General features: G+C 41.5%; 1 protein-coding gene and 1 pseudogene across 2 annotated transcripts; one reads left to right on the forward strand and one right to left on the reverse strand.

The window, feature by feature from the left end:
• Nucleotides 1-39,146: 39,146 nt before the first annotated feature.
• cdh24b (cadherin 24, type 2b) lies at nt 39,147-195,018 on the forward strand. Of its 2 annotated transcripts, none has more exons than XM_086270602.1 (14): nt 39,147-39,267; nt 93,589-95,397; nt 112,586-112,880; nt 128,666-128,785; nt 133,676-133,843; nt 163,268-163,449; nt 175,397-175,653; nt 176,631-176,767; nt 181,021-181,142; nt 183,595-183,712; nt 187,564-187,884; nt 190,184-190,391; nt 191,440-191,929; nt 192,961-195,018. In XM_086270602.1, the coding sequence occupies exons 2-14, from the start codon at nt 93,889-93,891 to the stop codon at nt 194,032-194,034; spliced, it is 5,001 nt and encodes a 1,666-aa protein (XP_086126728.1). In that variant the 5' UTR covers nt 39,147-39,267; nt 93,589-93,888; the 3' UTR covers nt 194,035-195,018. The 2 variants fall into 2 exon arrangements, with proteins under 2 accessions (XP_086126728.1, XP_086126729.1); XM_086270603.1 differs by having other exon boundaries at nt 193,003-195,018.
• Nucleotides 195,019-212,389: 17,371 nt separating this feature from the next.
• LOC147308967 (uncharacterized) lies at nt 212,390-213,915 on the reverse strand (annotated as a pseudogene).
• Between the last annotated feature and the right edge of the window lie 25,929 nt (nt 213,916-239,844).

Consider the following 239,844-nt stretch of genomic DNA (forward strand, 5'->3'; position numbering starts at 1 on the left):
CTCGACTTCGCCTGTGGTGGTTTCTCTAATTTGTTTGTGTCTGGTAGATGTGCGAATATCTGAGCGTGCGGGGTAGCATCTGTGCATGCTGCTCGGGCACAAACGGATGGCATCAAGGCCACAGTTTCCCATTTTCCATGTGGTTTCATCTCGTCCGTCGGGGAATGGTCTTCCACTTGAATACACTTGGCTTGGTGCCTGTGGCAACCCTCCTGACCTCCTTGTTTCTCTCCCTTTTGTCCACCACACCTGAGATCTCCGAGGCAGACGGTGCCTGTAACACCAACCGAGAAACTTGCAGATGCACACAAAGCCTTGGGTCTGTCTACTGTCCGCAAAGCTGCGTATCTACACGAGTAACAGTGAACGATTCTTATCCCGGGCCTGTGTCTCACAGTGTTTTCTGTCCTTTATTGAATATTTGAACAAGAAGAACATCTGAAAGAGAGTCCCGTCACCACACTCTGTATTCCCTCTCCTCTCCCTCAGAGGGCTCTGATCACATTTGTGACATAACTCCTCTATCTCCAAACCAAATATCACTGTCTCCACATCTGAAACATCCAGGCTTTGTTCTGTTGAAGGTTATGTAGGTGTCTGTGATTTATTTTTTTAAATGTCAAAATTCTGTTTGTTTTTCTTTTACATCCTCTCTGTGCTTTCTGCTCAGATATTCATGTCAGGGTGGCTTGCATAGCAAATATCGGTCTGCCTGCCTGTCAGTCATTTTGCCCATCTGTGCATCTGTATGACCGTCCAGCATCCCTGTCAGCTTTGCCACAACCCCCACCCTCCCGTTATTCTTCTCGTATACTGTGTCTGGAGCAATCAGTCCCCTCCTCAGGCTTATGCCGTTTATCTCCCTCTGTGCCTGAATTTGTCACATGGCTCCTCCTGTGTGTGCTTACATAGTTTTTTTTCTTTGTGCCTGTCCATTCACCTGTTGGCTTAGTATATGTGCGCATCCGCTTGTTTGCACGTCAATCTGTGTGTTTGTCTGAGGCTTCAGAGCTTCAGAGAGCTCACCTGTCAGTCAGACGTCTCTCAGCTGGGTATTAGCTATGTGTAAAGACAAGGTCATGGTGACTCAGGCACGCAGAAGCAGGTAGAGCAACCCCCGAGCCTTCAAGGCACCAGCACAGTGCACTTCATTCTTTTTACTGATAGAAGAAGCCTTAAAGGGCAAGCAACACAAGCAGCAGTAGAAGGATCTGATGGAAAAATGTGAAAATAAAAAAAGTTATTTGGAAGAGAAAATCAGCCCAAGTGTTAAAATATTACCCACAATGCCGGGTGTAAGAATCCATCATTTTGCCAGCATAATAAAGGATTGCTGCCAACTGAAATGACTGATTATAAAGCTCTGAAACTGGATGTTAAATTGAAACATATTATTTGTAAAGTAATAGAAAATTCTGTTCTTGAAGCCTTTGCACATACACTGCTGTATAAGATATGTGTAGCATTAAAAAATGTTTTAGACTGAGTAATAATGCAGAAGACTGTTAAACAGGTATATTCATGCATGCTCAAGGAAATCCTTACCTGTGTGCAACAAAAGCAGATTTCTGGGTAATTGATGCTTCCTCAGATTTGATATTGAAAATGTTAATGTTGACAGCTGGTAAACTACCTTAACTTTATATGTGACCATGAAAACTGGTCGTGGTTCAGTATGATCCCAAATACTTTACCAAAGACAGACATTCAAGCTGTTCCATTGTTTTACAGATGCCCAGTCAGGCCATCCCAGCAGACAACCGCTTAACATCTAATCCACAGTAGTACACATACTACTATCCGGTTATTAAGTGATGACGTATGAAACCTGCATCTGGGTCCAAACTACTCTGCGTTTATTAAGGCTGTTGTGTTTTTAACATGCTTTAATGCTTTGTATCTTATTCTATTTAACACAATCCCCTAAAAAAGTCAGTGATCACCGTCGACCTCTCTTGGTTTTTATTACCACTATTCATTTTAAAGCTCAGTTTTTAAAACCTTACGATGTAACTACAGTCCAGCCCATGCAGCAGTATATTAATGACTAACCTCATAATGTGGATGGATTATCTCAGTTTGAAGTTTGGTCCATTTACAGCATCATACCATGCGATTGCATTTGTCCCTAAACATCTGGAGCCGTCACGTTAACTTTTATTGAGTGGAAAAAAGTTAGCGTTCATTCTCCAGCTTCACTGTGCTAATGTGTTTATATTATGCTAACCATAGCTCTGTAGCCCACCACCACATAGCACATCATTATATACCAGCTAGCCCAACTTCAGTAACCCTACAAACGTTACTACCGTTTAGTTTTCTGTCTTTATTTATTTTGGAAGTGATAGAAGAGCTGTACATTTTAATTTTTCAGAAATTCCTCAGTCAGAACATGGTGTGTTATCTTTAGATGGAAACTAGCGCGCTAACTCCCAGCTAAATTTCATAAATTCTGATGTTAACCTTAATTACACAGTTAGTTGTTAATTGTTAGGCTACGTTCACACTGCAGGTGTTAATGCTCAATTCCGATTTTTTTGTCTGCTTGTTCACACTACAAATAAAATGCAACAGCAAACGCGCTCTAGTGTGAACGCTCAAAGCGGCCCACATGCGCAAAAGAAGACGTCACACACAACTCGCTCTGTTTAGACCCAGACCAAACAATATTGTTTGACTGATGGCCCTTAATATAAAAACTTCGGACTTTACGTTTCCCAATTTTTGCTTTAAGTTATTTTGTTATTTACATAATAATGTAAATAACCTAATAATTATCCTAATCCTTATTAATTATCATTCGCGATGTCTTCTCCGGCGCTGATAATTAGCATCTGTCTTGTGTCAGTGACGTAAAAGACGGATTTAATGCGACCTGACCATTCAAACAGCAGTTGCTTTCTAAAACATTGGATATGTATCGGATTCAGTACCACATACGAAAGTATGTGATCGGATTTGAAAATATCGGATTTGTGCCGTTCACATTGTCATACCATGATCGGATATGGGTTGCATAGGGTCAAAAAAATCGGATTTGATGCGCTTTCGCCTGCAATGTGAACGTAGCCTTAGACAGTTTGTAACTCTCAGTGATGCCGCAGTGTTCGTTTGACTTTGGGACCAGAAGCGGAGTTTGGACCCGGACACGGCTAATGACGTCAGAGTTAAAGACCAGATTGCAGGAGTCTCTTCTGTTTTATTTTCTTTGTAGCACTTTTAAGCCATTTATGTTTCTCTCCATCTAAATGATGTCTTATGTGTTACATGTTGAAATGAACATATGCAAATGGTCACAACTATCGCTTGTCTGACCACAATGCACTATAAACCGGTGATGCAGGTAATTAGCAGTCAGTTAGCTCAGTAGGATGAGAAACAGGCAGGAGGTCTGTAGTTCAACTCTGTCTTATGGTTATATACCCTTTTCCCATGTTTTCCCTTCAACACTGTTAATTACCCTGTGTCTGAACATAGATATGAGTCTCTATGCTACGCTATGCTGACCTATAAAGGGTACTGGTTTTATGTATTTGCTCATGAACACTAGAGAACAAAGAAAAACATGATTTAAATATAGTCACCTCTGGATCACTTTCAGCATTTCTGCTAGTTGTTCCCTGGCAAGCTACCTCTCCTTATGTTAAAACAGTGACCCTTGGAATTGTTTTAATGGGAAGAGGACAGAGAGCCAGATACGGCAAGTAGTGTAGCTGATGAGCGATGATTATGTTTTTTTTGGCCAAAAAGCTGCATTGTTTTCAATGCTGTGCGTGCTGGCACTGCATATCACAATGGCATGGCAGCATAAACCACTGTACAGGTGGCTGGTGTCTGAATATTATCTCAGGGGGGTTACAGTACAAGTCCCTACTGAGAGTCCAGCCCTGGGGATGAATTCTTGATGTACAATATAGAAAAAAAAGCTCCTCATCTGATGTCTAGCTTTCAGGCGTGAACACTTTGCTCTTCTAGTGGGGATTCTTGGTGAATGAGTCAGATATAGCAGAAGTGCTGGAAGCAGTCCAGATGTGCACAAGGAGAAAGGTTGAAGGGGAATCAGCCAAATATAAATCGGTTAGGTTCACACTTATGTGTTGACTTCACTACAGTTTGATTGCACCTCATATTCATTTTACAGCGTGGGAGTGGTGTTCATCACCTGATCCACTGCTTGGCAGGGAAGGCAATATGCATATTTCACAATATGTCAAACGACTAATTTGAGCAATGGTCAAGGAAACAATAGCTGCATAGAAATATGAATCAATGCTAACAGAAACATCACACGTACACTTTGCACTAAGGCAAGGCACATTTCAGTCTATAATCAGACAAACCACCACCAAACGGCGAAATACTGTAACAGATGGTGGGTGTGCTGAGTACACACACACACACACACACACCAATTTGGCTACCTAAGCAGATGTGTACTCAAACACCAACACACAGACACAAGGAAAACACATGAGTTTGAAGAAGAACCGGCATCAGAAATGGTTTCAAAACATGGGCATAGGCACAGAGAATCTGTCAACCGAACAGATGCGCACAAACACGCAATCATTGCAAGAGGGGAGCGAGTCACCCCCGTTGAGCACACAAGCGTCAGAGGGAACTGAGGGTCCTGTGTGTACAGAACTTGGATGTCTACCACAAGAAGCACAGAGCAGTGGGGAAGAGAGCGGGAGAGAGAGCGATAGAGAGATGGATGGAGGTGGAGAGCGAGGGAAAGAGAGAGGGAGCAGATGGGTCAGCCATCTGGTGAATGGAGGAAAAGCGAGGGAGAGAAAAAGAGAGAGAGACTTGGAGAGATGTGTGCTGGGGTGGGGAGTTCATAAGAAATATCTATGTGTGTGTGCGAATGGCATAGGAGTGAGTGTGTTGCGTTTGTGCGGGACTTTTAATGTGTGCAGCAGGGCTGGTCAGCCGAGACTCAGGTGCCAGTGGACAGCGCTCTGAGTCACTCTGGTAGGCCGAACAGTTATGTCACACACAGACAGTATATTGGGGCCTAGTGACACACATGATTTCTTACTAATAACAATATGCACATGATCTAGTATCGGCTGTTATAACTTCTTCACATAGCCATGCAGCAATTCTTAACCATTAATTCTATTTGCAGCCGATATGGAGTCAGAACCTGTTATATCTTCTTTTTCTAACAGATAGCTCCATTAAGCAAAAAGCCATCAGAACACAGCAATGAGTTACACTGCTGCAGCTGGTGACATGTTCTTTACGAGCACGACCAATGCAACAGTTGCCTATTATTACTCAGTCCTACATACGTCAGGCAGCAAACAGAAATACTCTTTAGAGCACCAAAAATATAAATTCTAAGAGAAATAGCTCCCAACCAAAGCACTATTTAGTTCTATTTACCTGACATGGTGGCTGATGATAAAACCACACATTATAGTATACCACCCACATTACAGCGTCATGTACTGTGAATAAGTATGTTATTTCTTCTTGAAAACTTAAAGAGGCTTGCATTATTAATTCAGCTCTTGGCTGTGGTTCGGTAAGGTTAATGTGGCTTTATGCTCAAGAGACTGTAACTCTGTTGTTCCCAAAAGCAATCTGAGCAATGACAAGTATTTCAGCTTTTATAGACGTCTTATTTGTAACAAAGCTAAATTCATTGTTCATTCTTTTCAGACCTTAAACCTGCGTCTCACTTGAGCAGCAGTGTACGAGGGAAACTCTTGCGATAGCGTCACACAGCCATGTGGAACTGATGAGAAAACTCATGCAAGGTGAGTTTATTAATTTAGCAAATTTACAAAGTTTTTGCTCAGGCATTAATAAGTCACTCCTCTCCAAATTCTCCTGAACCAGAATTGCTGGTTGACATATAAATGCTGAAACCTTATAGCTTTCTTACTTTATATTATGCCAGGATGATGTATTGAATTAATCAGTTTTATTAAATTTTTCAGTTTACTGAGGAATATGCATAAATCACATTCTCAGTGAAATATGAACTATGAACTGAGATCAGGTTAATCCTTGGCTGTTTGATAAACATTCTAATTGCTTCATTGTGACAGTAACAACTTCATAAGATGAGAAGAACTGATTTTCATTCATTTGTCTTTATATTTTTCTTGAAATGGATAATTGCTTATCCAATTCAGCATTGCATTGAGGCTGGCGTGAATGCCAGCCTACAATGAGGAATAGGCAAGCACTGGACATGTTGCCAGTTAACTGATTTTCAATCATCATTAATTTATTTCTCAAGTGGAAACACAAGACCCAAGCCTTCAAAACTCCTCTAGGTTTAAAAGAGACTAACCACTGACTATATTTGAAAATAGACATAACCACCATGATGTTGCCCATTGATAATTTAGCTAGGTTTTGAAGCCTGGGGCTGAACATTTTGGCCATCACATTCTTGGTGCTTTCAATATGGATTCATCAGCTGAGGTAAAGATCTGGCTGAGAAACACTGCACTCTTGCAAAGCACCAACTTTATTGTCTCTGTTTCTCAGAGTGGGATTTTATCTTACAAAATGAACACCATGTCACTATGTTAAATAAAAAGTCTTTAGCACAGCTTTTACGGTGTTCATAAATCACACCCATATTGCAACCACAGGATTTGCCCCCTATTGGCCACTAGAAAGAATGCAGGTTTATGGTACTTTATCACTTTTTATACCCAAAAAGCTATGTCCATCTTTTATAAATAGTCTATGGAATTAACTGTGTTGAAAGACTCTAAGAGACTCACAATGAAAAGACCAAATGCATTTACTGCCCCTGATAACATTTACTACCCTAGCAAAATCAAGACATATTCTTTCATAAAAAGCAAACCTCTAACTGTCAATGAATATAGCAAAAGCCCTGACTTTTCAGATCCAATAAATGGGCCAAGCATTGCTGTGTAATAGCATACTGGAGACCTTACTCATCCTGCAACTGAAATAAAACCTATTAGTTTGTTATTATAATAATGAATATTTTTTTCTAAGCATTGCCCACCAGCTATGCTTTATTTTATTGTAAAGTTTTTTTCTTCTTTCTTCCACCCTCGCAACTGCTGCTATTTAGTTATTGTAACACAGCTGGTCCTGTTTTCTCAATTTGTAAGAGCTTAATAGCCTTACTGTGGCAGTTTTATCAGACTTGCAAATTCAACCCAGGGGAAAGATATTCTGAATTGTTGTGAAGGCTGATAACAAATCAAAATGACTTTTTTTTTTAAAACAACCAAACCTCATTTATATTTGTTATGTATAAATATATGACCCTGTGAACCATTGATATATGCAGAAATGACAGAAATAAAAAGCAAACATGACACTCATAAATAGCTCATAGTGGTTTGACTTAAATTTCCTCCATTTGTCTGAGTTGTCAGAGCATTTGTTTTTTCCTAGATAATCTGTTGTAACCTGTTTTATTGTGAAAGATTTAACAGGAAGTGAACGATGGTGGACCAGCAGCTTGCTAAAAAAGAGAGAAATGGTTTGCGGGGATTTTGACAATAAAGTACGAGTCTGAGTTGCTCTACAAAGTGTAGCTTGAACCCTTATGCCTCAAAACACGATACAATGCACCCTGCTAATCATACTAGCTAGCTGTTGCTAGCTCCACAACTCTATTCCCTCTCGCCCAAATATGGTAAAATGAACAAAAAGCAACAAACAAGATGGTAGTCACCTGAATGTAAAACTCAGGGCTTCAAAAAGGTAGTCCACGAACTAGTGGGTCTCAGTGGCTATGTCCAGGTTTTATATGCAAATAGCATAGGCTACACAAGCCATGCTAGCATGCTATCGCACTACTGCCTAGTTTTGTCAGTAGTATGTAGTAGCAGCAGTATAGAGAGCTTTTTAACTGTATGTCATTTCACTTTAACTATTTGCTACTGCTTTAGAGATGAATACTCCATGAATGGGAGTGAATTGAGCTAAATGGCTACATTATTTACTCTTGCAACAAATAACAAAAAAAAACCTTGTTTAATTTTTGCAAATATAGTATTCAACATGGGTTAGATTAGAAGTTTAATGAAAAAAAAAATCAATTTGTATTTGATTTTGCTCATAAAATGCAACAGTTAAACAACAGTAAGGTCCAAAGGTTTTTGGACAAAGACAATATTAATTGACTAATTTTGCCTCTGTAAACCACCACTGTGGATTTTTAATCAAATAATCAAGATGTGATTGAAGTTCAGACTTTTAGCTTAATAAAAGAGGTTGCACAGGTCTTTTGTGTAAAATGTTTAGGAATGGCAGATATTTGTATACGTGCCCCAACTTTCAAACGCTCAAAAGTTGTTGGACCATTTACTGTTAGAGGTTTACAGCCAGATGAGGTCTGTTCTCTCGTTATTCCATGACAATTTAAGCAGATGAAAGATCCTGAAAGTCCATTTGTTGGACTTGCATTTGGAAGCTGTTCACTTAAACTCTTAATGAGCTACAAACAGATGGCAATGCACATGTAAGAGGCCATCATTAGGCTGAAACATCCAAAATAACTTAATGAAACATAAATCAGAATGACAGCACAAAATTTAAGAGTGGCCAAATCAACAATGTTATAAAGGAAGAATGCACTGGCCAGCTCAGCAACACCAAAAAGGCAGAAGAGAGGGAAGACTAAAGTGCATGAGACAGGATTATTTCCTTGGTTAGGATAAACAACTTCACCACATAAAACAAGGCTGTCAAGAGCACTCGAAGATGTAGGATCATTGTCAAAGACTACAATCAAGAGACTCTTTCATGAATGTATAGAGAAATTATGATGAGGTGCAAACCACTGGTTACACTTAAAAACAGGAAGGTGAGGTTAGATTGACAGAAAACTAAAAGAACCTGCAGAAAAAATATCTGGACAGCTGAAACCAAGATTACCTTGTACTACAATGATAAATAAGGGAAAAGTATGGAGGAGAGAAACAGCACCTGATCCAAAGCATACAACATTTTCTGTCAAAGATGTTGGAGGCAATGGGCATTGCTTGCAGTGGAATTGGGTCACTAGTGTTTATTCATGATCTGGCTGCTGATAGAAGCAGCAGGAGGAATTGTTAAGTGTACAGGGCTATAATCTCTGCATGAAACCAGCCAAAATGCTTCAAAACTGATCGGACAGAACTTCACAGTACAAATGGATAACGACCCAAAGCATATTGCAAAAACAACCCAAAGTCAAAGCAAACAAATAGACACTGAAGGTGGCTGGTTGTCGGAGGCAATTACTTTTGAGCAATTACTTTGAGCTTCTGAAAATGTTGAACTGTGTATGAAAATCGTGTATGAATTCATGAACTGCTAATTGCAGAGTTAAATCACATCTTCACAAACACAGGCCACAGTAATGGGTACAGACATTGCATTTTATTTGAATGCAACATTAACATCACACTCTCTATTTAAACATAATAAGCTTAAAAGGAAGCTGATGTTTGGCCTGTAGACTACTTACACACATATTTATTCCACTTTTCTATCCCAGTAAGAGTTCAAACTGTTTAGATCAGATGAAGTCCACACTTCAGTTTTTTGGTAAGGATCCATCTATAGATTGGCACATTCACTATGTGTCTATGGATGGACTGCCAGAAATATTCACTCATATGCCTTCACATGCATATGAACTTGAGTGACATCCCATTCTTAATCCATAAGGATATGATGTTGGTCCACCTTTTGCACTTATAACAGCTTCACCTCATCCAGGAAAGGTCTGTAGCGATCAACTCTGCACGGTGCACCTCAGGATCTGCTGACCCCACTAGGCAGTGGTGTATGTAGAAAATTTTACATGGGGGGCAAAGGAGGGGCAAGAGGTCTAAGCAAGGTGGCACATACCTTTTCAGTAAAGTATGTGAAAATACCCTATATGTAAATGGAGTCAATAAAATACCCACAAAAACACTTTAAAACTGTTTATTATATCATTGTCTCTTCCAAGAAAACAAAGAAAAGTTTTTTGGTATAAATGAGACAAAAAAAAGTTCCCCCAAAATAAATACAGAAATAAATAAATACAGAAAAAGAACTTAAATTACTGCACAGGACTGATGGACACAAAAGTTGGGGAGGCAGCTGGTCGGGAAGGGAGGGTGGGGCAAGGTTCCACAGCAGGAGGACAGTTGCCCCCTTGTAGATCCACCCCTGCAGCATTGTGATTTTACATGCCCCACCACTCTGTGGTGGTGTTACTGTTATTCCCAATTGGTTGAGCTTTGTTACTATACCACTAACAATTGACTGTTAGTGGTATAGTATATATTGTAGCGAAAAATTAATTACTGAAGAAATTTTATGGCTGAACTTGTTGCACAGGGGACATCCTATCACAGTACCACACTGGAATTCAGTGTGCAACCTGAGAGCGACCCTTCAGGTGACCTCTTTCACAAACATTTGTAGAAACTAGGTGCTTGATTTAATACACCTGTGGCCATGGAAATAATTGGAACACCTCAATTCAATAATATGAATGGCTGAGTCTTTCTGGTGAGACTTGTATATACTGTCATATCATCACTTTCTCCCATGCAAAACAGAAATATAGTAAGTAAATAGTAAAGGTTAAATACATTCAAAAAATATATAAAAGTATAAATCAGGGATTTGCCTTGCACCAGCTTCAGCCTCTTGCAAACAGTTTTTTAGCCTTTGCTGTTGCATTTTTTTTCAGCCATGGTATTTTCCATCACATTACACAGAAACTGAATAGCTTGTGATGACTGACTCGCAATTTTCCCTGTTGAGTACAAGGTAAGCAGCAAAGAGGGCGACTTGTTAAGCTGCACTTGACCCATGATGAGTCTTCCCACCTTTCTTCACAGCCACTGGATGAAAGCCAGACTTTGTAAAAGTGTCTGTACTGCAGTGTTGACTTTTGGATACTAGAGCCAATCAAAATGCAGAGCATTATCTCGTTATGTGAAACAGGTGGACCAGGGATAAAAGGTGCTTTGCTATCCCATATAGACATGGCAACACTAAGACAGATGTTAGGAGTTAAAACACATACACGTGGGGTAGCTGTGGCTGCTGAAGGTGACTGCTATAACATGGCTGCTTCTAGAAATCCTCTGCTGCTGCTTGTTTGATAAGTTAAATCAAAATGTAGGGATTGTGTCTATTTGCTTACACAAAGGTATTTTACTCAAATTTCTGCAAAAGCTCTAAAACTGAGCTCAACATATTGCTTCAGCCTTGCCTGTCCAACATGAAAATTGCCTCTTTTTTTTTTTTTAACCCTATATATATTACATGATTGGTTGCAGCTCCAAATGGCTCCATTCTTACCTATGTCACGAGTTCCTTGAAAGGAACCAAAAGTTCAGAGTTAAAAGGCTTTTTGTAAAAATTTCAGATGACTTTACACTTATTTTTTATCCTATTTTTCTCTCTGTACTTTACCACCCATTTATCCTTGTCATCTGTTTGGTCGGACAAAACAGGCTGTTGATCTGCAAGGTGGCTTTTGAGAAAAAATCTAATATCTGACTTAGATCCATTACCATTAAATGGTAAGCGTGGGCACGGACATCAGTCATTTTTTAAATTTAGACAGAAAACTGTAAAAATATTACATTTTTGAAGATGGATGTAGTGAGCCTGACTGTCTCTCTGTGACTTTGAGAAGTGAATGCGTCTGGGCTCAGCTCCAGACAGACCGGGCCCAGCTTAACCTCTGCATATAAACACCTGCCAAACTATTCAGGTTCACTCTTGTGGTACTTCTCGCTAAAGTGGGTGTTACCAGGAAACACACACACACACACACACACACACACACACACACACACACACACACACACACACACACACACACACACACACACACAGAGCAAAAATAATACCAATACATTTTGCTAGGAAAATGGGGAAATAGGTGCAGCAAGTTTACTGAAACATGCAAACATATATGGAAATACAGTATATTAAAAATTCTAACAAGCTTCAAAGTGGATATTTGGCACAAATACCTCTATTCTTCAACACAGCCTGACCTCTCTGAGGCAGCTTTCTTGTAATTTCTTGACGTAGTCTTCAGGAATAGTTCTCCAGGCTTGTTGAAGGACATTCAAAGCTCTTCTTTGGATGTTGGCTGCCTTTTGGTCTGCTCTGCTTCAGTAATGTTGGGGTCCAGCCTTTGGGGAGACCAATCCATGACTGATAGTGTTTTTGTATCCAGGTATGCTCTTACTGCATTGGTAGTATGTTTCGGATCAATGTCATGGTGAAAATTGAAGCTGCTGCCAATCAGATGGTATTGCATCGTGGATCAAAACGTGACCGTACTTGTCTGCATTCACAGTTCCATCATATCTGCCAAGATATGCAACACCACTGGCTGAAATGCAGTCCCAAACCATGACAGAGGGCCCACCATGTTTTAAAGATGCCTATAAACACTCACTGTTGTAGCGCTCTCCCGATGGCTTCCATACATATTGCCAACAATTTGAACCAGAAATGTCAAATTTAGATTTATTGCTCTAGGAGACATATCGACAATAGCTTTCACTTCAGTTCTTGTGTAATTTGCCATATCTCAGCCTTTTCTTGCCGTTTCTCTTCCTTAATAATGACTTCTTGACAGCCGCCTTTCCACTGAGACTATTTCTGATGAGATTTTGGTGAACAGTAGATGGATCAACTGAAGGGCCAGATGCAGCTCTCAGATCCTGTTTCCTGTTTATCTACTGTAGATAGTTTTTTTTAATGCCTGCCACTCCTTTTTGTCGTCCATTTGTCTAGTTTCCTTAAATTTTTTAAGTACACACTGCGCACCATGCTGAGATATGCCAAATTTCCAGCTTGTACTTCTTTGGGAATCAAATAGCAATTAGCTTGCTTGTGCAAAAATAGTATTTTATGTCTGTCCGACTGTGTTTTCTTTGGCATTTTTCATGGATTCAGCTACAAATTATGTGTTTTTGCAAAAGGCTGCTAGTAAAAAAGGTGCCTGACAATACAATTTAAAAACGGTTCTTTGCAAAATTGTCTATTATGCGCAGGCACAAAACTGGTTCATCCCTTGAGTTTGGTGCCTTATTTATGGTTGAATGAATCATTGAAAACAAACAAACAAACAAACAACAAAAGAAAGTCTGGCTACTGGCATAACAGTGCAGCCAAAAAGAAGTGAGGGGTGGCTTGAGACTTCCAAATTACTGGAGGGAATTTATCTCATCTTGTAGTAAAACAAATAAAGTTCAACTCTGTAATGAAACTCCTGGTAAAACACTTTTCGGGTGACCAGTTTCCTTCTCGTTTAAAACTTAAAGAACCATCAGAATCTTGATGATGGTTAATATGAATTGAAACAAAGGCTGCACGTAGCAAACTCACCAATGCATAGTTATTTATAGAGAGAAAAACATATACACAATGAAACACACGAAGATGTTGAGTGACAAAATACACAAAGCCTGTGGTGGTTACGAAGATAAAGCCAATGGCATGACACGGCATGTTACAGTTAATGACAGCAGCACAGCAGAAAAAAGTGAAAGCAGATGAAACTGGGAGATAACTAAGACAAGTGATGAAGAAAAGATGGGTGACAGGCTTGGGAGAAAATAGGGGAAGCAGATGGTTTGATGATACAGAAAGAGAGATAGGCGTGACAAGAAGAAAGAGAGAAGGAGGCATAAAAGGTGATGATGTAAAATGGAATACCAGAAAACGTCTGGTAGGCCTGAAAAGATCAAAGAATTCTGACTTCCAAAAGCCTGGATGTCAGAGAATGGAGACCAATTTATTGTAGATGGCAGGAAGCCCGACTCCACCTGTAAATTACACTCTGTCAGCTGAAGCAGTGCCGAAACAATACAGCGGGCCCTGATGAAAGAGAGAGCGAACACGATGGGGAAATGACTTTACATGGAGGGATGACAAAGATTCCACCCTCACATTCCACATTCAGCTTTGTATTCTGCTCATGGAGTCCACTCGGTATCACTGAGTGAAATACACTAATTATTGTTAATATGATCGCAGGTATGGGCAATTTATCATTGTTAGCCGCTCAGCCATAGCCAACTCAATTCTCTGTGTGTGCCGGATAGGGGTAAAATTAACCAGCATATAATTTGTTCAAACTTTATTTTCTCTCTGCTTGGATGGTTGGTGATTATCATCATTACTGTGATTATCACTCACTTGGCTCTTGTTGTGTTTGTTGTTCGCCAGCATCCTTTGCTTCCCTTCTTGTCCCAACTGATTGTGCAGATGTATTGTAGTTTCGTTTTTTTCCTCCCTCCTAATACAACCCTTATGATATTCATACAGGCATGTTGACCCTTTGTTGTCTCAGTTTTTTTGTTTTTTTGTTTCCTTTAAAGGTGCAATCTTTACTTTGGGAACGTAGACTAGAAAGGGAGGGGATCGCGCAAAATATCCTCTACCAGCTTGACATTGAGCCTGTGCTCTTGAAGATGAAAGATGACACCTCACACGCGCACACGCATATATTCAAATCACACACTGGGTATATTTCCAGGCATTAACAATGCATAGTGAGACAATACTACAAAATTCAGTTTGAAAGTCTGAACTCTTCATTTATTTATAATGGATGAAAGCGTTGCTCTGGAGGTATTCACTTTTCTTGTTTTTGTTAAAGTTTATAATATATACATGTATCTGTGGTCTCTTTTGTTTTAGAGCCCACTGGAATTCTTTCTATATGGAAACGTTTACATTAAAGTAAAGTACATTTCAAATGACCTTCCCTTAAAAAAAATAGCTGTATTCATAAGTGAACACCCGGCTTGGGACGATACAGATTTGAAGCGAGCACATTTACGGACTGCTAATATAATTACAACCGTGAATCAAACAGCTGAGTTACTGAACAAGATCCTGGTTCTGCAAAGCGCTCTACATTGTTCTCATTCAGCCATTTAAATGCCTCCAACAGTGGAGCATTGTGCCCACAGGCACTTTGGCCTGTGTAGGGTTTTGGGTATCAGACTGCAAACCCTGCAATTAGAGAACTACCTGCTCCACCATCTGAGCCACAGCTGCTCTGCTTACACAGACGTGTGCGTGAGATTGGAGTAAAAGCAGTGGTCTTCTTGAAGTCACTTGCGAACCACGAGTGGCCTTTTTTTTTTCTTTAAAGCTGTCAAAGTGAAATGGGCACTCGGTGCTCAGTTTTTGTACTCGAGCAGAGATGGGACCTGTCTACAAAGTGACAAATTGATACATAACAGCAAAGATTAGAGAAGTTGAGGGGAACTGATGGAAACCACATGCAGTGACAGTAAAGTGCCTTATTTTTATTATTCCCCCCCTCAATCCTCTCTTATTCTTGTAACAAACAGACCAGTGAGAGGTCTCTGATAAAGAACAAGAGAAATGAGAACGTACTTGTCTTTGGGCTTTTGAACATCAGCTTCATGAGAATCAGGGTTAGAAAAGATTTCTTCGAGCTCGCGAAGCTGCCATAATGAATCTCACTCAGGCAGTGTGAGTGATGCTGAGAAGCCATCCAATCATTCTGAAAACAGTGCTCATGTTTTGACAAAACATAACCTTGATGATGTAATCGATCTTAAAAGAATGGAGGAATGATTAACCCTACTGGGTAAGGTTTTGGAAGGAGTGTGGTGAGTCAAATGCAGCTGACACATATGATTTGTTGCTGAATTTGTAAATGAATGTGTTGATGTTGACACAAAACCGCTATCTAGAAATAATAATCAGACTCAACAATTGCCAAGCATCATTATTTAGCTGTTGGCGCTAATCTTCAAGCACGTAATGACAGTTTAAAATGGTCATTAAACATACAGTGTGGTATCAAACAGCAGCTATGACAGTAATTTAGCTTGTAACAACCAAGATTTACCAACTTCTTCAAAACAAGATTAGTAAGATCAGCAGCCCAAAGGAGCTAATTTGGCCTCCTGCGGGGCCTGAGCATGTAATATGTATTTTTAAGGATTTTCTTTGATATAGACTACAACCGTTAATTAGCTAATGTATCTAATTAGCTCACTGTTACCATTAGCCATTGTCACACACCAAAACAAGCAGCACTCTGCGAGCACAAACCTCCACCATGGCAGCTCGCTCTCTGGGCAGCATTTCCTTTTAAAGGAATAATATTGTGTTTCATATATACACTCATTTTTATTGTCTTGGTTCTTTTTAAATGCACATTTAAGAACTCTGTGGTGCATTAACAACAAGTGTAAAGTGCAGGCTTTTGTTATTTGCACTGCTGAAACTCAGTTTAATGCACTTGACATAATTTTGAGTGTGATTATTTTATATTTTTGGTTATTTATCTGGCTATAGCACATGTGTAGCATTTAATCCATTGTTTAGTAAAATTCCTTTAAATATTTTAAGTGGTTCTCCCAAAGTTCAGTAACATTGCAGATGCATTTAAATAGTATTTGAACTGTTATGAAGGTCAGAGGAGTAACCTGATATTTAGAATCCCCACATACTGTCCCCTGTATGCCATGTTTTTATTTTTCATTTACATTCTTTTTAAATCAGCCTGCTGATAAATCTATTGAATTATGTGTGTACACAAGTACTTGCCCTTAGATTTAAAGAGAGTACAAATTCCAATTGAGAGTGGTTTCAAGTCTCACACAGAGCTTATTAAAACACAAACAACAAAACCTATTTCTTCTGCTGTTGCTCTAAAGTCACATTTTCGTTCACTGTTTGCACAGATTTGGACAGAAACCCCTATCTGGTTAAAATGAGAAAAAAAGAGTTAAACAGATGTTAATGTCATTCTCACTGTAACTAAAAAAGTTGCTCAACAATGTAAACAAACAAATAGATTATACCTCAGTTACTATTTCATGTTTTGCCCTGAGGCTTGGTTGGGTACATAGATGTAGGTGGGTTACACTAATGCCCGCCAGGTGGACATCCTGATGTTAAGGCTAGATATTATATGACAAGTTTTAATAGTGAAAGAAATATAGAAAACTTGGTGAAAATGAAGCTAAGTGTACAGTGTAGTGTAGATTAAAGTAGCAGCCTTTTGCCCCGATCACAGCTTCATGAGATCGTTTTAAGCCTTCTGTTCAGAGGTGAACCTTGTTAAACGTTTATTTGAAGTATTTCTTGCTTTCTTAATGAAAGGACAAAATATTGAACTACTACCAAATCTGCTCAAATAAATAAAGAGGACAGACTGCTCATCATTAGTTTGAGACATGATGGGCAGTTAGCTTGGACAATTTCAAGAATTCTCAAAGTTTCTCCAAGTCCATTTGCAAAGAAAGTATCAAAAGTTGTGTTGAAGCTGTCTCTCATGTGGCCCGCCCCGGGAAAGAAAGACCAAGAGTTAATTCTGGTGCAGAGGATAAGTTCATTAGACTTACAAACTTCAGAAATCACCAATTAAGGGCCTCTTAGATTAGAGTCTGCATTAATGTTTTGCTGAGTTCGAGGAGCACAGACATCTCAACAACTGCTGGGAGGACACTGCAGGAATCAGAGCTTCATGGACGACTCGCCACAAAGAAAGCCTGTGGGGGAGAGCAGTATGTAGAGAGAGCTTGGGCCATTAAAAACACAAGAAATTAGACATCAAGTCAGTGAAAGTCTGTGCTTTGGTCTGAGGGGGCAAATGATGAGGTCTAAGATTCCAGCGACTGCGTGTTTGATAGATAAGAGAAGGTGATTGGATGGTTTCTGCATGTGTGATTAGTGCAGCCAAAGCATTCTGTCAGGTTTGAGCACTGTGGAGTCATAATTTGTTGGTTTTCTTTCTTAAACAGGACAATGAGCCAAGGATGGTTTAACCAAATAACAGTCAGCTTTCTAAAACCAATCGAGAGAACTCTCAGGTGAAAGAAAAGCACAGAGAAGCAATCAGCGTCTCGAAGAACTTTTAAGAATTCAGGAAAATATCCAAGTGATGAATTTTTGAAGCTGGCTGAGAAAATGAAGAGTGTGCAAGGCTGATGAACTATCTCGTAAAGAGAATATACAAACTGCATCATCATTTAATTACAATCTTAAGTATCAAACTGTGGCCAGGGGAGAAAAAAAAGCAGAGACTTTTGTTTTTTAGAGGGAACATAAAGATTTAATGGAAATGATATAAAATAAAATGCTCATTTCCATTTTATCTTTATCATTTAAAAAGAAATCCTGCTAGAATAGCTATGCATGATTCACAGTTCAAAATAATCATAATATATCTTATACTGACCCATGTAGCCCTCAGTTCATTGATTCATCTGGTTTGTCGGCACCATTTTCTCGCTTGCCTGTGCAAAGGTTGAGTAAATATTACGCTCATTACCTTCTTATTGTTTGACATAGCAGCGGATTGAGTCTTTCAATCCCGAGAGCTGTAAAACACTGCCTATATATGCCCTTGTTAGAAGGTGTGCATGTGGGAAGTGCGATAAAGTGCCAACCTAAGTGTAAAACGTCTGCAGCTAGAATGCCTCAAATAACGTAATGAGTAAATGTTTTTCTTTTGTCACTAAGTGACTGAACAGTATCTCCCAGCGCTGTTGTTTAGAACAGCTTTTTACAAATATAAAAACAGCTTGCCAAAGTCAGTAGAATTATAAAAAGCAGCTTAGCTACATTACAAACATGCCCAGTGCCTGAAGTGAAACCATCTGCTCTAATTGTCAATGCACATCTCACTGATATAAAGTTTCTTTCAGCTTTCGCTTCTGACTCCTCACCGTTGCCCTTTATATTATAGAACGTGTCTTTTTTAGGCTGCATAAATGTCTTGCTTCATGCTGCGGCTGTGCAGACAAAAGATGGAAATTTTTTTTGTCTTCTTTAAAAAACTTTCCTTCACAATTAAAAAGGTATATTTAGATAAGGTCCCAAACTTTTCTGTAAGGAGATAAATGAGAAAAAAAAATAGGAGCAGCAAGAGGACAAAAATGTTAGATAAATAAAAATTTAGAGCAGACTGAAGCTTAACTTTTGGTTCACAGTTACTGCACATATGCTGTATTATATGATGCATTTGACCATTTTTAATATGAGCATGTACGACAATAACAGTAAATACAAACACGATTCTGAAAAAGTTGTGCAAGTTATAAATAAAAACAGAGTGCAATGATTTACAAACCTATACTATTTTATGAATAACATTAGCATTGTTTGAATTGGATTGTAGCAACACATCTCAAAAAAGTTGGGATGGGTTAATAGAAGGCGGACTAGAAGTAGTACTAGAAGGAAACAACTGGGGGAATGCTTTGTAACTAACTGGGCTAACTGGCAGCGTGTCAGGAACATGACTCGGTAAAAAAAAGATCTTAGAATTTCTGAGAAACAAAGATGAGCAGAAGTTCATCTACAAAATCATTTAAAAAATGCAAAACAATTTCAGAAAAATGTCCTTAACATGAAATTGCAAATATTTTGAATATTTCATCATGCATAGAAAATAATATTATCAAAAGATTCAGAGAATCTGGAGAAATCTCTGTGCGCAAAGGATAAAGCCAAAAATCAATATCGGATGCCCGTGATCTTCTGGGCCTCCGGGCACTCTGCAGGTATGACCCTGTTGTGGAAATCACTGCAGGAACTCTTCCAGAAATCTGTAATCTGTGAACAGTTCACCGTGTCGTGCACAAATGCAGGTTCAAGTTCAATCATGCAAAGACGTCATCTGTGAAAATGATCCAGAAATGCCACCATGTTTTCTGGGTCACATTTCATTTAAAATGGAGGCAAAGTGGAAAACTGGTGAGACAAATGAAAATTTAAAATCCTTTTTGGAAAGCATGACGCCACATTAAATAAATATTAGAGTGACCATTTGGTTTGTTGTCAGCGCTCAAGTTCGAAATCTCGTCTCATCTGATGGCATGAGTGTGCATTGGTGCCTATCAAACTGGCAGTTTGAGATGAGTCATTGTGACAGATATATATGTCCCAGTGACATGCATATCTGTACATGTCACAGAAACACCAAGAATAATAAGACCCCATCAGTCTTTGGGGCACAGTTGGATTTTGGGGCACAGTACAAAACTGTGGAGCAGAGTAGCCACTGACGTGCAGCATTTATCACAGGTGACACCTCTGTTCATATTCCCATAGCCAATGCTGAGCGTTGCTGGAACAGTTGTATGTTTTCAACAGAGTTTTCCCAAAGGTTCGTCGGTGTATACGCTCCATTTGACTCTATTATAGTCTTTAATCCTACTCCTGCAGGTAGCAGACAAAACTATAATGTTGCAGTCCATATTGCCTTTGTAACTGCTTAAAAGAAGGAAAGGCCCAGTCAGTAAAAGTCACCTAGGTATTGCATATCTAATCTACTCTACATGGAAAAGGCTCCGTTGAGATTTGAGGGAACAAAATTGGGTTCTTAGTGACAGGTAATGCTAGAGAAATGGAACTGCGATTAAAAGAAAACTGCCTCCAGATTCTTATGAGATTTACTATGATGGGGTTGCATTTAAACATCCTCTTATTCATTGCACCTATAGAGGATGGTGTAGCAGCCTTCTTGCTCTGTTTTTAGCAAGCCTTATGTTGTTGTGGAAGTTAATCAGAAGTTTAAAATCCTGATCATGATAACAGAGCATTAAAATTAAAAGACCCAGTCCTCCTACCACTTTCACAAGTATACTTCTTTTGGAGTCACAGCAGCATTACTGTGCATATTACCCCCAAATACTTACCTGCTGTGTGTTGAACCTTAAAAATAAATAGGGAGCAAGTTAAAAGTTTGCCATCCTCACCTCTTCAGCCCTCAGGCCACAAAAATACACAGCTGCATCTCCACAGGCCTGGGGAGGGAACCTGTCACGTTCTTTGTGTTGCACTGTCCTGGAGGCCAGGCTGTGAAGGTTTCCCCACCATGGAAGCTGGTTTTGTGTGAGCTGGCCAGAACTGAGGCACCAGAAGCCACAGTTGCTGGCATGTCTTCTGCACAGGCACTGGCCTGGAGCTGCTGGAAGATACAGGACAGGTGGTCTTCAGAGCAAACCAGCAACTGAGAAATGACATCGGCGCCAGGGTTTGGCACATATTTGACAAGAAGCATTTATTCGGTATCTGAAAATGCATTTCACAACTTGGGATGATTATTCACGAGGTGAGTTTAAAAACAAGGCTTCAGAAATTGCACCAAATCGAGCTACAGCAACATCTCATTTAGTAACTGCTGGAAGTAGGGTGTTAGGAACAATAGGCTTTTTTCCAACATGACTGTCAAACCTGCTGCTTTACAAAACACTAAATAAGATTGGATGAATAAGCCTTGGGTTAAAGCTGCATTGTTAAGAATGAGCAATTCCCTTAGTATATCAGTATGTCTGGTTGTATATTTGTTAAAGTTCAAATCAAGTGTTTTTTTTCTCAGGCTCCACACTAACAGTAAGCTGAAAACTTTGCATGTGTTTGTGTGGCCTATATATAACACCAGACTGCTGTGATTACACTGTGATTGGAGGGTAGACCTTGCATGCCTCGCAGGTGAATCAGTAGTACAACATACATTACACCAACACTTGTTTCACACTGCTAAACACTTCATTAAAAAACATTCACCACGTTTGTTTTTGTTGAAAATGGCACAGTCTTGGAACTCGGCTTTTCCGAGCTGATGTGTTCATGAGCTGATACTGCGTAAAATGTATCAGCGGCAATAATTAGAAATTCAAGAGTTGCTTGAAAGCTTATGAACCCCTTCAAGCGTCCTATATTTCTGCATAAATTCGACCTAAAACAGCAGATTTTTTATTTATTTGTTTATTTTACACGGGTTCTAAATTTAGACAGAATCTAGAAAACCAAATGGGACTGCAATATTATAAATATAGAATTCAGCATTATGTTTTCGCAGTTAAAAAACTATGGTAAAAAACAAACAAACATTTATTTGAAGGTGGAATTGCAGTCAGTAGGATGACCATGAGATGTAAGTGGGCATCTAAAATGTAGAGGTGGGGAGATAAATCCAAATATCAACTGCATTGATACCAACACTGATATTGGTATTGGATTGATATTAGCACAATAGGATCATCAATCCATCCATCTTCTTCACGGGGACAGCAGCCCAAGCAGAAAAGCTCAGCCCTCCCTCTCCCCGACATAAAAGCTGGCTTGGGGACACCTTCCCAAGCCAGCTTTTACACTCTTCTATCTCTTCACCATGATGGACCAGTACAGCGTCCACATCACTGCAATATACCTGCAACATGCACTATTAAAAAAAAGTAATAATAGCAATGTCTATTTTATTTATAGCCCAGAAAATATTTATACAACAGATGTTGGCCCAAAGTACTTTAGCAAAATTCATGGTCATTAAAACATTTTCAGAATTTCAAAACTGATGATGATTCATGTCATGACAACTCATGACACACACTCTCCTCTGTATAAGCTGCCTTTACAAGTTAAAAGTATTGGTGTCAGAACTGGCAAAAAATCTTGGCATTGGATCGATACCAAATCTGCAGTATCGCACAGCATTAATAAAAATTTAGGATTCCTAATCCAGACTGCATATAAATGGAAGAAGATCTTGATCAGTGTCCTCCAGGAATTGTTCATCAATAAAGATAGACAGCTTAGGAGGTCACAAAATAAAACTTGGGTAACTTGAAAGCATCTAAAGGGCAACAAGGAAGAAGACACTGTTCTCCAAAAAGAGCACTGCTTCCACGTGGATGGGGTGCTGCTCCAGGGCCCAGAGAATATGGGGAACCCAGTTAACCTCTATCGCCTAAAAAGTCTGACAGATCATGAAATTGTTACTAAATGTTAAAGTCATGGCTCTATCATGTCACCCACAGCCTAACGTTTTAAATTCAGTATATATTTTCCTTATGAATTGAGTTTTAGCTACAAATATTTACTCAATTATTTTACACTTAATTAAAAATGGATGCCTTTTCTGAAAGGTTTTGATGAAAGGGAGGGAGGCATGCTGGGAAAATATGTTGCTTGTAGCTCTTCACCTTGCCCTCTGTCAAGCACTGATTTAGAAAATACACAAACCTGTTGACCTAAGCAATGTTTGGTTACCGGTGAGTGTGTTAGAGCACTTCATCGGCACAGCCTGCATTATAAATTATATTAAGCAAGCAAAAGAAGAAGAAAACAAGAAAAAAAAAGGTGGTGCTCAGAAAAAGGAAGGAGGGGAGAGAGCGGGGTGAGTATAGCACCAGGACTTTGGATTTGAACAGTTCTGTCAATGGCTTTGGTGAGAGCAAGGCCTGAAAGATGAAGTTCTGATGGGTGAATAGATTGTATTTGTGTTTTTGTAAAGGACTGAAACATGTTGAAGATATGCACTCATAATGTAATAAACTGTGCGATATATCTAGAAACTGGTGGATTGGAAATAATTGTTGAATGAGGCTTGTTATATGGTGACCCTGTCCAGTCTGTGAGGACCTGTGGTTAATGGGCTTCTCTCTTTTGCTCCTTGCTTACAGACATTAATGTTGCCTTTGTGTTACTTTAGCCAGAATAAATCTGTTTCAGACTTGTGGTAGGCTTGTTGAAGAAGGTTGTGTGAGTTTATAGCATAAGCTTAGATACATGTGTCCTTTCCCCTGACCTCAGGCTCTGGTTGCTGTCCATGGTGCTGATCAAAAGTTGAAATGGCGCTGCTGAAATTACTGATTACTGTTCTATTGATTACTGATATATACTATTACTGTGTATCTCTCTTTCTCTGAGTGTGTGTGTCACTATGTTTGCTTGGTACCAAGTGGCAGAAAGAGACCAAAAAACTTCTGCCCCAGGCTCTGTCACAGAGTTGGAACACACCTGTGGTTGGAAGATTGTTTAATGAACAGATGAGACCAAAACAGAACTTTTTTGTTACATGGGAAGCAGGAAAAAAGAAAAAAATACATTCCAGCATAATAATCTCCCACTTTTCAAATTTCCCATCTGTGAAACATGGTGGTAGGGCTATGATTTGGGATTGTTGTGCTGCGTCTCACCAGCATGGCTTGCCATTGCTGATGGGGGAATCAATTCTAAAAATCTACCACTGATTTCAAAGGAAAATTTAAAAATAGGATGTTCTACCCAAGAACAGCTAGAGATGAACATTAATGTGTTGCAACAGTCAACTTAAAATCCTGACCTTAATCCACCAGGAATGCTGCCTGAAGCGAGCTGTTTGTGAGTTAAAGCTGCACCAGATACTGAAAAGTTAGCATACTTTTCATGCTTGAACATATGAAACATTATCAAATCCAATAAAAAACAAATAAATTACTTGCTATACAACTGATGCTTATCAAAAGCTGGCATGATTACAGTTATAATAATAATGTATACTTTACAATTATGTGATTCTTATATTCACATTTAGGGTTTGAGATACAACCTGATGATCTGTAAGGTCCTATTTATGCAGAAATATAGGAAACACAAACTTTCAAGCATCACACACAGAAACAGAACAACCTTAGCAGAGTCTGGGTCTCAGGCCCGGAGTCAATGTGGACCCCCCCATACATTTTCAGTCTAGGCTGCACACAACACATCCAGGTCGAAGTCTTGATTATACGCACAAAGAAGATTTTGATGGATTAGATTTATTCCATGCATGAGTGATGAAAGAAGCTATCAAACCTGCCACAGGTACCTGGTGTGTTTTGCCAGTTTAGCTTTTGTGTGTGTGTGTGTGTGTGTGTGTGTGTGTGTGTGTGTGTGTGTGTGTGTGTGTGTGTGTGTGTGTGTGTGTACGTGTGTGTGTGCTCTGCTGAACTAGCTTTATGCTGACGGTGAGACCTTCTGCTTGTAGGCTTTGTGTGACTTTTGTTTGGTTATTTAGCAGCTATCCAGCTGGTAGACAACTAGCATCTGGGTGTTTCGGCTTATTTGCTCTGTAGCATTCTCGCTACTGTTTCATATGCTCACTGACACTGCTAATCTTCATCATGTTGTTTTCTGTGTAATGTAATGACCAAGTAGGCAATAGCTTCCCTGCTTTAACATAACATAATGTAAAAGCTGCACCCAGGTATGATTAATTATGCCGCTGCTTACTTTCGACAAGTCTGGTTTAGATAATTGTGTGTCATCTTCCTTGTGTGCATTTGTGTGCTTTTATCTGATGCTGGTAAAATGTTGTGTAGTGCCAATGAGTTTGCGTTACAGCCAGTAGGCTGTGTTTGCAAAGCACTGTATGTATACACATTCATAAATATATGAAACAGTCCTGATCCAGAAGCATGCCTAGACACTTTAATACAATATGCGCCACATTTATCTTCCCACACCTCTGACAACCTTTTCTAAAGTTTACATATCATTTGTTTGTTTTAGCTTTTTTGAGTAATTACCACAGACAGCTATGATTATAAAATGTACTTCTGTGCAGGTTGTAGGTGTGAAAAAACACAAAGACAAAAATGAAAATAGCATTTGTGCTTTTTGCAGCTCAGATAAAAAGAGGTCATCTGTGTCGAAATAGATGTTTGCTTTTACACTGAAATAATGCTGAGGCAGTGTTCCTAGACTACTTATAAATATGCTGTGTAGTCGTGGGGACCTTCCATTGCAGGTTGTGAGGTAGCATATCAAATACTGCACCAAGGTCCTGCTTAATTGACACACAACACATGTTTCCAAACGCATCCTAATAAGCAACGGTATGATTTTATAAATATGTAGTGGAGATGAGGGGGCAATTGTAACACCCTCTGTATGACCCCTTTTCTCAAAGGGCACAGGAAACCTTGGCTGAAATTTTGAATGAAAGGATAATTTTTAGATCTAACCATTAATTTCAAGATGTAGTGATTATTTCGTCTGCCATTAAAAATTTAAATGAACACAAATTTAAACTTACATTAATTTTAACTGGTGAAAATAGCCATGGGGAGAGCATACAAATAAAGTTTGTTTTTGTTTTTTTTGTAGCGGGCAAACAATTTTTTCTATCACGGGGCCAAGATTTGGGGCACAGTACAACCAGCCCAGAGCCTTGTTTGTCCTTGTTAACATACTTTTCTCTTACAAAATAAATAAATAAACCCAACATGATTTACAGCTAAATTACATTTAGAAGAATGTTTTAAAATGAGCACGATTGTTTTATTAAAGCGGCACACCAGTGAGTATTTTTTAAACCCTCATTTTAATGTTTTTCAAACAATATGAGAAGTTGACAGAATGTGTGAATACCATGTAGGTCTACAAAGCGACCTTCCTTTCACATCAGTTTGTCTGTTTAGTTGTTTTGAAGTGGTTTGATTGTATCAGAACCAGCAAAACCAGATGCTTTGTTTACTTGCGAGAAGCATAAAAAGTAGCCTAATCTCTGAGGATTGTTCCCAGCAACTTGTTGAATCTGTGATTTTGGCCCTTAATGACATGTTAGCATCACACGGTCGCTGCTCTATTGGATTGAGATCTGGTCACTGATGAGCAGTGTTGGGACTAACGCGTTATTAAGTAACGCGTTACAGTAACTACGTTATTATTGTGGTAACGAGCACGGTAACTAGTTATTATGCCAAAATCAGGAACGCGTTAGTCGTTACTGTGATTTAGATAGGGTAGTTACTCGTTACTTCGTGTGGTGGCTATCGCGGAGCTTCCACAGATTCAGTAACATTAGCTAGTGGTGGAGGCCCGCAGGTGGATGAAGGAAAAGGGACGCAGAAGGAAAAGAGACCCGAGGCGGCCGCCGGTCCAAGTTCAGGTAAGAAGTTATGACCTGCAGTCTCTCTGGGTCAGATATGAACCAAGTTTAGTTGGAGTTTATTTTCGTTATTCTGACTTTTTCCGTACTGCGTGCTAGCTAGCATGACGGAGTTTCTATACAGCTGGGTGGTGCTATGAAGTTAATGATGTTGAACTTTATTTTGTTCATAAGTTATTAGAGTTGCCAACCTTCCCGTCTGGTATTCAGAGAAAATATTAGCGTTTCTTATTGAGGTGAAAAGAAACAGTTTGTCCCGTAATCCAGCTACAATGAAAAAGGCACAAAGCTGGAGTTATTCTGTGTTTACGCTGCACAGCTGCCTCTTCTTCTTTCATCCTCTCCCCTCCCTCTCCCGTTTCTACTTCAATCATGAAACTGATCAGTGATCAGCTGATCGGCTTTTCTCTCTTGTTTATTTATCGCCCACTTTGCGCCAGAAAGAGGAAACCAGCGGATGTCGCGCTAAACAACAGCAGCAGTTTAAGCTTGATCAGCTGTTGTTAGAATTTATTTAATATTAATTTCTAGTATCAGCTGATGTTTGCTGGAGCCACAGCTGCAAAAAAGCTGCTGGTCATGATATGGTTTGGTTATCTGGTGAGAGGGAAACATGAAGATGAAACCAGGAGATGTCCTTACTGAATCATCAGAGCTGTGATGGAGAAACAGGTTTACCTTTTAGGTGACATGAACGAGTTGAAGGGAAGTTATAAACTGTTTCTGACAGACAAATAACACCAGGATCCTTTTCTAAGTAGCTGACAGCTGGTAACTGTGCAGGTGCGGATCTAGCAAAGTGTTGCCAGGGGTCCATGTAGGGCATTAAAAGGGAAAGGGGGGCACAAGGAAATACTTTTAGTATTTTCAGTTTTTGTGTTGGATGTAAAAGGCGCACATGACACTGTGACGTAGGCTAGAATCATGGCAGTAGTCAATGACGGTCCAGGCGTGGGATTTCTCTCGTGGAAATGGGCACATTATTTTTTCCTTTCTATTGGTAGGTGGCACAGTGTACTTGTGGCAAGTAAGCAAGCTAGAAGACTGGCAAAGTTATGGAAGCAACACATTAACAAGAGAATTCTGAGTAAAACCAAAGTTACTTTCCCTAGTAACTAGTTACTTTGAAAGTAACGAGTAACTTGAAGTAACTGAGTTTCTTTTGAGAGAAGTAACTAGTAATGTAACTAAGTTACTATTTTAAAGTAACTTACCCAACACTGCTGATGAGGCCATTTGAGTGCAGAGAACTCGCTGTCATGGTCAAGGAACTAGTTCAAGATGATTTGAGCTTTTTGACATCACACATTATCCCACTGAAAGCAGCCATAAAAAATGCATACACTGCAGTAAGGAAATGGACACTATTAGCAACAATACTCAGGTCGGCTGTGTTGTTTGGTACTATGGGGCATGATGTGTGCAAAAAAGTCCCCTGCACCATTACGCCTCCAGCAGCAGTTTGAGCTGCTACTGTAAGGCAGGATGGATCTATGCTTTTGTGCCGCTCACGCCAAATTCTGACCCTACCATCTGAATGTTGTAGATAAAAATTGAGATGCAGCAGACCAGGCGATGGTTTTTTTTTTCCGGTCTGGTGAGTCAGTGTAAACTGCCTCAGTTTCCTGTTCTTAGCTGACAGAAGTGGTACCTGGTGTGGTCTTCTGCTGCTGTAGTCCATCTGCTCCAAGTTCTCGTACATTGTGGGTTCAGATGCTCTTTTGCATACCTTGTTTGTAGCAAGCATTTATTTGCTTTAATGTTGCCCTCCTATCAGCTCATAGCAATCCATTCTCCCCTGACCTCGGACATCAACAAGGCAATTTTGTCCCAGCGAAATTATTAATTATAAATTCTAAGCAGGAACTACACTCCCAAAATAAAATTCTACATTTTACAAAATATCAAGAGATTAGTCAATTCATTTCTCCTTTTATTAGGATAACTAGCAAGAACAAATTAAGTAGTAAATCAATCACATTTTATGCTGTTTTGCTTTCATTAATCTATCATGTTCAGTTCTGTAGAAAGAAGTTAGTCACTGGCCATGAAAGGTTGAATTGCTGAGATAACCCTGAACGCTCAGCTTGCATTTGGCATTCATTAAATATCTGCCGCTCCTCAAAGGAGAACCAAACTTCACACAATGCTTTAATTATTTACAAGACAGAAAATTCTTTATTTTTATTTTCTAATACACGATGAGTGTATAATCAGAGTTGGGGGCTTAATACTATCAAATCCAAATCTCGCCCCGTGACTCTGTACTGAATCCAAATCTCTTTGGCTTTCATCTGTGATCAAATTTTGCTTTAAACCTTCTGAATAACAAAAGTGAAAATAACTGAAAGTTTTCGTTGACATGCGTGCGACCTTCCTGTTTTCTGAGACGGTAGTTACAAACTGAAAATGAAATGAGCAGCACTGATCAAATTTTGTTGTCTGTCTATTCTTATTTTTCATGCTTGATCCAAAATCCTATTATCTTATCATTTCAAATCAGGACTTGGAAAGCACTCTGGGTCACCTCCTCTGGTTGTTTTTGGGCTCTGCAAATAAACGTGACTTGACAAATATTAGACAATTTTGTAAGATGCTGAACTGTGTCGATGCTGTGTGATCAGCTGATTGCTTCACTGGAAAGCAGTCATTACTTTGCAGTCTTGTTCAATGTCAACAACTCAAGGCCGGACTTGATTTCAGGATTGTGTTATAGGATGGTACTTCTGCTTTTAACTAAATATATCTGCTTTAATCAGAGCAGAGATAAACTATGTATTATAATACATAATATAATATAATACATATAATACACATTTACTATAGCAAAGAGTTATTTTTAATTTATTAACAAATACAGATTGGTTTTAAGCTGTTTACATTTTGAAAGAGGTAAATTTGATAATAGTTGTATTTATCTTAGTGCCCTAGGGATATAGGAGTTATACATAAGGCCCATAGTGATATATTTAAGAATCTGATATATTGCTTGACATTTTGTTTCTAACAAAGTAAACACAAATGGATGTCTAACACATTTCTTGTATGTAGTTATTTATGAGTTCATACTAAGATAATATAACAATGCAGTGTAAAAATAAACTTGCTTATTATCATCCGACCTGGCTCAGATGTTTGTGTTCGTGGCGTATCAAACACGTGTTGCCAACAGGGAATCTGCAGAGCTGGACGAACTATGCAACGTGGTTGAAGGGTGTTACATTTTTAACATTTTTCATTTATATGAATTTTATTTCTACAAATGTTAATGCTGATATATCAGCAAATAAATAATATTGTCATAGTTTGCATATTATGCTGACTCAGTGTAGTGTGGAGGACCCAAATGCAGGCAAGAATTAACAAAAGGTATTTAGGTTATTTAGGCTGTTGGCAAGGAATCCAAAAAGGCAAAAGGACAAGGTCCACAAAGGAACTGAAAACTATAAACTACTGAAACATAAAGCTTGAAAACACACTGGGGCTAAGAAACACTGGAGCAAGATGAACAGATGCTCTGATAGAGGACTGATGGGAGAACAGCATTATACATATACATAAAGAGTGGCAATCAGGGAAGTGGAGACAGCTGGGGGAGACAAGACACAGCTGGACTAAAGCACAGAGGATGAGACCAGGGAAGGAAAAGTAAAAGCTAGGCACAAGGAACAGCTAACTCTCAGACTGAAGCAGGAAGTGAGATAAGTAAACGGAGATAAACACAGACACATGAATGAACTTCAGAAATTGACACAAAAACATGGAACACTGAGGGAAAAATCAAACTCCAAAGTAACTAGGAACTAAGAACAGGGCTGAAAACACTGAAGGGAAAAAATACGTAAAACAATATAAAAAAATAAGAAAACCAACAAAACTTAAAAATGCAAACAATTAAAACCACTCTGTCAATTGACTCAGGTCCGTGACAAATATGTTCTGATATATCAATTTTATCTTAGCTTCTTTGCATCTTTTAGCTTATTGTTTTGCTTTTACACTGTGCAACTTTACTGCTGTGCTTCAGTGCAATACTTTCAAATGACACAGCAGTGCTTGCCTCAGGAAGAAGGACTAAAAAAGGAGATGAATACTGAATTGCTTCTACCACACACACACAGGCTTGGCCACGTCTTATGTGCTTTACATCATGATGCACTGGGTACACCTTTGTCATTTTTCAACATGCACACAGTGCAATGCAATAGAATTTCTGAAATCGACACAAGACTGCAGGCAAAAAGGGCTCTGCTGGTGTTGTCACTGTTGGTTACCAAGTGTGCCAAATGTTACCCAAAGTTTGTTGCAAATGGAAGAATTGTATTTTTTTAATGTGTGCATTACACCGTTAGAGTGTATTTTAACCACAAGCATGAGCTCCCCACACTTTCAGTGCCTAGACCGAACCTCGTAATTTACTGTTCAAATCTAACCAAGAGTCCAAAGCAACAGGGAAATGAAGTGTATAAACCGGGTGCTACACAGTATTCAAACGCTTGTCTTCTGGTTGAAGGTTGTGTGATTATGCCAGCCTTCATCCAGACATTTGTAGTTTCTTTGTTTTTTTTTGTTCTCACTCATGCTGAAAATTGATGCTCGGGTATCCCTGTGCCTCCGAAAAACAAGTATACCAAGAAGGGCTTTTCTGACCAAATGGGACTGTGTGATGTGTTGGGAGTGAAAATGGACTGCCAGATCTTTTCCTGATGTGTAAATGCTCAGGCGCCTGCTAATGTTAGGCACTTCAGAGCACAATAAATCAGTGTCTTCAGCTTAAAAGTGAACATCAGTTTAAGAAATTTCACGCCTGATGGAGAAAACAACCCAGAAGTGATAAAGTCAACAACATTAAATACACATTGTATAAATAAGCATCCTTCTCCAGCAGTTTGCTGGTCAGTCCCATGTCACGAGGAATCCCACAATGCTTTGCAAAGCAATTCACTTTTGCCACATACTGTAGGAAGCATGTGCGGGCATTACATTGCTTTCAGTGAGTCTTTCCCCAAAGGCTGAATAATGCTTTATTGAATCTCTTGTGCTACTGCTGTCACTTGTTGAAATGACAAATACTGCCTGTAAGACATTGCGTCAGTCCTAACTAATGCACTTTTTTTCTTAATGCATAAATGCACAAATTCAAAGTATAGAGAAAAATACAATTGCCATCTGGACTTTACAGCCCCATTATATACAATGTGAGCGGCCGAGCTGCTAAACCCCAGCTCTATCAGACACACTGACATGCTGTTCTAGGAATGTTTTCCAGTGGGCTCATGTTTGACATAATGTTCAGATTTAAAGTAGGAGAGCAGCTATCCCCTTTTCACCCCTCCCTTTCCCACCTGCCTTTCCTTCACTGATCGTCAACAGCCATTCAAAGGCTGGAATAATTTGCTGAAAGAATCTCGGCCAGCTGGATGAGCAACAGAGGAAGAATAGGAGTGAGATAGAAAAGCTAAATAACAATGCATTCATATATGGTCATTAGCATTCAAACAATTGCTCGAGTACCCTCTCTGGCACAAAGCCCTTGTCATATTCATACCTGGACTCTCGCCACAAACAGACTCACAAATATACAGGCCACTCCACAATCCACTCCTGTCTCTCACTGGTTGTATTTCTAGTCCGGTAGCATTTTTTTTAACAGTAAATGCCACACAAAAATGCAAAGGAAAAGAGAGGAGAGGAGAGAAGAGGAGAAGGAAGGAGACATGAGTGAGGAGGGGAGAAAAAGAGAAGATGACAGTGCCTGAGGGAACAAACATCACCTCCTGTCTGGCTCTCTGACAGCAAGGAGCAGACAGGTGGAGAATAGAAGGGGACGAGCAGAGCACTGAGTGCGTGTGCATGTGTGTGTGTGTGTGTATTTTTTTGTGTATGCGTGCAGGGGTGCAGCATCTTTCCAGCTGAGAGAAGGGCATCTGTCTGTCTCTGCTCGGCTCGGACTGTAGCATGCGGCAGCTGTCCGTGTGTGTGTCTGAGAGGTGTGCCATTAGACGCCATACCTGTCCAGTGTCTCACCACATATCCCGAGTACCATCGTGCATCTGTCCGGCCGTCTGTTATCCTCATGCTGTCTGTCAATCTGCCTGTCTGTCCTTGTGTCTGTCCGTCACTGAAGCAAAGCAGCATGTCCCCATTGCAGTGAGCACACTTTGCATCTATCTGCCCACCTGCTTGTCTATTTGACGCACCCGTAGCTATGCCGCTTTCCTGTCACTCTGCATACCATCACAGGTTTTCTGTTTACCCTCTGCATATGCCACCACGATCCGCTTCTGTGAATCTTATATGGTGACAGATATACTGGGATCAAAGCTCTGCAGTTGCTGCAGGGAGCGCCCTCTTCCCCGGCCCCACCTCCCAACTTCTCAGCTCATGACAGTGGCCTTCAAAACATGTACGCTGTCAGCTTGTACACGTATAAAGCGCACATACATACTCACGGCCTCATCTGAGTACAAAACTAACAAAAACTTATTAAATAACAATTCAGTTTTCTATGCCCAAGCCTTATATATGGCAAATCACAGCAACGGTTGCCTCAAGGTACTTTATATTGTAAGGCAAAGAGCCCACAATAACACAGAGAAAACCAATTAGGTAGCCCCCTATGAGCAAGAACTTGGTGACAGTGGAAAGGAAAAACTCCCTTTTAACAGGGAGAAACCTCTGGCAGAACCAGGGAGGGGCAGCCATCTGCCCCAACCCGTTTGGGGTGATAGGAGAGCTTTGATAGGTTACTCTAATACTGATAACTAGATCATTAAGGCTTTTACATTTCCTGGTAGGTTTTCCTGTAGGAAACTACTTAAAGTGTGTGCTTATGGAAAAACAAAAATGAGCATGTCATTATGTTAGATCACAGACTACTGTCATATTGTTCTGAGGTAGGAACTCAAATGTACAGATGCAGATCAGGGGAAAGGGGACTTTTTATTAGGCTGATAAAAGTTCAAAAGATTATTCCAAAATGAAGTCATAGAACCTAAATCCAGGTGAAGCAGACAGCAGTACAGAACAAACATAACTGTTTATACTAGGACTGAACTGAGGGTAAATGAGTGGAGCGCAAACAGCTGGATGGAAGCAAAACAAACAAACAAAAAACAACAGGTGAAACTAATCAAGGCTGAGGCGCTCAGTGGAAGTGAAACTAAAGGCAAGGCATGAGAGACACCACACTATCAAAATCAAACAGGAAGCTGTCAAGTTGATAAGACCCCAACTTGACACAGAAGGGCCCATAGGGTAAGGCTAAAAAAATGGGAAAAAGACCAAATGAAACAAACTTATCACCAGATAATGTTAATTCAAAAATTAATTAAGTGGGAAAACAGCTGGGCTAATTTGTAGTGTATATCTAGTAGCCATTATTGGTAATGCAGAAGACTGCGCTCTATAAAAAAATCTTTTGACTTAGAGCAGCTTTCCTTCAAATACGTGTATGCTGTACCTCAGTATTGAGCACATCCAAGCACTGGAAAAAATACTACTTGTCAAAGTATGAAAACATCATCTAAAGTATCATCTAATACGGTTAGCATGCTAGCAAGCTAATTCGCGATCATCTATTTTACTGCCTTGCTAGCTATACAAAACTAAACTAAAAAAAAGACAAATAAAACTAAAACCTAAAAATGAAATGAACAAACTTCACAATGTCTGGTATGGTTCAGAGAAGGAACACAATATGACCATGAAAAATAAAAGTATGAGAACACAGTGTACATACAAAAAACTACAGACAAAGTGGTTTAACTCATTATTATTTGGCCTTACACAAAAATCTATCAACAAGCTCCAACGTGTCCAGAACTCTGCTGCCCGTATTATTACTAGGACTTCTTCTACCCACCACATCTCCCCAATCCTGAAGCAACTTCACTGGCTCCCGGTCAAATTTCGCATCCATTTTAAAATAATTCTGTATGCATTCAAGGCTATTCATTCTCTCTCTCCACCGTACCTCTCTGACTTATTACAGATGAAGCTCCCATCCCGCTGCCTCAGATCTTCATCTTCTCTTTCTCTCTCTGTTCCCTCTGCTTGTCTGATCACAATGGGAGGGAGGGCCTTTAGCTGCTCTGCCCCTCGACTTTGGAATTCCCTACCCCCGGACCTCAGAAATATTAGTTCATTCTCTCTTTTTAAGTCCACCCTCAAAACTCATCTGTTTAAAATTGCCTATTCTTAAATTTCTGTATGTTTTAACTTTTATCTTCTATTTTTATCATTGTGTATATTTCCAGTTTTTATCTGTTGTACAGTGTCCTTGGGTGCTTTGAAAGGCGCTATTTAAATAAAATGTATTATTATTATTATTTAAAAAATAGATGGATGGATGGATGTTTGTCATCCGCTGAGTACAATGGCTCACCCCCTTCTCTTTCTTTTTCTGAACAAAGCTGTTGAAGGTCTTTCGCTCAGGATACATCCACACACACTCATGTTTTCAGATTTATGGGAAAAGGCCTTGCTCTAGTTTCTGTCTTGTTCTTGCACTACTTTTTGTTAGATTAACTACTCTGTTGGCTAAAAAAACCTAAAGACATAAAAACCAAACAAACTGATTAGTTACCAACAATAGACCAATCTCTGTGGTTCTCATGACCCACCAGTTACCTTACAGATTGCTGCGATCCAGCCAGAGTATGCCTCACTTTATCATAAATATTATAGCTCAGCTTGCTAACATTCTCTTGTGCTCAGCCCTTAGTGTCAGAAAGGTTATTAGGTAAAAAGAATTACATCCATTAAAGTTTTGACTAGATGAAGTCACTAGATAATAGACCATGGGATTACTGAATTCATTAGAATTGATCGATCAGGACAGAAACAGTGGACGGTCTTAGATTGTGATCTGCTTCAGTGAGGTCTGGGGATTATGCAGAGCCTATTGAACTGTTGTGCTATTTCTGAAAAAGAGGCATTCTTACATTTAATAAAACGTAATTTTTCACGGTGATGAGCAGCCCAAACTAAATTTCCATTTTCTTGGCCATTGTATTAAGATAGGGGCAGAAATCACAGAGAGCACTTTTCAGATAAAACCAAAGCTGTTTGCACGAGTAGAAGAGCTACGTGTGAAAGTGTGTTTATGTAATTTGGGCTAACTGAGCCTTTTAACTTGAAACTCGCATGGTTTTTACTTGATCATAAACCGTAAAGCTGAGAAAGAACTGATACCCCGGCTAAATCTGTGATGTCTGAGAACACAGTAAATGCGCTCGCTTTTGTGGTACAAGTTGTTTCTTTACACAGTGTCTAAAAAGCCTAAAAGCGTATTTTCTGGTACTGGGTACAATATATCCAGCCTGATTCTGCTGCCTGGCCAACTGAGTGTGCCTGCCAAACATATGTATGGCAAAACTGACTCTCCAGGCTGCAGTAAAAGTGAAGCGCATCCAGGCAGACGCGCACCCTGGCCTGTGGAAGAGAAGAACCAGCACACACAAATGCATCTGTTTAATTTAATCATGTAATCACCCACTCTATAGTTCAATAATAGAGAGAGCAAAACAGGCATGTACATACTGCTCCTGTCTTTACTTTCTCTCTTACACACACACACACACACACACACACACACACACACACACACACACACACACACACACACACAGAGTCTCTCCCAAGGGGATAAATCAGTCCTTTCATGCTCTGCCGTCTGGCTGGCCCTCTTATACTGTGTTTCTATAACACAGAGAGAGCAGTCTCCGTCTCTTACTATTCTAATGGTCACACATGCACCCCACTCCTCCCTCCCACTCTCTCTGTGTTCTTCAAAGACTTTCAGGTGGAGTCAATCTACAGGTACAGTGCACAGTGAAGATACTGGCCTTTGCACACGTGTAATGACTGAGGAGGGTATATCAGCCTAATGAAATGTGGGTGTGCGCATGCTTTGGCATGTGTGCGAAGATGACGAGGTATAATTTGTTCTTAAGTGATAAGGCTGAGGTAATAGCTTTTTGAAAATAGGACCGTGGTGATGATAAAGGTGGTCTGATTAACATGAATGTAATAATGTTATCACTGGGCGGTAATCGGGTGATGATTTGTTGGCGATAATGATGCTGTTAATGATGGCCCTGTTAAGAAAGTGGTATATTATAGAAAAAGGGACATTTCAAATGCTATTATAACAACAGTAAATGCACCGTTTTATTTATACGGTAAGCATATTTGGATGCATGGATGGAAACACAAGATATTTGTATAGTTTGTATACTCATGAAATGCAGTGAGTATACTTGAGCTACAAGAAATGTGCACATTATAAACTGAGTTCATTTCTATTTTCACTTTGAATGTCATCACCTGTCAATTAGCAGAGTACTAAGAAACTCAGCCACATCCCAAATATTCTCATTTTGTCAGAGCTGCTGGCCTCACAGGGATACCCACAGAGATGTCCTTTTGATGTTAATACAGCAACCCACTGGAAATCTTGGATGGTGACAGCAAAAGGTTCTGTTTCAGACTGTGTTGAAGTTGAGATAAGAAATCAGCAGGAGTTGGGATGTAAATCACAAGATTTTTAACCTGGAAAAAGCAATCCATGAGTTGTCTGGGAGCTTTTATGTTTTGCACTTTGTCTCAAGTCTTTTGACTTGCTCTTTGGGGTTTTTTTTCCGCCTGGTCTCTTGATTCACTGTACTCCATCCATCCATCCATCCATCCATCCTTCATTCCTTCCATCCATCCATCCATCCTTCCTTCCTTCCATCCATCCATCCATCATACCCACTTCCAACTAGGGTTGCTGTGGGATGGTGGGCTGGACGCTATTCAAGCTGACAATCCATGAGGTACGATGAATATTAAGAGCCCTCAGTGGGTTAAAATGTGATGCTACACAGTCGTGATCAACGATTGTAGAAAACAGTCATTGGTCGTGACAAAGAGTTGATATCTCACAAGCTGGGTCTGAGAGCAGTCATCTCTGACATACTGGTATCTTTGACGAAACAATAACATTTGATGCTCTGTATCTGTGTTACCAGTGTCAAAAGGTCAGCTTTAATAATGCTCCAATAGAATAAAGACAGGGATTGAGAGTGCTGAAAAAGGCTCCTTTACTAAAAGTGACTCATAGTGATTATCATGATTAAAACCAATAGATCGATGAAACTTTAAAACAAAAAACTTTTGGCATCACTTTCTACGGAGGCAGGGTTTATAAAGACTTTATACTTTCTTCTTCTTCTTTGTATTAGAAGCATAAAGTAAAGCAGTGAATGTCTCTGCATGATTAACTGTAACACGATGTTACAGAAAACTTTAGGAAATAAAATTTAGTATCATTTTTTTTAAATAACGTTTATGAAGGTTTTTGTTGCCTCAGATCATGGGAGGCACCTTTAGCACTGTCACTTCAAAGCAAGAAGGTCCTGGGTTCGAATCCAGCAGCTGGTCGGGGCCTTTCTGTTTGGAGTTTGCATGTTCTCTTTGTATGTGTGGTACTTCTCTCTGGCTTTCTTTAACAGGCAGTTTTAACTTAACTGGTGATTTTAAATTGGCTGTAGGTGTGAATGTGAGTGTGAATGGTTGTCGTTCTCTCTGTGTTAGCCCTGTAATAGACTGGGGGCCTATCCGAGGTCCACCCTGCCTCTAACCCAATAACAGTTGGGACAACCAACATTATATTGCATAAATAATATTTTTCTTATAACCGACAATAACATATGCATTGGTCTTTTTTGCTCCCCCCCCCCCCCCCCCCCCCCAATATGTCTGGCAACCCAAGTATATTAGTGGATTAGTAGATTTATTAACAATGGCTTGAAACATTAGTCTTTCTTAAAAACCAATATTATTAAAAGTTGTACCAAAAATCCTTTTAAAATTTTCCCTTTAATATGATTAATGTTTCTAAAGTGACTTGTGGCATTGCCTACGGTGCCTTAGTCAACCTCTCCTCCACACTAATGGAGTGAGATAATGCTTTAATTTTCTAAATAGCCTGGCGACCCAAAGCTCAATAATGTGTTTTTGATCTTAGTAATATCTTAGAAGTACTATGTGAAGCTTAAGTATATTATCTATTAAGTTCCAATTAAGGGTTTAGAACACATAAACTCTGGAAAAATACCTTTTAGGAAAATAAAAGTATTACTGAACTCTTATAACAAAGAAACAGCGTAGGTTGTGAGTGCAATTGTACTGGAAAAATTCTTGTGCACAGGAAACTCCAGCACATAAGGCAGATGAGAGTGATGTATTGATACGTGATGAATGATGATCACGATGATCACGCCGGTGGCGGAGGTGGTGGATATAATTATGAGTGATGATGGACATAATACTGATATTAATCACTCCCGAGGAAAAAAGGCGATGATTAAGAATTCAAAAGACGGGACAAAGAGAGAGAAAACCGTGGAAATTAGGAGGTGGGGAAAAAAAAAACGTGCACGGATTTTCGGGAGTGACGTTGTTTGAAAAGACAGAGCGAGAGAGAGAGTGGGGGAGAGAGAGAGAGGGAGAGAGGAGAGACGGCGCGATAACAGTGTTTGCCCTTCTTGGACTCAGTTTTGTGACCGGCTGACGGACGAAGAAACTTGAGGCAATCCCACCGACATCCTGAGGTAAATTCAAAAATGTCCTAGCCCAGATAATCCTGTCTTTGAAAGCACTGTTTCTGTTTTGTTTTTTTATTATTATCTCGGTCAGGTTGGCTGGAGATCAGACCCAGTTTTCCCCTCTGTTGGTATTTGGGAATTGCGTTTCTCCCCGTCTGCTATCAGGCGACACTGCTTGACATTCACCGTTTTTTAAAACTGAAATTACGGCACGTGACGCGTAAAATACCCACATATCGATCCGTGTTCCCTCTGTACTATTTCAGCGAAACAGATGGATGTGGTTAATTCTCGCGGCGGTCCGACTCCGCGCGTATTTCCGACACTCCGGAGGGTCTACTGGGTTTTAGTCGTTGTAAAAGTATATCCCTCGAATCTCAGTGGAAAATTTAAGGACGGACTGTTGTTGTAAAAATTATTATAGAGCTATCACATTCATAATGGCCGACAGTGAACGTGGAGTCCTAATTGGGAGCCTGTGGTCAGAGACTGAGGACTTGTCCAGTGTGCTTATATGTTGGGGAATTTCACAACATACTTACTGTTGTGCATACCGATTGATTATCTTATTGGTCGTTCTTTCATTGATTCAGTCGGGTGTCTATTCCTCTGATCACAGAACGAAGAGGATGCCACTTTCAATGCAAGCCGGACGGGCGCAGTGTTTTTACGCGTGCGAGCCGATTCCCAACAGACGGAGTGCACTGCTACTGACAGACTGTCACTATACGGAGCACCGACACCCCGCGGCAAATATTTTACCTGCGCGCCGTCCGTATGTGGAAATTTGTCTGCGGTTCAGCGCGTCCCTAATGAGGGTGATCGGCTGCGAGTCGCTTCAAAAACCCAGCTTAATTGCGTCCATTTATTACGCGACCCTATAAGTCGGTGATAATCAGTATTTGGCTTCATATCCACGGGTGTCTGGTGACGTGCCTGTGCCTTTGCAAAGTGTTCTGTTTTTGCACAACTCTAATATATGTATATATATATATATATATATAATATATATGTTCTCTCATTTGTGTGAGACCTTAAGCATCCTTTGCTCTACTGGGAAATACATTTGCTTAGATTTATGACCTGCCTTCTCAGGTTATATCGATTATGGCAGCCTACTGCCCTGCTTTATTTTTGTAAGAGCAAGAAAAGTGGGTCTGCCACGTCTATATATAATTTCTTCATGTTGTAGGGAGGAAAATCTCTGCCATGATGGCCCCCTGTTGAACATATACATAAAAACTAATGTGATACATGAATGACTCCCTCACACACACGCGCACACATGCACAAACACACATGATGGGTCTTAAGCGACTATAATGACTCTGATCAGTGCGAGACATGTTTATGTATGTGGAAAGCTCATGTATTATACATTGTTGTTGCACCGGGGTGTTTGGGTGCAATCAGCTCAATGTCTGTGAATACCATAGCTGCAAATGTGTTTATGTACATCTGTGATGAATGTGAATGCGTTTATCTTTGAGTGTACATTTGATCACGTGAGCACATTTGGGCATTTTTCCCTGGACCAGCTGTGATATTACATGGCTCTTCTGTGGGAAAAAATATGATTGCTTCTACAAATACTAGTCTCAATATCAATACCTTATCTTGTAATGTGGCTAAGATAAAGAACCCACTATGATTCCGTTATTAACTGTTCACACCAAATAGCCTTTGCACAGGTGGGGAGTAACAAGGGGAAAGGGGATGTAAAAGGAGGGCAGAGAAGGATGAGGAAGAGGGGGAGGCTAGGAGAAATCAATGGATTGGAGGGGGTTAGTATGGAGGAAGAGGGAGTGGATGAAATGTGAACAGGTAGAACATGAGGTGAGATTAGAGGGAAGAGTGGGAAACGAGTGGACGGTGGGTGGAAGATGGAGAAGAAGAGGGAGAGGGTGGTAACAGTGGAAAGAGACAGGTTGCATTGAGTCAGTGACTTATGCTGACGATAAAACTGCCTGAAGAAAAGAAAGAAAGAGAAAGGTGCTGTTGTTGTGACACGGGAGGGACACGGAAAATCCCATTAGCGGACATTACTGGGTGTTGTGGACACCAGCAGAGGAAGAAGAAAGGGTTGGTGTAGATGGTGAGTTACTGAGGAGGATGCAGGATGGCACAACTCAGAGAGACAGAAAAAGGCACAGAGGACTTATAAAAGGAGAGGAACAACAGCTGAGGAGGCTGCAGGAGAACGATATTTGAATTCAGGTCTCGAGTGAAGATTTTCTTTAACAATTCTCACCTGTCAATCTTACATAACCTTGTTGCCTCTCATGCCTGAAGTGGCTTGTAATGCTTTGCCAGCAAGACAGATCACTTACTAATACTGTCCCAGAGAGTCCGCTAGTCGTCTTTGTTTAAAGGCTCAATCAAAAGCGGTCAATAACATGCCCTCAAAGATGCAAACGTCCAAAAACGGTGATCACCAAGTCAAAGAGAGAAAGACGCCTTCGCATGGAGCCACACCCCCACTTCATGGAACACACACACACACAGAGGACATGAGAAATGATCAGTGAGCCTCTGTTTCCATTTGATTCCCTCCTAATGAGAATAGGAGAACCCCCGAGATGAGCACCCTTGGGGGCTTTTCTATTCCGAGAAAGTGTGTGGCAGTCGATGGACGCGTACCATTCATTAGCTGACAATTCAGTGAAATGAATCAGACAACATGGCCTCCCAGGGATCCTTGTGGAGAACAAGGAAATGAATGCTTAGTGTTCAAGACATGAACGTTCCCCAGGGCCCTCACGCAGAGAGGTAATGCAATTGCAGAATTCCTTTTTCCTTTCCGATTGTTATAAACGGAAAAGGGAACAAGGAGCTTCTAGGATCTAAGATCGCCTCAGATTCTGCTCGTGCTCTCTTCTCCTTGCTTTTTTGGGATTGGGGAAATGAGCTGTGTAAAACCTTCGGCAGAGTACTATTCCTCTGGTGTCAGTCTTTGAAAGGGGAAGTGAAACGTCTGCGACTCTGAAGTGACTTTGCCCAGAACTAAATCTCAACTATATCATCTCCAATTACCTACTCAAGGCAAGAGACTGGCGAGCCATTTTTCACCCATACGTGATGTTCCCTTTAAACTCCAGCTGGATGCGGAGGGCGAACAGTTCATTGCCTCGGTGCCCTTTGATGGTGATTGGGCATCAAAGGAGGGGAAAGACACATGGTTGCTGATGCAAACTTTTTAAGAATGGAAAAACGCCAATGGATTCACAGCAAGCATCTCTCAGGGAAAGTGTTGAATTTAGGTTCAACATCCTTCACGCTTTTCTCCGTCCTCCCCAGCCTCCCTCCTCCAATACTGTGATGTGTCCCCAGCGTTCCAAGACTGAGGTTAGAGCAGGACAGGCTGACCCCAGCTTTAGCAGTGCTGTGTCGAGACATGGAGTCAGTCTCTCCCCCGGTGGTGATGTGAGGAAGGGAGGGGAGAGAGACGGTCATTTAGAGGAAATGGCTATGCCTAGCAGTGCAGTCTTTTTCCTCACTATAGGCCTGTGGGATGGTGCTGCAGAGTCTGTCACGGTCTGATTGCTCCCAGATCAACACTGCTGTTTACTCGTGTGCACGTGACAATAGATATGCACGCACCTACTCAAGCAGTGGCGCACACCTTGCATAAGTTGTCAAATGAGCATAATTTCCAACCATATTTTATTGTGAACTTTAAAATTTTCCCCTTGTGCAAGCGTGGAGGTGCGTTGTCTGTCTGCTGCCAGCAGTGGGTCTGCGTTACCACCGGGCAGAACTGAATTTCTGAGCTCGATGTCAGATTGGTGGAGGCAACCCCCAGCTCGGTGGTGGATGGCTGTTTGAATGGGTGGGATGAAGGCGGACTCCCGTGAAAAAAGTACAGCAACTCGCTCCACTGGAGACATTATTATACAGAAAGACAGGAGGCTGCTCCAGGCTGTGTGTGGAGGCGTGTGTGTATATATGTGTGTGTGTAACTGTGTATTTACATTTATACCCCACTGTGCAGAAATGAGATAGAGAAAGGGCAAGGGAGTTGGACACTGACAGAAAGAGAAAGCCCGTATGACTGTTGGTTATAGGTGTGTGTGTGTGTGTCAGTGTGTGTGTTGGTTATAGACCTGCTGCCACTGGCTGAAGTATTGGAGTTGTGAGCTAAAAAGAATCCTTTCTCTAGTTATTTCAGATGGAAATTTCAATTTGAGCCAAAATGAAATATGATACTGGGCATTTTCTTACATATTTTTTTTCTAAATCTATTTGGAACGGCTTCAGTTTTTTCACGCAGGTGCACAGATGTTAAATAAGCATGCCAAAGAAAAAAATGGTGGTAATAGTAAGACTCCCAGAGTCCCTGACGTTGGATTAAATTGGGAGAAAGAAACTAGACAAATCCAGTATATATGACTTATTTATTTATTTCTGGCTACTTGTTAAACCATACATGTCTTGTTTTCTGTTTCTCCCACAGTTTCTCTGAACGTTCAGTGAGTTATATGTAATGAATAATGTATGTTTTCTATGTACAACACCAGTGTGGCTAATTTTCAACAGTCAGTTGGTGTGTTAACTTTATTAATAGTCTGTCTGCCACCAGAAGTCTTTGGGAAAATGGTAATTTGGGTGAACATGTCCTTTAAATATCCCAGGGGGAGAGTGCCACGGTGGATTTGAGCTGAAAAAGCCCCCCAACTTGTGTAAAGCCTAAAGTCCCATGATGCAACAGTATGCTAAATAATTTAACAACTATCAGCCCACATCTGTCCTATAAGTCAGTTTTTCGCTTATATATCATTAATTATACTTGGAATGACTAAAATTATCTTGATTTGCTATGATAATTTCTTCAACTACAGCAAACATATTGTGCCACAAAATGCGTTTGCATTATTACCAGGCTTCCTTATGCCGTGTTTTCATACTTAAATGATCGAGAGGTCACAGAAGCTACCTTAGGTATCCACCTTTATAACAGTAAACTATACTACTGCAAATCCCGACTATAAATTTAAAGAAAAAGAAGAGAACAGTAATCTTTGCAAAAAACAATTAAGTCTAGTGAACAGACTTTTCTAGAATGAGACTGTTGAACAACTAGACGGAAAATTATGATTCTGTGTATGACAGCTCACCTGTCTGAGGTTGGGGAAAATTACAGATTTTGATTTATCGTTAGGTCCTGAACACTCTTTGTGTGTGAGGAATATTAAAAGCTGTGAGTATTATTGCTGTTGTGCCACATTTGTAAATTTGGTAACTTTCTTGCTCTGAGCACACTCATATGGACTCTGTAACTCTAAAGTGCAGCATTGTAGGCTATTTAATAAGCTCAGAGGAAAGACTCCTACAAACAGCTAGAAGCAAGAACTGCAACCTCAGAATGTTTGTGGAAGCAGGATTAAGTCTTCGTAGTTGGTACCTCTCATTCATAACCTCTTACAGGCTTGCTTCTGTGCTTCTGGCAACTCCAGCTCTCTGTTGGGTTTATGTACCGACGATAGTGCTGTAATGTGGAAAATGCTAATACTCAAACTTTGCCCAGGTACGGAAAAAGTCTGTTTAGACAAGACAGCTTTTTTTTCCCATTTAAAAATAAAAGGCTTTATTTTATTTAGTGTGATTATTTTGAGCACTGTGAGAGCATACGTCAGGAAAATTACTGTGCACATAAGATTCTTTTAAATCACGAGTCACGGCGCTGGGAGGTCTTAGGTGTACAAGTGAGGAACAGATCAAAGAACAGCCATATCAGTCACACAGCCCAGCTTGCATTACTTCCGTGTACAAGGATAATGAGGGTGGAATCCATGAGGGGGATCAAATCTCACTGAGCTGCACTGAAATGAAAGAGGAAACAATTAGTGCTTTAGCACATGGAATCTGAAATCAGGAAATTGAACATTAAATTAGAGTCTCTCTATTTAGACATCACATTGAAGTGATTAGTTTTAAAGCATGTGACTGAATAGCGGTTTTCAATTTTACAGCTTTCCCTGGATTTCCATTTGCGTGTCCTTATTTCTCACGCCATAAGTCATAAGCACATATGAAATTGAAGGCACTAACTCAAGCTACTTAAATAATTTCACCATGGTTTAACACAATTTAGAAAGACTTTAATAAGCCTTGCAACAAAAGGTGCCAATGACTGTAACCGTCGCTTTGGAATTAAATTTATCATACTCTGAAAATTAACTATTTTTCTCGACAGTTGCTTTTGAATTGGGGGAAAAACTGCTTCCACAGGAGGTAGCTCATTTTTTGTGTGTGCGTGTGTTATTGTGCTATTTATCACTTCTGTGTTTGGGCTCATCTTTATCAAGGCTGCCAGTAATTCTGGTATAAAATGCTGTGCGTGCCTGAGGTAGGAGTGACTGTGTAGGTGTCTGCTCGGGCTGGTGGTAATGTGCATCTGCATGGCTGCGTGGTATCACAACAGCTGCAGACGTGTGTGTGTGTGTTCGGGGGGGGCCACGACAGAATGAAACCTACAGCATAAGCAGCCACCCCTGACATAGAAGTCCTGTAGGAATTGAGCAAATCCTATTGTAAATTTGCCTACTCCATGAAGATAATTGGCTTATTCCTGTGTTAAATAGCCGGTCCTACAGGACACTGACTGGGCTTAGCATGCTCCATGTAGACAGTGTGTCTGTTCCTCTGCTTCTTAGGGACTTAGAGGCACATTACATACTGAATTACTGTATGACAATGATGAACTGATAGCTGCCGTGCACAGCCCAGAGCTGCTATGCAGGGACAGACACGAACAAGAGTCTGCAAGGGCACAGGTTCCATTCCTATGGGGTGCTCCTTTTTGAAAAAAGCCTATATGGCTCCAGCTGCTTGATCTATGAAAGGCAGTTACACAGACAGGCTAGTTTAGGAACAATATGCACATCCAAGACTTCAGAGCTACATTTTCCTACATCTTGCAAAGCTCCCAATTTCTGGTTTTCATGCTCAAGTCTAACAGTTTCAGGCTTCTGTTGAGCTTGGATGTGGAGAAAGTGTTGCGTAGCCTTACCTAAATCATTATCCACACATCAAACACCATCTGGCTTTCACTCCCTTACTTTGAAGATTCCTTCCTCATCAGCCCTTTGCCTAAAGCAGACACAACAGATAAATGTGTGTGTGTTTGTGTGTGAGCATGCATGCATATATGCAGACGAGCTTACATGTGGCTTTTTCATGCTTGTTTTAACCTCGTAGCTGCTCAGTAACTCTGTAGCAGAGGTTGTCTCTCTGTTTCTTGGCCTCTGGGCTGCTGCTTAGTGATGAACCCAGCCCCAGCTGATCTAGCAGCTCAGAAGTGGTGGTGGGGGGAGAGAAAAGCACCAAAATGCTCAAATGAGAAAATGAGAGATTCAGAGATGGATGAATTGTCAGCGGATGTGCAGCTGTTCAGGCTCGCACGTGTGTATTTGGAAAGCTAGAGAGCTAGCTCGCGCAATTCTGGGACATGACCGAAAACTGTCTAGTTAGAGTGCATCAGGAAATGGATGAAAAGGAGAATTCCCTTCACGTGGTGAGAGGAAAGAGCCAGAGCTCGAAATGCTTCATCCGTGTGTGTCCTGATAGCTGCTAAGTTGAACAAAGGCAGCAACAATGCTATATTTCCAAACTAGTGTGTCTGTGTGAAAACATGTCGGACATGCTGTGAAGTGAAATGGTTTAAAGCATCTTTTAAAGATTGACTGATGATATTGAGCAGATGAAATGGCAGCACCTTGGGGAGGGATTTTTGAAGCTAAAAATACAGAGGTAAAGGAAATATGCAGTCATGGTTATCTCTGTGTCAAATTGCACTGATAGATACCATAATATGGCGTTTTTTTTGGCTAGGTGTGATGTACTCCATCCTGTTCCATGTCAGCGTAATCTGCCATCTCTGACTGTGTAACGGATCGAGACCGAGTGTATCCTGGCATGCGTGCGCGTGCATTCGGGTGCGCGTGCATCCGTGCGCTTTCCAGCCCTCTAGGAAGGCGTGGAGTGGGCCGTAGAGCATGAGGGTCATCAGTAGTGTAATTAATGTAGTGCAGTTCAGTTGTCATGCGTGATATTTCAGGGCTCCGATCTACTTGAGAAGGCTTTTTGATGAATGGCCAATTAGAAGCAGACTCCTCATGCCTGGTGGCTGACTGATCTCTTTTTAATGGCACTCCTTTTTCTTTGATAAAACACAAAATGAATCATCGATACCCTGGCCCGGAGGAGCACCAAGCTCCGCGTTTAATTGTAATTGGGTCGAGACTGTGCCTGTGTATGTGTCTCTGCAAAGAGTGCGGCAGAGCACTTTTGCGGTAATGGCGGTCAGCCCCAGTCATACTCTGATGCACATGGCTGCTTTTCCGAAACATTATATGTAATTTTCTGGGTTTGTGTGTTTGTCTTTATTCCTCTATCCACATCATCTTTGTTGATCTATTAGAAAATTATTTCGGCAGCCCAGCTGTGGGCACGCTTGCAAACCCTCCCCCCAAAACACTAATTGAGTCTCATTGTTGCTGATTTTTTTTGAGTCTGACTGCTATTAAAGAACTCTTTAATCAGACAAGTTTTGCTTCCAAAAAAATAAAATAAAATCCATGCTTAAACTTTGTTGCTCTGTTTTTGATGCTCTAATCAAAAAGTCCAATTTTATATGCATAATTAATGCTACAGAAAAAGAAAGACGAGAGAGAAAACCAGCCTTAAAACATCCAAAGAAATACAAAGTCTCTTTTCTTCTTTGTTTGCCAGTTCCTCAGGAGATGGCCACGATGTATTTGCCATTTCCTCAGAGGGGGTGATGCGGTTGGGAGAGGCGGTTGTTTGAACTGAAGCTGTGAAAACACACCGTGTAACAGTCTGAGCAAGCAGCTAGCGTCTCAAACCAAAGAGCCCACCGGGAGCTTTTCGACCACCCAACGGGCATTAAAGGTCTTTGCTACCCCTTTTATTTTTATGTTTCCCTGGGTCTCAGCAGCTGGAGATTTCTTCGCTTCCTCAAGCAAACAGAAGAGGTTCACAATGGGGTGATTAGTGCTGTCAAAATGCCATCCTCTGCTGATGTTGGGGGGACTGGGATAATAATCTTGTGATTCCCCGCCTGAGACTGCTGGAACACGTCGCTCATACCCGTCTGCCTGCAAATGGCACATACATTACGCGCCCTCGGGAGTCTCGGGCTCGGACGAACTTTCTTCAGCCTCGTACCTCAGCTCCACTACCACCACAATGTGACGTGGCTTCAAGCTGAAATTGCGAAGCGGACCTTTCACACTCTGTCACAAAGGAAGCTTGCTTGGCAGGTAGGCACTTGGGGAGATACAGAGGGAATCTTATTTTGTGGATTTAGACTTCATATACATCTTTATCATCTCCCCGACCTTGAGTTGCTGTGCTGTTCAGCGGCGACCCCAATTTTGTCAGGAACCTTGAATGGTGATGCGCGCAGTCTCTCGGGCACACGGGCAATCGAGTCAACAAAAAAGGGATTTTTTTCCCCCTTTAGAGTTTAGTGTGTGGTGTGGCGGCATGTGTGTCAGGGAGAGGGTGCGCATCTATGTACGTGCGCTGACTCAGTAATCTTTCTTGCCTGCTGCCTGGAACCGTCAGCATCTTTCCTCCAAACAAAGTTTTCTGACTGTGCCTCTGCCAGATTTAAACTGTGTAGAACATTAGTGTAACAGCCCACGCTCTTAGAATACAGATTTGTTCTTGAGTGCACGCCAAATGGCCTCTATATTTTATGAGCCTCCTCTACTAACATACCATCTTGAGACTAATTATCATGGTCGTACTCAAACACAAAGCTCGTTTATTATTGCATTGACATCACATTTGTTTTGGCTTGGCCTACATGGCAGGGACTTCACAGCACTACAATGCTGGAATCATGTTTTGAGCTTGACAGAGCACGCTTTGGATGGAGAATCTGTTCTACCGTGCGTTGTACAAGGTGTTAGGCAGAAAGGTTGTTTGTTCTTTACAATCTTGTCATTTGTCTCTCTTCAAGTGGACTGTATTTTTTTTCCTGTTCCTTTTTTTCCTCTTCACATGGGAGTCACACTCAGTTCTTGGAAGGCTGGCTTCTGTCCTAGAAATGCCTTGGTACTTTTTTTTATTATCATAATACTTTTTCCCCCAGCATAGTGTATCTGTACACTGATTCCAGCTATTTTTACACACACTGCAAGACTATTAATAAAAGTCTGAGTAATGCCGGTCTGAAAAATGGAAATGGTACATGAAAGAGGAAGTGGCAAATTAAAGGAGTTTTCAGTAAATGACGTATAATAGATTTATTATGACATTTTTTTTGCATGTTTTTGTAATTCTGTTGTGTACTTATAATAAAATACTGCAGTGATCCCATTAGGGAGTATCACAAAGGATTTTACCAAGCTACCACAGCTATTTAACACACCAATTTATCCCTTTCCAGGATCACGAGGCCAACAGATTCTATCCCAGCGCGCACTGGGCAGAAGGAAGGAAATATCCTGGGCAGGTTGCCAGTGTTATTGCATGATGAGCACAGACACAGACAACAGATAGACATGGGAAAAACACATTTGAACTATGGGTTTGAACTATGAAACACTGAAAATCAAATTTAAATTTAATTTCTTGGAATTTCACATAATAAAAGTACAGAATATAGATAACAATGGATAAAGACAGCTAAAAAGAGAAAGACAGAGTGTGAAATATCTGCACAACTGCATCACAGCCCCAGCTAATCTATGGTAAACCCACACAGGTGTATTTACTTAAGTGGTTTATTAGACATGGCACCACTCCAGTCCTTAACAGAAGCCTCCTTCCAGACCTCAAAGCACGTTTGCTGTTGTACTCAGCACTAGTTCCACAATTGTGTAGAACATGTACATGACTATTCTATTCTAGTTTACTAACGTAAGACGAGGGGCATGTTTTCTAGTTAACTAGCCAGCTAGCTATCTAAGTAGGTGTAGGAATCTTTTTTTTGTTAGCTACTCCATGTAGCTGGATGGACATAGTCACAGTGACATCACCTGTTGTAAGTAAGTTTAAATTTGAAGCCTTAAGCAGAGTGTTTTCAGTGTTCCTGGACGTAGTGATCGAGGGGCAAATCTGTGGACCTAAGTACACAGACTGAGAACAGCGTGCTGCTGTCAAGTCATTTTATTCAGTGTCAGTGTGAAATTAAGGATGAGGAGGGTGTGGGTCTGATTGTGAAACCACACAGTTCTAATTTACAACTCGTTAGCCTATGAGTGTGCAGATTCATACCAAATATCTCACAATTCCATATTGAAACATGATTTACAAAACAGACGTCATTTTTTAATTCAGTATGCACGGTGGCCATTAGAGGTCAAACACTTGAAAAGGTTGCAGTGTTTTACCTCTCAGGGCCTTGAATATGACCCAAAATGTGTGACTCGTCACATAAACTTAGTAGGAAAATGTCCATGGACAGGTCTGTAAGTTCATCTCCTTCAGTAGTGAAAACCCTTGAATTTTCTTCAGTCTGCCTTTGATCTTGTTCAGTCCTGCTTAACTCAACTGAAGTTGGTTTTAAGTCCAGACACATCTAAGTTCATGTTATTATCATATGGGACAGAGTTGTTGTCTTCGCTTCCTAAGATCAAAACCATTCAATGGGCTGAAATTGAAATGTTACATCTTATAAGCCACAATTTTTAGGTACCTAGGTAGCATCTAGTTTCCAGGTATCATTATAGATCACAATTTGTCATTTGAAGCTCACATTGAAAGGCCTGTGTCCAAGCTGAAAGTTCAAATAGATTTGTTTTTTTTTTTTTAGGACTAAATCCTGTTTTTCTCTCCAAGTGAGGAAGAACTTAATCTTTTTTAATGGTGCCCATCATTGTACTTTGCATTTTATGGTTGGCTTTGGACATCGTGTACATCACTGTTCTCTGTATGTTGCTGCTGAGTGGCTGTCTCTGGATATCCACAGACTTTTCCATTGGTTTGTTTTTATCTATAAATCTATGCTTGGTCGGTTCCTTCTTATCTGTGTGTATGTGTGTAAAAACTGCAGCCAGTATAGCCTACGCTCTCACAATATTATACAAATGTTTGTCCCCAGAGTCAGAACCGAATTAGGAAAAAAAAAAGGCTCTTAAATACGCTGCCCCTGTTTCCTGGAATAATCTCCAGCAGGCGCTGAAACTGTCAGAACTGGTGATGAAGTGGGAGTGGAAGTCCATTTTAAAAGAGCGAGAGAATAGCTCTTTTGGTCAGTGTGACTGCTTTTAATATCACGCTGTTATTGCATATGATTCACATGTTTGTGTTCGCTTGTCTGTACTGGATACGAACTGTATTTGTTTCTTTACTTCTTATATTGCTATGTGTTGTATTTTTTTCTTCTTAGCCAGGTCTTAGACAGGTCTGTCTTGAAAAGAGATTTTAATCTCAATGAGACTTTTAGCTAGATAAATAAGGGCTATAAAGTATTTTCCCGTCGACGTGCACACGACAGCAAGTCTTATTTTGAATCACCATCTAGTAGCCTTAATGCACGTTTTTAGGCACTTTCACACTTGTTTTATAGTGTCTATGTCAGTAAACGTACTGCAGCTATAAGGCACTACGTCCATCTTATATGCTTTCTGTGTTTTCTGCATTTGTAAAAATGAACGACATTTAAATAGCTGAAAAAATAGCTTTATCCAACATAAATGCGCCGAATGAATAAAGTCAAACAAAATGGTAAATCAGTTCTCATTTCCATGCTAACAGTCTCCCCTAACCAAAAATATCTGATATTCATATTTGATTCAGTTGTTCTGCTTGCAGGTCTCATCCCCCCCTGTTACGCCTTAGAGCTCGACGGGGGGAGACAGTTGAGTTTGCTCTCCTCAAAGCCCAGTCCGACTCCCATAACTCCCAGTAAAAACACCTGCGTGGGTCTGTTAAAGCCACTGCTGTTGTGCAAAAACAGCTGAATATCATCGTTATTATTCAACGCCACATCAGCTGAGTTAAAACTTAATGTACAGTGACAGATCGATTTCTGGCAGCAGAGGTTGACTGCATATTGCCACATGCTAGATGGTGATAATATATTTCATCTTGTTGCAAAGGTCACACAATGCAAATCACGTTTAAGAATATTCTTAAATGATGGCTTTGAATTGCAATTAGCGAAGCATCCAGACGTATACATTTTTTTTTTTGCTGTTGTTGTTGTTGTTGTTGAAAAGGCCTCCACAGTGCAGCCATTTTTCTGGAGAACTGCATCCCCTCTCTTTAAAACCATGAGTGACACATCATTTAAAAGCCTGCAGCAAACAGAAAATGACATATAGCATTACAGGGGCAGATTGTTCCTATAGCCGCTTGGCATATATCCTTATCCTTGGGTAAATAAGCCACAGATGCATCCAAACACCTATGATAACATGTTAGCACGCTCTCAGCGACTGAGCTTTTTGCTCACCTGTTGGCAGCCATGTATGTTGTGGTGTTTTGTTTTGTTTTTTTGTGTGGAAGCATGCACTCTGCCTCGTGTCCACGTGTTTGTCATCTATGATCACAGGCTGTGAAGATGACTACACTGCCAACGTTCATCTGACTCCCACAAACTGACTCATAAATTTTATGGCTATTTATGTCTTAACACTTTGCAGATGGAAGTGTTTTGTTCTTGATCGGGCCAGTTTGAAATGCGTATGAACACCTAATAATAATTTTTCTCTGCATAATAAGACCCCCACCACCACCACCACCCAATATCGGATTTAATACACTGCATCGGCTCCGCTCTTCTGCTTCTCGACTGTGCTTCATGCATTTGGAGTATGTCGGGCTGACATGTTTTCAGTTGTTCATCTGTTCCTGCAACATACACACTAACATATTCCACTGTTCTACTTTTGTCACTCTCTCTTTATGTGCGCCTGCACAAATATGCTGTGACACATGGCAATATGGCAAATGTCAGCAAAGACAAAAGGGGCGTATGATCAGTTAGTCCCGCGATCTGTAGGTGCACACGCAAATATACGAACCAAGCCTGAAGTGTATGTACTTGTGCATGGGGGGGACAGCTGGAAATAAAGCAAGTGTGTAGGGATTGCGTGGGTGTTCTGGTGCGGCACATCTGGGTAGAGCGACACGAGGGGTCCTGACAGATATGGGCTGAGTGAGAGCCTGTTCCTGTTGTGCTCTGTCATGCTGAGCCTCCTTCCACATGCCTGCCTTTTCCCCCTCTGTCTGCCTGATGCTTCTGTTAGCTGTTAGGTAACCTGATGCCAGTGTGTGTGTCCGTATACATGCAATGATACTGGCCTGTGATTAAAAGCGGAAGCGTCGGTGCGGCCACGGAATTGCGTGTGACGTTACATTGGGAAACGTGAAAGATGGAGGATGTGAGATTAAAAGGACACAGCAGAAGGAGAAGAAAGTGCTGCTTTATGCCTCTGCATGTGTAAGGGACAGAAAGTTCAGATGATGAATGAGAGCTTCAGCAACATCAGAACAGTGTGACCATGACAATGAAGGCATCAGGAAGCGCATGTGATCTCCATTTTTTCTTTCTGAATTATATTTCTCACTTTCTTTTAGTACCATTTACCTCAAGGTTAGCTCTTAGGTTTGAACATTTGTGTTTTTGGATCAGACATTTTTTGGACTTGCATAGTTTGTGTGTGTGTGTGTGTGTGTGTGTGTGTGTGTGTGTGTGTGTGTGTGTGTGTGTGTGTGTGTGTGTGTGTGTGTGTGTGCATGGGCTCCCACTGGGGTTTGTATTTCAGTCAGTCAAGCCTGACAGATAACAGCCCGCCGTGCTCGTCACATCAATTATTGAGGGGACGGGAAATTGATCGGCTCTAACGGTGAATGTTACCGTGCCTTCCTCAGTGCTTCAGTGCTCCTCTCACTGCCTCCTGTGTCATTTGCCCTCACTTCTTGCTGCGGGACTCCCTGCCTCCCTTGTTTTCAGTCATCCTGTTACCATTGCCTGTCTTCTAGCTTTCGTATCTCAACCTCTGAGCCTGCCCCGCTTCCCTCATAGCTTTCTCACCCTTATTTAAATTTATCCCCCTTTTTCAGGCCTGCTTTTCTCGGCCCCAGTTTTCCAAGCCAAACTTTACAGATGCAGACCTCCGCGCCCTCTCGGTTTCTCAATTGCCAACATAACTCGACTTTGAGTTTTTTGGCAAGCTCTTCTGTGTTGAAGTTGTTGTTCTGCAGTGTATCAACACACCCGATTCCTCTTCTCCCACAGACTCTATAAGCTCTTTTCAGTCTTCGCCTCCCTGCTCTCTCTCCTTATCCCTCCTCTCGCCTCATCAGCTGGAAATCACGACTCCGGCTCACCTTTGATCGCTCTCCCTGGGAACTCTTCATCGCACAAAGTCAAGTGTTTTATCTTTGTTGTGTGACAATTCAGCTCTGCAAAGACCATGCGCCGCCAGCCAACACGGCTTTTTTGCGCCCCCGAATATGCGGTGCGGAGAAGAAGAAAGCCTAATTTGAGCTCAATTCATCATGGCAAGATTGCCCTGCATTTATTGATAATTGCTTTTTTCCGTTTAAAGGGATGGCGTTTAAACCATCAGTCGTGTAAACATGAGAGATGCAGCTGTTGCCGCAATTAACTTCTCACTTTCCCTAATGAAAGGATTAATCCGCCAGCAAATCTCTCGGCTTCCTTTCAAATGCCAAGCCCCCATTCAGCTTGCTGCCAGTGGAAGAAAGGCGGCCCGCGTAGAATAAAATGGGACTATCTATAACCAGAGCCAAAAGTCACATTCATCGGCTCAGCCTGGTGTCACATCATCAGGGCCCCTTTACTGCGGTGGAACAAGAGAGACCCTTAACCAACTGCTGTTTGATGATTTCCTGAGCGCAGCCTTTGCAATCGCCTGTTTTTGCAGGCAGGCCTCTCCACAGTACCACTCCCGACCACCTTTTCTTCCTCGTCGAGCGTGAGCTCCGATCCTTACGCTCAGCTGCCCGAAAACACAGCATCACCTCTTGTCACAATCCTTCAAAATGGACAAGACTGAGTGCTGTACTTTCTGCAGACAGTTGAAAGTCAGGAAGCGAATAACTGTCTCCTGTTGGAATAAGACATGTCTGGGTAGCCAGTGGTGAATGACAGCCTGTTAAGAATGGAGCTGAGCTTAGGCTAAATCTTTGAAGCCATTGATCAGATGTATTGATCTTTTTTTTTTCTTTGCAGCACAGTGACAGGGGGAGAGGTGTGGAGATGACCAGACAGATCAAATCCATGACAAATGCCAATCATCCTCCCTTTTCTGGTCTGCCCATTGATCAGAAACAGCAAGCTGTCATTTTCAACATTTATTAATGCTCGGCTGGATGATTGTCTGTCTCAGTTTGTTTAAGCTTATTCAATATTGGCTCGTTACACATAAACTGCGAGTACATGAGCTACATGGAAGTGAAGCATTTTAATAGCATTTACTGCAAGTTGAGGCAGCGAACTTAGTAATGCTTTTATTACCTGTTTACTTGATTATCTGGCTTATTCATCAGCATGTGAATGTATTTATGCGCGCAAAAAATCGAAAGATGCAGTTTAAATGGCCCACCTATACAGATAAGCGTTCAGTGATGTGTTTGACTTTTGAATTCTTGCTAAAAGGATGTATCTGCTAAAGCAAAATGCCCGTAGCTGTCCCTTTTAACTTCTACTCCAAAAACAAACTCCAAATCACCTTTGAAGTTGACCGTGACTCATCTTGTCAGGTGGTCTTTGTCTCGTTCTTTAGTTTGCTCTGGTATTGACCTTGAGCTTTCACAGCAGTCTTTCAAATCAAACTCTGGTGCCCAATTAGTGAGGTTTTAAAGCACTTTGAGTTGTTTGTCGATAGTCGATGAACAGTCCATTTACCAATTTCCACCTGGGCTGGCGTGAAAGTTGTCAGTCAAACTTTGGTGCAGACTCAACAATTGGACCAACGCTCCTCGGTGAACTGCAGCAGCTTGTTTACATCAAGAAGATAAAATTGCATAGGACTGTGAGCGCATATGCACTTTCAACAAGTACTATTGGATGAGCTCTTGCCTGCTTTATTCCAGAGACTGCATCTGCCTTCTTCAGCTCAACCTCCAAATACAGACTTGACTAATAATGCTTATAATCAGTTGTTTGTCTGTGAGCTCTTTGTGACCATCAGAGTACATAAATAGCTCTTGGCTTGTTTGTAATAAGTATGTGTGAACACAATCTGCGCTATCTAAAAGGCAATAATGTAACAGTTTTTCTTCTCCCTGTTACAGACTAAAAGAACTTGACTACAGTTGTCCGAGTGGACTTTGTTCATGTAGCTTCCAACAGAGAGTGACTGACAAGCAACTGGAACACGAGTCGGTCTTAAAGGTGTCTCTCCTCTATGCTACTAATATAACCTTAGTGAACCTCATTTATGTGCCTTCAACCGACTCCATATACTTTGTTATTAGTGTATTGATTGTTTGTGAGAGCTCTGGCTAAAGCAAGCGTTATTGGTCAGACCTCAAAGGCTCGCTGTTAAGTGGCTGGTCTTTTGTTTAAATAATCGTCTCTGCGGCGGTGAACCCACGACAGTTTAATTTCATTATTCTGTCTCGCTTGTTTTGCTGTTTTGGGAAGAGTAGACTCTTTTCTCCATTTCTGTTCTATTTGCATACATCGTGGAAACAGTCTGTGTAATGTGTGCCATTTACCGGAGTAAGTAATACAGGTTACAGCCCTAAGACTGTGTTTGTACAAAGGCAGCTAAAGAGGGAGACAAAGAGTTTTTATTTACTCTGTGTCTCGTCTATGGCTTGTTCCGCTTGAGCTAAATGAAGTGATATTTGAAGGGGGATTAAGTATCAGCTGGCATACAGATTCATAAACAGCTATTGTCTTGATCCCCGGCTCACGGATTCCTTTATCTTTGTTAGTGTCTCCGTATCGCTACCTATTTCGCCCACAATCCCTCCATCTGGTATAATCTCAATCTCAATCTTCCCTCTGACCACAGCAGTGGCCAACTCATTTTAAAAGCCAAGATTACACAACTGCCCTTCTCCGTATCTTAACCTCTTCATCTCTCACTCTCTAGCTCTCTCTTCACTAATCCAAGGATCTTATCTCCCAGCTTTGACTGTCTCCCAACTGTCTATTTCTTTCTTTTGCTCTCTTGTCTCTCTCTTTCTCCTTTGCTCCCCACCTCTGCTTCCTCGACTTTGCCTTTGTGCTCTCTGCACCACCCTGTCTCTGCTCTAACCCTCTTTTCACATTTAAGGCTTCAGATTGAGTTTATTGGTGTGACAGGCGATCATCAGCAGAAGATAAAAAGTTTAATGCCAGCGTCCATAGATCCGCATAAAGCGACGCAGGCAGCGGGTGAACACACACGCGCTTTTTCACAGCTGAATGAGCATTCGCTCCCAGCTTGCTCTGTTCTCTCCGTCTGTAAAGGAAGAGAGGGGGAAAAAGTGGCCAGTAGCTGTCTGATTAATTCATTAGCCGACACTATACTGCTGGAGTCCGAGCTGTTTATTTCTTATATATATTTAGACCAACCTCACGTACACACTCCACCCACGGCACTCTAGCTTTTTCTCTTTTTCTCTCTTGCTCTCTTCCCACTTTGTCTCCACAGCCTAAGAAATAATAGCAAAAGTGATGATGTTTGGAGCTCACCGTAGCAAGAGGATACTGTCCTGGAGCGCTCTTTGGCTGGCTTTCAGAGTCTAGCTTTTTTTTTTTCTCTCCCATCTTCATCAAATCCTTTGTCTTACTGACAATCTCTGCTCTCAGCTGGCCAACAGCTATGGAGACTTTTAAAGTCTTACTTGGCCGAGGATCTAGTCCCGCAACTAGGACCTATTCCCTTACAGCACTCTGTGAATTCAGATTGATCCACTGGCTGATTGGTGATTAGCCAGGCACTTAATTCTATCTTCAGTTAAACCTCGGGAAACAAAGTACTTTTTAGGGCACTCCATTTGGCCGAGGAGTTTGAAGAGTGAGATGAAAGAACAAGTGCCTATCAGACGCGCTTTCCGAGGTTTGCTAGCTTGGCAAATGAAAACATGCAGAGCAAATAGATTTGAGGAGTCAAAAAAAAGAACCAGAGTAGATGGAGTGGAGGGTACGATGAAAAAAAAGGAATGCAGAGAAAGGGAGCACTGTCCTAAATGAGAACAGTAACCTGTGGGGAGTGATAAGAGCTGGCAGATGGATAGAGAGATAAATAGACAGATGGGTAGTAAGATAGATGGAGGGGGCTGATTTGCTGAGATGGAGAGGTTGGGAGAGATGATGGGCAGATGGGGTAAGGAGATATGCTAGAAGACAGGCGAAACTTTCTCCCCATGCAAGCACTTTAAAGTCTCACTGTTGTTTTTTGGAGTTTGCTTCGCCAGTCAGTCAGCTTTCTCTCTATTCTCTCTCCCTCATTTGGCCTCTGTCTCCTTCCCGTCACTCACCCTCTCCTCCTCCTCCTCTTCGTCCTGGCTCTCCCCCCCCAATTTCCTCTTGCTCTCTGTCTTCGTCTCAGCTGCCGCTGCACTCACGGGATATTTTTAATAGAATTAGGCTGCTCTTGTTATCAGTGGAGCGGGTAGCCACGGAGTGAGGCGAGATTGAAACAGCGATTTCCAATTTGAGATTGTGTCACACACATCTCCCTGTGCCCAGATAGCATCAACGAATCGCTGCCACCATCTCTCTCACTCGCTTTGTCCCTCTTTTGCCTCTCTCTCACTCTTCCAAACATCTCTCGCTGGATATTTTAGCCGCGCTCAGGCCTTCTGCACATGCGAGGCTAACATCTAAATGCATACACGCTCCCCTCTCTGTCGCTCTGGATTCACTGGCTTCTCTTGACAGTTTATCTCCCTGTCTCTTTGGCTCTCATCTGGGGTGCATACAAAACACATCGCTCTTTCTTCTCCCAAGCCGTACTCCTTGGACTCACTTAGTACCTCCATCTCCACGTTAGCCGTTTTCTCTCCTTTATTTTTTACACTTGCTGCTCATGACTTTCCCACTCCTCCCACACTTGCTCATTCCTCACGCTTCCACCTCTCTGTTCTCTGCTTCTCTCCTCTCCCGTTATTTCGCATCACTCCTCCCACACCGCCCCCACTTTATCCGCCCGCCCCTCACCAATTTCCGCCTCTCCATCTCTTTTCATCTGGTTTGGTGTCACTCTCTCTATCCCCCGTGAATATTTCTCTTTCCTTCATCCTTCACTCCTCTGGTCCCTCGTCTCATCCTCACCCCCCCTCCACCTCTGCTGCCTCAAGGTACTGGATCCCTTTGACTTTTCTTGGCAGGTCTTTGGATTTCTGTCTTACCTCCAGAGATATACAGTGTGTGTTCATGCAGCGCAGGCAGGGTGTAAGTTGGGGCATGAGCCTGTGTTTCAAAGCAGATAGTGTGTGTGTGTGCGTGCGTGCATGAGTAGGTGTTTGTCAGGTCATTTACTGGTTCCCAGGGCCAGAGGGTCTTTTCTTTCTCTCACAACAAAGAGACAAGTTGAGCCTTTGAAACAGTGCAGCCCGGCTTTAATATCTAGTTAAACAAGCCAAAGCAGCAACCTTGATTCTTGTACTGCATTTGTAAAAAGTTTGTTGTTCTCCATTCCAACATTACGTTAAATTCCAAATACCTGATGTGTGAACTTTATTATATACCGGTTTAACTTTTTCATGATGACAAACGACGTGCTACGATTTAAAGAAAAAGAAGTGTGTGTGCCCTCCAACTCCTTCATTCACTTCTTCACAAAGTAAAAAGAAAAAAAGTGTGACTCTTTGCTTCTGATTAGAATGAAAATGTTAAGGACAGGTCTTCGGGCTGTGCTTTCATGCATTCAAAGAATAATAATAATGGATACTTTATTGATCCCCATGGGGAAATTACTTGTTTTTCTCTGCATTTGACCCATTCACTCAGTGAAGCAGTGGGCAGCCCACTAAGCAGGCACCCGGGGAGCAGTGTGTAGGGACGGTACCTTGCTCAGGGGTACCTCAGGGTAGCCGTTAAGTGGATTCAAACCGCCGACCTTCCGATCATGGGGCGACCACTTTACCTACTGAGCTATCCCTGCCCAGACAAGAATAAACAAAGCTTCATATATGCAGGAAACTCACGGAGGCAAATCTTCAAGTTTCCATCATAAATTAGTTTTGGGGGTCACATTCGAGTCACTGATAATAAAGAAAGTGATAAGGAGTTATTTTGCATTGTTAGTCCGACTCCTACATGCACTTCCACGTACTCATACGCCTCCTGTTAGCTACAGTATATGGTGATGTGTCGCTTCATGCATTTAGATTTCATGTCTGTCTTTGTGTTTGGGGGAAACATCAAGTGCTCTGCAATGAAAAGTTGTTTTTGCTTAATTGGGTTCAGGTACTCACTGCCTTAAGAACGTTTTCAGATGCTGGAGAATTTTGTAAAAAAATTTAGAAAAAATAAAAAACAGACAAACCAACTTCTTTTAAACAAATCATACTTTTATGCATCTTTGTCATCTTTCAGATGCAAACGAGATTTTTTTGAGGGTTTTTTGTGCAAATGCACATGTTTTTTTTGCATGATGTCAAAAAAAGTTTTGCCAGAATTATTTTATCAAGGCCATCACACTTCATTTAAAGCTTCTTCTTTCTTTTTTTTAAAAGTACTTTTGTAGTGCTTCACTTGCAAGACTGAGGGTAAATTTCAGAATTTTCTGACATTTTTTTGTATTGTTGAAAACTGTAGAAATGCTTACTATCACTAGTGTTGAATGTAAACCATTGCAAAGTAAGGTGTTGGTGTACATTTTTCAGTAATGCAGTCATGTAACGCGTTACTGTACTATTATGTCAGTTGCATTACTTGCATTACAAAGGCTCAATTATCTGCATGCCTGGTGAATAGAAAGTTATCAAATGAATCAAACAAACAAAAATAAACATGCCTTTTTCTTAATGTGCAGTTGTGCTACAGTCAGCGGTCTGCAGCTTTTCAGAAGTGAAGATATGGACATTTATGGTGAAATGCAAACTGCCTTCAGAATGAAAACGTTATGCTGCTAACAGTACAACATTATCCGAGCATCCGCACCCACAGCATGCTAACACAAAGCTAACTGGGTACCCAGGGCAATGTTAAAACTGAGTGAATGCCGACCAGCCCAGCAGCCAGACCATGAACTTTAACAGGTAACAAAGGCATGGATTTGTGTTGGTGTGTGGAACTATAGTTCATATTGTTCACTGGCAATTATGTGAATGTATTTTAGGTCATTTTACAGAGTAACAAGAAAGCAATATAATGAGTAGTGGGAGAAATTACTTTCTCTCGCAAGTAATTAAGTAATGTACTGCAGTACTTATAAGAAAAATAAGGTGTAATGTGTAATACATTAATTGGCTAGATAAACTCTGCTGTTGGATTTCATTCAGAGAAATTGTCATTTTTTTCACTCAAACACCTTATTTTGAAAGTTTATAGACTGCTAGCTCGCTAGCCCTGGTCCTTCCAACCTTGTGTTTCTGTAACATCAATGTTTATGGTGTTATTTTTGGCAGTCCTTGATGTCACCCAGCTACTCACCTCCCCCAAAAATCCTGCCTTTAACTTGAGTGTGTTGGACTACTGGTAGTTTAATGGTAGTGTTACTTCCACTCTACAGATCCACTGTTAGCTGAAGGGTCACTCTAACCAGAACCACACAGTAGGTAAAGAACTGGTTTATGTGCTAATACACAGAGTTCACAAGGCTTTACAATAGAAGAAGGATTAGCATCGCCAGCTACAGTTCAAAATGTATAATTTCACAGGATGAGAGACTCTTTTGAGGCTTGATTTGTCATAAAGTAGCCCACTTTGTAAATAAATTATTTGCTTTGCGATATTCATGTTCTTGTACAGAGACATAGACATGGACACAAGAGTGTTCACATGGATGTGCATGGGGAATATGTGAGGAACGCTGTGTAGCCTAGCTTAATCTGCTAAACTAGGCTAAATTGATGCCAGTTATCACCCTTGACTGGCATCAATCAGAAATCTTTTGTCACTCTAGGAATGAAAGCAATAATCACATCACTTACTGATGAAACTATTCCTCTGAATACAGCTGTTGTAATTCAATGTGCCAGCCTTAGCGCAATGCTAATTTTTATCTGCAGTCCCTTGGCAGGTCACAATTAAACACACATGCAGTGTATTATTAAACTAATGATAGAACTCATGTCTTGTGATCATAAGCACACATCTGTACAAGATAATGATACACTAAAGTGAGCTGTTTAGTCATGAATGATGAGCTTCAAATAGGAGTGATTTGATTACGCTGGTGATTTGTCCTCCGATATTTTACCCCTAACATGTCCGTCTGCCTCTCTCCCCTTTCCAATCCCACCGCGGCAATCCATTTCCCTCTGAAAGTGACACTTTAAAAGGTTGATAGCTCTTTGGCCGAGTCTCAGAGCCTCAGATCGATGGCTGGTGGAAAGCAGCGTTGAGGTACTGTGTGTCTTGCGTCTCCAGACATGGGAGTTGAAGTCAAACACAGTAGGTGAAGATGCTTTTCGATTTGTTGCCACCACATGATCCTCATGTCGCTGTAGATGGGACATGTCTAATCTGTTTCTGTTGGTGCTCTTAAACCAGGGGGGGGGGGGCTGTTTTAGTGCGTGTGAGGGTTTGGAGCTCGCACAAGACTGTAGAGATAAAAGGAAACACATACACAGACAGGGAACAGTAAAGAGACAGCCTCATGAAAATTCATAGTTCTAGAAATACTTATAAGACTTATGTTAATTACTTAAGACAACATTTACAGTTATAAAGAAGACAAAATCTCTAAATTTGCTTCTCTTTTTTTGCCAAGAAAGTTCCCACAGTGCCTTTCTCTTTCCTGCTGTTACTTATTGCTATAAATTGTTTCCCTGAAACATTACTTTGCAATCAGAGTACACATTGTGGCTCCTATAATTACTCTACCTCTTCTGTTCAGCTCACTGCTCCTGAACAAAGTTACAGCGAAAATAGAACCCATTTTTATTTTGACAATGGCAGCTGAGGTGTGCAGCTGATTGCACAGAGCTGAAGATGAGGAAGACATGCAGGGATGTCTGGCTGTGCTCTGCCTGAAGCTTGTGTGTCTCTAACCAACCCTGTGGTTACCAGTGATCTATCCACACCACGTAGCTCCATTTCCACTCCTGCTGAGCATCCCAGGGGAGGACCTCCAGCACGGCTCTGCTTCTTCCCTCCCCGAAGCAGCTTGGGCTTGGCCCCACTGTGTAGCCAGCCTGGCTTTGAGGGACCCGGGAGCTGTAAAGCATAGATGGATAACTATCCAGGGCTAAAGCCCACCTCGAGGTGAAATGAGTAGCATGGGAGAGGGGGAGCAATAGCCCCCTGGAGGTATGGAATAGGGAGTAGAGCCAGCACAGTCAGCCAAGCCTGTTTTCACACCGGCACTATATACCCCAAGGCCTGTCACACCATCAAACCATGGAATCAAGGACAGGAAGTTGGGAGAGTACAAAAACCCCCACACACTCTTTCGTTCCATCTCCATAACTTTATTCTCTTGTTCACATGTGGAGTATCAGCAGCAGTAAAATGGCAAAGCTGGGATTAGACTATGTTAAAGTGTGAACAGTATAAATATTCATCATCTGGTGAGCGGCGGTGTGGAGGAGAAGCAGCGAAAGATCTCAAAGGAGCAGCTGAGATTTTTGTTTTTATGTCCTCACTGCTGTGAAACAGGATATCAGTGTCAGAACATTTGCTCCAGTGTAGCTGGAAATGCCAATCCTTTAACTATAGGCTAAATTTGCAAGCCACCTTCTCCATACTGATTTTGTGGTCCTGTTTCTCACAGGCCCGAGAAACAAAACTCAAAAACAGGCTTTTATGCAGCCAGATGATGCTCCGCCTCCTGCCGGTGACCCCCCGCAGATGCAGGATTGTCACCCAGCAAGCCTGGCCTCCGGGCTTCTCCTCTCTATTCCTTCCTCTGAGCACGCTCCCCTTATATCTCTCCATCTCACTGAGTCTTTATCGCAAAAACACAGCACACCACATTTTAATCATGCCCTCGAATAGGAGACACTTTTCCAATTAATGGAACTGCCGTTGTGATACACAGCGACTCTGTGAAGCCGCAATGCGCAATTGGCCCAATAAGCCAGTGCACCCACTTGATGTATGACTGCCTCACAAGTTTTGAATGTGAACAAGATGGTTTTTGAAATAGAGAAATCCGTAGTGAATGAAAGCCTATTGGTGAGCCAGCAAAGAAGGGCGAGTGAATGAGTAATTCTCCGGTGAAGCTGCTGAGTGGCCAACAGTGAATGTCTGTGGTTGTGCTGGGCAGCTTTCAGGCGTGAATATATGGAATTGTATGAATGTGAAGCAGGGCATTACTAAAAAAGAGCATGCACGCTCAGCAAAAAACCCAGCCTGGATAAATAAAAGAGGGTCAGAAGCTGTTGTCATCGCTCCAGATTGTGTCGTATAAAATCAGAATCTATTGATAGGTCATGCGGTCAGCCGCCAGACAGCCTGTTATCCTTCCCAGGCGGGCACTGACTTCTTTTCCAACAAGTGAATGACTTTAAAGAGGGTTCTGAGATCCTGTGGCCTGGCAGCGTAAACACTGAAAGGAAGTTTAGCAATAAATGGAAGCGTTGCACAGTTTCACTTGCCTCCGTATCGGCGCTTTATTTCTGGGATATATTTCCCGGCGTGTATTTATATCTCTGGGCTCATTCGGGCTTAGACAGGGACCTATCGCTTTTCACAGAGACACAGCCCGCAAACACACAGAAGTGGCAAGTTGTAGTGTTTTTGTGTATGTGTGTGACAGAAAGAGAGAAAGATGGATTATTTGAACTAGAGATGCAAATGCATGCATGCATTGTTGTAAGGGGCACACACAGTTTACATCGCCCGTGTTTGCGTGCTCGCGCGTGTGCGCACACATACCCACAAAAACATTCAAAACGTTCAAATAGTAGACACCCTCACGCTGCAGCTTTTTATGCAATTTGTGCTCTTCGCAGCATGCCTTCTTTTGGCTCCATATATTAACTTGCCCTCCCACTCCATCAATCAGCTTGACACCAATCAGGGTGAATCCGCTGTGCGTAACATGTTTATGAAACGAAATAATTTTCTATTGCCCCACCGGTCTCCGAAATCTGTCGAGCCTTTTATACCTGGCTCTCCTCGAAAGACACACTCCTTTGAACAGAATTAAGAGGGAAATGGCTTCCCTCCTCACACTCACATGGAGGGTTGAGCAGAGGTATTAACCAGAGGTAATTGAATGTAGAAGCAACAGTGCACAGTTTAGCACAGGGATTAACCCTTGCACTGCTGCTCTCTCAGCCAAGATGTGGCAAAGAGGCCAGGCTACTGTACGAGGCAAGAAGAGGTTTTGGGGCTTTTTTTGCAGGTCTAGAAATATTTTGAGTTTGGGGCCTGTGAGTGATAGTTCGACTCAGTTCATTGCTATTTATCGTGACTGACAGGTGGGGAGCACAAAAAAACTCAGCACCTTCCTGCGTGAGCAATGGAGCTGTCTTATTACCCACAGTTAGGAAGCCAACTGGGTGCTTACTCGAGTTCTTTTCTGAAAACAACAGAAAATGGCACCAACTCTTCATTGGGGTTTGTTGTTTTTTCCCTGCATATTTCACTGTTGTAGGGAGATTTCATTATTTTGAAGAAGTCAGGCAGCAGTGAGGAGATGTGAAAATACAAAAAAACAAAACAAAACCCAAAACAAAACAGGAAAAAAAGCACAGATGTTGGATTTAATCTCGTCTTGTCCATGATGATCCAGCAGGCTGACATTTGGTGCAGCAGACTTGACTTGAAATTCATTTTTCAGCTGTTTTTTTATTTTTATTACAGCATTGAATCTGACAGGGGAAAAGCAGATATAGATTTAACATGTTAAGGTCAGGATCTTTTCAGTATTCTGTAAGCATTTCAGCTCTTCTTCTTTTTTCCCTCCAAATCTCTTTATATTTATTTTTATTCACGAAAGACGGTTGTGCAGGGAGTGTGAATGGTTGTCCCAATGGAGACGAACCGAAAGCCCGTGCCACTCTTTTCCTTTCAGAGTGTACTGATGAGGCAGGTCAAGATCACATGGACCTGCCAAAGGAGTAAAGCATACATAGTAGGGCTGAACGATTATGGAAAATAATCTAATTGCGATTTTTTGCCCCAATATTGCGATTGCGATGCGATATGCGATTATTTTTTAAGGTCTTTGTCTTCTGTATTATTAAACAAAGACAAGCAATACATCATATAGTATGGCCAATACTATATTACATTAATTTTAAACTGTTCTTTCCTGGAAGACAGACCTCTGTTATGATGACATGAGGTGATGCATGAATTGATGACTGACATTTTTATTTAACTTCTTCAATCACAACAGTATATTTGAACATACACAATAGTTTATTTTTAGCTTACAAACATCTGAGCATAAAGTGCTGACAAGGAACCCTGGTGTAAACATTAAAATGAAAGTCAGTACAATGTGCAGATTGCAGAAATATACATAAAAAAAATCAGTGGCTTTACCACACTCAGTTTTTCGACATCTGTGAACTACTAGACAGTCATTCAATTAAAAAATAATATTAAATAAATAAAACTAATAAATAAAAAATACACACAGCTTACTGATCTCTGCAGTCAGTAACATTACACATAAAGTGCAAACATAATAGCAATTGTATAAACACACACACAATAAAGGCGTGAAATTGGACGGTCTAGCCTTCTGATTAGCTAATCAGAACTAGCCTTCTGATTAGCTAATCAGAAGGCCAGTTCTGATTAGCGTCACCGCTGTCTCGGTGGAGTTTAATAAACTCGGCCGTCTGCTTCTTGCTATCTAAAATATAACCAGACACTGGCGTAAATTCTCGACTGTCTCATACTTCTGTTTAATAAGTTTTCTGTTTGACGTTTAGTCAGCTGTGTGAAAACCAAGGAGGAACCCACCCGGGGGATTAATAAAGTTTTATTTTATCTAATCTAATAACTTTAATCTCAGCCAAACCGATTTACTCACGAACAAACAAAACACTGAAAAAAGCCCAACAATAACATTTTTAGGTTGTCTAAGTGACTTATATATTACGTTTAACCCGAGCAGCGAAACTCCGCGGTGATCTGAAAATGATGTGCCGGGAGTTGTGCCGTTCTCGGCCGCATCAGTAACCCTCGAGCTCCCGGCTAGCTGTCGAGCTGGTGGGTAGCAGATGCCTCTGAAAACGTTGAAGCACTTTTGCAAATATGGGATATCTTGATAAACCGAGCAGATATTTGATGTTTACACAACTACTTTCTCGCCTGAAAATATGTTAAAAGTTTATTTTGTGACCCAGAAAGATTAGTATGAGTAATTTTAAAACTTAGTAGCGGCCGCCATTGTTGGAAACTGGAGTTTGGCTGGGCCGCGCTATGAATTCTGGGATATGGTAGTAATTTGGACAGCCTTCGGCGCGTCGCTGTGACGTAATCGGTCTACAAATGCGGCCTCAGGAGGATAACGCCCATGAATTTGGACATGTCCAGAGTATAATCGCAGCCTTTGCGGTTAGAAAATTGCACTTGATCATGTCGCGATATTATCGCAAATGCGATATATCGTTCAGCCCTAATACATAGTAGGCCTCAGGTTAAAGGGAAGGTATTAGAATTCATATTTGCCTCGTTTTAAGCTATGAAAATATTCAAGACCACAAGGACCAAAACAGAAAAGGTTAGGTTGAAAAAAAGAAGGGAAAAGAGAGGAGAGGAGGCGGAGCTGCGAATAAGGGAGCGAGTAAAAAGTACGCTAATTGCTCCAAAGGGAATTTGTCTTACACATGAGTAAAATATAAAGCAAAATCAACAAGAGGGAAGAGTAGAATAAAAAGCCAGAAAGGGGATGGAAGTAAAGTGGGATGGAAGGTGATGCATGGATGAGGCGGGAGCGACAAAGACTAAGGGGGCTACCATGTCTCCATTTCCACGGAACCACAAACCGAGCTAGTTTCCACCAATTACATTCATGTCAGCGTGCGTCCTGGATTCAAAATGCAACAATAGCCTCGAGGGGCCTTCACTCTCCTGGTACACGCTCAACATCCCTGCCACTCCAGCATTCTTCACACACACGCTCTCTTTCTCACACGTACACACACACACACACACACACACACGCATAGACAAACATAGTATACGAATATCACACTCGTGCACATAATAATCTCATCACTCCCTCTAGCTTTGTCTGTTTTTGCCACTCACGCACACACTAACGCGCACACGCACCTACCAGCCAGCCACACGCATTCCCACCCAGCATCCACTCACACACACACACACACACACACACACACACACACACACACACACACACACACACACACACACACACCTCCTCTGTCATTTCCCTCCGCTGTCTTCCAATTCCATTTCTCTCACTCTCTTCTCCTCAGGCTCTCCATCCATCCATCCACCCCCTTCTTGTCTCATACTGTCTGAACACACACACGCTCACACACACACCACTGCCTATATTTGTTTCCCAGTGCGCGTGTGCCCTCCTCTCTTCTCAGATGATAGTAATAAGGCCGGTGATTGCCGGAGATGGAGATGAGGGATGTCGCCTATTGATGATCGTGCCTGTGACAGCCTGGCAGCAAGCTAGACATAGAGGCTTCATTATTAGCAGTACTGGTAACAATAACAGCAATGCTGTGGCCTTAATTGAATGAAAAAAGCCCGTGGCAGTCAGCATTATAATCTGGAGGTGGGTGGGAGAGTTGAGAAAGAAAGAGATGGACAAAGATGGGGCTGAGGTGATGGTGAGGTAGACGGGAAGAAAGACAGTGGCAGAGTGGAAAAAGAAAAGAGGGAAACAGGCACAGAAGCGCAACTCAGAGGAGGAATAAAGCTGAGATACATGAGGTGAAGTGGAAAGTGTGAAAGGCAGCAGCCAGGAGAGTGCTCGGGAAGAAGCGTGACGAGCGATGTGAGAGAAGCGTGGACAATTAGGACACTTTTATTGAGCAGAGAAATGAATAAATAATTGACCACAGTCTGTTTGAGTGGGGAAGAAGAGAAAAGCGAAGGTTATAAAGCACAGAAGGAACATGAGAGGAGAGGGAAGAGTAGAGGTAAACATAGGAAAAGGGAGAAACTATTGACTGAAATGATATTGATTTTAAAGGGTTGGTCACATTTTCTCTTTGGCTTGAAGGTTTTTTATAATTTGTGCACCACATATGTGGAAATGGATAGAACTGGATTTTTGTGTTCACATAGCATTAAAAATGCAACTGTTTATTTCAAATCTTTTGAAAGTGAATCGTGTGGTAAGTAGTTATTCGAGGGCAAAAATATGATAGGAAACATTTTTGAAAAAAAAGATATTGTTGGAAAATTTGAAAAAAGTGACATATATGAGGACCTGTCACACCAGAAAGCACGGAAGAGTTACAGAAGAGTCACTATGTGGTGCCACTAGCTAACAAACGTGATAACACAGCAAGTGTGTAGCTAGCATGGTCGCTAAACGTGATAGCTAACATGATAGCATTCTAATGCTAATAGTTGTTGCATTTTCTTAACTGCTTATGGAGTTCATGGTGCTGGAGCCTATCCCCGCTGTGAGGTAAGGTGAAGTGGGAGTTAGGTTGGGGTAGACCAGTCCCTGTGCTAGTCACCAGTCTAGCACAGGGCTTGTGCTAATCAACGTAGCTTAATTTTATTTATGCAGAAACAGTTCAAAGTAACTCATGGAGCACCGTGTTGTCATGGAAGCATCCTACATCTTACAAGAGAGAGAAACCAGGTTTCCCAGGTCATTAAAAAGTCTGAACATAATATAAAGAAAAGTAAATTAAATAACCTATTAAATACATTCTAAGAGAAAATCAGTTTTAAAAGTTGTCAGTTTAAAAATCACTTGCTCAGCCTTGTAAAAACCTTTCATTATTACACACATTCATTGATGTAGGTATTTAGCAGCAGTTGACCTTTAAGGACTTGAATGTTACTCAAATATAAAATAACTAATGGTAAGCTAAAATCAAAATGCGGCGTGGGGACGTAAAGCATCAAAATTGCGTTGGGATTATTGGACTTATTTCTCTAATATGGCTTGTTCACCAAAACATTGTTGAGGCTTGTTTTTTTTAATTTACTGAAATCATAAAAGCACTAGTTTTGATTTTTTTTAAATGGAGCAGGATTCCTGGAACTCCAACTGTCTAACAAGTCCCTGTGAGCTAGCACTTGTAACAAGAGATTGCTGGCAGAACCAGGCTCTAGGAGGGGCAACCATCTGCTGTGGCCAGTTCGAGGGTGAGGTGAAAGAGAAGATAGAAGTTCTCTTTCTTCTTTTTGTGTTGGCTTTGCACCTTAACTGCATACTAATTTCACCCAGTTTATCCAGAAAACATGTTTTTACCTTTGACTCTTGTCACATTAACTGTATACAAACCACTTATGTTTAGCAGAGCAGTTTATACTCAGGCAGTGGAGGGCTGAATAAAAACGGATGGAAAAACACTTCTAATGAGCTTGGCACATTTTGAACTCTCTGGCTCTCCACTTCTGAGGTCAATGCTGTCAAGACAGATATTGGTCAGCAGTTCACGCGTCAAACTTCACGAAAGTTGAATAACAGACTAAATATATCCAGATTTACTTGCAGCCGATTGTGGAAAATGCTGCAACTGGTGCAAAATTTGAAATGGGGGATGGGCTTTGCTTGTTATAATCCACAAAACCCAGGTGAAAAAAACATTTTCATCAGAATTATTATTATTTTATGTACGAAGAGGAACAGTTCACAGTGATGTCTGTGGATTAGGGCGTCAAACAAGGACAGAGGGAGGCACGTTGCTGTGAGCACCGTGAACACAACTCAATTATCATCCATTGTGCTGCAGTGAAGGCAAAAGAAATATCAAAACCTTGGCTCACAAAACCAAAGCTAAGAAAGAATTTTGCTTAATTTTAGAAAAGGGAAAGTGAAGAGTTAATGAAGTCTGATAAATGAAAACTTTGTAGCTTGGACATTTATAAAGGCGATATGTCATAACAGAACTTTTTATTTATTTTTTACAAGGAAAATCAGCAAAAAACATATGCTTAAACTACTGTTCAAGAACACTGTGTGTACTGGACAACACACACACACACACACACACACACACACACACACACACACAGTGACTAAATGATCACATCAGTTCTTTGTTTTGTAGCCTTTTTCAGCTGCTCCCATATTCACAAGGGGTCACCACAGCGGGTAGCTCCCCATGTTTGTTTTGGCACATTTTTATACCGGATGCTGTTCCTGTCCCAATCCCCAAGCGATTTGATGCATAAAGTATTTAATGAGCCATGTAAGCATTTCTAAAAGGATTATGATATACATTAGGAAGCTCATGGGGTTGCGCTGGCACAAACATATATTACACCATTTTTTAAAGTTCCTTTTTTATTCATTGTTTACCCAAAGAAAGTCACATTTTCTGGGTTAACAGTGGGGTGGAAACACCATCAAACATATAACCACATGATCACTAATAACATGTTTAATTTTAAGATGTATTTATAGTGTATAAACAAGATAAAACCTCTGGAGTTCCAAAACGTTTAAACAGTGCAGTTCCTCAGTTGGCCACATGTTTACATATAGGCAAAAACCATTTTGGTCTCTATTGTCAGTGTAAGGTTTAAAGTTTGCATTATTTTTATTATTAGGGTTGTGGTCACTTTAAGTGACAGGTGGATACCAACACAGGTGACTCATCTTACACTGCGAAGCGTGACCTAGCATATTTGAGCCACTGAACAAAATCTTTCATCGGTTTTTCCGTTACTGATGTTTCGGTCGGTTGTGGGGAATTAAATTCTGACGTTTTACTACTGTGATAATATGGATCGGCATCTGATGTCTGTGTCTGTCTGTATGATGCACCCATACAATATAAAGTATGAATGCATTTTACTTAAAAGCTTCAAAGCCCTGATTCAAACTTCTGCAGTGAGTCTTGGCAGAGGTGTATCTGATATCTGTGTGTTGGTGTTGTTGCGTCATCATAAAATTTTTTTTCCAGGATCAAGATTGCAACTGACCAATTGTGTTGTTGTGATGTCATAGAATTGCAATGTGGGGGAAAACATGCCTTGGTTCAGATAAAACTCAAAACAAAAAGTAAGCATTTCAATAATTTTCTTTACTCATTTGTAGAATATGATCAATTTATTATTAGGTTTGCTGTTAGGCAAACATAGGTCACTCATGTTGGTTTGCTAGTGATAGCTTTTAAACCCATTAGCTAATTTTTGGCAGACAACCTAACTGGTCAGTTGCTATGCTGATGTTGAACCAACATTATTAACAACAATACCAACATGAGAATATCATGTAACCTGATGTAATCTTCATAAATGGCCAATGTTGTTGCTGGTATTTATACATGGACGTTATGTCTTATACAGCATGTGGTTGTATTCCGGTTTTGTATCGATGCAATCCAATACAAAGAAATAAAATACTGGGGCTTTTTCCTCCTGGGTCCCCAAAGTTTCTTCTGATCAGTGTATTTTAGGGCAGTCACATGTTTGCACCCGTGTTTTTCCACTTTGTATATTCCCTCACATTCCGATAGTTCCAAAGATCTCTCTTCAGGAATTTGCTGACTCTATCGATGCTACAATTATTATTCCTTATATTGATATGATGATTGTTATTCTCTTACTGATTAATAGTGATGTGATACCACTGATTTCCTTTCCGATACCAAGTAAAATTCAGGGTGGTATCGACGATACTGACCCGATACCGATACTTTGTAGAAAAACCTATTTTATTTATTGTATCTTTTATTGTATCTCAAATTATAGCTTCATAATGATTAAAGGGCATCAGATTACTTGTTTGTATCGCTTAATAATGCACAATTATCATATAGAAAAAAAAAACAACTGAAGTTGTGCGCTATTTGAACACCTTGCCTGCCTACAGCACTAAAGGACTCCGTGAGAGACGCCTGTCCCTCTCCTCTCCTCCTCTTCAGTTCCCCTCAACATAAGTTCGTCATATTCTGTGATATGATTTACTCTGAGGTGCTTCAGGAGTTTAGTAGTGTTGCCACAACAATGTTGCCAATGTAGCCAATCCAAATGATCTAGTTTCTTTCCACTGTGTTCCTGTAGATGATAAACTTACAAATTTACCCTAAATTACTAAAATATCGACATTTTAATCTCAGAATCGATTCTAGAACATAAATGACTGGTATCGGAGGAATCGATATTTCAGTATCGATCTGCACATCACTACTGATTAATTTAAAAACTGCAGCCAAAATGCACAGGAGGAATCGATGGTTCTGAAGAACCCATTTATTGCAGGCTGGTCCACATTGTCAGTTACGGTGTAGGGTTCTGAGGGATCTGGGGTTATGCCGGAGGTTATGCTGTAGATTTACCGCTGAAGAAGAAATCCCTACTAAGCAATAATTGATAACTTTTGTCTCCACCAAATTAACCAGCAACAAAAAAACCAAAACAAAACAAATAACGCTCGATAATAATGTCACACTAGCATTATTATACATTAGTAAGGTATTAATAAGGGCTTAATTCATCATTTATGTACCATTACTCCTCCTTAGTATGTAATTTAAAAATACAGATATGTTTATTCATCTGTTACATGTACAGCTATCACTGCTACTACAATGCTGCTCTTTATAATAACAGTCATAATAATATATCGGTATTTATAAATGGAGTAGTAATGCTATATAAATGATGAATTAAGCGCTTTCTAATACCTTACTAACACCTTAATAAGGCTTAATAGTGTGACATTATTATGAAGCGCTACCAACAAAACAAAAAAAGCAAGCAAACAAGGAAATTAACCACCCTGAAGTCAAGGTTTGGATGTTAGTCCACAAGCAACTGGGTGTTGTCACAGTACCCACAGTACCCAGTGTGTTTTTTTTGTTGAAGGAAAATTTCATACTCTGATCAGAGCACATTCAGTACTTGTTTTTGCAGGTAGCTTATGTGTTGGTGTCACGCAGCTAATGGCTCTGTTTTTATCACCGTGACTTTGTGACTCAACATGAGATGACACTCAATCTGTGCTTTGGCCTCTCTGACAGATTTGGTAGTGCTACGGCTCCATATCCAAACCTGCTAATCAAACTGTCACAGCACCCCACAAACATGCTAACAATGTGGTGAGACAGGTCCACGGGTGAGGGTAATAACATCATCACTCATATTAATAATGCCACAGGCTTTTCAAATGCCCTTTCTCTTTCTGACAGCATTAAAAAGATCGGGGGGGAAAAACAACTGAGGGCAAATCAATTTTTGCATTTGTACCTTGTTTCTACTTCGTTGTGGGAGAAGGAATACATTAATACAGTAATCACGGTCAAATCACACTCTGCTTAAGAAAAAAGAAAAAAAGGCAAGTGGGGGGGGAAAAAGGGAAAGGTAGGAGAGTAAGTACAATAGAGCTCTGATACAGGGAGCTGAGGAGAGACCAGACGCCGGGGTCTTAATATTGATAACATAGCGATAATGTCTGAGAATACAGAATGGGACACCAAACAAGAGCAGCCGAAAAAGAAAGGCAGGCACATCAGGCTGCACCTGTGAAATGGCTTAATGACAAAGGGAAGCTCTCTGGTGGTAGCAGCAGTAGCTGGCCTGAATTTTTTATAGTCGGCTTCATGGCGAGATAGCTGAGAGAGACAGCATGATATGCCTCACCCATGTTCCTCTGAGAGCAGTCTTTCATTAGCCTTCTTCCAACCCGAGGTGAGAGCAGTGGCCAGATGAAGTCAGGAGGAAATAAGAGTTGAAATTGTTTTGAGAAAGGGGGCCAAAAAGAAAGGGAAAGCTGCAAGTGTATTTATGGTCTTCTGAAAAATAAAAGCGTCCCATATTTGGCTGTTCTTGGGAGCTGTTCTGATGGATTTTGGGTAATGGAGTTTTGATGGATGCGCGGTGTCTGGCCGGTCCCGGGGTCTGAATTGAGGGCAAGTACCACTGATTTCACCCACTGATTTCTCGCCATCAGATATTGCAGCATCCCCTGCTTCTGGTGGTCTACAGCCAACATGTTTAATCCTCTCGCTAAATTGTTTAGGTGTGCAATATTGAATACCCCATAACCTTTTATAAGTTCTATAAAACAACTGCAAAACCACACAGGAGCCTCTGAGATCGACTTTCCCTAGGATCTCAAACATTCAAATTCCCACATGCACCCCCTCCCCCCTCACGTTTAAAAGGAGCAATTAGACGAGGTAAAATGATAATGTTTTCGTCTTTAGCATCCCTTTGGTAAACATTGCCGTTAGGATCAATTAACCAGCGGCTAATGAGCAAAGCGGGGGTCTGCCTCAATATTGCACCATTGTTCATTGGCCATTTTTAATTAATGGCTTTTGAAGTAAAAATCGCAAAAGTTTTTAATTGTTTTTCTTTTCCACTGGTGGAAGGAGGGGGGTGGGGGTGGGGTGGGGGGTGTCAAGATCAGAGTGTTAATTATAAAGTAGGGGCTTTAAAAGTGAGAAGGATTTAGACTTTTAATTAAAGAGGAATTTGATGCGACCAACAGACTGAGTTCAGTTGCCGCACAATCCCCCGTTATTCTCCCCTGGCCGTTGTCGTCTATCTGCTCATCTTCTCCTCGGTTTTGCAGCCCTCCATCTTCTGCCACTCATTTTGCTCTCACTCCACCCCTGCATGGTGTTGATTTCTGCCCGTCTTACGGGGTGTTGCTATCAGAAGCCGGATTAGGGACTTTGAGCGCTCTGCTCTCAAATGGTAAAGATGAGGCCTGGGTGGGAAGGAGAAGCGGGAGCGGGTTGGAGGTAGGGCGGTGGAGGTGGTGGCGGGGGCAAGGGGGGATGGCTCAGTCACTCCATCGGATTTCCAAGATTGAATTAAAGAGCTTTAGACGAATCAGAACCCTTTTGGACATGTTCGCAACGTTGCCTCCTCCATTTTCCACCCTTCTCTTTCCGTCTCATCCTCTTACAGCCTCGCCAGCTTCTCCTCCCTTTGCCTCTCCATCTCCCTTCCTCCTCATCTGTTCTCCCCTAATAGCGCATAAGATTGTTTTCATAGCAGTGATAAATTAGGCTGAAGTGATTAGCATGGCGTGAAAAGTGATTACATACTGTAGCTTTGCTGATTTGTCGAACAGATGCCCTCTACCAACTAAACTTTGGTAGGTTACAGTGTTAAACTCCATCTCCCCCACCCACAGCTGGAGATCCCAGCAGACATATACAGGTTAATTGCCTCGATTGTGGATATAGCCCCACCATACCACTGGGAGTGCAGCCTGCAGTTCATTTGTTATTGCGGTAGCTGTTAACAGTCGTGCCTGTTGGCGCACGCCTCTTTTGGCAGTGTAGTTCTTACATAAATAGGGGGGGTGACTGAAAAGTAGTAGCAGCTGAGAAGCAGCAGTGACATGGGATGTTGACTCATGATGCCGTCAGCTGATTCAAATACCGATGAAGTTGTTAAAATTAGAATATAAGAGCACAATATTTGCCAATCACCAGGATTAATGGGTTGGCGGTATAACTTCCATCAGAAGCAGCGGGATGTGAGACAAAGAGCTGCTGTTTTTTTTTTTTTTTTGAGGAGCCTCATCATCAGGGGTGGAATAACATGAAAGAATAGAACTAGAGAAATGGCTGACCTCCTGTTGTCTCACCCCTTCCGCCCGTGTTGCTGTGATTACGCCAATCACTGTCATTAGCATTCACCGCGATTAATGTGATTTCTCATGCTTTGTTGCATGCATGCTAATGACGAGCGCCCCAGCTCGCTTCTCATTTCAGCAGCGCAAACTCTCCACAGCTCTCCCTCGAAACACTCATCTGGCACCGAATTAACTCCTCGAGCTGCACTGTATTAATACATGCAGTGCAGCCGGCAAATCCACTGCTGATTAAGACAACAACCTGACCCAGCATTCATCTACACTGGAATCAGCGCTTATCAATTTTAGCTCAGTGTGATTCTCATCTTTCATCCGTCTTTCTCTCTTCCCTTAACCCCCCACCCCCGATTTCAAACAGCAGAAAAGAGGAGGAGGAGCTGGGATTACCATACGTCAATCTCTCCCCTCATCCCTCCACCTTTTTAACTTTGTTGCTTCTCATCTCATCACGTGGGCGCTCTCCTTATCTGTTTATCCCACTCTCGCTAATCTTCATTTTTTTTTCTTTTTTACCCGCTTCTATCCCGTGCTCTCCGCATTAATGCCTTTTGTTGCCTTTATCTGACTCTTAATGTCTCCCACTCTCGTGTACCTTGGTTTTGCTCAAGGTTTCTCTTCAGTTCTACATAAAGCAAGTTCTTTATGCAGTAGACTGAGTGCATAGAAACTAAGAGATGCATTTTGGCTAGTAGTTTATGGCGGCATCAAGTATTAAGGTCTCTGGGGACAATTTTATTACACAAACAGGATTTGGAATGTTTATCTGAGTAGAGGGACATGTGCTATTATTGTGAGGAGATTATTGCACTATATATGTATTCAAGAAACCAAGCAGCCTGTTCTGCTATAGCTGCAACCTCTTATGCCCATGCTATATTTTTAGCACCATCCCTATGTTTTTGTTATTATTATTTTTAAATAAAATATCAAATTTCACATAGATTGTAGTGAAATTGTGCACAGATGCTTACAGCCCCCTAACTGACTAGTAATGAGTTGAACTTTGTGGAGAGGAATGGTGTCCCATTCTTCTCTGATCTGATCTGATCACGTCTTCTTTGTCATCTTTTATTATTTCATGACTTCTTTCTTTCTTCCACTGCAGAGCCATGCTGCTGTTATAGATGCAGCATTTGGTTTAGCTTTGTCTTCTTGAACTATGCTAGGCCTTCTATGAAATGAGTCACCTGGATGGGAGCATGTAGCTCTAAACACTTGTCATCACTGATGTTGCATTTCTAGATGTGCACACTGCCAATTTCACAGGGATAAATAATTCTAATACTAATAGTAGTAATAAAGAGGAGACTGAAAAGAATATAAAATTTCTGCTCGACCGCAGAACAGTTTTGCACTTGAGCTTTAGCCCAAAGCAGATAGTAGTGTTTCACATACGATTCCTTGTTTCTGTGATAGAACTTTAGCCTGCATTTGTGATTGGACATAGATTTCTGAAAGTGAAGCCCTGCAGTGATTTCCAGGATCATGCCTGTTTGTGATCACAGGAATTCGGTATTGATTTTTGGCCTTGTTCCTTGTGCACACCTTCTCCAGATTCTCTGAATCTTTTAATGATATCATACATTGCTAATGAAACATTGTTTAGTAATTGAGGAACACTGTTTAGAAATTGTTCTGGACTTCATAGATGGACTTTTTTGCAGATTGGTGAACTCTGGCTTTCTAACATGTTCTTTTTATGGCCTATCATGTTTCTGACCTGTTTGCAGGTAATCTAATTAGTTGCTAAATGTTCCTGCAGCTGTTTCTCTTTAGTACCACAAATGGTTCCAGCTTTTTGTTCCCCTAACTTATTTGAAATGTTTTTCTCCTATCAAATTCGAAATGAGCTAATATTATTCAGGACATAGTAAAACATCTCACTTTAAACATTTTGTGTGTGTTTTTGTGTTCTTTTGTGACTAAAATACAGGTTTATGAGATTTGCTTATCATTGCATTGTGTTTTTATTTGCATTGTACATCCAAACTCATTGGGAATAGAGATTATATTTGCATAGGTCCTCTCAGTCTTATAATAATCTTAAAGCTCAAAGTAGAGCAGTCAGTCTCACTGTAATATCTGCACATTCACAAGGAGAAGGGTTCTTAAGCAGTTTGAGACCAGCAACCCATAACATAATGTACCATCTGTACTCTTAGACGCCACTAGAATTAAAGTTTAATATTAGTAATCTAAAAGTTTTGAAAATTAAGATCTTATATCTATTAAGTGGACACAACATAAAATAAGATTTCTCTCATAGTAGGGAAAATTCCTCTGTTACGTTGTTAGTTAAAAATAAAGTTTAACAAACACATCAATACACACAGACACACACACGCACACAGGGATAACTGCTTCAACCAAGTAGACTAGAAAGTAGTGTAATTAGAGCAGCCATGTGTTCCTGTTGTCCGCAGCTGTCGGTGTGTGTCTGAGTAAAACGCCTTTTTTTAGAGTTTGTGTCAGAAGAGAAAAGGAGCGTTTCGTCCCTCGCTTTTTCTGTGCATGTGTACATATTTCTAAAGGTAGTTTTTCCACCGGGAGCTACTGTATTGTGTTTTGTTTTTCTCATTCGAAGGCTCACTTGACGCAGTACAACATTCATCATGATTACGCCGCCCCGATAATGAAACACAGTGGAATTAACATTCATTGTCCCTCCCCATCCGCTGGGAGCCTAAAATGTAAATGGGAAGGCTTTACTGTGTTTCAGTGGAATCAAAGTGTGATTCAAGGAGACCTCGTGCGACACTTCTTTGAAACAAAGTGAGTTAGTCAACTGTATATTTAGCTGAACATGGCCTTTGTAGTTGTTAAGTGTAGCAGTGTAGTTAACAGTGAAATCTAGAAGACTGGAAAACTGCAGAGATCCAACATGAAGAGCATTTAGTGCGCAGGGATGTTATTTTCCCATCGTAGCGCTTGTGGCCAAGGCTTTTGCTAATTAAGTGGGGGAGATTTTCTTTTTTTTTTTCTCTGAGTCACAAATGACTTTTATTGGCACAACTTGGACAAAAAGGAACATATTTGGATTTTTAAAAGTGCACCTAATTATACTGCTGGTTGCTCATGCATTGCGTTTGTTGCTGTACTTCTCCTCAGCTCAGCCTGTGCTTTTAACTCAAATGCTACGCTGGGGTTTTGAAGTTGAAAATAACCATCAGGTGTGCATTGGACAAGACAAGTGCACCCCCCCACACACACCACACACACACACACACACACACCACCACGAACATAATATATTTCCTATCATAACATGCTTTTGTGCTGCATTTGACCAAAAGAAGCTGAGATGAAAATAGCATTATTTTATTATTTTCTTTATGTATTTTCAAGGTGTTGAGTCAGAGGTCAGGGTTTCCACTTTAGCTTTTCAATTTATTAATTCCTCTCTGTGGTGCTTTGGCCAGCCAACAGTCTACACTTTTGATTCTGTTGATGGTTGTGATAAGTGCTTTCAGAACCCTGAAGGGCAGAGAGGGAGAATGAGTGTAATCCAGTACAACTAGCAAAAGTCATCAAATCGCAAACTCTGAAAAGGTAAAAATTTGAAAACTGCTTTTGAAAAACAAGGTGCAAAAATGCACATTTAGGTGTAATCCTTTCATGAGGCTGTGTTTCTTTTTTTAATGTGCTTACCGATTTCTTGAAGTGTTTGGATGTGTCAGACTGGAAGTGTTATGGTGAGTTTGTACCCACGGAGTGCGGCGAGCAGGTAAGGACACTGCTCAGGGTTAACGGGCTGGGTTGAATGCAAAAGTCCCAAGAGCCCTTTGAAGAGAGAGCGAGAAAAAAATATCTGAGTGTGAGAGGTGGAAATGGAAAGAGAAGGAGATGGAGGGAGAGCTGTGAGGGCGAAGCAGAAATGACCTCTGCAGTTCTGTTGATGACATGAAGCAGAATAAGAGGAGAGATGAGGGAAAAGAAGGGAGACAAACTGAGCAAGGAGGATTAAGAAAGCAGCTGGTGAGGATGATCCAGAGGAGAGTCTGGGAGGAGAGAAGGAGAGAGAGAAAGAAAGAGAGAAATAAGAGAGAAAGGAGGTGGAAGCTGAAGAAGAGGGAGGTGCAAGAGATTGATGAGGGAGAGTGAGAAACTAATTCTCACTTCACTCTGGGCTGGAAGATTAAGGAAGATTAGAGAGATAGAGTGAGGTAGGGAGAAAGATGGGGTGATAACTTCTACCACATGCCACAGAAAGATCTTTGAATGCCTAATACCCAGAGAGAGAGAGAGCGACAGAAAAAGAGTGTGTGAGACGGGGAGATTATGAAACATAATAAGAGGTAAAAAAACAACATACAAAGTGAATGAGCTGGGGAAGAGAGAAAGACAAAAAGCCAGAGTGACAAGAGAACCGATAGATAAAGACGGAAGCAAATCAGGCTCAGAGGGGTCCTAACAGTCGTGATCCCTGATATTATAAATGTCTTTATAGCCGAGTCCGTTTCTAGGAGTGTGTTCTAATTCATGTCATGGGAGTGTAGATGCAAAATCCAGGTCATCTATATACCTCTCCAGCATTCGCGTTCACTGAGTCTTCCCATTGGGATTCATTCTCCTGTACTGAGCCGGTCTGTGTGGCGGTATCTTTTACACTCTGTTCTCTTTTACTTGCAAAAAGGGAAGCCTATTTTCCATTCCCTGCCACTGACATCTATTTATTCTCTCTCTTGACTGTTTGAACAGCTATAGGCTGCCATGCATGTTTTCAGGAGGAAAGGGGTGATGGGGCGAATGCATAACACACGGGTAGACACAGGTGCGTGGATGTATATGTGCTTGCACACATGCACGCGCATATATATAAATGTGTGTGTGTGTGTGTGTGTGTGTGTGTGTATATATATCTTATGTTGTGGTTGACAAATGTGTGTGTCCTCATGCTGGAACACATGCCTGCTGCCACAGAAGTTTTCTGTAGGAAATGAGGAAGCAAGGAAAGAGAGGGGAAAAGAGAGGGAGAGTGCTGCAGTGGCAGACTCAATCCGTCATGCAGGATTACAGTGTAAGCTTCTCCACGGCCATAGATGCGGTTTTATGGAAGAAACACAAGGCTTTTCTAAATGCAGTAGGCCCTCCTATCCTTGCTTCATATTAGAAACAAAAGCAGAGGGTGGAGGAGGGCCATGAGGCTCCTTCCTCCCCTGCGATCTTTGCTGCCTGATGGCTGCTATCTCTGAGGACTGATTGAGCATCCTTGATGCACTGTGGGATTTCCAGGGAACAGCTTAGGAGTGACCTTGATTCTCACCTCTGTGCCCTCACGCACTGGAGGTGTGATTGTTACTGCACCTATCCTGAGGCAGAAGTGACCTTGGAATGTGACAAAAGGCTCATAGCTTTGTTCCTCTTTGAAGCTGGGATTGGTAGGAGGTGATCTTATGCATTTGAAAAAATATTTTTTCCTTGCATGTGTCTCGTGTGTGTTTGAGAGAGATCTGCCCCTCACATCTTAAACAGAATTTATAGTTGCTGTGCTGGAATGATGCCAGAACATCATTCCAAACATTACACAGCATGAATGCGCCCCGCAGGGAAAAAATCGCCCTGAAAATACAACTCTGCCAAACTTTGATCTCCTCCATCGCCCTGCTACACACCACTGAAACGGGCAAACGCAGCTTGGAAATCTTCCCTCAACATACACCCACAGCCTTGTTGTACTTCTTTGAACTAGCACAGAGAAAGGTCCCAATAAATACAATGCTGCCACAAATATTGGAAAGTAAAAAGGGGTTAGTGTGCCCACATAGCAGAGGCTGACGACTGCCTCGCAGGAGAGCGAAACAACCGCCGCATCGCTGATGCTTCGCTGGATGCTGTGCAACATCTTGCTGCACAAAGCACTCTGCAGTTTTAATTTTCACATCCTTTATCCGATCCTCACCCAAGGTGGCCCCGCATTATAACCTGCCAGAGATACCGACTTAAACGTGTCGCAATCTGCTTTGTCTCCCTGAGCCGCTCGAAAGTAAACACAACAGCGAACTGACCCAAATGGAGAGCGACAAAAGCGAAATGAATCTGAGATTGGCTCGATGTCATTAGAATTACAAAAATATAGCAGGAAAAGACCTAGGGAGCATGAAAGTCATACACGGAGAGGAGGGGAGGGAGATATATGCTAATGAGGCTGGGACTTATTGACTTCAACTAGGGAGGATTAGAAGCTGTGACAGAACAAGCTTCCAGGCCTGTTCAACCAGCGGAGCCGAGGCGTGAATGCAGCAGGCTACGATAAGGGAGCAGGACACAACAACATCCTTGGGATAGATGGTTCTGACAAAATGCAGATACAAGTCGGTGCTGAATAGATATCAGAAAGATTAGTACCACGTTGTGTTGTTGATTTGGTAAAGCGGTCAATCCGGGACAGGTGCTTCCAGGGTCTTAAAGTTGGAACCAGGGATATCCGTAAAAATTATAGTTGGATGTGGCAGTCACAGGCAGCAGTGTCATTACATCTCGGCTATTTGGGACTCACATTTCAGTCACAGTAAATGCATCAAAACACATCTGAGATATCTCAAGTTTTCCCCAGTTCCCGTACTGGAGGTCACTGCTGCTGTCAGTTACTTCTCGAGGGGTGTAGTCTGTATGTTTGCCTCCACAATAACGTATTTTGACAAGTAACTGATGAATAAGCATGAAAATTGGAATAGACATACATTGCCTCCTGAGAATGAACCATTGACTTTCATGGCGTGCATTGACTTTTGGAGCAGAACACCTGTCCTAGTGATTTCCCTACTGAGTTTCATCTGATGGTTTATCCTTTGGGAACACTCGAGCTTTCAGTGTATTCTTGGATTTCTGGGCCCAAACTTCTGGTTCTTTAAACTGATCGATTTACCATAAGTTAATTTTTTATAAATAATTTAATAAATGTGATTTCTTTTCCAGGTCACTGATAGATGATGATTTCATGATCACATTTTGTGCAGTGTTTGTGGCTCTTTCCAAATTGGCTCCACATTACTATCTGCCAGAGATAGTGGCAACCACAGCCTGCTCAAATGCGACTGATGTAACTATAACATAATAACAAAGGCTGCAGCAATATCGACATATTTTTATGATATGGTAGAATTTACTATATTACCAGCTGCAGGTTGACATATTTACCCTCTATTGAATGAACTGCTTTCAAATTTGGCATTGACATTTATGTTCTGCACATAGAATTTAGTGGAAATTCTAATCTGTCCATGACTAAACCTGCAGAAATAATTATTCCTATTAGCGTCAGCTATACTTAGTGTTAAGTGCTAAGTAACAAATATGTGCTACATGAAGGGGACGTTTTTGTCAGTTTGCAAACAAAAAAAAATATCATTTACAACCCACCCAAAATTCCAGTGTTAAAAAGTGTGGGTGCTTTCAGACACTGGTTGACAAGCTAATAAGCACTAAAGCGTTGTGATGCCTTAAGCACGGAATTACTGTGGCTCTAGACTTTTTACATATTTGCAGCTGCAAACAGATATTCATTTGTAGTCAGTCAAAGTATAAATTTCAGAACTATACCACCTTCCCCCCAAAAACCCCACAGCATGTAGGCATTAACACGAAATCTAAAGCAAACATGTTCTGTGATTGAGAATCATCCCAGAGGGGCCATTACAAACTGAACAAACACTCTTTCATCATCAAAATATTACACACCTGTTTCTCCAGCAAGCCCCACCAGAGAATATTAGTGGAAGCCAAAACCCTGAACACCTGTGGAGAACACACTCAAAGAAAAAATTTTCAGTGCGCAGCAGAAGCATTGCATCAGAGGACATTAAAAGTAAGGCTGCTCGATCTTTCCTCTTTTCACTCTCTCCCCGCCTGGGTGGGAGATAAACATGAAAACGATCTTTAACTGTAAGCTGAAAAGAGATTTGTGCCGATTAAGGTGGAAGATGGAGTGTCATTATTCACTCGCCTCATTGGTCGGTAGCCTTGGTGCTCTTCTAAAATGTGCCATCACCTTTCCAATGCATCACATATAATCACAGACAACCTTGCACGTGTTGTGCTTATTAATCTCTGAAACGACCCTCTCCCACCTTACCGTGTCCTCTACGCTGCCTTGTCCAACCTCTAAGCCTTCTGAAAGGAACACCCTTGAAAGGCGAACGGCAGACGGAATGAGAAAAAGATGTTGTGAATTAAACCTGGCCGTAAACGTCTTCAAGCACTTTGCAGTGAAGCAGCTACGTTTCTAATGATGACTACCTTTATTGACCTAAGCTATCATGCTCTGCAGCTCACAAAGATGACAGGTGGGAATAAACAGAGTCAATGCAAATCAGCTCTTTCAGTGGGTAATTTTCATCCACCTTTTTCTCTAAAAGCCTGCAAATGTGTCGCTTTTTTCAAAATTTTCACACGCACACACACACACCCACACACACATCTTAATGCACATACTGTTTGCACATGCACGCAACTTTGGGGAGATAAAGTCCATCTGCAATTCCCGAGGACTTCTGCTGAAATGTCAGTGCCAGTGTGTTGAAAGGATCAGATAGCTTTTTGATGTTGCGCATGCAGTCAGGCAGAAGAGGACGAGAGACAGGGCTGATAGGCATCAGGTGTAATTTTGGTAACTGCTTTGGCAGCTGATGACTCACCATTCAGAAGACGCAGACAGAGCACCAACCTAAAGAGAGATTGGCTGAAGTCAGATGAGCTGCCTGACACACACACACACACACACACACACACACACACACACACACACACACACACACACACACAAACCCAAAACATCCCCTGACCTTTGTGCATGAAGATCATTGGAGCTGATCTCCACCTTCAACTACTCAGCAGCGAAACAGCGGAAAGGCCTAAAGGTAGATGTCAGATGCTGTTATAGTCCAGTGACACAATAATAATTTGTTGCAGCCATATGATGCGGACAGCAGTATCAGCCACCCTGACAAGAGCTGAATATGTTAGTTAAGGTTTTACTTTGGTGCTGATTCATAAACCAGAAAATAATTGTCACTAACTAACTTTACCAGCTAACTTTAGATGAATTATAAAACACCTAACGTGCACACACACACAGAGGAAGCATTAGGAAGTATGCAGTAGTATGCACATGCAGAATCTAGACATGACAGTCTTGTGACTGTCATGTCTAGATTCTGCATACTTCCTACGTCCGCATTAAGGCCATAGAGTGGTGGGGTCGGGTGGGGTGTGGGGGTATGGAATGGATGGGTGTCAACGTTTTTCAAAGAGCTGGGAGAGACGAGAATAAAATAAAGCATTTGGCACAGTGTTAATTTTGGCCTTTTTAGCAATAATGCACACAGTCTGCTTTTTATGCATAATTTATAGTTTTAAAAGGCCTGAACGGTGAGCAGAATTTAGCAGTAAATCAGAGTCCTTCAGTGGGTCAGTGCTGTCACTGTTGGTATATCCACAAGCTCTTAGCCAGCACTTTACCTTATGGCCAGACAAATCAGACTTAGAACTACTTGAACCATTGCCAAAGCAGTAAAATATAGGCCACAAATGTTGTCCCTGTCATGACCCTACTGGCACGTCTCCTGGCACTGTGATTCTCTGGACTGTCTCCTGTCAAGATTTATTTGATCTTTATTGCACCTCTCACAGTTTATATACTGTAGCTTAAGATAAAGCAGCAGCAGCAATAGCAGCAGCGGGCCTCACATTTTCTGTGCTCAGTAGAGCTCGATCTGTTTGTACCCGTGTAAATATTTACATCTCTAAATTGAAACTGGTTGCAGTATTTGTGTAGAGAATATTGAATATTCGCACAAAGATGCCGGCTGCCTTAACTGTTGTATAGCTAAATTAAATGCAGATGTAAAGGATGAAAATTGAATAATATATGTCTAAAGATGCTGCTCCATACAATCCTATTAAAGTTGCTAAAGCTTACCCTGGATTCCTCTCACTTCCTTGTTTTTGGTTCCACAGAGCATGAAAGATCATTTTGCAGCTGCTATTTTTGCAATGATTAATTATATATGAAATACTTGTGCGCATCACATGATGAAAGTTGCAGTTTGGAGTAAAATTGCTTTACAGTTCATGTGTGGGGGTTTAAAATCAAACTTATTCCAGCAAAACAGCAAAACTCCCACTTCTGAAACAACAGTGGTGTTTCCCTAACCCAACATCACTGTGATCTGATGGAGAAAAAAAGACTTCCAGGGCAGCTAGATAAAGTTTCCTGATGTGGGTATAACATTTACTTTGGCACTATTTTTCAACCCTTGTTGGCAAGCACAGCAGTAAGATGTTTTTTGTAATTGGTCACCAAGTTTGCACACATCTCAGGAGGGATTTTAGCCCACTTCTCTTTACTCTAAATCCTTTGACAACTCAAAGCTTCAGATCCCTCCACAGATTTTCTATAGGACTGAGGTCTGGAGACAGACTCCATGACTTTAATGTGCTTCTTCTTTGGCCATTCCTTTCTTGACTTGGCGGTATGTTTTGGGTCATTGTCATGCTGGAAGCTCCATCCACAATCCACATCAGTGTTCTGTCTGAAAGATGGAGGTTCAAAGATTTCCTGTACCCTGTGCCACAAAGAATAATGTTTCCACCTCTGTCCTTCTTTAGGTCATACTCAACTTTTCTCTTCCTTCAAACACAGCGGGCCACATCGCTGCCAAAGAAAACAATTTTAATTTCATCTGTCCACAGCACTTTCTCCCGAGCCTTCTGTGGATCATTTACATGTTCAGTGGCGAACTTAAGACGAGCCGATACATGGATGTCCTTGACACGGGGGACCTTCTGGGCACCGCAAGATTTCAACCCCTTACAGCAGGGGCAGGGAACTCCAGGCCTCGAGGGCCGGTGTCCTGCAGGTTTTAGATGTGTTCTTGATCCAACACAGCTGATTCAAATGACCTCCTCAATATGTCTTGAAGTTCTCCAGAGGCCTGGTAATGAATGTTGACCCAGGGTGAGATCTAAAACCTGCAGGACACCGGCCCTTGAGACCTGGAGTTCCCCACCCCTGCCTTACAGTGTAGTGTGTTACCAATGGTGTTCTTGGTGACTATGGTCTCAACTGTTTTCTCTGAAGAAACAAGTTCCTCGTGTGTATTTCTGACCTGATCCACATGGAGCACCAGGCACCAGGCAGCTATTTGGCCATTTTATACATCGGGAATCCTCGTGTAGTCCATTCCAGCCTCGTGCAGGTACAATCTTTTCCCGGATGTCCTTTGGCAGCTCTTTAGTCTTGCCATGGTGGTGTACAGATTAGTATGGACAAATCTGATTCTGTGGACGTGTGCTTTATACGCATAAGATGTTGAGATCAGGATTATCTGTAATTGATTGATTGACAGCCAATCTGTGAGAGCCAGAGTTCTGGCTGGGCTGTAGAGGAACAAATATTAATTTCACCACATGTAAATCAATTCATAACTTTTATGTAATATGTTTTTTTTTCTATGTTTTTGGTTGTTATTCAGTCTTTCTCCATTAAAAGAAAACAACCATAAAAAATTAGAGATGGTTCATTTCTTTGTAAGTGAGGAAACTTCAGCAGGAGATCAAATAATTATTTCCCCCACTCTATGTGGAGCGTGTGGAAAAATATTACTTGAGAAAAAGGGGCAGCTTTTAAGTTGCATTCAAAGCTGCGTTTTGCTAAATGACCAAATAGGATGCTGGGCTGGTGTAACTGGCTTTTTACTCTTGTGTCATAATAGGGCAGGCATTCAGCAGCTTGGATTTAGGTGGTAGCTGACCTCAGTGCTCTTAATGTCAGCTCCTTCTCAGCACAAGACTGCAGTACAATACTTACCTGTAATGCAGCAGCAGTTTGGATCTTTAATTTTTTTCTTTTTGTTGTTTTTTTTTTGGAGGTGGGGTGGGGGTGGAGTTTCTCTACCTCCTGTGAAAACAAATCTCTTTTTGTGTTCTCCACCTCCTGAATTGGTACACTGTGCAAATACAGTATTTGGTTTGCACACCGCTCCTGGATTACAGGTTAGAATTGTGCTTTTCGTATTTGCCTTCTCAGGGAACAAGTGTGTGCAAGCGAGAACAGCGACATACAAAGTGCCAAGGTGACAAGTGGACCCAGTTACTAAGCACGAATCACAGATGGATTTATGAGAAGCTGCTTCCAGACGTTTCTGTGCATTATTGTAAAGATAATTCAACACGAGCGAACGCTCACGTCTCGTGTTTGCTGTTTTCGCTGCATGTTCTGTATTTTAAATAGCCGCATTCTTGCTTTATGTTCTACAAGCTCTGACTCTTGCCTTTCATTGTAACCCCATTGATCTAGCTGAAAGCCTAGCAAATCCAAAAACCCCTGCTGCCGCTCTCTTATACTGAGTATTTTTAGTCTTAATCTCACCAACAGGCAAACAGCCACCCCTAAGTGGACTGAATTTCACCGCTCTTGAAGCCATGCAAAACTGTAAATTCATAGCATTGCTTTTTATTGCAAAAAAAGGAACAAAAAGAAAACAAAAAAACAGGGTTGTCACATTGTTTGCCTTGCACTTGTTTCCCTCTTTGCACTCCATAAAATAGCCTCTGGAGCGTTTTTGTGTCCGTAGGCTCGTGCTGTACACCCCCCATGAGAGGTTAGCACCTGCTGTCAGTATATCAGTAAGGGTGCGATAGAGACAAGGCTGGGGACACAAGCGAAAAAGATATTCATACATTAACAGATGAAAGCTTCTGTTGCTTTTCACCTCCTCACACTCTGATAGGTCTGCTTTTATCTGCCAAAGCTCAAGGCGAGGACAGAGCTGCTTTATGGCGCTTTGCACTTCAAAACTACCTGGTTGGTCTTCCAAGGAGGGCCCCGCTTCCCTGCAGCAGCCACCCATCAGCACCTCGCATCCTCTTCTCACGCAGATGCTTACACGCGCTCCACCATTCCACCAAACATTCCTATTTTTCCTTCATTTTTGCCCTCCTCCCCCTAGAGTTAGCCTTTGTTACTCTATGCATAATTCTTTTGGGGATGGGTGCGTTTTCTCTTCCCTCCTGGTGAAAGAGCGCTCCCTTTCTTCTCTTTGACTTTATTGTGTCCAGACAGGGAGTCCCCAGAGCTTTCTTTATTTTTCACACTTGCCCAGATATATACTGTGTTTTCAGGGAGAATTCAGTGTGGATGAATAAGGCTTTGTGAGGTTTGTGCGTGCATGTAAATGAGTAAGTTTTTTAAAAAGAATGTTTAGTCAATAGGGCTTGGCATGTCTGGGTTTGCTCATGGTTGTGGAGAAGGCTTGGATGGCCGTGTTGCTCCTGTGGTGGTGTTCTACCTCTCCAGGGGCTACTGGGAGAAAAAGAGGATAGACAGAAAGCAAGAGGGGGAATTGTAATTAAAATTTTCAGTCTTGTTAAGTTGGTGACAGCTTGCAATCGATGGCAAGAATCTGCCTCCAATACTAACGAACTAAAAGATCATTGGAGTTTTAGGTGGGCTGGGACCAGTAGAGGGAAAATAATTAAGATATTTATGGCCTCAATTAATCAGTTCACTGAGAAACTTGCTGCAGGAATACAGTACAGTTGGAAACTCTGAGAATGTACCTCAACTATATATTTTCTAAAACTCTAATTAGGAAGCCAGAGCTCCCTGAAGCAGCGAGCAGTATGACCTTATCATCCTTATTTACTCCTGAAATCCTAGTAGAGGCTATGGTTGAGATCCCCGTCCTGATCCATGCTGGTTTCACAAGGATGAAAACAGCAGTTTTGCCATATTACATTATAAAACTCTAATGAGGAAATATGAGCTCCCTTGTGATTCAAACTGCAGCACCCAATTATCCTTACTTACAGCTGCACAGGCTGATACACCCAGGTTAATGGCATAACAGAAGCTCTCCCCAAGGTGCTCAGCACAATGTGAAAGGCTGTGACATAGATCAATACATTATATCAGTGCGTCGACTCGGTTCTGGGGAATTCTCTCCTTCTGAAAATGCTGTAAAAAGATAAAAGAATGAAAGAATGAAAGTGGTGCTTCAAAGGAAAACGTCACATTGACAGAACCTCCCACGCGAAAATGTTTTAAATTTGTGCTCAGCTGGCGAGCGCCATGTTGATATTCTGCCCCTCATCCCGCCACCTGCCCCGGGCTTGTTAACAAGGTGCCCGTGGCAATGATTGCCTGGCCATCAAACTCCCAGCTGATAAGTTCCTCCGGGAGAAGCGGAGCTCTGTCATTGAATTCACCCCTGATCACCTCCTCATGCTGTACATTTGAGATAACGCTCGGCCATACCCGGCCTCGCATCCTTGGTAACGAGCGCTTTATATATGAATTATTCTGTAAAAATCCCCCCAGCATTTTGCAGCTACTTTGTGTAAGTGCGGGATGTATATTATTCGCTGCATTTGATAATTTGTTGACAGGATTTATATGCACAATTACGGTGTTGTAGCCTGTCATCAACATGGTATCCGGCGAGACACCTGTCACTTCCAATGTTGCAAGGCCCAAGAATGAGATTGGCTGAATGATTGAAGCCTGAGTGCAGTGAGGGTGAGGGACACAGTGACAGCACTGTGATTGACACAAATGAGAGAGAGGAGGAGATGATGGAAGGGAGCGAGGAGAGGACGGGATACTAAAACAATAGCAGGTTAAGAGAGTGGATAGAGGGAGATTTACAGATAGGCCGTAGAAGAGACAGGTGGCGAGTGGGAGAGGTGGGAAAAAAGCAGAGGACTGGGTGGGTGGGTGGGGGATGGGGGGGAGGGTGCTCTCTACAGTTCATCAAAAAGGTTTACTTAGAGAAAGAGAGTGCTGGGAGACAGGAAGCTGAGAGGAAGATGAGAGAGGAAAAGGGTGAAAACTATTCCAGGAGGAACATCCCAACTTCAGTCATGCCCCAGTGAATGTGCTGACAGGGTCTGTCTGTGCCACAGCGGAGCAAGTGTCATACACGCAGACACACCACAACACACTGCACAGGGCAAGAGGAAACTGCCACTGCTTAATCCACAACACACAGCATACACAGCATGTGTAAGCTTTAAATGCAGTTTTGTAGCATTTGCTGGATTAGCCCACAGGTTTACTGAGATTACTATTCATGATTTAAAATTGTTGTAGTTTGTCTTCCATGATCCCGAAGAAAGAAAATGACCTCGAGAATGATGTTAAGAACTTGGGATCAAGTGTTTGAAAGATGTGAGAATTTTACCAAGAAGCCGTGAAATGTGGCCGTGATGTCCACGTGGGGTGTCCCCATAGACTCACATGTTCAAACGTCCATTCTTTAATGCAGTCTTGGTCTTTGTAGCCCTGTCTTTAATGTCCGAGTTGGACCAATTCGCTCTGTTTATGCCTCTTTGTCTGTTATTGTTAATGTATAATTAATCCAGTTATAAAGTGATAGAAGTTTTAGCTCCAATTATTGGTTAGAGAAAGTCGAATATTTAGAAGTGTTTTAATAATTTGTTTGTGTTTGTGTGAATCAAATATGGATTTATGGATCCAGCTTGCTAATCTTCCTAACATTGGCTAATAACTAATACCCCCCCCCCCCCCCCCCCCCACACACACACACACACACACACACAAAACAAAAAGACAATCAAACAATAATAATGCTAAAGTGACACAACTGCGCCGATCTTTTATCTACAGTGTATGGGATTTATTAATCAAAGATGCCTATTGAATTGACACGACTGAATTGCTGTGTCAGAGCGGCATACCAGCAACTAAAATGTTACATCGCTCCCCGCTGCTTTGGTTTTGACCGTTATTCTATCTCACGCGATTTCTCCAACATCTTGAAAGTGTTTTAGCGAATCACTGGCATTTGGAGTTGAATTACACCGTACACATGCTCGTCTGCCTTTGCACGCGTAGTAGCAATAAAAAGGTTTTTATGTTAATGCAATCTGGGAAATAGTCACATTATTGACTTGTCAGATGTGTGGGCTGATGTTACTGAAACACTACTGAAGGGCTCCTGCTCTTATCTTTAAACAAGCACACTGATTGATATCTGACATTTTGATTTGGCGTAGGATTTCCATTTGAGGCTTGAGTGCTTGAGAGACATGCTGAGATTCAGATGTTTACCAACCTTTTAGATCGCTCGGGGCCCGACATGCAACAAAGTGCATCCACGTCTACGGCTTGCATCTGAATTGAAATGTTAACTGACTGATCAAAAGACAGTATCAATCGGGGTAATTAATCACACTTTAATATAACATGAATCTAACTTCATGTCATAGCTGGTCTCCTTCCAGTGCAATCTGAAATCCTTGACAGTTGTTCCCATTAATAAATGCCCAGAGCAATATCTAATAAGAGTTACTCTATCACCTTTCCATATACAATACCGCGGTGATAGCTTTGTCCCTGTCTGTCTCGCGTAAAACATTTCAGTGATTATGAAGCTATAAATTGAATTGCGTTCTTGCCCTAAAAAAGGCCTTTGTGAAATTGTGATTGCTGCACTGTTAAAAGGTCTGTCCTGCCTGTCAGTGACTTCTTTTACCTGTCTGTGCCTCTCCACTTTTAATTAACACAGTGCAATGATTAAAGTTTTAACTTAATTATCTTTATCTTTTCTCTCAGGGTGTTCAACCCTCGGCGGGAAACTGAATGAGACACTTGACGAGAGGAGTGGAGGGAAAAAAAGCAGCGGAGAGAAACTTGGTGAGATAGAGGGAGATATCAGGCAGCTGGAAAAAAAAACAAAAAGGAGAGGAGTGACTGACACCTGCCCTCCAGCTCGGTGTGAAGGGCATATAATGGGAGAGTGAGAGGAAGGGCATGAGGAGAGGGAAAGGAGAGGAGAGAATGAAGACAACCGGAAAACAAGGCCTGCCTCAAAGCAAACCTGTCTCCAATTAGGACATCTCACCACAAGACAAGATGATTACGAGAAATTTTCTCTTCTTGGTGTCCTTGTGTCTGTGGGAGGGGCTTGCGAGAGGTGCCTCAGCCAGTAAAATTTTACGGAGGAGAGGAGTGGGCGGATCGCACGTGGTGAAGCTGGGGGAGAGCCTTTCTATGGACGCGAACGTGGATTCGAATGCAATGCCCGTGGTTACTCTTCGAAACCTGATTAGCCACGAGCAGGCGAGCGACGCCAGATCTTTTTCTTACTCCAAGATGTTGCAGAATCATCCTGCCCCATCTGTAGCTAATAAGGAGAGACAAACTTTAAAGCCCAAGCGCGAGGTTGACTCTGTGGCCCCGCGCACATTGGCCGCTAGCAAGGAGTTTACCCAGGATGGGAAGAAAGTCAAAAACAACACCAAGAATGCTGACTCTTCCAAAACAGGGAGGTCAGAGAAAACTTTCACAGTTCATCATAAGCCAGATATTCACTCTAATAAAACCAAGTTTAAATCTGGCTCCAGGTCCAAAGGCAGGCCTGATTTCAGCGTCCATACTACGGGCGTGCCAGGGAAAGGTTTCAGCATAGACTCGAGCCGAAAGCTGAACCTCACTGGCAGTTACGGGGTGCTGAAGCTGCTCTCAAAAGACAACCTGGTTAGGATTGTCAATTCCCAAATGCAGAGCGTTCCCAGCTTGAGCTTTCCGAGCAAGGGCAGTCGGAGCAGGAAGCGAGATTTGATTGACGTTAATCACGGACAGCTAGAGCCTCAGAAAGTGCCGAGACAAGATATAGCTGTCACTCAGTCTCATGTGGGATATGATAATCAGACTGCATTTCCTTATGCCAGCCCAGTCGCCACTACAGATCTTAATCGGGACCGGGGCCCTGACACTCGTATTAATCCGCTAAGTGAAGTCAAGCCAGCTTTAAGTAAAGGGCAGGACAACTTGGGAAAACAGGGTTCAGATAGCGGCGATAGCAAGAGCAAACACTTTGCTCGTTTCCTGTCAACACCTCGCAGCGAGGTCAGTTTGAGCCCTGAGAAGGAAGTAATGATCAGCCAAACAGAACGGCCATTCACATCGACAAAACATCTCCCGCTGTACGTTCCCTCTGAAACAAATGAGTCTCCTCCGTCTGTGCTGACAATGCAACCCCTGGGAGTGAGACCGGGGAACAGAGCAGCAGAGTCCCGTGGAGACCCATTAACAGAGTCAGCTCACACTGCTCAAACAGATCTCAGCACAGCTCAGTACTCCGCAGATGAAGACAACAAACTTGTCAACAGCAGTCATGTCCTGAGGCTCCACCCTGCTCACGAATGGAGCCGCGTCGGGGAAGACGCCAAGATGCACGGCGCGGATCCCAAAAACGCAAAGGGCCTCGTATTTGAAGAAGCAGAGTCAGAGGTGGAAGAGGAGGAGCGCGATCGCATGGAGGTGAAGGGGTCACGGTCTCGCAGCAGGAGGAGCTGGATCTGGAACCAGTTCTTTGTGATTGAAGAATACGCCGGGCCGGAACCTGTGCTCATTGGCCGGGTAAGGAAAAAACTTCATTCATCATTTACAAGGGCTGTGAACTGTTTTATGAATGTTTTATGGATATTTAAGACACTGTTACAAGTCTCTTACATGGCTTATTTAACCCAAGGTCCTCGTTTCAGTTACACATCTCATACAAGAAATCATTAGCATACTTTAGCCCCATAGTCACGCTCCAAGTTTTTTTTTTTTTTTTTTTTTTTTTTGTGCATCGTTATAATCTCGCAATTGGAATTGATTTACTTTCCTCCAATATGGTACCTTCCAGGTAGCTGTAAAAACGCCAATGAATCTATGAAGTACCGAGGCGCAACAAAAGCCCCCGATCCGGTGAGCCCAGGGGGCTCGTCATGATCACAACCAATCTACAGCAGCCAATGGGAATTGACATATCCAGGCGAATTAATAGCTTTACTTTTTCCTTCCACCATTGATCCTCCCTGGAAGGCAGAGAGCAAGAGAGTAGTCCAAGTGTTCCCTCATTTCCCTGTAGGTCAGTCCTGTCAGCTATCCTCGCTCTTGGTCTCAGGCCTGCAAGATCCTCCTAATGCTATTTCATTCAGACTGATTTATACTTGCTTTGACAGGATTTATCACCGCATTCGCCCTCAGCACAGTCCTATTGCTCAGGTCTGCAATTTATTTAGATCACTGACTGACTGTGTCTTGCCCAGTACACACACACACACCTCCCCTCTCCCTTTTTTTAAAGAGTGAGCAGACGAGCGTGGAAGAGGTCACGTCGAGTGGACAGAAGGTGTCTCGGAGCCCTGCACTGTAATGGCTGCGCTCTCAGTCCTCAGCATGCGCCAACTGTCTCAGTACCCAGCTGCGGTAGATGAGCTAATTTATAAGCCTGTGTGGCCAGTTTGCTGAGCAAATGAATAGTAATGATCCCCGTGTGACTGCTGTAGGCTGTGAGAAGCCGGTGTGCGTGTTTGTGTGTGTGAGCGCTTCAAGTTCAGAGCTTCAGCTCAGTGGGAGGTGCGTTGAACTGAAAAGACCCACATCACATTGCATCTTTAGGTTTTAATATCCAGGTGCAGGCAGATGGGCAGGACCTCGCGGGCTTTGTGCGCAAGCCTCCCTGATGTTTAGCTAATATTTAATGTGGCTCCTTTTGCTTTGTGCTGTGACTGATGAAGGTCTGAGTGGAATGCTGGGAAGCACTGGAGAAGATGTAAGAGCCAATGGTCCAGCTTACAGATGGCACTGCGTGTAAAGCCATTAGTGCCAATCTGCTGTGTCAAGCAGGTATTTATGCCAGCACATTGTATGGCACTCAAGGAGGGAACAACGCCAGGCCCCACACACACACACACACACACACACACACACACACACACACACACACACACACACACACACACACACACACACACACACGCCCATATGATAGTGCTGACACTTGGAGTACACCCAGAACACTATTGTGACTGTGTATCTGTGTGTACTGGGTTAGAGATGCGTATGATTAGTTCCCTACTGTATGAGACAAGTGGCGGCACACATGTATAATGCTCTTATAGATCTTAATACGCTTATGAATTTTTAATCTCCCGCTCTGGCCCAGTGTAGGCCAGCTCTATAGGTAGAGAGATCAATGCGCGCTTGTCGGGGGTTTTTTGTGTGTTTTTTTTTTACCCTATTGAGGGCCTGATTGTGTTTTAATGGAGAAGTGTGAAGAAATTGACTGTGCAGGCCAAAACAGCTCCACCTGCCAGACCTAGCCCAGTCCAAAATCAGGCTCAGTCAGCTGCAAATACTGTTGCCTCTGTTTCAAAACAACGCATCTCACCTAAAACCAACTATACTGTCCTTACGCAAATCGTGGTCATGTGAAGGTGTTTTTCTGCGGGCTTGTTTTAAAATACGCCTTGTGACATTGATTCATGCTGGATTTTTGTGTGATCTTGGACAGTTTGTTCCAAATAAATCTCTACTAAAGCTGGAAACTAGAGCCAAGAGTCTAATCTGTGATGTCAATAGGAGACAAAGGCCCTGCTGCTAAACTGATAATGAATTGGTGGTGTGGAGGGGGTGGAGGGGGCAACTCTGTGGACACAGCGCTGGGCGCAGTTTTGAAAGGACATTTATGAGCACTTCCTCTGATTTCAAACTTTCAGAAGCTCTGTCACAAAAAGTGCTAATCTGTTCATCAATCTAAAGAGAATATAAAATGAAGCAGTCTCTGAGCCTTCCACTATCCATCAGCTGTTGCTTGAAATATCTCTGCACTCTCAGAGATGCAAGTTTTTGTTTACTGTAGCATATTGCTTTTGGAGAGTTGTTCAGGTTCACTAGAGTTGCCTAAAAGGGCAAGAGGTTTTCAGCGGTCTGTCTGAGTCAGTTTTCTGCTCTCTACAAACACCCTTTCGCTCTTTATGTCTCTCTTACACCCATGCAGAGCCCTGCACACACACACACGGGCATGCACAGGCACACAAAAACACGTGTGCACACTTGCAGACGCTGCCATGTTACTATATTTCCTCACAGTGGAGTGTCTCTGCCCCATGATAATTGTGAATTTAATTGATGCTGTCACATGGTCTGTAATGGGGTTTCAAGTGATTGCAGAGGCTGTGTGAAAGAAACACAGATTTTTCTTGAGGAGAAAAGGCGCCTCAGCAGAGCTGGGATTAAAAAAAAAAAAAACGCCCCTTTTCTGATTAGCTTTTCTTCTCCCCTTACTCTCTCGCTGCTGAAATGCAAACTCCCTAACACCTCATGCGGGGGGAAAACGTGACATATACAGCAGCTTCTTCCTCTCTGTTAGGAAATTCCTTCTTGCCCCGTCTTCACCCCGATAACAGCGTAAGCATATGTGAGACCTGGTGTGTTGGTGAACGTGCATATATAATTCACCAGCGCAACAGGAAGTGGACTTAGGCTATCGTCCTCATTAGCATATCATTTACATCATCATGAGCATACATAATTCATAGTTAGTGAAATATGCTGGTAATACGCAATTAACATTGCTGTCTGTACTATACATGGCGCTCACACTAGGGCATGGCAGGAATCTATAACATGTAGGCATCAGTGGGAAATAGTAATTAGATACTTTTAGCTCCTGACATGCTGAACAATACCAGTCATTTCTCATCATTATATTGAATCATTAACATTCACTACTAAAAATTGCTCTGCAAAGTGCATTTAAAAGATTCCCCCTGCCTCGGGGCATCTTAAGATATATAAATAAAACAGTTAGTTACTGACTGTCCTGCTAATGATAAGACCTGAGCCTCTGGGTGCAACATGCGCATACGAGATATTGGAGAAGTGCTTGTAGGAAATCCTTGGTGTGATGCAATGGTGAGAATGAGGTTGTCAGACGAAGTTAATTCTTAGTATGCATGCTTTTTCTCTAATTTTCACTCTTGCAAAGCTTGTTCCTCATTAGCTACAAGTACATTTATTCAGCTGCATGCAGTATTTCTCTTTCATGATAAAACTATACTGCTCAAAAAAATGAAAGGAACATTTTGAAAGCACTTTATTTCTCCATAGAACAATCATGCTGGATATCTATGCCGATATAGACTAAGTAATGTGTTAGAAACAAAAGAATTCAAGTGAAAAAATGAAACAATTTAGTCCATTTTACCAAAATTGCATTGCACCAACTCAAAATGGTTTGTGTGGCCTTGCCGAGACAACTGATGGTGACCTGGGAGATCTTGTCCCAGTTCTGGATCAGGGCATCACTGAGCTCCTAGACGGTCTGAGATGCAACCTGGTGGCATTAGACGGACCGAACCAGGGGCCAGTCAAGGTATCAGTTCCTTCATCCTCCAGGATTTGCTGGCATACATGAGGCCGGGCAGGGTAGGGTCATGCATCTCATTCTGATACCTAATGGCAGTCATGTTGCCGTTGCCTAGCCTACCTAGTCTTTGTGTCACTCCAGGGACAAAGTAACAGGCAGCAAAACATTTTCCCTGGCTTCTCCAGACCCTTTCACATCTGTCACATGAACCTGCTCTGATCTGTGAAAAACACAGTTTGCCAGTGGTGGGCTGAGAATTCTGGTATTCTGTAAATCCTAATCTGGCACCACGGTGCTGGGCAGTGAGCACAGGGCGCACTAGAGGATGTCGGATCCTCACGCCACACTCATGATGTCTGTTTCTGATTGCTTGGTCAGAGACATTCACATCAGTGATCTGCTGGAGGTCATTTTGTAGCTCTGGCAGTGCTACAAAAGGCACAAAGGAGCAGATACCTGTCCTGCTGATTGATTAAGGACCTTCTACGGCCCTGTCCAGTACTCCTCGAGTAACTACCTGTCTCCAGAAATCTCCATGCTCCTGAGACAGTGCTGGGAGACACAGCAAACCTTCCGGCTATGGCACGTATTGATGCGCCATCCTGTAGGAGTTGGGCTACCCGTGCAACCTCTGTAGGGTCCGGGTATCACCTCATGCTACCAGTAGTGTAGTAGTGCACCTGTTGTTATTTCATTAACATCAAAGCAGCTGAAACTGATTAACAACCCCCTCTGATACTTAACTGACCAGATCAATATCTCACAAGTTTAAATGAGTCGATGCTACACTCTGATTAAAAAGTGTTCCTTTCATCTTTTTTCAGCAGTGTATTTCACAGCTTTAGTTACTGGGTATCTCACAGGCTCTACATACAAACACAAGGCAAACAAATATATAGATAGTATGTATTTTACTGCTAATGGATTCAGGTAGCGTAGGCGTGGACTCATGGGAAACATTTCATTGGATCAAATTTGGCCTGAAATGTTCGAATCTTAACTGTAATTTTATATGTGACGCAATACTTCTCACTGTACTATTCCTGCATTTCACCACCGTCTGTTTTTGATCCTTGCTTATTATCGTAAAGCTCAGTTCTTATTTTGCTCCTCCTATGCGTCTTTCTTCTCCGTGTGCCTCCTGTGTTCTCTTTTTCTGCATTTCACATTGTCTGAGTTTATTCTCGGTATCTCTGTTAGTGTTAGCTTCTTTTTTTTAAAGTTTACTTCGTCATGTGGTTTTCTGTTTTTACTTCAATCCTCTCTTTCCGTGTCTCAAATGAGTTCACCTGTGCCTTGTTATCCCTCGCTTTGTGTGTGTGTGTGTGTGTGTGTGTGTGTGTGTGTGTGTGTGTGTGTGTGTGTGTGTGTGTGTGTGTGTGTGTGTGTCAGTCTTGGTCTTTTGTCAGGTTGTGGTGGCTTGTATTCCTTGTTTTCCTTCTGCTGTCTCTCTGCTTTTGGATTTCAGTAGTTGATTTTTGTTAAATCAACGTCGAACAAAAGTTTCTCTTTGTGTCAACAACTGGGTCCTACTTAATGAACTCTACTGCACATATGATATGTGTGCCTGAAGTGAAAGCTTCACTACTTCTGCAGTAAACAGACACTTCGTTCCATCCCTGACATGCATAGAAGTTGTGGAATAGACAAACACGCGCACACTTGTAGATTCTAAATACACATTTGTATCAAGAATAGGTAAAACACACTCCGTCGCTGCAGAAACACATCACACAGAAAACTCGTGAGCCATGCTTCAAAGTTATAAATAAAAGTGTGCAGATAAAAGGCTCTCTCATGAGTCTGGAGGAATGAGAGAGGAAAGAGGCATGGAGAGGCAGACAAAAGATGAGAAGAGCGTGTGATGGTGCCAATAGGAGGGCCAATTGTAACTGTAAACACACACACACATGCCTCCTGACAAGACACTCATCAATAGTTATTAAAAAAAGGACTCGGTGTTTTCCTGTGCTTCCACTCTCCCTGTAGAAATCATTTAGCCTCCGGGTCCGAGCACAGCAGGGGTGAGACAGCAATTAGAGAGTGACTACAGTGCAGGGAGGGAGGGAAGAGGGGAGGGTGAGACAACGAGGGAGAGCAGAGCAAGATTACCATGCAGGACAAAGAGGGGATGATGTGCAGGGGAAAAGTAAGAGAGACTACAGAGAGGGGGACGTACGGCGGCGTTAATGGCGTGAGGATATATGGAGCAGAGGGAGGGAGGGGAAAAATGTAAGTGGTGGAAAGTGAGGAAAGGTTAATGGCTGACAATTGGTAGATGGGAAGAACGTGTGAGACAGTTAAAGGAAAAAGAGAGGAGGGGGAAGGACCACACATCTCTGAAGCTGACCTCGCAGCCCGTCGAGGCCTGAAGCGAGTCGGAGGAAGGAAGACGGGCCGGGGAGGCAGGGCATCAGTGCAGGGACGTGCAGGGTTTACAACGAGGAAAATACAAGAGAGCAGGAGAGAGAGAGGAGGGAATTGAGGATGCAGTTAAATACCATTTTATTGCAAGCCCCTGTGGAGGCCAGATTTAAATGTGTCTCAGTGCTGAGTGGGTGCAGGATCACATAGAGAAAATAATAGACAGGAGGAGGGAAGGAACAAGGCTACGAGGGGAAAGAAGAGGAAGAAAAGAGGAGAAGCTGTGGAGTCTATTAAAGATGGAATTCAAAGGAAACACAGCCCGCCGTTCTCTTCTTTTACTTCCAATCTCCCTGCTCCCTTTATAGCCCCTGTTTCATCTCGGGATAATGTCGAACAAATCAGCAAAGCAAGTATCTGAATTTAAAGCATCATTCTCCCGGATGTGAAGATGGCAGTATTTTATCTCAGGGAGTGTATGAGCCCCCTTTAGAATACATCCAGAACATTTTTAACTTAATATAAAAATACATTTGGAGGTAACCCCAGAAATATCGGCTAGCATTTGTGTAACCTTAACAACCCGTAAAGGAGTGTAACGGCCTAAAATAAAGCAAAAAATTAGAGCCGGGGATGCTCCATTACCTGAGGTTAACCCTACAAGGTTAGTCGGTGTCAATGGTGAGAAATACAGTGAGAGTTTAAGTGGTGGAGTATGAAGGGAAGAAGGCTGTGCAGGAGCTGAATTCATGATTATGCATAGCCCAGTGTGAGCTCTGTGACCGTGACCTTGAGCTAATATTTATGCTTTGGCCTAGACTGTGCGCTCCACTTCTCCCCGTGGCCCTGAAGGAGCCCATGAGTCAGAGAGCTGAGGGCATGGGCAACAGTGGAGGGCAGAGGAGGCTAAAGTAGAGGAGACGACACATGACTGAAAGGAACTGAGTGAGAGAAAAGAACAGGAGGTAGTTACAGTGACAGAAGTCATCCTGCTGTGAACCTGTTGGCTGCTCGAATTTGATTTTTGTACCTGTAAACCCGTAACATTAACACATTACTAATATTAAAGCATTAAATTAAAAAAGCACTTCTCTATTCATGTGAACATTAATGCTGTTTGTAAATGAGGTTGTTGCATGAGCACTGAATTTTAGCTTCCTTAGCCTAGACGGCCACGTTACTGTTAAAGCAGCAAAGCTGCCATCCCCAAAATGTCTTACACATTTCCTCATAATCAGGACATTCATTTCTGCTCAGTCATATACAGTAACTGGCCACACATGAGTCTACTCCAGTCAGGTTTTGTTGACCTAAAAAGAAAATAAATCACTTTTATCGTGTGCCAAACAAGCCCACAGCTACTCAAGCAGCGCTGTTGGTCTGTAAAGAAGATAGACTGCAAGAGTTGTAAAATGTGGGTCCATGATATGTTTAAGACTTATATACACTGTATAAAGAAGATGGGAGCAGCTTCTGGGTCTGAAAAGTCAAACCAGTTTAAAGTGCTTTAACCTCCTAGGACCTGGCGTCCACATATGTGGACATCACATTTTGGGTTATTTAGACCAAAATACTCAATTTTGCCCTACATGGGCCTGATATCCACTTACGAGGACATTATACTGCTACTGTTCTATCAAAATTTTAAACAAATATCCTCATATGTGGCTCTTATTTTTCTTAAAAACAAAAATAAGGTAAAAAAATAATCTGGTAATTCTTTGTTTTTACAAACATCGGGCCCCAATCAGCCCAAATATCAAAGAGAAGGAGATGAGATTAAGGTCGGCGTGAGATACGCAGGAGGCCGTGGGAGGGAGGGCAGAGGGAGCTGGTTGGAGCTGGCCACAGATGGGAGAGGGGAACAGAGGTGAACGAGGATGAGGATAGAATCACACAGGGGCACTCATGTTACTTTTTTTTTAATGCATCCTGAGTAGCAAGCCTGAACAAACGGGCATTTTCTCCCCCAGGTCTTCCCTAAAGACATGCAGCTAGTGGGGTTAGGTTAACTGGTGATTTGACTTCTTAGATGTCTTAAAATATGCCAGTACGCCTTTGAACTGGAAACCTTTTAATCTAACTGGTCAACTAGCTGGTTACATCCCAAACAACACATACACTTTAGAAGCTATATTGTATCTCCTGTTTCTGTTACTGGTATATCTTAAGAGCAATTGTGAGAACATCATGTATTATTCTTGAAAAAAATTATGCTTTCTATGTATATTGAGTAAACTAACACTTGACTAACACCTGATTCTCGTGGTGTAGATACACCATCTGTATCTCAGAGAAAAACGCAGGGAGCTATCAATATAGTAAAACTATGATTCAACTTATTCAAGTTTTCTTGTAATATATTCTCTATTGACATGTAAGACGTTGTCAGCCATTCCTCAGGCAATCCTTCAGCTCGACACCAGTAACTGCAACAAACAGGATGATAAACAGAGCTTGAAAATTCCCTTCATTATTGCCCACTTTACGCACACACAAATGCACGCAGGCTCCTTGGTTCCAAGTTGGTAAAAGCCATTCCTCTTGGCAGTGGCACGCGGTGGCATATATGTGGGCGATTTGCCCTTTAAATGTACAGCAGTGAGTTAAGCCTCCAGTGGCCTTTTCCAAGCTCGTCTCCCTCGGCTAAAAAATATGATGTGAAGTATACAACACTAGAGTGGAGCACTGAAGCAATAAAACACAAACAATCATCTGACTAGCCGCCACACACACTCACATACACACACTCTCGCTCTCATACATCAGCTGATTATGATAATCAAAAGTGGGATTTGCATACTCCGAGGCTAAAAGCACAGTTTTGTCCTGAATAATGTATTGCGGAGGAAGACAACAGTGGCGAGATGCATTGAGGAGCTTATCGTGCTAAAGGAAAAGTCTAATAATGATGAATAATAAATGCTCTGTTAGGAAGTGTGCGAGCAGGAGGAAGTGTGTGTGTGTGACAGAGGACTGTTCTGCGTTCTTCGAGGCCACACAGCATGCCCTCCAGAGACAGATTATATTAGATCAAACGGGAACAGGACAGTGTGTCCACACCACAACCGAATTAACGCGCCGACTGACACTAACCAAACTTCTATGCACAATCGATGGCGGATCGATGCTAAACAATTAACTGCGGCTTCTCATGACGTGTTTGAACCTCATTTTGGCGCAAGACAAACAGACAGGGAGCCAGAGGGGACTCGTTTCAATACCGTCTGACATGTTTCCTTAGAGCGTCGAACAAAAAATGGAGAATTTCCACGGATTTGATTGAAAGTTCAGCCGGAATTTCAAACCCGTCTCCATGCGAAGGTTTCGCCTTCTGAAGTCGCAAGTGCTCCTGAGGGTCTCGCTGTATGCTGCTCACATTTCTGGGGAGCGGGCTGGGTCTTGTGTTTGAGTGCCTCTGCATAATTGGAAGGTGTTCTTATGTGTGTCTGCATTGATTAGAGTGGAGAGCAGGACAGCCGAAAGAGCGCTGTGTAAATCGGCATGCACGCGCGTGTGTGTGTGTGCGAGGCCCACCGGGTGAAACACTGCCTGCGTTCTTGTTGTGGCTGCGGTTGTATTATGCTGTTCTAATGGTTTGCTTGAGACTAGTAGCGGGTGTTTTCTCATCATGACAATTATTGGCTTTGTGGGGATTCTGGCTTACAGTTATGGATAATTAACTTGTCTTATTTTTGTTATTGTTTGGTTAAGACTCACAAAATAATTGCTGCAAATGTGACGGGGCAAGGCACAAGCAGTTGTCTTGTCAGGTGATATGACCGAATTACAATAAAAAAGCATTTTTTGCCAGATTATGTAATCCCCCCCAGTTTGGTAATAATCCCCCCTCAATCCACTGTGAGGCATGTGGACTAGGTGATAGTTGTGTTCCTTCCTCTGGCACCTTCTACGTGCCTGCATTTACAATACAGTGTTATTATTAACTTAAATATAACACAGAAATGTCTATTTGGTTTATTTTAATACGGTCAGTGATTTATTAGGGATTATTAAGGAATTATTACATCCCGTTTGAATCCACTAATGCCCGGTTATACAACTAGGGCATCATGTGTTTGTTTAGCTAGTTATGACGCTATACTGCATATCTGATCTGTTGTAGCCTGATCTAATCTGATCAGGGACAACATAATCTGACATAATTCATTCTTATGTTTATCATTTTGAATCTGATTTGTCTGTGTGTGACGCTGGTAACAACTGTGCATTTAAATGCTGCTGGTGTAAAAACACATTTTAGTGGGTGATGATGTGGTGATGGCTTATTTTATTATGGATTAGCAGGAAAAACCCACAATAATTTAGACGTCAACAACAAGAGACAACACGGTCCTGAATTTAGAGGCTTTTATTAAATGAAATTGGTTGAACCAATCAATCGTAAAGATACCCCCTAAGGATTTCCCTCACAAAACTTGGAATTATTCATAAATTCAGAGTCATTAAATACATTGCCACTTATCCTTACTTGGTCCTCAGTGGTGCAGTCATCAGATTACACATAAAAATTACATTTTCATAAATTAAAGCCGGTGTAGGCCACATGATTGTTTGATGTCACTGTACAAAAAAACAGAAAAAGACTTCCTGCACACCAGCTGTAAGCGTATAAAGCAAAGACAAACACGCCCATATGTGGTGGGGCTTAGAACAAACACGTTAGAGGGGGCAGCTGCAGAAGTAGGGCTATCCATTTTCAATTTTCTTTTTGGTGTTTTGCTTCCCTTCCTTAAATTTCTATTTACTGCAACTTTAAATAGATTAAAAAAACATGGCCTAGTGTGTCCCACATAATACATCTTCAGATCTGTTAAATTTGAATCAAATTGGAAATGTGGATTCTTGATTCAGATTCAACACACGAGCACACTGTAGTTTGCACGAACCCTATCGCACATAATTTAACCTGCATGGGAGATGCGCCAGAAGAAAGCTAAACAAAATGTTTGCCAGTGAACATTAAAGCAAAGACCAGGCCTTTTGGTATAAAGCGCTCTGGATGGCCACATTCAAAATTGAGCTGTTTGGCCACAGTAACAGAAGACATGTCTGGCACAGATCAAAGACAGCTTTTCAGGAGAAGCGGCTCGTGCCAACTGTGAAGCATGATGGTGGAAATGGGATGGTTTTGGGGGTTGCTTTGCTGCCTCCGGGACTGGGCAGCTTGCAGTCATTGATCCTACTATGAATTCTCCATCATATGATTGAGCGCCTGAAGATTATGTGAGGCCATCTGTCTGAAAGTTGAAGCCGAACAAGAAGTGGAACCTTTCAATGGGATAATGATCCAAAATGCACAAGTAACTGCACCAAGACAAGGCTCAAAAAGAAAAAAATGTGGTGTTATGGGCTGGTCCGGTCAATACTTTACAGATTTAAATACCAAATATCCTGCAGCTCAAGGAGTTTTAAGAGAGTTCTGCACACCGATGCTGCAGACTAGTGGGCAATTACGCAAAACAGAAGCATTCATATTAAAGAGAGCTTTTAAAGAATAATATTACCTATATAAATAACTCAAAGGCTAATTTTTATTTTTCTGTGTATCACAGACTGACAGCTAAGACACCTGATGATGGCAGAGCCATCAACGCTTACTGATTTTAGTTATTAGTGCTTTGCAGATGCTGGCCTTAGCCCTGCGCTGTGCTTTAGTAACCTTCCCACACTTCCTGGCCTTCCCTCAATGGTTTCTTCTCTCTCCAGGTCAGTCACCACAGGCTCTCAGTGGCACACAAACACAGACTCAGACACACACACACACACACACACACATTTTCTCAGTCAAGCCTTGGCTCGCTGTCCACTCTGTGCTAGAACTGTGCCAAGTGGAGGTTCAGCCAGGGCACAAGGAGACTCGCAGTCATTACACCTCTTTCTTTAAAGTTACTGGGGCCGGCACACTCACATACTCACCTGGAAGGCCTGTTGTTAAAACGGTCACGTATAGTAAGACACACATGCACAGTTGCGTGCACACATAAATGCTTACACATACCCTCAAGCAAAACTAATGATATTGCGGTGGTAGGTAAGCTGGCCACAAGGCATAGTTTCATTTCAAACGGGCTCTCTGAACTCATGTGGGCTCTGTCCCAAATTAATTTTCCTGACATTTTCCCTGATCGGCCCGTTTCTTTAGACATCTCTCCGAATCGGTGGGCCTGCTCCAAATCGATTGGCTGACCCTCTACCCTCTGCCCTGCTTGACACTCCCCGGCTGATATGACGGAGCTGGCTCAGCCTCAGCTGCCCCCCTCCCCACTCACCCACCAACGGTAACCCCTCCCTTTTTACCCTCACCCAGCCTTGCTGCAGAATTTGACTGCTGGAGCTGGTGGTGGTCCCATAGACCTCTGGCTCTCTTGAAGTCACCATGCACAAGATGAATAGCTTCCCCTCTTACAGCTTCAACAGGAGACGGGTCGGTATTCTCACACCTGCCTGCGTGACCTTGCAGACGTTTCCTGATGTGTTTGGGAATTGAACCCCACTGCCAATCACAGGGCTCGGTGGTGTACGCCTATCGGCATTTCACGTGAGCCGCCACCTGATTTACCGCACTTTATCTTTTTTTTTTTCTATTACTGTAACCTAACCACCATCTTAGCCTCAAAGCACACAAGCACATCAGACGCACACACACACACTGAAGTTGTAGGGAATAACATCCACATTCATTAGGCTAATGCACAGCTGTGGAAAAAACACATTTTCCTGGTGTTTTTATGATTTATTGTGCAGCAGAAATGTGAAATTGTGTATACGGGATATTAGTTATTTAAGTGATTTAGAGGTTGGCAGAGAGTACTTTTCCTCCTCGCTTCATGATTTATGGTTATTGCAAAAATGTGAAATTGAGTATATGAGTATAAGCATATTACCTTATGATAATATAAGTAATTGAAGAGATTTAGGAGTCTGGGGAGGCTGGGTGTTGCATACACAAGAGGCGGTGAAGAAAATGGGAATGGCAGCTTGTCAGGCTGAAATCATTCTGCAAGCAGAGGTGACACAACAGTAAATTTGGCTTTTGTGGCCAGTGGCTTCATATTGTTTGGCTCTTGATATATTTGATGGTATATCAGAGGGATATGAAATGTACGAGTTATGAGATGTCATATCATTCTGATGTGAAATATGGTGATAGCCAGTTGTGTTATATATAAAATTGTTTGGTTATTTTCACACGTTTCTGTAGCCATAAATTACCCATAGCCATTATGTTGTTAAATGCATTCCCTTATTATACTTTCCTATTAATCTTGGAAGAACAGATAAGGGTGAGAGGTCAGCCTTAAATGGATTTGGTTTCCTTAGGCTGGTCTCTCCTGCTTCAGAATGACTCTGAGCAGTGCTTTCAATCAGTGCTGCCACCACTCACTGTGGTAATGATGGCTGGGGCTTCATTAAGAAGCTCGTTAAGTCCCCTCGTTAAGCTGCAGGGCCGTTAAGACTTTGATTGTTAATGGCTCTTCGTTAAGGGGAGTGAGGAACTGGGCTCCCGTGGTGGTCCCGACCAGCCGGGTGTTTTGGCCAATTGGCCCCAGTTGGCCTGCTTAGAAGATGAGAGGAAACCTAAATACTGTGTAGGTCATAATTTAAATACTTTTTAATGAACTTTTGAGACCCTGACTGCAAAAATACTTAATTTGTTCAAATATCAAAACCTTTTGAACCTGCAAATTTGCACTGGTGATGGACTAAAACAAATAATTAGATCTGGAAAACAAGTGAAGAGAAAATTAGTTTGCATATAAACCAGTGCCACAACAATGTCTTGGCCCATTGTCAGCTGTGTGGATGCAGATTTTTTTAAAAGACAGTGATTAGTAAAGTGTCTTTCTAATAAATTTTTTGCCTCATTGGTGCTTTGCACAATTTCCGCGTGTCATTTTGAAATACACTGAAAGTGAGGTGTGCACCAGTTTGCCTGAATGTTTACAACACTGCCTCTAATAGGGTTGCTATATTGTACCGAGGGTATGAGGTACATGGAGAGACCATTTATCTGCTTTATTACTATAGGTGGTGCAATAACATATATTTGAGTTGGGAAATCTGATCTCAAGTGGTGGCTGGAAGTTCATCCATATGGATGCCATGTATGGAGTGTGTTCGACAGAAATGAGACATGCCATAATTGAATTTGCACGGTCAGGTCCTAATTGGGTTGTAAATAATGTGCCTTGTCAGAGTTTATGTAGGTGTTTTGTGAGCTCAAAAGCAGACAGGCAGTGAGGAACCAGGTTCTAAAGCAAAGGTAAAATCAGGCGGTAGCCCAGGGACAAGCATTGTAGTGAAAGACTGGTAAAGAGTTTGTGCTTATGGGCAGGTAGAGATAAGGAGTGGCTGAACTGATTAGGGGGAGTGACAGGCTAGTCATATAACTTGGGAACAGCTTTCTTCACAATAGTATAGGTGTAGTAAAAGGTGTAAAAAAAATATATATATAAAAAAGCATTAATTATGGCCTGATTCATTTTAACACCTTTTTTTCAGAGTCGTGAGACTGTGGCTTCCTTCATACTGTAAGTCATTGAGATACTTGAGTGAAACTGAGGCATCTTTAATGTCATTAGCAGCTCTTGAGCTTTTCATGCTGTGACTACTCAGAGTCTGCTGTGAAAGAGGCCCATTCAATGAAGGTTAGTGGTGGGAAGTGAAAGTGGGTAAAAGAGAAACTAATTAATAAAAGTAACATGATGATTCATTATTGAGATGTTAAGAATATTAAACACTCACTAAATTTTTGCAGCGAGTTGCATCATAATCAACTTGCCTCCTAAATGTCTCTGTTTTGGGACCCTACTCATCCACGTGCACAGACAGAAAGCCAAAAGTAGGGAGGCGTTGGTAAGAGGCCATGACAAATGGAAGCAGGGATCCTTGACAACAGATATGGCAGTAATATGACCAAATCAAATCATACACAACATGGAACTGAAATGTAGAGGTGGGTTGCAAAGCAGCTTGCAGATGTTCATCACCTATAGACAGGTTAAAGCAGCTTAAATAAGCCTGCCAACTGAATGGTATCAGTTGGTATCAGATCATGTAGTCTAGCACTGAGGTCAGCTGATGTTTCTTCATAGTGTGCTTCAGCTAATGCTATGTTCAGTTTGGGTTTTTTTTGTTTCTTTTCTCAGCCTGAGCAGCTGCCACTCCTTACACTTGGTCTCTTGGACAATTGCATCAAAATTACTCAGATTACTTGCCAAGGTGGTCTTGGCTACAGGGGCTACATGTTATTTGTAATGTAAATTCTAAACCCCAACAAGGACATATGAGAGAAATATGTCGGAAGTGATCCTTTTCCATCATGTCCTGTCACAAATGACTGGTCATCCAATTTCAAAGAGTTGCAAGAACCCATACATATACATGTTTCCAGTCAACCAGGCATTTGACTGGAGGTAGAAGGAGAAAATGTGTTGGGCCCCCAGAGACAATGAAGACAATTATAAACTCTGAACATAAATAGTCAGCTGGACATGCAAATGTGACAGACGTGAATGTTGATCTGTCTTGTCTGTCAATCCGTTTGCCCAAGGCGATCAACGTGCAGAGAGGGTCATACATAAAGGAGCACGTCTCCTATGTGATAACTAAAGTAGCTTAGAGGAACTAAGCTAACATGAAGATTTTTAAGTTAGTTATTGAAGGCCTTGCATTTTCATTTATAGGTCCATGAAAAGAAAAACATTCAGGAGAGCAGTGCATCTATGTCTAGCTTGTGCATTCTGCTCACGCAACACTCTCTCATGTTGGTGGGTGTGCCTTTAGATTTTCCAATTTACGTTGTCATTAAAATACACAGATCTTCTGAAGGTGAAGTGCTGTTTAACTTTGTGCCATGCTGTTTAATTAGCTTTAACTTTTAACTGACAGTCTAGACTTATGACTGCCATCTTATTTATGAATAAGCCTTGTCACGTGCTTATCGTTTACCCCCCATGAAGCTGGCACATCCACGGCATTCCCCCCCCCCCCCCCCCCCCCCCACTTGAAAAATAGCAAGCCTTAAAGTAGATGAACATTTCGATTCGCAGTATCCATTCTCATTTCATTTAGCAAATGTGCTTAGCTGTTGCCACGCAACAATGCTTTCCTGAGCTAAACCCACCCATCCCCTCCCCAGTCGCCTCTCTGCTCTCTCCTTTCCATCTAAAGTCACAATGTCACACTTTCTTGCGAGCGGGGCCTAATTTAGCGCTCCTTTTTTTGGTCACAGTTTCTATTCGATCCACGTAGGTTTGGGGGTAATGAGATTGAATCTTGATGTGCTCACCACATCCCGCTGGCTTGTCTCTCGTCGGTCGCGGAGGACAGCGTGGAGCCTTCCCTGATATTACCTCTCCCTGCATGAGAGGACGCCGGTCGCTCTGCTGCTCTGCCATCCCGCTAGGCGCTGATCCAATAAACCTCAAAACAGGGCTGCGATCGATACTGCGTGTCCCATTGCCACACAAACTCCACCCTCACTTATACACACCTATTAGTTACAGAATAATTGATAGGCCTACTGTTTATTATTCCTTTGATTTGGTGCTTTCATTAAATAGCCAAGGCGTTGCATGTGCACAGACTAGTAAACTCTCCTCTTCCACAGCTGCTGGGAACTGAATGGGGGCTTTAAGCGTGAGTACTTGAGCATGTGTTCTGGATAGCTTTAAGATTAAGGAGATCCAGGTTCATAACTGCTCATACTGCAGGAATAGAAAGATGAGACACAGCACAATGGCAGGAAAGTGTGTCTGTGTGAGAGAGGGGGGTATTGTGCCTATTTCTTTTGTCTGCTTCTTTTCAAATTCATTATATCCTAGAGGCATGCAGAAGATAATCTGCTTGTTTTTTGTCTTCACTGACTGGCTCAAAAAAACAAACTTAATTTTTAACTGGTGTTTACTCTTGTCTTTCTTCCCCACTGTTTCCTTACCATTTCCACCCGTTTCCTTCCTCTTTGCTTCCATTTTTCCCTGTCTTTCTTTTTTCCCAATTCTGTCCGTCCTCACTCAGCTCCACACTGACATGGACAGGAATGATGGACGCACAAAGTATGTCCTGCGAGGCGAAGGGGCAGGCTCGGTCTTCGTGATAGACGAGAAAACGGGTAACATCCATGTCACCAAGCCGCTGGACCGTGAGGAGAAGGACGAGTATCGTCTCATCGCCACGGCCACCGACAGGCAGACCGACCGTGCTCTGGAGCCCTCGTCACAGTTCATAATTCGGGTGCAGGACATCAACGACAACCCGCCTGTCTTTGATGAAGGCCCCTACAGCGCCACCGTACCTGAGATGGCAAATATAGGTACTGGGCGGGTGGAGGGTTAGTTTAGAGTTAGTTTGGGGGTAAGGATTAAACAGTGTGCTGTGCTTCACAGTGAATGATATGAGATAAATAAATGAACAGGTGCCTTTGACCAAACAGTTTTAGTGACTCATTGAGGGTAACTACCCAAGGGGGTTACTTACCTTTAATGGCTTTTTTTCTATTTCACAAAGCCAATAGGAACAGTAAGATGATGCCAGTTGGCAGTCAGTTCGAAACACCTTAATCAAAGCAGTGTGTGTCATATTGTGTGAAGTGGGTTTTGCAATAATAATGCAGTTATAAGGGAGATGTGTAGTTGAGAAAACCCATTTTGTGGTCTTTTAAGTTATAAAATGTAACATTACCAGATATTATTGTTTTTATATTAAGTATGCAAGGAGACACAAAGCATCCAGAGAGGCTTTCTCTGGCAGACTACAGCTCCTGGTGGTGGTAATGATAGCTAAAAGTCAGACTAACTAATCCGTTGTGCCCTCATTAGCAGCAAATGCTGTTCTGTGACCAAGGATAGCTTCCAATAAACCACACCAATTCAGACCCAATATGTGGTACTTTAATGTTAATGCAATCCTCTTTTGGCTTTTTTATATTATCTTTCATTTATGGTGTCCGTATGACCAGGTAGCAAGTTTAGGGGAAAAGCTAGCAGCTAGCTTTAACAAATTAGAATTGCGTTGCAGATCTGCCATTGAGTAAAAAACCTATAATAGACAACTATAGAGACAACTGTGCAACAAGCAAACAAAAGAATATTTTTAGGTCGTCTCAAGTAACGGTGTGCTACTGCTGACATGGCCCATGAAATAGAGTTGGTAGGGTAGGCTGCCACAGCTTCTGTGTAGATGCTGGTAGACTTTTATCAAGATAATGCTTTTAAGACACAAATAGTTGTGTTGTCCTGATGAATTAACGCCGTCTGTTAATGTTACAAACAGTAGCAATGATAACAACATTAATATCACCATCTTATTATTAGCTATAGCACCTCAAAGATAACAACAGACATTTAATGTGGCTATCATATAACTGCTAAAAGTACTGTAGCAAATGAGTACATAATCTTAAATTATTTTTTTTTTGCTATACATTTTTTTGACAACTCTGCTGTCGGCTCATTTACCACTGTTTTGTTTCATTTTTGAAGCAGTCTATAATTTATGCCACTAACATCTTTCTATAGTTCCTCTGCTATTGTTTACACAGACTTTTTAAAGTCACAATACTGTCACTCAAGCTAAAACTTACCCCAGAAAGCACGTTCTATTAACTTTGATCTTTCAACAAGGATCCTGTAGTAAAGACACGGTGTATCTGATATCCCGTGTCTGTCTTGTTCCTGCAGTAGCATAATAGTGTTGGTCCATTGCAACTGACCAATCATATTGTTGCATTGTCATAGCTTTGCAGTGTGGGGGAAAGAAATACCTTTATGCAAACTCTTCTGGAACAAACTGTAAGCATTTCAAGCGCTTTTCTTTCTATTATTAATTTATACAATATAATAACTATTTTTATCAAGTTAAAGGTCTGCTGTTACAGTAGCCAAATTTAGGTAACTCATGTTTGTTTGCTAGTGATCCTTTTTAAAAGCATTAGCTAACTTCTTGGGTAATGCTAGGTGAATGCTCAGACAACTTCATTATTAAAAACACTAACACGGGGATATCAGATCGGGCGTGCCAGCGCACAAACAAGGAGAAGAATCTAGAACTTTGGAAAAGTTGCTCTGGTCCAAAAGCATGTAACAAAATATATGAACCAATTAATAATAATAATAATGGATTGGATTTATATAGCGCTATAAGGCACTCAAAGTGCTTTACAATGCCACTATTCATTCACTCTCACATTCACACACTGCTGGAGGCAAGCTACAGTTGTAGCCACAGCTGCCCTGGGGCAGACTGACAGAAGCGAGGCTGCCATATTGCGCCATCGGCCTCTCTGACCAACACCAGTAGGCGGTCGTTGTGTCCTTGGGCAAGTGTCTTGCCCAAGGACACAACGACCAGGACAGAGACCCCGGGAATCAAACCGGCGACCTTCCGGTTACAGATGCGCTTCCCAGCCCCCTAAGCCACGGTCGCCCCGATTAATTAACATTAATTAACTAGTAAAACTAATACAAAACTTTGTAACTCACAATACTTTTCATGATAATGTTGTTGTCACCAGCTGTGCTCGGTCTAAAAGTACTGTTGCCACATGTAGCTACTAGGGGTGCAACGATACACAAAATTCACGGTTCGGTTCGATAGTTTTTCGATACAAAAAAAATGTTCATGCCTTTTTAATTTGTCATTTATTAAAATTATAAATATATATTTTAACTCAAAAGTACAGTTTTTAAATTTAATGTTGCTGAAATAACAAAGTAATAAAAAAATAAATCTATCTGATCGAGAAATCACTCATCTTTGGAAAAGAGAGTTTATTACAGAGAAATGTCTCTTTCCAAAATAAAAGCTATACTATTCGCTTCTTCTGGGCTATATTCTCAGCAGCATATTAAACATATCAGGTCCCCATAAGGAGAATCATGTGCTAACGGCTGTCTAAATGACTCGGGTAAAGTTTGTAGCATGCGTGCTTGTTGTTTTTGTGTGCTTCCACTTGTCTTTGCACTAGGATGATGTCGGAGTAAATGTGCAGTCATATTCGTTGTGTTCCCACTAGTGCTGTCAGCGTTAATCTGAAATGACGTTAACGCCACAACACGGCAAATCTCCGTTAACGAGCTACCGCGGATCGCCCTGTGCGTGGGGCTGGACGGCCAACACGTTAACGAGCTAACTGCGCTAACATACTAGTTCCCACCAATGTAATTGAGCATTGCGTGGCACAACCGACATACCGTTTTACTTTTGTCCATGACGTGCTTACCTTCAGGGTCATACGTCACATGAAAACCAAAATAGTTCCAAACGCCAGATCTGAATTAGGGTGGGCGAGGTTCAATTTGCCATGTTGCAAGGAGAGCTTAACTTCTGTCTCGCTAGCTTGCCCCCCTGCGCTCAGTGAATCTGTGTTCGACTACTCCGCCTAGGCTGCACTGTCGAGCGCAGATCCACTGAGCGCTCAACACAGACAGCATCGTCAGAAGGAAAGTTGATAAAATAAATTAAAAATTTTGTATTGTTCGATACATATGCGTACCGAACCGAAAGCACTGTTCAATATCGATACGAGTATCGTTGCACCCCTAGTAGCTACTTGTTGTTGCTCTTATTCACCAGCTCCTCATAGTTTTTGTGTTCACAGACAAGGAAAGCTGCTCAAAACTGCCCTCTAATTTCATTACCTCAACTCTCTGATGTCTTTGGTTTGCTCAGTAGCCGCCTGCAATCCGCTGACTATCTACAAGACAGCACGGACCCTATGCAGTTGTTAGTTTAACAGGCGAACCTCGTTGCAAACATGAGGTAACATATATTGATTTCCACAGGTTTAAATTGTATCTGGAAACTTCATCGCGTCACACATATTCCTTTTTCTCGTCTTTCATGTCCTTTCTCCAGACTGATGGAGTAATAATAGCAAATATGAAATCATAAATAATATCAAGAGCAGGAATAAGATAAAACTTGATAGATCGGGCTATTGAACTTACATTCTGTATACAAACAGAGGCTGAAGCATTTTATTGGTTTACTGTTTAATCAGAATATTGTAGCAGCCAGTGACTGCTGTCAGGCTCTTAAATGATGGATGGCCCACTTGACCAAAGCTAGACAGTATGTTTTATTAGTTGTATCTCCCGGGGCTGAATCGTCGGAAGGAATTTTAGTCAACAGCCTAGAATTTGTGGTGTGTATGGCCCTGCAAAGATATGCCAATTATGCAATGAAAAAGTGAGATTTTATCAGTTATTGTCTTTAAATTGAACACTAAAGACCGAAATTTAAAACCTCTGTTAGATCCAATGTATTATAAACACCAATTATGAAAATCACTTCCTTGTGAGCATGAGCTAATAATTGAAATATAATAAGCATATTAATGTAGCCAGAGGAGTCTTTTTGAGGATTTTGACAGCTGCAGCCATACAGTCTTTATACAGTTCAGCGGCCACAACATTAGTGCCTGCAGGGATGCTGTTCACTTTGAATCAGGATTTATTTACAACTGAGGACACAGTCTGAATCCTGCATTTAATGCCTTTACATTAAATGCAGCTTAGTAAAGCTTCTAAAAAGAATCTGGAAAGCTGTTGTTTTTTTTAATACGCACTGCATATCACCTGACTGTGTCCACAAGAAGAAAGCAGAAATCTGCATGCTGATGTCACTGGTCCACATTTGCATAATGTTTTATCAGAGTGTGTTTTTTTTGTCTCTCGCAAAAATGGACCTGCTCTTCTTGCCAGGCCACAATTATTGGACTACTTCTTAATAAATGTGCATAAAAACATTTATTTCCGTGATCAGATTCAAATTCAAAACAGAAAAGGTCCTTAAAAATGCCCTCGAGTCACTGAGTCCCACACGATGAGATTTCTGCCAAACCTGTTTCACGTCGGGGGGATTTTTGATCACGAGCACTGAACATTTATGGCGTCTTTGGGTGCTGCCGGTTAATTCTGCTTGAACCAGATTTGAATCAAAAGCCCAAATAATATATAACTACACTGAGCATAGAGAGATATTGAAGCTATGTTTGTGAATGCACCAGTGCTGCATAAATAGATACATTAACACTCATGTCAAGTGCTAGAAATTACATTTCATGTGCTGGGTTTCAAGGTAAATTATCACAGTTGTAAAGATTGCTAAGAATAAAGCACCAAGCACATTTTCATTAAGAGCACCCCGGCTTGTCTTCAAGGTTAAGTTATGCACAGGGTGAAGTTTCTTCTGTGAAATTAAAGGGACACACATTCAGGCTGGTTTGCATACAGTAAAATTCAGAGAGACTGCCCTTTCCCAAAGAAGCGACTCCATTAGTTGTTTGCGCAAGCTCTTGTAATGACCTACCCTTGTATTTTAAAGTTAAGCAACCTCTAGAAGCTGTTTGAATAAATGCACATCAAATCTGTCCTGGTGTCATCACCTCTAGATTTAGGGGAACTCTGGACCCTGGTACCATCATGAAAGTCAAACCATGGTGGGTTTATTTCTAACCCTAACCAATAAATTTTCACGGTTAACTCAAACCAAGTAGTGTTTGTGCCTAAAATCAGCAACACATAGATATCACCAGAAATATGAAGAGATATTGAGATATCCAATTCTGTCCCCATCAAATTAGCCTACAAGACAGCCATGCACAGAAATCTAAACAGGCTGCATTTTGATGCAGATGACAGCCACTGTGACTGGTTATTGATTTGCACATTGCCTTTCTGAAACAAAAAGTGGTAAGTTGTCATTGTATCCAACTATCCATCTCCCATTTCCCCATTTTCATAGCTGTGCTAAGCCACGTACAGACAGCCGATTCCAACAGCTTCTCTCTTTTTTTTTGGATTGCAGTAATTTCAGTAAAAGTAGCTGTTGTTCAATATTAGCTCCAGCTCCAACACGACTCAGTTTCAGTCACAATTTGTTGAAAGAAATCAAAGCGATTCAACACTGCAGCGCAGACGTCTTACTGCCAGCATTTTGGAGGGAGGGGCAATTGCAGAGTAAAGAAAGTTAGACAAATCGGAATTGGCGACTGAAAATAATAATCAGCAACAGACCAAGCTGCACATCTCAAGGCAAAGTGAAAGTCATCAGAAAACAAGTCCAGTCTTGTGGTCAAAGCTTGGGTCCTGCATGCTCTTTAAACGTCAGAGGACTGGAGGTTTGGTATGAAGGTTTGAATAGTCAGATGATTTAAATATTAGTCCTGACAGTTTCTTTTTGTGCACTCGAACTGATATTCTATTCAGAACTGGCAGCGAATTAAGCCTCAAGCAAATGACAAATTATCACACTTAAAAGACTGAAAAATAATTAAGTAAAAACAACCTGTTCTGTTTCTAATGAATGTTCAACTCAGTGATGCATATGACATGTTAATGGGGTGTCTATCATTGCTTTATACCTCTTCAAAGTCAAAAAGCACTGTTAAAACAGCAGCACAAACATGTACTCGTGTTATAAATCTGCTCTCCTGATTGACCGCTGGGAGGAGAATATTCTCTGTGCTGTTCCAGCAGAGCTTTGGATTCATGTAGCCGGATACAAAGATCCGGGGACTCACTGGTGCCCTTCTCAGATTCTAACACCTAGATCTAGTTTCTCGAGGGCCAGGCGATGAAGGGCGTTTGTCCTGCTAAAATCCCATTAAAGCATATGGGACATAGAGGCTTTACCTTTCTTTAACGGAGTTTTCAATAATGCATGAAGTGGAACTAGAATATATAAAACACGAAGTCGTGGTTTTAAAGTACTCGATTTGATTTTTGTGAAACTTTTCTGTTAAGTGCTCACGTTCGCTCCCAGTTTTTTCTATCAGGAGTGAACAGGTCAACTGATGCTGTTCAATTTTATTACTCTTTTTGGCATGAAATTGCATCTCTGTTTCTGCCTGCTCACACCAGACACAGAAATTTTCATGGCTGCAGCCAGTAGATATGCACGCACACACACACACACACACACACACACACACACACACACACACACACACACACACACACACACACACAGAGTCACACAAACCTCTTCAAAATCTAAAAAGTCAAATGCAAATACGAACTCATTTTAAATGGGAAGCTTGCAGAATCTGTAATAAGTTAGATTAATAGCTGATTTTTAATGACACTGTCACCAGAGCTGCTTGCAGGATGTATGAGGCCTTTCCCTTTTGTTGATTAAATACCTGTGGCCATCACACAGCGGCAGGACTGAGACACTACATATGTTTCGTCTTTGCTGATTTAAAAGATGTGCAGCATATAATTATGCAAAGGTCAAACCGTGTGGGCTATTAGAAAGATCATACAGCTGTTATTATTATTATTATGGGAGCTCCAGCTTATGCAATCATGTAAATGACTTAAACAGACTTGTTTTTGTTTTAGCATATGCAGCTGGGTCTTGATTGTGTGCATATAAATGTGGACCAAATATGCCGTATGTAACTGAATACAGAGCATTTAATCGCTCGAGCAAATGTACAAATAGAAACACATTTTAGGGAGCAACATTAAAAAAAGGAGGATAATCTGCCTATTAGGGAGGCCGTCTATTCATACTCGAGTCGCGTATTCTGCGCTGCTGCTTTGGGACTCAGTTTTCTACCAGCCTGAACTTTCCTCTCAGCTCATTTGGAAACTGACATCCACTTTAAAACGGGATGATGAGCTGATGTGACTGTCCATAACTGAAACCATGTCTCGACTCCAACTGTGAATAATCTATTCCGCCTCTTAATTATGTATGCATACTGCTCCAGCCTCTTTCCCCACACTGCACTGTGAATCAAAATGGCAAGAATTACTTGGTCACACCCACCCGGGCTCGTACCCTGTGATTGCACTCGCACGAGGTTTTTGGGAAAATTGAGCCCCAGTTTGTGAAGCAAAGTGTTGTGAAATGCTTTTGCTGTGACATAAAGGATGGATGGATTTCTCCCAAAAATGAATACATGCAGCCATTCGTGGAAAGGCAATAAAAAGTAGGTTTCCGTGGCAAACACCTTTAAATCCATTAGAAATCAATCGCGAATACCTCGGCCGGCGGGGACCAGCTGCGTGAGGGACACTGTTTATCTCAGGAAAAAAAACAGCACACTTCATCTGAATTCATGAGGATAGAGAGGAGGGTTTTTTTTAAAGCCCCGAAACCGACATTTAAATGAAACTGGAAATCCAGAAAATGAAAATACGTTCTAACCTGATCTGCCTCATTCCAAAAAATTATTTCATTTTCACTTGAAACATGGTGATAGAGTTCATGTCACAGCCATGGCGACCCGATAACATTTCTGTGACCGCCGAAAAAGATGTAAGGTGATTGGGATGCGTGGAATAGGAATGAAATACGAGGAGAGGGCAGAGATTAGGAGGGGCGGTCGGGGATTTTTGCGCTCATATTGCAGTGAGATCTCAGAGTGACAATAAGTGTCTAAGATTCTAATTCAAAGCACGACTGCAGAGGGCTTGTAGGAAATAGTTTGTATGTACAAAAAGTACTCTAATCTCCATTTAAACTCTGCTCAGACCCTTGAAAATGAATTCTACTTTAAGGGGCACTCTTCCCTCTTAAAGTGAGCAGAATTACTTTCAGGAAAACTTTAGAATTTGCCAGAAAAGTGGGTATTATTTGAAATAATTCACCCCTAAACTGGTTTGTTTAGAAAAGTTCTGCAAATTTGGCCTGATGTCCTCACCATCTGCCTCTTAGAGGGTTTTCCAAAACATCAAGGTCCCTCTTGCGCTGAATTGTTTAATTCAGATTAGAATAATGACCCCGCCAGCATCCTGCCGGGGCAAAGCCCAGGGATGTGGGGATGAGGCAGACGAGGACTATTTAGTAATCCTATCAGCCACCTTATGAGCGTCTGCTCCGCACAGCAGCTCCGTCTTCAGATTGAGTTGTTCAGTCAATCACAGATTCAATATTTACTTGACGATTCAATATTTACCGAGGCGCTTTGCAGCACGCGTGACTGAGGAATGCAGCGGCGAGGATCCTATCAAACACTCGTTACATCACGCATTTAAGGGTGAGATTGGGAGGGAGGAGGAGAGGATGGAGGATGTCTCATCTATTGCAACGAGACGCTGATGCAAGGTGTGCTGGAACCGAGCCTGATCCGCTGCTCGAAACGTGTTCCCGTTTTGTGTCGGATTCACTCGACTGGTTACACACATCTTGTCAGATGTGTATCAGCATTGCAAGAGAATGACTCACATTTAAAGTTTAACCTTCAGTATAAATATTTTAAAAAACAATATTCTTAGACATATATAGCTGGGGGAATGAGTCTTGTTCCTGTTGCCCCAGAGGACAGATGTCTTACACTACTGTAGGTCTGCTCCTTTTAGCTGGATGCACAGCACTGTGAATATTGGATCCTTGTGGAGTGTGGCTGTATACATGGAGCACGGTTGGAAGGGTGCATGCCAATAGCTTCGCCTCCGCCTAGCACTTGTTGCATCAACCTCAGAAGTATATTGTTTGATCCCTGAGTTTGATTAGTTTTTTATTTTTTATTTTACTGCTGTCAAAAGAAACATTTTGGTCTACTTAGCTCCTTATGTGCTTCTGCATTTATCTGCAATAAAGAAAGCCAAAAACATAAAGACATTCAGACGCAGATGCTTTGTAGTCTGGGAGCGAAGCTGCAATAGTGGAGTGCTTTGAACTGAAACATAAAGTGCACATAGCGCTGTAATAATTTACGTTCAAGCTCGCAGGAAGATGGGAGAGGTGGAGAGAGAAATCAAAACTGAGAATGGATTAAATTAATGGCCAAACATCTGAAAACATGGGTCCAGAAAAATATTCCTCTCCTGTTCTGCTCTTTTACTGTGTCTCAGTCCCTCAAATAAAATACACACACTACAGGCTTTTTACTAAAACTAAAAGCAGATGTAGGTAAACCATAGATATATAAATATATTTACCATGTAGTTGCACTGCACCCGCCAGCAGGCGTCAATCACAACCCACAGAGTTTGAAATGCCACAGCAGGGTGAGCCGTACTCTGAGATGGATAAATAAATAAATACAGTTGGGTTTTCATTTAATTCATTTTTTTTCTTATTTCCAAGATCAGACTTCCGCGCAGTTTGTTTAATGTTTTGCCGCTCTGAGCAGCCACTTCATTTCCTTTGGGCATTGCATTGTAAGACAGTAGAGCACATAAATAACACACTCAAAAATCAAGCATTTGCTAGAATGCGCGCCAACTCTCGGGTATAACTCCAGTTTCTTTAATCTCGGTTGTTATTTTTGCCGGCTTCACAGTCATTTCTGTTTACTGTAAAATTATACTTGTCAAGATAACTGTCCAGATGAGATGGAGAAAGAGGAAAAAGTGGTCCAGCTGATTAGATAGATCTAATAAATCTAATGACATCTATTTGTCAGAGAAAACTACTCATTCAGCATAAAATGTGTTCCTGTAAATGATGTTTTTGGTATTTTTGTGCACTGGTCAAAAAAAAATCAAAGGAACACTTTGGAAACACATCAGATTTCAGTGAGAAAAGACAGTCGTGCTGGATACTGATGACTGGAAATGAAATCAACATACAGAGGGCTGAATTCACAGAAACACAGAAAATCAAAGTGAAAATAATGATGTGGCAAGCTAGAGAGTACAAAAACGATATGTTAGAAGCAGTCAGGATGTCAGGCCCTCAGGCCACCCTCATGAAGTCTGTTCCTGATTGTTTGATCAGAGACATTCACACCAGTGTCCTGCTGGAGGTCATTTTGTAGCTCAGGCAGCGCTCATCCTGTTCCTCCCTGCACAAAGGAGCAGATACCGGTCCTGTAATCTCCTCCATGTTTTTGAGACTGTGCGGGAGACATAGCAAACCTGTTGGCTATGGCACGTATTCATATGCTATCCTGGAGAAGTCGGACTACCCGTGCAACCTCTGTAGGGTCCAGGTATCACCTCATGCTACCAGTAGTGACACTGACTCTAGCCAAATGCAAAACTAGTGAAAAACAGCCCAAAAATATCAGGAGGGAAAATGTCAGTGTCCTCTACCTGTACAAACATTCCTGTTTTGGGGCTTGTCTCATTGTTGCCCCTCTAGTGCACTTGTTGTTAATGTCATTAACACGAAAGCAGATGAAACTTGTTAACAACCCCCCTCTGATACTTAACTGACCAGATCAATATCCCACAAGTTTAAATGACTTGATGCTGATAAAAGCTGTTCCCTTTGTTTGTTTCATTTTCTGAGCAGTTTATGTTATTATTGTGGTTGTAATGTGTGGCTTCACTTCAAACCCCTTTAAAATTTAAAAATGCATTGAGACGAACCAGTTGTCTTTTAGTTTTTTGCTAAAAATGATACAATAAGATATATTTGTGATAAGTAAAAGCATCTTTGTGTGAACCCCTTGTGTAGAAATTGTAGTCGCCACTAAATGTTTCTGGTAACTATCGATCAGTACTTAGAGGAGATTTCGTCTCCTCTAACAAAAGCTTCAGCGTTTGATGTTGGCGGGTTTCCTGCTTCCTTCAGCTCATTCCAAAACATTTCTATAGGATTAAGGTCAGGACTTTGACTTGGTCGTTCCAAACCATTGGCTTTATTCTTCTTTCACTAATCTTTGGCTGTGGGTCATTGTCTTACTGCATGACTCACTTTCTCTTGAAATTCAGTTCGCAGGGAAATGTCCTGACATTTTCTTTAAGAAATCGCTGGTGGAATTCAGAATTCATTGCTTCCCCTTTTGAAGGTAAGCTAACCTGGCACAAATGGAGAAAAACAGACCTAAACCATCATACTGATACAGATGACAGTAACTGCAGGTGGGATAAGGTTCTTATGCTGGATTATTGTGTCTTTCTTTCTCCAAACATGAAGTGTCTTATTTAAACCAAAATTTGTTGCATTATTCCAAAAGCCTTCAGGTTTGTTCTCGTGATCTTTGGAAAACAACAGACAGGCAGCAGCTTCTCTTTTTGAGAGCAGAATCTTTCTCACTGCAGCCAAGCTATGCACAGATTCAGATTTCAGTGCTCTCTTGAACTCATGAATATGAACATTAGCCAATGTGAGAAAGACCTTTAGCTGGTTACAGGCTACCTTTGCATAATCACTGACCTCCCACACTATACCTTGCTCTTGCTGTGATCTCTTCTGTGGAGGGCAACAACGGTCTTGAATCTTTTGAATCAATGCACTCGAAACTTTGTCTGAAGCCCTTTGAAAGCGTGTTTGTTTATTTACCTCCAGAAGCTTCCACTTGAGCCCAGTGGTTCTCAAATTCTGGCGGGTGGGGGGCACAACTCAAGCGAACCTTTAATGCTAGTCTGTAGAAATAATCCTAAAGAAAGAAAATAATGGGAATCTGGTCTTTAAGTGATAACGTATGAACCCTGCTTCCGGGTCCAAACTACTCTGCATTTATTAAGGCTACTGTGATTTTAACATATTATAATGCTCGGTATCTTGTTCTATTTAATCTGAACACATCCCATGAAAAAAAGGCAATGATCACTGTTGGGCTCTCTTGGTTTTTATTACCACTGTTCAATTTAAAGCTCTGTTTTTAAAACCTTACAATGTAACTACAGCCCAGCCCATGCAGCAGTATATTAATGACTAACTTCATATTGTGGATGAATTATCTCAATTGTTCACTGTGTTTATATTATGCTAACCATAGCTCTGTAGCCCGCCACCACGTAGCACATCGTTATATATCAGCTAGCCCAACATCAGTAGCACTACAAACATCGCTGCTGTTTAGTTTTCTGTCTTCATTTATTTTGGAAGTGATAGCAGAGCTGTACGTTTTAATTTTTCAGAAATCTCTCAGTCAGAACATGGTGTGTCATCTTTAGATGGAAGCTAGCAAGTTAACTTCCTGCTAACTTCTAACTCTGTTAAATTTCATAAATCCTCTTTTCATGGATGCATGGATGTTAAACTTAATTGTTACACCTGGTAAAGCAGCAACGCTGATCATTTTATTAAAGATGAAAGGATTTAGACAGTTTTTAACTCTCGGTGATGCCGCAGTGTTTGTTTAACTTTAAAGCGGAGTTTGGACCCAGAAATGGCTAATTATGTCAGACTTAAACACCAGGTTGGACACACAGGTGCGTAAAGTCAGGGAAAATGAGACTAGGGGAAACCTCAAAGAAGGCACAAAGAACAAATAACTATCAAAATAAAGAAGGAAGTGAAACATGATAACTGAATTGAAAAACAAACACGAATTTACTGACACAAGAGGATGAAAAATAAACTCTAAAGAAACAGGAACTGAAAATGGAACAAACCAGCAATATGAACAGAACTATAACCAGGAAAGTAAGTAATACAATCACCAGAAAATACTCAAAATAAAGCAAAACTATAAAGTCCATAAACACGAGATGCTGTGGCAGTATGTTCAAAGCTCATGTTATGTTATTTTCTTGCTGTGAAACCAGTTCAGTCAAGTAGAAAGTAAGACACATCCAGCCAAGCTTGAGCTTTGCTAATATGACAAAGCATAAGCATCAGTAAAATATGTCAAATGTACATGTACTTCGTTGCTTTCTACTATAGATGAAAAGAGCTATAAAATGAGATCCTAGTTGTAACAAACTAAAATGATCTTTTGTTTTTACATGTGCGACTGCATGACGAACTGAATCCACACCAAGGGTCCGTTCTTCGTACCTCGCTAAGTAAGTTAGCTGGATTTGATTGTTGACGATTTCGCGTGATCTTGGATCGTTCGGTTCTCCAAAGCTCATCCGGGACTTGCTGTCATAGCAACAGATCCGTAAGCGTAAACCTGCTCGGGAGCAGGTTTACTTTATGTAAACAGGATTAGATCGCGGCCACTCAGGTATGTCCGCTTCACTTATACGAAAGCAACAGCGATATTTTACCACTGTTTTTCCATAAATAAATATTATCAATGTAACTAAAGTTAATGCAGTATTTGATCCTTTTATTGATTCCATACAGATACATACAGGTCATTTCCTAAAAAAAGGGAAATGTACTATTAATCATTCTATTTCATGTATTTGATTATTTCAGATGTAATTCATATTTTAGAGTAGTAATTGTAAATTACTTCGTGTAATCAAGATGAGAGACCACGGCTATAAAAGCGAAGGTGGATTTGGGAAGTCTGTCGCAGCCATGTCCTGTCCGTATACGCGAGCCACCCATTGCAGAAGGTGCAAGATTGATAAGGAGAGTTTTCAGAATTCAGCGTATATTGCGGGATAGACAGGATCCTTTAGCTCAGCGCGACAGTGTGCTCATAGAGAGATATCGATTTTCCCGTGAGGGTATTATTTACTTAACCAACTTGTTGACGAGGGGGTGCAGGACCACCACCTGTCTTTGTTTGCTCTGCCCTTTTCTTGGTTGCTGTTATAAACAAACAGATTATTTCAGGGTCTCTTTCCAAGAGACTAAAAGCAATACAAGTGATAAATATTACCATTCTGTAGAATATTATATTTCACTTTTACTTGTTCCCATGTTCTAGTGGGTCCTGTCGTGGCTCTAATGTGAAAGAGGATATAATGTAATATAATATAATATAATATAGTGTAATATAATAAATTTACCCTACTGCCTACTGGTGTTGGCCAGAGGGGCCGATGGCGCGATATGGCAGCCTCGCTTCTGTCAGTCTGCCGCAGGGCAGCTGTGGCTACAACCTTAGCTGCTTCCACCAGTGTATGAATGTGAGAGTGACTGAATAGTGGCATTGTAAAGCGCTTTGGGTGCCTTGAAAAGCGCTATATAAATCCAATCCATTATTATTATTATTATTAAATTACTTACGAGTTTAATTTGTCAGCAACTTTCTGCCAGCCCTCTCTCCTTGCTTTTGCAGCCTTTGCAGTGTTCCCTTGCGTTTTAATTAAACTCTGAAACTCCTGAAATCCCTCAATCAAGAGTTCTTGCTCTGCTGCCAAAAAATACCGAGCGCGCTCCTTCGACATTTTCGCCGACCAATCAAAGGGTTGCCGATCAATGTTTCTACTATCGATGCGTAGCCCCTGTTAAGCCACCCAGTCATCTCACATTACTTCATCCAGCTATACTAATCGTCAACAACAGGTGTGTTCGGAGAACCGGAATAGCGAGCTCAAAGTTAGCGCGATGATTTGATCTTGGATGTAGTAAGCGAGGTACGAAGAACGGACCCCAAGTCTTCTTTGAAACAAACAAAACCTCTCTCCCATCAGTCTTTGGCTCTCTGAGGTGCAGCGCTTACATGCTTTACATCTGCTTTCTGTCAATAACCGCTCTGATTCTTAACTACCCACAATGGATCAGTAACCGGTTGATCTCATGCCCCCTTTCTGCTCTCCCTACGCAAGCACACGCGTACTTTAAACTGCACGTTTGTTGTTGTTGCTGTTGGTGGTGGTGGTTGGCTTTTGTTTTTTTTTCTTCCATAGTGATTCTCTCAAGGCTTTGATCAAATATAGAATAGAAGCTGCTCCCTCAAATCCACGTCTTCCTCCTCCATCTCATCTGCCTCTGAGTACCGTTGGAAGAAGTCATTCCCCATACACTTCTGTATAAATACAGACATGCACCATACAAATACATGATATATGAAAAGTGTTTACGCTTCATATATTCATATAGTTTCATTTTTTGTTGAAAATATACCCCACAAAAAATTTCCTGGCAAATTGACTCAGCAACAGCCGTAGAAAGAAGATTTAGGAGAGGGTGAGAGAGGGAGAGAGGCCTGTTGAAGGGACAGACAGTCCGATTGAGAGAGGAAGCAAACGGGAATTGGAGACAGAGATGAAGAGAAATGAAGTGAGACAGAGGGAATTGGGGGGGGGAGGAAGGTGAGCGACAAGAGAGATGAAGGAGAGAGAGTGTGTGTGTGTGTGTGTGTGTGTGGGTGGGTGGGGGGGAAGGATAAACTATTTGTCACGCTGCTGACGGAGAGAGATTGAAAAAGAAGGAGTGGGAGAGAAGAGTGGAGGTTGTCTTGATATAATGCTTTCTTATGCTCTTAAAGTACCGCTGTAGTCTGTCTACTTAGCTCCAGCTCTGGCTTGTTTTGTTGCTTATTTCCTTTCTCTTCTTCTTTTTTTCCTCCTTTTCTTTATTTCCCTTTTGTCCTTCCTTCCTCGTCTGCCCTCCCCGCAGGCACGTCTATAATCCAGGTGACGGCGACAGATGCTGATGACCCGACGTATGGGAACAGCGCCAAGCTCGTGTACACACTGGTGCAGGGCCAGCAGTACTTCTCTGTCGATCCCCAGACAGGTGAGCGTGCTTATGTGCGTTTGCGTGTAACACACGTGGGCGGACGAATGTAAAAGATGCGCAGATCTCAGAAGGCAAACACGCACGCATGCAGCAGGAAAGCGACATACGTGCAAGATGTTCAGGAGCGAACAGCTGAGCTCGGTCTTCACAGTACCCGACATGTCTGTGCTGTGTGACGGCCTAAGGAGACGCACACGTGTTCGTGTAGGTGTGTGTGAGACACAGGTGGAGTGAAACACTGGGGAACCCGTGGACCTGCATGCATGAGTACAGAAACATGTCTCTGACTTTCTCACACACACACACACTGAAAGCAACACTTCCCCCCCAGTGCAACTCCCATTCTCTTGTCACACTTAGTCATCCATCTTTCTCTCTTCCCCTTTTCCCACTTGTGCCCCATCAAACACATACACACTTGCTCTTTCAAGCACACCCCACCTCCCCCCACCTCCACCTCTTTCCCCCTCTGCGGTTCGCTCCAGCATGAGCTGGCAGAAATGTATTCACGCCGCCAGGCAACAGCCTAATATTATTATTTCTGGGTGAAGCAAAAGCGAAAAAGACACGTTTAAAGACACACGTCAGCGAAGGCTTATGATCTCTGATGCAGGGCAGATTACAAAAGGGCTTCAAGAAGGCGTCTGGCGTGCCTGTTGTCACCGTGTCGGAGTCTCGCACACGTCACCTGAGGGCAAAAAGTTTTATTGTCGAGCGTTTAGGGGTTGAGGGCGGAGGAGGGCGCTTTATTTATTTATTTATTTATTTAACTTTATGATGATTACTTTTTTAGCAGTCTACCTTGGAGGGGACTTTTAGCTCTGTTTAGTCAGAAATGGAGCACTGACTGTCTTGATGTTGTAGGTGCTGTTTTGATAGGCAGCGCGCATTGAAGAGACATTAAGTTTCACAGTAAAACTCCATATCTATTAACTTTTTCAGATTTTTGTTTTCTGTCTGCCTGTAGAAGTGAGAGCCTCCATGTGAGCGTTTATTTTGCCCACACAGTCACAGGTGGCCAGCACTCGTGTTTTGCTCATTGAATGTCAATGCCTGGTAATTGATTGCCTCGGCACGTGAGGACCTCTCAAATAACCAAAGGGAGCTGCAGGACTCTTTGAAATATAAGCCTAATTCCACACAGTGTGTATTAGCCGTGACACTGTGCTTTCAGAAGAGCTTCAGCATTCCGAACATGTCCGCTCTCCTCTTCTCGACTCCCTATCTCCCTCTTTTCAATCACCCCCCATTTCTCGTCGGTTCCATCACCGAGGGTCTTTTTCAGAATGTGCACTCGGAGGCGAGCGCGTTCGCTCATACATTTACTTTGTTTGTTTATGAATTCTGCTCAGAAAGCTCGACATATTTCTGCCTGTTCGTTCGTTAGCATTCAAAAGCAGCCCAGGCTGAATGTGATTCACCTTGAGCTGCCAAGTCATCCAGGCCGGTGTTTTTTGGTTGATGCTGGGCGAGAGCGGGCAGAATTTGATGTGCAACATCCAATCACATGTAGCAGAATGAGGTCATTTGCACGGGGGAGGTGATCGATGTCGAACGCGAGTAAATGATTCGTCTTTGTGTGCCGCTAAAGAGCATGAGACACAGAACGTGATTTTATGCTCTGTCAGCATGTCTATCTGCTGCAGCGTGGTGATTTGTCTTTTCCAGATGAGCCCCCTTTTCACATATCTGTTTATGTACGTGTGTTTCTGTGCGCCTTCAACGGGACATTAAGTTATATATTGTAGCTGTCAAATGGAAAGTGAGTGTCTCCAAAATGTCAGAAAAACTGCCACATTGTCAGGAAAAGCAGCTCGGTGACGGCGCACGTCGATATCGTCCAATAGGCTGTGAAAGGGCAAAGCAGAACTTTAAAAACACTCCGATTAAACTCAAATTACGGGCTTTTAACACAGAAACAAATTGAGGATTGCTTTGGAAATGATAAAACAACTGCTATAAGTGGTAACTTTACAGTTTATTGTGTCGTAAGCTGAATTTTATACGCCATAAACTGGTCTGTTGTTTAAGTACACCAGTAAAATTACAGTTCTGTTGTCATGGGAAGGATGAGTAAACCACCGTACCAACAGAGATGCCACCATCTAAAATTAAAGCAAGTTTATTTGTTGAAGGTGCTGCCATGCTGTTTGTGTAAAGTTTGAATGAATTTGATATCATTTCTTGTGTTTCCTGATGTTTTCCTTTCACCGCGTCGGCCATGCTCCTCTGTCTCTGCCCTCCTGTTTGTCTCCGTGTTAGTTTTTCGTACTTTCATAGTTTTTTTTTGTTTGTTTTGCTTTGATATCTTTTACTTTTTTGTGCGCTTGACAGTTTTCTCTCTCCCTCGGTCAGTTGTCCGTCCATCTGTTTGCCCTCCACTTCTCCTCATGTTCCCAGGTTGTTCTTTGTGCTTTCCTCTACTTTTTTATTGTTTTGTTTTTTTTACCTTATTTGTTTTAAAGCTCACTTGTTGGTGTCTAAACCTTCTACACACATAACAGAACCTTACCCAATTGATTTCAGTGCATTGTAAAAGTAACTTGATTGGTGGATGTCAGGACTTTTAAATTAATCATTTATGAGAATAGTTACACATACAGTCAAGTGAAAAGAATGTTTTCATAGGGCTCTGTGCAGTCCTGTGAGAAATTAAATACGGCTTGTGATTCAATAGTTTGTAAAACTACCTTAAGCAGCAGCTGGATGATTTTATCTGTCTCACAGATCATTGTGGAGACATTTTGGCCCACTCCTCTTTGCAGCATTATTTGTTTATGCACAGCTTAAAGTCCCACTGCAACATTTCAGTCAGATTAAGATCCAAACTTTGACCGGCTCATTGCAACACCTTAATGCTATTCTGTTTTAGATTTACTGCTTCGCTTGGGATCATTGCCTGATTGCATGACCCAGTTTTGGACAACATTTGGCTCCAGAATACTTTGATATAAAGAGTAGTTCATGGTTAACTCAATGACCAAAAGGTGCCCAGGTCCTGTGGTTGGAAAACAAGCCCAAATCATCAACCCTCCACCACCATGCTTAACAAGTGTTTGTGTTGATATGCAATGCTTGGTTTGCTCCAAGTGCAGTCCTGTGTGTCTTGGCCAAAAGGCTCTGCTTTGATCTCATCTGTCCAGCAGACACTCCTGGGAAGATTGTAGCATTGCATTAAGCTCAATGCTCCAGACCAGCAAACTGCCAAAACAGTTACAGAGGTGCCAATGATTAGTTACCAATGTTCATTTGATTAGCAGCACCAAGCTGTTACTTACCCTCTTAATTTCTATGGAAGCTCTGATGATGTTTTTCACAGGATTGCATAGAGTCCTATGAAAACATTGTTTTCACATGACTGTATTTATCTGCAAAATATACAAAATAAACTTGCACGGGTTAGCCCACCTGATTTACAGAGGGTGCATGAATAATTCAGAAATTAGTAATTAATCTAGCACGTTACCTATATTTTGCAGAGGCCTGATGGTAGTTTGCCTGCATTAATATTTGCATGGGGGATTCAAGCGGTCCATTTACTGTAATACTATTTTTTATAGCTAACTACATAAAACTACAAATGATTAGCGGCTGTAAAGGAAGAAAGTGAGTGTTGATTTTGTCATTCTCTGCTACAAGTGAGCAACATTTGACAATTCCCAACCCATTTTATTTCATCTTGACTGCTGTGAAGGAATATACAGGCAGTGCATTCCTCAGGCGGCACACACTTGACATTTTTTTCAGTGCTCGTGCAACAGGACTGTGGTTGTGTCGTGCTCACAGGGCGATGTCATCATGGATAAATCTCACAAATCTGAGCCTGAGGAATACATCACTGTGACCAAGCATTTTATAGAAAGCCAGAGCTGACATTCTTGCCCTTTCACATAAAAAGTGGGTTGTTTTATTTTTGGGTGTTATGTATGACCTGTTAACAAGTGGACATTCTTTTGCAATAAAATCAACTGAGTGGTATTTTTCTGCTGGCTTGTGACCTTTTTGTGATACATTTGTTTCATTTTGCATGTACATTGTTTAAGTTTGCGGGAATGTGTACTTTTCAAAACTGGCAACACTGCTAATTAGTTTTTATGTGACTCTAATGGAATAACCAGTACTTAGATTTATAAATAAGGGTTGCAGACCATCAGGACCAAACTGTGTTATATAACAACTTGTTAACATTTATACCTGAAGGCTAAATGGCATACTGGAAATCAAGAATGACCTTTCATTAATGACTTCCTCACATGTGTAACTGCGGTGCTGATGAAGTCTTTAATAAAGGGTCATGACTTTCTCAGTTCATAACGGGAAGTCAGATCTGTTGTTATAAATGTTAATAAGTCATTAATAAAAGGTTACGGTGTCTGTTTATTAATTTACCACTTCATAGGACATTTAGTTCTTGTCAGATCTATTGGCGGTTCTGACTCAGTCGTCAATAAAGACTTATTACATTAATGCAATTCTTAAAGACTGATCACAGCATGTGGATTTTACTGCAAACAGTCAAATTAACTGTAAACTCGGAAAGCTGTGCCTAATTAGAAAGTGGTACCTTCAAATGTGTAACAGATAGATCCACATACCAAAGGTGTGACTGCAATATTTTATCTGAGAGTAAGAAGATTGTAAGGAAGTTATAGATGTGAAGAGAGCAGGATGAGGTCCTGCTGTGCAGAGAGATTTTCTTCCAAAACAGAGCGCAGGCCAGAAAGTATATTTTTAAAGCCAGAAAGTTCAGTTAATCATAAAGTTATAAATATTGATCACAAAAGAGTTTCAGTCTCACGCAGATGTATTGTGATCATTTGTTGCCAAGTGGTAGAAACCAAGGTTCATGGTCCTTGTGATGCTACCCTATGTGTGTGTTTTCTCCAGGTATTCTACGAACAGCTGTACCCGATATGGACAGGGAGACCCAGGACCAGTACCTGGTGGTGCTTCAGGCTAAAGACATGGGGGGGCACCTAGGAGGATTATCTGGGACCACCACTGTAACCGTCAGGCTTACCGATGTTAATGACAACCCACCACGCTTCACACAGAGTGAGTAACTCAGCAGCTTATACCGCTACCAAATAAAATATAGAACAGGAATAGAGAGGCAGCAGTCTGGGGAAAATTACTGCTGCAGAGAGTGCATCACATCCCACATACATGCACGCTAACTGTACATACTGCCCACTGCTCACGAGAGCACACGCCGTGCAAGAACAGTGGAGCCATCAGCCAGTGTAAAATAACTGTGTGTACTTTTAATCATTTTGTTATGCCTGTGTAAAGTTTCTAGCTTCCGATATAGGGAAGGGATGAAGAGAAAACAAACACTGAGCTGCATAACAGCATAAACACCATGTTTGTTTTACACCAGAAGGCAGAAGAGTTGTTGGACCTTTCTGACCTGCAGGTCCTGTCAGGATTTTCACAGCAGCAGTCAGGCAGAGGAGATTCCTGCAGGGCTGCAAAGTACCTCATCAAACATTCAGCCATGGATTTAGCTTGCCTCTGCTATGATAGATCGGCTGCTATTTCCAACAGCAGCTACACTGTCAGATTATATCTGACAGCACGTCAATGTAGGAAACCCTAATTGGCTTCCTAATAACTTTGAATATGGTTAATTGAATTACACTGTTTGCAATCATGACATCGTTTTAGTAAAAATCATAGATGTGATAGGTCTTTCGCACTTGCAGTCTATGAAATATGTTTTTGATAAATGAAATCAAATTAAAATTTACTCTTGTGGATTAAACAAAATATAGACCAAATTAGCGGTTGGCATAATGGTGAAGATGATGTAATCAAGACGGGTTATTAGATATTGTCCTGTTGGCGATTATAATGTTAATCATTCTTCCAAATAGGAGGCAGATCTTCTTCTTCATGTACTAGACTGATGTGAATAAGACAGGCTGGGATTAATTAATTCTCTTCTTTGGTATGTCACCAAAAGAATGGTAGGTGTGTTCTTTCATACCCTCGAAAGGACAAGCTAGTTAGGCCTCCTGTGAATGATCAAGAGAATCATGTGGCCTTGGTCGCCAGGGTTCTCCTCGTATTTTACTTAAGGTCGTCCTTTCTGCCATTTCTCCTCTAAGCAGCTCCGTCTCCTCCAGTTTAATTGCTGACCTTCTTCCAATTAAAGTGACGAGGACAGGAGTTGGGAAATCACTTTTGTATGACTGCTGTAGAGGAGCTGGTAGGAACCATACAGTACTATGCATAGTTTACTTCCAAGGACCTTGACTTTCTTACAATTTTTTAAAATGGTCTTGATCAGTAGCCCTTCAGCTTTCTGAGGGTCTTTCAAAGTTTTTCTTTGGATATTTGCTGATTTCCACTCATTTTCAGTCCAGTCCTTATACTGACCATTTTTAGAAGGTTTATGTATTTATTTAATAATATGTGCTATCACTTATAATGCTGAGATATGAATCATCAAAGCCTGAAAAAAGAAACATCACTCAAGTAGTGAGCCAGTTTTCTGTCTATACATCAAAGACAACTTGGCAAAGAACCCATTTTATATTGTATCTGTAGGATAGATGATGGATCTTTAGGCACTCTGTTACTCTTAGCCTCTAATAAAAGCATTTAATGTGTAACAGTTTCTTCAGTTGCATCTATAAAAATGTACCAAGAATCTATCATAGTTTGACAAATATAAAGCAGTATTTTGGTAACAAGAACTATTAGCTGAATACTTGGCGTATCTCAGCATAGTGTGCATTATGTAAATAAAAAAATCAGAAGGAACTGCTCAAGTGGAGGACAAAAGAATCGATCTAAAACAGATCAACTGTATGTGACAGTCATGTCCTTAAGAGGTATTAAAAAATTCAGCAAAGACCTGAAACAAGAACTGAGAGATGCATCTTGGCCTTCGGTTGATCCATATTTCCCATTTTCTTAGCAATAGATAGATAGATAGATAGATAGATAGATAGATAGATAGATAGATAGAAAATAACAGCATAAAGCATCTGTGGCATAGCAATTGCATTCTTACACGTTTTTTCTTTTCATTAGAACTTTGGAGCTTTGGTGTGATCTGAAGGCTGTTGTAAAATAGGCGCGACTACAATTTGAAATTCTTTTCTATAAATGAAATTCAAGGCAAAGTCATTTTAAATGTGTGACTGAACCAAGCGTACTCAGGCATTAAGTTTGAAAGATACAGCAATTGCTTGTTGTTGAGCTTCTCCCAGTTTTCATACAAGTCACTGAGTCAGAAACTTATAATTAAACGGATTTCATATAATTTCGTTGTCAGAATAAGGATTTTAGCTCACATGGTAGTGGGATTTTAATATTTCCTGGTAATATTTAGACATTTTATTTATCAATAACAGCTGTCGATATGTATGCTGATCATAACAGTGTGTTTAGAGTTTAGATGGAGTTACAATCTTAGTAGCAGTATAACTAGTTTGCATTTCTCTGTGCTGTGCTGAAAAAGTCACTGTTTTCTAAATCAAACAGCATGGGGTGAAAGTGCCGTAGTGTATCAGAAACCACAGGAGCTGTAGAGCATTTCCGATGCTCAAGCACAGGGAAGCTTTCAGCTAAAATCTGATGGAAAACTCGAGATGCATGCATGACTCCATCACCGAATACGGTTATGCAGGTAAAGCCGACAGAACCGCTTCCATTTGACAGTGACATCATGTACCAATTCTTGGAATGAGGTCTAACACGGGAGCAAAGGAAAACAGACTCAGGAGCTTGAGACTTGGTCTGTGCCATGACTGTGCTTTGAAAAATTCATGAGTTTCATTGTTTTTGTTGCCAAATTGCCAAGGTTTTGGAGCTGTGAGAGCACCTCTTGTTAAATTCAGAATTTAAATGAACTGCAGATCTGTTTCACTGATACTTTTATTCACCAATTTGGTTCATTTAAAGTAATTTGTTTTAAACGTAGCTTAAAATGTAATATTTTTGAAAGGCTTTTGTAGCTTAGCTTGCTACGTTAGCTTCAGTGTCATTTGAGGTAATGTAGAATAACTGATGGCTTACTCATATGCTTCCCAAGTAGCACGTTCTAAGCTGTGTAACAGCCTCTGTTATAGCACCACCTGGTCTTCTTTTTTTAATGAGCAGTGAGTAAATCCACAATATGTTCTTAGTGAATGTAGAGCAGTGACACGCACCTGTCCCTTTAGCCAGGTCTCCCTGCTGGAGTCTCAAATACTTCTCTTTTGTGACAGCCATCAAATATCTCATCAAATATGAACACTTTAAAGTACTCCTTGGTCTCACATCCAAACCCATTTGGTAAATGCAATTTTTCAGTGTACAAAGACATGTTTTAACCTAAACAACGACCTGTTTCGAAGTTAATCAGTTAGTTTTTAGTGGCTGAATCTAACTGGTGAATGAAACCAAGGGTAAGCAGCAAGTTAAAACAATAGAAACAAACTGCAGCACTACTCCCACAACCTGTGCAACTGTTGGATCAGTCTACGTTCCACATGCATTACTTGCACAGGGTGATGTGCTATTTGATAAAAGCTTTGCCAAAATTGGGGTAATGATGTACTGGAGTAGCAGATTTGCTAACTGAGCTGAACCTCCATCAAGGATGGTGTTTTGGACCTGAGGCCTGGAGGGCTTCTTGGAGGAAAGCTGGGCCCTGTTTTGATCTTTGTGGGTGATGAGGAGTCTCACGGTGCTGGTAGCGCCTTTAAACCTTCACCGTACACCAAAATCTGTTGGCTGTTACCTCCTCATGTTCTTCTGATGACTCCCTGTATGAGTTTGCTTTGCTGAATGCACTGATGTTAACCTACACGTAACCTAGAGAATTTGTGTGTGTGTCTCGGTGTGCAAACAGTCCACATATTCCTACGTTTTTCTGTATGCCTGTGTGTATCCCTGAGCCTCTGCTTGCCTTTTTTTTCTTCCCCCTCACGCACTCATGCTCTCTTGTGCTTGCGCGAACACCATCAAAGCCTGCTACCCCGCCGCTCTACTCAATTACACACCCAGGCTTTTAAAAAGACACCCTCAAATCCGGCTCCCGCGTCTCCCAAGGTCAACACTGCTTATTCCTTGTGGCATTTAGCAAAGGGAGAGGATTACACTGGTACGTATGAACCAGGTATTGGCTGTACATTATAGCCTTAACAAGAAGGAAAAAAACCAGCCTGCTTTGTGGGCTCGTCTCTTCACAGAGCCCTTGAATTTCTCACTATCCAAAACATGATTTTAGGAACTAAGTGGGTTTGTTGTGTGTTCAGTTTTGAAAGCCATCGGGGGATTTCTTGTGCCCGGAGGAGGCAGTATAGCAAAGGGAAAGTAGGCTACGGTGCAGATTGGAGGTTTTTTGTCTAAATGATTAGTGGAGATTGTGGGATATTTTCAGATGCTTCACTGGCAAACATAACGCTCTAAACACTCTTTATCAAATAACATGCATTGTGCTCCAAATGTATTTGGACAGGACCTTGTTTCTGTTAGATTTTAGTTCTTTGGTGCAGGGAAGGCTTTTAATTTTAGACCCATCCATATCAAATTGTTAAAGAAAAAGCGCTTTTTGAACAGCTATGTACGGCAACAACGCAAAAGCAGCGAGAAATCCTTTTCTGTAGCCTCCTGACACAAATTCAGAGTTATAGAAGTTTTATCCCAGAAACATGATTCCACTTAGAAGTGTTAATACTGGGAATACCCGCTTCTCAGCGGGTCTGCTTTTTATGACACAAGTAAACTGAAAAATGTTTGTTTTCAGCGACGCGTCGTTAACAAGCCAGACGGCTGTCTGTTACTGTCTCATTTCACATCAGCTCTTTTCCTGATTAAGCTGTTAATTATGCCGGTGCAAAGTGGAATACATGGATGAGTAATTATGTGAAAGTAAACATGGGTACTGGGTATCAAACGCAAATAATTAACTATCTGTCACCCCGCTTCAGGACTGCTATAGTAAATGACTTTCTACTCTTCTGGAAATCCGGCAAAGACGATAGGGCTTTCACAGCTTCATATAATTTGTAGCAGGACCATAGTGGTGTTGTTTGAGGGCTGATTTGAAATTTCATACCCTTGTTTCCATGTAGTCATTTATTCAGACATGTTTTCCCATGTTTACTATAGCTGAATAATTTATGGCTGTGTGTACTCCAAGCTGAATTCTCCCTAGGATAAATTGAAAAAGAGGCTAGCTCAACGGCTGGAAGAGTACCTAAAAATAAGATGACCACTTTATTTATTAACACGTAACACATATTAAGTCCTACCGCTCGATAAGGGAGGGAAACATGGTTAAAATTTTAAGATGCCCTTTTTTTTCTTAAAGCCTTTAAAAAAAATATTAAACTTTTAAAACTTTATCAAAATCATCCAACCTTTACCTTTTCAACCTCATTTTGTTTTAAAAAACCTTTCACACACGCTATCAAAATTAAATGCTAATATCGCCCTGTAGCATTTTCTACACCTGAGAAAATGACACACAAAGAAAAGGAAAGCAAAGATGTGCAAACACCTGACATCTCAAGAACACAAAAATAAACATGACCCAGTTCTGCCTGTTGCATTAGAAAACTGCAGTGTATTAGAAAACACAGAGATGAATGTTAGATGGAAAACGGGGATCATTTCATTTCATTATAATAATCACATATTGATGGACTTAATATTAGCAGCGACCCAGTTAAGATCAGAGTGTTATACACTAACACGGCCTTTGTGCTTTTGACAGATCAGACTTCTGCCATAATGTTAGCTGAGGACACTGTTTTACTGTATTCATGTAACTTGGTCATGTATGTGCGTAAAGTATTTATAGGTGCACATTACACTGTATAAGATGTAACGTTTATCTTCCCGGCACAAATGCAGCTTTGGGAGCTCTGCACTTTGATTTCACCTGCTAAATTTTTATCAACTAACTTGTGTATTTGAAATGGAAGTGGAAGGTAGCCTCAGGTTCCCTGTGATTATTTATGGAATTATATAGGATATATTGACAATATATACACAATTCAAGGTCCACTTGCAAGCGTCTGGATGTCTCACTTGTGCTGGGTTGAGTTTAAGCTTGAGATCTCATTTTTGACCTTGGATAAAGTCATTTGAGAAATCTCTCACCCCCCCATCCTGAATTTACTAAAAGCTCTTCAGGAGGCTTCAACAATTAATCACAAAATCCTTGCCAGCAGATGGAATTGACTACATTTTTTACTCCAGTTATATATATCGATAAAGAAATCAAAAAGGAGAGAATATGAATAAAAAGCTGAGCCCTGTGATAAAAAATTAAACAGTATAGTGGAAACATATTGTGAAAGCCAGTAAGAGACCTTGCTTTAGAGAAATCTTAACTAATGAATACTGTACTGTTTAAAAAAAAAAGGTTTGATTGGTCACCTCTTAACTTTTTTTTAAACTCTTTTTAAAAAACATCCTCAAACATAACATAGGAAGGTTCCTCTTGGGTCTGCGCATTTCTTGTTAATGAAATACATTCAGTAAAGTCCTCGGGCTTTTCACAAAGCCTAATCGCTTTCCTCACATTGCTTTAGTTTGTCCTCATCATACTAATTTAGAATTATGAGATCACGATAAGAAACTCTGTCGTAGTCCTTATTGGTCCTAGCTGTTGTAATTATGTTACGCCGTACTATAACATTTCATGCAAACGTAGTGCTAAAGCTATTGAATAGATAAACACTTTAAAATGTGCGTATAGCACTGTGGGCTAAAAGAAAGGGGCTTGCATTTCAGAGCCAGGGCTTTAAAAGCAGATTGAGAACAATTAAAGCATGTCAAAGAGTGGGGCAAATAATCAAAATCTACTTTATTAAGTGATCGACATCAAAAATGATTCAAAACCACATTTGAAATCAGGACCACTTAAAAAAACTGAAAGTGAAATGTCACTCTGTGTATGCGTCTTCTCGGTGAAATGTCAGCATTTCATTTGATCTGGCCCAATCCTATCTGTACACCAATTCTACCACCTCGAATACGTCTGTCGGCTGTCAAAGGGCAAAACATTGATTCAGAATCTTGTAACGGTTGGAGCAGCAGACTCATAGAAATTCCCAAATGCGTCTTGTGCTTGCTGAAATGTACTGGGCTGGGCTACAACTCTGCACGGTGACAACTCCACAGACGGAGGCTCAGGTGCCGCTTTCCTGTTTTTATGTGGTTTCCAAACAACCTTGGCTTGCCAACGGTGCCACATAAAAACGTTGAGGGAGCCATCACTCTCCCAGCAGTTTGATGGATGGAAAGATAGATGAGCTGACAGATGACTACATAGGTAGCGCCAATAAGATCAGTGTCATTTTATGCACCGGGGAGAAGAGACAGAGGGAGAAGGAGCGATAGAGGGAGTAGTTCGGAGAAGGCTTCATCATAAATATTACTAATTCATTTCCCTGGAGAGCTCGGATGTAATAGAGAGAGTGTGAATGGGAGGAGACAGAAAGAGAGAACGGGGAGGTGTGTGTGTGCGAGTGAATACAAAACTCGGTGTGCGTATATGTTCAAGAGCGCCCTTTTTTTCCTGAAAGAGAGGAGAAAAAGAGAAAGATGGAGACGCTGAGGAAGGTGCGATAAAGTTGTCAAAGGAGTGAGACAACAGGAGGGAGCGAACGGGGAGTGGGTGAGAAATGGCTCAGAGAATGTAGAGGAAACCACAGAGAGGCTGAGGAGACAAGGAGACAAATGTGCAAGTACGGGCGCGGGGGTGTAATTGAAATGGAGGGAATCGGTAGGCATTAAAAAGGGTATTATGTCCTTTAGTGAGAATGAGACGCGCAAAAACCAAAAAAGAGGCGTAAGGACAACAAAGGGGGATGAGTGGGCGAGCTAAACGTGTACACACAGATTGACACAATGGCTTAACCTGTGCGTGTGTTCTTTATCTGTGGCTCGAGCTCCTCCTGCAGTTGTTAATGCTTTTCGGCCTCTGATACCTGCGCTCGTGTTTGTGCACGCGCCCACGCGCTTGCGCGATCAGTCAGAGGTTAGGAGACGGGATCGCACACAAGTGACAGACGTTGTCATCTCCTGTCAGACCCAGAGACGTGCACACATCCCTGCCTGCCAGCGCACGCAGACACACACAGGCGCACGCGCGCACGCATACGGACACACTCCTGACTCCCACTCGCTCTCAGTGTGTGCTCTTCACACACCCGGTACCCTTGTGTCCCTTATCACACACTCTCCCATCTGTTCCTGTTTTAAAACACCCTCAGCGCACAATCATTTTTAGTCATTGTGGCAGAAAGTGTCTGTGCTGAGAAATCCCACTCGTCAAACCATTCACTTTCACAGTCCCACCGTAAACTACCGGTACTGTGGCTACTGTTAATGAACATTTGCCGTCCCCACCAAGCAATAAATTCCTCGCCTGGGGTTAATGTTGGTCATCAAAGTTTAATCATGAAGAATTATTCGCACAGTATTAATCTTTAAAAAATAACATAAGGAGAACATGAGGGAGGGTGGTGCAGGTTAGAATTTGTGATTTGTATGTAACAGTGAAACCAGCTGGCATGAGCCAACATCATTTTCTCTTCTTATCTTCTTAGCAGTCCAATCACATTCAGCGCAATCTAATGCATATCGAAAATAACACACGTCCCCTTCAATAGGGCATCGATAATGAATTTAGTTAAATGCCATGACTAATGTGCATTTTGTGGACTAGTAATGGGCTCATCAGAGTTAGGGGACACACGCGCAGGCCAATCCGGTCCAACGCGGCCGCCCCCGTCCCCGTCGCACTGTCCAATGATCGCCACCCACGTGCTGACGTCTCCCATTGTTTGGACTGGGACGATAAAGACACGAAGCCGCCACTCTTTAGAATGCATGAAAGCAAGTCCTGGGGGCAAGTTCACCAAAGCGTGAAGGAAGGAGGAGGGAGACGACAGAACGGAGGGATGGAGACGGGGAGAGGAAAGAGGGGCGTAAAAGCAAATGGTTTTGTGGCGACAGTGATAATCAGGCTAACTAAATATCCCTTCAGCTCACGCAGAGCAGAAGCGATGCTGGGAAATGAAATGAAGCAGGTTTTCACTGATGTGTTTAGGAGCTGCGATGCAGACACACAGATGTGCCTGCAGCTGTTAACGTACACATGTGCGTTTCTCTGCAGTTTATATGACGAGTTTAGGGCTGGATTACTGGATTTTGTTGAAAGCTGTGCGTACTGAAGCGGCCTTTAACTCACAGCTTTTAATTGTTGAGACTAAGTTGGAAATACTATTGTGTGCCCATGGACTGATATAAAGAGCAGTGATGAAACATTAGTCTGTTTGCACAAGCAGCTCTCAGCATCTTTTTTTTCTCCGTTGTTTCTTGTCCTCTGGAGGCTTCGCTGTCCTCGAGCTGCGAGGCGCCTGATTCAGCTGGATTTGGGTGGAAGATACGAGGGGGAACCCTGTTTTTAGCTGATTATATGTGTTTTAAGACCTTCTTGGAGAATTCACACGTACGCACTTGCTCACTAACACGTACAATGGCACATGCAGTGCAGCGCTTAAGCAAAAAAAAAAAGAAAAAACACTCCGTATATGCAGCCAGCTCAGAGGCGTGAGATAGCGCCGAGACATGAAAAGCCTTTTCCTGAAATGGCTCCCTCATATCACAACGCACAATTAGGCCTGCCATTGCAGTGCCCTGGAGTCAATGGTGGCACAGTACAGAGCTCTGCTTGGATAGATTCCTCTAGGCTTTCACCCTGCGTGGGTATGAATTCTGCTGCAGCCCACTAACCGCATCGCCTGCACGTTACGTGTTCATGCGTGTGCGTGCCATGCGCCCAGCAGTTTGCGTGAGCGTTAAAGTATCAGGGTCAGCTGGCCTTGTTGGTAGTGGCTTTCTTTTTTTTCATTTTACCCCCCTTTTTTCCCCTCTCTTGCACTCTCTTGTTCTTCCTCACATATACATGCACAGCAAATGAGGCTTTACGCTGACATTAGAACCACATCAAATTGGCAGCTCCTGTGAGGAATCAGCAGGCAGAGCTTCCCCCTGATGAGCTTTTCTGAAGCAATCCCGTGCAGCCAACAGAGCCTCTGAGCAGAGATTCATTGCGCAGTAATCATCCTATACAACACGAGGTTTCCAAAAGACCTACATGTAGGCAATCTGGCCCGAGAGGCTCTTACATTCTCCACACTTTTCCTGCCATCGCAAGAGGAGAAACTTGGAAATTTAAAACTTAATTAAACTCCCCAAACAGGGCCTTTTCCTGTCCCTGCTTCCTTTTTGTTAGTTTGTGTATCAGCTCTGGCTTCTGTGGAAATTAGGTGAATCCATCACACCTTTTCCAGCAACTCCCGGGCCCTTTGCTCGCAGGGAAAGCACAAAAATTGCAAGGCGACAGGACGCAAAGAGACTGCCTTGACAGTTTTTTTTATTTTTTTATTTTCTGCATTACTTTTTCATCTGACCTGGCAGTGTGCCCCCTCACGCAGAATAATAGGAGCTAAAGCCATTCTCTTTTTGCCGAGCCATCAGTGAGCCATGGAGAGCCGGAGAAGAGGAAGTGATTTCCATGTTAATGGGAACCTTCTCAGCAGCGTCTAAACCTTTCCCTTCTTTCCTTTCCTTCCATCAGTGCTTCCTCGCTTGCCGTCTGTTTTGTGCTTACCTGGCTTTACCTGCTGTCGTTCCTGTGCGCTCAGTCGTTGTGGTGTTGTCTTGCAAAGATACCTTTCACCTCCCAGTCCCTGTTTACTTCTTCCTTCCTTCCCTCTGCAGCACTCTTTTTCTCTCTGTCGAGCTTGATGAATGGAGTCGCTGGACTGTGAGCGCTACATCCTCAACAGGGTGTGGCAGGCCATTGCTAGCTATCTCACATTAATGCGAGTGTGTGTGTGTTTCTCTTTGTTTTTTTCTTTCATTTACCCTGCCTCCTGTGGTATACATGGGCAAATCCTGCCTCAAACTCTAGGCCATAAAAATGGATTCTTGGAAATGAATTGGACAGATAAGAGCACTCTTCAAGAGTCTCTTAAAATCCCTTTTCCCCCGCTACTGCAGAACTACATTGATGTCCACTTGGCTGAACATTTACAATCCCCACCCTAACCCTTTGAGGATCCCTGAGCAGCCAAGTGAACATGCTCCCTGAGGTTTTTTTTTTTTGCCACCCTCTCCTGCCCTCACCACACTCTTGACCCTATTCTCCCTGGGATCCTCAAAAACACAGCTGGAAATGGGCCAGCAAGTCATCTCCCCCAAGATATGATAAGTGGCTCCATCTACTATACGGTCTGTGTCAGAAAAACGGCGGTGGGTAAACTACTCTGCCTCAGGGGTGCAAAACGAATCGCCTCAGTCCTGCATTCTCATCCCTTATACATAAAGGCAGGCAAGGCCAAACTAAGCTCTCCCGAGACGGTTTACGGCATTCTTATAAATCATAAATATACCTCGCCATATTGGGTAAACAGATGATCAGTCTGTGAGCAGAAGGGATACAAAGTAAACTTTGTAGGATGCAGGAGACAGACGTGATGCCAAGATGGACCCTGCGGGGCCTTGCTGAAATCTGCAGCTTCCCGCTGTTTGAATGGGTTACAGATAGATAGGAGTTTCTTATTGTTTGATGTACATCAGTGGTTCCCAACCTTTTTCATCCAACATACCCCCACAGCCCTGTCAGATGGACAGTTAAACCCATTCCCAAATTAAACTCTTCTTCAACTGGATGTGTAAAACTTTAAGTTTGACATTTCCAAATGTATTGGCAGTTAACCGTACATTTGTCAGCAGTTATTTCAGATGTTCATCCACTGCTTTTACTCCATGTAACAGATAGTCATTGGTCAGTTTTATATGTGTCTGTTTTGAGGTTATTATATTTGTGTTCCTAGGCATATTATAAGGAGCTTTATTTCTTGCGTTATCAGGTTGCTTTGAGTTATTGGTTTAGTTTAGGTTACTCTTTGCATCTGTTTCTGTTCACTACATGTTCTTGTCCTCAGTGTATTCTCAGTTATGCCTGTGGTAGGTTCCCATTGTTGTTTAGTGTGTCTACCTGTCATGTTTCAAGTCTGTCGTCTGTTTTTTGGTTTAAAAGTTCATCTCATGTCTGTGTCTTATTATGGTTCCTGTTTTATTTTGAAAGAGTCTGGTGTTCTTTGCTCATTGTATCCTGTCATTATGTTTTATTCTAGTCAGCTGTGTCCTCATGTGACGCCACTTCCCCTAATCACCTCATGTGTGTATTTAAGTCCTCAGTCTCCGTGTTCAGTGTCATGTCGTCTGCATATACCCCCCATGGTTTCCTTGTCAAGGTCATAGTTTAAAAAGGCATAGTCTTGTTTGCCGTTTTGTTTGTTTATTTATTCTGTCAGCCAAATAAAGGCTCGCTTTATTTTTGAAACGTAGTTTTGTCTCCAACGTGTCTGCTTCTGCGTCCACCTCATCTTCACACCGGCGCACCCCGCTGTGACAGCATCCATAATGTTTAGATTTGTTTGTTCTGTTGTCATTAATTTGAGAAAAATAACTAAAAACCTTTTTATTGACAGTTTTATTCCAGAACCAACACAGATTGTTGGGATGTTACACGTTGGGAGGCATGAGAGCGGGTTGGAATGAATTTATACATGTGTTTTACTGTTGACATGAAAATCAACCTAACAAAGCGTTATGTACGGTAAATCTGTTCACTTTCAGATCCTGAATCACTTTGGAAAACACTGTTAGAATTAAGGTTATGGTTAACGTTAGGGTGTCTGCTCTAAGCGTGTTTTATTGGATTCCATTGAGAACCCAGAGCGTTTCATAAGGACGTGGAGGGGTACTTTTTGTGTTACTATGTGACGCCTTGGGCGTGGCAAATCATCGTTATGTTACGCGTTGGGAATGATAATGCTCTGACTATCCACACTATCAGCCAATTATGTTTGCTACTGTTTACTGTCAGCCAGCTATTCTAACCGTTTAGTCACTTTCAAAAGCATATATGGTTCCATGTGCTCCTATTTTTTCATTGCTTTTAGTTGACTTGTTAATTATAACAGTTTAGATGATCCTTCCATTTACTTCTGGCTGCTGCAGAGACACGTCTGTGGTTGTACACACGGCTGGTTTGAAAAAGAAGAGTAAAGCAGTAAATACAGGGGTAGAGACTGAAGGAAGACAGAAGACTCGTCCTGCATTTATCCACATATACTTGCTTGGAGGAGGAAGCAGACTTTCATCAAAACTCTAAACTATTCTGACTTGAAAGGTGAAAGGAAACATCCACAGTCTGGGCTTCAGATGAAAACATCTGTCTGTTTTTTTTTTTTTTATCTGTAGGTGGTGTTTTTCTCTCTCCAGACATCGTTGAAGCTGTGCATCTGCGCAGTCATAGTTATTGCACAACTGTACGAGAACTCCCGTGTGGTTTAGCCCGTGTGTTGTAACTGCTGCACTTGCAATTAAGGGTTCAATTCTCATCAGGCTCATTTTGCAACAGTGCAGAGTAAACTGCTTTTCATAGAATGTGCTAAACAGGAGGGAAAATATTTCTCAAAAGTAGTCTCATAAACTCTTTAAAAACATATTTTCTATATTGTTGTGAATGACAGTTTTTTTTTTTTGTTCTCAGTATACACATTTATTTTAATTGAGGCAACATCTGCCAGCACCATTATTAATAAGTGTAAAACAATGATAATTACGATAAAAACACCAGGTGGAATTCACCGTCTGCTTCTCTTCTCTTTGTATTAGGAGGTACTTGCTGATGGTGTCTAGACAGACATATGTACACGTGTACAGTGGAATCAGAGATATTTGTTAATGATGTTAAGATTCTAAAGATTGCAAGTTGTGTTAAATATTTCTCATTTTTTAATTTTGCAGGATACAAAAGCAAACACATATTTCTTCCACAGAAATGCAAACGTTGCAGCTTGATGGCAAGTGGCCAAATGTAACTGGGCAACACTATGAGAATGCCATAGCCAACTTTTTAATTGGAAAATAGTCTGTAATTGTTTGTACAGGTCCTTATATAAGAAAGATGAGCAGATGTTGTTGTACATGTAGCTTGCTATCGCCAGTGTGTGAATGTGTGTGTGAATGGGTGAATGACTGAATGTAGTGTAAAGCGCTTTGGGGTCCTATGGACTAGAAAAGCGCTATACAAATGCAGGCCATTTACCATTTACAGTAACGTCTGTGTTAGGTTCTCAGTCATCCAGATCATGGTTGCCTTAAGAGCTTTAGAGAGAAGGTGACTGGACTTATTTAAGTTTCTGAAAGCTTCTTCAGTTCTGCAAACAAAAGCTTAGGGGGTCCCAGGTCTTTAATCCCTTTGGGGGTGGCCATTGGTCCACTATTTATCATGTGCTTCATCACATGATTAAAGTATTAAAATAGCACATACTGCCAAATTTACAGTTTAAACCTTTTAGAAGATGTGCTATTCCCAATTGAAATGAGAGAACCTTTTTTGGGGGGACCGTCCTCTTAGTCACAGAGAAAACTGTGGTGATTATAGCTCTAGAACTGATGCAAGCAAAGGCATGTGTTAGCCCTGTGATGAACTGGCATACTGTCCAAGGTGCATCCATCCTCTCACCCAGGGTCAACTGCCACCAACCTGTGACCCAGAATTAGATAAGCAGTTTACAAAATGTAACCCTGGATGGATGGTTGTCTGTCTTTGTGCTTATGCCAGGAACCAGGTTGCCTCTCAGGCCAATAATCATCATAAGTGCCTCTCACAAGAGGTGTAAGGAAGTCCCGTTTCTTCGTCGTTACGTGCATAACAAATAAGAGTCCTCATTGCATTTCCCAGCCCTGCTGACATTACTTAATGCATTCAATCACAGTAAATTAATTTGCAGAAACAATAATCTACAGTGTTTAATTTAGGTGCTGACAGCTGTTTTGTGGGTCTTCTTCTCCGCGGACTCACAAATGGATGCTTCTTGTCTCAAGAGGAAGCATTTCTCATCTCAGCAAATCTATGTCCAGCCTGCCTCCAGGCTGGGACAACACTGTGTATTCATTAAAGCTGACCTCTGCATTTGCCTGCTCTTCACTGGTATATCACGACTGAAAAACCCCCAACAACTTTAACTAATTTCGTAGCTCTAATGCGCGCTTGTATTTGCAGAAGAGTAATAATGATTGCACCGATAACATAAACAATTAGGTAATAGGCAATAATTTCCAATAATTGTTAGTCCCTAATTAAGTTTTACATCTTCAGAGCCTAAAATAAGAGACGGAGGAAATGAAATGAAAGGAGAAACTAATTAAAATGGAGGTGGCTAATACCAGCGTGCTTTTTATCCTTTTATTTTCTCTATCCCTCTATTTCTTTTGCTCTGTATTAATATTTCATCTAAAGTTCAGTGCTTTCTGCTTCAATAGACAGTAAAATCACTGCTGGAAACATAGCTCTCAGTCACATCTCTCTCCCTCTCTATCTTTGTCTCTCTCTCTTTTTCACCTCCTCACTCGCAGCCCTCCTTTGTTTCCTTTCACTCTGTTTTTTTCCTTCGCTTTAGCTCTTGCCGTACATTTTCCGGTATCTCCCGTCTCTCACAGTATCTTGTAGGTGGCGGCAAATGTCAGCAGTGAGTCTAACTGGTCTAACTGCACACTCTACTTTCCCATCTCTGTCACATCGTTCATTCATCCAGCCAACCAACTAGAGAGCCTGCTTGCACTTTGTCGTTTTATCATTTTGTCAGTGGCGCTCAAGAGTCAATGTAAAGCTTTTTAGCCACCTGATATCCTGGCTGGGCCGCAGCTGGCGCTTGCTTTCTCTTTATAACCTTCAAAGTGGAATTCATTTAAAATGAATACAGAGCAGGTGACTTTGAGCAATACTTAAAGAAAGTTGCTGCAGAACACTTGGTGAATTGTTCGTATGGCTTCTTCCTGCGTCGACATAAAAAAGGCATCATTGTGGGATTGATGCAAGGTGCTGGGAGTCAACATTGTTTAGCAGTGAATGCACTTAGGCACCTGGGTGCGCCCACGCTGGCATGGAAGCACAGGCATTCACATACTAATGGATTAATGGACACACGCTCAGGCACACCCTGCCTTTTCCTCCTGCTGCATATGGCATTCGAACAGAGCTCAGTAATGGCTAATGGCCTACCTCTCTGCGCAAGGCAAGTTAAGCAGCAACATGCCGCGCTTATACCCCTGCAGCCTGTAACCAAAGAGATCCGTTTCATTATTAACCCCATTAGCACTGAGATAGAAGGTGCCACTTTCACTTTCTCCGCTGCCACTTGCAGTTTAATTTAACCCCCTAGTGGATCGGAAAGAATAAAAAATTTTGCCTAGGCAGCAGATGCGGCTCTGTTTTCGTCTCTTCATCCCTGCGTGAGCTATCACTCCGTCCCTTTGTGTCGTGATCGCGCTCAAATTACCCTCTGCGTGCCTTGATCCTGCCTTCCGTCTCTCTTTGGCCTTTTTGCCTTAAGCCCTCTTGGGTATAAGTGCCTGCATGATGGACTCCCTCCACCCCCTTAAATGGATGCAGATTTTATTCAGGCTATTTCCAAAACCAGTCCATGGAGTTTAGCCAGCTAGACATTTTTTTAATGACTCCCCTAACTCGACTCTTTGCACCACCACCACCACCTCCACCACAAGAAACAACCCTCTGCTTTAGATAAGATGCGGTGGAGTCACATCCTCTTATTTTTTATTCCCACTCAACCCCCTGGCTCCTTCACTCTCCCCTCTGTGCTTTTCCAGCACAGGCCCCCGATCCGCGCTTGTCTTCAAAAAGTGCTTCCCTGCTGGGTTTTCACCCTCTTCATTCCCCTCTCTTCCCACCCCCTCTGTCCCTCTCGTGTTGCATCTTCCATTTCATGTGTGCCTGTCCTCCTTACAGTCACCAGCTCTTCCCCTTCCCCCTCCTCTCACCATCCAGCGGTACGTCAATTTAAGCACTTTTCCTGCACCTTTAAACCTATATTAAACTACAACCACTCTAATTAACTCTCACCGCCTGTCATTTTGCTTCATTTCCACATAATCCCCCATGCCAGCATGATCCCAATTCATCCAATCAGCTGCAAAAAAAGTGGCAGTCCCCAGACGACTGTAACATCTCTCACTGAACTCCCGTTTGACAGCAGTCATGGGGAAACAGAGCAGCCGCGTAGGTGAGAAAGAGATGTGAAAAGAGTGTGGTCTTATCTGTGAAGGAGTGCCCAAAATACAGCACAGGAGGGCTTTCGATCCTTCTCTCCCAGGCACAATTATGGCCAGCTCAGTGGGACGCATCTATATTAGTGAGACATGATGCATTGAACTGGCGTGACCACGCTGTTTGCTCGCAGCCCACTCTAATGACTTTACCTGCGCGAACAAAGGCAGAGGACGGGGCACAGCCCCTCTCCATTTCGATCCGACGTGTGATTTTTATCAGGAAACCTGTGCTGCTTTTTGAGGTTCTTTATGTGAGGAATGAGCTGGGAATCTCTCCCTGCCACTCACCATTTCTTTCTTCTCCCTCTCCCCTGCTGAATCGCCTCTTTCTTTCTTTTCTCCCAGTCCATCACAGGTGGAAATGATGTATGACTAGTGTTGCCAGATGCTCTCCTGTGTGAGCAGAAAGCTGATAATGACTTGGTCTAGCCTACTTTACTGGCATCACACCCCTTTTGTCACTCTCCTCCGGAGCGCTCCCTGTGTGTGACAAGTGTGCATGAGAAAGAGCAAGGCTGGGGGACTGCTGGTGTGTATGTGTGCAAAAGGGACTGCCGTACACAGCTTTGCTGTACAAAAACCCGATCAATAGAAAAGACCGTCTCTGACTTGTAAATAACTTCCCTAATTTGCTGTCTCATTAGCAACAGGCCTGTTTATGTTCGAGTTGTCTTCGTCTCAGCCTTCTGGTGCTGTGTCAGTCCCAGATGGTAGGCATGGTAGTCACACCACATAAACTGGCATTTAGCATTGATTCATTGGCACACGCTGTCCCTTTTAGTGGGCAGACCCCTGCAGGGCCACGTGGGAGTAGCCTTACTCTGTTAACGGCAGATTTATTATTTTTTTTAAATCGCTGTTTCCTAGTTTAATATGCACACGTTAGGGCTCGGGAATGTTTCACTGTTGCAGGTTATTCAACAAGTAAACACCTAATAGAACAACTGTACAGTATGTGCGAGCTTTATCACCCTGCTGTAACATCCTCCGCTCCTCAAGCAAGGCTTTCAGCCAAACTGAGGAACCTGGCTGCAGGAAATTGCTCCCATTCAGCCACAACTGCATTAGTGAGGTCAGGCACTGATGGTTTTTGATAAGGCCTGACCCACAGTCAGTGCTCTAATTCATCCTATGCTGGAAGGTGCTGAGGTCAGGACTCTTTCCCATCAACCTGGGAAAATTCTTTCTTTATGGACCTGCCTGTGCAGAAAGGCACCTCTGCATTGAAAGGAGAAACATGGAGCTTTCTCAAACTGTTGCAAAAATAGTATGTTATGATTAGGGATGGGTATTGTTTAGGTTTTATCCGATACCAGTACCAAATCTGTACTTTTGAAACGGTGCCGGTGCTTAAACGGTGCTCGAACCAGTGCTTAAAGAATGGAGAACACAAAATTGGTCCAAAAACCTCTCATGTTCAGCTGTTTTTTTGTAAAAAGATAACAATGTTAGCCTTTTCTGCAGCTATAGGGAATATATGGTATCACTCTTGGCTGGAAGCAGTGCTTAAACAATGGAAAAAACACAAACTTTGTCCAAAACCTCTCATGTTTAACTGTTTTCCACTTTTTCTTTGGTCATTTTAGCCTTTTTGCCCAGGGTGAAGGGAGCATCTGCCATCAAACAAGAAGACAGCCGCATGTGACTACGACGGTGTTTGCTAGTTCACCTTACATGCATTAATTTAATAACGTGGTTAGCCTACTCAACGTAAATTACACACGGACAACATTAAGCTACTCACGCAGAAAAGAACGGCTGCTGCTGCCATCATCATCCTCATCATTTCTGCTACACTGGCAGGGCTAGGGGCCAGGACTCTACTCTTCGGGTTATTGGGGGGTGTTGCTAACTCCGGGTCCGATAACAGGCAACCCACCCGCAGTAGATGTGCCTGGTGTGAGGTCTTGCAGCAAGCTATCAAACACGGCGCATTTCTCGGCTTTTAACAAAATGCTATACGTCGCCAGGTGTTTCATCAGATTCGAGGAGTTACCTCTTTTGCACCGTATCACCTTAAAGCACTTGTTACAGGCTGCTGAGTTTGCATCTTTTGCTGTGAAGTACAGCCAGATTTGACCGCTTTGCCTTGGGCATTTTTAATCTGTAGCTCTGCTCTAAAAGAACGTACGTACCTGGACCCGCCTACTATCCTTGGAAAGGTAAAATGATTGGCTAGAATCCAAAGTGTATGACATTTCAGGAAAAAAAGCACCGAAATAAAGCACCGAAATGTGCGCTGGTTTTCGGTCTGGTTACTACCGTTTATGTCTGGCACCGGATACCGGTACCCATCCCTAGTTATGATGTGATATGAAAACTTGCTTTGTTAAGGAAACCTACCTAGCTCAAACTTTGATTAACAGCCTAATGCTTCAACCACAGTAGGTAAAAACAGGTAAAAACAATGGTTGGACACTGCCAAAATTACTGCGACTACAGGTTTGTTGTGTGCAGGGTTTTTTTTCTGAATCCAACTTTCTTGCAACATTTTGGGAAGGCTCCATGTTTCTTGTTTCAACACATCAGTGCCCTCGTGCACAAAGGGGGGTCTATACAGAAAGAATCTTCACAGGTTGATGGGAAAGAGTCCTGACCTCAGCTACTTCTTGCAGTCTTGTTACCTCTGAATGGCTCCTTTGAAGATGGGGACCAGGTTTACAACTACTCACGGTCAGCCACCATCTTCAAAGAGACTTTGGTGCATTAAGATGACAAAACAGCAACAAGACAGAGTCGGTCTGCCATCAGTTTGTGATTGAAGGAGTCAAATTGGCAATTACATGCAACCTATTTCTGATGACATTCCAAATATATACACAGAAATACACATAAAGTACTCACAGTGAGAGTCCAGCCAGAAACTCACAGATTTAAAAGAGAAATTCATAACATTCCTCCACAAATAGTGACGTGGTTGCTGCAGGGTGGTGATTTAACTCCAAAACGACATAGGCACTTAAATTTGAAATGAGTTGGGTTTTTAAAATCCAAGATAAATCTTTTTTGTAAAAACATTAACCTGATCACGCTCTTTCTTCTTCATCATAGGAGAGGACAGCTCCAATTTGAATTTGTTGAATTATTGGCCCGCCGTTTCGTTTTTGTGTTATTAAGCAACAGGAAGCTTGACGTTTAAATCATCGCGCACCGCTTGAAGGGACGTTTTGCCTGCCTGTCACGTCAATGCATTTTAAGCTATCTACTTGTCATGTAACACTTTTGGTCCACATCTCGAAAATAACCTTAATTTGCCAACACAGAGAGCAGAAATTGCATTAGCGATGGTGGCCTGGGCTGGAAAACACTTCTTTTTTTTTTGATGCCAAGGTCAGCAGTTTGACTCTTTGTCCTTGCCAACACAGGTAATGATTTTACTTTTTTATATTTTAACTCCTAAAAAGGAACAGTGAGAGCAGTAAGAGTGAACCAAAGCAGTAAAATTACAGTAAAATTACAGTAAACAGAGGCTAAAATCTCTGCATGCAGAGATGCAGGAGGTTCCTCAGAACAAGCTACTTCTTTCACAGGTTTTTTGTTCCTTTCTAATAATATGTATATATATATATATGTATGCTAATCAAATGCTCATTATCAGAACATCGAACAACACCCTGTTTCACGCTTCATATGTCACTGTTGACTTTTTCAGTAACAAACCACAACAACGATCTTTCCCTAAACCTAAACAGGCTGTTTGTGCAACTGTGACAAATATAATCAACACAAAAGCAATAAATGAAAGAGAAACATGTTTCAGCATTTTGAGACTTTTTGAGGCGGAAATACTAATTAACAGTGTCTCTCAGTTATGTTGATGAAACAAAATAAGGGCAGAACTGCGTTTTCCCCTCTCAGAACATGTTTGCTCTTTCCATTCAGAGTGTAAATGTCATTTTGATGAGACGGAGTTGCGAGAAAAGTTTCCTTTTACATGATTTGAATCGTTTGCACTTCATTGCTTTCGACAATGAAGATCCATTTAATTTTCAAAATAAAATAATGTAGGGAATTTGGGAGAGAAAAATGACTGCGTAGTCATGTAGACATAGTTACATTCTGGTATGTAAAGAGTGATGCGTATTAAGACACTGTGGGAGGTCATGTAACTGGGAGTTCTTTTTAGCACTTTAAATTGATCTTAAATCAATCGACTATTTATTTTTTCTATAACAAAGCTGTTAGTCTATATATTATAGTAAGTACATTGGAAAGAGCTATCACATCAGGTATATCACAGATATCAGCTGTGTGAAGCACTCCTTGAAAGAATCTTGAGTAAACTCTGGAAGATGGAGAGAGAGAGGCAGAGGAAGCAATTGTTCACCGGGAGGTAAATGAAGGAAAGTATAAAAGTGGGTAAAGAGCAGCTTGGAGAGCAGCATATGGCAATGGGGCCAGTTCATGGCCCTTTAGAGCCATAAGGCCAGCAGTGAGCTTAATGCGTCTGTCACATTTACTGCTTGTTATGTGTGCAGAGAAAAGTCTGTGGTGCTAGCTAACAGCTAACCACTATTTAACCATGAAAAAAAACCAACTTCCTTTTGAATTTCTGTGAAGCTGTTTCATTTGTGCCGTTATATAATCTCCACTGAGAATCTCCCAGACCATTACAGCAGCGGGCGCAGAAGAACTGCGCAAATAAGCTAATATTAAACGAGTGCCGTCGAGGTGCAGGATTCCAATCAGACAGTGAAAAGGAATTAACACGGTCTAACCAGGTAGGTGTGGAGATCATAGCTAAGAAAAAAATATATTACTTTGAAAGGCAGCTCAGTGAAAAATGGGAAAGTGTTTGATTCACTGTGGTTTCATCTTGATCAAGAAAGAGTTTGCTCTAATCTCATCAAATCCATCTTGGCTGCTGTGTTTTTAGAGAATTTCTTTCCTCTCTGTGTTACTGTGGCTTTACAATGTTGAGTCTTAATTTGACAACTCTTTGTCAAATGACAGGGTCATTAATTTAATTTTTTTATTTTACCCCTGCCGAATCTGTAGCTTTAAATATTTTAATATGTGATCTAAGGTTACATTTCCCCTGACTGATTGAGTTGAGTCTGAAACAGCCCTGAATAACTTATCTCGCAGATAGATGACACAGAGAGGGTGACTTCTTGTTCTGTCACTGCTAATTTGCAGCGCTGTTCATTTTATGCAGAAAAGAGTTTCCATCTGTCCCTTCAGACAACAAAGTAGTGAAGTGGGAGCAACGTCAAGACAAAAAGGAAATTAGTCAAAGGCATTTTGTATATGAACCAACTGTTATAAATCCACACAACTTCAGTTATTTAGTAAATCATCCACATTTAAGTGATGAAAATATATTGCATGCATTACTGCTGGACAAGCATTTGGATAGTTTTTACTTTTTACCTATATTGTTGTTGCAACAGTAATAATGTTCTGAGTGTGGACCTAAATAAATACAAAGGACCACAAATACAAAGAAAAAAAGCAACAATTACAGCCTCAGTTTTGAGCTTTTGCAGTCCCTTACTGCGTTCCTGAGGGTGACAGCTGGAACAGGTGATGTGAAGGACGCATCCCACCCAGCATGGCGCCTGTTCCAGATGTTGCCCTCAGGAAGGTGGTACAGAACAACAAACACTAAAACAAACAGACTGAAGAACAGCAGATATCCCAGGGCTGTTGCAATAATTCATAATAAACAATAGATGACATTGGTATGTCACCTTTTCACTAACCTGTACAATCTTCAGCTTGTGCATTTAGTAATGGTTCAAGCACGCGCACACACACACACACAGATAGATAGCTGTACATATCTATTTGTTTATATTTTTGTACTGTTTGTACTGCGTTTACAGGTAATTCTTTTTATTTGTATTTTTTCCAGAATAGTTAGATTGCTTTCTTTGCACTGACTGGGACAGCAAATAATTTTATTGTGTGTTTTTCACAATGACAGTGAAAGAATAACTTCCTGCGAACTTCAATCACTAAGGAAATAATGCAGTGTTCGTTGCTCTGGGTGAAGTGAATAATAAAGAGGGTGGGGCACCAAAAACCTCAGTGTAACTGTAACTTGGTTGGTTGAGAGGAGGGTGGATTGATCGAAATATCGATAGTACTAATACCAATGCTGGTACTGTTGTGGGACTGATACAACCTCAATAGGATCAATACTTTGTTTCTGTCTTCTGTTTTGTTTTTTGATGAAAATACACCACAGACATACACTATGAAAAATGTCAGTGTTGACAGATAGTATCGACCGTCACATCTATTTTTTAATATCTCATAGCACTTAAAAGTGCTTTAGAGAAAGGTACAGTTATAGTCCGGGGCTTCAAGAACACACACAGTTTCAAAACACAAGAAAAACTGGTCCTTTTTTATTGTGTTAACTAATTATTGTCAAAAGTAAAATCACAGTGATTTAGCGGTCATTAAAATGTGTTCAGAATATGCAAACTTATATTGATTTTCATGTTTCTTATAAATGATGACACACTGATTTCCAATTATATGCTACCTATGTAATGTAATTGGTGTCTGTATACTGGACCTCTATTTACTTGGTATCGGATCAGTACCAAAATTGGCAGTACTGCGCATAGTTGCCTGTGGTTTGCATAGAAAAAACTGACTTGTCTGCAAACACTCACTAAATAACCACTCAAAAAAAAAAATGCAACACAAACTGGAGATGGGGAATGTTCACCTTCAAAGTAAAAGTTGTGCCTTACCACTAACATGTTTTAAAGGACACAGCTTTTACTTTGTAGATGAGTGGTGTGTGGTTTTCCATCCCACTCTTGACAGTTTCACTACCACTTGGCAAATAGTTGCCACGTGCTTGCAGACAAGTTTGTGTGTTCCTTAAAAAACAGGCACAACTGAGGCTATGCTAGCAGCCATAGGAGGCTCTCAGTGCAGCACCGCATATGTCACAATGGCTAGTTTCACCTAGTGACAGCAAGCAACCTCTTGCAACCCCTGACTAACAAGCAAGGGGATACTCATTTTTCCTTGACAACCAGTTGTTGCCAGGTGGTTTCCAACTTATCCCTATGTCTGTGTGACTGGGGGCCTAACTAAGTTAAAAAGAAAAGAAAACATAATCTAGACAAATGCACCAGTTGCACCACAACAAAGGCAACGAAAGTTAGTAGTCAGAGCCAAGGAGCTTACATACATGATGCAGCCACAGCTACATGACAGCTCTCTTAAAAATGTGCTTTCTCTTGCAAATGTTCAAATTCAAAAGGGTCAGTAAATGAAAATGTGCTTGAATGAAGTGAAAAAATTATACTTAAAAAAAGTGTGACGTGTGCTAACCGCCGTGCTTATAGTTGAATGAAACCATAAGCACTCGCAATTAACTATTTATTGCTTTTAATGTTTCACAGAGGCACAGCGAGACAGAAATGCTTCAGCCTGTGGCTTTGCTCGGCCCTTCCAAAACATTTGAGGGTGTAAACCTTATCAAAGCACCATCAAGACCCAGCCTGTGGTGTACCCCGAGGTGATAATCATAAACCCATGAAAAATAAAATACAAGTAAAGAAAATGAGAACTATTTGTGATGAATTGGTTTTTTTTACCTACTGTAAAGCCCACGGAAGGACAAATTAGCTATCCTTCTCATGCATCAGTTACTCAGATACAGGATACATATAGGAATAAAAATATCCTGTGCTTCTGTAACAATGTGCAGTTCAAAACATTTTAAGAATTTAAGAATTGCATCATTTTTTTTCTAATGCTGCTCAAAAATTTGAATCCTTGAATCAGGCTTGTGGCAGCGAAAGAATGTGTTTTCCTCTCAATGCCTCCCAGGAGGTCTTAAGATTTGTGTTACCTGAAAAAGGTGACAAGCTACATGTTTCATGTAGCTCTCAGGGCCCTTTGCCCTCCTTGCAGCATAGGCCAGTGACAAATTCTTGTGGGCTCCAGGTCCACGAGTGTCTTGTGATGTTTCTTGTTGTCTTTCTGAGGGTATGCCTGTGCCATCCCTACCTCTTCTTCCATGGGCAGTAAATCCCAATGCTGGAAGAATAGAAGCATTCTGAGGGCGACTAAGAACTAACAAAGCATGAACACTGGATGGAAATCTCTGCATTTTGCAAAAAACTTGTGCGAAGTCTTGAATAAATGTTCTCTCAGCTTGATACCATTAGTTCAAATTGGTTTGTACTGTGAGAACAGTTGATGTGAGAATAGCTCTACGATATCTTTACAGAAGAAAAGTAAAGCAAACATTTAGAGGCCGCACATGCAGCACATAATGCATCTGTCTGCTGTTTCAGTAGCATTTGTCATATCATCTCCTGCCAAAACTAGTTTCTTCAAAAATGACAATGTTAATCTGTTATTAAATTAGCAACATCATGGTGTTAACTGAAATGTTCTGAAAACACAGTGTACCTTCAGATTTAAGATTGCTGTTTCTGTAACAGTGTCTTGAAATTGCCTTGGGAAAACCTGAATAACTGAACAAGTAATATACCTCAGGCAGCAGAAACCCAAGAAAGAAGGAGGAGACGAGGACAGGCCCCTGCACGGTATGTACCACCGGCAGATAGAGGAGGTGGCTGATATCCAGAAATCCTACCAGTGGCTGGACAAAGCTGGACTGAAAGACAGCACAGAGGCACTAATCATGGCAGCACAAGAACAAGCTCTGAGCACAAGATCCATAGAGGCTGGGGTCTATCACACCAGGCAAGACCCCAGGTGCAGGCTGTGTAAAGATGCCCCAGAGACAATCCAGCACATAACAGCAGGGTGCAAGATGCTAGCAGGCAAGGCATACATGGAACGCCATAACCAAGTGGCCGGCATAGTGTACAGGAACATCTGTGCCGAGTATAACCTGGAAGTCCCGAGGTCAAAATGGGAGATGCCCCCAAGGGTGGTGGAGAATGACCGAGCTAAGATCCTGTGGGACTTCCAGATACAGACGGACAAAATGGTGGTGGCTAACCAACCGGACATAGTGGTGGTAGACAAACAGAAGAAGATGGCCGTAGTGATCGATGTAGCGGTTCCGAATGACAGCAATATCAGGAAGAAGGAACACGAGAAGCTGGAGAAATACCAAGGGCTCAGAGAAGAGCTCGAGAGGATGTGGAGGGTGAAGGTAACGGTGGTCCCCGTGGTAATCGGAGCACTAGGTGCGGTGACTCCCAAGCTAGGCGAGTGGCTCCAGCAGATCCCAGGAACAACATCGGAGATCTCTGTCCAGAAGAGCGCAGTCCTGGGAACAGCTAAGATACTGCGCAGGACCCTCAAGCTCCCAGGCCTCTGGTAGAGGACCCGAGCTTGAAGGATAAACCGCCCGCAGGGGCGTGCTGGGTGTTTTTTTTATGTATATATATATATATATATATATATATATATATATATATATATATATATATATTTATGTATATATATATATATATATATATATATATATATATATATATATATATATATATATATATATATATATATACTCCAAGCCCATAGCACTTGTGCTAGAGTTGGCCTCTAGTGTTGTACGCCACATCCCCATTGAGTTCCTGATGAAGGCTCTTAGGGTCCCATTGATCTTGTACAATTCTAGGCATTCCAGTATCCAGCTGTGGGGCATTGAGTCATAGGCCTTCTTGTAATCAATCCAGGCAGTGCACAGGTTGGTCAGTCTGGTCTTGCAGTCTCGGATAGCAGCTGGATAGCGTAGTGGTTAGACTACACGCCTTTGGAACAGAGGATCGCAAGTTCGATTCCTGCCTGGGGCGTCTGTATCCAGTAAGGGTCCTAAGGCTAGACCCCCTATGCTAAGCAAGCCTACCGCAGACATGAGCGAGACAGATAAATATGAAGGCATGCCGGCTCGGACGTCGCCCGGATCAACAAGGTCCGCGTCAGGTGTTGAGGAACCAGGGCACCCTGACGAAAAGTGGGCTACTGGAACAAGAAGGCATCGGTGGGCAAGAGACGAAAACAGGGCGTTGTTGGAATGCTACTATGCAAGTAACCCCGGCGGAAGGGGCTACATGAATAGGATGAGGGACCTATGGATATGTATATATATATATGTAAAATTAAATATTTTAAGAGTGTCTTAGGATTGATAATGAATGCAGCTGCTCGTCTCCTTACTGAGCGGCGTGTCTCTATTACCCCTGTCCTTGCTGATCTGCATTGGCTTCCCGTTAAGTATCGCATTCAATTCAAAATCCTGCTGCTCACCTTCTGAATTATTAACAATATAGCGCCAAGCTACCTCATTGAGCTACTTAGATTATACACCCCTACTAGAGCACTAAGATCATCTTCCCAGTCACTCTTGGTACTGCCGAGACCCCGGCTGAAGACTAGAGGTGACCGCACGTTTGCCTTGGCTGCACCCGATCTATGGAATAACCTCCCCATCGCTATACGCAAGTCCGATTCCATTCAATCCTTCAAATCGCGGTTAAAAACCCACTTATTTAGCCTCGCCTTTTCTACCAGTTAAAGCTTGCTTGTTAGTTAGCTTAATGCTTATTCTTATCTTTGGTTTATTCTTAATTATTTTTAATCATTTTAAAATTTTTGACTGTTTTATCCCTTACACTTATTGCTCTTTTATGCTTTTATATGCATTTCTTTTGCTTTTGTTTTTTAATGCCATCTAACCTGCTAGCATGTTTTGGTACCTTGCCGTAGCCCTCAGCCTTCCCTCTTACTTCATCTTACCCTCTTACATGTTAAGGGGCGACTGTGGCTCAGGGGGTTGGGAAGCGTATCTGTAACCGGAAGGTCGCCGGTTCGATCCCTGGGCTCTCTGTCCTGGTTGTTGTGTCCTTGGGCAAGACACTTTACCCTACCGCCTACTGGTGTTGGCCAGAGGGGACGATGGCGCGATATGGCAGCCTCGCTTCTGTCAGTCTGCCCCAGGGCAGCTGTGGCTACAACCGTAGCTGCCTCCACCAGTGTGTGAATGTGAGAGTGAATGAATAGTGGCATTGTAAAGCGCTTTGGGTGCCTTGAAAAGCGCTATATAAATCCAATCCATCATTATTATTAAGCACTTTGGTACACCATTGGTTTTAAATGTGCTATATGAATAAAGTTTGTTGTTGTTGCTGTTGTTATAAAACCAACTTAAACCTTGTTATATTTGCATCAACTTATCTCAGAGAAGCTTTGTTGTTGAGGTTTCACAAGCCTGTTTTATCTGACTTTAACTTGGAGGACTTGTTGGAGGGAGAGTACTGCAATTACTAGTACGGAAGCCCACATTACAGATTTGATATTAAGAGACTTGGAAAGACAACAAACACGGTGAGAAATAACGTTGGTTTCCATGGATAAAAGACTTTGATGTCTGTAATCCCGATCCACAAAGTCACATAACCTCACAAGTTTGTCTCACTGTGATGTTGTCAAATTTGCCGAATTCTTCAGATTGCGTGTTGTGGGACCAGACACTTGTCAGGGGTGGGCTATCTTTTATTCCATCAGCCGGTGTGTTTGTGTGATGTTGTTCTCGCTCACATTTACAGGTCTATCTGATTCCTTTAGCTTTAGCTGAGCTGATAACAGCTCTGTTGTGTGCCAAATGGTGATATCTTACCTTTTCCCTTCACTCACTTTCTATCTCCCCTACCTCACTTATTCTTGTCGGTGGCCACTGTGTGCGTGCTAGGACAAAGGTGCTATTTGAATTTAAGTGCATGTGCGTCTGCTTTTTCTATAGAAATATCAGTTTTTTGGGTCCTCCATGCTTTTATCACATACCGGTAGGTGTGCCCGATGGATGAGAAGAGGAACATATTATGTAAACTGCAAAGCCAGCAAAAGGACTGATAATGTGCTGCTTTAATGGGCTGACAGCTAAACATAAACCAGCACACATGAACGAGCCTGTTATCTTGATTAATATGTCTCAGCAGAAGGAATGAATGGACAACTCAGAGAGCCAGAGCAGCTTCTCTTAACCGTCTCTTAATCTTTTCTTTTTCTTTATCTCCTTAAACCCTTCTGTTTTTTTAAATCTTAGGCTCTTTTAATTTAGTTTTTTTTTAACAGTAGGTTTTCTGGCCATATTCTACCTGTCTTTTAATAATATCTGTGCGGAGCGCTCAAATGCACACTCTGCTTTTATCTCTCTCCTTCATTCTCTCACTTCTTTTAATTTAAACGCTGCCTTATCGCAGCAAAATGTTGTAAATATTGGCTCAGCGCAGGTGGGGAACAGCAATTTGAATACACTTCAAAAGACAAAATTAAATGTTTAACTGACAAATGAAGCGTATCAGAGCTAATGAAATGACAGTGCTCCTCTAATATGTGCCGTTGCGTGTCTCTCCCCAGGTATGTGGTCCTTCTCCGTTTCCGAGCTGGCCATCCCGGGCGCTGAGATAGGACGCATCTCCGCAATGGACGCTGACCTGGGTGAGAACGCCAAGCTGGAATATACCATCCTGGAGGGGGAGAGCGGGGACACGTTCAATATCACCGGACTGAACCAAGAGGCGGTCATCACGCTCAACAAGGTGAATGAAGGATGACAGAGAATGAGGGGTGGACAGATGGAGGGAGATATTGATGAAAGAGTGGGCAGGAGAGGAGGGAAGGGTTTCGTAAAGGTTACCACAGATAGTGGCTGAGGAGGAGAAAACCAGAGCTAGAAGAATGAGCAGTAAAAGAGCGCACATATGGAGTCATTTTGTAAAGGTAAAAGGCAGCAAAGGAGACAGGAAACAGATGATGAGGGGGAAGGACAGACGATGACACGGGTAGTGTAGGCCGGTCTGTGGAGAACAGTTTTGTTTTGCCTATGAGTCGAAGCACAGCTAACAACATGCTGCCTAAGCCTATTAACCTGGAATTACCTGGAACTAAACAATAATGCTATATAAACTCACACAATTCATCACTGAACAGCCCTTTCAGCGAGGACTTTAATACAGCTGAGCTGCATTCTTCTTACCTGTTTTCCTTATTTGTCTCCCGTCGAGGAAGAGTGTATTGTTGGGTTTTTTGACAAATGAATCTCCAGCTTGATTCCACTCACTGCGAATCAGCCTCTTTTTATCAGCACGTCCATCTGTTTAAAGCAAACATAATGAAATATCTCCGCAAAACTCAATCCAAAGCGTGACACATCCAAATGCAAATGCTTGCAGAGTTGGCAGAGTTGAGTGTCATTTTTTCGAGGCGGTTTGTCTCCGGCCTTTTAGCACATCCTTGCATGAATTGCAGAGCATTTGCATGTACAAGAGAATCAATAAGGCTCTGGCTTTCTATTTTGAGTTCAGTTGGAAAAATGCTATCATGCACAAATGATAGAACAGATCATTAGCCATGCAAATGCAGTCTATATGGATGTCATTTAAATATCTTGCCCTGTGACAGCTGGGATGTGCTCCAGCCCACCGCCGACCCTAAAACTGGATAATCGGAAGAGAATGGATGGATGTATATTGTGATATACTATAAAAAATCATGGTTTGTGTTAAAATAGCTGTATTAACTGCATATCACAGCACAAGCCTCTCCTTCATTTTCTTGGTTATCAGGGTGATGAGTCGTGTAACCAGCGTGAATCCTACCACATCTGATTTTTGATTGGTTACATGAAATTAAGCCACAGCGATGCCACAGATACATTTGAAAAAAGAGATATTTTATTTTATTAACAAAAAGGAACCCAGTTGTCTACATAGACGCCATTCATCAACTTAAGTTGATGCTGGTGTTCATTTTTGTAAATGATGGTCTTATTTACAGAATAAATTAGATAATAAAGCAGGGTTTGCCTTAGCGGATGGTTAGCTTGTGATTGTCTAGACATCACTGTATGAACATGCTGTCTTTGGTTTATCAGTCAGAACCATCTCTCACTCAGGGATTCATGGTTCATGTCTGCTTTAATAAAAATGGGATTGCAACAGCCAAAAATGCTCAAGTTGAGGCTTTAAAATGAGAGGTTGCAGTTGTTACATCTATTCTTTATATACAGTCTCCTTTTTAACCCCAGCAAGAATCCTTCCCAGATGTTTTTTTTTAATGCAGGCTGCAGATGGATATATCCCTTTAGTGTATCCGTATGAGGATACAAGGCACAGGATACAGCAACTTGCCATATGCATTTTAAAAATATACTTTTTATTGTCCTGTGTTTATGGATTTCCAAGCATGTATTGGCAACTGGGACGGTTGCAGTTCCCTCTGGCACTATTCAACATCAACACTACCACATGGTTGAAGGGTGTTTCTCCCATCTGTCTTAAAATTTTTATTTACTGTCCATTAAAAAGGCTGACACAGATATATCAACAAACAGCTCACTTCTGCTGATATATCAGCGTGTCTGAGTAACTGCTGATCCAGTGAGAGAGAGGCCAGAGGCGAATGGCCAGACTGCTTCAAGCTGATAGGAAGGCATCAGTAACTCAAATAACCAAGGTACGCAGAAGATGATCTCAGTAGTTTACTATTTAGTAAAGAAATTAAATTACTACTAATAATAATACAAACAGCAATGCTCTTTTTAATTGTACATAATGCAAAACAAATGCCATATACAGGCAGCTATAGTACATGCTATGGCTCATTGTATGCTCAGACTGTCTGTGTGTCTCTCTTTCAGAATGACTGACAGAGCACTTCTACACTAAATAGGGCTCAATTAGTTCCATCTATTAAAACTGCATAGGCAGAAATGGGTGCTTTTGACTGCGATCCCCCAGGACCCCAGTACATTTGAATGTTTAAAAAAGCACTAGTCACAGCAGATAGCAGGAAACAATGAGTCACAAACTGATTGGCCAAATAGTGACAAACTGGAGCAATAGATCAAAGCATTTCTAAGATGTGACAGACATTTTGCCTCTGGGGTCTGTGAGAACCCCCGTCACCAGGATGAGGTTTTTGTTTGGTTGTAGCATGTTTGACTTTATGGTAGCGCTAAAGCTATTTCTTCAAAATTTGTCACACTCCTCAGCCAACCTGGTGAGTTCTATGCCAGAGTGCTGGAGAGGAGAATCCATCTTTTAGCTGGACAATGCGGTTTTCTTTCTGGTCGTGAATTGCTGGACCAACTTTTAATCCTCTCGAGGATATTGGAGGATGCGTGAGAGTGGGCTCATAATACTTGGCCAGTTATTCCACTGTATCCCTTTGGGAAGTTCCCTTATGGGAGCTTGGTTTGTATTTGCTGGGAGTAAATTAGAATTTTTATATTTTAGATAACTGGATGTAAAAGTCTGCACACTTTGTGCCATTAAATTCCATGAAAAATCTTTGCAAATGCACACGAAGCTTCTGAAACCTTTTCACGTCGTTTTTGGGAAATGCAAACTGAAATCTGGCTAAATCTGCAGAAAAAACAACAACAAAACAGAAAAAAAAGCTATTTGTATTCAAAAATTGATGTTGTTTTTATTTTTGCTGGTGAGTGCCTGACTGCACAAATGCTTTGGTTGGTGTACTGGAAGCCATGCAGGTGTGCATGCGCATGTAAACACTTGAAATTTCTGTGAATTTATCATTGTGTCAGTTCTCAGCCTTGGGTTTGCAGGATTCGTTAAAAACAATCCGCACCCAGAGGTGGCGTGTAGAGCAGGATTTCCAAGTTCCTTTGAAGAGACGCGCCGAGGTAGAGCAAGGACTGGATACGGTGAGAGGTGCAAGAGAAAGAAATCTAAGCCAAGGACCTGGGAACAAGGCGAAAGAGTGCGGGTGAAGAAGGAAAGAAACGATGGGAGAGCTGAAGGAGGAATGTTAAATTGAGGTCCTGCGAGGCGGTGACAGCAGAGAGTGCGGTATAACAAGGGGGTTAGAGTAAGAAGCGACCGAGAGAGATGCGCAAAGAGACAGGGAGAGAGACACAGTGACAGCCATGGAGAAATTAGCTCAGCTATAGGCTGCGAAGCACAGGAGGTTAGAAATACCCATCCGGAGAGACAAGCAGACAAAAAAAGCTGAAAAAAATAAATAATAAAAAAGAGAGGTACAGTTATTAGGAGAGGGGGAGACAGCATGGCGACAATAAGACAGACTGAAGAAGAGTTGGGGAGAATAGGTGAGCATCAGCATGTGGTGAATGGTGAAAATCACATGTAAACAATTACACTAAAGACCTCCCACCTCCAGCATTAGCTGCGCTGGATTCAGCCACAGACGCAAGGCAAAAAAAGTACAATTAATATTTCAACATGGCCTCCTCTGCGCTGCTTTACTCTCTCTGCAAAGGCACCAGATAAATAGATTAGAATAGATTAGAGCAGGCTTGCTGTTCCAGTTAAATAAAACTGGATAATCACAGGTTACATGTGGATCAATTCTGAATGCTTACAAAGTGGAACATATATTGAATATTTACAGATGCTGCAAGGCACAATTTCCTGAGTATTTACAACAAGCTGTAGCCCCAGCAGTATTGGGATTTAGGTGGGGGGTAAAGGTGGGTGTGTTACACAAACTGTATGTGAATTTAAAATAATCTGACTTCAGTAGGTTAAAAGGATTTAGCCTTTCAGGGAATTCATGCATAACTAATGGAAATCATGTATGATTGGCTACGATTAATAGAATTAAACAAACAAAGCATAAAATTAGCACTAAGCTCCCCCTCAGTTTATACTTCATGAAACAAACAAAAATAAATAAAACAAAATGTGTGTGTGTGTGTGTGTGTGTGTTTTCAAGCGTGCGTATGTTTGGGTTGCGTTAATAATGACTCATATGCCCTGCTGTCCGTTTCCCAGAGTCATAAGGCTTTCACAGTGTGAAGAATTTAAACAGAGGAGTGAGATGATCTGTGCGCCTCCGGAGAAGGAAGGATTTCCAAGTGGAACAATTTGTGTTGCCACAGAGCCGGCCTTGACCTCGCTGGTCATCTCGCTGCTGTGGGCTGAATCTCTTTAACCGCTGATCTACGGCGTGCATTCTCTCACAGGCAGAGATACGGAGAAACGAACACGCACATCTGCACAAGCACCAATAAACCACACACATATATATAGATATACAGGCATGCATCAATATTACACACTTGACCTCGCAGCTCCCTGTTCAAACTTTGGAGATTGAAGAAAAAGAGCTACACAGAGAAATGATCGCTTATCTGAGGGTGGGGAGGGCTGCGTCTTTACCTCAGAATGATGGTAGGTGGGTCGGAGCGGCAGGAGGGTTAACAGCAGATTAGAAGGAAACGGGGTCAAAAGAGACGGGAGAAGAGATTTGGGGTGTGTAAAATAAGACAGAGAGAGAGAGAGAGAGCGTAAACGAAGGACGCGGACAAAGAATCAGACTCTGGATGGCGCCCCTTTGAATAGAGAGGAGGAGAACATCCCTGTGAAAGGGCGAGGGTTAGGCGGGGACACGCCATAGAAAGCTGGGTCATTAACAGCCTGTAAGTCTGGGTGACGACTGAAGCTGCTTATCATCGCTTATTTACTGTCAGTCCCACAGAGACACCCCCTAGCAATAAAAAGATTTCCCTCCTCCTCTATTTCCACTCTTCCCGTCGCCCCTCTCCTCTTCCTCCTCCCATCATCATCAGCCCCCCCCTCTTTCTGCATCTTGTTACTCTCCCCGTCTGATCTCCATACATGTCCAAAGAAAATGCAGTGCACGGGAGACACACAAGCTCACATGCAAACACACACACACGCCCTCCCCCACCCAATATCTGCCTTGCTCCCTCACCTCGTCCTCGCTCTGTTTTGTGTCTGGAGGCCATGTCAGACAGTGTGTGCTGTTTGTGGCTCTGACTCAGCCTAGGTCTGCCTCATTTGCATTCACACATGGAAACACACATTTCCAGACGCAAACAGGCACAGGCTAATACACTCATCAACAACCCATTCACTCTTTTTGAAACTAATTTCCTCTTTCCAGTTTCCTCTTCTTCTATAGTCTGTATTCTATTCCTCTCTGCTCCCTGGCTGGTCAGCGCTGCTTTGCTGCAGCTATTTACGCACGCATCGATTCTAATGAACGTACACATTCCTGCTAATAGATTTTTGATACAGCATGCGAGTGAGGCCACAGACTAAGGAGCAGGTAATTTCAGAATTAGGAATTGCTTGACATTGCTCTGCAGCAGTGCCCCCTAATGGCTAGCGGATAACATTCACGGGGGGGTCGCCTGCTGGTTAAAGCTTCCTTGAATTTTCAATCCACTAATCAGAATGAAATTAACTGGAGCAAGAAGTAGAAAAGAGAAAGACTCAGCTAATAGGCAGAGGTGCTTTACATGCAAATCAGACAGGTGATAAAGGGTCTAGTGTGTCTGGCAAGCTGAGGTCACACATTAAAAAACCAGAGACTCTGAACACAAACATAACATAATAGCCCGTTTTCAAAATACCTCATTACACATATACTGAATTAAGCAGCATCTGTATAACAAAGTGGGATCACTTGACGCAACACTAAACATGTCACAACATCATTAAGAAGAATCTGGCGGCATCCCAATTCAGGAGGTTCCTTTTGAGGTATGTTTATGGGGGGGTGCTGTGAGCTGTGTAAGCCTGCTATTTGCGCGCTTTTCATTTCCTCCTTACCTGGGGGACAAGCAAGCTCACGCGTGTGTCAGTTTGCAGTTATTATTTCCATATGCTCTCACTTAAAACGGCTGGCTAATCCTCGGTCACACGCCAGCAGCGTGCCCAGGATTATCTGTGTTTGTTTTCTCACGCGGAGGAGAGATTGTGTTAATCTCCTCATAGGGAAAGAGAGAGAGAAGGAAAGAGAGATGGAGGAAAAGAAAAGAAGAAGAGAGACCAGTGTATTGCTTGTAAGTTTTCTTAACAAAAAGAAAAAATTGAAAAAGGGAAGACACGAGACCTCTGAGAGTGAAATAAGACAGAAGACGAGACAAGTGACAGAGGGATGGGGAGGCAGCAGAGGAAGAACAAAGTCAAAAGGGAGATTTAGGAGAGTCTTTGTTCTCTCAACTCTGCAGTAGTGCTTGTTGGCAGAAATGTCCAAAGCTGAGTTTGTCATCAGACAAATGTGATGTATGATCTTGATTTAGAATGCACAAAATCAAAAAGGAACTCAATCTGCCAAGGACAGCGGGGTGCTGAGACCATATATATATACACACTGTGCTGCGTACACCCACTCGCATGTGTGTTCACCCTGAATCACACAGGCTTCCATAACCTTTTTTTATTTAACATCTACTACGGTGAAGGCAGGGAGAATCACCTCCTCAGGGATTAGAAGCCTCAGCCGCCCATTAATGTGCAGTTATTGTACAGTACGCTCAGTGTGCGCGTGCACACTACCGCGCACTTTCTCAGTCAAGCGTGCAGGCCTATGGCTCGGCCTCTTTGAGGAGAGATGTATTATGTATTGCCAGTCTTGCATGCAGGTTAGCTAATTAATTTCTGCTAACTGTGAAGCAAATTTTAAAAGGTATAGAATTTGAATTTCAAAACAGACCATTGGAGCGCCGCATCACAGGACACGAGGTTACACTTGTAGAGCGTGTGGGCGGGGAAGCAGAGGGGAGTGCTAACTAGGAGTGAGAAAGTATGTATGTGTGTGATGCTGATTTAATGATTATTTTCAGTTTGTTGACTTTTCTGGGTGAATATCTGTAAAGGTCAGGAAATCAAGCCTAGTATTGAGTTTTGAAACTGCTTGTTTTATTTAAACAGTGTAGGACGGAGAGATTCGTCAATTTTCAGTGATATAAAATGAAGGAAATCTACTGGGGGAAAAAAGGCATTTGATTGGTCCTAAATTCATTCTGCAGCAGTGCAACAACCCCAAACATGCAGCCAGAGTCATAAAGAACTATCTACAGTGACAAGAACAGATGGTAGAGCCCGCAGCCCTGGTGTCAACATTATGGAGTCTGTCTAGGATTACATGAAGAGACAGAAGACACCGAGAAAGCCTAAGGTCACAGGAGAACTGTTGCACCTTCTCTGACATGCTTCCAACAGCCTACCTGCCAAGCAAAACCTGTGCATGGGCATCCAGAGGACCGGTGCTTTTCTCAGGGCAAAGGGTGGTCACATTAAATATTCATTTGGTTTGCATTCTGTAAGAAAAGGCAACTTTATGGCATTATTTCAAAGGTATCCAAACCTTTTCTTTTTTTAAATTCTGTATTTCATGCAGTAAGCAGCTCTCAAAGGTGCAGGCAGGAAGTAGAATTAAACAACATAAGGCTCGGGGGCCAGAATTGACCCTGAAAACACTCCAGTATGGCCCATGGGATGGCTTTGGAAAATGTTAAGGGCACAAATTTTGGACTTGTAACTGTATTTTCATTTGTTTTTTAAGCTTTTTTTTTTTTTTTACTGATAAAGACCTCCTTAAAACATTCATACTACATCTAAGTAAGTAATAGATAAACAATTAAATGACAGAAAGAGTATTACTTTATTATCTGCTATAGAAATTTTTATTTTTTACATTGCACTTTTTTCTCTAATATTAGGATATATCGGGGATTTAACCTCTAATGACCACAAATATGAGTTTGACATCCCCGCTTTAAATGTTGACACTTTTAAGGAAGAAAGTATTAATAACAGTGGTTTAGCACCTCATCATAACAAGATGATTCCTGGTCCGAACCACCTGAAGGCTGGTGCCGTCTGTGTGGGGATGTTCTTCCTGTGCTTGCATGGACTTGCTCCCACAGTCTAAAGACATACATATTAGATTACCAGCCAGTAGGTGTGAATGTGAGTGTGAATGGTTGTCTGTCTCTCTGTGCTGGCCTTCCAAAAGACTGATGACCGATGGATGAATGGATGGATTGCAATGTGCAAGTAGTATTTTTTCTTTCTCTTCATCAAGTCAGACTTGATTTTCCCTCTGTTACTGCAGTCTGCCCATACCTTATTGAGAAAATTCACATTGTGTGAAGTCCCACTACCTCATTTAGCATACAGTGAAATTGTTAAATGCAGCAAGATTGCCATTACCGTGAAGTACAAGCTGCAGGGGGATCGTGACAAAATGTGATATCTTGTCAGCGGTTCAAGAAAGGTAAGAAACTGAATTCATGGACCAGAATATGAAGATTAAGACCTGGTTCAGCCTTAGATGTACAGTATTTTACTTTTACATTAAGCTCACTAAAACAACAGTATAATGGCAACCAAACGGCTGACAGTATTATGCTGTAATGCTCATATTCTATCCAGCACTGCACTATAAGATTTTTTTTGCAGTAAGAAACTCTCTAGATTGCTGTAGGTCCACTGTATAATCACAGTTTCATGCTAGCTAATCTGGCTGACAGTACTTTACTGTAATTTTACAGGGAAATTTGTTACAGTGTATCACTCAGCCCCATCTCCTCTTCTTTTGGTCTCCACTACCTCTGCAACAGCCTTCTTAAATTAATGTTAAGCTAAGAGTTCAAGCTGCTCTAAATCACAGTCTCAGCCTTCAGTGAAGGTGGTGAGCCAAGGGTAAATGAAGTCAGCGTTACTGCTTTCTTATTCGGCGCGTAAGGAAGACGCCTGGGGTTTGTGCAAGTGACATGCAATCAGTTGGTGGCTACACTGCTTATGTAGCTAATGTCAGCAATCCACAGCAAAAATGCTCTGTCAAATTTCAGGAAAACCATTTTAAATATGAGCTTTCTTTGGCTTGAAATAGACCAGAATTTGAACCTTTGTTCCTTGTGAGAGGACATTTGCAACAACTGCATGTGGAACCTCACAGGTCCTCCAACATGACATGTGTATGTATGTGTACAAGTGTCTTACAAGTAGATGTGAATACATGAGTGAGGATTTTTTTTTTTTATGATGTCAAAAAGTAAAAAGGTAGACGAACAGTGGGGTCGCTGTGTCCTTACTGTAAGGGTGTAGGAAGGAGAAGGATGAGTGTGTGTTGTGGTTTGTCAGAGCCGGTGCCCTGTCGCGCGCACACCAGGGAGGGAAAAAAGATAGGTGTGGGCGGGTAAGTCGGGGACTAGGTGATGGAGTGTGTGAGGCAGCAGAGGAGGGGGAGCGGAGTGATGGAGTGCTGGGTGGAGGGAGGGCGGAGGGTGATGAGTGTGTGCTCACAGTGTAAGTGACACCTCTCCTCCTCAGACAGATTGTCTCTCTCTCCCTGTAATGGGGACCCCGTTAGAGAACCTTTTCCCTCCATCTACCCCCCTTCTGCACACACACTTTGTCACCATTCCCATGTCTCTCTCTCTCTCACACACTCTGTAACAATTTTTCTTCTGTATTTATTTTCTTCTATCTGCCCAGATATGTCCACAAATTGGCTACATTTCTGTGCATTTCAATTCCCCCCATTCTCTGCATAATTTTTAATCAATCTGCACCTCGTTCTGAGACCGCTGATTGTCAAGCAGTTTACGCTGGTTTACAGCTCAGAGAGCGAGAAGAAAAGCGAAGGAAAAATAGCAAACGAGAGATCAGAAAGGAAGGAGAGGGAGGATATCAATATTCCCACTGCCGGTGGGATCCTCACAATGATTTTCTTCTCAGCTCCTGTTTGAATCTGACAGCGAAAATTCTGCATAGCTAGAGAGCCCATTTATCCCCTGTCCAACATAGTTCCCCGTGCCAATCACACTGAGATGAATTATATGCGTACTTGCTTTTAAGGACACTCAGATACTCACAGAGGATCTGAGGATACACAGGCTCAAAGAACCACTTGTACTTCCACGCACAAGTCCACACACACACACCTGCCATTACCTCAAACAGGTATTTTGAACTAGACCCAAACGTGTTCGTTTTCTGAAATTTAATCAACAGCAGGTGTATGTCAGGGTGCGTGTGTGAGACAGTGGATGTATGTGATTGCTTGTGTGTGCCCGTGCCCTCACTAACAATCATCTCAGCAAACCAGATCAGAGGCTATCTCTTTGCTTCAGAGGCGCCGCGCTGGCGGGAGAGCGACGCGCAATCACAAAGACACCTCAGACAAATAGGCTTCATAACTTCTCTGTAACAAACAATCACTGGGGCCTGATCCCCTATCCCAAATGAAATCTCTCGCACCTGTGTAGATGCAAGGATACAAAGGAATTTTTAATGCTCCCCCGAGTCAGGTACGAGTCTCCATGGTGATAGCAGAGTCGCTATGATGATAAAGAGATGGCGTTCAAAACAATGGAAGCATTTTTATGAAAAATGTGAGGGAGGGGGGGTCTTATCATGAAAATATATTCTTTATAGAGCCATATAGCCCAAACCATTTGTACTCCTAATGAACATATGCGCACAAAAGCAAGTTTCATACACTTTACGGGGTCTGAAACTATGCCAACCAGCATGTTTGCAACATTGTAACACAATATACAACCTGCCAGGTACCCACCAACACACTTCCCACTGTTTTTGCTAACACTGCAGTACCATATGAGCTAGATAAAATGGTCATAGCAACTACTCAGTGTAGCACGAGTCTGCATGCACATAGCAACACTACACTGTAACAAATGTACTTTTTAAAATAGAATAAATGAAGACAATTTTTACAGTGTGCCCACTGTAATTATTCGTGTACTGTAAAAAATCTTTCTGTGCTGTACAGAATTGAAGATTTATTGTATAATAATTGTTCCATTGCTATCACACTTGTTGACATAGTTTGGCTTATACAACTATTTAAAGCTACCTAAAACCTTGGAAGCAGACCATTTACATTTCTGTGAGTCCCAAGTAAAATTGCTGGATTAAACCAAAAGGGCTTCAGTTTGCTGTTAATACTGATTTTTTTACTTAAAGTAGGGTAAAGTATTTAGCTTTATTCACCAAAAAAACACTACATTGCAATACAAAATATTCTGTATTTTTACTTTTAAGTCTCACCAACACAGTATTCAAACTCTACAGATATACATCATCCATTCTTAGCATGTCAACATTATCCAAACATCAACTCCAGAAATGTCAAACCAACATCCAAACAAGTAGTTACCTCGGTGTTGAAGCTGTGAAGAAGCCTTTCAACTTTTTTTGAGCATCCGGAGTCTCATTGGCAATGCTGTAACATCAACGCCTCATGAATGTCTTTTCCAACTTCACACAAAACCCACCATCTAAGCATCCACCCACAACATCCTTCAAAATATCGCTTCAAAAAATCCAAACGTCACAACATGTAAGGTAACCAGAATATTATTCACTCTAAATTATTCTTAGATGCTTTAGGATGTGACCGTTCTCTAGCCTGCGCGAGCTCTTATCTGTTGGAAGAATTCATTATTTTCCATCTCTCGGCTTTAGATATGTAATTTAGCAGTCATTTGTGGAAAATTTAGTGTGAGAAATAGACCAAATGAAGGCACGTTAAAAAAAAAGGCTTTTGGATCTGATGTTTGTAACAGTTACATTTGCATAATTTCTCGCTTTTAAAAAATGTCTCTATTGCTCATTTCAAAATATGTAAATGCATAAACCTTAGATGATTATACTACGCAGAAAAACCCTTTCATTTTACACAACTGTAAAGCTTACCTCGTTCTTCTCTCCTCCACAGGCCGTAGACTATGAGAGTCGGAGCTCCTATTCCTTCTCTGTTGAGGTCCTTAACCCGATAGTGGACCCCCGCTTCCTACGTCGAGGCCCCTTTAAAGATCGGGCTTCAATCCGAGTTGCAGTCCTGGATGCGGACGAGCCACCGAGGTTCTCTCGGGCCAGATATCACATGGATGTTTCAGAGAACTGCCCGCCGGCCTGCACAGTGGGCCGAGTCAGTGCAGTAGACCCCGATACTGGTCTGACCAATAATATCAGGTAGAGTACAAAGCCTCTGCATTTCAGCAGGACATGTAGTCTTCCTATACATTTAGGTTGTTACTTTTCACTGTTGAGATAGCAAACAGCCTACCTGGGCTCCTTTTGAACAGGTTTTTTTTTATTTATTTTTTTTAAAAGCTAGTCTTTCCAGTTTTCATGCTGAGATAGTAGCTGTAACTTAATCTTTGGTGTAAAACATGACACTGGTATCAGTTTTATCATCTGCCACCCAGGAAGAAAGCAAATAAGCCCATTTCTCAAAATGTTCCTCTCAGTATTTGCTGTTTATGAACTCATAACAAAACAGCTTTACAGGAGTTTTATTGCTGAAAGACAAATCAAGCATTTAATGGTGCTGGGACTTATATATATCTTCATTTGTTTTACTGTCCAGCCACAAGCAAGGGTTAGCCAGGCTTTTTGAATTAAATTCAAAGCAGGCTCTTCAGCTAAAAGAAACAAGACACAACATTAAGAGCTAACCAAATAAAAATAAGCCAACCAAATGCCCACACAGTGTTCCCACGAGCCAGACAGAAACCACAGACGCTTGCAGCTTCCAGTGCTTCGCTTGTGTTTGCGGTGGGTTTTGTCTCAAATAGTATGAGGAGGGAAGCAAGCGATTTGTCTGTAAAAACCACAGAAAACCGTGTCCCAATTAAAAGCAGAAGTGCTAAAAGCGAGTATGTGGGGAGGAATGATAGCTGGTATATTCATGGAGATATTTAGATAATCGGTAGCACTTCAAAAGAACTCTTATCAGCTGTGATAATCTCACTATATTAATTCTTTGGCCATTTGAATGCCGACTTCCTTATCGCTCCCTCACACACTTGCCCTGTCTGCTTCTTTCGCTCCGCACCCCACTGCCTTCCCCGCTTGCATCTTCCTTTCACTCATTCTTTCGATATTTCTCCCTGCCCTCTCCTCATTTCACCCGTCTATATCCTCAAACCCAACTTTCTCTTCTTCAGGTTCTCCATTGATCCTCAGTCAGACCCAGAGGCTCTGTTTCGTATCACACCAGAGACCGGTCTCATCACCACAGCGATGGAGCTGGACCGGGAGCGTGAGCACTGGCACAACATTACAGTCATCGCCACCCAGAGAGGTCAGAGGTCACTCTTCTTACAACACTTAATCCGGAGACATCGTTAGAAGTCGTTCATTGGATTATTTATTTTATTAGAGCTAACCCTTGACAACGAAGCTAGCATTTTCCCCACCTCTGACACCTTAACCACTGATGAGTAAGAGGTTTAAGAGACTAGAAACTGTGTTTTTTACGCTATCTGAAAGGCACAGTATCCACTGTATGATGCAGTTTACTAAGCGGCTTAGCTCTCAAGTCATCAAACCATGAGAGAAATGCTGTTTGGCGCCATGAACAGTTTGTTACAGCGCGTCAGAGAATCAATTGATCCGTATTGTGCAAGTTATCTGATGCCGCAATAGATCTGTTCTCGTAAGGATTCAACTGGAAACACTGAATTAAAGCAACAAATCGAACTCAGGCCTTGATTTGCCGACAGAACATGATAGCACAGGGGATCGGTAAATATCTTTCTGTTTCCAAGTATGTAGGATGTCAAGCAACAAGACAGTTAAGTTCAAGTTATACATGTTCCCTCAGTAAAAAAATGATAAATAGAAAATGCCAGGGGCAAGATCATCAGTAGGTTCCACTAGTAGCTGCTCTCAAGCTTTCAGTCATGATTAAGGTTATCTAACTGTCTCTTGTCATTTGTGCAATTTAATTAATAATGAATTTTGATTTAATGAGTATATACATATTTAATGTGCTGTTGATTCTTTCATAAATGTATTCACATCGGCAGAAGTAAAGCCAATTATAGTCCAGTAGGCCCAATTACAGCTCAGCCCCTACATCCTCTAATAACACACTTTAAGTCTCGTTGCTTGCTCACGTGGAGGCTTGGCAACAATAACAGATGTTCCAGAACATCTAGCTTAAAATTGCTGTCAGATATAAATGTGTTAAAGATACGTGTTCATCCATCAGGTAGCAGGATACCAGCCACTTCAGTAGGTACACCAGCTCCAACACTTATTAATCACCCAATCATATGACAGCAGTGCATTCAGACATGGAGATATCAAGAAAACCTGCTGAAATTCAAACTGAGACACTGGCAAGAAAAAGGTGGTTTAAGTAAATTTGAATGTGACATGGTTGTTGGTCTAGACTGAGCTTTTCAGAAACTCAGACTTTGCTATACAACCTTCTCTAGTGAGAACAGCTTTATTAGAAAAAGAGAAAATATCCAGCGAGTAGCAGTTTTCGTGGAGAATATGCCTTGTTGACATCAGAGGTCTGAGGAGAATGGCAGACTTTGGTTGTAACCACTCACTACGACCAAAGTACACAGAAGAACATTTCTGAATGCATAACAGGTCAAACCTTGAAGCAGATGGGCTTCAGCAGCAGACGATCACACAGGCCTCCACTCCTGTCAGCAAAGAACAGGAAACTGTGGCTGCAATTCACACAGGCTCAACAAATCCATCCTACCTTTTATCAACTGTAAGCAGGTGTGGAGGTTATTTTCTTTACACTCTACGCTTTAGATCACTCAACTGAGCATCGTTTAAATGCCACAGCTAACTGAGTATTGTTACTGACCTCTCCATCCCTTTATGGAGGGAGACTCAAACATACTCAAACAGGAGTAAATAGGAATGCATTAGCTGGCTTTTATTGTGTATGTATTAATATACATGCAGTATAGTATTTATCACTGTGTGTATGTGACAGCCTTCACTGCCATGACGGAACATATCACCCAGTTCCAAACTTGCAGTTAATTTATTATTTTTTTATTCTTATTTTAGTACAAGGATACATCGTTAAAGAATATGTTATTTTTTCATTCGATTTCTTGACAAGAAAAATAGTAAATAACACCACATCAGCTTTTCTTAAAATGCCCTTCAGCCAGGTTAGTTAATGGATGGCACAGCCTTCGCAGCTTATTTAAATGTAAATAATTTATTTTAAAGCTTACTTAAGCTTTCGGCTTCACAAACTATGACCCTGAGAAATATGTCTATTAGAAGCACCAAATGAAGTAGTGTTGTGACATTTTCTGATTTTAATGTATATGACAAACTCTACAATAAAGTTATTTTATTGTAACCCAAATATTTATCAGTTTTAAATGAATCCAGACATTAACCTTAAACATAATATTGATGAGAAGAATGAATTTCCATTTGAGGGTATAATTCAATAAACTTTGTAACACATTATTGTACCTGGAACATATCCATTTTACAGTAAATTTGGCTTGTCAAATCATATAATCACATTGATACTGTAATCATCACAATATATTTAATAATCTAGAATAAATTAAATCATATTGTTGTGAAATGAAAACAATATGATGCTTTTATAAAGTGTTATAGATGCATAAATGTAAAAAAAAAAAGGGTATTTTTGGTTAGTGTTCAGCTGTTAGGCAACATGATAACATAATAAATGATATAGAGAAGAACCTTTATGGGTTTAAGTTGTATCTGTATGCCAACTTTGGTTGTTCAACTTCTGTTCACATTTGCAGACAAACCAAGACATTGAGATTTTGTGTATTATAGTAAAATTCTACTTTTAATTAAGTATTTTAATATAGCTACCTAATTTAAACAAATTCACTCATTTTTTTTCATCTATTAATCTATAAATGCTTTTTTCATCTATTAATTACTGTAGAGAGGGCGACTTCATACTTCTTTAACTCAGAGTATCACTCTGAACACATATCTTTATTTACGCAGCCCATTGCACTCTTGGTGTCACAGCTCCCAAAAAGAGCAAGCTGAGCACAATATTGCATGTTGTGGGGATGCACTTGCGAAGATATTTTGTTAGTGGAAAAAAACAACACAACGTCTTGTGTTTTGGACAAACCAAATGCATTAAGGACTGGATAATTTAATGTAATTATGCAAGCATTTCTTTCTTTTCTTTGATGTCACTGATTTGACTTTTTCTCTCTCTACATTTATGTATTTTTAGAAGTCAGTGACAACCTGTTTTCTTGTTCAGTTTGCTGGACGGACGTATTACAATTAATACCAGCATCCTGTTAAATCCTGGCTTTGCTCCAGTAGCTGTGTCTGGCAGATGACAAGTCATAAAAGCACTCAAAAATAATCCAACTGGTTTGTTTATAAGTAGAAGTATTGTTGGAGAATTCCATCCAATGTCTGCTGTGCTCAAGGAAAAAGAAGTTGTTTTGCTGCCAAGTTTTGTTCTGGACAAACTTAATCTTTACTTAAAATCTACTCAGGGTTCCTTGTGGCAGCAATGTGTTGGTAGGACTGTGGCGGCAGCACACTGAGTGCCTGTCTTGAATAATGAGCTCTATCTAATAAACAGACTGTTGGAGACTGTGTTGACATAAAGCACAGTAGGAGCCCTGCCATGGCCACAGGCAGGCCAGCTCACCCTGTGGCATTACAGCAAGAGCTCATTTTCAGCTTTTCAGCGATGGGAACCAGTTGCTGTCATCCATGACACAGTGTTACTGCTGTTGGTTTAAAAAAACATGGTGTGGGAATGTTGTGAGTGTGTGTGTGTGTGTGTGTGTGTGTGTGTGTGTGTGTGTGTGTGTGTGGGGCTCGGTTTACAGAAAGTGTAGTCCAATGTGTTTCACGGTTGCCTGCCTAGATAAAGGATGTGTGCTGGTGAGCCTGGGTTGTGTCATAGCTGCCTAAAATGTAATGATGAGTGTTCAGAATGCTAACTTCATGTGTTTCGAGCGCGGCTTGTGAGAACTTCATGTTCAAGTGTGCGTATAGCCGAGTGAATGGGGTGTAGGGGACCTTATGCCAATCCATTTAAACTGCGCTCTTGTGTAACTGCATGCAGATTCGCTGCCTTCTGCACCCCTCTTCTGCCTTTTCTCTCTCTTTATTGAGAAAACACAAACACACACACACACACACTTTATGCTGCGAGAAGTGCTGGCTATGAAAAGAACAGTTTGATGAGGAAAATTTTAACTGATATGGAAGCATCAGTCATACTCCAGCTGGGAGCCTGCGAGCTGTAACACAAGCCAAATGAAACCAAATGCACTGCTGTTTATTTAGCCAATTGTACGCTCACTAATGTGATGTAATGTGAAGTTTTTGGACAAAGTCTTGAAATACTTGATTATGCCTATGAGGACGACTGCATGGGATTAATGGACCGATGACTTGCACCACTGTATTTGTATTGTACTCAGTAGTGTCTTTTGCCGTTTTAACATTGTCTTCATATTATTTAGTTTATACAGCTGTGTGTGCGTGTTTTTGGAGGCTACGTTCTAATATGCTTTTCTCTGGCTCTTTCAGACAATCCCAGCCAAGTCTCCAGAGTTCTAGTTGCAATAGAGACCTTAGATCTGAATGACAATGCACCTGAGCTGGACAGGCAGTACAACACAGCCATGTGTGACTCCTCCTCCATCGGACAGGTCAGTATGTGTTTAAACTACTTGAGGTCTTTATTTCCATTCCAGTGTATATAAAATGTTCATTTTAAAGACATGGAAAGACACTAAAACACATGTTAAGGAAACAAGCCCGGGTTATTACTGGAACTACATTCTGGCACTACACATTTCTCAGTTTAGGTACTTGGACTGCCAGCAGTGCTAAAGACTGTAATTTTTCAAGAAGATGTGAAAAGACTTTAAGTGATGACTACACAGCAGCAGCAGCAGCTGTGTTGTCTTTGTGTCTACATGTGTGGCACTCGTGGTTTTTCGAGGTGTCAGAGCCCAACACACAATCACTGCAGTTGCATGGGTAAAAGCTTACAAATAGAGTGGCAGGGGTATAACGCAATCAGAATGTAAAAGCCAGAGTAGACATCTGGACTGACTGAAAAAGAAGCTGTTCTGTCAGACATGCAAAATGCATGACTGAAAACGCTTTTTAGACACACTGCTAATACTATAGTCTCACATGTTTCAGTCAAATTTGACATATCGTTGGTTTGAATAAAGTCACATAACTGATCACATGGTTACAGTCACTAACCAGTGGCCATTGGTTTGTGGCCAAACTGCTAGCGTTATTAACCTTAAGAAGCTAACATTTTCAGCATATTCATTGTTTTCACCTTTTTATTTTATATTAAGATAAGATAAGATAAGATAAGACTGACTTTTTTATGTATACATATGAGCAGAAGCTTCAAAACCAGTTTTATCTGAAGCCTGAGAAGCTGTGGCTGGATGAACTTTAATCATCCAAAAATCAAACAATATTGATAATCAATGTAATAATTAATAATAATTAATAAAATAATAAATAATGCTTACTTTACATACATATTTTAGAAGTTACAATTTTTAGGTTTGCATTCAAAGCCCCAAATTTCATACCATAAACACAAAACCTGGTTAGTTAGCTTCCCATTAAATAACTATCTTGACAATGTGTCACTTAGCTCGATTGCTACACTATTTCAGTAAATGTTAATGTTACCTCTTCTTTATATTGGCTGAGTCATACAGCCCACCACACGCCACATTTTGCACTAATTATACACATATTCATAATAAATTAGTGTTACTATGTCATATGCAAAACATATGCAAACTTTGTATTTAATGTTCATGTACAGTCATATAATTACAACACAAACAATCAACGAGTATTCAGCTTGGAGCATATAGAGTGTGGCAGAACAAAGCTGTGTCCCTTCAGATATGGCCACATGCAGCTACAGCATACTCATTCACCATGGAGCCAGGTGAATCCTCCATGGCCTGTTATCAGAACGCAGCAGTTATTTGCATTGTAATTAAACTCGAGCCTCCTCTCAGGCTGCCTCCCTCCTTCCTGCTTTATTTGTGTTCTTGTCTGTTTCTCTGCATCATGTTTTTCTCACTCGATCCTATCTCAATTATAGAAATCATCCCTTTGCTCTTCAGCCTCCCCTTGGAAACCCTGCTTAGCTCTCCTTTCTTTGCCTCCATATTCCGTTTTCCATGCTGGCTCTGTCACTATCATTTTGGTGTCGTGGCCCATCTGTTGTGTGTGTTTTTTGTTTTTTTTTTTGTTTCCACTGGTGCTTTCATTGCTCTGCTCATGCCTTTGTTGTGTCACCACGAAATCTGTGATTCTATGGCAACGACGTTGATTTGTTTTTGCCTGTGATGTTCATGTTTGTGCATGCTGCAATTTGAGTGAGCGGCACGCAGTTCATTAAAGAAAGGCTATGATGTCTTCCCAGTGTGTTTGGGATAGTATATGCACATCTCTGTATGACACGCCATTAGGCAAAGCCTGTTTGAATATTCACCCACAGCATCGGATAACATAATGCAACTGTTCTTAGCAAATCTTCTCAAGGCCTACAGACAACGACTAACTCAAAGAGCACGCTGCACCCTTCATCCCCGCATTGAGTCTCGTATCGAGCACTCGAAAGCGTTCCTGAAAGAGCGCCCTGCATAATGACGAACAGAGAGTTTCATTAAAAAGAAATTACCCATCAGCTCAGTCTGCGGGAGATTTCTTTAAGATTAATTTAGTTAAGATTGCCAATGAGGACTTGCGTAGATGCCTTTACAACACCGAAAACTGCACGGCACTGTATTTACAAAAAAGGGGATTCGCTCGCACACACACACACACACACACACACACACGGTTATATTTTTGGTGTGAGTATCAAACACAGTTCACTTATGTCACTATGCTAATTGTTTGACTTGTTTTCATTCTGCCAGTGTCGGCTAATGTTTTTTTGTTTATGTAGCTAAAAGCTCTCTCTGTGTAAGTGTTTTTTCTTCCTCCTTTTCTGTTCTCTCTCTATGCTTTTCCTCAAAACACACAAACACACACGCACTCACACACATTCATTCACGCCCTCCCCTCACCCGGTCTCCCTTGCTCTCTATCTCTGTGTTTCAGGTGGTGCAGGTGTTGCGGGCGATTGATAGAGATGAGGGTGGGAATGACAGCACCGTGTATTTCAGCATCCCTCCAGAGTCCAGCGCTGCCCTCAACTTCAGCGTCAGGGACAGCGGTGGTAGGCACTCAATCTTTCCTTCTCTGTGTAGTTCTCTTAATTCTTGTTTGTCTGCTCCTCCCTTGGCAGATAGACTGTTTCTCCCCCCACTTTTCTAAGGCCCTTAATCCCACATATATATTTTTTTCTGCCTTTCTCTTCCCATCTTCATCTTTCCTTCTATTCTCTCTTTCCCGTTCCTCTCAAAACCACTCCCTCTCTGAGTCGCCTTCCCTTTTTCTGTCCCTCCCTCTGTCTCCTACCATCCATCTCCCATGTCTGGTGGCCCCATTGTTTTGCTTTGTTATCCTCCCCTCTTTTGTTTCGTCCCTCTTGTTGTATCCTCTACATCCATCTTCTTCCCCACGACCATGTAAACTTAGTATTTCCACTGAGAAGCTTTTGAAGAAATCAAAGCTGCTTCGTTTAATTAGCGTCAACTGAATCTAATTTAGCTACTTGTTTGTTTTCTGTGCATTTTTCCCCCTGAACACTTCGTGTCCTCGCTCTTTGTTTTGCACAATTACACACGTATAGTCCTTTAATATCATGCAAACATAAATTTGATATGACTATTTTAATTCAGGGATGCAATGTGCTGCCGGTTCTGTGTAACTGTTCACATCAAGCTGTGTATGTGTGGGGATATTTTTGCATCCTTGAGCAAATATGTAGTCTCCTAAAATTGGATCCACAAGAATTTTGTTGTCTTAGCTCACATTTACATTTCTCTACACAAAAACAAGTTAATTGGCTCACAAATACATTTTTTTGCAATTATGTGTCACCTGTGGAGTTTTCGTGTAAACACATACTTTGAGTCAGTGCAAAAACACAGTGTTTGCTTCCTTGAAGCCTTAACGGCGTGCTGGATAAAAGATCAAACATTTGCAAAAGTGACATTTTTCAATATTTTGAAGAGTGCAGGCCTGATTACATCAGCTGGCATTCTTTTTTCTTTTCACGTCTTTGCTTCTGCATTGCTACATTTTTTTCCTTTGACACATTAACTATTTAAAAAAAAATAAATTAATAAAAAAAAATAAAAAAAATAAAAAAAATAATAACTGTTGTGGAACAGCATGAAGCTCTTCAGTTGGTATGTGCTGCACAGTTGCAGTTGAGGACAGTAATGCAAATCAAAACATTGCACCACTAGCGGATAAAAACTCCACAGAATACTTTCATGTGTGCTTATGCATTCTGCACACAGCTCATCTCTCTCCACTTGAAAGTTTGATTTGTGCGTCATATTAGCTAAAGATGTCAGTAGCATATTGAAGTGTATAATATAGTATTCCATGTGCACGCCTTGGACATATGAACATGTGTACTAGTTGTAGGTATACCTGTTCAAGTGCTCATTAACACACATGTATTCTGATCAGCCTCATGCTGATCAGAATACATGATCAGCATGATCATGTATTCTGATGATCATGCAACATTCAGTGTTGACATGAAATTCAAACCGAGTGTCAAAATGGGGAAAAAAGGTGATTTAAGTAACTTTGTATGCGGCAGAGAACTCTGATGTACTGAAATAATGCAACAAAATCTGAATCCCCCCACCTGAAAAAGAGAAAATAGTGAGGGTTGCTTTGTTGAGGCCTTAGAAGAAAGGCCAGACTCCTTCAAGATGATTGGAAAGCAACAGTAACTCCCAAGCACTGTTAAAACCAAGGTATGCAGAAGAGCGTCTCTGAATGCACAACACGGTCAGCCTTGAAGCAGATGGGCTACCACACCAACCCAGGTGCCTCTCCTGTCAGCTAAGAACAAGAAACTGAGACTACAGCTTTCACAGACTCTACAAAATTGGGCAATAAAAGATTAAAAAGAAAACTTTGCTTAGTGTGATGAGTCTCAAGTTCTGCTGCAAAATCCAGGTAGTCGGGTAAAAATTTGGCGTAAACAACATGAAAGTCACCAAATCTAAATCAAAAAGAGCACTTCTGGGATGCGATGGAACAGGAGATTCACATCGTGGGTGCAGCTGACAAATGTGCAGCAGCTGTTTGCTGCTGTCATTTTAATATGGAACAAAATCTCGGTGGAAATGCTTCCAGCACCTCGTTGAATCTATGCCATGAAGAATAAAGGCAGTTCTGGAGGGAAAGGTAGCATGATGTAACTAATCGAGTGGTCTGTGAGTGTAGCTTGGCAACAAATTTCTCAGCCTTGACTTCATCAGTAAACACAATATGGCAAATACGGGGAATTTGAAAACATCCAATTGAAAATCCAGCAAACACAGGATAACATTTACTCTCATTTTACGTCATAGTACTTTGTTTTGTTCTCCATTAATTCTGACCAAAAAAACTGCATTTTAGCTGCAAAATGCTTTGATTGTCTACTAAGTTAGCTGTATTAGCTAAAATATGCTAAATATAGAACTTAAGACAGGGGTGGGGGAACTTCAGCTTCCTAACACCACCTCCAGTCAGTGTATTTAGATTCCTTAGATGCGTCCTAACACGCATCTAAGAGTCCTGCAGGTCTTAGATGCGTCCTTGATCCAACACAGCTGATAAATCAGCTGTGTTGGATCAAGGACGCATCTAGCAACACAGCTGATAAATCAGCTGTGTTGCTAAATTACCTCCTCAACATGTCTTGAAGTTCTCCAGAGGCCTGGTATGGGTGATATCTAAAACCTGCAGGACACCGGCCCTTGAGGCCTGGAGTTCCCCACCCCTGCCAGATGAAGATATGTGCTTACATTCGTCAACAGCTGAAGATAAAATTACTCTTTGACTAATTTTACTACCAAACTGGTGACCAAACTCCCAACTCTTCCTAAACCAGACAAAACCAAGTTAACTCGCCAGATCATGGATGAGTATTATAAACTCAGTGACATGTGAAATCAAAGACCTCTTTGATGTGTCATCCAACAGTAGAACAGAGAGACAATAAGAGCATCCTCAGCTCCCGTGTGGACAGCTTGTCTGACAAAATGCTACATTACTTTCTTTGTTTAAAAAGACAATGATTTGATCTATCTTTTGGATCGCTGAAGATCTTTTTGATAATCGCGTTTGTCATGTTTTCATTCCCAGTGCCATTCATGCTAATGAAAACCTGCTTTCGTGTCAGCGGCTATATTTTTGTGGCCTTGTGTGTGTAATTCTAAAAACGTGAAAGTGAGAGTCAGATCAATACAGGCCGTTACCTCTTTTGTTATTGCTGCTCTCTGTCCTTTTAAATTGCTGTATGTGAGCCTCTCATCACTGATGTCCATTACAATATCTTTAAAAAAAAAAAAAGGGCTTGTGATGTATTCCTTTCATACAAGTGTGTTCTAAAAGTCAGTGCTTTGGATGTACAGGCTTTCTTCTGTACATACTTTGTTGTGTCATTAACCAGGACAAGTGTGGGAGTCTTTGAAAAGGATCATACAGATGGATCTAATGGCACCACATTATTCAAACAATAATTTTAAACGTGAAAGTATATTAGAATTTATGTTTAAGTTTTACAGCCTATCTGGAGTCATAAATCATGAAGCGTCTGGCTGCGGCAGCGAAAAATATACTGTCTGCCCAATTTGTAACACTCTAGTAGATTCATCCTGTAAAATTAGTATCACTGTTATTCTGCTGTGGAACGCTGTAGCTCAAATTAGAAGGGAAGTGAACGAAAATAGTAAAAATAAAAGAGAGGCTAAATATTTTTTCCTGCTCAATTCCTTTGTGGTACAAACCCGTCACCAGCTGACTGCAGTCGCACATTTGCAAACATGAGGACATTCATTTCTGGGCATAATTTCCAAATTGGAACGTCCTGCCTCCATTCTGCAAACAACACTGTAGCATGCGGTTAACAGTGGACTCAAAGTTTCTTCCTATCTGTCAACTCTCCTTCAGGCCCCACAGCCAGCTTGGTGTTGCTGTCCCAGATCCAGCCACTGTCCCGTTCCTCATCCTCCACCTTGACCCTCTACGTGCCGCTCGTCCTGAGGGATGGGACGTCTGGCCTCACCAGCACTGGGACGGTCACTGTGTCCGTCTGTCCCTGCCTGAAAGGAGGGGCACGAGCTGGGGAGAAAGACAAGGACAAACAGACCGAGGGCGAATGGGACTGGGAGAAAGAAGCGGTGTGTCTTCCTCAGCAGTCCACACTGCCCTCCCCTGGGCTCAGTACAGCTGCCTTGCTGGCTATCCTGGCTTGTGTTGCTACATTACTGGGTAAATACTTAATAGCTCATAAAGCTTGAGAGAGATTAAATCTGGGCTTGGCTTAAGATAATGCCAAAAGCAAAAGTAAAATGGTGAAAGGCCCTTGTTTATATAACTTACATGATGGCTTTTATAACAGCACTTAGTGTTATGTACATTATGATATAATATGAAGTTATATCATAAATATTTACTCCCTAGAAATGCATTTAATGCCATTCTACAAATAGAAAGTTGAGTAAATAGCGTTTAGGGCTTGTGTACCTTCAACTACATCCCTGGATGCTTAATCTGCATATGAAAATAATGAAAGCAGCAGCGTAAATATTTCTCTTAGTCACAGCTGCTCGATACAGGTTTGCTTTTCCTCGCAATTTTGGTCCAGTTATTTCCCTTGGCAAGGTCAGCTCTAATCACAGCTAAAATAACAATTTTGAGTGATTATCTGGGCCCTTCGGTTTTTGATAGCAGCATAATAAAATGTCACAGCCACCTTTGCAGAAACTCAAATGCTCAATTGGATAATGCCTAGTTGCTGAGGAGACTGGCTGATAGCCAGCATCATTGTCATTTCTATTGAGTCTGTTGAAATCACTCGTGCCTTGTTGATAAAGGCATTATCATTCTGGAAGGGGCCAGTTTAATCAAGTGGGAGACGCGACATGGCGTGAAGGTGATCGTGCTCAGTGGATTTAGTGGAGTTAAGAATTTAGTTCGCTAAGTGATAATGGCATGATCGTGGGCGGGAGTATAATTCTGCTTTTTCTATTTCTAAACACTATAATAACAGGGCCTTCCACAGAATGCCAAACGTCCTTAAAGAACCTCTGTCATCACCTCCATCAGTTATTAAAAAGGAGCGGGGTTTACACGAGGTAGCCATTGAGCCATTTGGCAACTTTGCCCTGTGGATAGAGGCTGTCTTTAACAGATAAATATACACACACCACGCTATAAAGGTTATTCCTCAAACTGTTATAAAAGGTTAGAGTTTTCCCACTCCATTTAGGGATCATTGAATTAGTTCCATAGAAATCAAATAATGTGGCCTCCAACTATATTAAGGCTGTAGATTTACTTACCGCGGCAACTTAACCTCCTGCGATACAGCCGTATGGAAACACAAACACATTAGTGTTTGTTAAATCAAATCATACACTGCAAATATAAATAAGCACCCGAGCAGATTCAGCACGGTTTGGATTTCTATAAATACCAAAGCAGTTTGTCCAAATGATAGGGAGAGCTGTCTAAGAGCGAGTGAGTGTAATATATTAAGAAAAAAATATGGGCAATGTCAGTCGATCAACTAACTAGCCTTCTAGTAACCTGTGAGGGTCCAAATTCAGAGAGTTGATCAACTTGTCCACTCAGAAATTCTACATTGGAGTGGAAAAAAAAATTGCATCCTTGAAATGTACAAATGAACTGGAAAGCCAATAATGAGAGAAATTATTGGTAAAGGTGTCACCTTCCACAGGTGTACCAGCAGCAACTTTAACCGGATGCTCAATTCTTCTTGTCTCTGATTTCTGACTGAGGTCTTATTTGGATCGGGTGCCTTCCTGAATATTTATGCACTTTTTTTTAAATTTACTTTTCAGCTTGGTTCTCATTTTCTCCCTATTTGCATCCAGAAAGTTCAGCACATGCAAGAATAGGATTTCCCCCACTTAATAAGCATACTAAAGCTATTATCATAGGTGTCCAATATCTGTTTTTCTACCAACTCGATCCTAGTGCAGGAACCTAATCTAGACCTGCGTCTGTGCCTTTCCCCTGGAAAATTGAAATGGGAAAAAAAAAAAAAAGCCACTGTTCCCAGAGTTTGATGTCAGTGGGTATGGGAAGGCTGATTCTACTGCCCAATGCTAATGTTGTGTTTGCAAACCTGTTAAAAGTCACAAAGGCATCATTTGGTTCGTTGCCACAGTCCAGGGTGAAATTTAGCTCTCGATATTGGGAATATGCAATAAGAGTCATGGAGTCATGGGACAATAAAGCATCCATTTGGCTGGCTGGAGCTCAAAGTCAATTACCTAGTGGAGGCATGCAGTCTGCTGATATGATATACCAGCCCTCTAACCCAAGGACTCTCTGTATTCGTTTTGTCTCTGTGTGTTTCACCTCTTTGTCTGCTTGAGTTTTTCTCCCTTGCTCACACACACACATCTCTTCCTCCTTTCCTTTATTTCCCCTGTGACTTCTGCCCCCCCCCCCCCCCCCCCTTCTCCCTTGTTCATCACTCTTTTTCCAATTTCTCTCCTATGCCTCAATATCCGTTATTCCCGTTGCCACCCCTCGGCAGCGGTGAGTGCCCTGTCATTGTCGCTGCGGCGTCAGAAGCGCGACTCGCTGTCACCGCTGGAGGAGGACGACGTACGCGAGAACATCATAACGTATGACGACGAGGGCGGAGGCGAGGCCGACACAGCTGCCTTCGACATTGCCGCCCTGCAGAGTGCCCCGCACAGCTCGCGCTCACGCGGCTATCGCACGCTGGACAGCAGGAACGTGTAAGCAGGCGGAGGGGTGTGTGGGAGGGTTTGTTTGCATGTGGTGATGCATATATATATAAATGGGTCTGTTTTTAATTTAATCAAACCATCACAGCGGACCTTTCATTACATGCTGAAAAGAAAATATTATTTACGCCTTCAGAGTGAAACCATTCGTCGCAGTCCAGCTCTTAACTGATCCACTTAAGTAACTGTTTAAGCCACAACTCCCAGGTCATAATCAGCCACCAATCAAAACACTCAAACAGAAGGCTATCAAGCCTGGCAGTCCTAGGAGGCCACTTTGTTGTGCTCATTTTGCTAAAACTCATTTATGTTCTGCTACATCAGAGAGTTGTTTGCACCCACTTTGATGTTCCTGTGAAACATTGTTATTGCCTTTGGACTAATAATTAGCTCCCGGATTCATGCAAGCCATATGGAGAGGCCATAAACAAGTACAAAGGCTGCTTTTAGTTGATCGAAAATTGCTTCTCACAGTTTTTGGAGGTGGACACAGCAACATGAAAAACTGTCTAAATCTAATGCAATCCAGTGCAATATTCCTGCAATATTAACTACCTCTGTGAGACTTTTAATTTCTAATTTCTGTTGGCGCCATGTAACAAAGGAGCGCATAGTTGAGTCGAGCGCTGCTGTAGCTTGTTCTTCTTGGAGTGAACTGTAAGATTTGGAGCGTTCATTATGAAAGAAACGTTGTATTAAAACAGAGGTTATTTTGGCTGTAGCTGCACTGGATCACTTTTTTTTTTCTTTTGAAATTCCATCCATGGAATCACAAGTTTTCAGTCCAAACAAAATCACACAGTACACCCTTCATATTTCTCACCTGGTTATTTTTTCCCACCCCAAGGTGGACAAATGTCTCAGCAGAATATCTTGCAGTGTGAATATAGAGTGCAACACAAAACCACAAGTCGTGGTTTAAAAGAAAAAACTGTTTAAAAAATGACCAAAGATATTTCCTGAGCAGCAAGCAGTATTCAAAAACAGGCATAACATGTTCAGATTTAGCCCAATCATATGCCCTTTTTTTGTCTTGCAGTCGTTACTCACATCGTGCTCAAGACAAATCTCGCACTTATAGCTGGGCTCAGAATCCAGGTGTGGATCACAACTACTCAGGACCAGCAGGACCCCTTTACGGTCGTCTCTGCTACAGCAGTCACACGTTACCCATTCTCCGTCGCGCCCCAGGAGGAACGTTCGAGCCAGGCTTGGCGGAGCTGGCGTACCGCTTTCCTGGAGGCCAGCCAGACCATTCCCTGGTTATCCAGAACCAAGGGGCCGTGGTCGGGCCGATGGAGTCTGGGGCGGTGTACATAGCTCCAACGGATCTCAGCACAGGAAGTCGAACGGGGAGTCGGACGGAAAGCCGCGACGGGACCGCACCCCAGAGTGGGGTGAGCACGTCCGATGGAGGGACACCGAGAACCAGCGACAGCCACGACAGAGGAGGAGGAACAGGAACCGCAAGCAACTGTACAGAAGGGAGCAGTGAGGACAAAGTTAACCTCAGTCAAAATGTGGACTGGGTAAGGATGACAGTGAGCTTCACACTAAACGCATGCTAAACACACATGAGCTTAAATAAATGTGCAAGAGAAACGGAGAGACGATGAAGGACACTAGGGTCTCAAACATAATGCCACTATTTAGCAGTGATGCCCAGAGAACCCAAGATTCCTGTTTGGTAGAATTTTGATGTCCTTACATCTACATCATTCAAACGCACACTTGCATATTTGTGTTGAATGCAGCACAGGAACTCATTCTGCAACACAGCTTAAAACATAGGTTGATGGGGGAATAAATATTTCAATAAGATGTAAAAAGCGGTAGCCGTTGCCGTGAATCGTTAATTATAACTGAATAAATTAGTCAATTAGCAGTAGATGGCCACATTGAAGACATCATTAAAGCTGAATCAATGACTTAATTATTCAATTAAATACGCATACGAAAACGTGAGAAAGTCATTAAGCAAATATAAAATCATTATAAGGTTTTGAAATCAAACTAATATACTGAACTACTGCAGTGATTAAAGCACTGCCACACTTTTAGTCTCTGCACAGTCACAGAAATGTCCTGGACGTTGTTGGGGGATGATGACAATAAAGACATTATCAGCACATCATATCCTGCTTTATTCTTACTTTTTGTTCTTATGCTTTCATTTATTAGGGCCATGGCACGGCTCCTTGGCCCTAGCTTTATTTAATTTTCAAATATTTTATCTCTCTATCTCTTCCCTTTCCATCTCCCTATCACAGTGCAGTGTTAGCTCATTCTAGTGATCAATTAATGTCTATGTCTTCTTCCAACTCTGCTTTCCCTCCGCTCTCCTCTGCTCACTGTCTGTCTGTCTGTCTCTCCTTCACGTGAATCACTTTTTATCATCATCATCATCTCCTGTTTTTTTCCTTCACGTGGGCAATATGTCATCACTTTTCCTTATCTTTCTACGTTTAATATACCTGTTATTAAATTTCCCCTTCCTCCTTGGGCAAATTGTCTCATCCCATTTTATGTTACTGTAACCAAACCTAACACCCAACCCCAGCCCCGAACTGAAACCACTCGTGCTCGCCTACATTCCCTCCAGGTGCAGTCGGAGACATTGCCCAGGGAGCACAACCTTGTCATGACCCGATCCGGCTCCCTGATTGGTCAGGGTCACGGCGTAGGAGGCTGGGTGTGTGACTCGGCTACCCTCCCCATGGCAGGACGCAGGGCCTCTCGTACCGGCATGTCCCCCAAACGCACATGTGGCAGTCTGGCTGAATCTGACTCTGGTGGAGGAGGAGGAGGAGGAGGAGGAGGAGGGGGGAGTGGAGGAGGAGGTGGAGGTGGAAATGGAAATGGGACCACCTCCACTGATGGACAACAACAACCACCTGCCAGTGGACGCAACTATGCCACTGTCCTGCAGGGGGAAGTATCTGGGCAGAGGGACTACGCTGGCACTCTGGGGAGAGGAGGACTGGAGATGGGAAGCAACTTTGTGGTGGCAAGGCCAGACAGAGAAAGTGGAGGAGTATCACTGACCGGGACTCCATCTGTCTACCCAGAAGCACCTGGCTTTATTGGGGACTGGCGCGATCGAGTAGGTATGGGAGGGTATGTTTTGGGCAGGAGGGATATGACCCCTCAGCTTTTGCCCTTCCCCGGGCAGCCTCGGGCAACATATGGCAGTGTGATGGGCTTTGGGGCCAACTGGGTTCCAGGAATGGATGCAGCCAGAGGGGGACCAGGGCACGGGGGTCCCTCCTTGGCACTGCGAGTGGGTGAGTTCCTACGTCTGCGCCTTGCCCAGGTCACCTTTGATCCCTCACAGCCGCCATACGACTCTGTGCAGGTGTATGGGCTGGAGGGAACAGGGTCCAGGGCTGGATCCCTCAGCTCACTGGAGAGCGAAGGGGAGAAGGATTCAGAGAAGGAGGATTGGGGGGCAGGGCTGGAAGAGTGGGGTCCCCAATTCCAGAAATTAGCCCAGCTCTTCAAAGACAGGGAGAAAGAGAGGGAAGATAAGGAAAAGGTTGACGAGGGTGCCAAAAAAGAGAAAGAAATGAATGAGGAGCCTGAGAAGAAAGTGAAAAAAGATGGAGTGCGGGCTGGAGAAGAGGGGAAAGATTGAGGAAGGATATAAATGAAACAAATAGGGGCAAAAGGGGGTAAGAGAGAGGGGAGGAAAAGAAGGATGATGAAAAGGCAACTTGAGTTCGAATAATGTGAAGAGAAGTTAAAGGGGAGAAAGATGAAGAGGCAAAGTAATAAAAAGAGACAGAGAAAAATGAGCCTAGGGAGGATGGAGAATGCGAGGGCAGGGGAGGGAGTGATTGATGTAATTTATAGCAATAAGTGTTGAAACGCTGATATGGTTGAGCACAGATACTGAGACAATGCAGAGCCTGCTTCTGCTCGGGGCAGCAACAATTTGTTAAACGCTTTGGACAGAGAAAAACAACTCAAACATCCAAGACTCGATTAAATTCAGCTCTCACGTATGGAATGAGAAACAGCAGGAGGCGAGAAGGAAGACGTCTGGTGCGCCGATCTGATCCCAGTGTCTGCGTGTTTGTGTGCGAGAAAAGTCAGTGAAAAGTGCGTGAGAACACGTGCGCAACCGAGCGCGTGCCGTACGCGTGCATATTTAACAGAGATGGAGCAAAAGAGAGTGGCAGGGGGAAATCGAAATACCCAGAGACAATTTTTGAGATGAGACTGATGACTAATGCTGCGTAATGCCGCAACATTAGCTTTCAGGACGACGAGGCAGGGAAAAACACTTAACAACGAAGTTTAGAAAGTAGGATAAGACACAGGGGAGGGGGAGAAAGTGATGTTTGACTATAAAGGGAATGGGCGGCAAGGATGTATAGAGAGAGAAATGGTCTTGGAAGTGAGATGATTGTACAGAAACTGTTGCTTTTTATTCCATCTGCAGTGGCAGAAAAAGTGAATTATTCAGCTTGCTACTCCATTCCAAATGAAAATGATGAATCATTTAAATCCTGCAAAAGATTCTTCCTCCTCTCAGCCCACGAGGAAAAACAGACATTGTGAAAAATTTAAATGGTTTAGGGATATGATCCCCCCCCCCCCTTCCCCCGAACCCTCTCAGTTCTTCGCCCCCCCTCCCATCCCCCCCAGCTATTTTGTAGTTGAGTGTTGGTATGTTTACAAAGATTCACACACAAACACGCGGCGACACAAAAGAACTGATTAACACCACAAGGCTTTGATTGTACTACAGTAAATTACATAATCCATGAGTATTCTGAGGACTCTGTTATTGATGGCATAAATGTGTCTTTTTTATGAAAGAAGTCTGCTTTTTTCTAATTTGCCCACCCCACTTCCCCAGTCTCACATGCATGATTTTACAACAACAACAATAAAAAAAACCCCACAAAATCAGTTTCCACTCCAAACGCTTGTACGGCCCATTGGAACATTTCCACAGATCTCTAATGAAATTGTAGTGAAACACAACCACAGAGACAGGCTTTTTCGTTTTCATTTTATTTCTTGTTAAAAGGTCAGGATGCAAATGTGCTGGAGATTTCAGCTGGAATGCACTTTTATACTGTGTGATGTTCAATAATAGATAACGAATCATGTCGAAAATTACAGTTCTTTTATAAGATGTCAGCTAAACGAAGATATCATGTTTGACTGTATGTAAAAAAAAAAAACATTTGTAAATACCACTAAGTATTACTGCTAAAAGAGAGTATATAAAATTTAAAATGTGTAAAAAAATAAAAAATAAAAAATGTCTAGAACAGAACTTAGATGTTGAAAATGGAGCACTGTTGGGATTACCTGTATGTACTGTAGATTAGAAATGGATTAACTGCGCTGGACTGCCTCCTGGACTCAAAACAACACCATGTATTCAACATCTGTGTTTGGGTTTGCTGTGTGCTAGCTCTTTGTCTGAGATGGACAAGCCAAGGATTCAATTATACATGTGGCCTCTGGCAGACGTTTGTTGTGCAAAATATTAGTTACAGGAAGCCTGTGAGCTAACCTGTTCCAGTGAAGATCCATTTGATGAAAATCCAGTGAAGTGAGGAGAAATCCCCCTAATGGGTATACAAAACAAAATAAAAAAAAGTCAGTGTTCCCTAAAATCTGAATTAATAGCCTGCAAAAGTGGAATAATCTAGAATTTATAATAAATTTTACACTGCCTGAGAGATGTGGAGGTTTTATAGATAGTTGCTTCTCTTGAAAAATATGACAAACACTACATTAAGGAAAAGTGTCTTGTGTGCATTTCAGGCAATGCAATTCAAATGCCAAATTACTGATGCATTATGGTCTACATAAGCAAATTTTCTTGCGTGAAAGAACAACTTAGCTCTATAATGTATTTATTGCTACGGTGGCCCTGAGAGGTCAGATGTGCTGCAACTTAAGGAAACACCAGCAAGTAGAAAAACTCTACAAAAATTCACAAATGACAAGAAAAGTAAAAAAAAAACAAAAAAACCCCCCCAGAAAAAAACAAGTGTTTTTGGGGCGACAGCAACGTAACGAAACAGCTGCTGATGAAGTAAGGCACGTTTAAAAGAAGCAGAAGATTCACATAATACCGTAGATTCAGGTTTGCTAGTAGCCGTTTACTGTTAGCTTGTCACGTTAGCTGTTCTGTCATGACATTGTCTCCCCAAAAACACTGACATTGTCTTTTGTGAGTTACGTCTTTTTATTTTGGAGGTTTTTTTAATTTCTTAACCTTTCATAATGTTTTTTAAATTTCTGTTTTATTCACTTCCATTCTGTTTTGTGTGCTTTTGTGTCATTTTTCTATCTGCTTGTGTTTCCTCAAGTTGCAGTGCGTTTGGGCTTTCAGGGCCACCATAGACTAAGCCTAAAAGTTACTTTAGTCCAGAGAGGAATATAGCCACAACTTGAATGTATGGACGTCTTTGGCGCACCATCACAGAAGTGTCATTGTTTCATTCTTTGTAAAGTCACACCAGGCTGCCAGCTTTGCTAGTGTCCGCCAGTTTGGTCCACCATAATCTTGTTGTCAAGGTCTTCTGCAGCATTTTGTTAACCGGTCGAGAAGCCGGTGACATGAAACAAAATCCATATGTGTCTCTCTACCCTTTACCCGAGCCACAGACTTTTCCATACAGTGCCACTGTGCAGACTGGACAGTGTGGGGACCAATATACTGCACAATGACCAGAGAAGACAGGGAGGGGGGTGCAGAACCTCAGGGAGAGCTGATTTGGGATTCATTTGGATGATGAACTGTACCTCCAAAAACTTTCACCTGCTATTTTAGCAAAACATATTTGGACTTTTAGACACTCAGAGGACTGAGTTGTGTTTTTTACAACATGTCTTCATTTCTGCTATATCATCAGTAATATCTGTTCTTCAGGTAGTAAGTTAGTTTCAAAGACCTAGGAGGTGGAAAGTTTTTGCTAAAAACACTGAACCTTGCCAGTTTCTTCAGTCATTCACGTCATTTATATTAATTAAGAGTTAATGCATCTGAGAAGCTCTCAAGAGGGCCTCTTGACAAACATGTTGCATCAAAATAACACAGAGAGGCTTCTCTAGTAATTTGAACTCAAACGTAAAGAAGGCTCACTGTTCTGTTTGTATTTTGAAAGATCAATGTGGGTGAAAGAACTTCGCTTTGTTTATCGTATCCTAGCGAGCCGTGTGAACGAAGCACTAATGTTCTTCTGACTCATTTTTGGAGGTGACTAAGCAGCTTCAAGTGCATTACAGTCCTCTGTAAGGTGCAGTAGGATGGATCTGATTTGCATTTAGCCAATGAATACAAAAACACACATTCCGTTTATACCCAAAACACCGACTTTAAGTAATTTGATTACATGTATTCCTTCCAGTGTAATTTGATTACATAAGGAGGAGGGAGTATAATGTAAAATGTTAAATTTAATCAAGTCTAGTCAGATGAAATCTGCCTGATTGGCATATATTCAGTTTATACTAAGCATATCTTCCTTAATAATTAATTATCTGAATAAGGAAATACATATTCGATTTTATATATTTCAGTTGCATTTTACTCAAAATGATTGCTTCTTTTATGAGGTCGAATCTTTTTGGGTGTAGAAGTGGAAATGAGAACTGATTCAATCAAAAGCACGCATTCCTTTCCGATTTGCCTTCAACTAATCTTCCTAACCTGCTGGTTTTGACTTCGTTGCATGTTAGGTGAGCACAGTCAGCCATTTCTAAAACAAACAAAACCAGAGATATCCTTTATTTATCATTCGGGCGGAATAAAAAGTCTCGAATGATTATTTCTCCGGTGCACCTAAAATGACTTGAACCAGTTTAGGAATGAGAATTACTAAATTATATGCGCTGTGTTCTTCCTAGCATTTATCTCTAATGTGCAAACTTTCTGAGCCTCTTTTCCCCAGAACACATGTATTAACAGTCGCCATATTTTCAGAGCAGTATCGTTTTAGGCAGACATTTTATAAGCAATTAGCATGCTATACCAATAAGTGACCCTGTGCACCGTTCTAATTATATGGTCTATTCCTCTGTCTTGATTGGCTCCAGGTGTCTCATCTCTGCTGATTCAAAGCTTTGCTTTGGCTGATTGGTCAAAATCAAAGTGATGATTCTCCTGATTTGTCTTATTTCAGAGTTCTGGAGTGCTGTGCCGACTAAACCACTTGACAGAGCTGATTATCCCACCTCCTAAGCCCGGCAAATTGGTTCAATCAAAAGCGTGATTAGTTGAATCAGTTGTTTTAAATAGAATAAAAGCCTGAAGTCTCCACAGCACTGCGTGGCTCTTTTTTTCACTCTTTTAGCCAGCTTAGGTGCACCAACAGAGGAAAGCGGTCCATTTATCACATCTTCCCCTGAATGAGCCTCGATACTTAGGACAGTGAAGCTCCACTTAAAGGACGGGCACAGATACCTTAGTATCTAGTTAATGTATGTAGCTCAAAGATGCAGAGTAAAGGGCCTCTGACTCTAAACAGATCGACCCTCACTGGTTCTGCACCCACCTTCCCCCCGTGACTTCATTGCTCCTGCACGATGTTGATACAATTCCACAATTGCGTGCTGAACAAAGTGTATTTATTTCTGTTGTACTTTTTCTTTTTGTAAATTTGAATAAAAAAGGAACTATTTCAAACAGATGAGTCAGACCTGCTCTGTGCTCCTTTCTGCACTTTCCAGAATTTCAGGATAATCAGACTTCTGTTGATGGGTGTGCTTTCTGTTTGTGTGTGTGTGTGGTGTTTGTATATGTGTGTGTGTGTGTGTGTGTGTGCGTAAAAGTGTGTCTAAGGGAGAACGAGACAGAAGGAGAGAGCTATTGAGAGACGAGCTGTGCAGTGCATACAAATGTGTGCACACCTTGTGAGCATGTGTCTTGTTGTGAGTAGGTGGGTGTGCCTTGTCAAATTGGCCCCTTGAAATTTCCAAACCACAGACAATGTGTGTGCGTGTGTGTTTTTTTTTCTGGGGATACGTGTGCGTCTGACTGCAGGATGAAGGAACACCTTGTCTGGTTTGATCCACCCCGATGGGGGGATGTGAGGTCAGTAATAGAGGACAGACGGAGTGTTCTGCAGAGTAATCACACTATCAGACAGAGGGGGAGAGTTCTCTGTTTGTTGGTGAAAGGAAAGAGAGAGAAAAAAGTGCATTTTGAACTCAGGAGCTGTAGCAAATAGAGCAGACCTGACAGCTGCGACCAAATAATGCGGGCCCCTTAGCCAACCTTTGCAGCTCTTCTGAATTCTGCGTTTGTCCTGCTGAATGATGGATCGGGGAGATGTGCGCCATTGCCGTGTGACTGAATTGCTGGTTAAAAAGATTTATTACAATAATCAAATATGAAGGAGGGGATTATTTCTACATGATGGTTTAGAGAATGATCGTGTTAGCCGGGTCCTCGCTTGATTACAATGATAATACCCGCCTCAAGTCAGGAAAGGGAGAGAAGCAGAGGGAGAGAGAAGGGATGGAGCGAACCATATTAACGGTTAATATGCAAGTCTGTTGCATTACATAAAATTGCATTTATGATTGGGTTAGAGATTATTCCGCTGCCTGCTAAAGAAAAAGTCCTTGCCTTCCTTCCCATAATTATGAGACTCACAAGGCTGACTCGCTCCCTGCGGAAGCAGCACCCTGTATCTAAAGAGGATGTGAAATCAGTTGGAGGCAAAACAGAGCTTTGACTCGCTTTAACCCCCCTCCACAAAACTGATAAAACACATCAACATGTAACTAACACAGCACCCTTATCGATTTACAAGTCCTATATAAATATATATCAGTCTCCCTCCAGCATCAACACCGCAATGCAGTATGCTAGGTGAGATGCACTGTCATTGCACTGTCAATAATTACAGCATGCATAATTGATCGTGGCATAATAGCAGAGCTGGAGATAAAATGGACCCTGTTAAAGGCATACACCTGGGAACCACTTAGCACTGTATGTGCTGGAGTGGTGCAAACTCAAAGTGCTGCATGATTGCGTCACAAAACTCACAAGTTAGTGTGTGCTGGTGTGTGTAGTCAAGTACATTGAGATTCCTCATTCTGTTTGAACCTTACTGACACTCACAATCCCTCTGGCTATTCAGCACAGTGTGCACGCTTGTGTGTGTATGTGTGCACGCGCTTCTGCACTTGTGCATCTTTGCATTTCAAGTGTGCTTTAAAAGGCAGCATCCAGAGTGCAAGAGACTGCAGAGTCTTTCGACAAGGCAGTGCAACTTTTTGGACTCGACAACACATTACCCTGCAGTTAAATGTCTAACAAGTAGCTTTTAACTCCACCTGTCCCTCCGTTTTTCTTTTTTTATGAGTGCGTGCGCGCGTTTCTTTTTCCCCTCCTGCTCTCGTTGCTCATCCGTTCTGCTCGGAACGCTCACAGAGTTCAGTGGCTCATTTGAAGTGGAAAATTAAATCTTCATTAACAATCTTAATTAGAGTTCGATCTCCCCATAGTGAGGCGACAGAGAATCTATAGTGCAACGCGGGAAAGACCTGGAGCTAGAGTTGGTTCCAGTAAAGCAGTGGCGGTGGGGAGGATTGAGGGGTGCTTTTGTGGGGGGTAATTAGTGAATGGGAACTTCAGGGTAAATTACGCGAGAGGTATTTACACTTTACAGGAGGGGTGGATGGATAATTAAAGCGACCTGCTGGTTGATGGTGGACAGTGCGATGATAGTCCCAGATGTGTGCTGTGGTAAAGGTGCAGTTCTTGATTCTGCAAAGCTGGTGAACTAGCGCTCAATAGCACTCGGAGGCTTGGAGGCAGAGGGGTATAGGGAGGGCACTGTTAGTCAGAAATCTTCAATTGAATTGTGTCTTGTCTTGTTTTTTGGTGACATGCTGTAACTTGAGGTGGCATAATCCCTTATCATGCTTCCATAAGCAGGAGAGCATTTCCCTAATACCAGACAGTAATCATTCAAAGACACTGCTAAGCACGCAGTCTCTCTTATCCACATTTACATACTACAGCACCCTATTCAGGGGCTGCGTGTCGCGGATTGGTTAGTAAATGAAACAATAATGTCGGAGCGCAATTAAAACAAGCATTATGTTCCTAAAATGAAAGCGGGGAAGTTGCCTTTCTTGTTAAGCGCTTCCTTTTAACTTTGTTGGTAATTGTTGTGTTTTTGGGGGAGGGGGATTGTGCTGTAGTTCTGTTGTAGTTAGCCACATCCTATCTGAAACCATCAAAATCACCTGTGCAGCCCCCCTTTCTGCGAGCAATGAGCTGAGGAAGAGAGATTTTGCCTGAGGGAAAGCAGACGAGCTGGACTTGCCCAGGATCTAATCCTGTGACAGGAAGTCCACAGCAAAGGAGCACAGCCACACATAGCCCGAGTGAGACTGTATATGTCCCTGTGGGGTAGATCATTTGTCTAGTTGTCCAGGCGCTTCTTTATTTGCAGAGGACATACAGATACACACGACCACAGAATATTTCTAAATGGTGAGGACAGCAGATAGTGTCTGGACCTTGGTTTTATTTATCTGCTCCGCACAGTTTCCTGGGAGCTGTGCTGGTTGACTGCTCCAAGCAGGGGTGATCATATCTGCAGTAATGTTGTCACGGTGGCTGAAGATTCAGGAGAGGAATCTGTGGATGGGTGTGTGTGTGTGTGTGTGTGTGTGTGTGCCTGTGTTATGGGAGGTGACAGACTCTGTTTACGCAGCTGATCATTAGCAAAAAGAAAAAATGGAGAACAAGATAACCAATTACAGACACACAAACACAGAGACGGAGAGAGAGAGAGAGAGAGAGAGTTAAGTACGTTCATTAGCCCTTTGTGTCAGATTGGTTAATTGTTCAATGAAGTGAGCAGAATAATAAGTTGAGGGGGTGGATGTTATGCCTTTGGTGAAATGTTCACGGGGATTTATTCTCATCAGCTGTGCCTTTTATTGTCCTACATAGATCATGGAGCAAGTCTAAGAGCTGAAGGCTGCACAAACGGCAGATCCAGTGTTAGGCCACTGCCCACTCGCTAAATACCAACAGACTCTCAAGCGGTGTGTGTGGCCATTAATAAATCCCTTGTCGTCTGAGAGAATTTTTGCGAGGCAGCACTGGACCTCGGCTAAATAAACACATCTGCCCATCTAAGTACACACAGTACACAAGTTGCACAGTCAATTGATATATATGTAGTGCGGGGTACAGTCCAGACATCACATCTTTAGCAAGCGACCGAGTGACTTAGAAAAAATTCAGCTTTCTTCCCCATATTACTGTCCATATTTCCTGTTTATTTTCTGCCTAAAAATCTACTCCTCCTTTTTATCTGGACTCATTTATGCCCAGATGCTTTAATAATGTAGAGCAGGAAATAAAGCTGCCTGGAGTCAAGCCCTCCCTGCTGCTGGTAAAGTAACACACTGCCTATTACTTCACTTGTTTTACAGCTAATTCTCTATTTCTTCCAAGACCTGCTGCACTTATTTTGGTTTTTGCTGACTTGTCAGTTTTACTTTTCTTCTCGTGGACTGCTGTAGTCAGTGTTTCTGCTCATAGGATTACCTGTTATCAATTACATTACGATATACAGTACGATGCAGTAATATAATATTTTAAATATTTACAAGGAATTGTGCAGGTTTTTAAAAAAAAATAGAGTGATCAAGTAAAACCCGCTTCCTAAGTGAAAGATTTATTTTAATCACGTGCTTCACTAATCCTTAAGATTCAGTTTCCTTTCAATTAACCATCAAGCTGCTTTACACTTGCTAAAATCGTTTTCCTTTACTCTGATTTATGCTGCTACATATTGTGCATCAGCTCTTCCAGTTCGTGACTGAAGCCATACGACTGAGCTACTTACTCCCCGGCTTGCGTGATGTTTATGCTCGCTGAAGTCGCTAGAAGTCTTTCAGAATTGAACTTTACTGTAACTGATCACACAGCAATTGTCTGCGGGATTGAAAAGGTCCAAGGGGGTCAAACAAACCCTGCTCACACATAAGAAATCAGAATATGAATGATCAAAACATGACACTGTGAATCATCAGCAAAACAACAAGCATAAGGTCAGACAGGCTACATTCATGAAACATCTCGAATCTACCATGTTGTATAAATGTAGAGGATGACGCTGGAACAACCACAGAGTCTGACTGAGACCAAAAACATCTCAAACCAGTCTGACACAAACATACTCAGCCAGCTCTGTGAGGTACAGCATGCGTGCTTTGGTTTGTGTCTGCTGCCACCTGCTGGAATAACGAGCATTGCTTTTATTCATTCTGGTCTTTTCTGATGCATATTCCACAATCCACAGAGGGAACACCCTTCACAGATCATCTGCTCATTACAGGGCCAACTCACTTCTGCAGACTATCATTCATATTCACACTTGCAGTCGATTAAAATTCTGCACTCTTCCTGACCAGCTTGTCCTTGGAATTTGAGAAAAAAAAAAAAGAGAGAGAAAAATCTCACACAAACCTCGAAGTGTAAAAGCTTACAGGAGGAATGAGACCTTCGTGTTGGGAGATTAACGCAGCAGGAGTTTTAGGCTCCAGAATGTCTTTGCCTTACCGATATACTAAATTAAAATTTGAGTGAATATCTATTTAAATGACTTATTGCATTAATCAAATCAAATGCGAGGGCAGGGATTATAGCTGCGAGATCATTTTGAGGAAGGCTGTTTTGCGGGGATTTACTTCATAATTGCAATTAGAAGAATTTGTGGGTTTGCTTTCTGTTTTTAGACCACTATTTGCTGTTTGCATCTTTAAGCTTACGGCGCAGCAGTCTCTGAACTCAAGGTAACTAAAGGTAAAAGTTCATAAAATCAAGCCACTCAAGAAATGCCAAAGTTTTGTGGGGAAACGAATCCTGCTCTTGCTGCTGACTGAAAGAACACTGTGCACGTTTCACCGTCTTTCTTTAAAATCTAATGTAATAGGAACACGTTCTTCCTAAAAAACACATCAGCGAACAAGGTTATGTTTATTCCAAATCCAACACATACAAGGGAATTCTGTGAGAACGCTACTTTGAGTACATGGTTTTCTTACAAAGCAGCTTTGTGTGCTTTGTGGAATTTAAGAAAGAAAAAAGCTTTTTCTGGATCTGATCATGAAAACCAAAATACTCGAACATAATAACAGACTCAGTGTAAAATGTAGCCATTTTAGCATTTCTTCCTTTGATTCTGTCAGTTTGTTTAATTGTTCTTTGCTTTGTTCAAAATCCCACAGGAATAATCAAAAAATAGCCCCATTTTTAAACATTTTAAGTCCTTCTAGAAACAATTCTTGACTCTCAGGAGCCGCCTTTGGGTATTTATTTAGGCAGATATGCTGAAACCGCTATTCAAATGAATATTCATTTCAATTCAATTCAATTTCATTTATACAGCGCCAAATCACAAGAGCAGTCACCTCAAGGCGCTTTATATTGTAAGGCAGACCCTACAATAATACATGCAGAAAAAAAAAATCATATGAACCCCTATGAGCAAGTGCTTTGATGACAGTAGGAAGGAAAAACTCCCTTTTAACAGGAAGAAACCTCCGGCAGAACCAGGCTCAGGGAGGGGCGTGGCCATCTGCTGCGACTGGTTGGGGTGAGAGAAGGAAGACAGGATAAAAGACATGCTGTGGAAGAGAGACAGAGGTTAATAACAAATATGATTCAGTCCAGACAGGTCTACTAACACATAGTGAGTGAGAAAGGTGACTAAGAGAATAAGAAAAGAGTCACAACATGACAGACAGAGAGATAGACAGTCATGTATGGCTGTGTGGTAGGTAAGGCAGGACCCAAACACAAAGGGATGAACTGAAAGAGGCAGCTTTATCGCTGTAACAAAATACTCAGAACTAAAAGATAAAGACAAAAAACCCATGCCTGGTGGACGCCAGGGAACTAGGAACTAGGAAACACAGCAAATAAGGACACATCATCCTCAACATGGAACACAGGGAAACTGAGGACTTAAATACTAACACCAGATGACCAGAGAATGGGCAACAGGTGGGAACACAGCAGGAAGTAATACAGACCAACAGGACAGGAAAAGCAATACTGAACAAACTGTACAGAGGACAAGAGACTGTCAAAACAAAACAGGAAGTGTGATAAACACAGAGATGAAGACTAAGACTAACATGAAAACAAGACTGATTAAACACAGGAGAAGACTAGACACTGGGGGAGGAAAAACTCAAAAATCACAAAGAACCAAAACCGAAAAATACTAAATATAAGACATAAAAATAACCACAAGTCTAAGAATCACAGAATATTCAAAAATAAACAGTATAATGTCCAGAAACTTAGAAACACTGTATCACAGACCCAGTATCATGATCGATTCATTGATAGATTGATAGATGGATGTGCATTCACACATTTAGTTCTAAACAGAACAGTCATTTGACTGAGTCGAATATGTTATTGAAATAAATGTGTATTGTGTAAGTAAAATAAAGAACAAGAAGAAGCAGCTCACCTTCTGGGTAGCATTTACTTTTAAGGGGATGGTATTGTATTTTCTAGATATTCATTTTCTTTTCTTTGATCTTTTTAAGCTTGTAGTGCAGTAAAAATCAGATAAGAGTAGCATGCCAGATGTTTACTTTGATTACACAAACAGTATATAGGACTAGGTAATAGGTATTGATCTGCAAATAACTGCATATGAATGACTGGAATTTATTAAATAATATTATTTAACTTACTTACTACTAGACAGCTCGTTCTCTTTATGTTGACAGTGCATCAAAGGTAGAACCCAATTTGGGGTCAACTTGAAAGAAAAAATGATATTATGAGTCTTTTTATGGTATGATCAAACAATACACACCACAAGTGTAAGAATCATAGCTTCTAAATTATAAAGCTTGATCAATAAATCATTAGACTGGCCTTGAAGACCTTGATTACTGTCACTCTACACTGCTCCACAGCTTTATCAGAATTCAGTGGAAACTTTCGGAGCTGTTTTGTTAACAGACAGAATGACACACGGGCAGGCAAACGCTACATAACCTGCTCGACTGAGGTAATAAAATGTGTAATGTGTAAGAAATATAAACTAAAGAAACAAACCAAAAAAAAAAAAAACCCTTGGCATTTCAATAAATAAAGAAATTAATAAAAAGATCATCACTGCAGCAAGTTAAATCTGATCGAAGAGAAACACTTGTTCGCAGACTTTGTCCCAGTTTAAGGTTTAAAAAGCTTTTCCTTCCACAAGTTACATAACGCTGTGGCTTTATTATTGGCTCAGCCTGAAGTCCTAACACCATTAGAGCTTCCGGCTCATCCCACCAGACTACTCAACAAATGGCATGCTAATGCTCTCATAAATGGGCATTTTCATCTAAAAACCCAGTGGGTAGAAACAACCTCTCCATTTCACACAAACTGTATCATTGCTCTTCCAAATATGTTTACATGTGAGCCCTAAACTTGACTTGGGCGTATATTTTACCCCATTTCATCTTAGTAGTTAGAGTCAGAGTTAGTGCTGCTTGAAAAGACATGGAGACTATATGACAGTGTGAAACTTTATTGCCATTTCATTCCAGCCTTTATAACAGAAGTGCTTCTTGACGTTGGTTTTCATTTCGACGACAGTCCTTTAAATCTTTCAATAACGCTTTCTTTTGTTTTTACAGCATCCTGATTAAATGTGGCTTAAGCAAGAAGGCAGTGACAGACTGCTATAATCTTCAGCTACACACAAGTTTTCCAAAAGTGAATCAGATTTTCTCAATATTATTAAAATACTTACTGGGGTATTACCCGCTTTATCCTCTAGTCTTTCCATATTACAACAACAACCAAACTGCTCCGGTGTATTAGATGTCCTCTATCTTCATAGAGTTGGGCTTTGTGCACTTTCATCGTATAGACTGTATACAGTGCTTTCCACCATCACTCACTGATTTCTGTGCACACCAGGGGTTATTATGTCTCCCTGACATCTTGCCTGGAATGCCTCCAGGTCAGTGAGCATCCTCTTTCATCCGCTGTCCATCAGTCTGCTCTACTCCCAGCCTGTGTCCGCCTGCTTTCTTTAGCAATCAGACAAACGACGTGGTGCCAAATAACATAAACCGCGGCATGCCGAAAGACTGCTCTCCCTGCAAGAGAAAAGCTTCCTCCCATTTTTCAGGGTGCGTGTGCTGAAGATCAAAAAGTGAAAATTGAAACAAGTCAAATAAATTGCTGACTTCGTCTTGGAACAAAAATATCACTTTGACTCTAAAGGCGTGTCTCTAAGAAGGTGCTTAATGCATCGATAATGAAAAAATGAAGTGTTTCCACTGCATGCACAATAGATTTTGGGGTTGGCAGCTTTTCTCATAGCTGTTTGTATTCCATTCGCTTTTCTCCAACTCCAGGGCACAATAATTGCATTTTCCCATTCTCTATTATTAGGCCCAATTCCCCATCGAGTAGCAGCTACAAGAGGTCAAGATAAACTCCTATGAGAGACTTCATCACAAAACGCCTGAGCTTACGAATGAGAAACAATACCGCATTTGGTCTCAAGATAACAATTTAATAAATTTTACAGACTTACAGACTCAGTGGGTTTTATAACCCAGCTGTCTTGAGTCCTTTCCTTTTGATCGCTTTCTTCAGTCCCCTGCTGATGCAGAGGTGGAAAATATAGACCACAGCTGCTTTTTTGATAGCTGCCTTGAAGGATGGGAAGACATGGCTGTCAATGAAATTAAGGGCATGGAAGGAGGAAATCCTTAATGGGCTCGCGGAGACTTTAAAAGAAGAGATGGCATCGATGAATCAAAACGGAGCTATTGGTCCATAATTAGGGCGACAATAAATCATTTGAAAGTGGATACTTAAAAGTGTTTCCTCTGAAAGTGGTGAAAGGGGAACACTCAGGATCCTTGGGTGAATTCCAAATGGTCCACTAGAAATGAAATGTTTTAAATCCCTAATTATCACATGTTTATTTATTAGGTTTTTTTTTTTCATTTCTAATCATTATTTCAAAATTGAGCATGAGCACCATTTCAATAGCTTAACATGTGTTGCAAGGACTAATCTGTGTACTCCAGTGCAGAAAAGGGAAAGAACACACAAAGACACCATACACTAATATCCTAATTACCAAGGAGCTAAACAGGACAACCTAGGTAATATAGAATAAACTCAAGACTAACAAAATGAACTTAAAAATAAACCATAATACAAAATGACATCAAAATACAAGAAAACTCAAAATGCTGGGTCAAATGACCCAGGACCATGACAGATCCCTACTTCTGACAGAGGTTCAACTGCCAAGAGACTCAACCCGCTGGGCCTCAATTTCCCATCCTCCAGACTAGGGATGGGTATTGATAAGATTTTCACGATTCCGATTCCATTTTCGATTCTGTTTAACGATTCGATTCTTTATCGATTCTCTTATCGATTCTTTTAAAAAAAGGAGAACACTAAGGTCGATTAGCTTAGAACTTTGTTTTATATCTTCTCTTTGAACAAGATAGAAATTTAGGAGTAACATGGCCTTACAAACCCAGCAGAGAGATTTTAAGAGATCCACAGCCTACGGCTCTTCGATGGGGTGTCACAGGGTCCCCAGGAAAAAAAATTGTAAATGTAAAATAATAAAATAAATATTCTTCTGTAGCAATAACAAAGTATAACATAAATTATTCTGTAGCAATTACACAAGAATATCCAGTAATGTCCCTGCCTACAATTAAACACATTCACTTACCGAAAATCATCTGCTGTGGCAAATGGGTGCAAGCCTTTGACCACAAACTTAGTCACTGCTCGGTGACATTCGTCTATCCTGGCCTGAAAGGAGACGCTACCAGTAGACTGCAGCGACAACTGCCAGCATCTGAGCCAGACTCTGTCTCTCTCATCATGGTCACCTAAATGCACAGTAATAGCAGGTTTTGTAATAAGGCAGATCACGCTAACATAATATGCACTGTTAGTTGATTATTTACCTGCCGCATTAACGGGAGAGGACGTGCAAACGTTATCGCTGCTGCTGGGTTGAGATTCACGAGTCCGGAGCGGAATTAAAAACACGACATTCATTTAAGGTTATCACGTGTTTTGTGAGCAAATGCTTTTGCATATTCGTAGTGTTTCCTCCCTTAAATGAAATATCTACTTTTCAAGTATTGCAAGTTGTCCTGTTGTCATCCGTTCTCGTAAAGTATAACCAAACTTTTGAGCGTTTGAGCCGCTTAGGCCAGGTAAATGACGCTCCGCAACGTGGTGACGTCATTCGGGGCGACTGGAATCGATAAGGGAATCGTTTGTAAAAATGGCAAACAATTCCAAGGAATTGAAACAGTGGGAACCGGTTCTCAACAAGAACCGGTTTTCGATACCCATCCCTACTCCAGACCCACGATGATGTTTTGGACAAATGTGTCAAACGTGTCGGCCGGCTTTGGGTAACTAAGACGCAGCGCATAAATCAATGCAAAAAGCAATGCAAATGCTTCAGACAGTGTGGGGAGATTAATGACGATGTTACCCTCAACTACAACTGCTGTCCTCTCTGGGCAGAAGAATGTGGCATCTGCTGAATTTCCATTTACTGAGAGGAGCTCGAGTGGCATGTCAGCAATGTCAGGATCGTCAAACTGACAGAAACTGAGGCTGAGAAATAAATCTGGACGCAGTTAAAAGTTGGCTATCAAACATAATCACAATCATGTGATCTCATCTCTTTGATGGATCAATACTTACAAAAAGAAAAAAAACACATGCATGTCGCAGGTGTACAAAATCTTTCACTTATGTGAGGTTTAGTTGATCCTAAATGAGGGATCAACTAAATCATAAAGATATCAAGTCTTACATTTTTAGGGCAAAAATCTAAACATATTAAAGGATCTGCAGTCACATGATGTTTAGGTTTGTGTTATTCTCCCATGCTGTGCTTTTAAAGCAGCATACAGCATGTAATGACAAGACTGGCAGATAGGACGGAGACCAGAGGACAGCAGCATGTCCCACATGGATTTCAACTTGCTCCTTCAGTGAAAGAAAATAATAAATAATGACTTACTCTGGATACATATTAACACAAGCGTTGTGCTACTTTTTAGGCATCAAGAAATAAGGGAAAAAACCCGGAGGTCGTAAATCCTGAAGAACTGACCCAGGACATCACTTGACCAAGTAATCACAGTCACATAAAAATGAATGAAAGGCTATACGTCTGCTCCAGCATTTTCACCTGTGACTCATTTTGAGGGCAGACCAGCGTTTCAGGATCCCACAAATGCCATTTGGGATCGTTCAGGTATAGTTATACCTGAAACAAGCCAAATAGTCTTAAATCTGACAATAGTTTCTTGTTTTGAGAAAAAATGGGGTGAGCAAAAGTTGCTTGAATAGAATAGTTAAAACTAGCAAATGAATCTATGCCTTAGACAAAACTGTCTAAAATTTATGCTTAATTGAAGAAAATTTGACTTATTACAAGGAAAGAGACTGAATTGTTTCTTTCTTGATTGAGTTAAATATAAGAATTAAATCTCAACTCTGAGAACAATAATTAGAAAAAATTGCTGAGAATAAGACACCATCTGTTCAAAAAGCTACAAAAAACATGGGACTTTATCTTAAAGCAAGACACCAGAAGCACTCTTATTTTTTGCACTTTTATTGACACAGCAACGGGTCAGTAACTCAACTTTAACAGTACTGAGGTCTAATTCCAGGAGACTCATGTCTAACATTACCTACATTTGAGCAGGGTACTGTGTAACATGGCCACTGTAAGAAGTGCATATTCCAGATACTCTTAACAGGAATAATAACAGTATAAAGTACTCATGACTGAATGTATCAAACATACATTTTGCTGCAGCTTGAATAAATCAGTATTCCAAATCCTAGATTTCATAACTTTTTAGAAGAACTGCTTTAAAGATCACACAAACAAACGTGTCTTACATGAAGATGCAGTGATTGAGCATAACAGAGTGGAAAAGGTTACAGCACCTGGTATTGCATAAACAGATTCTTTTGATTTTGTGCAAAAATTATGATTACTTCATACTTAATATTTTTAATGATAACATTTTTAGGGTTTTAATGTCCCTTACTGCAGAATAAAGATTTCTTATGAAAGTTTGGTTTTGTTTTGTTTTGATCTTTAGCTCCGTTCTAAGAAAATGACCAGCTTTTCTTAGAATGTCCTCAGTGTAGGACACAGGATGTCATGCTGAAATGTAAAGCACTTACAATACAACCCACTGCAAGCAAATTATTCCAGCCTAATTGATGACATTTATGGCATTTGTTTTCTGTGCTGACTGATATGCTGCTCAGTGCTTTGCTCCCTGCTTTTATCAGATGGCACTCTGAACATGAACACAAGCTACATGTGATGTCTCTGATGTGTATCTGTTTCTACCTGTGCTGATGCTAGCATGACTAAAGCTAGCCAAGCAGCAGTAAATATGTGAAGCAAGGCAGAAGGATTTACTCATCAAATGAACAGAATTATAAGAATATAAGACCACAAGCACTGCATATGTAACAAAAACATTTTTGACATCAAATGGCATGTTATTTGAAATCTATATGAAACAATGACACATCAATTTTTTTTTTAATTTTTCCAATTTTTCTTTTTACCAATTATCCAAATTAGTCTGTGATTGGCCTTAGTGTCCCAGAAATCATATTTATATACAACTAAATATGACTCAGCAAACATGTTTTAAATGGATGATTCCTCATCCATTTATATATTTGCTGAGTCTTAAATTTGATGTCAGTGAGCTTATCAGTGGTTGGTGTTTAAAAAGCCCCCAAATCCCCCATGAGCAAGCACTTGGCGACAGTGATGAGGAAAAACTCCCTCTTAATGGGGGAGAAACCTCTGACAGAACCGGGCTCAGGAAGGGGTGGCCTTCTGTCTTGACCGAGTGGGGTTCAAATGTTCACTGACAATTTAGTTGTATATAAATATGATTTTTTAGGATGTGATGTTGAGACCAATTATGTGAAATTGGGGACGCAGACAGTTCCGCTTCTTCTTCTTCTTCTTCTTCTTCTTCTTCTTCTTCTTCTTCTTCTTCTTCTTCTTCTCACTCAGCGGAACCTCTGGCAGGCTCTTAACTTCAGTCTCGAGGTCAGCCACCTTCACAGTGAGCATTTTCTGTTTTTCAGGTAGACTTTGCAAAGATTCCTGCACAGACAATGCAGGCGAGTCCTCTTTTTCTATCTTCTGTTGTTCTGTGGTGTCTTTTTCTTTCTGAGGCTCCTGCAGAGACATTGCAGTGGATGGCAGTGAGTCCTCTTTTTCCATCTTCTCCTGTTCTCCAGTCTGGTTTCTTTCAGAGGCTCACAATTATGCATTTCATTTGCATTGGTGGAATTTTGTTCTTCTGGCTCCTCAACCTTCAAATCATGAAGGGCCTTGTTGGAGCAGAGCTGGGATTTCAGGTCACTGATTTCCAGGTTGAGTGTCTCCTGCTCCTGCCTATGTTTAATGGCCTGCTCTTCCAGCTGATTTTGAGCTGCTAGGAGCTGTTTCTGGAGCATCTCAATCTGCTCTTGCTGAATCCTACATTGGACCTCAAATTCAGCCTCCTTAGAGGACATCAGTCCTACAGAGTCAGTGTGTGAAGCCTCTGTGGTTGGAGTGGCAGACTCCACACACTGCTCTGTGGTAGGGTGGCTGATTTGGTCCTGCAGGGTAACCATCACTTCATCCAGTATGACAATAGCTTCATTGGCATTTGTGAGAGCCTCTGTCTCACTGATGTCATTGGGCTTATTACCAGAAGCCTCCTCTAGCTGCTCTATGAGGTCTTTAATTGTTTCCTCATGATTTCTCTTGTTCTCGTGCATTTGTTCATGAAGTTTGTTCACCTGAAACTGGTGATAAGAGGCCCTCTTGTTTGCACCTACCATTTTCCCGTAAAGGTAGTTCTGATGGTATTGGGAGGCTTCCAGTTGCTGTCTGAGAGCAGCAATCTCGTGCCAGGGATTAAACTGGACACTGCCCTGATGGGGTCTAAATGTGGGATTGGGTTGATATTGCCAAGTCCCTCCATTAGGCCCAGGGTTTGGTCTGCTGGGGTTCTTCACATTTCCCTCTCTCTCCATGTCCACCTTTACATTTGAAATGGGGAGGGATTCAGCTTTTTCCCTTTCAGAAGCAGCTTCAGTGTTTTCTTGCATTTCTTGATTTTTCGGGCTGTTTTGAGCTTCAAGAAGAGCCCGAGCATATGCCCGAGTAATTGGTCTTCTTGGTTCTTCAGCCACTCTTTTCTGTTTTTGCTTTTTTTGTTTCTTTGGTTTCACAACCATTTCCTTTTGTGGTTGTGCCACAGGAGACTTTTCAGGATTTGGTTGTGCGGCTTTTTCAAGCTCAGGTGTGATGACCATTTCTAATTTTGCTTCTGCCATTATAGATGCGTCAGCGTTTGCGTCTGCGTTTCTCTGCGTCTGCCTTGTCTTTGTTATAACAACCAGGTTTTTTTGTGTTTCTGCCATCCGAGATCCACTAAAGTTGTTTGAATGTCTCCCCTATTTAAGGGTTTTTCCAGTAGAATGTGCACTACGACATCACAGGCTGTTCCTTTGAAGTGCCATGATTGGAACAATTCAAAATAAAATACCCACAAACCTACTGTAAAAGAAAAGGCTTTTATTTTGTAGCACATACTGAATTAACACTATAAAAGCTACTCTACAGGAATTGCAGTAAAAATAAAACAAAAGCAAAATATGTTTTTTAAATGGTTGTTAAAAAAAACCCTAACCAAAGTAAAAGACAACTGTTTAGTGGAAACGTATTCGACATTCAACAGATTCTCACACATAATAACTTCTTTCATAATTTAAACAAGGACAGGTAGAAAACTTTCATATTTAGTGAAAGATATTTATTGACACTATCCAATGAGAGTTACTGAATGTCTGTAGGAAGTGGGATCTTGGTGGTTGCCGAGGCGACAGAATGTCATCTATGTTTTGTTTCATTGCTGAATCTAAGAAACAACAGGCTGCAGAGGGAGACTTTAATAGAGGTTTACTAACTCTTACTATCATATCCATTGTGGAAAAATCTGTCTATATTTAGCATAATATATTTGAACAATCCAAGTATGCAAACTAAAATTGACAGTAGACCTTATGAGACCACAAACACTGTTGAGGTCCAGTTCAGAGACACAGCTTTTGCAGAGGTGAAGCCTAGAGGGGAGCTGGCAGCTACAGATTTGCTGATCTGCTTTCCCCCCCACAATTTCAACATTATCAGTAAACTAATGCAGGTATAAGAATCAGGTGTAGGCTATGTTTTGAAAGGTGTCTATTATAAATTGTATTATATGTATATGTATTACATTTTTAAAATTAGAATACAAATTTAATGCCACAAACCTGAGTTGTCATATACATCTGTGATCAAAATCCCCAACTGTTATGATCTCATTGATAATTGTTGATGCTGCCTCCACTGAGTGAGCAGCAGCGCCCGTTGAATATTACATTTTAATATTTTTAATGATAATAATATTAAGTTTATAATGTCCCTTTTGCAGAAAACATATCTCTTATGAACAGCACAATAGACATCTGTTGTGCTTGCAGTCAAATGTTTCTGGGAATATTTTATTTGGTATGAAGAAAATGTTCCCAAAATTACACTTGCTTCTGACACAACTCATCCACTAACTGTGGATGTGAAGATAACGTCATTTTTCACAATGTCTTGGGAGGTATGGACATGAAGTAGGACAAGTAGTCCGAGCTGCCATTTCCTATTAAAAAAGAAAAGAGAATACACCAATGAACTGATGTTAATCCATCTTCATATAATCTATGTTACACTGTTTTCAAAGACAGTATAAGTTCCATTTCCAATTTTTAATCCCCCAAATCAGTGATCAAAATTTATATTTTCTGTGTTTGCATCAATGTCTGACAAAGACATTACTTTCCATTATAGCTTCTACAGTTAGTACACCACTGATTACTTAATCATCCTCGTCAACAGTGATGATAGATTCTCCAAAAAGTTGATTCGGTTCATCTGGACGTAGCGTTTTATGGGAGAAACGTTTCGTCTCTCATCCAAGTGACTTCTTCAGTCTCAGCTGACTGCAGGTTTCCCCAATCTTATAAACAGCATATTTGCATAATGACTGAAACCAGCCCACTGAAGGAACAATGGGCTGGAAGGTCAGTTCCTTAATCTTAATTATGCAAATTCTCATGACCATTGATCAACAACCACTGACCAAAACCCACTGATCAAAGACCACTGATCAATGGCCATGAGTCCCATTCACAGAGAGTTGGGGAATGGCTGCAATCACAGCATCGTAAGATGGTGAAAGATGTACCCTTAGGCCTCCTCCTCGATTCACAGATGGTCTTTCCCTTTTCATGTAAATGGCCTCCTTGTGATGATAGATTCTTTCACAAGACGTATCAACAGTGAGAATATCTCCAACAAACTGTTGGCCATGTTTTGTATAGTCATAGTGTCACAATCCTGAGTCATTTGACCCAGCATTTTGAGTTTCTTGTGTTTTGATATCATTTTGCATTGTGATTTATATTGAAGTCCACTTTGTGATCCTAAGGATTTGTCCTATATTACCTAGGTTATTCTGTTTAGCTTTTTGAATTTTAGATCTGCCGTCTGTGTCTTCCTCTTTGTGGCTGTGGTTATCTTTGTTGTGAGTTCTTGTGTCTCGCCTCCCTTGTATTTCATTCTGTTCCTCCCTGCCTGTCATGTTATCCATGTTTCCTCAGTCATGTCTCTGTGTGTCTGTCTGCGCCTCTGTGTGCCCGTGTTTCCATTACTTCCTGTTTTACTTTGGTAGTCTCCTGTCTGTGTGTGCTATGTTTTGCTTTGCTTCTCTTACTTTGAAGGTACCTTGTCTCATCGGTTATGTTTAGCTTTGCATCCTCTGTCTCGTGTGTAATTTGCCCCCAGCTGTGTTCCCCATGAGTTTCCTGTTCCCTCGTCATTCCCTGTGTATTTAAGTCTTTTGCTTTCTTCTGTCCGGCGTTGCGATCTCCCTCATACCTGTCTGTGTGTTCTGCCTGCCAAGCCTGCCTTGTTTATTTTGTATCTTCAAGTTTAGTGAAGTTTTTCCTAGTGTCCAGCAATAAAGCTGCTTTTTGAGTTTTGGTTTCGCCTCCGTGTATGAGTCTGCGTTTGGGTCCTTTCCTGCCTGCACACAGATCGTGACACATAGTCTATAGAGTCTATCAACAGGCATTTGAGAAATACACATTAGTCCAGTGGTGACAGTTATGAATGGACAATCTGTGGATGTGTCCTTCAACGACACAGAAGACTTTTATCAGCAACCACCTGTTGAATTCACACAATGGACAAATGATTGATACAATTTCCATTTGATTCCCACTATGTACAACAGGGTGAGAACTGTGTAACTGTGTTAATTGAATTTTAGAAGCATTTAATGACTGACATGTACAGACACAGTCATAATGGATAGATAACAATATACTGATTGAGGAAACATTGTTAGAAGCACTAAATGTGTTTCACGATTAACTGATGAGCACTAATGTTCCAAGCTGAAAATTCTGCTCATCCGACAGCAGCTTATATTCACAAAAAACTGATATGTCTGTGATCCATGCAACTCAAACCAGCCAACAAAAACATGTGTTCATAATACAAAACAAGTTTACTTTGTGAAATGTTAAAAGATACAAAAATAACTCAAAAGTACATTACCTGAATACTAAAATCTCTTCCTTTTGAAATTTAGCAATTTTAACAAGATAATCACTGCTTATAAACTCTGTAAAATGAAATTATTGAGACTACAACTAAAATCCCAGATTTAGAACAAAATTATGCAACAAAGCTGCTCATTTATTCTTTGTAAAAATTTTAATTAAACATGAAGTCTATTTCTGATTGTTTGATCAGAGTCAGTTACACCAGTGTCCTGCTGGAGATCATTTTGTAGCTCTGGCAGTGCTCATCTTCTTCCTCGTTACACGAAGGAGCAGATACCGCCCTGCTGATTGGTTAAGGACCTTCTACGGTCCTGTCCAGCTCTCCTAGAGTAACTGCACATCTCCTGAAATGTTGTCCATACCCTTAAGATGGAGGAGACACAGCAAACCTTCTGGCAATGGCATATATTGATGTGCATTGTGGAAGAGTTGGACTACCTGTGCAACCTCTGTAGGATCCAGGTATCACCTGTAGAATATTTAGCTGATTTAGAGTTTAGAAATGTGTTATCATAGAATGTAGAACTGTTGTAGAGACACTGACACTGCCCTCAATATAATAAAGGCTGATTGTGTCGTGAACTTAGATTGTAGGAGACCCCTCCCCCACTTGAGCTGTGAAAATAAAACAGAGAAGAGTTAATGCTGAGTGGAAATTCCCCAGAGGATGTATGGGTGGGGGTCTCAACATTGTAACTGGATACCTGTGGTTTGGAAGGGAGAGGGGTTTTATGACCTCTAGGGAGTTACCTACACCCACAGTATTTTAACTGTCACGCACACACATCCACACTCACACGAGCACTCGCATAGACACAGACAGAGTTTGCAGCACACCGTGGGGGTTTTATGATGGGGTCACTTCTATAAAGCTGGCTGTAACTAACAAAGGGGTGAAGATTTTTGCAGAGGGACACCGGCCTCGTCTTCCCTTCTAGAAGTGCATGCTTAAATGAAGATGAGTAAATGAAGATGAGTAAAGATGAATAAAAGTTTTGTGAAAATGACTACTGAGTCCGGTGCCATCTCTGGATGCTCGAGGAATAAAAAGAACCGGGGTAAAACTGATTTCTCAACAGTTTTGGTGCCGTGACCCGGATTCGCTCGAGGCGCAGAGATGAATTGGCAGAGCTGAGATCGTGAAACGAGGCGAACAGAGAGCTAGCTCACATGATTAAAAGGTAAGCACGACCTGTTTATTTTCGAACCGTGCATATTGTTTAAAGCCTAAATTATCTGTTCGCTAAGTTGAACGTATCACAGTGTAAATTCACTCAGTAGAAAAAAAGGCGGCTAGCGTCCGTCTCAGTGCGTTAAAGCAAGAGACTTTTTTAAGAACTCCAAGTTGATGTTTAGCGCCCCGTAAGAAAATCTCAGTGCGTTAAAGCAGGAGATGTTTGTTACGGATTAATAGAATCGGTGTTTCATCCTCGGCGGTGTTTGATCCGTCTTAGTTATTAGGAAAAAGTGGCGGTGATCCGTCCTCGTGCGTTAAAGCAGGAAACGTGTTACTATTAGTTAGAAAGCGGGGCTCAAAGGCTTTGTTGCCAGCTGAGTGCTGCGCGTGTCACGGGTTTGGTTACCCCACCTAGTCTCGGACGCGGGGCTAGGACCTGTGAGGGCAGGAGATCCAGGGTGGTGACCTGGGGATTCGTGGCTCCTTAAATAACTAAGTCGGGGAGAGGTCCCTGTCACAGTCTGAAGTATGCATAAAAGCAGGATCGGTTGCTTTCGCCGGTTAGATTCCGAGCTGAGTTGAACCAGTGCCTGATGCAGAAGGAGGACGGTGTAGTGTGTGTGAAAGCGCCGTTAGAGTCGGCGTCTCGTCTGAAGTACGGGAGTCAATTAAAGTAACAAAAAGAATTCGTGTCTAAAAGTGTGTGTTTGTGGTGTGTAGAAATCGCGGCAGGAGGCCGTGTCGCGAATTATTGCAAGCTGTGAAGTCATTTGGGGGTTTAATTTGGTTTTATATTTTTTGGGGAAGAGTAGTCGCGGTATCGAGTCTGTGGCGCAGTTTGAATGATTTGTGAAGTGTACGAGAGCGGACGGCACCCGCTCTGTGTGCTGATTAGGGCGTTGTCCTGAATCAGCAGAAGTGTCTCGCAGAAAGTTTGAATGGGACTGCGAGAAGCATGAGGTGTGTGTGAGCCAGCCTCGAGGGGCGGGTTCACAGGTGGAACGAACGAAGAGTAAAATGTGCGTGTGTGTGAGAGAGAAAGAAAAGGTGGGGGCGAGTGACCAGCCTGTGAGTGTGTGTGTGAATTCCTTGATGACAAAGAGGGAGACAAAGTAGATTAGTTGATTTTTTTGTGAAATAATAAATAGTCAAGAAATCGTAGTGATCAAATAGGAGAAAATGAACTAAAGTAATTAAAAAATAAACAGTGGATTAGTGTTAAACTAATGATAAATAAATTGATAAAATTAACAGTGACATGTAAAGGTGATCAAGTACTCAAGGATGAATGGAGAATTTGATTGCTGACTGTATGAGAGCTGTTGGGGTGAAAGGAAGATGAGGTTGGAGGAGTGAGTTAACAGGTTAATGTGTGGGTGTAAAACAATGGGGTAATAAAAAAAAGAGAAAGAAAAATCATGAAAACAAAGAAAATAAAAAGTGGGGAAGTGTGAGTGGGAAATTGTCTCCAACTGGGGGAAGCAGTGATGCTACAGGTCACCTTCTTCCCCTGCTGGACACAAAAGACAACATAATTTGGAGTGTGGTGGATGAAAATAATTAACAACAACATCAAGAAGATTTTTGTGTTTGCGGTTAAGACAAAATAAAATTTTCATTTTTGGGGTTTAAAGTCAGTAGAGGTCAAAACAAAATAAGTAGAGATGTGTTGCTTTCGGAGTGATGAAAACATATGCAGTCACAGTGAATAATGAAAGTCTCTCAGTCTGTCGTTTACAGGTGGTGAACGGACCTGGATCAATTCTCCATGGGCAGCAGTCGGAAGGAAATTATAGGTTAAAATCCTTAGAAAAAAATAGAAACACCCAGCCAGAATTTTTTGGCTGAATTGTTTTGCAGCTTCTCGTCCTCGTCCTGAACAAGTAAGCTCCAAGGAAGCTAATCTCTCCCTGAAGACACCGAGTGCAGTTCCAGAAGCACGAGCATGAACATCAACAGTGGACAGCAGTCCAAGAGACAATACCAGAGTTCGGAGCAGAGAGGTCCAGCAGCACTGTGGGCAAACGGCATCAGAAAGAGAAGAACCACCATCTAGATTGGATGGATGGAGATGCGTTTCCAGCAAGCTGCAACCTCACTGTGTGTGAAGGACTTTTGAGAAGACTGTCTGAGCTTGACATTTGCCATGTTTGGAGCGAGATGGCAATGAAAGAGACAGTGGGACAAAGAGATACACGGGACAAAGCTGAAGAGAACTGACTGCCATTGGACTGACAAGTGGGAGAGAAGAAAAGGAGCAGAAGAGGGCTGAGGCGGCTGTTTTAGTGTGGGGAATCAAATTAGGTTAAGGAATCCGGGGAGACAAACGACTGCCTGGAAGTGCAGGATTGACACAGTGTCCAGACCACCACAAAAGGGGGAGGAAGACAAGCACTGAGGTGTGCAAGTGTACTGTTAAAAAATGGGAAGGTGACACCACACACGCACATAATATGCACCAGAGATAACAAAAATCATACACAAAGTGTTACACATTAAAAGAGGGCATTTGTAGAAGGGGTTAACAACACTCAGTGTGGTTGCCTATGGTAACCTGCAAGCATTTGGGGTTTAGCTGTGCCTGACTATGACAGAGTTTTTCATTTAGATGTTTCTGAAACAAAATTTGGAGTGAACGGAGTTTTGTTTCAGAAAAAAGGGGGAAGGTACATAAAAGGATATGTATTAACCCGACTAACACACACACACGTAATGAAAATCAAACACAATTTTAAGTAGGCAATACTGTTACCATCATCCTGTCTGGTTTATTGAGTGGGTTGAGAACTGATACATAGTCGACTGAATTAGTATTATTTTGGAGAACATGATAGCAGGGGTGAACAGAATCCTGCAGCCAGAGTTTAAATGAGTGAAACTAGCAGATTTTTGTTTTGTTTTTTGTTTTGTTTTTGTTTCTGAAGTATGGGTGTTTTCTCACCTATAAGAGAGAGAATATTTTGTGACAAGTCCTAAGACCGGGCTTCTGTATTTTTTCTTTTTCTTTTGTTTTTCAGTTTTATTTGTCATTTTTTATTTTATTTTATTTTTTTTGAACAGTGCACTGATTTTTGTTTGTGAATTTCTTTTCTTTAAGCAGATCTGCACGTTGGGAATTAAAAGCGCTACACGTCGTTGAGAAAATTGTTGCAAGTGAGTTTCTCCACATTAAAATGGGCTCAGGAGAAAGCCACTTATTTGGGACAATTAGAAAGTGAGAGTCCCAGCCTAAAAAGGATTCAGCGAGGTAATCCGATCTAAAGTTCTTCTTTTTCTTTTGAAATTACGTCATTTTGCTGAGAGTGGAAACTAAATGCGACGACAGGTTCCACTATCAGCAAAGAAAGAAAGAATGAATGAATGAATGAATGGAAATAAAAACAAACTGACTGATTGGTAAAAGCTGACAAGACTTTACTGATGTAACACGACTGTGCGAAGTTAACCCCACCTGACAAAGGTGCAGATGAATTTATGTGTTTCCTTTTACAGGAGCAGAAAGATGACAGCAACATCCGAGGTTGCGTGATGGTTTAACGTTTTAAATGCTATTTTCTGTGTTTGTGAATCTACCAGGGGTGTGTTATTCATGGGCTTGTGTTGCTCACAGAAGTTACTGTGAGAAAGTGTGTACACACCTGCGCAGCGCTAACATTTGCATTCTCTTTTCTACAGCATTACAGTTCTTCATGTGATTTGATGATGTGATTTCTAACAGAACAATTGGTGGATGTTTGTTTCTCTACTGCAGGTTATGAGTTGGTGATGCTGTTACACTGTGTTGTTGGGAAAATGTTGAAGGTTACTTTAACGATGTGAATAACATGTGAGAAATTTTCTGTGTTGAAAACTAGTGTCACTTCTTTCCACAGCTATGGATGGCTAACTTTATGGTGTTTTTATGGCACCTCTGGAATGTGGATGGCCGACGCCTGCCCAGCACACGATCCATGTGTGTTATTAATGTTTGCTTTCTTTAAGAGTTCATGTGGAGGATTCAGCAGAAGCGGACAAGTGACATGAGAAAAACAAATAAGGGATGCAGTGTTTATGGAATAGTTGAAGATGGGCTATTGAGCTCATAGTGATAAAATGGGTGGAGTGACATTGTTTAAGGAAAGTTACAGATTAAATTGTGGAATAAATTGGGATGATTCATGATTTGGGACAAATTATGGTAATAATAGTGATTTAATGATTGGAGAAAACCTGCACATGATACTTGTCTGTTATGCTGAGTACTTTATCACTCTCATGATCTATAGTTGGTTGCAAATGTGAAGTTGGATTTAACAGATTTGTCTTCCAGGTTACAGGCTCCAGGTGGAGCTGGGAGTTAAACAAGCTTAACATGTAACTGCTGATTAATGTTTTTACACAGGGTTACAGGTTGGAGTATGGCTGCTCCAAGTGGGAAACCCTGGAGATTGTTTTAGGGAGACTGTGCAATATTCTTGTGCATGTCTCATTGGGGAGTTGACACGTGGCGAAAGCCGTGTGGCAAGAGGAGTGTCATTGTTGAATTTGTAGATGTCGTGAGGTGCCATGACGAGAAGGAGTGGCTGAGAGGATCGTCCACAAGATGGGAGCTGAGGCCAGGAGAGAGGCTTCAGGAGGATCAGAGATCATCTTCAGCACAGCAGACATCACACAGAGAGCTGTGCTACTGAGCTTCCAGGAGATCAAGAGGAGACTTCCCACAGCAAGATCTTAAATAAGATGAAAGAGTTTCGACGTTGACGTTAAGGAAGACAACTAAGGTGTACGACGTGCTCTGCCTTAAATCTTCAGCAGCGTTGGAACATGAGAACCTGAGGGATGGAGAGAGCGTGCCAAGCTCTAAAAGTGACAGCGCAGAGGAAGTCCAGCGATGGAATTGTGATTCTGTGTGAGGCACAAATACTAGGAGACTGGGAAACAGTTGACACCACTTTTCCCAAGGATGAAGATCACCTAAAGTGTGTCACTCTGCCATGCAGATTTGATGCTCTGCAGAGAAGCCTTCTGCGAGGGAGAGATGTAAACAGACGAGCCTTTTATCTACATTTAAATCATGTCAACTTTTTTAGGCTGGTTGAGGGGGAATTGGAGAGACACGGTGGTGTTAGGTGTGACTGTTGTTATTGTAACTGTGATTTTTCTTACAAGTGAATTGCCCAGAGACAGACCTGAATCCATTCCAGCGACTCCACCATCACAGGCCACGGTGAAGCGAACCAAACGTAGTGAAACAGGTAAATCAGATGAGTGTTTTGATTATTATGGCGGTATAGAGTTGGACTACGTTAAAGGGTCCACAATCTCGTATACATTTGATCTTTGTGCTGTCATTAAATGCAAGGACTTGCTGAACAGTTGAGTCCAACGTCTTTAATGGCAGTACTAAAAACGGATGGCATTAGATATGTTGTTGGGAGAAAAAGGGGGCGTTTGCGCGATGTTTGGGGATATGTATTGTACTTTCATTCCAAATAACACAGTTCCCGATGGCTCTGTGACCCGAGTTCTGGAAGGCCTAAAGACGTCCACCGCAATGTATGGGCATTCGGGATTAGATGGCCTGCTGGAAGCGTGGATGACCTCTGTCTTTGGGCAATGGAAAGGTTTCATTATGTCAATTATGGTTTCTTTGTTTGTTTTATTGCAGTATTAGTGACATGTGGGTGTTGTTGTGTGCCTTGTATCAGAGCTTTGATTGTAAGACTCATCAATCGTGCTGTGGGAGAATCTGATACAAAGGCCGACACCATGATGGCACTTTTGGGAAATGGGGAGTCACAGTATGAAAACATTATGGTGAGGGATTTAGTTTAGTTTTATCTGCCATAGAGCAGATAAAAAAGGGGGACTTGTAGAATATTTAGCTGATTTAGACTTTAGAAATGTGTTATCATAGAATGTAGAACTGTTGTAGAGACACTGACACTGCCCTCAATATAATAAAGGCTGATTGTGTCGTGAACTTAGATTGTAGGAGACCCCTCCCCCACTTGAGCTGTGAAAGTAAAACAGAGAAGAGTTAATGCTGAGTGGAAATTCCCCAGAGGATGTATGGGTGGGGGTCTCAACATTGTAACTGGATACCTGTGGTTTGGAAGGGAGAGGGGTTTTATGACCTCTAGGGAGTTACCTACACCCACAGTATTTTAACTGTCACGCACACACATCCACACTCACACGAGCACTCACATAGACACAGACAGAGTTTGCAGCACACCGTGGGGGTTTTATGATGGGGTCACTTCTATAAAGCTGGCTGTAACTAACAAAGGGGTGAAGATTTTTGCAGAGGGACACCGGCCTCGTCTTCCCTTCTAGAAGTGCATGCTTAAATGAAGATGAGTAAATGAAGATGAGTAAAGATGAATAAAAGTTTTGTGAAAATGACTACTGAGTCCGGTGCCATCTCTGGATGCTCGAGGAATAAAAAGAACCGGGGTAAAACTGATTTCTCAACACACCTCATGTTACCATCAGTGACACTGACCCTGGCCAGATGCAAAACTAGTGAAAAACAGCCATAAAAATGAAGAGGGAAAATGTCAGTGTCCCCCACCTGTAAAAACATTCTTGTTTTAGTTGTCTCATTGTTGCCCCTCTAGTGCACAGTAGATACATACATAATTTATTTTCTTTTGATAAATCTATATTTTCAATGGCTCCCAGAGGATGAGGCTTAATCTTTCATGAACCCTATTTCCTTCAGTAACATAGTAGGCCAGTCATCCTATCCCAGACCCCACTGGATAGTTTACCTTGATATTTGTAAAGTCATTTCAAGGGGTCTTTGGAACTCCCAGGTAATATTTTCATTTACTGGAAAATGATATTTCCCCAGCAGATGATTCTTAGTAACCTTTCATGTTTTAACACTATCAGGTGAAAAACTACCTCCACCCAAAGCTTTAGCCTGTAATGACATATGTCAACAGTTTCCCCCTCAAGAATGTTACACATTGATGCTCTAGGGAGTATCGTATTATACAATTGGATGGTCCCTAGAGGATAAACACATTTCTGTTTTAGACACCTCACGTTCATTCCTGCAGCCTTCAGGGCAACAAAATGCCCCTTTATAAAAATGTCACTCAACACAGACAAAATTCTGGCATTTGCTGAAAAATAGTCATCGTGACTTCTGAGGGTCAAAAGCAAACACATTACAGCTGGAAGGAATCAGAAGCTGTATGACACTGTCAACCAGCTAGAGTCAATTCAAGGCATCTTGTTAGAAAACCTGCTGCAGACTCAGAATTTAATCTGTATTCTATATTTTTATTTTAAAAAGCAACAACTTTTTTTTTACAATCATTTTCTTTACAAACTGCTGTGGTTATTTTTGGATTTTTGAGAAGTGTAACCATTTATTTAGGCTTTACCCTCCCTCAATAGATTCAGATGTTGTTAATAGAATCACATACTCTAATGCACTCTGTGTCCCCATTAGAAACAAATCTATTCCTCCATCCATCCATTCATTTTCTTCTGCTTATCTAATTCGGGGCTAGTGCCTACTCCAGCAAGATACACCCTGGAGAGGTCCCTAATCTATGACAGGGCTAACACAGAGAGACAGACAACAATTCACACTCACAATTATGGGCAATTTAGAGTCACCAGTTAAGCTAACCCCACTGACTGCAAGTCTCTGGGCTATGGAAAAAAGCCAGAGCACCCAGAGAGAACATGCAAACTCAAACACAGCAGATTGGGATTTGAACCCAGAACCTTCTTGCTGTGAGGTAACGCTGTGCTACCGTTCTACCTTCTGTAGGTCACTTTATGTTAAAAGGGAGTTGTTCCTTCCCACTGTCACCAAGTGCTTGTTTACAGGGGTCATCTGATTGTTGTTGTTTTTCTTTCTATTATTGCAGGGTCTTTACTTTACAATATGAGACTCCTTGAGGTGACTGTTGTTTTGACTTGGTGTCAATTCAATGGAACTATAATTCAAGGATGCAGGAATCCTATCATTTAATGATGAATTCTCTTTGCCACTCTTTCAGCTTCACCTTTTTCTTCTGCTGTCATATGCTATCTGTCATTTCTGAAATGTACTCCCTTTTGGTCTGACAATAAAGAAGACACGGTTCTGTTTTGATACCACTAGCAACACCTATAAGCGTTTTTGTACATTTGAGGACACTGACATAAATCATCCGATCTGGTACTCATCCATGCCCTCTAACTTGCAATTAGTACAGCATCCTATTTATGACTACAATTAAATAGAGGATTAGTCACAGGTACAGAGACACACAGATAACATATACAGATGCACACAATCCAGGAAGAATTAATTAGCTTATTTTTGTGTTTTTACATAAGTTCCAAGGTAAGAAGTAATTATCCTGATTCATTTCACAAAACCCTTGTGCTGAAAACATTTTGAATTAAGCTGAAATATGAACTCTTCCCTCAAAAGAGTGTCCTTGAGAAAGGCAATCTTTGAATAACTGAAAAAAAAAAAAGGTTATATAAAACTTTAGATAGATGGTAAATGGCCTGTATTTATATAGCGCTTTACTAGTCCCTAAGGACCCCAAAGCGCTTTACATATCCAGTCATCCACCCATTCACACACACATTCACACACTGGTGATGGCAAGCTACATTGTAGCCACAGCCACCCTGGGGCACACTGACAGAGGCGAGGCTGCCGGACACTGGCGCCACCGGGCCCTCTGACCACCACCAGTAGGCAACGGGTGAAGTGTCTTGCCCAAGGACACAACGACCGAGACTGTCCAAGCCGGGGCTCGAACCGGCAACCTTCCGATTACAAGGCGAACTCCCAACTCTTGAGCCACAATCGCCCCAGATTTTGGTCTTTTGTTGTCATTGTTAAGACACTTCAGTGATTCTTTTTTTCAAAATTCCTCTCTTTCTTCCCTCGCTTTCTAAAGTCAAAGACTTAAAATAAAAAGGAGAGGACATTTGTCACTTGCACAAAGCCTAAGAGAACAATTCCTCCTCTGTTTGTTGTGCTGCCCGCTGGTTATTGAAAAGTAATTTGACTTGGAGCCTGTGATCGATTAGTGACTCCACGTTTAACCCGTGCATTTACTACAAGATATCATAAGGTCCAGCTGTTTCGAACGACAAAACCCCACAAACAAACAAACAAACAAACAAAAAAAGCTCAGGCAGAGTTTCGAGTACCCTGCTTATTTAAAAATAAAAAATATCCTGAAACAGGGGTGATATATTGTGTGCCAAACTACCAATCCTCTAACCTTTTGACGTTCCTCAGAAAAGCTGGGAAGTGAGCTGCATATAAATCTTCACCTTCATAAATCATTAATCCTGATTAAAGCCTAAAACACCCCTGAGAAAAATGGTGAGAAAAATCCACTCTCAGTGTATACGAGCTTGTTCCGAGACCTTTATTTCCACTTGAGTGAAGTAATTTAGAAGTAGACAGTTGGGTCTTTGGTGCGATGAGCTCTGTTTGAACTTTTTTGTAAGCGAATGGCAGATTTCTGAACTCGTGAAAAGATTTGTAGACTAAAGTGATTTAAAATTCTGAAGAATGCACACAGCATACTTGCAGAATGGCAGCTCTGTTACACTGTTAGCCATTCTCTCTCAGCTTGGCCTGCAGAAAAAATAAGGGTTGCCATGACTTTGAACTTGTAAAGTGTTGCATGTTTCAGAAACTAATTTTGTTAAATGGGCAAATGTGCTTCTATCATCTGTTCCACTGTGATGTACAAGGTTTCATTTTCATCAGCTTTTTTTTTCATAGCCAAAGATAAATAGCCTGTTTTAGCAGTAAAAGTGAAAAAAACCACTGATTTTGTACATTTTAACATCTCCAGATGGCTCCCACAGCTGGCACTGCTATATGGATTTATTGTGTGTCATAGTTAGAGAAATCTACCGCCTGCAGATCTGAGGGGTGGAAAAAAAGGTTTGGTTCATTGTTTTCTATTATAAGTAAAACTCACACCTTACTGACCCCAGTAGGGACGTGGATATCCCCAAATATAGTGATAGCCATGATGGCGAGTATGTGCAAGCATTCCGTTTGTAACCTCCAGCTTTGTGGTGCACAGTGCTATTGTATCTGTAATGTTATTTCTTTTTGTTCCGGCTCATACAGGAATAGAGGACCGCAGGTTCATCTCTAATGGAGGATGAGGACCAAATTAGTGATGTGTCCAGCAGATTGCACCGAATACCATTTTCAAAAAAACATGTCACATTGGTATTATGGTGTAACCAGCGAGCCTGGCAAGGCTTCACTGAGCTTCTCTCTTAATAAAATGATCCAGTGCCATTCAGCTGACCTCAAAGATTTCTAATTCAAAAGCACCCCATCAACAAACCACACATATCTACAGGCTAGACATGAATATCCAGTTGAAGCATGCAGTGTATGTTGTTAATACTGATAATAAACTGCATATAGTGTGCTTGTAGAATAAAACTCAAAAATGATCACCAAAGTCTGCAGCTTTATCCCTCTGTTCTCTGTTTGTAGCACACTGATGCCATGATGTCTGCTTTGGATAACAGTGAAAATTCGTTTATTTTTTAGTTTCCTGTTTCATTTTGAACGTATTTCTTGGCGTGCATGTGATGTTCTGTGCCGTCTTTTGTATTGTCTTTGTCTACTCTGCTGCCTTTGAAGGTTTTGCATCTTCAGGGAATATTTCAGGGGGTTTTTTTTACTCTCAAACTACATAACATGAAAGTTTTTTCATCATCATTTTGATAGGTAAGTACAGCTCACATTCACCTATTGTTTTAATCATTACATTCATTTTAAGAGATTGCCTCTGCATCATCAATCAACAGGAATCATAACACAGCGTTTTTAAGAGCATTTTCCTAAAAGCATCTTTTCCAGGCATTTTAAGCGATCAGTATTTACCCATTTAAGACGACCAGAGTATTCAGAGTGGGGGCGAGGGTGTTTATGCACTAACCCACCTCTCAGATGAATCAGGTGCCCTTCATGTGTCACTTTGCTTTGGAGTAGTCCTGCCACCTAGTGGGCAAAAATCAGTGCATTTTAAAGACATGCACACTGTATTACAACGCCAGCAGACCATTCTTTTGTGACAAACTGTCCAGAGATATATTAGAGGCTGGACAGTCTAGACTACATGTTTAAGTAAAAAGGTAACTGAATCTCATTTGTTTTTATTGTTTGTTGTCTAATTTTTAAACCTTTAAATTCGAGTAATGACACAGAATGATCTTTTGCCACAACTTTATAATTGTAAGCATTTTACTTCACGTCTGTTTGTTCGTTTGTTTGCTCTTTTCAATTACTATCTTTAAAGATATTATTTGTAAAGGCACTCGCTGACTTAACCGAATTACTCAAACAGCAGTACAACAACAGTATTCAGCCGGTTTCTGTGCAGAAAGGCTACAGATGGCTACAGAGTACAGAAATATCACTCAGCATATTTTTGTGATACTCGTACTTGAGTATTTCCATTATAAAGGCGCATTATTCATAAAACTCTCCATGCTGTAAATGACAACATTTGCAAGTGTAAGCTGCCTTTGTGACAGCTGCTGTCTAGATCAAAAGTCTCACTGTGTCAAGAGACCCACTGCAGCTGCTCTGTTTAGTGAAATAGAGTAAATAGCTTTCATTTGGCATTTATACACCAAATTGAGTTTTCATCTCTGTGCTACTTAATTTCCATGCTCAGAATTCATCTCCAGATCCGCAGAGAGTCAAACTGCATTAACAAGGCTTCATTCATAATTTAATGTTTAGCCTGATGTGATAAGAATAATGTTTGTTCCCACAATCGAGTCAAAATGAACTGGCTGCTTTTTCTTAAGATTATTTTCTGCTAACAGGACTCTTTTCTGGTCATGCTTTCCTCCCAAGCTGGGGGAGATTCCAGCCCCCTCCCCACCAGCCCCAGAGAGGGAACAGATGGGCGAAGAAAATTAATGACTGAGTGAGTAAGGATCTGCAGGTATGCTTGACTAAGCTGCTCACTAGTAACCAGATTCTTAAGAATACTGGTTTTCTTTATGACTTTGTCTTTGATTAGATTCATTTCATTCAATCTCAGAATTTTTACAATTTAATAACTTCAAAATCTTCTATTCATTTGAGGTTGAAATGTAGAGAGAATGATGTGCTCAGACTAATCATTTTAAATGTCTTTAGTATCAAATTTATTGGGTATGTCTTTGCCACATTAAAAAAAAAAAGAATAATGTTGAATGTTTTAATTAGAAGTGGCTGTTCATTCATTTGTAATAATGAGGCTCATGCCAGTGGATATATGAGTATTCCTGGTCACTCACAGTGTCATTCACTGAAATATTTCATGCCTTATGCTATGCAGAGAATATTGATGATGGAACCAGCCAGCCTTTGCACTTCAGGTGTTAACAAATGTTATCCAAGAAAACAGAACTAACTAAATTTTTACTAATACTGCAAAAGTAGTAATCTCCCTTGTAAGGTAGACAGGGCGATCATTAGAATGAGCAGCGAGTGCTGCGACGCCTCCTGCACACACAGCTATAGATTTAATGTGCAAACATTTGCCCACTCTTCCACTTCAGCTGTTTCAAAAGCAAAATCAAACAGACTGTGCTTGGGTTATGTAACCCTTAAGTTCTTAGCCTTAAACACGTGCATGCAGATCCTATGCTTTCGTCTCCCTGGCCATAAAGCTGATGCTTGAACACAGCCTGAATTGACTTTTTAAAACGATTACGGGCAGAGAGTACTTATTAACGTGTAACTTAAGTAGCTGAACCTGGATAAAGAGATGGTTGTCTTTTTATCCAGCCAGTTTGTGATGCTGGTGAAAATTGTATAAATTTGTAATCTGCCATTGTGATTCAATTACAGGATTTTTGTTTTTTGTAGTGGAACTTTACAATATCTTTGTTAATGTAATTTACGTTGATAAATATTTTTCTCTCGTGTCCACAAATGTTTTTAATGATGATCTTAATCCGCACATTTTCATATATCCTGCTTTAATAATAACAGAATTTTATATGACTCTATTAGACACCATAGATGGTGTCTAATTAGACACATTGATTTTTTGTATGATGTAACTGCTGATGTAACTAATGTCTAATAGGTTTCACAGTTGGCCGTATGACTATGTTATCATACTAATATATTTAAGGGTACCCAGTGTGCAGCCTGGTGATGCTGACTCTGGGTGGGAGTGTGGATGTACACAACAGATTTCCTGCCAATGTGGCCGTTAACTTTCAGAATATGTTGATCTCCAAAAAAGACAACAAACACAGATGGAGAGAAGCGAATCTCCATCTGTAAGATAAATCATAAAGAAAAACCTTATTTTTGTATGGGCTGTATTTAATCTCAGATGGCAAGCTGTTTATCTGGTTTAACACCTGAATTATCCAATCAATAATAACAACTTCTATAAAAACAAGACTTTAACGTGTGACCATCTGCTGGCTCCTGAATACAGCCAATCGATCCACGGGACGGTAAATCTGCAGTCACTTGTGGTGTGGAGGCCGTTTCAGTCTGGCTGCTGTTTGGTCAAGTGAAAAAGCCTGCACTCCTTCTGTCGCTGAACTCAGCTGATATAAAACGCAAGGACTAGAGATTTACTCAGCAGTATTATTGAACCTCTTTGAGAGGATGCGGCTAATGTTTGCCCAAAAATCAATAGATTTGTCATTAGGTGGCTTTTTTGTGACATAAAGACTGAAAGGGGGCCTTGAGGGTTTGTGCATCCCATGACACTTTTTCTAATTTCGCAGTACTGCAGAGGTTTTCTGTGCCCTGCCTGTTGAATGTGTCACTTTGAACAATATATGTTATTAGCCTGTATGAAGACGTGTTACCTTGTTTTTCTGGGAGAGAACTTAATCGATTCAGTATTTCTTAACAAGAAAACCTTCATGAAAATACATTTGGACAATCATCAGCTCTGAAGGTGACCTATCATGTTCTCAGTGTATATCCATATACACGTGAAAGAAACACTTTTAATCAGAGCACAGCATTAATCTGTTAAACTTGTGGGGCATTGAACTGGTCAGTTAAGTATCAGAGGGGGTTGTTTCAGTTTCAGCTGCTTTGGCGTTAATGGATTAACAACAGGTGCACCAGAGGGGCTGTTTTTCACTAGTTTTGCTTTTGGCTAGGGTCAGGGTGACCCCTGGTAGCATGAGGGGATACCTGAGCCCTACAGAGGTTGCACATGTAGTCCAACTCTTCCACGACGGCACATCAATACATTCCATCGCCAGAAGTTTTGCTGTGTCTCCTCCATCTCAATGGCATGGAAGAGATTTTAGAAGACAGGTAGTTACTCTAGGAGAACTTATCAGAACTGTAGAAGATCCTTAACCCATTAGCAGGACTGGTATCTGCTCCTTTGTGCAAGGAGGAACAGGATGAGCACTCCCAGTGCTACAAAATGACCTCCAGCAGGACACTAGTGTGAATGTCTCTGATCAAACAATCAGAAACAGACTTCATGACGGTGGCCCAAGGGCCCGACCTCCTCTAGTGGGCCCTGTGCTCACTCCTTAGCACTGTGGAGCCTGATTGGCATTTGCCATAGAATGCCAGAATTGTCAGGTCCACCACTGGTGCCCTGTGCTTTTCACAGATGTAAGCAGGTTCAGCCTGAGCACATGTGACAGACATGAAAGCGCCTGGAGAAGCCGTAGATAATATTATGCTGCCTGTAACATTGTTCAGCATGACTGGTTTGGTGGTGGGTCAGATATACCTCTACAGGCTAGGCAATGGCACCATTCCCACTATTAAGTATCGGGTTGAAACCCACTTTCAGATCCTACACTGGTGCAGTGGGTCCTGGTTACTGGCAATGCCCGGCCTTTGAGACAGGAACATGCAGGGAATTCCTGGAGGATGAAGGAAATGATACCAATGACTGGCCCCAAAGTTCATCTGACCTAAATCCAATAGAACACTTCTGGGACAATATGTTTTGTTCCATTCGACAACACCAGGTTTCATTTCAGACTTTCCAGGAGCTCAGTGATGCGCTGGTCCAGATCTAGGAGGAGCTCCCCTAGGAGACCATCTGTGGTCTCATTAGGAGCATGCCTGATGTATGTCAGGCATACAAGCAGATTACCATTTGGAGTTGCTCCAAGGAAATTTTGGAATAGTTTACTAGCCTGCTGCATCATCTTTTTCACTTTCATTTTCACTGTCTTTGAATTCAGCAAGCTGTTGGTTGATCATTTTAATTTCACTCAAATCATATGGCATCCTTTCATTTCTAACACACACAAAGTGAAAGAGCGGCTCCAGCAGATTCCAGGCACAGGTCTTTGTCCAGAAGAGTGCATGTAGGAACCTTCAAACACCCAGGCCTTCACGGTACCATTGTCTTCTTCAAGCTTTAGCTGTTGTGGCTGGACTGGACTGATAATCTGGTATGCCAGGCATTTGACAGTGACCCGATACACTTATGGGTAGATGTCACTTTTGTCAATGCATTTACATATCTGGGTTTATTGCAGTTTGACTGCCAAAATGTCTGCATTTATAGAGGTGGTCTCACTTGCTGATAACCAGTTAATCAACTGCACCTGACTTCTTAATGACTGACTTAATTCCTATGGAAAATTAAGAGTGTACTTTTTCACAGGACTAAATTCACATGACTGCATTTAATTAATACGGCCAGAAGAAGATGAAAAAGGGGACTGACCTAATAGCAAAGAGGCTAACAGATAAATAAATGGGGGCAGACAATAAGGATTAACAAAAATTAATAAAAAAATAAGGATTATTCGGTATGTTGAAAGCTAGCCTAAGAGAGATCTTCCCAAAAAATACCAAGTTGGAAATGAGCATAGCATGTCAACATTAAGTGACATAATGCTGGTCGAGTTGTAATCATTCAGAAAAAAAGGCTTAAGATTTGTGGATGAGCTTACAGCAAAAAACAAACAAACAGTAAATTTAAAAAAAAAACAATAAAGTGCATTTTGTTTATTAAAATCACAATAAAAATAGTTGCTAATGTCAATATTTCCTTGTTATTTGCACTAAGAAAAAACACAATGTTACAAACGGGAAGGAACTAATCTTGCTGAGCACTTTGTGTACAGGCATATATGACCACAGCCTTCTGGTTAAAGTAATTTCCTCTGCACACACTCCTGGGCCATGCAGCTGTACCACCTGATACTCTCTTGTCCTGCATTAGCATTTAGATTCGTGTATGTATTTTTTCTAGGATGTATTTCCTCTGTCGATTCCTGTTCCTATGAATGCTTTGGGCTCAGCCCGAGGGGATTTGAACTCAGAGAGGACCTTTTATAATTTGCTCCTGGAGAACATCAGGAGCAGAGCCAAAAAGAGTGATTGAGAGTGAGTTGCAATAAACGGTTAAACCCCAACGCGAGCATCCTGGCAGAAATTTATTCAAGTGAAGGTCTCACCTACCTCCTATTCTGGCATGGTGTCAAATCTTGGCTGTTTTAATACATCTAAGACCTCAAAGATGTCTGGAAAAAGGACGGTGGAGCCCTGTCCAATCGATATTCTTTTCAGCTTTTTTGGCGTGTGACATTAACAGATCAGTAGAGCCATGAAACAGAAAGCCAAAGAGCTCAGCTCATGCTGTTATCCACTCTCCGGTCTTAAAAGTGATCCTCCATGTTCCTGCTAATAGTTCACTGGCTCACTGTCTATCCCCCCTTTTTTTGTTCCTCTTCAGGCGTAAACGCAAGAAAGACAGGAATCAGACAAAATGAAGTGTTGTAACAGCAGGAACCCTGACAAAGCAGAGTGTAGCCTCTGGTGGAATGACGCTGATGTTAAGCTGTCTCCATACAGCCAGCTGTTTAACACTCCCTCTCAATCTGTATGTGAGCCCATTTAGCAACTGGCTGCTGTGGAATCAGTTGTTTCAAGCAGAGTCATTGCTGTGAAGGTCAACTCAAATGTTTTCCTCTGGGAAACACTAAAAATAGATGAGAGTCAAACCGTAAAGTGCACTTGTAAAAACGCTGCGGTGATAGCAGGAGTGGACATAATCTAATTACTTAAATAGTGTCATTCAGGCAGTGTTTAGCTTATTTAAGTGACTACTTCTTCTCACCTACATTTCAGACAGGTAAGAAATCTTCTTACTTTAATGGAAGTTTACTGCAGATCAACAAAATGCCAGACTTATTCACTCCTCTCTTCAAGCCTCTCCTCTTTCATCGTGTCTTCTTGTTCATGCCACTCACTGCATGTGCTCAGATCTTAGACCTCCTGTAATTTCTTCACCCTTTTTTGAAGAGGACTGCTAGCGAGAAGGTACTGTATGGATCCATTTACAGTACATGTAGCCATACTTTCAGTACTTGTCTAATATACACTTTATTGCCAAAAGTATTTGCTTGTCACATGCATATGAACTTGAGTTCCATCCCATTCTTAATCCATAGGTTTAAATATGATTAATATGAGCCTTTGCAGCTTTAACAGCTTGGACTTGTCTGGGAAGGCTTTCCACAAGGAGTGTTTCTGAAAATTTCTGACCATTCTTCCACTAGTACATGTTTGAGGTCAGACACTGAAGTTGGACAGAAGGCCTGGCTCATAGACCCCGCTCTAATTCATCTGAAAGGTGTTCTAACAGGATGAGGCTTCGACTCTGTGCAGGCCAGTCAAGTTGTTCCACACCAAACTCGCTAATACATGTTTTTATGGACCTAGCTTTGTGCACTGGTGTGCAGAACAGGAAGGGGCCATCCCCAAACTGTTCCCACAAAGTTGGGAGAATAAAATATCTTGGTATCGTAAACTAAGGAGCTGAGCCCAACTCCTGAAAAACAACCTTATTGCTCCATAATCCCCCCACCACCCAACTTTACACTTGGTGCAATGCAGTCAGACAAGTGCTGCTCTCCTGGCAACCACCAAACCGAGACCCTTCCAGATGGAGAAGTGTGCTTAATCACTTTAGGAAACATCTGCATCGCTGTAGAGTCCGGTGGTGACTTGCTTTACATCACTGCATCTGAAGCTTTGCATTGCTCTTGATGATCTGAGAACTGAATGCAGCTGCTGGGATCGGTAACCCATCCCATAGCTCTCTACACACTGTTCTTCATCTAATCTGAAGGCCATATGAAGTTTGGAGGTCTGTAGCGATTGGCTCTGCAGAAAGTTGGTGACCTCTGTGCACTATGCATCTAGGCATACGCTGACCCCATGCCGTGATTTTACACAGCCTACAACTTTGCGGCAGAGCTGCTGTTGTTCCCAATCACTTGCACTTTGGTATACCACTAACAGTTGACTGTAGAATATTTAGCAGTGAGGAAATTTCACAACTAAACTTGTTGCACTAGAATTAACTGAGCCACCCATTCTTTCACAAATGTTTGTAGAAGCAGTCTGGATGCATAGGTGATTGATTTTATACACATGTGGCCATGGAAGTGATGGGAACACTTGAATTCAATCATTTGGATGACTGAGTGAATACTTGTGGATTGTGTTCCTGATCCACAGCTCTCCAGTGTACGTTTTATTTCATAAAAAATATTGGTGGATTTATTTATATTCAGAAATGTCTGCCCAGCCTTCTTTCCTTGTCTGGACGGTGAGCTGTTCGTGACATTTTATGTAACTGAGGCTTCACGAAAAGAAGGACAGATATCATTTTCTTTGAATAAGCTCCATTTTTCTTCCAGTTCCTCTATGGTTACGGTAATTACATTTACCACAAACCAGTATGAGTTTGTGTTTATATTTTGGAAGTAAAAAAAAAAAGACTTATTCCTATGAAGCAGTATTCATGATTTCCCCTGAAATCGACACCTACACTCACAGGCATCCTGCCATCTCATCTCCACAAATCAGAACTGGAACAGTACTAATGATTCACTTTGTCCTAATGTTGTTATCCAAAATCTGTACCAAAACACTCTAAATGAAATGGTGTCATGGCAAGTCTTTCCTATCTGAACCTCATGTGATTTTCAAATTCATATTTTATACAATAATACTACTTTAAAAAAAAAAACAAAAAAAAAAACGAGGGCCCTTTTGAGATGAGTTTTCCCTAACTGATATCTCCCAGTATGTTAAATTAAACATAAATTGACAGTTGCGCCCTAGTCAGCGATTTTCTTCTCTTGAATAGTTTTAAGCACCCCCCCATCCTATGTTATTTACCAACCCAATTCCAAAAAGTGTAAAATGTAATTACTCATGTTTAAAGTCAGCCATTTTAATATTTTAAGAAAAGGTCATTTTGAATTTGATGCAAACAATGTGTCTCACAAAAGTTGGGACGAGGGCTACAAAAGGCAAGAAAAGTAAGTGTTACTGAAAAGAAACAGCTGCAGGCACATTTTGCAGATAATTAAGTTAACCTGTAACAGGTCGGCATCATGACTGGGTAAAAAAAGAGCGTCTTAGAGAGTCAAACCTCTTAGAAGTGAAAACAGGCGGAAGTTCACCAATCTTGAAAAGACTGCATTGAAACATTTTAACAATTTCAGAATAATGTTCCTCACCAAAGACTAAATAAATGTTCATCTAGATCAGGGGTGCCCAATCCCGGTCCTCGAGAGCTACTATCCTGCAGCTTTTAGATGCATCCCTACTCCAACACAGCTGAATCAAATGGTTTGATCTCTTCAGCATGCCATCATGTTTGGCAAAGGCCTGATAACAAGCCATTCATTTGATTCAGGTGTGTGGGAACAAGGATGCATCTAAAAGCTGCAGGACGGTAGCTCTCGAGGACCGGGATTGGGCACCCCTGATCTAGGGTATAATGCGTGCAGAGAAATCTCTGTGTGCAAGGGACACGGCTCAGAATCAGTACTAGATGGCAAAGGGGAAAACTTCTGTGTTGTCCGACAAATCAAAATATGAAATTCCTTTTGGAAAACATGGACTGCACATCATTCACAGTGGGACCATCCAGCTTGTTATCAGGGCTCAGTTTAAAAGCCTGCATCTTTGATGGTCTGGCAGTACCTTAGTACATATGGAACTGGCAGCTTGCACATCTGGAAAGCCATCATCAATACTCAAAGAGAGCAACATATGCTCTCAGATAATGGCATTTTCAAGCAAGGTCTTGCATATTTCAGCAAGACGATGCCAATCTGCATACTGCAGCTACAAAGTGGAAGAGGCTGGGTGCTGAACTGACCCACTTGCGGTCCATACATTTCACCTACTGAATACATTTGGCCCATCATAAAGCAAACAAATAAATTAATCATTTAAAATAAAAAATATATATATACAACCAATAAGGCCCAGGACTGTTGAGTAGCTAGAATCTTATATCAGACAAACATTCCTCTCCCAAAAATCCAGAAAGTGGTCTCCTCAGTTCCCAGATGTTTAAGAAAAAACAGGAGATGCTCCGCAGTGTAAACCAGGCCCTGTCCCAACTTTTCAGAGATGTGTTGTTCATTCAAAACGAGCTAATATTTTTCTGAAAAAGTTACATTTCCTCAATTTACTTTTGATACGTTTTATGTGTTCCATTGTGAGGAACGGGTTTATGAGATTTGCAAATCATTGCACTCTGTTTTTATTTACATGTTACAGATGTTTAGAACATGTTTAGAAAAGGGTTTGTATTATGCGACCCAAGATAAGATCCCGATAGGCTGGGATATTACTGACAGATAAATGAAGAAGTGTTAGAATATTTTGAAAGTGACAGATTATCTTTGTCTTCTGTGTGTTTAACACCATCATTCTTGTCTGTTTGCTCTTTCTGTAAGGGTCACAGTGATACTGAACTCGACGTCACATGCTAAAATGTATACAGTGAACTATGGATTAGGGTCGGCTGATAGTGAAATGTCCTGGGTCAGAGGTACATATTTGGCTCTTTACGTTTGAGTATATTCAAATTTCAAAAACGAGTATCGGGTGTAATTTATTTATTTATCCTTTGTCCTTCAAGCCCTGATCTCAAACCACAGATAAGCGAAGCGTTTGTTTTTGTGTACGTGTGTGTGTCTTTAAGTGAGATTTAAAGGATTTGATTGAGATCCCTCTCCTAACCATAACTGACCCACATATTCTGTTTCATTTGGAAGCACAATGCAGAGAACGGTGATACTCCCATGCTTTCCTGTGACTTTAGAATTCCTTTTTGTTCACCTCCAGCAAAATTTCTCATCTGGCCTCGCTGCAGAATCCTATGACATGCTGCTGTTATGTGACCCTTTCAGTTAAGGATCTGTTCGATCCTTCCTCCGCTGTGATATAATATAAGTGTAAAGTTTATGACATGGCCTTGCAGTGGTAGAATATGCCAGTACGTGACACAGCAGTTTGCCCTCTGCTAACATGAAATGGAAATTCCCATTCATTGGGTGGGGAGGGGGTGGAGGGGTGGGCTAGGGCTGGATGTTTACTGCATCCAACCAGATGAGGGCAGTGTATCACAGCTCTGCTGCACAACCTCAGAGCTCTACCAGGGAATACTACACGCTGAGGACAACTCAGCCCGAGGTGGAGATTGGGAATGGATGGAAACCCTGCTTTAAAGCATCATTTT

This window comes from Aulonocara sp. 'chitande type north' Nkhata Bay, linkage group LG18 (assembly GCF_057382095.1).
Source record: "Aulonocara sp. 'chitande type north' Nkhata Bay isolate Kocher_YH1m ecotype deep benthic linkage group LG18, A_spYH_male_GT1.1, whole genome shotgun sequence".
In the NCBI taxonomy this organism is placed as follows: domain Eukaryota; kingdom Metazoa; phylum Chordata; class Actinopteri; order Cichliformes; family Cichlidae; genus Aulonocara; species Aulonocara sp. 'chitande type north' Nkhata Bay.

Bases quoted from the DNA above. Each gene is read 5' to 3' on its own strand.
- cdh24b (XM_086270602.1), top strand. From the start codon at position 93,889: ATGATTACGAGAAATTTTCTCTTCTTGGTGTCCTTGTGTCTGTGGGAG. The intron at 95,398-112,585 runs GTAAGGAAAAAA...GTCCTCACTCAG, and splicing joins AACCTGTGCTCATTGGCCGG to CTCCACACTGACATGGACAG. The intron at 176,768-181,020 runs GTCAGAGGTCAC...TGGCTCTTTCAG, and splicing joins AGTCATCGCCACCCAGAGAG to ACAATCCCAGCCAAGTCTCC.